Source organism: Crocodylus siamensis, chromosome 8 (genome assembly GCF_052110815.1).
Source record: "Crocodylus siamensis isolate JL-2025a chromosome 8, ASM5211081v1, whole genome shotgun sequence".
Classification (NCBI taxonomy): Eukaryota; Metazoa; Chordata; order Crocodylia; family Crocodylidae; genus Crocodylus; species Crocodylus siamensis.
Genome location: NC_143402.1, coordinates 23,247,989 through 23,487,098, shown reverse-complemented (window position 1 = coordinate 23,487,098; position 239,110 = coordinate 23,247,989). Strand labels below are relative to the sequence as shown.

General features: G+C 45.2%; 3 protein-coding genes across 6 annotated transcripts; all 3 read right to left on the bottom strand.

Annotated features, from left to right (window-relative positions):
- Positions 1-10,170: 10,170 nt before the first annotated feature.
- LOC149858198 (protein Wnt-11b-like) lies at positions 10,171-15,486 on the bottom strand. Its single transcript, XM_090059814.1, has 5 exons — positions 15,263-15,486; positions 14,914-15,149; positions 13,386-13,663; positions 12,225-12,517; positions 10,171-11,333 (listed from the first exon to the last, which is right to left on the bottom strand). The coding sequence occupies exons 1-5, from the start codon at positions 15,355-15,357 to the stop codon at positions 11,159-11,161; spliced, it is 1,077 nt and encodes a 358-aa protein (XP_089915940.1). The 5' UTR covers positions 15,358-15,486; the 3' UTR covers positions 10,171-11,158.
- Positions 15,487-32,407: 16,921 nt separating this feature from the next.
- LOC149858197 (transforming growth factor beta activator LRRC32-like) lies at positions 32,408-36,285 on the bottom strand. The gene is made up of 2 exons (XM_090060966.1): positions 36,166-36,285; positions 32,408-34,450 (listed from the first exon to the last, which is right to left on the bottom strand). Exons 1-2 carry the CDS (start codon positions 36,283-36,285, stop codon positions 32,462-32,464), a joined length of 2,109 nt encoding a protein of 702 aa, XP_089917092.1. The 3' UTR covers positions 32,408-32,461.
- Positions 36,286-48,614: 12,329 nt separating this feature from the next.
- EDA (ectodysplasin A) lies at positions 48,615-234,937 on the bottom strand. Of its 4 annotated transcripts, none has more exons than XM_090060474.1 (8): positions 234,529-234,937; positions 120,073-120,178; positions 68,659-68,688; positions 62,205-62,384; positions 60,425-60,459; positions 59,727-59,778; positions 55,094-55,224; positions 48,615-53,215 (listed from the first exon to the last, which is right to left on the bottom strand). In XM_090060474.1, exons 1-8 carry the CDS (start codon positions 234,841-234,843, stop codon positions 52,964-52,966), a joined length of 1,101 nt encoding a protein of 366 aa, XP_089916600.1. In that variant the 5' UTR covers positions 234,844-234,937; the 3' UTR covers positions 48,615-52,963. The 4 variants fall into 4 exon arrangements, with proteins under 4 accessions (XP_089916600.1, XP_089916601.1, XP_089916602.1 ...); XM_090060475.1 differs by having other exon boundaries at positions 55,100-55,224; XM_090060476.1 differs by having other exon boundaries at positions 55,094-55,215.
- Between the last annotated feature and the right edge of the window lie 4,173 nt (positions 234,938-239,110).

The following is a 239,110-nucleotide window of genomic DNA, read 5'->3' as shown; positions in this document are numbered from 1 at the left end:
ATGAAGGCAGAATATAATCATCAAAGCTGGAATGTGGCCACCATCAGGCTACCTTGGCATGAAGTGGTGAGTCAGCTTTCACACTTCAACAAAGTAGTGCCTCTAGCAGAATATGGCCCCTTGCCACAGTTTAATTAAGCAGGGAGAGCTCCTGCCCTCCTTTCAGAACCACAGTCCCTGCCAGTACTACAAATCAAGATGCCAGCAGCTGATTCCTCATCTAGGACTTGGAACTGAGCTGTCCTGGTAGCAAAGAGGTAGTTAAGACATGTTAGTCTGAAGTCAGTCAGAAGACAGACTAGATATCCACCTTTATAGATTAACTAAATAAGAAATGTATCTAATTTAGTTATATATACATGGGGAGGGGGGAGTGCAAGCTTTCATGAACACATATTCACTTCACCAGATGCTGTGAAAGGACATGTTGAAAGCAGAGTATAGAAAGGAGAGAGAAATTAGAATACAAAAGACAAGGGGGGGCAGGGAGAGAGGAGAGAAATGGATTGAGAAATTTTCCAGATAGCCTGGCTCCTGCAGCAGTCTGATTTCTGTGTCATTTGGACCTGCTGTAACTAGGTTTAGGCACCAGCAACTGCTCTACAACTGTGATCCTACTGCGGCAGCTGATCAGGTGGCAGCACCCCTGGCAAACATAAGAAACTGGGTGCGTCTACACAAGACTTCTACTGCAGAGCTGACTAATTGTTCTGCAGTAAAACATCACCATCCACACATAACCCTATTAGGTCACAGTATACTAATAAATGCCGCCACATAGTCTGGATAAACACAAGTACTATTACCCTGTGGTTGCATTTCGTGTGCTGCAGTGTATGTGTAGACCATGACAGCACTGGCTGGGGTATGACGGTGCTTCAGCGCAGGTCTAGCCAGCCCACAGCCCTTGCACTGAAGCATGCTTACACCCCAGCCAGCCCCTCCCCAGCACAGGGCTGCTCTGATGGGGTTCCAGATGCTGTCGAGAGGCTGGCTGAGGCACGAACAGCCCCCACGTTGAAGCACCCTCATGCCTCAGCCAGGTCCCCCACAACACATGGAGCTCGATTGGCGCAGCCCTGGGCTGGCAAAGGACCCAGGGGGTTCCATGTGTAAGGCTCCATGTGTAAGGGGTAGTGGGGGACACTGGCTGAGGCATGAAGGTGCTTCAGCACAGGGCCTGCTCATGCCTCAGCCAGCTGCTCTGCAGGACATAGAGCCTTGGAGCAGCCTGTGGCTGGCAAGCTGACCCCCAGGGCCCCTGCCAGCCCAGGCTGATCCTACCAGGCTCCATGTGTTACGCATGACTAAACTCCAGAGCAATATGGTCTGGAGTTTTTTGCTTCTGTGTGCACATTCAAGTTGCGCGCATGGGAGCAAAAAAACTCCAGAGCAATAAACTCCAGAAGTTTATTTGTGTGCATTAATTACACATATAGATGAACCTACCATGCAATAGAGGCCCAGCCCAGGGCAGAGTCTCTTTTTTCCTGCCTTGCTAGCTACCCCAGAAGGGAGCAAGAGTGGTGGGTGCCCCTGACCCCTCTGAAGCCACGATCCAGTTTCTTGGCAATAACACTCAAGTTAGGCCCAATCTAACACAGGCCAAATCCCTATCTCCACCCCAACTCATTTGTCTACTACAGCCTGAGCCTCAACACCACCAGGAATCTTTAGCAGGGGGTGTAGGGGTGAAGCCAAAAAAAGAAAGAGGGCAACAAGATGCTTTGCAGCTGTCACGAGAATCACAGCAGGGATGTGGGGAGAAAGGTACTGGAGGCAGCCAGAGCAGGGGAGGGGAAAGCCCCTCTTCTAGAAAGAGTTTCTGACAAAACGAGACCCTTCCAAGTCTGTGGTGCTGCTTTGTGCTTAGGACTATCATCACCTGGTAAGATGCACTGTCAAACCACACAAGTGCATAGGATTGAGCTGGTTCATTCCATTCAGAAGAGATAGCACAGGAAAGAATTCCCTGAGAATCAAGAAAGAAACCAACAGTGACCAACAGATTGGAAAGGTCTGTAGACAACCTAATCTCTGGAGGAAAGAGATGATGGGCTCCCATTGGTTTGGATGTGACCCATGCTGCAGCTCTTGGTGCAGCTGGAGTTGCATGAGCTGCCAATCTGGGGTCATCTTTTCACAGTAGAATCCTTTGTTTAATCATAAAAAAGTGCACAAGGGGCATGCCAATTAGGGGCCCTCACCTCTAAATAACATGCTGGCATGCAGGAAGTTTGGTACCTGGGACAAAGCCCACAGCAGCAGCCTGCCCTTGCCTTGTGCATGGATCCAGGGGGCACATGCCCCCCCATGCTTGCCCAGGAGTGCATGCAGTGGTGGGAGCCACCCTACTCCCATCCCCACACCCCCCAAAATGAGCTGCTCATGGCTCCATCCCTCTTCCTCCACCACTGGGCAGCGCCTGTCAGCGCCCATCCAGTTTGACACCCAGGATGGTTGCCCCACTCGCCCCCGCCCCTTGCTATGGCACTGCATGCTGGGATGGAGCCAGGTTCCCAGGGAGCTTCAGACTGACATTCCCCTCTTCTTTCTGCTGTCTCTCCAGTCCCAACTTCCTCACACCCCTCTCCTCAGAAGTTACTTGCAAAAGCAGCATCATTCTGCATTTGTGCTGTCTTCTACTGCAATTTTTGCTTGGTTTATAACAGGGGTGGGCAAAATGCAGCCCGCATGCGCCCCTGGTTTATAACCTCAGTTGATCAAACTAGTTTACCACATAGACAGAAACAAAGATGACACTTACTAGTTTTGCCAAGTGTCTGAGACTAGGAGCCCTGTACTGTCAGATATGCCATTTTTCACACGGGACACCAAACTAACGCCCTGATCTCACATGGCTTTTCCCTATCAGTATACTGCATCTAGTGTTCAACCAAATTCCAATACACCCAAGTTCTGCCTCTAAGTGACAGCTGCATTTTTAACCAGAGGCCAAGTTCTTCACTTCCTGTCCTAAACGTCTGCATAGCAATGTCCTTGGATTGCTGCTATCTTCCGTACAGGGAGCTACTTTTTAGCAATCAGCCATAATCCTCAAGCAGTCTTAAGGTACCACACAGCAAATAATTGAAGCTTTCAACACACAATAAATAAATAGCAAATCATAAGAGAAACAAACAATACCCACTGTTTAACAGACCCAGGCAATCCGAAACCAGCTGCAATGGAGCCTCAACAGCGCAGCACCCAAGAGAGAGGGCAGGCAGTAGTTTGTTTTTTCTAAAAGCTTTGCTCAGGAACATCATCTTGTCTTCCCCAGCCTTAGCAGCTTTCTAATGGGAGTCCTGGCTGCTAAGGAAAGCTCTAGAGTATGGACCCAGTCACTTTATTAGCTAGGGTCATCGAGAGTGAGGCTTGTGTTTACTATTAAGATCTGAGCCCTTAATTCCTTCCAACTGGGAGGACAGAGCTTTCACCCCATGAGGCAGTCTCAGCTATTCTCAATGAAGCAGGATTTCAAGGCCAGTAAACTCCACCACCGAAGTGGTGTACTGTATCTGCACACTAGAAGGAAACTGATAATCTGGCCCCTTCCAACAGAGTGGGAGCTGTTTATAGCATAGCTGCCATAATGTGCATGTCTTGTTTCACAATCAGTAAAGAACCTGGATGCAGCAACAGGACAGAATGTGCCCTGAAGCATCAGTTGCCATGTCTGCTCAGCTGAGATAATACAACATATTCTTGCATAGAGCTTAACTGCTGTCTGCAGACATGAGGAAGGTGGGTGATGCAGGGAGCTGGAAGCCCCCACCCTCTGCAGGGGACAGCCTGAGTCAGAAGGGTGGGGGAGGCCCCATTCAGCAGACAGGGTGAAGCCCAATCCCAAGTTTCTTGCTCTCATCAACTGCTCTAACTGGGCTTTCCAGTTTCTGCAAGAATAAATCCGTCACAAAGAACTAAAGGAAACTGGGAGATGCCCTTATCAAACTCTGTAACAGCTCTCCAGGATCAGCCACCCTTTCTTTGAAGTGCTACTCCAGCTGATTACAAACATGCTGATGGTCAGTCACAGACCTCCACCCCAGCTCTTCGCCTCTTTGTATTGTGCGGCAGTTTTATTCTGGGTGAGGCTGGGGTACCACAGGCCTACAAAAGCATTATCAGTATTAACCAGGCTGATCCTACACCAGATAAATTAAAATAATGAGAAATCTGCATCAGACCACCTTCCTTCTGAGTCAGATTGGCTATCTCTGCAAGATGGGTCCTATTTATGCTGCTACCCTGTCAGGAGCCCGGACACTTTCCTGCCATAAATCAGTGCTGTTTTTACCGGATGCCTTTGAAAGGTCCAGATTGCATTAGATCAGGGGTGGGCAATTATTCTGGCCTAAGGGCCACTTGGTGAGCGGTTGCCACCAAAACTCCTTAAGTGCCTAAGTGGCTGTGCTCCATGCTGGGCTGGGCAGGGAGCAGCATCTGGGAGCGGGATGGGCAGGCAGGGCCAGGATCGTGGGGCCATGATAGTGTGGGGCTGGGAGCCGGGGCCCAGGGCAGAGCCATGATCCGCTCCCCACACGTCCCTGTGACAGGTGCTGGTTCTGCAGGCAGGGGTGCACAGGGAGTGGATCATGGCTCTGCCCTGGGCCCTGGCCCTGAGTTGTCACTGCCCAGAGATCCCGAGATCTCCATAGAGACTGGTGGGGTGCGTGGCCAGGTAGACAGGATGGGGCTGCAGGCAGACAGGGAGTGGTGTCCGGGAATGGGACAGGTGGGGCTGAGTTTGGGATCTTGGGGCAGTGACAGTGTGGGGTTGGGCGCAGGGCAGAGCTGCGATTCACTCCCTGCATGTCTCTGCCTGTGGAACTGGTGCCTGTCACAGGGACATATGAGCAATGGATTACTGCTCTGACCCAGACCCCAGCCCTGCGCTGTCACAGCCCCAAGATCCTGGCCTTGCCCATCCTGCTCCCAGACACTGCTTCTGGCAGCCAACCCTGCCACCTGGCCATGCACCCTGCCTGCATGAGTCCCACCCCCAGCAGTGGATGTGGGGTAAACAGGCCAGGGTGCCTAGGCAGCAAGGCCAGATCTGGCAGCACCAACAGCCAGATGGAGCCACTGCAGCAGCTGCTGGGAAGCAAGTCTGGTTTTATATCAGCTTTAGATAAAGTGCCAAGAAACCCTGCTGAAGCACCCAATCCATACAGACACTATGGACCCAAGTTGAACTAACATGCTGCTTCTTCTAGTAAAGCGCATTGTTTGGGGGTTTTTTCGTGTCTGTCAGCAGCCACTGCCTACCACAGCAAAACAGTTTAAGGAAAAGCCCATTGCAAAGGTTACCTCAGAGATGCTATGCAAACTAAATTGGAATGGCCATAATGGCCCAATACCTAGGAAACGGTGTTGGCTACCAGGAACAAGACAAAAAGAAGTGAAGCAGTACGGAGAGATGGGCAACGGGAGGCCAGTTTGATCAGAAACGTCCTGACCTCACCTAAAGACTCAACCTAAATAAAGGGGCCTTCAGGTATCCTAACCAAGGCCATTTCCTCTCTGCCTTTCTTTTATTTACTTTTGGAGGATGTCAGGTCAAGCTCCAGCATCCCACTAATTTCATATTCATCTATGTTAAATTGTCTCCGTCCCTGAAGTGTAGATCCCCACAGGGACGGTCCCTTTCATTGTTTGACATTATGATGTAGTGGCCCACTCCAGAAGAAAAGGGATAAAGCAGAACAGAGATGTGGAAGGGGTTTTCCTTCAGATGAATGTTTATTGCACCACAAGACGAAAGCATTATTAATGTAGACAGCAGCCCTCCAAAGGGCAAAGTCATGTCACAAGAGTATCCACAGTACTGCACTTAAGTGATACAATAGGTTTCTAAGAAGATGAACCCCTCCAGGGCTTTCGTCACTTGTTTGGCCTGCCAGGAGCACACTAAGCCTGACAGCTCTGCTTAGAGGAAGGGAGATTCAACCTAACCTTCTCTCAAACCTGCAGCCAGAGGCGACTGGTGCCTCCTGAGTCTGGGGGGGACACCTGCAGATGCCTCTGGCAGCATTGGTGGAGCTGGTGAGCTCCTGCAGATGCATTGGCAGTGGAGATGGCCCAGTCAGGGAGGTTGGGGGGCACGTGCTACTTGTCACCTCTGGCTGCAGTCTCAGCGCCCTAACTAAAAAAGGCAAAAGGGAGGCAGACCTATCTTGTTACCGAACTCTGGGACCCCCCTCCCTGACCTTTTTCCCCCAGTGAGAGTTTAATCATTATAAGGTTAGCCACGTGATGTTTTATATAGAAGTCTGAGCCAAAAAAGCCAGTGTTTATTGCTTTGAACAAAGTGGTTTAGAGTCAAAATCAGAAACCTGAAATTGCTGTCTCTCTACAGAGAATAAATCTAGGCTCAACAGCTTGTGTGGATTAGCCAATGTAATGTATGTATACATCAACCTCAATATAATATCCTTACACCCATGCCAGCATGCGTTTGGAAGGCAGGAAAAGAGGTGAGAAGCAGGAGTTCTGAAAGAGGCTGTTTGGGATGAGTTTCCATTATCTGGTCCTGATCATGTTTCATAAATGTTAGGATCAGAAAGAACCTATTAGATCATGGAGTCTGACCCCCTGCCCTGGGCAGGAATTAATGCTGAGGTCAGATCCAATCTCCTTTTAAATACCTACAAGGAAGGGAACAGCACCACCTCCCTTGGAAGCCTATTCCATATTTTGGCAACCCTCACTGTAAAGAATTTTTTTCCTGATGTCCAATCTGAATTTGCTATCTTCCAGTTTTTGGCATTATTTCTAGTTACCCTGACAGGTGCCCTGGTAAACATTGTATCCCCAACTTCTTGTGCCCCCCCCCCCTGGATGAGTTTGTAGGCAGCCACGATATTACCTTTCAGCCTCCTCTTGCAGAGGCTGAAGAGGTTCAGGTCTCCCAATTGGTCCATATAGGGGTTTTTTTGTAGGCTTTTAACCACAAGTGGCCCTCCTCTGAACCCTCTCCAGGCCATCCACATCCCTCCTGAAGTGCGGTACCCAAAACTGGACACAGTACTCCAGCTGCGGCCTGACCAATGCTGCATAGACAGAAAGTATCACCTCCCTAGGCATGTTTGTGATGTACCTACTTATGCAAGAAAGAGTGCGGTTAGCTTTACTTATTACTTCATCACACTGGTGATTCGTGTTCATTTTGGAGTTGACTACGACTCTGAGATTCCTTTCTGTAGTTGTGCTACTTAGAATGGTACCTCCTAGGCTTCCCAGTGGGGAATTTAAGTTTGGATTCAGAGGAACCAAGTAAAAGGAAACCCCGTCCAAGCTATTCCCCCCTGACTCACATCATTATGAAGTGAAACAGTCCCTTTGCAGCTGAGGTCATACTTAACACAAGTGAGCACTGGGAACCTTGTAGGCAGGGAGACAGACTAACTAGAGGCTTAAGAAGATGATCCTAGGGACATGCTTCTCATCTGATTCAGAAGGACAGATTAAAATAATTAAATCAGTCCAGCTTTTTTTCCAGTGTCCACTTGGGGGTCCTAGAAAGTGGAATGGGTGGATAACATAAGAATAGACTACAGCAGTCTGATACAGGTGAATATTGACTGTCTGGGATAAAATGAAAGGTGAGCAGAACATTCAATCAGATATTTTCCTATGGTTTGGAACTTGGTGATTGAGAACTAAGCATGTGTTTCAGTGCAAGTGCTATGTGCAGAAAGAGACCAGGGAAGGCTTGGGAGGAGCTTGCTTCTCTTGAGTTCTTCAGGAGTTCTCAAACTGGAGAGGACAGTAAAGTTACATACAGTTTGGGGGCGGGGGTCCCTTGTTCTGACAGCTCTCTGATGTCAGGGATCCTGATTCAAGGTGACATTGCCTTTTGGTGATGAGATGCACCAAAGTGAGATAGGGGTTGTTTTAAAGGGGCCCAAGGTATGTAGCAATGGACCACAAAATGAAAGTAAACAGTAGGGAATAAAGTCAAGAAACACTCCTAACAGCAAGCTTTTGAACTATGTAATACCTCCTATAGTAGTAGCTGCCTCCTGAGATACACTCAGAGCTGAGCCCTGCATTGGTTGACCAAGGATGGTAGAAAACACAGGAGAACAAAATGACTGACTGAGCCTTTTCCATCTCTAAATTTCTGACTATTGGAAATTCCCCTGCTACACAGCTTCCTATAGAGGACCCTCTCCCTAAGTGGAGTTAGAAATTAAGTGTCCCAGCTGTCTGCCCTTCCCCTTGGGAAACTCTGAATTTAATCAATCTCACAATCAGGTGGTATAAAATGTTATATAACTGGGCAAAAAGGCCAACCTAACCTAGGTGTTTCCTTTGTTCCTTTGTTCTATGACTCATCATAATTAGACCTACATCAGTCACCCTAAGTAATTAGCCCCAATCCTAGTGCTTACATCCAGCACATTTTATTTTATCAAATTTCCTCCACCATTAGTTAGCACTTTAATCGCTACTCATTAATCAACCCTTTCCATCCAGTTGTCCTTGTTGCTTTGAACTATGGCATGGACCTCAGGACAATGCAGGATCCCAGTTTCAAGTCACCAATGCCACATAGAGAGAGGCGATCCTGAGTGATCCAGTTATGTGTCTGCATATTCAGCTCTAAATAATCTCCTTATGCCGCTGGAAATGTGCATATAGTATGCAAACTCCTCCCACAAGGTTCTCACTTATCTGATGTACTGTCCCTTATCTCCCCAGGGCATTTGCAGCTATTGTCACTTCCCAGGTTCCCTCCTCCCCCTGGCTATTTGTGCGCATTTGAGTTACCTTTCCTAGGCTCCAAGCTGAATCTCATTCTGCAGTATCCTGCCCATGTTTCTAACCTCACTAGCGTGTTTTAAAGTGCTCAGTGAGGTTCACAGCTTCTCCCCATTTCACATGTCTTAGCAGACACATTTTTAGCAAACTTTACCTGCCTCTCCAGCTTGAGATGTGCCTGCCATGGCCTTGTCTTCTGCTGGTCAGAGGCACTAATGAATGAATTAAAGGCCAACATTACCTCTCCATTGGAATGAATGAGTGTGCTGCTGGCTGGGTTGCTGATTGCAGACTCAGAAGGCCCCAAGACAACAGGAGGAAATTTACACTAACAGGTGTGGAAACTTCCTTTTCTTTATGAACGAAATTCTTTGGTGAGACCCATGTGCTCAGCTTCAGATGTGAGACTGAGGCCCATGTATAGTTGTGAAGAAACCTTTCAAATGGCACCTAAATGGAGTAATACCTAACCAAGTCTGCGAACAGCCTGCAGCAAGGCACTGAAATCTAATGATACACATTCATTGTTAGCAGTTAGCTATTCCCCCTCTGATTACTTTTAACTTTCAGCTCATGGGTGGATGCATCTGAAACTACCTCTAACTCTGCTAACAATCTGTGAGATGCAGCTGTTTACTGTTGGTACAAAAACCTGCAGCATCAAAGGTTAGGAGCAGTTGACAACAAACAAAATTCTCCACTGATCATGGAATGTCTTTTTCCCCACCTCCTGAATGGCATTTTAAAAAAAACGTAATTAAATATGGGAGTGAACAGCACCATGGCTGGGCTCAACTTTTGAGGGCCAGAACAGGACTGTTCATTTCTTTTTTAAAATCAGTATTTTTTTAAACCAGTATCAGCAGCTGCTACAGAGTCCCAAGAGCCAAGTGGACAGAGCCATGACCTTCATACCCCACCCTGAACCACATCCTCAGTTAGAATACGTTTTTTCCCTTGGGCATTAGGCAACGATGGAAATTCTCTCCTTCCACCAGGAAGCTGGTGGGAGCTGAGGTTCCTAAGGCCAGTGTTAGTGTGAGTTTAGTCCACCAAAAGCAGAGGAAGGGGAGAGAAAATCTTCCCACTCTACAAAGCTCACCAACTCTGATCTCTACTCCAGCTGCTTGGCTTATCCACTGATCAGATCTGCAGAGCCTAGAGAAACACTCAAGCTGCTATGTCCATATAGGGAAACACAGGTCTGGCTACAAGAGTGGAAGGTGGAACTGATGCGAAGAGAAAGGTGGGGCGGCATAAAGATCTTTCTGAGAGTGAAAAGGGCCCTTCCCCTCATTTTTCACAAGGATGCAGCGTGCACTGGATGCACCCTTGGGGGTGGGAAGTGGAGTGGAAAGCCACCATGGACATCACAAAGGAAGCTCAGGCCAAGATGCTGTACTATATTTATTTAAAAAACACCAAATAAATAAGAAGAGCGATCAAAGACTCCGTCTCATTTCCAACCCCCATAGAAAGGCCCTGGAGCTATTGCTAGTGTGAACCCTCTATCATGGCTTCTCCATCATGTGGATGTGAGGGTGAGACAGCTGCAGAAATATCCCTGGAGAAAGACTGACCCAAGGGGCAGAGAGAACTTGCCAGCCCACTCACTACATCTGCATCCTCCAGGTCCTCCTTTCTAGGTTTCATGCCATGCCCAGCACAGCTATTAGGAAGTGTCCCTTACCTGGTAGAGACAGAGGATAGGACAGTATCCTGTCTCTTAGGGCAATGAATTGCTCCGAGGCCCACCTGTTTACCATCCTTGGTCTTACTGTTAGAGAGAAAATTTGATGCTACAGAAGACACTGAACAGACTGCCCTGCAGCTGAAGCATCTGGTGGCCTTGGACCAGTCTTCAAGGGAGCCCTCTCCCAAAAGTGCCTGCCCATGACCTACCCCCTCAGCAAGAGCAGCAGTTCTTTCTTCCCCTACAGCTTTTCCCTGTTGAGCTGAGGGGTATTCATGTTCTTTTCTCCCCATCACCCTTCCTTATCCATCATGTCTGGCTTTCAGGCCACTTTCAAAAGCCTCCCCCAAAGAAACAATGGCAGCCCAGGGTCCCCATTCACCAGGGCAGAAAGGGATCCATGCATGGAGAAGTGATAAATTATTTGTCCACAGCTTGAGACTGAGGATTGAAGCAAACCAGATGAATCCCAGGAGGCAGCCCTTTGTTCTGCTCTGGAAGGGGTGGGGCTGAAGACAGCGCTAGGCCTGTTTTTCCCCCACATGCACATTTGAGGTCTTCCACAGCAATGCTAAGCCTGGGCTCTTCTTCCAGTCACCCAGCCTCTCCCATGTACTGTAGCCAGACAGACTCTGGAGGGGCCTAGGTAAGAGTCCTTCAGCATTTCTTACCACAGAAGCTGCTCAAAGGCCTATGTCACTTGCACACATATCTCTCCACTGTTCGTTCACATTTCTTGCACGTCACATAGCAGCACCAGTGGTACTTGCAGTGGCACCTCTCCACCACAATCTCAGTGTAGGCATTGTATCCACGCCCACAACACATCAGATTGCAGCTGTCGCTGCTCACAGATGTCTTGTTGCACTGCCTGCAAAGGGAAAGGAGATGATGGAGGAGTCAAGAATACAGTGGAGCAGCAGCATTAAGGTGTTAGTCATGGCATACTTAGGGACAAGGGTGAGTCAGAGCAGGCATCTGACTAGCCTTCATGGAAAGCTACCCAGAGACACTGGGGGCCAGTCCTGGGGGAGGGGCGGGGGCTGCTTCTCTGGATGAAGTTCCATGGTGGTCTCCCAGGGCATACGGATCCCATGTTATACCAAGTATGAAATTCCCACTGACTCAGAGCAAAATGAATAATTTTCCTCTTTGACGCCACTCCCAGACTAGTAAGCTCTTGTACCTCAAAGCAGGGCTGGGCAGTGCCAAACTGGAATGCAGAAGGCACTCACCATCCTGTACCAAAGCAGCATTAAAAACACACACACTCAGTAAAACATCTACTGAACTGAAGAATGCTTCCTCCCCGCAAGCCTCCACCCCAGGGTTTAGTCTTAGCCCTAATGAAATAGATGATAGCAAAATGGATGGGGTCCAATCTAAACTACTGGAAGTCCCAGGGAAGATAGAACTATATGGGTTGGGTCTTTCCTCCAACTTTTAGATCTTCCTTCTCTGCTAAACCCACTGCAGGTCAGCTACATGATTCACCTGTAGCAGGGAACAGGGTGGATCTAGAGAATTTATTAAAGCAGATGTATGCAGATTGCAGTGTCTTGTAACTGGAGCAGCCTCACTCCCTTGCACTCAAGCTGTCTGCATGGCATAGCCTCTGTATTATAACAGGATTGTCATTCAGGCAGGTGTTTAAAAAGAAAAGGCTTCTAAGTTGAACTACAGAGGCTGAATGGGAGCTCTAGGTGTTAAGAGTCTGAGCTGTATAACACAGGAATCTAGAGCATCTAGAACTGATGCTTACCGGTCCTGAGTCCCCAAAGACCCCAGCTGGGGATTCTTTGTGCAGTAGTCTGGAGAACTGACTAGATAAACCAGCTCTGTCTCTTGCACTGGCCTGATGTCCAGTTCTCTGGGTACCAGTTGCTTCCTGGTACCCACGTACCGGTGGGTCACCTTGGTGGCTGCCAGGTACTTAGCCTTGAGGTCAGCAGCAATTTCACCCACATCTAGAAGCCCTTTCCAACAGGTCTTAACTGAGCAGGAGCCAGACATGCCATGGCATTTACACTTGGTCTCCAGGGAGTCCATCAATACCTGGAAAAGAAATAAAATAAATACATAAATCAGAGCAATATGTTCAGGCTGGGATTCAGCCATTTCTGCCTGAGCCACACCTCATAGTGGGGTATTCAGAAGATCCACAGGAGGCTTCAGGATGAGAAAAAACCAGCCATCCATTGCCAGTCATGAAGCCTCATCTCACTTCCTCTAGGTGATGCCTTCCTCCATTTCTGCATCAAGACTGACACTGTGACCCAAAGCTCACTTATTCTGGTTTCCTTGCCATATAATAAGAGAGTGGCCATTAAGACAAATGCCACCAATAATTTTGCTAAGGGGCCTGAAGTTACCTACCTTCATTCAGAAGTGTGACACAGAGATGGCAATTCACCATATTGATTCAAGCAGCTTGCCTGCATATCAAGATCTATGTAGTCTTTGCATATCACTCTCCATACAGCAGCTGCCATCTGTTGTATTCATGCACATCAGATGCAGTCCTCAGGCTCCTGACTAACTGTGAGCAATGCCCTTTGTTGGATGGTGTTTGCTATCAGCACAGAAGAGGACAAGGGGTCTGTGGAGAAGCTCAGATTAGCTCCAAGGGTAAAGTACAAAGCCAGTTCCAGCCTCCACATCCATTGTGGGGATATAAGGAGAGAGCAATAAGAGATTAGGAAGCAAGCACTTTTGTCTGCTTCTGTAACGTGTGGGGGAGACCTTTGTTAGGAAGTTACTTTAATCCTTCAGTTGCCCCCAGAGTTTATTCATGAGCAGTCTCTCAAGAGTCTGCACCCCTTCTCAGAACAGCTCAGCTGGAACCATCCCTGTTCTCTTAAAAGAAGCACCCCTGTTGTGGTGGTTTCCTTTGCCAATTTGAGTATCTCACGACCATACTCACCTGTCGACCTACTGCACTGTTATGTAGATGCATAAGCCTGGTAGCTTGTGTCCCTGATCTGCTGGACTTCATGGAACCATCTGCAAAGGCAGAACCCATCTGGAGGCCATAGCGGAGGTTATCTCCACAGCCACCCCATTTGAAGTCAGGCCCAGGGACCTCAGCTGGGAAAGATCCGCAAGAACAGATCGGCAGCTCTCCAGAGGCACAGGCCTGGGCGATGGAATGACTGACAGTGGCAGCAGCCAATGCATAGACAAAGGCAGATTCCCTGGTCCCTATAAAGAAGGGGGAGGGGGGGGAAAAATCAGTGTCCTGGAGCCCAGAAACAACAAGGTAAAGTGGTTCCTGTGTCACAGAGCAAGTCATTTAATAGCCAGAACCCTCCCTGCCTTGTACTTATATGAGGGAGGCTGACTGGCAAATTTTGGAAAGATTACAATATGGTCCCTAGTAGCACAAGAACAAGTGGAGTTCTCAACGTAGGGTGGGGAAGCAGGAAGGACACTGCTCTTTCTGGCTGTAGCCCTGATGGGCTGAAAGTGGGGAATGGCTGGTAGTTCCACGGGCACCTTTGGGGGGAGTGCTGATTAAGTACAGCTCTTCTCAGGCAAGGCTTTCAGGGCACTCAGCACAATGATTGAGGGCATCGTACAAACTCCTAAAACTCTGGTGTAGATTAGCAATGTTCTCCGCTTCACAGAAAGAGAAAGCAAGGTGCTGGGCAGGGGGAGGGAGCAATTCCTCTCAGTCACACCAGCAGCCGCATGAGGAGAACCCTGGACTATAAACTCTGAAGGCTTTGCTTTAGCCGCTGAACTACATCTCTGACAGCCGGCCAGGCGCAGATTCTCTGTTTCTTTTATGACAGCAACTGGAGACCTGCCCTTCCCCCAAATAGGGCTCATTGCTCCCCCTGCCCCAACATTTTGAAGATGGGGCACTGCCAGTCCCTTCTAAATGGGCTTGCTTTACTTTTTAGCACTCTGCTTTACCAATTACGAGATGCCTGTTTGTGCCCCCTTCTGTGCACTCCTTTCTGGTCCTACTTTTGCCCTTTACTTCCTTGTGAAATTAGCTTTCCCCTCATCCCAGAGCCTCCAGCAGCTTGCTCCCTCTCTCCCTCTTTTTTTTAATGTGGCAGTTGAGGTCTGTCACTCCTTCCACAGACGGTAACGGTTACTCTGCCATCTCCGTGTGCTCTAGGACTGATTCTGGTACCAGTTACAGTAGTGTAACGCCTTCTCCAATTCCAGTGACCTCTGTGCGCCCAAAGTAAGAATATGGTTCACTGCTGACGATGGAAATTTCGCATGTGAAAACTGCTGGACTGGGTGAGTGGGAAAACTGTCACAACTGAAGGATTTAGATGACGGTTGTATGGGATGGTTTGGATAGGGGCGATCCTGGCTCCGAGGGCTTTGGACTAGAGGACCTCTGGAGGTCCCTTCCAGCCCCACTTCTCTCCGACTACGACTGCAGGGCCACAAGAGCATGAAACCCCCAACACGATGTGGGGGGGCTTTACCTTTGCTGAGGTCGGGGCCAAAGGCGGGCGCGAGGCGGATGGAGGAGCAGTTCCACCTCATATCGGAGAAGGTTTTCTGGCAGACGCTCTTGGTCTCCTGGGCCGCCTGGACGATGCTGGGCATGAGCTCCAGGTTCCTCCGGCAGAGCTGGAGCTGGTCGGGCACCAGCCCCTCCAGCAGCTTGCAGTGCTGCGTCTGGTTCCAGCCCACCCTGCTGCCGTTGAGGGCCAGGCCCCTGGCGGGAGAGAGGGAAGAGCCGGTGAAGAGGACGGCGGCGCCCCGGAGCAGAGCCGAGCAGCCCGCGCGCCCCGCCGCCCGCTCCCGCCCAGCCCCCGCGGCGCTGCTCACAGCCAGTGCAGGGCGCCGCACAGCCCCAGCCGCGCCGCCAGCAGCAGCACCAGCGGCAGCGCCCCGGCTGGCCCCGGCCCCGGCGGGGCACGCATGGCTGGGCTGGGCTGGGCTGCCGGCGACGCGGCCCCGGGCCCGCTCCGCTCTCTTAAAGTGCCGGGCGCGGCCCCCCGGGGCGGGGAACAATGGCTCGGGGCAGGGGGCAGCCGAGCCCGGGGCTGGAGGGGCGTGAGGCAGCGGGGGCTGGGCTCAGAGCTGGATCCCAAGCCTCAGCCTCAGAGGTGGCCCCTGTTCCTCGGACCAGGAGCCCTGGCAGCTGGGGGCGCCCTCCCGCCTGGCTGGGAGGCAGGACCCACCGTGGGCTGAATGGCGCTGGGGCCTGCCTCCCGCCCCGCTCCTGCCACACGCCCCATGTCCCCCTCACCTGCCATCCCCTTGCCTCTCCAGGGCTCCTGTGGGAAGATGCAGGGGGGTTTCCGGTAAAAACAAGGCTTGAATGTAAAACAAATAAGTGTTACGGAAAAGTCTGCTGCACTACTAAAAATAATCCTCCATTTTCCTGTTTCCCCCACCTCTCCCCCCAGCATTGCTGTCAGGCACTATAAAATAGCTCAGCAGCATCCTATCTTGTTACATCTCTGTTGCAGTCAACTTCCCACAAAGCAGTATCTTCAGGCACACCTGGTGCAAACAGTCCCGTCCCCCCCCCTTTCACAGGAAGTGCTGTGAAAGATACTGTCAAGTTATGGGACAAAGCTTGGACCTGGAGATAAGAAACGACAGTTGTCCCAGGAACTGCTAAATCTTTTGACATGTGCCTGAAAGGAAGCTTTTGGCTTAAGCTCCATATGCTCTAACTTTGGATTGCAGCTAGGGGTACAGGCGGCTGTTGCCTAAATACCCAGATAAGTTTGGTCAAGGGGGCCATGGCCTGGCTTTCACCCTTGACAAACCTTTCATCACAGATAAATGCAAGGAGCCACCAGTCACACTCCTGGCATTTCTTTGCATCTCACATGGACAGACATAGCTCAAAATGTTGTCATTTTGACAAGTGACCTGTTCTTAGTTATCAGAGAAATGATCTATTCAAGCTATGGCATTATTTCTGGGGTTTGAGGTCTGACTTCTGACTCAGTTTCCTGTTGAGGTTACTGGTAATTTTTTGTAGTAGGGTATTTTAAATCTACACTGTGTTTGCAATTTCCCCTGTGAATGCATTGAGGGCAGGAGATCTGAACCACCTATCTACTCTGCCTTATCCAAGGTGCCAGGGTATCGCAGCACGGTACAGAGACAATGAGCCATGATAGAGATCATTCTTGAATTGAGGGGGTGCCAGTGATGACAGAGACAATACATACCCCCATTTTGAACAGAACTTTCCAAATTCATGAATCAATCATGAGTGTGGAGACCACTTCGCTAAGCCCCCTAGCAGCATGAAGCCGAGCTACACCCAAATGCACCAGCACTTCACAGTATTATTAACAACCAGCTCATGGGGAGAGAAGGAATGAGAGACGCACAGAGTCACCCCTCTTTTGAGACTGGGCTGGGATTTGGGGGCTCCCTAGTGATTCCACTCCTGAAACCCTGCTGACAGATTTTTGAGGACTGGGTAAATCCTGCTAATGGAGGTTGACTTCTCAGGTACAGCCTCTTTCCCTCTTTTCATAAAGACAAGCTCTTTTATCTAAGTTTGTCTTGATTTGGGCATTAAGAGCTGCTAATAGGTTTCATAACTGTATGAGGGTCAATCCGCAGAGATTTAGTGCAATTAGAAGAGATACTGTGGGGGACACCACTGCGGGGGTGGAGATGTGACAGACAAGCTTGGGGAGCGGTCTCCACAGGCCATCACCAAGCACATATCCACAGTAATCCCATTAACACAACTTCTCAGAAGCTGCAGGGAGGCAACAGGCTGCAAACTGCCTCTCCCCTTATCCTGGAATTCATGAGCATATAGTGCTTAGATAAAGGGCGCATATGAGCACTAATAACCCAGTACACAGCCCTAACATAAATGCAGCATTCCTTCTTATGGGCCCATCACCAAGCATCATCCCAAGTGTGACCTAATTTAGGAAGAATGTTTCATTTAGTTTGGTAACTCAGCAAACCCCCTCTGTCTGCACTGTTTCTGGCCAGCCATAAGTTAACCAGCAATTGTCCAGCCAGGCAAAGGTTTAACTGAAGCAAAGTGCCAGGCACCGTTCTCAATAGCTCAGGGGAAATACGATGGTATAAGTCCAGGTGGTTTTTTGCTGAAACTGGAAAGGGAGATCCCTTTCTTCCTGATCTCTGAATGACTTTGTATTGTTGAAGGTGTAGACCTCTCCTTTGCAGTGCGGGCAGGCCCCATACAAGAGTCTACTACAGCCTCCCAATGGAAGGATCTCAGCTACACATTATTTTATGGAGATGGGGGATTTCTCCCTAGCTTCCTTCTTTGGCCTGCTGGCTAAGGCTAAGTAAGACTTCAGGATACATCTGAACCCCAAGACCTCCAGGCTTGAAGCTTGTTCATAGGATGCCTGCAATGGATTTCGGAGTATCTGAAGCCCCAGCCTGAAGAGTTTGGGACATAAGATACTTTCCAGTGGTAGCAAGCACCAACCACATGGACCTGAACAACTGATTTCTGTTTAGTCGACAGAATTTGGAACTGATTTGGCTAATTTGGCCTGAGACACGAAATTGTGGGGAAAAAAGGTCAGCTTCTCATAGGAAAATGCCTGGTTGCTTCCAATCACAAAAAAGGGCTCACAAGGGAGGATGGTAGCTAAACCACCTCACTTGACCCCAGCCATGGGGAGCAGAGCAGGTCCCAACACACACATGGCTCTCAGGATCAGGATCAAAACACATTGAACTGCACCACTTGAGGCCATGCCCAACTGTGTACACCAAGGAGGAAAACCAAGGCATAAAAGTCAGCTTAGTAAGATAACAAAAACCAAAGTCAGAGGCTGAGAAAATAGATGAAGGACAAAAACCCTTTGGTGGAAAGCCAAAGAAAGAGCACAAGTGATGTAGAGACTTCTACCCCACCAATAACTTGTTCTTGCTGCAAACAGGAGTGCTCTGTCTTGTGAAGACAAAGCCTATATAATCCTTTCTTTTCACTAAGTGGGGACACAAAGACAGGAGAAAGTTCTCTCCTTCCACCAGAGGAACTGTTGTCTTTCCAGAGTGGGGGATGTGGTAGCTCTGATGAATCCTGAGAGCAGCCATCCTCCTGAAGTCTGATCTAGCACGAGCTCTGAGGAAGAGAAGTACAGCCAATGCAGCGTAGCAAAGACTCTCTACTCTTCTTCTGGGATCTTTTCTGAGACCCGCTGTCCATCTTATCCCCCTTTTCTGTTCTTTTCCCCAGTAGCTGTGTGTTTGTTTTAGGTACCTGTGCTGCATCAGGCATCTTCCATTCTAAATGGCTGGTTCTGGCTCTGACTACATGCCCTGACAAATTGGTTAATTTACCCCACCATGCATGTGAAATTCCACATGGATTCATTTGACAACCCCAGTGGAAAATAGGGCTGAGGAGAGGGATTTCACCAAAATTCCTCACCTGGGTGTTTTGGACAGTAGCCATGTGAAAGCAAATGCTAATCTTTGTTGGAAATACTCCCAGTTTCACAACTTCTGCCTGGGGCTTCCACTTTCTCCTTAGCTGTGTGAGCTTCCCTTTAAGTACAAGGGATCTTCCCTTGACTGGATATATTTAGGTAGGCAGTTAATACCTCTTCATGACCTTCCTTTGACTTGTCACTCCATGAAATACAGCTGTGACATATCTTGAATTGCTGACCTTTCTTAGTTACTTCCTGAGCATGAAAAGTCATTTGGTGCTTTGTGTCTGAGCAACAGCCCATGAGGAAGGTACTGGCTGGGGAAGGGATGAGGTCACTCACAGAACCCAAAGAATGAGACTTTTTTTTTTTATTTACATTTTCCATATTCCAAGCCAAATTAGCCAAAGCAAATTCCAAATCCCAGAGTCAGTCCAGAACCATAAGTGGCTCTACTACTGGCAAGCATCCTTCACCCCCATTTGGGACTTCAGATATTTCCAAAACCTTTGATGGGCATCCTACTTGCAGGCTTAAGCCTGGAGGCTTGGGGTTTGGATGCCCCCAAGTTTTGCCTGCCTCCAGCCATACAGCCCCAAGAAGCAAGCTAAGGAGGAGTCTCCTATTTCCCTAAAGTGGGTATAAAACCAAAACCTTCCCACTCCGGCAGCTAAGTGGGAGGTTTACTATACATTATCTTGGCAGGTACTATCCCCATGCCAGGACAGTGGTCTTCCCTGGGTGCAACTAGGCATGCTGCCTCAGTGTCACAGTGTTTTCCTTGCTGGGCAAGCATAGGACTGTGCTTGATCTGCACCCAACAAGAGGATGAGAGTGAGACTTAATTAAAAGACAGGGAGAAAAGAAAGAGATACTCTGTTGTTGCTCTCTGGAATCTGCTGATTTTTACCCCATTATTCTTTCTCTCTCAGGTTCTCTTCAGTGACTGGGTTTTAAGATCAGATGGCTCTACACTTAGAGCAAACCCTGGTGCATCTGAGAGTAGAGAAGAAGGAGAAAAGGCCAGGGAGGTGAATAGAAGAGAGAAAGGAAGGGAAACTAATTCACAAGGTGACCTTACAAAATGCACAGCTGGGTTGCCTCTGCAAGGAGATGTCATACAGAGGTTGAGGGATGCTGCCTGACTTCTGCTTCATGATGTGGAAGAGATCTCATCTGGTTCCATTGCTTTGATCCAGGCACAACAACCAAGTCCAGTTTCCACTCAGCATATCTTCTCTGCCAGACCATTGCCAGGATTTGGAGGTGAATTCTGAGGATCAGGGACAGGGCTAAGTGTTCTACCACAAGAACGCATAGCCTCTTCCCTTCCACTGTATTTGTGACTGGGACATCCTGTCAAGCCTCCTTGAACAGGAAGATTTCCTGAGGGCTGGAAAGGAAGGTTCCCTGTTGCCCATTTTGGAGGAGATGTGGCACTGTGAGTGCACTGGAGGTGGGAGTGGGAAGAGTGGCCAATCTTGTATTTCTGCAGCTCCAGCTGTCCCATTAGTGATCACTCCACCAGAATTAGGGGGGGGAGGTTAGATGCCCCAAAAAGATCTTTTTTTTTTTGTTTTTGTATAATTTATATCCAAGGGCAAATTAGCCAAAACTAATTCCAAATCTGAGTCCAGAACCATAAATGGCCCTACTACTGGTAAACATCCTCCACCTGCACCTGGGGAATTCTGATGTTTCCAAAACCTTTTGTTTCCAAAACCTGGAGGCTTGTGGTTCAGATGCCCCCCAATTTTGCTTGCCCTTAGCCATAAGGTCCTCAGAGCAAGCAAGGGACGAGACTCCCATTTCCATAAACTGGGCTTAAAGCCGCTGCACCTTGGTGGGTACTGAACCACACCAGAAGAGCAGTTCTCCTGCAAAGTCAAGGAACTCTTTTTGACTTCAGTGGGCTATTGTCAGAGATTAATCTGATCCATTCCTTTAACTCCCAAGAAAACTATGAAATAAGAAAGAAGCCCCTTAATTCTGTGGCATGGTGGATTTTCCATATACATCATAGGATCCTAGAAGATAGCAATGGACAATCACCATTAGGTGCCATCTAAGCCATCTGCCTGGGGGCTGGAGTAAGATACATTATCCACTGCTATGTCCTGAAGTTATTTAAACAACATAACTTCCATTATTTCCCTTGAATGATAGATTCAAGTCGAATTGGCCTCCCTATTAGGAAATGATTCCTAATATTCTAACCAATCTAGCTCTATTCTATTCTGACTTATTATACCTCTGAATTATCCCTATATTTTTCCCTCCCACCTTACACTCATTTGTATGTTGTGCGTCTATGTTAGAAACAGTTCTTTTGTTTTGGACACAGATCGGATATCCAGTCCATGCTTCTCTTTATTATGGCTCGTGTTACCACTGTATTGTAGTGTTTTTCAATAACTTTCCCTGTAAGTTCCCCATTCAGCTCAAATGCCTTTTGCTTGTTCTGGCCCAGAGGGGAAAATTTTGGGGAAAGTTTGAAGAAAAATCTTTTCTATGGATTTGGAATTTTCTAAACAGGAGAAATAGGTTTTGCAGCAGTTAACATTTGCTTGGTGCTTTTTCATGCTGGTTCCAAACAGTCGGAACATAGGGCCATAAATAGGGCCATAAATTCATCATCCTTCTGCAGGACATGCACATTTTGCTAAACTTGTGTAAGCCATATAGGAGAGAACTCAAAGCATTGGACATACTGCCCAATTGTTTTATGCACCATTTTAAATCCCCAGCCCTGGCACTCACTTGGGTTTCTGACACTTGTTGAAACCCTGGAGGATCCCCTCCACACGTTCATCGAAGCACAGCAGCACTAGCTGTTTTGATCACTGTGGTTTCTCCTCTGCGCCCAGCAAAACACATGCACTGGAACAGGATCTATGCTGCTCACGTTTTGTTAAGATTTCTCACCTGCACAGATGTGCTCATGGGAGCAATGCTGTGAGCCCTGGGGTAGAGAAGGCACTGGTGTTTTAACCCCTCTATTACCCAACCCTGCTCTGAATACAGCAACAACCTTAACACACCCCTGGGCATGTTTACACTCCATCTTGTCCGTCAACTCCTGCTGTGCCAGCACTGGGGAGAGCGATGTCAGTGGGCAATAGGAATGGTAGGACATTTTAGCAAATATTTCCCTGACAAGAGCCTGGCCCTTGCCAAGACTTTGTCCCCTCTGGGTGATATCCAATGTTGCCGTATTAGCTCCATAGTACAAACTGACAATCCTGAGGTCAGGGACTGCTGACATGACTGTGCTGTCAGAGGAGATTTCAAACCAGAGAGCTGTAGAAGTTGGGGTCATGGCTCCTTCAGCCTCCCCAGCACCAGAATGCACCAGCAAGACAAACAAAATGCCCCAGCTGTTCAGCACACTTGTGGGAAGCTACTCATCTCAATGGCTACTCTCCCTCTCCCCCAGATCCTGGGTGTCAGGAGTGGCCTGTTTGTGGGGCTTGTTATCTTGAAAGGCAAACAGCTAAAGGACCCCCAGTTCTCAGGTGCTCTTCAGCAGTTTCCCAACAGGGCCTGTGGAGAGTTCCTGGGAATGGGAACCTGCTTGATGTGCTGTAGACAAGGTGTGAGATTGTCAGCCCCCCCTCACCACTTAGGAAGCAAGTGTGAAGGAATTCTTGGCAGGCAGAGGAAGGGCACCAGGGTGAGACAGGAAGGGGAACCCCACAGCCTTCAGGAAAGGAGCATTTAGGCAGCTAAGTGGCAAGCAACTCACCCTCACTGGAGTGGATTGCAACTCTTTGGTTTGTGTACTTCTCGGAGAAACTCTGGGGGAGCTGAGTTGAGAAGTCTGCTGGAATATCCTGACTTGCACAGCTCCAGGGAGACCCCATGTATTCTCCCAGCCTATGGCCTCAGCCTAAACACACTCGCAACACAGGGCTCAGTCAGATAAAGGAAGGCCCGTAGTCCAGCCCTGTAGTAGTCAGCAGGCTGATGGAGAGGGGGTAGGTGCTTCCCAGGCCACCTCCTAGTGATAAGGTGTTCTTATCCCTGCAGCTGGCACTGCTTGCCTCAGCGGGCATACCAAAGGGATGAAGGTCTCTGGCAACCTCTCCAGGGCAGCCTGAAGCACTTTGGTTGGGGATAGGGGTGGGAGCTCTGCCTGGCTGCAGCTTGGGCTATACTCACTAAGCACTTGGTCCAAAGAACTATTCCTTTCCACCCATAATATACTCACTAAGCCCTTTCCACCCATATGAAGTTTGTTGAATTTAAAACAATGAACAGCCCTGGATCTGTGAGACTTTACCCCCTGCTCACCAGCCCTCTGCTTTCTACATAAGTTGAGGTCTGTCTCACCACCCCACGGTCACCCCTCAGTTAACAAGGATAGGGGCTATGCACTGCAAGCAGCCTGCTTCATCTCCATGCACCCAAGCACACTGTCTCTCCCCTCTGCTCTCCTCCTTTTCTGTTTTACTTTCTTGGTTATCATGTACCTCTTCATATCTCCCTTCCAAGAGGGCTGCGAAGAAGGCACTGGTGACTTGTGCACACCAGACTGTGCTATCCCTCAGACTGACTCCTGGCCCAAGGGCAGTGCATGTTTTGCATCCCAGTCCTGACACTGGGCATTGTTCCTGCACATCATTCTGTCCAAAGCGACTGAAAGGGCAAGAGAGTGGGTGCCCTTGTATAATTTTGGCTTAAGATGAGGCAGAAATCTCATAGCAGCTCACAAAATGCCCATATGCCATCCCTGATTCAGCCTGAGGCCAGAGTCCCAGCCCTACCCAAGCATAGATCCAGGCACCAGACCAGTGGCCCATTATCCTGAGTTACAGCAACTGGAGCCTCGGGGCTACCAGCTTGCTCACAGGAGCAGCAGCAATAGGGAAATGCAAGGTGAGGGCACCACCTGGTGGCAGACAGTCACTTCCGCAGGGTTCCTAGATGGTCTGTGCTGAGGTCTGTGCAGTCGGGCTGGCAAGCCTGGACCCCGTCCTGCTGAGTTCCCTGCATTCCTTCATTTGCTGCTAATGCCAGCGGGTCTCAGCTTGGGCTCAGTGGCAGAGGCAGCACTTCTTTTCATAGCTGGGGTACAGAAATGAGACCAGTGTATGTCTACAGAGCTAGAGCCATCATGTGAGGGTCTCAAGAGCTGAATGCACAGTACAGCCTACTGTCTATGCCCATCAGTGTTTCCCTTCCCAACACAGTACCAAGTCCAGAGTCCTTTCCAGTGGGCACATCAATCCCATTCCAGTTTGCCTTCTCCCAAGAGAGGGTCAGAGAATGTATACTAGAAATCATCCCCTGGGCCTGGCCTTAGCATAAACTGCATTATTTACCTGGTACAGCTCACAGGACCAGAGACAGAGTCAATGGTAGAAGAGTCTACAGAGTTTTGTGCCTTGAATAACACTGGTTGGATGCACCCAGCCCAGATGTACCCTGTTGTTGATTGCTGATTTCAACACAGCCTTGTGCATTTAGCCCAGCCAGTTCAAGCATCTAAGATCAATTACACCAGAAGAAACAATACTACTGCTCAGCCATGATACAGTCCTGCACTTACAGAAGCTAATTCAATGGTTACCATTAAAGAGGTGACATTTGACAATTATCACTGCACAGGGCTACCCAAAACCCAGCTGTTTTTCCTAGACTTGGAAATAACTGTGCTAACTGTGGGGCAGCTGTTGGCAGGGGTTGCCTGTCTGATGGCATTCACTGAAAGTCAGTATTAGCATCCCTGCCTCTGATGGGGAAAGTTAGGTAAAGAAGGTGAATACTGAGGGCACATAACAGCTCCAGTATCAGCACTGGGGGCAGAACTCAAGCAGCCCAAACCTCTGCCCGCTGGAACAAGCTACCTTCTAGAAAGGTGATGTGATGTGAGTTAATATTCTCTCCCCTTTCTGGGACAATCTTGCAATGATTGGCTAGTAAACAAGGGCAAACACTAACCTTCGTTTGATGTCAGTTCCTCTTTCCAGCCTAATCCCAGGAACAAACAAAGGCCAAGTGCTAAAAATACCCTTCCACTTCTGTGTCACACTGCATCCCAAGGGGCTTTTCCAGGCTTCACTTTCCTAGCCAGACCTTACACAAGGGGGAGAGGGGAGGCATGTCAGAGAGAAAGTGAAATGGAGCTTGGTTACGGCTGCTACCCACCAGAGTGCTCCTTTGACTGGTTTGTGGGCCCAGGTGGGAGGGGAGAAAGAGCCTGCTTGGATGGATAAAGAGCAGGGAAAGGAGCAGTAGGAAAGCATGGCTGAGCCTCCATCTGCCATCACCGATATGTGCCTCTGAGGGAGGCAGGTGATAAGCAGGCCATAGCAGGGATCATCCCCCAAGAGAGAGCACAGCAGCAGACAGAGCTAGAGCCTGCAGGGAGGGGGGCAGAGGGAGTCTGGCAGAGGCAGCCTCTCACTGGGGTGCCGCTCCACACAGAAGCTGCAATGCAAAGCTCTGCAATCAAGGCTATCTAATTAATTCCAATTGTCTTTGTCAGAAAAAACGACTAAAAGACCAAAACAAAGGGAAATGTAAGGGGAAAGTACTGAGGTAAGGAGTCCTGTGGAGATTGGTTTGACACACTCAGGTATCCTATTGCCTGGGGCCCAGCGTGCTCCAGGCAATGACCACAGCTTGGCTTGGTTCTTTTCACCGGAGCACAGGTCACATATCTCAGCCTCTCAAGCTGCTTGACTCCGCCAAGACAGGGTCTGCCAGACAGACTTGTATACTGGAAATGGTTGTCCAGGTGGGAGTGGGAGAGAAAAGGCCTCCCAGGGAATTGTTTCCTTCAGTCCAGCAGCCATAGAGGAAATGGGTAGAGGGAGGAGAACAAAACCAAAAAGAACAAGAACCAAAGGGAGGTTGATCAGATCCTTTTGCTTTGGCATTGCTGGGCATGAGGACTCTGAGTCACAATGATGCAAAGCCACCAAACACTTCATCTCAGTGACGTTAGGCTGTCATGTGGTGGTAACGTCTCATCTCTGCCCCTCCACATACAGACCAGTGATGCTGAGATCGCTCACATGTCACTGAGCTGGTCCTGCCACATCCTGTGGGGCCTGAATGCACTTCACCTCACAGCAGGAGGAAAGTACCTCCTTTTGTCTCACACTGCTCCCTGCCATGCAGTTAGGGGTCCAGGACAGAGGAGTCTCTAAGCAAGGACTCCAGGATGAGGGGGCTGCCTTTCCTTTAGGAGCAAGGCTTCCTTCCTCTTTCTGGTTTGCTGGCTATGCTAGGGAATCCAGCAGAGAAGAGACAGCAAAGCAAGGGCCATGGGAGGCAGAGTCCTGCCAGAGCCAGCCCTGACTAGCTGACTTCCCACAGGGCCTGACTGTATCCCAGGCTGTCACAGCCCCAAGTGGAGATGATTGCTCCCTGGCTCATCATCCAGATACCTACTGTGTACCCAGACACCTGCAGCAGAACTCCCTGCTCTCTTGGTCAGGCATTGGAGGGACCGAAGCAGCTGTGCCTGCCACCCTGAAGCAGGCTGTAGTGCCTTTCTTAAGGCAGGGCTGTCAAATATTTGGCCTGCAGGCCCACTCCAGCCCATGGTGGTGCTTCCTTTTGCATGCAGGGCTTTTGAGCTGGACCATCTACCTCTGTGGGCCAGATCCTGTTTGCAGGGCTGTCACCACAACTGCCATAGCCATCCTGCTGACATGGCTCCAGAACCCAGAGGGTTAATGCTGCCACTACTCATGTCCCTGTCTTTTCCACTGCAAAGATGGGGGTGGGGGGGGTGGGGGGTTAGTCTGTGCTGGCAACTAATTTGGCAGCAGAAAAATGGGGAGTAAACACACCAACTTCCTGGGTTCTGGAGCTGTTCCAACTCAGTGGTTCCCGAGGGTTAATGCCAAGTGCTGGTCCACGAGAAGCCCTGCTGTCTGGGTCCAGACTGTAGGGCCAAATAGGTTTGACATGCTGGCTGTAAGGGATCACTGATGTCTTCGGCAGTTTTGTGGAGCTACTGCTTTGCACTCTGCTGGCATCTCTCTCACCACCAGCCGCAGGGCTACACCCATCAAGTTGACATTGTCCTTATTCAGGCCTGTCGCTGGGTAGGAAGTGCAGCAGGTAGAGCCTTGCTGGGGAACACACACGTGGATGTAATGAGAACAATTTCACTTCTGCATTTCCTGGGCTGCAAGGCTGGAACAATATGAGCAGGGGACATTACACACACACCAGGAGGGAGATTCTAAGAGGATGCTGCAATGCAGGAGACTTTGGAAACTGCCTTCACATTGGTCTCTGAGGAGGAAGTCTTGCTCTTACTGAGACTGTGCTGGGTGTGTTGCAGCAGGTTCTAGTCCCTCCTGAGTCCCATTGCTGAGGAAAGAGGTACCATGTATAAAACCCCATACCACCTCCAATTCCAAAGAGCTGTCAAGGGAGTTTTGTTGACTCACCTGGAACAAGCAGCAGTACTCAGTGTTAGCGAAATGGAGGCATCGTGGTCTGCAGCAAAGGATGCATATGCAACCAAGGAGGAAACATAGGCTCTGTCTTCATACAGGACATTCATAGGGGTTCACCAAGCTGAAAGGAGCTAACTGCAGTTCCTGTGTCCCTCATGCATGGAACAAGCATCACTTTAGCTAGAAACACTTCAAAACATGAATCTTCATGTGGGGGAAAGCGATTTAAAATCCAAGGACAGAGGTTCATGAACACAGCAGGGTTTTCCAGACCCAGTGACCCCAGAAAAGAGTACAAGAGGTTGTAACAACTGCCTATTCACTGGTCACCTCACAACCATGCTCTCTCACTCATTGCACAAGGCCTGTGAGATTCATTTAGATGAGAGATTTCAATCATTCAGTCTGCGGGCAGGACCTGGCCCATGGAGCCACTCTACAGAGCCCATTGGACTACCAGCAGGCCAGGAAATTTAGGTTTGTAGCCAATGGTGAGCAATGGTCAGCCTGTGCCTGTGGCCATCTGCTGTAGCCACTGCCACCACCCCAGGCCCCAGACAGGATCCAATGTGTGAGGATCCCTATGGTCTAGATCTGGCCCAGGGCTCAGGAGGAGTTTAACACCTCTGACTTAGACCTTTTTTGCGGGGACAAGGGTTATGTTTCTCACTCAAGCTAGCTAACAAGAGGTAAAACTACTGAAGACAAGCAGTTGGCTGCATTCATATGAACTAACCATGGAGTTCCAAAACAAAAAAATCTACTTTTCCAGTTCAAAACAACTGTTTGCTTCAAAATCTCAGCAAGTGGCAAATAAAGACATTTTAAAAAATTAAAAATGACCTGAACTGGGGTTTTTCTGTTTTTCAGTTTGCTGATTTTTTTATCTTGAAAATTACTGGAAATCTCAGGCCCTTTTGTGCCTGGGGAAAACTATATTCTACTCAGCTGTAGGAAGCCACTTAACATGAAAGATAGCAAGGGAACCTAGAGTTTCCCTTGACTGGTTATGGTGCATTGGTATTGCAAACTGCTTTGTCTTTATTCACATTTTGCCTCCTGTTAGTTAACTCCATTGAAGAACAACACCAGTCTGGCTGAGCACTTGCCTGTTGGATACCCCTGTGGTGGGTCTCAAGGCAGTGGGCTGGTATGCTCCAACCTTTCACTGGCCTCAGGAGGCTTCAACACTGTTTGTTCCCTTGGCTTCTCTGGCACTTTTTCTGATTGTCTGTTCCTTTTCCTGGAGGTGAAGCCCCATGGTCCAATTGCTTTGGAGTCTCAGGACCAGTGCTGACCTTCACAACGCCACTTAAACATCCTCTCCTAATATTCTAGTAATGTGCACAGTCTGGAATTAGGTTACCTCTTCTGAGGCATGTGATAAAGTAGCACATAGCATTCACACAATCACTTGCACAGAATTTTTAGACTCTTTACTATGATTCTAACCCTTGCTCTTTACCAAGAAGTGCAAGAAATACACAAGTCTGCACAAAAACTATAAACCCCATATGCATTTCCATTTTAATTTTCTCACTTTCTGGGACATTCGTTGGATTGGGTCCTTGTCCTCTGCGATTCTTCAGGATCCTCCTTCTGCAGCTCACCTCCTGTCTTCTGATCCATGGAGTTTTCCCCGTTCTGCTTGCCTTTTCTGACTTCAGGTCATTCTTCAACTGAAACCAGCCCACTGTCCATCAAAGGAAGTACATTTCTCCCTCTCCTTCTCAAAGCTTCCTGCATTTCTGTGAGTCTTTCCCAGTTTACGCACCTGCTTTTTAATATCTTTTTTGTTCTGCCCTTGGTGGTTTTCTAGTGCTCCAAACCCCTGGCCTGTTAGAAAACATTGATTATCTTTGACTTCAGCTAATTCTTTGCTCCAGAGCATTTTCACTTCAATAGAAGGGATAGAAACTGGCCCTGCTCAGGGACGGACATGGCAACATTTGTCAACAACAACGGAGAGACAGTCACACAGAGTACATCTGCCCGCACAGTGCAGTGCCATGGATAGAGAGCTGGGCTAATTCCAATCAAGTTGGCTTGAACATCAGATGCAGCGTAGCTGGTTTTCAGTAAAATCTCTTTAGTTTGAGTGGATCCTAGTACTATGTCTATACAGGTTTGTTCAGAGTTAGCTTGGTTGTCCCTGCATTATGCTCTATAACCCAAGAGACATATAAAACCAACCAACCATCCAACCAAGGTCAGCCATCTCCTGACATGAACTCCATTACTTCAGCCAGAAAGTTACATTGGACACAGAGTCCACAGATCCTCACAGAAACATGGCCTTAATGGCTGTAAAATGCTCAATTGACACTGCACTGTGTAAGTGCTAAGGGTTATGGGAAAACCTTGCCCCTTCCTTATATCCCAAGTGTGTATTCGATAAGCTGGGCAGCAGGGAATAAAGCACCTTGATCCTTTGGAGATTGTTTCTCGCATCTTTGCCAGCATTAGAGCAGGGCAGACATGCTACAGGATAGCCCCTGGAGCGAGGGCAGCACACAAGAGTTTTGCAGGCAGCTGCAGCCACTATTATCTCAGATACACAGCTGTGTCCCAGGAAGCTTACAGGAACAAATACAATACTTTATATTAACTCAAGTGACTCTCACAGCCTGAAATGGGTGCAGTCTCCCCAGGCTGTTCCTTCAGATTAAAGGCAAAGGTGCTTGTAATTGGTCCCTTTTTATGGAAGGTGGCAGCTGGTTTCGCTCTTGGGCATTGGACAAACTGCTAGCAAGTTTCTCAGCTGGGCACAGCAGAGCTGCCCTGTGTCAAAGTATGCAGAACATATGGTCTGCATACTCTGCCCAGGGAAGGGACAGGTGCTGCGTAAAAGCCAAATCTGCGTATGATGAAATGCATACATAGACAAGACAGCCTTGAAGTGGGTTCAGTAAGGGATACAGCTGACAAAAAGGCCATGCAAAATGAGTCAAGGTAGTATCAGGACACTCATCAAAATCAACAGCAGGGATCTGGTCCAGCAAATGCCACGAAGCCTCTCTGATGTCACCACAAGCTCAATATGTAGACGGCACCTGCCTCTTCTCAGTTAGCTTCTCTTGCATAGAAATCTCAGCTCATAGGAGCAGCCGGAAGGCTGGTTGGTTCTGATCATTTATAAACACAGCTGGCGTATGGACAACACTTTACTGACAAACACAAAAGCACAGTGTGTGCCAGAGAGCTTTGGATTTGAGCAAGCTGACAAATCCATGTACAACAAAAGAGCCTAGCAGGGAGAAACACAAGAGTGATCAGTGGAAACAGAGCTCCCTGCTGCTCTTTGGCGTCTTATCCAGTACCTCGCTTGAAAGTGCTTCATCATCACTGACTCCGTTAGTGTGGGCACACATTGGAGCAGGAGATGGAGCAGGCACATGCTGGGGCTGGAGGGCTGGGGATGGGAGCAGGAACAAGAATGAGCTGAACATATACAGGACCAAGCAATACAATACAGATGCCATAGGAACAAGGCTGGGCTTTATATAAACATAGTATGTGTGGCTGTGTGTGTCTGAGGGGTAGAGGGTGGGGACACAAGGCAGGGGTTTCCCAGTTATGATCAAGGCTGATAGTCTGTCCTGGCACAGAAGGCAGCAGCCTTAGCTGTATAGACCCAAGGCAAACGTCTGGGGGAGAAACATGCTGTTTGTTGTCCAATAAAAAGTTGAAATCCATTTACAGACAATTAATGAATAATTCTAGTCCTTTCCAAGGCTCCACTTGCTGTCTGCAGCACCAGCTGAGTATAGCCCGAGCCTTGTGAGTAGTCCAGGCATCTTACTCGGGACTAGGTTGGGGGTTGTAAAGACTAGAACTGAAGTGACCTGAAAAGCCAGAAACAGACTCTGCAACCTTTTTTCTTCTTCACCTGCACTGGCTTGGACCCTGCAAGTAACTGCTTGTGTGTGGGCATACAGGTGAAAGGGTGGACACACCAGAAAGCCCTGGCACCTAAGTAGCATGACATCTCAGGCCCTTTCCAAGCTCACTCCTGTCCCTATGAGAAGACATGCCAAGTCAGTCAGAGCTCTGCACAACCTGGCCCAGCTAGAGAGCTTTTGATTTCTGGCTTGAGTCCAGGCAGGGCAGGCTGGGCAGCTACAGATCAGCCCTTTTAGTACTATGGGATCAGAAGCCCCATCTCACTGTGTCCTGCAGTACTTTCTTCTACTTGCCCCACAGCATGTAGCCTTCAGCCCTTTAAATAGATGGCTGATTTTTGGGATCATAAGCACCAGGAGCAAGTTCTAGACATAAATGCTGGTGGTCTCAGTAGCTTCCTCAGAAATGGCTCTGTCTTCCCTGGGGCAAGACTACCCCACAGCAATGACTCACAATTAGGGGAGATATCACAGGCTGTTGCTGCCATTGCAGCTTTATGACAGCTTTATGACCTGTGACTTGTTTGCCTCAGTCAAAAAAATTGAGCATACCACACCTGAAGTCTTGCTCATGAGTTTGGAAACCTTATTACCTCCTAAGTGGACACCAGACACAGAGGCTGAGACGTCTCCTGTCAGGTTCTTGGTGCTGAGGTAGACTGTTAGTGCTGCCCACGACTGTGGTTAGCTGCCTTCCCATGTGCTGTGGGCTGCTCAGAGGCAATTCTAAGAAGCACAGGACTCAGAAGTGTTTGGATGCAAATTGGGGAAAGAGAGATAAAAACCGGTAGTGACTGATGTCAAACAACACCCAGAAACCAGCCCCCACACCCACAGCTGCATCACTGCTACCAGGAGCTGTTGGTTTTGGGGTCATTACTGTAGAACAATCTTCTCAAAAAAAGACAATGGGTTTAAGGAGGGGCAGAAGAGGCAGACTGCTTCAGACAGCCTGGGCCTTGGTTTCAAGGCAAAGGATCCTCAGATAGAAAAAGTGAGCGAGGGGGCAGACCTGGGGGGATTCTTTCTACAGGACTCCAAGGATTCCACGACCAGCATTTCCTCCTTCCCAAGATGGAGCAGATTACTGCCAGCCTCACTTGCCTTACACAGAGGTGACAAAAATGGCATACATGCAGCAAGATGGAGCACAGCACATAGATCTGATTTTGCACTCTTATAGTTCATGTTTTATTGCCTTATGTGAAGTCTGTAAGAGATCAGTGACAAGAAGGTGCCTGATATACAATACTATTATTGTGCGTATATATATTATTCCCTCTCTTCCATGCAGTACTATACTTTTGTAACACTGTCTGCTGGTATCTGTTGAGTTTTCTTCTCTCTGTCTAGATGACAAGGAATAGGGTCCACTCTATTGCTTCTGAATCCCAAGTACTTTTGTAACTTCCTATGCTTTTTCAGGTGGTATATCCCAGAGGTGAGAAACAGAAAGCAGAGAACCATCACCAACAACAGGACAGCTAGGAAGCTAGTTTTTCTCTGACCAGGACAGAGGTGCCTAGGGTTGCTAGTTATCTTGACAGATAAGGTCCTGTTCTGATCCTGGTAGGAGCACAGTGTTTCATTCAGGTCCAGCATACTCACACTGGCTGCCTGTAAAACATCCAGCCAGTTCAGTGCACAGCAGCTGAATGGATTGCCAGCAACAAATAGATATCTGAGGCTGCTAGACCAGTGCACAGTGGCAGGTTTTTCTAAGTCCTGTAGGTAGTTACTGCGAATGTCCAGGTGTTCCAGGGGGGAGCATACAAGCCCAGGGGGCAAATGACTTAGCTTATTGTCTGACAAGTCTACTATTTCCAGCATCTTTAGACAAGGCAACTCTGTCATGTAGTTGTCCATCTGGTTCTTTCTCAGAGAGAGCTTCTGCAAAGAAAATTCCAAACTGTCCAGGGATCCTTTTGGCATGGACAAGCCTTCATTCTCAGACAGATCCAAAGAAACCAAAGAGGTTTGGTTAAACATATCAGGGTACAGCTTGACAATGTTGTTCCTACGTAAACTTAGATGCTTCAAGTGAGATATGCTGCAGAAAGATGTGCACTTAACTTTGTGAGCTGAGTTATGTTCCATAAGAACTTCTCTTTCATTAGCGTCACAGCTCTGGCAAGGCTGGAGGCTGTTGGAACCAAGGTCAATTGTTTCCAGTTTGGGCATCATATCAAAAAACCAGCGTGGCAAAGAATGAATTGAATTGCTTTGGAGATCCAGTGACCACACAGAAAGGACAGGTCCCTGCATCACCACTGGCTTGTTGCTCTCAATATCACCATGAGAAGACTCCATGGTCATATCCTGGAGACAGTTCATAGCCATATTGAGATTTTGGAGAGAGCTCAGATTGTGAAAGAAAGTAAATGGGAACAAACTCAGCTGGTTATTGCTGAGATCTAAGTCAGTCACTTTTGCCAGGCTAGCTGCTATATTATAAACATCCAAGGACACGTTAGGTCTCACTGTTTTTTCATGCCACAGGGTGAACTCAGCTGTAGTGGTAGAATTTGGTGCCAAGGAGATGATGGCATTGTTGGAGAGGTTTAAGTGTGTGAGGTGGTGCACCTTGGGGAGCTTTGGAAAGTAGATCAGGCTGTTATGACTCAGATCTAGCACCTGAAGCTGGTAGATCTCCTCCCCCTGCTCTGAGGCAAAGAACTCCAGGGCATTGTAGCTAAGGTTTAGCACTTGCAGCTGTGTGAGGCTGAAGCCTGAGATACAGTGAAGGGAATTCATAGCTAAATGTACCACCTTCAAGCCTACCAGAGGCTCAAATACGCCTTCTTCTATCTCCATGATCAAGTTGTTGTTAAGATTGATCTCTCTCAGGTTCAGCATACCCTGGAAGACATCCCCTGGCAGCCTAGTCATTTCATTCCAAGACAGATCCAGCTTCTTTAAAGAGGTGAGATTACTGAAGTACCAGGCTGCCATATCACTGTCCAAGTTATTTGCTGAAAGGTCCAGGGTCTCCAGACTTCTCAGCCACCTGAAGGCTCTTCCATTGGAGAAATAATTCCGGTCAAGGTTGTTTGCAGCCAGGAGGAGAGTGTGAAGATGAGTGAGATGAGCCAGGGCCATTTCTGACACAGTTTCCAACTGGTTGAAGCGTATATTCAGGTGCTCCAGCTGCCTGAACTGTGAAGTGCAGGTTTCTGTCAGGTTATGGATGAAGTTGTTTGACAGGTCAAGCTGCTTAACCCCAGGTCCAAGCTCCTCTGGGAATGTGTGGAGACCCAAACCTTGACATGACACCTGAGGCATGGTCTGTGGAGAAACAGGGAAAGCCATCAATGACACAAGGAACGAGCACAGCTCACACCTCATTTCAGCACTGCCTAGCTCTGATGCTCCCCCACAATATCCACGTTCCAGGTGTTTGCGATTTGTCTTGCATACAACCTTCAGGACACAAGTATAGGTCCCATGCTCTGAAATCCAGTACTGTGGGGTGAGATCCAGGCATGAGACTCTCACACACTGCTTGTAGCCCGAGAACAAGTGGTCAGTGGATGGAAAACACTTTTGCAGTGGTAGGACTCAAGACTAAACTTTCTCAGGTAAAGTGGGAGCTGTATTGCTGTCTTCGCAGAAGCACTAGAAAGTCCCAGTTTATTGCTTTGTGTTGCTCAGGTCCTCTCTCCTGGGACAGTTGCAGTTCCCATGCCTGCAATGGGTTGGTAGTTTGTAGCTCCCACACACATCATCCATGCCCCCCTACTACTAAGAAAAGCAAGGCACAAAAGCCAGAGTCATTCATGAAGAGGGCATAGGTATCATCACCATTACAGACCAATCATCTGCAGTCACCAGGCTGCAAGCTGCTCTCCAGGGCCTTTGCTACATAGGGCTGCATTTCCAGATGACCCCACTCTGCCAGGTGCCACTCCCCAAGCTCAGCCCTTAAAGAGATATGGAGCAGGCAAGAAGGTCTCTAGCTAAACCTACTTAGTCATTCCTGGTTCCACAATGAGAAACCGCAAGCCCTTGGCAGCCGCAGCCAGCCCTCAAATGTCAAGTGATTCAGCTAGTTTTTGGCAGCCACTGTCTAAGCAGAGTGAGAAGGTGGGTATGAACATCAAATAGGCATCAGAGCCACTGGATGGGAACCACAAGCATTGTTCCTTGTTTGAAACACTCCAAGATTCGCTTGTGAGAATGCCAGGGGACTGTGTCCAGTGTTAGCACCAGATGCATAGTGGCTCTGTGAAGGAAAGGTGAGTACTTAGAGCTCTCCCTGCCCTAGGGGGACCTGGGATGGGCTTTGCACCATGACAGTATCTCCCAAGGAAGAGGAAAGCCACCATCCTGCACCGAAGATGATCCAAGCAGTCTCCTCAGCCCCTCTGCTCTGACCCCTCTCCCCAGTACCTCTAGCTCTGCTGTTTCACCGTTCCCTCCACAACAAAGTGCCCCAGGGACTGGGTCACAGGAAGGGGGTGAGCAAGGCTGGACGGAGTACAAGGGTAACAAAATGCATCCGGGGAGGTGGTGCCTCCTAGCCTCATGTCCACAGCTTCTGTACCGCACCTCTAATAGACACAGCAGCTAGAGCTGTGCTGAGCTGCTTCCCTGGGACAGTACCTGACTGCTAGCGGCTGCTGCAAGTGAGGGGCAACAGCAATGTGGAGGATGAAATGAAAGTACCTGGGCACAAAGCTACTGGTCAAGAGAAGGACGGAGAGGAGGAGGAGCTTACCAGGCAGAGGCTGAAGCTGAGGCTCAAAGACCTGAGAGTCTGTGTAGCAGAGAGCTACAAGAAGGAGCAAAGGGGGAGGTTGCACAGATGGGCCCACGAGTGCCACGAAACTGAGGAGCTCAGAGTGTCGGAAGGGGGATGGGGGAGATTTTCACCATCTGGCTTTAAACTCTTGCCCTTGAGTGAGGCCTCAGGGGTGGACATGCAGCAAAACCCATCAAGTCCCCAGTGGGGACTTGGCTTGGCCACCAAATCACAAAGGATCCTGGGTGATTAGCCTTACCTGCTGGCAGGGCAGAGGCTGTGGGCTCACCTCCCCACTGAGCTGTGCTTTGAGAACAGACGGGAGCAGCCAGAGCAGTAGGCATCCTCTTTCAGAAAGCTGGTGGCCACAGAGAGACATGATAGGCTCCAGGAGCTGGCAGCCCCTGCACTGTCATGTGGGCTAAGTGAGACAAGGGCTTCTATATAAATAGGTTTCAGCATGGGGCTGGGGAAGGAGATAGTGTGTGGGTGTCCCCTGCTACGGAAGTGGGAAAACAGAGATACAAGACCAAGAAGGGGAAAAACGGCCATGAAGCCACAGGGAAGGGAAAGAAAAACTAGTGGATGGGGGTGGAGATAGCACTGCACATGCTTTCAGGTGACCCTCTGAAACTGCAAAGGAAAGAGTCAGAGGAAGGAGAGGCAAACCCAGGGGAAGAGAAGAGGTTTTTTCTTCTGTGGGGATTCCCTTTTGGAAACCACAATGTTCTCCAAAGGGTTTGTCCTGGTCTCTCAGCTCACCTATATGTCATATTTAACCAAGTCACTTCATGCACTACCCTGGGCCAGAGCCCGTAAGATAAGCAAGGTTGGGCTAGGTCCGCACTTGGGTAGGGGACCCCAAAGAAACAATCAGGTGCTGTAGGGAACATGGTGCTGAGACTGGCACTGGAGACCAGGAGGTGCCACTGGGCTGAGCAGGTCCATGGGGAGTGGTGGTGAACATTTGAAAGAAAGGAAAGTCATATAGCGGGCAGTTGCATAGGCCCAGGCCACCTTACAGCACTGGAGGCTGCAGCAAGTCTGGAAAGCAAATTCCTGTTTAAGCTGCTGCAGCTCTTTGCCAAAAGGAATGTTTTCTCAGTTGGGAACTGACTGCCCCAGAACCTTACCATCCAGCTTTTTTTACTGGCAGTCTCCAAACTTTTTACTGATGTATGATTTCAGTATATGGTCTACATAATATAAATGTAACTCTTCTGCTACGGGTGGGTTCAAATTTAAGGTTTAACACCAACCACAGTAATAATATTTGGTTGTTAGGAAAAAGTTTGTAGATTGTGCATACAAAAATTTATTGGGTTGGCAACCCTGCTTGACTGCAGCAATGGTTTTACACCATGTTGCCCCTACCCTGGGGTACCCTATTCACTCCTACACCTCATATTCTGAAGCCCCAACTACACCCCACACCATGCTGCCCTCCCTGTCAGCCCCCCAAAGAAAGGGTGTGTGTGTGTGTGTGGGGGGGGTGCACTGTGCCTACCTATTGTGCCCACATACAACCCAGCAGTATGACAGGCAGGAGACAGGATACAGCCACACACGACTGGGGGGTGGGAGCTACGGAGACTTTCATGGGCCACAAAACCCTGACAAAAGCTCCCTTCAGGGTTCATAGGCAGACAAGGTTCTGCATTTTCTCTCAGACACCAAGTGGTGCTACTCTGCTCTGTCCTTCAACACTGCCTCCAGCTTTTTTAGAGAATGGAGCCTTACTCAAACTCCTAGTTGCTTTTTTTTTTAAGAATGGCTCTTTTTTCACAGATTTTACAGACAGGCATTTTTAGCCTTGTTTTTTATGGATGGTGTCTGTAAATTTATGCGCAATTGGCAACCCTGAGGCCAGTGTACCATGTGTTTGCACAGCCTTAGGCCAGTGCTCAGCACAGATGTTTCCACATCCAAGACCGCCGCTGTTGCTATTAGCTCTCTGTTGAGCAGTTACAGCAGGTGGGCCAAGGACTGAAAGGGCCACAGACTAACTTCCCAGCTCTCCCCACTACTGGTGACCGTAGGGCTGACTCCAGAACTGCATATGGGTGCCAGGCCGAGGAGGTTTGCACTGCCAGTACTCACTGCACTACCCTCGCAGAATCAAAGACAACGAGGGTTGGAAGGGACCTCAGGAGGTCACCTAGTCCAACCCCTGCTCAAACTGTACCATCCCACTACATCCTGGTGCTTCCTGGGCTCCTAAGAGATGGCTGCCTGTTTTATTCGCTTAGCATTAAGGAAGGGTGAGGCGACAGAGGGATTTTCCAATTACAGGCCAGTCCCTTCCCCTTCAGCAGCACACCCACACCCAGAAGTGGAATTTTTTTGTGGTCACACGGGCAGGCTGACTCTGCCCCCTAGTGGTCAGTGCTCACATCTCACGGTAGGAGCCTTGGACTCCCGTTGCTTTTCCAAAGGCAGCAGGGACAGTTCATGGGACATTTTACTGAACAGGACTTTTTTGCTGTTGCAAAAATGTTTTGTTTTGCTTAAAGCTGTTGACTCTTCTTCCTTCCCTTCTGCGGGCAGCACCATTGGGGTTATTGGCGAGTTTGCCCAAGAGCTTATTTTGCAGAAGTTGTTTCAGATATATCCTAACAGACTTCTGCTCCAGAGGTCGTTGATAGAAGACTACAACATTAGCCCGCATGGAGAAGGAACAGACCCCAGGTCATAACCATCTCCACTTTTAATGGCTTACAGTGCAGAAACTCTTGACTCCTTAGGGAACATGGCTCAGGTAGCGCCGTGCCAATGATCAAGCGCGCTTCCGGGGACAGACAAATCCCTTGTATGTGAGTTGAGGCCCCTGATTAAATTCTGATGCCTGAGCTGGGGCACAAAGCACTGCGTTTGTGACCCAACATCTTGGCCTGGCTTCACTGGTTGCAGGTCGCTGAAGGCAGCCATTCTTCTTAATCCTTGGTCATTTTGGTTCTGACCAATACCGCAACAGTAAATGCAGCCCTTAAAGATAAGAAAGCCTTCATTTTGATTTTTTTGAGACAATTTGAAATCCAGTCAGCTCCAAAAAAATGGGGGTGTCCATCCACAGAGACACTGATCTGCGGACAACTCATGATGACCAGCTCCAGCTTTGCCTCTCAGGAGACGGGAGAGGTACATGGGTGAGTACAGCAAAAGGGCAGGCAGGCAGGCAACTACTTGGCACACGAGATCTTTGCTCTGTGTCTCCTGTAGGTTTTTTGCACAGCCCTGGGAACCCAGCCAAATGCACTATTAATAAGTGCACCGGGTAATGCGGGGCCCCTGCAGGATATGCTTGGAAATCTGGTGGTTGCACCAGAGGAGAAAGCAGACTGCTTTAACAAATTCTTCGCCTCCATTTTCTTGTGCAGGGACTGGGACTCCCCGACCAAGATTCCAGACGGACTTGGGAGAAATGCCGCCAGCCCTAAGGTCAGGGAGAACAGGGTTAGAGAGTTTCTGGAGGGGATGGACATGTTCAAATCAGCGGGTCCAGATGCTCTTCACCCCAGGGTGTTGAGGGAATTAGCAGGAGTTATTGCGCCCTTGGCACAGCATTACGAGCACTTGTGGTGCTCTGGCCAGGTGCCAGATGACTGGAAGGAAGCCAACGTGGTCCCCATCTTTAAAAAAGGGAAGAGGGAGGACCCGGGCAGTTATAGGCCCATTAGTCTTACTTCAATCCTGGGGAAGCTCTTTGAGATCATCAAGGAGCACATCTGTGATGGGCCAGCAGCAGCGATGATGCTCAAGGGCAACCAGCACGGTTTCATTAGGGGCAGGTCCTGTCAGACCAACCTGATTGCCTTCTACGATTAGGTCACAAAAGCATTGGATGCAGGTATCGCGGTGGATGTAATCTTTCTGGACTTCAGGAAGGCCTTTGACACTGTTTCCTACCCTATTCTCATTAAAAAGCTAGGTGACTGTGGCATTGATGCCTACACAGTCAGGTGGATTGCAGATTGGCTGAAGGGTTGTACTCAGAGGGTGGTGGTGGACAGGTCATATTCGACCTGGGGGGAAGTGGGCAGTGGGGTCCCCCAGGGCTCGGTCTTTGGGCCAACAGTGTTCAATTTCTTTATTAGCGACTTGGACAACAGGGTGAAAAGCAGCCTGCTTAAATTTGCTGATGATACCAAGATTTGGGGTGAGGTGGGCACGCTAAAAGGGAAGGACAGATTACAGCAGGACCTGGACAGGCTACAGGGGTAGGCAAATGAAAATAGGATGGGTTTCAATACTGACAAGTGCAGGAACCAGCAGCACACTTATAAGATGGGAAACTCCCTTCTTGAAAGCACGGTGGCAGAAAGAGATATTGGAATCATTCTTGACTCCAAGATGAACATGGACTGACAATGCGAGAACACTGTCAGTAGGGCTAACTGTACCTTGTGCATCCACCGATGCATCACAGGCAGGGCCAAGGAGGTGCTCCTCCCCCTCTATGCGACACTGGTCAGGCTGCAGCTGGAGTATTGCGTCCGGTTCTGGGCGCCACATTGCAGGAGGGATGTGGACAACATGGAGAGGGTCCAGAGGAGGGCCATCCGCATGATCAGGGGGCAGCAGGGCAGGCCCTACGAGGAGAGGCTTTGGGACCTGAACCTGTTCAGCCTCCACAAGAGAAGGCTGGGGCCTGGTGGCCGTCTATAAACTTACTAGGGGGGACCAGTGGGGCTTGGGAGAGGCCTTGTTCCCCCTAGTGCCCCCCGGGGTAACAAGGAATAACGGCCATAAGTTGTTAGAGAGTAGGTTTAGACTAGACATTAGAAGGCACTACTTCACAGTTAAGGCGGCTAGGATCTGGAACCAACTTCCAAGGGAAGTGGTGCTGGCTCCTGCCCTGGGGGTCTTTAAGGGGAGGCTTGATGCCTACCTGGCTGGGATCATTTGAGCCCAGTTTTTTCTCCTGCCCAGGGCAGGGGGTCATAGTTTCATAGTTTCATAGATGGTAGGGTGGGAAGGGACCTGAGCAGATCATCAAGTCTGACCCCCTGCCATGGCAGGAAAGAGTACTGGGGTCGAATGACCCCAGCAAGGTGATTGTCTAGCCTTGTCTTAAAGACCCCCAGGGTAGGAGCCAGCACCACTTTGCTTGGAAGTTGGTTCCAGATCCTAGCTGTCCTGACTGTGAAGTAGCGCCTCTTGATGTCTAATCTGAATTTACCCTCTGCCAGCTTGTGACCATCATTTCTAGTCACTCCTGGTAGTGCTCGGGGGAACAGGGACTCCCCCAGTGCCTGCTGGTCCCCCCTGACTAGTTTGTAACAGGCCACAAGATCCCCCCTCAGCCTTCTCTTGTGGAGGCTGAACAGGTTCAGGTCCCGTAGCCTCTCCTCTTAGGGCGTGTCCTGCTGCCCCCGATCATGCGAGTGGCCTCCTCTGGACCCTCTCCATGCTGTCCACATCCCTCTTGAAGTGCGGTGTCCAGAACTGGACGCAGTACTCCAGCTGCGGCCTGACCAGTGCCGCATAGAGGGGGAGGATCACCTCCCTGGCCTGCTCGAGATGCATCTGTGGATGCATGACAAGGTGCGGTTGGCCTTCCTGACTGCCTCCCCGCACTGCCGGCCCATGTTCATCTTGGCATCAGTGATGACTCCAAGATCCTTTTCTGCCTCTGCGCTGAGGAGAAGGGAGTTCCCCAGCCTGTCGGTATGGTGCCGGTTGTTCCTCCCCAGATGCATCACCTTGCACTTGTCAGTGTTGAATCCCATCCTATTCTTGTCCACCCACCCCTGTAACCTGTCTAGGTCTGATTACAGCCGATTCCTCCCTTCTAGCGTGCCCACGTCCCCCCACATCTTAGTGTCATCAGCAAATGTGAACAGGGTGGTTTTTACCCCCTCGTCCAAGTCACTGATGAAGATGTTGAACAGTGCAGGCCCAAGGACCGAGCCCTGGGGGACCCCACTGCCCACATCCCTCCAGGCCAAAAATGACCCGTCCACCACCACTCTCTGGGTGCGGCCCTCCAGCCAGTTGGTGACCCATTTGACTGTGTAGGTGTTGACACCACAGTCCCTCAGTTTCTTAATGAGAACGGGTTGGACCTGATGATCTACAAGGTCCCTTCCGACCCTACTTCTATGAATCTATGAATAGCTGGTGTAGGCCTCTAGAGTAGGTAACAAGGATAAAATCAGCTGAAAGTCCTCGATCAAGTGCAGGCCCAGTCATGGATTCCTGGGCTTTGCATGCAAAGGGTGGGGACCCCCAGTGCCAGCGCACATCTGCTCCGTCTCCCAGAAGAAAATACAGCCTCCCTGTGCATCCAAGTATAAAGAAGGTTGGGGGGGATGGAGGAAGACTTGGGAGCTGTAACAGGGCTGAGGGATGCCCCTGGAACTGATGTGAGGCAAGACAAGTTAAGGAGAATGGATGTTTTCAGGGAAATGTTTCCCCTCCTTACCACTGGTTCAAATCCAGTCCACTTGTTCTGTTATCTGGGCTATGGACAGACATTAAAAAAGCTGGAGCCTGAACTGATTCAACCTTTTCAGGTTAGTCTAACCTGCCTAGGCTGAACCGGTTTGTAACAGGACAAACATACTTTCTGGACTGAGACAGTGCAGGCACATGCCTGCAGTTGCCCAGGCCAGGTACCAGGGGGGCTAGAGCTGGCCCTTGGCTGCAGGGAAGCTGGGTTGGGGGGTATGGCCAACGCAGGCTGAACTGGCCAGAGATGGGGTTAATTCCCCCTCCTGGTGTCACCAGCAGGGACCCGAGTCGGGTCTGCCCACATTCCCCCCTTGCTGCTGCAGCAGGGGGCACCATGGCCCCCGAGGCATCGCGGGGCAGGGAGCAGAGTTAGTGTCCTCTCTATCCCACTGGCAGCCAGGTGGCTCTCTGCCTGCAATCGGTCCCCACCCAGCTGTCCACTCAGCCACAGGCTGGAGGAATAACCCTGTCCCTGTCCCTCGGGGCTTAATAAATAGCTTGCCCTGGCACAGAATGAGCTGCAGGGGCTGGCTCTGCCCCTGCCCCTGCCTGGCAGCTGGAGCAGCGAGCCGTGAGTGTCCAATGGGTAGGAGCCCATCACGGCTTCCTGGCGGGGTGGCACTGTGGGGCTGGCAGAGCGGCGGTGGAGTGGCAGCACTGCGAGGGCTTGCAGGGCTCTGGGCCACTCCACACCCCAGTGCTGTCATGTGCAGCCTGAGCCCACAGCGCAGCCCTTCACCAGGAAGGGCTCACTCTCCCCCAGCGTGACAGGGGCTGCTGCCCCCAGTAAGGGCTCTGCCCCTCCCGCCACAGTGGCAGGGAGGGGGCATGCCCAGGTAATGCTCTGGTGGAGTAGGGAGCTGAGGACCTGTTCCAGGCAGGGAGCCACCCGGCTGCCAGTGGGATAGAGAGGAAACTAACTCTGCTCCCTGCCCTGCGATGCCTCAGGAGCCATGGTGTCCCCCTGCTGCAGCAGCAGGCGGGGAGTGCGGGCAGACCTGGCTCGGGTCCCTGTTGGTGGCACTGGGGGGGGGAATTAAACCCATCTTTGGCCAGACCCCTGCCCCTGGCAGTCTCTGCTTGGGCTGTGGAGCAGAGGAGCAGGGCCAGCCTGGCTGGGTTGGAGCAGAGAGCCCAGCCCAGACAGCATGTTGAGATGCTGGAGGTCTCTGATTTAACTAAAACCAGCAAAAGGACTGTGACAATGCATAAGCCAGTTTGAGCCAAATCAGTTAATTCTGATACTGCATTCAACCAGGTTTATCTCAAACCAGTTTCAGCCATTTTCAAACTGGTTGATGTGCACTGAATGTCTGTTACGGGTTTAAAGCAGTTTCTGATCACTTAAACCAGTTTATGTGTAATGTCTGTCCCTGGCCCTGATGGCTATTCACTAAATTGTCTAGAGCTGCAGGGTGTGGGGGTGGCTTTGTTAGAAATGGAGTATTGTTAGGATATTGTTAGAAATGGAGTGTTGTTAGAAATGCACAGTTTGCATCTCGTACCTGATAAGAAAAAAACACCGCCAAGGACTTTTTTCCTTGGCCAGCCTTGTTACAGTTTTTCTTATACTAAATCACTCTCTCCCCCTGGTTTTTCTCATGCAGATTACAGAAGCTGGAATTCAACTGACTGTGTCCTTGAAAGGGGGGGTGGGATTTAAACTCTTGGTGACCTAAAGAACTTTCTGAGCATGCGCAATTAGCTGATGCATATTTACTTATCCGCCCTGCATACTTAAGTAGTTAATTATAACATACATGCGATGGATGAAGTGACGTAGCCACATACATGTTTGTATGAAACGGAAATGAGCTGTAAGAGTTCCTGTTTCTGCACATGTGCCCAGGAGGGGAAGGATAAAAATCAGCTGAGAAGTTCCTCAGGGGTTCGGAGTAATCTGAGTTTTTTTGACTCTGCTCTGACCCTATTTGCAAATACACCTTTTGTGCTGCTAATAAGCGTGTGTCTGAGATTTTTTTTGCGAGCCTCCAGAGAAATGAACCGCTTTTTGCATCAGCTTCCTGACCAGGCACAAGGCAGGGGAGAAGGGGGGTACACAGTAAAAGTGCCCTGTGGCTGTTCATGCTGTTCCATAAATAACAGTAAATAAGTAAATAAGTCTGTAATAACAATAAATAAGTCTGTAACAGACTTATTTCAGCAGTCACAAGGGCTTGGTGTGGCACCTTTCACACTACAAGGCTCTTCATGCAATTTGAAAGGTGACTGGTGTCATGCATGAACCTCTGAGGTATACCAGGGCGCAAGTCCTAGACTTTCACTGTTTTCTGAGCTTAGCACTGCAGACATAGCAGAAGGCAGTGGAAAGCAACTTGTTCACACACAGAACCAGAGGTATTTGAGGTCAGTGGGTATTTTTGTTTCACTAAAGTAAGGCTCTCTGAAGTTGAGAGCTGCATGCCAGTCCCCCAGGACAGCAACAGCATGGTGTCCTTAAGTGTTAGCCTCCTCAACGTGAAATAGCTTTTTTATTATTGTGGTTAGAGGTTTCTGGGACCTGGATGAATCTCAAACCACCTCTTCTTGGACACAACACTTCCTTCAGCATCGCACCAGAATCTCCTCTATAGCCTGGTTTTGAAGGATAGATCTGATTTCATGAACACATTCAGAAAGGAGCAGGGCAGGGGGAAGGAGAGGGGCCCTTTATGGAGCTGAATCAAGTTTCTGTCTGATGGTTTCAAACCCCAAAGATCTGAAACTCTACAAGGTGTTCAAGGAAGAAGAGAGAGGTTCACTAAGAAGTGGGTGGCCCGCCTGTATGTCCTGTTAGAAATGCTTGGGAGCTGGTAGTTAGGACACACATGAAGAGGCTGGGGATTGGTATCTCCTCCGAGACTGGGTCCTGTGCTGGCAGGTAGAGCAAAGCCTGTCTCTGGAAGTCTGTGTTATGTGGCTTCCTTTATGGAGATGAAAAGAATGCAAAGCTTGGGCTATGGCTCTTTCAGCGAAGAAAACACTGGATTTCTGTGAAAGGCAAGCTCACCTCCATGGTCGCAGTTTCACCGGAGGATGGAGCACAGTCCCTGTACTGCCTTGCAGAGCTGTTTGACACAGAAAATCAGCATTCTCCTACACAGCGCTGGAGAAGGCAGCTGTTTGCAGCTGGTGCTTCTTGCATTACGTTCACAACCCTAGCTCCCCAGTCCCTTATTGAAAGTATCTCTAGGATATCAAGCCCCAAACCCAAATATACATCAAGGAGTGTGGAAGGTCAGAGCCATGGACAGAGCCTTGCCAGGGGGACATGCTCCTTCAGAAGAGCATTCTGTGCAGGCACCAGCTGGAGGAACAACCCACATAGCTAGCAGCTCTGTAACACACCCTGGACCAGTGCTTCCCAAACTTTTCCTTAGCCTGACCCCATTTATGATTGCATTTCCTCAGCACGGTCCTTCACTCCCAACCCACAACCCCCCACCCCCACGACCCCATCTGCTGATGTTGCGACCCCATGTTGGATCGTGACCCACAGTTTGGGAACTGCTGCCCTAGACCTTGCTAGGGTAGGCAAAGGCCAGATGACTAAAGCAGAAACTAGGAAGGGAGAAGGAGCACTGAGGGGCCTGCCACTGTGGAGGGGGTGAGACGTTAGGGAAGGAAGGACTGAAATTGGAAAAGCAGAACTGGATATGGGAAACAGGAGATGAACAGACCGGGAGGCTGGCTGCAGACAGGGCACAATTCTTCCAAGAAGCAATGTCTGGGGTGACCCAGTTGGTCACTGGGTGGCAGCATGGGGTCAGGGATACCCCTCTGCTCCTTGGCACCATCTCAACAAGCAACCAGAGAGCAAGACCTCCAGTGCTGGTTTTACCATCACTGGTGCAAGTCTTGAGTCTGCCTTGGGAGGCTGCTCTTGCTTTCTCCCTCGCCTTCTCCTGGTGGGTGCTGGATTGACGTTTCCTCTCTCCGCAAGGAGCTGGCGATGGCAGATTCCAGGTGCAAGCATCTGCACCCTGGGATCACAAAGCACGAACATTAATGCATCAACTCAGACTTCATACCATACACTTGCAGGAGCCTATTGACAACTGCAATGAAATGCTCATGAGGCCAGGGGCTCTGAGCTACCTTTCAATTTCCAGCACCTTCCCCCTTAAACAGGGGCAGGCAATTATTTTGGGCAGAGGGCTGCTTAGTGAGTTTTGGCAAGCCATCGAGGGCTGAATGACAGGCAGCCCAGGGCAGATATTCATTTTCTAAATTTTTTAGGGGCCCCGCAGGCTGGATAGAACGGCCTGGCGGGCCACATCTGGCCCCTGGGCCACATTTTGCCCACCCCTGCCCTAAAAGGTCACACACGGGGCGACAACCCGTGCTGCAGGGAATGCGCTGGTGCCCACTGTTTCTTGTCCTGGAGTGAGAAAGACCCCAGCTTCCCAGGCAGCAGTGCCCTCTGCTGGCCAATCCCAGTGCCTGATTTTGCAATTTGGCCTCTAGCTGTGACATTTCTCACACCTTCCATGGCTGCATCAAGGCTCCAGGTAAAGGACCAAGCTCATTGGACTGCAGATAGAAAACAAACACAGGAGAAAGCTGTGCTGCAGTGGGATGCACACCGTGCTGGGAAGCAGTCTGGGCTCACCAGGATCTCCTCCCAGGAGCTTTTACCCAGCCACAGAGAATACACCTATAAGCAGCCAGTTGTAGTGTGTGGAAAAGCACTGGAAAGGGTAATGCTGTAGGAAATGCCACAGCCTGTAGCAGGCCTGACAATGCCAGGGTATCAATAATACCAGGCCTCTGTGCTCCCTGCTCCTTCCTGCACCATAACTTGTACCAGGAGCAGGTAGATTCGACCTTCAGAAACTCCCAGGGGGGAGGTGGTGTTTCCTGACTAGTGCTGGGCTCTTGAGACCTCCCTCAAAGTGCTAGCAGCAGGGGTCTCAGTTGCTACACCTGGGAGTCCTACCCCCTCATTGCTTCTGGCTGTTACCAGGAAATCACTTACCTTTGCCTGTTATCCGGGACCCTCCAACTGATGTCAAAAAACAGCCAGTGCCAGTTGAGCACAGCTGCCTCAGTAGGTCACAGACGGACAAGCCAGGTTTTGGTTTGTTCATGTCCTGAATGAACCAGGCCTGTGGATCCCCTTGGAGAATGTGTGAAGCTAAGTGCCCATGTGGATCCCTGGAGCGATGCATTGTTAGCAGTTTCTCGTTTGGAGGTAGAGCTGCTTCATCCATTGCTAGTGTAGCTTGCTTTCAGCTTCTAGGAGACAGAGTTCCAGTAGTCGGATGCAGAGGAAATCAAGCGGGGACTAAAAAAGCTGGCTTTTCAGCCTAGAGGGTGGGCACAAAGTCAGGGCCAGTCCAAGGCAGTTATGACGTTATACAGATATAGCTAGCTCTGGGGCTTCCACTTTCCCACAAGGTGTGTGGTACTCCTACAGTGGGATCCCAAGCAGGAGAATACTTGAACACGACAGCATTTGACAGCAACAGAAGTGCTTGAGATGCTATCAGATAAAACATTGCATACAGCTTGAGAAACAGCTCCTGTGTTATGCCCTGTAAATACCACACCCCACTTCTGGGGACTTGTGAGCCCTACATTACTTTGCCCCATTTGTGCACAGACAACTAAATTCATGTCTCCTCCCTACTGCTTTTCTATTTTTGACCAAACAAAGTCAGTCTGTGTCATGCATGAAAACACTAAAAGCAGTTGTCATGTGATTTGGGCATGAACCTTGCACAGGACTCTTTACGAAAGCACCACATATTCCATGTGCCACTTTACCCTTCCCTTCCACAGCCCCAGCCCCAGAGTCTAACCTGGCACTAACCTTCAGGTGGGAAATTTCTTTCTCCTCCTGTTTTGCAATTAGACATCACCTTTGAAAAATGGCTTATGTTGGGTAAGGGCTTTGCATCATTGTAAAGTGCAGCGCTCCAGTGGGCCCTAAACAGTCAACAATGATCTCACACCACCACAGTCTTTACATCTAAAAGAAAATAATTTTGAGGACCTTTCTGTCTTCTGGTTTCTGAGCTGTTAGGGGGCACTCCATCCAGCATGTCCAGGTTCCCTTTGCTATCACGAGGGCTGAGAACTTTCTTTTTTAAATTAAAGCTGCAGTTTACATGCAATTTCTTCATTCCAGCAACTGAGTCTCCAAAAAAAAATTCCAAACATGGGAATTGACAATAAAAGTGAGTAAGCAACACATTCAAGGGGATGCTCTTAGAGCGGGAAGAAGTGTTTCAGAAGCGACTGAACTAGGTCAGATCAGGAGAAAGCTTTATTTGCAAAGAACATATTGACAATTTACATAAACTTACATCCCAATTATATACATTATGTATATTTTATATACAGATAGTGTCTTGAATAAAGATGCTGATCCATAAAGCAGCATCAGTACATCACTGTGTAGCTCACACAAGAGAAAAGTGGGCTTTGAGTTGTTACATCTATGCCCACAACCCCACTACCATAATAGGAGCCCAAGGAGAGGCTCGCTGGAAGCAATGATTCATAAGACTTTTTCCAGGCTCTCTCAAAACAGGAAATGACACATGCAGTCAACTTGTAGAAGTCAAATTTAAAAACGGATGCAACAACTAAATACACTGTTGCTTTTTATTGCAAACTCAGGCAGGTAGAGTGAGAGAGCCATGAACAGGAAACACTTCTCAACCTGCCAAAATGATAAGGAAACAATCAGAAAAAAAAATGCTGCTCCATGAGCTCAACTCACAGTCACCAGGGTGCCTGGGGCTGCTCATTCCAACAGTCACTAATGCTTTCAGCTGGCCCTGTCCACTAGGAGCCCAAGACCCAGTATGAGGACACTTAGTACACCAATACTCATTTCAAGCAGTGGGTGAGCCTTTGCATGCTTCAAAATAAGTTTGAAAATAAGAAATTAAACACTCATTGCAGCATTTCCACATTCCAGACAGCCTTGAAATGTGCAGCTGAACACAGCAGGAAGCACAAATGTACATCTCCGTCACCTCATGTAGCGCCCCCACACTCAGACTATTAGAACAGACACGGTCACTTCTCTTTGCTTGAGGACTCTACAGCAATGCTGCTGTGCTGGAAAGTAACAGAATACTGATCTGGTGCAGAAATCATTGGACTTTAAAAGCTAGGAGCAACAAGCAGCGTGGCACTAATTATCTGCACCATCCCCTCACTTAGTACCAGTTCTGCTGTGACCAAATAGGTACGAAGAGGTCCCAAGAGGTACGAAGTTGGGGAGCACCAACCCTGTGGTGACTCTCATGGCTGCAAGAACATTGAACAATCTACCTCCGAGTACTCAGAATGTGTTTTTCTAAATACAAACCACGGCTCTCTGCCTCAGAGCATTTCTCTTTCATGGTTCTGTTAGGACAGCCCAGGTCTGGTGGTGACCTGATGCAGCTGTCAGAAGGAGCAGGGAATTGGGCTCCTCAGTCCTATAAACAGGTGACATGCTTATATATGTAAGAAAGGCACATGGGAAAAGGAAGAGCAGCAGACCCGCAACTCTTGTGTAGGCAAAATCATCTACTGCAGACAGTTCTTTTCAAGATGGCAAGAATAGAGCAGCAGAATGTGTTTCCCCAGAGATTGTCTATATATAGGAATGGGGGGGGTTAAACTTGTGTAATGTACACCATCCGCTGATTTCTACATTTCTGCAACTGGGATCCAGCCAGAAATAAAATGGCAGAGCTAAGGCACATTAGCAAAAGCAGGAGTGCCACTGGAGGGAAAGAGCTGGGGCACAGAAAAGCAGCAGGAGCTGCATTTGCAAAACACAGGGTCTGACCATGGTCCCTGATGTGCAAAAAAATTGTCCCTAAAATTTGTCCCTAACTCATGCCTGTCTAAAGCGAAAGGCATCACAGGGGAAGACTGGAGCAGGCCCCTGTTTGCCCTTGTATTGTGTTACAATCTTGCTGAGTACTACCTCCAGCCCTTGGCTGCTATGATCTGGTCTCAAACTGGTTCTGTTCAACTCCAGGATAATTAAACAGGGCTCCTGAGATGGTGACACAGAGAGGCCACAAACAGAACCACCTCTACAGCTTTGTGAACATACAGTAGTTTAGTTATCTTAATAACGCAGGTCCATGCTTTATTAATAAAGATTTTGTTCCTGGAGAGAGGCCATTTGGTCTCAGTGTACAGAAAGGCTCTTTATGGTTCCATTCACTGTTGGCATAAGACAGTGAGAACAATGGAGTTATGCTCACTCTGCCAGTGATAGCTTTGGCAATTAGTGATGTGGACCCTGTGCTCCCCACCCTCCTGCACTGTGCATTCTGGAGCTCAGCTTATACTGGAATCATCTTTGGTCAAATACAAAAATTTTTTTTAAAAGGCACATTTTACAAGCTAAGCATCGGAGAGCAAGCTGGTGAGGGAGGCAGTATTCAGTTCCCTGTAGAGTCCTTCAATGCTGCTATATATACATGCCACAAGGGGCACAAGGCAAAGCTGTTAGGCACTGCTTCTGCATGGGTGGAGTAATCCTGCTCCTTGTCACATCCTTCAAGTGGGAATTTAGGAGCCTGGAAGCATGGGAAACAGAAGATAAACTTACTCTTTGGGCTCTTCCAGATCATTGCATTCCTGGTACCTACTCTGGTCTTGCAGGGTAATCAGACTGTATTCTACAGTATTCTTGTCAAGGAGATGCTTAATGGAGATTACGGTTCTCATCTCACACAGAGTTCCTGAATTCACCATTCTTAGAGGAGAGCACCTCAAATTCATTTTGAGGGAAACAGACTTCTGAAGACTAGTTAAATGCCCAGCTGCTTGTGGTAGCTCAATGTATCAAGATTGGAAAGAAGGAAGAAAGGAATAGCAGGCAATTTCCCATACTGTTATGGCAAAACTATGTTCTCCTCTGAGTAGTGAGGTTTGAAATCAAAGCCTGGAAGGCCCAGGAAACGCTCACCTCACAACAACTACAGTTGCTGGCAGGTGCTACAATGCTTAGAAGACGAGATCCCTGACTACAAATGGAGAAAGGCAGTGAGGCCAAGGATGCTATTTGTGCAACACTAGCTGACCAATCCTGCCACTGTCTTGGTGTTACTGACAGAGGTTCATTTTTAAAATCCAACAGGTTATCATTAAGTTGTTCATGCTGACAGACAGGAAGGTTAGTACCAAGCTGTCTGTTAAGAATTTGCTTCTGCAATTCAGGAATTCTTTTTGTATGTTGGCTAATACCCTATTCTTGTCCCAGTCTGGGAAATGTGTTCTGTACCTAGGCAGCCAGTTTTTAAGAAATGGTGCACAATGCAGAGAAGTAACTGAAGTTTGAGCCCCTTCCCTACCTCAAATGCACCTTATGGCTTTCTCTCTCATCAGTCAAAAGGAGGTGGTGGGAAAGCATTACTTAGGAAGCCTAAAGAAGCTATGGTGTCCTAATTCTCTCACTAAGGCCAAAGAGTCACATTAGGACCAGACTCAATATTGGTGGGCATGTGCATTGGACCAGAGTCTTCAGTACAGATTTTGGTGGAGATTATTTCATCACTACTTACTGTAATGTCTTCAAGGTAGAGGGCTGGAAAACCAGGAATGAAAGATTCTTCTAATGTACAGAATGAGAAAAAACAACCGAAAACCAGCACATAATTGCTATTAACTCGGAAAATATTAGCCTGCTTCCTTGAATATTTTCTTTTTAAAAGTACCCATTTCAGTGAGCAGCTTCTAAGTGTTTATGTGGGCATCTGTGCCAGCAGCATGCAGCACTGTGAAGCCTCTGTAAATATTTCTTGGTATGCAGCAGGTTAGTACAAGTTGATGTTATAACAGCAACGCTTCAAGGAAGTACACAGTAGGGCAACTTATACCTGTGGGCACACGGCAGGACTGGCAAGTAGCAGTGGGCACTGGAATCTGTCACTGTCAGGAACATCTCAACACTGGGCTTGCAATATGCAGAGGCCGTCATGACAGCAGTCTGCTCTTTTATTAATTATTGGTGCTCCTTTCACCCTTATTGCATTTGCAGCCTGCTTCCAAGCCCTGTATAGAGGCACTTCACCTACTTATTCTCACAGTCCAAAGGATGAATGTAAACACCACCCAGTTGATCTCATTCTCCACCTTTCACATTACATTACCATTGCAATTAGAACTGTCTGACATAGGTGGAAAAGCAGAAACCACAAGGGTTTCTTGCTCACATACATGTGCAGAAGCAGCAGAGTGTCTGGACAGAAAAATCCATCAGAAGTCTGTCTCTCTTCTGCTGCTCTTGCCATGGATGCTCTTGCTAGTGCAACATAAAAGCAGGAAACCCACATCATTCTCACCAGAAGCCTCAGGGGAGGACCACAGAGAAGAGCATCAGTGCAGTAATGCTTGAAACACTGAGACAAAAAAGGACAGGGCCACCTTTCTTTCTCATAATGGCTTTCAACTGCCTTTCCAGTCCAAGTCTCCAGGCAACGCAAAGGAAACCTTGCTCTTTTTGCATTCACATAAAGGAATAAATAGCTCTGGGTCAGTTTTCATTGTGGCTGGATTATAGACCCCCCTGAAATACTGAAACACCTATGAACAGCAGCACCATGCAGTTCTGGGAGTCTCCTTGTACATGTCAGGTTCATCTAGGATGTTGGTGCATCTCCTAGGCGTATGGCCCCGAAGAATGTCGCGTGCTTGCTCATGTTGATGGAGATGTCAGCATGGACCATTTTCACTGCAATCTTCTGCCTGGCTTTGAGGAGACAGACCCCGGCTGTGTAACAGGTATTGAAGTTGGTTTTGCCAGTCTCAATACTCCTAGTGCACTGCAGGAAGGGCTTCTCATCTACCACCACCTCATAGCTGGCAAAATCAGTGAAGTTTATGTAGTATACCTGATGTGAAGCAGGGAAAAGAAACCATATTAGGGAGTGGGCAAGGACACGTATGTACACCTGAAGCCTTCTCTGTAAGTCCACTAATGCATGTGAACCTTTCCTAACCCAAACATCTCATGAGGTTCACTTCCAAAGTTCCTCCATACCTACTTCTGCAGTAAGATGGCTTACTCTGAGCCAACAGAACATGCAGGGTGTTTGGATAAACCTGGCATGGAACAAGCTAGGATGAACAAGCATGGAAATACCTGTGAACAACTACATCCACTGAGGCTTGACAGGTAAATGACAGGGGAAAATGAACTTAAAGTACCTGCATTAAATCAAAATAGAGATATGAATAGACTTGACTCAGGTACTGAAATCCCTCTAGAGATTCTCTTACTGATTTGGGACATTAAACAGTTTTTGACAGGGTTTTATGCATTTTTTCCCTACAAAGGCTGTCTCTTTAACATACTGATTCTAAAGAACTTCAAGCTGCAGTGTAGAAGCCTGTATATGCAGTGGTTACTCTTAGAGGTTATCCTTCCTGATGAGAAGCTGGTGTTTCTGAAGGCAATGGCTATTTGCTAATTCCTTAACTCCATACACGCCCACCATAGTGTGATATTTTGCCTGAATTAGGCACTGCAGAAGGGGAGCCGATTTCATTGCACAAAGGGTATCCTCACCCTTACTGCTAGGATATCACTCCAAATTCCAATTGGGTTCTACTTTTCCTTTACAGATTGCACAGGACAAAGCCTCTGGAGGTGAAATACTGTGGTCAGCAACTCTAGTTCATATAGCGATGCCTTTCTTGTTCCTTCTTCTTGAGCACCAACTTGTATATCACTATGGAAGAGCCTCCGAATGACTTACTGATGTCTAAAGTTTGTGCTGCCTGTTAGCAGTTCCACTAGGATACGATATGATCCTAGTGGAACTGCTAACAACAGACAGATGAGTCTCCACCAGAAGTAATCCAGAAGAGGCTTAACTGCAGTAGTTCCATGTGGCCAGCTGTGGCATCACTAAAATTTGACCCAGAACTTACACAGATTTTCTTGCCAGAGGTGAATGCAGTGGGCTGAGATGGATTTAGCAGCTCTCTGGCTGCCTCGTTTCTTCTGTAGGTTATAAACCCTGGACACAGATTATCAGGAAACTGTGACAGCAGGATTAAATGGCAATCTATCTTCTGAGTAACATTTGGTTGAAGGGGGAGATGTCCCAATTAGCTATGTTAAGAAGCACAGTGTATAATTTTCTTGCATAGCACTTTTCATGTTGATGAATTGTACTCACACATTTCACCTATCTCTGGAGTCAATGTAAGCAGGTGGTTAGCAGAGATAGCCTTTCTAGACAATGATCCTTGGAAGTGCATTGTATAAATTTGATTCCACTGGGGAACCGGGAAGATGGACTGGATTGACCTCAGCTGGAATCTGGCTAGGACACCCAGGCAAAATCCTGAGTTTCTGAAGAATGGTGCTGGTTCTTAATGATTCCAAGTCAGGGCTTTGGTTTTATATCTGTTTTATAAGACAGCAGACTAACAGCCAGCTTCCTGCTGAGACTATTGTTTGCTACTAATGTGGAACAAGGGTTACATTTGCTAGTAATTACACAGAAGGGAATGAAAAAAAAAGGCATTTGTAGAATATGGATGCATGTTCAGCAACTGATCTCTGCCAGCTAGCATTATAGTGGATTGTCTGACCTTCTGCTTTCAAAAATATACCATCTTCCTCTTACACTCCCTCACTCTTCCCAGAATATGAAATTCTTAAGAAGATACATGAGGTTCTGGGAAATTGCTGGTTGTGGTTCATGCAAACCTTGCATTTATAATACAAGAATAGGAGTTAGGCCCAGGACCGTACTCACTTCTACCTGACTATAGATGAAGTATGTGCCGTCCACCAGTACCTCCAGCTCCCCGCTGCGGGCATGCAGCTTAAACACCTTGGGGTTCATAGTGATGCGTGACCAGTCATTGAGGACTCCACCTGAAAGATCTCAGTATGAGAAAACGGCAGTCACTCAGTACTCGTCAGAATGAAAAGCATGGTAGCAACAGAAAAACAATGGCATTGATCTATTACATATGACATACAGGGGAAAGAGGATTAAAGGTGCTAAGTCAAGCACTCACATTAGGAATTGCCATAACTAATACGACCATGGGAAGATCCAGGATTCAGTAAAGCAGGGTGCAGCTCACCGTCCCTCAGACCATGAGGGGTTGGGGGTGAGGTGTGGCTCCTGGGCTGGCAGGTAACAGCAGAGAGCTAGGCATGAGCAGGCACGTGAAGGAGGAGGGGTGAGTCCTTCCCTTGCCAACACCACTGCTGCTGTCCCCAGCTGACCCAGGGGTATGGGGGGTGGGGGGCACAGAATCCAGAGCCACTCCTGCCCTACCCCAGCCAGGGGCTGTGGGGAATGGCTACAAGAAGCAGTGTGCAGTTTCCTTCTTCCAGCCCCTGCCTGCCCTCCCCACCCTCACAGGTGTCCCCTGGCAGGGAGCAGGCACTGGAAGGAGGAACCTGTGAACCATCACTGCTGTCCCCTGCCAAGCCTGGCACACCACACACCTGCAGCCTGCAACGCAGGAAAGCTGTAGGGCTCCCCTAGTGCCCAGATCAGCCAGTGGCAGAAGGCAGGTGCAACTGCACCACCACTCCCACTGGATCGACCCCTGAATATGGCCCTCAATTCATCTGACCACCTTCATCTCACTATATGGTTTTTAAATACCTGACAATATGGTCTTTAAATATCTGCTGGCTTACAGTTTTTGTACAGGACATCAGCCTCATTCAATGCACAGGATGGATGATGCTTGCTGAATAGATACATATTGAATATTTCTTTTTATCTCCATCTTTCAGCATATGGCTCCAGGCCTTTTGTGTTGCACACAATTCATACTCTATCCTGAATACAAAAGAATTCATATCCTCCTGGGTGCTTCTATGATGCTTTCCCCATATAATGAGTGCTTTACAAAAGTTAATGAATTTATCTTCACAATGTTTCTGTGAGAATAGCTACTGTTATTCTCATTTCATAGCTGGGAAAACTGACACTTGCTGAGATCAAGTCAAAACTGTAAAGTATTTGCCAATTTTGGGTACCTAATCTGAGACACTTCCAGCCTAATTTTTCATAGTCAAATGCATTTTTTATATTATTTCATATGCCCAACTGACTTCTTTTACAACGGTGGCTACTTAACACTTCAGCAGCTCAGACCCCAAGCGCCTCAAGTCTGGGAAACTGTAAATGAAGAATCCATAATTTGTGTCCCTTATTAAGAGTTTTGTATAAGTGACCTGCCCCACATCAATTAGAAACTCTGGGTGATTGTCGACGTGATGGGGTTTTAGTCCCAATTGAAATGGTGGGTTTTTAAATGTGATGATTAAAAACCCACCATTTCAACTTAGGGGCATCCGTCACTGTTGGTGAAGGGCACAATCCTTTTTTTTTTTTTTTTTGAAGAGCCTGCCCACCTCTCCTGCAGCCTGGGTTGTAGGGGGTAGAGATGCTGGTGGGCTAAGCAGCCCCTGAGCTGCAGGGGGACCCTGTTCTTCCCTCTGCAGCAGCAGCACCCCCTTATTTTTAAATAAATTAATAAAATAAGGATTGTGCCGCTTGCCGCTCTGCCTCTCCCCCCAGGGGAGCCTGCCGGTGGGCTGAGCTGCCCCTGAGCTGCAGGGGACCCCGGTCCTTCCCTCCATGGTGGCAGCACTGTCCAGGACTGCCTGGGCAGGCAGCTAGTGGGCTGGTGCTACCCCAGCTCAGAGGCAACACCCACTGGATCCAATTCTTCCCCAAGCGTGCCGGGGCTTCCAGCGCTGCATGCACCAAACCTGCCACCTTCTCTGGCTGCCAGCACATGCAGCCACCCTCTTGTCACTTCCCTGTGCTGCCCCAGGGACAAGCCAGGCCGTTCCTGGGCAATCCCAGGCGGTGACAAGGCAGTGGTGATGGTGCACGTGGCGCTGAAAGCCCTGGCAGGCTCAGGGAAGAGTTGGAGGCAGCACCTACCTGTTAGCTGCCTACCCAGACAGAGGGAGGGAACCCACAGAGGGAAGGACCAGGGACCCCTGCAGCTCAGGGGCCGCTCAGCCTGCCAGCAGCTCGCATGGGCAGGCTCCACTTGAAAAAAAAACAAAAAAAAACCCAGTGAGGGGCCCATTCCTTTTTATTTTTTGTGAAGCCTGCCTGTGGCTGGTGCGTGAGTTGCTGGCAGGCCCTGAGCTGCGAGGAGCCCTGGTCCTCCCCTCCACAGTTGTGGTGCCCCCTGGGGCTGCCTGCTAATGGGCTGTGGGCTGCCCCAGCTTGGAGGCAGCACCCAGCCTGATCCAACTGTTCCCTGAGCCCCAGCTACGGCAGCCCCTGGCCCGCTACCAGCCTGCCCAGGTGGCCCCAAGGGGCACCACCACCACAGAGGGAAGGACCAGGGCCCCCTGCAGCTCAGGGGCCACTCAGCCCACCAGCAGCTTGCCCCCCAGCCATGGGAGATGTAGACAAGCTCAGCAAAGAAAAAAAAATATTAGCCCCCTCATGGCTTCTGCCTTCAGCCTGCCTCTTCTGTGGCTGGGGGCAGCAAGCTGTCAGATTAAAAGCTGCAATGTTACACATAGCTACATTGCAAACTAAACTACACCGGGATGTGGTTTAGTTTGCAACAAACTCATTTACAGCATAAAAAACCCATATGTGTAAAGTGTGATGCAGTTAAATTGCAAAAATGGGCAATTTTCATCATGTGTGCAAACCCCTTATGACAGAATCAGGGACAGACTCCAACACCTAAGGGCTGCAACTCCTGCCTCAGTCACTGAACACCTTCGCCTTCTGTAATCGAAGCAGCAGGAATTCTACAGACAATGGCCTCGTTTGCTACACACTCCTGATTCATGCCCAGAGTGAAGGCAGTCTGGGCACCAAATGAGCATGGGATCCCGTGGAGAAAAAATTTGTATGTGATGGTGTAATTAAAGGCTGTCTCAAGAAGCCTACATGCCTGGGTGTGTTTTAACACTGCAACCTTTTATCATGGTTGGTGAGCAGGTAAATGTCCTAATCAATGTAAGAAACTAAACTCCTTTTGCGCAAGCCCCCTCCCCTGCTTCTCTGTGCATTCAAGTCAGGCCATTTCCTCCTCCTACTTGGGCAGGAGGAGCAAGGAAACCTCGTGAGGGCATAAGAGAATCAAGTCTTCCTGCACTCAGTTCTGGTGCATGTGGACCCCAACAGCTGGGAGGAACAGTTGTAGGATGCTTGTTTTTCTCATGGGGCTTTATGAGACTGGACTAAGTTTACTACAGGCAGAATAAGTTAGACAAATTTGCTGCTAAAGTCTCTACTGAGCACGTGTGACCAAACACTTTTAGAGGAGTATCACATGACAAACTTCAGGTGCAGCACAGCTCTTCATTCTAACTTCTGGGTGACCTACTAATTTCAAGTCCTGGCTGGGAGCAAGAGCTTCTCATTCGAACAGCGATAATTATTTTTGAAAACAGAGAAAATAAGTTGCTTTGTCTAATCTGATATTTGGAAACAATTTTGCTGAAATTCAGGGGTGGGGAGGAAGTCAGCTGGCAGTTGACACTCAGTGCAGGATGCATCCAAGCTAGCAGGTAAAATTTGGCAATTATAAGCAACTGAGAAAAAGGTCTTCCAGTGTGAGTATCGGGCAGCCTTAACTATAGGCACTACTGTCAGCTCTATCCATATGAACAAGGAAGCTGTAGGAGTCACCACTTCCCTATTCCCACCTTACTGCCCCCCCCAGCCCTCATAGCACTTGGCAGCAGCAGCATGCTGTGTATGAAAGAGGGTTATAGGCTGTGTCCTCAGCTGGGCTGTGAATGTCTCAGAGCACTGCACAAGAAACAGGATTTGTGCTGCAGTGAAATCAGCCTGGGTCCAGGCACAGGACCACTTATCAGAGAACTGTTCTACTAACAGCTCAGTGAGGTGATCTTTGTGGAGCAAGACAGGGACTAAGGACAAGGGACATACTGATGGAACTGGGGGCTAAGGGTGGATAAAGCTGCTGGTGGACTGAGAAAAGACTGCTGGAAAATTGGGAAAAACACAGGCTGACAGTACTGAGGAAGGTATAGCATATACTAAGTACTGAAAGGAAGGCAGAAGATGGATTAGGGAAGAGGGCTAACTAGTCAATGGATGCGGTTGGATTAATGGTTTGATGAGGCAGATAATCTCTTTCAAGTTCAGGAATGAGGACTGGGACAGGGATCTATTAGGAGACAACTATGTATGAACACAGGGGAGAAGAGGATGAAGGAAGAACAAGAGAAGTTAAATTGATGGTGTAAAGGCAGCAGACAGAGTCATATGAGGGAATAGTACTGTCACTCTAATGCCAATAGAGTGTCATTTGGAGGGGGCTTACTGATCCCAGCTATATGGTGTACTGCCTAAAAGACCCCACCTATGAGACTGAGGTTAGAGGCTGATAATCTCTTGGAAATCTTACCATTCTTTACTTGAATTGCTGAACCTTGGCCCTGGAGGTGAACCACAGCTGGCTGCAAATAAGAGTACAGCAGTTTAAAATTAGCAAGATACACTGTTCTGTTCTTTTAAGAAACTTGGCACATCCCTAGAAGACTGATGACCAGGATAAAGACACAGAACAGCTGTTAAAGAGCTTTAGGGAACTGATGCAGGCACTATGATAGCCTATTCAACTCTAAGCAACACACAACTTGTGAAGAGGACTCATCATGATTATCTTCTTTGTGGCAGTGTTAGTTGAAGTGTTTTAATTCATATTTAGAAAGTCCTATTCATATAGTCTTCAGCTTTTTCAATATTCAGACCCCAAGAACTGTTTGAAACTCCTTGTAGATTAGCAATGCTTTCTGTACCTAACAAACATAAAAACAGTCTCTTGGCTTGTTCTAAAGAACTAGAGAAGCATAATGGCAATCTGTTTGGTAAACAACCGATCAACACTATTTTCTCTGACAGTTGAAGTGATAAAGGTGATTGCGGTTGGTTTTCTTTGTATGAGTGCAAAGACTGTTAGCAGCCTATTTCATGAAGAAAGTTACTTTCATAATTATACTCTAGTCTAAAGTGTCCATCTAGGAAAAATCACACTGTAAAATTAAAACAAAAAATCAATTCAACTCAAAAAGTGGCATTTCCTCTGAGACATGGTTAACCAACCTGTACCTCCCTCGAACTGGCTTTGTCCGTGGCACCTGCAAGATAGGAGATTTACAATAATAATAATGGTATTTGGAAATGGTCTGAAACCTTCACTGTAGCAAATCTTCTACTAACACTTTTTTTTCTTTCCTGGGCTCGGATTTTGAACAGAGAGGATGAAAGACAATATATAGTATAAATCTTAATATCCAGCAGGTCTCTCAATGAGAAAAGGTTCACTCTATCCTTTTTATAGATTCAAATTTCATATCTGACACATTGAGATTGTCCATCCACTCTCAATAAAAATGCTGTTCATTCAACGCATCAGATTGCAGCCACCCTCTCACCGAGTATGAGGATTGTTCTTGCAAAGATTACAGGTTCCAGCATATAGTGCTCCATCCTGAGCAGCAGACTGCATGTTGGGATCTTTTACCTCTCTAAGCCACAATACTTCATTAAAGATAAGGGTGGCTATGGCCAGCATTTGGAAAATGCTAACTACTACATGTTGCATGTGGACTGCACTTGGCTACTTCTGATATAGAGGCTAGAAACCAGCCAAGTTTCCTCTACAAGCCATATGAGGCATAAAGCAGTAACTCTGACTGCAAACAGTGCTTTATTATTTAAAGCAAATTTAAAAAATATTCTCTTGCAATTGTCAGGAATCCCTGGTTTCAAGCGTTCTTAGTTAAGGCCACTGTTTCCCACAGCAGTACAGGTCACATAAGACACCAAACTTGATGAAAGTGATACAGTGAGCACCCATGCAAAATGATGGAAAATGCAGTGAAAAAGGAAGTGTAGGAAAAAGAGTATTTTCACATAAGGGGCAAAACAGATATGCTGCATGTGACTATTCTGATTAATTTAGAATTTGTCAAGCAGTGGCCTTACTGATCCAGATCTATCTTTCCTAAAGGTTTAAAACAGATGTGTGAATTAAGGCAGATGTGTGAATTAAGGCAGATTACCCAAACTACAATCAAGGCAACCCAAAGCCAACCTACTCTACATACATCTTACACACAGGAGTCACAGCTGTTTGTAGACTTCAATACCAGTGAAATCAAAGTTCACTAGAATGTTAAGAGAATAACAGTCTGCAGTTCTACTTCCTCTGAAGATCTCAAAATATTTGAGATGTATGCTGCAAGACCCTTGTAATACAGGGACAAAGATATACAGAGAAAGGAAATGAACCACTTAAGAGCTCATGGCAAATCAAAGTAACCATGCCAAAACTTCCAGTTGCTGGGGGGAGGGAGATCATTAACTCATGCTCACTCTATTAGAGACAGAAACAACTAATATATCAGTGTGTGCAAACCAGAGCACCCACGTGATCCTCTTGCCTTCAACATCTTCTGTTTGTTATCACTTAACTACTACATCAAAACCTCAGCAAAGCTTTTTGGGGCAGGATCAGATATTGCTTGTCTGGGATAGGCCAGGCATCCCTATGTACTGCATAATACAAGTGATCAGTTGGAGTAGCCTATTTGCCAACTGATGAGGAGCTGGTAAAGGTAAGGCATGTTTTTTTTTACCTCTTTCCCCCTATCTAGCTCAAGTTTTTCATGACATTCAGGAGTACTAGCGCTCAGATATTTAGCATGGCACTTAGACCATCCTTCCTCATGTAGCTGTGCTGATTGGGGTTGGAACTAAAGGAAGGGCCACTGGGGTGTGTTCTGTTCAGTTTTTCGGGGCACTCATCTCCGTGGTATTTGTCCTAATCACTACATTCAGCAAAGTATCGGTCCAAGAAGAAATTAAACAATACACTTACCTGAGGGGCCCTGCATGCCAGGTGGTCCCTGAGGGCCAGGGGGACCAGGAGGGCCAGGAGGTCCCATTACAGTCGTGCCTGGAATTCCAGGGATCCCTGGGATGCCTGGAGGGCCCTGCGGACCAGGAGGCCCTGGTGGCCCTTGAGGGCCATTGGGCCCTGGAGGACCAGTCTTTTTACCTGAAAAATACAAGATTGCAGATTACTCTCTCTGTCTACTGAATATGGCACACAAAGGCCATGGGGCAACTTCTCCTGGTCTCCTAAACAAGAGCAGTGAGTGGGCAGTATCATGAGGGGTGAGGAAAAGAAAGAGTTCTTTAAAGCCATCTTACATTATACACTCACTTTCCCATTCTGTGCTAGGAGCTTCAGCTGAGCTGAAGCCAGTGCAAGACAAGTTGAAAGCAAGATGAAACAGCCAGCTCATGTTCTGTGATCAAGCTGGTTCAACCAGGCTTGCCATATGAAATAAGTGCACAGGACAGAAAGGAAGCTAATTCTTTGATGTGAATAATCAAGATGGAAGAGAGCAAAACAGGGGGAAGTGGAACGGGTCTGCTGTCCTGGAAGACTCCTCAGACAAACATGGAGCCAAACCTTCTTCCCTAAAGCTCTAGTGTACTCTACTTCTTTGGAAAGCCTGATCTACTGTGTCCATATAGGCTAACTGCACCGCCTTTTGGTGCTCAAGTTCTGTAGTTTTAGTCTCTAAAGACAGGACGGTTGACAGAGACAGACTTTGACATGGTGAAGCCTGGAATGACTCCGTAAGCTCAAAAGGTTCTCTGAGAACATGGCTCCACTAGCTAATACTGTTCCTTTGGTAACGCTGCATGGGGAGGAAGCAACTCGGGATTCTGACAGGAGAGATGACTGGGTTTCTCCCCATGTATCTTTTGGACTGAAGCAGATGATTTCTCACACTAACAGTCTTTTTCTGTTGCTAACTTTTTTTTTAGGAGGTTTAAACCCCATCAGTGATATATGTTACCAGGTGTGATTTATTGCAGTTGCACATAAAACAATTTGCATTTATTGTTTTAAAAATGCAGACAACTGCATTGGCTCTGCAAGCTAAATTTGGCCCCTTTCTGCTAATGAAAATTCAGAATTTCTATTCCAATTCTATTTCTGTTAATTCTGAGATATTAAAATCTGGTCCCTCACAAACAGGACAAAACAAAAACTATTCTCTGTATCTTTGAAAAATAAAAGAACCTGAATGTTTTTTTCTATCAATAAGGAAAAAATGTTCCATGTCGATAATCATAACTTTATAATATAATCAAAGTTGAAACAATGAAATAAGCATGAAATGTCCTGTCATTCCTGTCACATTTTTGCTGGAAGCATTTGGCAAGATGTTTTTCTAATGGAAAACGGCTCGGTCACACATTTGTCAACCAGCTTTAGGCATTACTGGAAGGGGCCTTATAGGGGCCTTCATGTATAGCCCCTAAGGTTTTCACTGCATAATCATGTAGCATTTTTCTCTACAGGACAGCTTGTGGTTGGGAGAAATGAGCAGAAGTTTGGGAACTCAGTAGATTTGAATTACAATCTTTCCTTTGTCACTTAGTCTTGGACAATGTAAATGCAGATGATGGTGGTCTTTTATGTTAACATATAGATAAATTCATTAAAGTTTGTGAGAGATTCACTTCCTACTTTGATTGCCACGAGAAAGATTTTGAGAAAATGAAGAGTTTTAAGATTTAAGGCTTTGGCTGCAATGCATTAGGTGAAGGACTGCACAGCAAGGGTAAAAAAATACTGAACAGTTGAACACCATCCATTATGCTCACTGGACATAGAAAGAATCCTGTGGATAAAACATCACAATCATGTAAGTAAAGATTATAATGCATATGAACAAAAGGGCTGAATAAGATGCCCCACGCAAGCTTCATTTGGGATTTCCTAACCTTCCAGAGCTTGATATAAAATAATGTTCTTTTCAAATAGTTTTTTAAAGCAATTTTATATTATACAGCAACTTTTATGAGCTTTGCAAGCATACAAGAATCTCTGCATCACCTGAAATACAGCTGTCATAGGGAGAGAATCCACCAACTGTTTCAGATGACAGAATGTCAGTTGAAGTGGGTCTTTGTACTTAAAAATACTGAAATCGCTTTGTACAGTCGCTGCACTTCTCAACAGGTATCCGTGCCAAGGTGCAAGGAAATAAATCTTATTATTTTGGCTAACAGATTTGGAAAAGCCATATACTTCTCACTCTGGTCTGCCCAAACCATATGCCATGGCACAGCACCTAAGCAAGAAGCACATAAATCAGCCTCAAAGCTGCTGTGCCAGTCTAGTTGCATACCCTCTCCCCTAGTTTGTTTGATGGAAGCTGCAGTTTCTTTTTCTTTCATTAGATGGCACAAATGCTCATTTTTTTCTTTATCTGAAATGTAGGTTAGACAGTTTCTTTTTCTGTACAAGCCATACATACAGACTTGAGAACCCATTGATTGTATGAAATAGCTGAATTCTCTCAGCTAAAGAACTTCATCGCCAACACTGGCTTCCATCTCCCAGGATGGCAGCTGCCCCACAGGGCCTGGACAGCTCTTAACCATCTCAGAACAGACACTGGACCATTTAAGGAAAGAATGCAGCCTTGGGGGTTCTCCAGTGATGCCGGTGCAGCTGTGGTGTTCAAGCTCAGGCAGCCAACCACATCATCTATGAATGCCCTTACAGTTCTCCTTCAGGAGCCCAAGGTCTTATTAACATTGATCATTCTACCTGCTTCTGGCTTTCTGGCCCTCATGGTTCCAACATATGAGCATGGCAATGCTTGTTTCATCAGCAGCAGCTGTGTTCTCTTATTCCCTCCCTCTGCCTGGTCCTGTATTTCTATTCGTAAGGAAAATTAAAACTGGTATCTCTTGTTCTTTTCTTTTAAGCCTAAAAGTTAGTTAAATGATCTCATTACAATGGTACACATGTCTTATGAGGGTGGGGAGAGGGTATAAAGGGGAACAAATTGATACTGCTGGTAGCATTTCTGTCTCAATTGGTGTGCATGCTTTTTCAAATCTGATCTGGCAGCTACCCAAGTCTTCTTCCAATTCTCTTAGCTCTCCTCTCCCTTAGGATGACATTCTTTTGAAAGCATCAACTTGAACCAAACTCCAGATCCTTACACATCTTGCCTAAAGCATCCCGATTACATTCCTTTGGTTTATATCACCTTTATCCTAGGCTATCTTAATACAGCATCAAATATGCACCTAAGCCAGGTTTGCTGCAGTCTCTCTTGGCTCTGCCTTGAGAACCAAAAAGGAATACATACTGCAGCTGTTTTAACTAATCTTGCCCCAGAGGCCTGTTCTGCTACTAAATTAGCTGTTACTTCAGGTGTAAAACTATGGCATGTAATCCTGAAAGCAGCAGATGGGCAGGTATTTGCTGTGCATTCCTGTTGCTACATCAAGGTATTTCAATTAATTTTTCACGAGTCATGGAATTCGGCTTACTGATTTGAATAGAAACAGCTACGCAATACATGTAAAGACTTTTGATTCATTCCCTAGTGAAGAAGAACATTCAAAGATAGGGAGCTGCATGTAAGAACCACTGCATTTGGAAAATAGAAACATTTTAAATGTTGTAGAGATTTTGTGTGGATGAGTTATCATCTATTTAGATAAGCAACAAAACATGTTACAGACATCACTCACTTGAACAGAATTCCATCCAGATTAGAAATTCTTTGCCCAGAGAAAGAACCACCAAACAGTGAATGTATACATGTATGACAAAAGAGGGAAATCAAGAAACAGAAATATCCTGGTGCATCCCCTCAAATACAGCATTCAATCATGAGCCAGAGCTGATCATTTTGGTTACGTAGACAACATCTGTGTGGCTTGTACACAACAGACAATGCTTTGAGTAAAGTGGTCATATCCCATAAATCTATATAGGTTTAACAGTATCCTCCAGCAACTGTCAGTGTGAATAATTTTATAGTGTGTGTTGCTTATCCAGTTCCCAACTTGCCAAGACTTTCTTTAGCCACATGTAGCAGGCAGCATCCAGAAATTTACTTTTCAAAGTGAAGAGAAATGATCTATTTTCTGCGTAACATGCCAATCAGCAAGCAACCCCTATATTTTCAAAGTATGGCAATAAAACAGATTTTTAAAAAAAGGATTAGCTAATATAGCCCTATGATAGCCCTCGTATTCCAGAAACTGTGTAAATGTCATAATTATTACTTCCTAGGAGACTTCTAGTTCAACTGGTCTAGTATGAGATAGATTAAGGGGTTTGTGGGGGTTGTTTAGATTTCTAGAAAATATGTTTTAGGACACTTTTGATAAGAAATGTAGACTGAACTTTCCCAAGTGTGCCTCTAACGAGCAAAAGTAATGCGTTTTAGTGAAGACAGTAGTTTGCATATGCAAACAACATAGGCAAACACTCTCCTTTTCAATCTTCCTGCCAAAAAATGACACACTGATGTTTGCAGGTGGAGGAAACTGATCCACATTAGAAAGATTTTGCTAAGCTGCAGAGACAGTGGCAGAGAACATATCACATAATCAGCCTGCTTTCCTTTCTTCAATTAATTATCTGTAAAATGCACTAGAGTTTTAAAGCAGGGGACCACTAAGCACAAGACTAAATCCAGCCTGGTTCATCAAACTCTTACACATGTGCTTAGCATTAAGCACACATGTAAGTGCTTTGCTGAACAGGGATGAATGTAAGCGTGTGCTTAATTTAAATGCATGCATAAAAGCACACAAGCCATATTTGCAGGAGCCCAAGGGCTGTACACAGTTTGCAAAGAAACAGTGTTTTTTTTGGTTTGGTTTTTTAACTTACAGAATGTTCTAATTCTGTACACAACAGTGCTCACAGAACACAAAAAGGTACTTCCATAGATACAAGGCACAACTGGAGGGACCCTGACACTGAAATCAGTTCCCTGGAAGGGAGTTTAGTAGACAATTAAGATGTTTCAATATGCTCAGATTCCTAATATAAAATTTCTGTACAAACATCCATATTTGCAAAGACGGCTGTGAGCACAGCAGCTCTCTTCTCATGTACTACTGAAACCCAGATGGACTATATAAGATAACTCAATTCATATACAATAAGCCGTTATAAATTTGAACATTTAGAACAGCTTGAAATATGTGATACAAAACAGTCAAAATTACCGTTATGCAGCCTAGAAATAGCTTCTAAATGAAGCAAACACCTATTATTAAGGGTATTTAAGTAAATCTTACCTCATATCTATAATTAATTTAATCAATTTCTAAGCATCTGATCCACACCATACTTAATTCAGTGGATCCCCAATTAAAGATATGTTTCCTAAAATATTGAAGTCCACAAGTTAAAAAATTGAAGAATGGGAGATTGTGCTGATATCCTTTTACTGAGATGACATGAATGACAAGCAGCTAATGATAGTTTGACCTGTGACTCAGCCAAATGTATGTGCAAATATAGTGAATTGGGAATTATTTGTATACTATGCAATTAACTGTAACTGTATCCCCTGTACTTCCTCCCCTGAATACTAATGTGCCAGATTCTAAGAAAGATTTTATGAACGTGTTTCTAAAAGTGAGAGCTCTCTCAAAAGTGAGAGGTTAATACAGGAGCAGGCAAAATATGGTCCATGGAAGGACTCTGTCCAGCCCACGGCAGGTCCCTCAGTCCTTCCTGGCCCAGGGCACATCTTGCTGCCCCCTGGGCATGCAGCAGGGCAGCTGGACTGCCTTTCTAGGCAGCCCAGGAGGCAGTGGCTCCTCCTGGCTGCCGCCGCTGCTGATCCCAACCCCGTGGTACTGGTGGGGACCTGCACACACAGCCCTGACCCTGGCTTGCCCCACACCTGTTCTGGACACAGCCCAGTGAAGCGGATTGGCTCTGGACCAGCTGGAACCCATACACAGCCCCAGCCCACCCTGTGCCTGCTCCAGAATCGCCCGCCTGTGCTGAGCAGAGGCAGCGGTGGTGACGGCTGGGCACAAGCTGCTGCTCGGGGTAGGGGAAAAGTGGCTCCTCCCCTTTGCTGCTGCCAGGCCCTTCTTGCCGCAGCCACCCAGAGCCTGTACCCGGGCTTCCCTGTGGCTCCTTTGCGCTGCCACCACTGCCTCACTGGGTGGGCCGGAGGTGGTGGTGACGGCAGTGGAGAGGAGCTGCAGGGCAGCCGGGGCACAGGCTCTAGCAGGCTGCAGCAAGATGCAGTTGTGGAGGGGTGGGTGAGGGGGAAAGAAGGGTGCTGCCTGGCCCATGGCATCTCCCTAGAACTGCCTATGTGGCCCATGGGCCCAAATAATTGCCCACCCCTGGCTTAATATGTAGGTCACCTGCATTTATACTGAATAGAGAGTTCTCAGTTAGGGACGGCTTCATGTCTGAAATAATTACAATTGACAAGTAAGGTAAATTAGGATTTTTAACTTACCTTTTTTCTTGTTTTTAACTGAACTTGGACCTACAAAGAGAAAAGAAAACAACTGAAATGCACAGCAAGCATTTCATCTATAATAAAAGAAACAAGAAAGTTTTCTGGAATGGTGTTATCTGTTATAAAAAGAGAATGACGTAGTACAGCAGTGCTCTAAAGCAGTGGTCTCCAAACTTTTTTTGATCGCGTACCCCTATCAGTAAGAAATTTTTGAGCACACCCCCCAATGTATGTATATTTATATTCGCGCACCCCTATCAGTAAAAAATTTTTGAGCATGCACCCCCACTATATGTATATTTATATAAATATACATCTAAATAGAAGTTCTAATATTTTCTTCCCGCACCCCAATGGATCATCTTGCACACACCCCACTTTGGAGACCACTGCTCTAGAGAACTGGTTCTCAGCCTATGGTCTGTGGGCCACGGGGAGTCTGCAGACTGTGTTTAAGGGGTCTGTGAAAGAGAACTATGATCAATCAAAAGTATGTGAATACCCACATTTACAATTCAAAGAAGTCTGTACCTCCATTTGAAATTTTTTAGGGGTCTGCAAATGAAAAAGTTTGAAAACCACTGCTCTAGAGGACAAAGGGTCTACAACCAAATATCTTGGCAAGTTCAGGTATTTCATGGAATCTTTCTACTTCGCCACTTCCTCTCAAGGTGATGATGTGTAAACTATGATGCTTGATATAAGAACCCAATACAGTAGCTTCCGTCTACAGGAACATGCCCCCCCAAGGTGCCAGTTCAGTTTAGGGGACAATCTAGTGGGAAAATGGAATTTCCCTGTTCAGATAATTCTGCCTAAACGTGCGGGGACTTAATGCAGGGTGACATAGACATGGCCTGTACAGTCCTATTATCTGGTCTGTGGTGCTTCTTGTGGATCTTGGATTAGCCCTACGTGCCACATACAGCACACTGGCCCTGGCATCACATGCAGCATGTGGTGTGTGAAGCTGGGTCTGGATTCAAAGCATGTGCTACCTACAGCACATGGGTTAGTCCAGGATATGTGCTCCACACAGCACCTGCACAAGACCAGTCCCGCATGCTGGATTTGGCGTCAGTCTGGATCAGGCCTACAGACTGGCCACACATGCTGAATCCAGCATGCAGGGCCAGTCTGGCATGCGTTCTGCACACAGCTGCCTACTGCTTTTCTTTTACTTATACTGTTCATTCCATATGTTTGATGCATGTGTGTCACGACACAAGTAATAAATAAATGTTTATTTATTAACCAGCCTTAGTATATTGTATCCAATGGCCAACTTCATTTTAGAGAATGCTTTGCCCAAAAGAACATTATGGTCTACTTCCTGATAGGTGTTCTCTTAACCAGAAGTCATTGTACAATGATTTGGGTAAACACCCATTACTTTGCTGGCATGTGACCTACCATCTGCTTCTGAACCACAGCAGTTCTATGATGGAAGCTGCTTTCCATCCCAGTCACCACAGGTTTATTTAAATATATGGTGAAATTTTCATCTCAGTTTCTAAATTGTCCAGCTTTGCACATATATAGGTTTAGCATACATATCTAAAGAAATTGTATTTGCAAAAGTGACATCACACAGCTATCAAAAATTGTCACACAATTTCAGACAAATTTTGAGCCTTGGTTGAAGCCCTTAGAAACAGGGCACATAAATGTAGTTTTATTGTTCAAGTGCTCCAATTTAGAGTTCGCTTGATCATCACCATACAATCATAATAGTTCATGTACTGTGCAGATGGGTGATATATATTGTCATTGTAATGTAAATGAACATAATGGATATTTATAAGGAAGTGTCAACATTTTCAGATGTTACTGCATTTTCACCAATGACTTCTTGAAGAAAATAATTTTAAGAATTCTTTTGAACTTGGACATATGAAACAGGAAATGCTGATTTAATTCTAAACACCAACTTCATAAACTCTGCCTTTGCCTCTCCTCCTCATGTCCCTAGTTTCTGAATGCTTCAAGGGGTCCTGATAATAGCTTTCCTAATGTGTAACCAGGTTAACTTTTCTTCAGAGCAAGCAAGGTAATTAAAACCATCTTCCTTTCTCAGCCAGTGTCAAACCCTTCACAAAACGCTCCACTAAAAGCCTGGTTTACTCCACTCATTTTTGCCAAAGAGAAACCAGAGCTAGCACTCTATAAATTTTGGGGAAGCCATATTTTTTGAGAAACTCAAACAAAAGGGTTTTTTTTGTTAGGTTCTTTATTAGATTTTCCTTATAAGAGGAGGCCACTCATATGCTATAGCACAGACTTTTTGTACATTGGTGGGCTTCCACCAAGGCATAAACAAAAATATTCTTCTGCTGCTGTGAAAGAGAAAGGAATGTTATGTTGTAATTTACTGACGCAGGCATGGGAGGATCTAGGATTTTAAAAGGTGGTGGGGGGTACAGATGGTGTGGTACATCATCACATACAACACAACACACATTTTTCTCCAGTTGAAGAGAAACTAGAAGATTTACTTATATGCTTGGTGTCCAGTTCTATATTATTCAAGTTAAGAACAAAGCAAAAACAAATATAACTTTATTGGAATGTGTACTACAGCTTTCCTTTGCTTTATGCGGTAGATGTGTTCTTGAAAAACTGTGCATAACTTGAATTTGCATAAAGGGAACCCACTTTCCAAGGTAGCAAACAGGGATATGTTCCAAGACGTTGACTGCATTGGCAGCAAGTAAGTCTGCTGGGGCTGTGGCAGCGCTGGGCTCTTCCAGTGTGGGGCTGGGCCAGGATGCCCTCAGGGTGGGCGATAGTGGTGGTGGGAGGAGGCCTATGGGGGGCTGCAACCACCCCAAAATTCGCCATAGCCCCCACTTCCCCCACCGCAGCTGCCTGCCGCAAGCACAGAGTCTCAACCCCCTCCCCCCACCCTGGTGGGAAGAGCCAAGCCCCAAGGGCTCGGGTGAGTGGGCCCTTGATCTGTAACCCCCCCCGCCCGCCCAGTAAAGAGGGAGGGAGTAGGGCTAGGACGGAGGCAGATGCTGCACAGTTGGAGCCCAAGCAAGGGGGTGCAGCTCCTGCTGCTATGGGCTGCCACTGTGGGCTGGAGCCAGGGACCATGACAGGCTCTTTCTGGCGGAGGCTGGGTCAGCTGCACTTGGGGCAGGTGGTGGTGGTGCTGGGAGGAGGGTTATGGGGGGGTAGGCTGCAGCCACCCCAAAATTTGTTGTAGCCCCCCTGATCCCACTCCCAACACTGCTGTTGCCCGCCCCAAGTGCAGCCCAGCCCAGCCCAATCCCTCCTGCAGAAAAGAGCCTGATGCGGCCCCCGGCCCCAATGCACAGCAGCAGCCTGTAGCAGCAGGAGCTGCGTCTCCCTGCTGGGGCCCCGACTGGGTAGTGCTTGCCTCTGCCCCAGCCCTAGCCCACCCACACTCCCTCCCTCACCACCGGCGGCAGAGGAGGAGTGGTGTTGGGTCACTCTGCGCTCGGGGTGGGTGGTGGTGGTACTGGGACTACAGTGAATCTTGGGGTTGGCTACAGCCCCTCTGTAGACCCTTTCTCAGTACAGCTGTCACCCACCCTGAGCACAGCACAGCCCAGCCCAGCTCCATGCCAGGAAAAGGCCAGTGCCACCCCAGCCGACTTACCTGCTGCCGATGCAGTCAATGTCTTGGAACATATCTCTATTTGTTACCTTGTAAAGTGGATTCCCTTCATGCAGAATCTCATATAATGAATTTTGAGTATAAAAAGGGTCATCACATATGAGCAAATTTGCATATACAGAACCCACATAAAGTGAGGGAAACCTGTAATTTGCTAGTTTATACATTAAGTTTAAAAAACACAACAAACTAGGCAAAATAGTCCAAAGATATTGTTTTACTAGTTCTATAGGCATTATAGTTAAAGGTACACCTCTGCTTCAGATTCATAACAAAAAATACAGCTTTCTTGATAAGGCTGTCAAAGAATTTAAAAATTTAATCACAAGTAGTTGCATGATTAAAAAAATTAGTTGCAATTGATTGCAATTTTAATTGCACAGCTAAAAACTCAAAATTATGTGCAGAAAAACTCAAAATTATGCAAAATTGTGCAGGTACTTTGTATTGTTGGGGGGTGGTTGTGGGGTGCGTATGTGAAGGGAGAATTTGTGAAGGTGTGGGGGCTGTGGGGTATGGAGCCCAGGGTAGGAGGGGAGGGGCAGTGCCTGTATGCCCTGGCAGGATGCAGGGTACTGTGGGCCAGGAGTGAGGGGCAGTAGCAGGGCTGGGTATGGCCTGGGAGTGAGGGGCAGGGGCAGGACATTGGCATATCACTGCTCCCCCCCACAAATAGGTGTCCTCTTTTTGAAACTGGAAACATGGTAACCCTGCAGGAAAGTAACACAGCAGTGTGTAGAGCAGCACCCAGCAAATAAGTCTGTAGAGCGGAAGGGGCCAAAGGAGAGGGAAGGGGAGGTTGCAGATCGAAGCACCCACAGTGAGGGAGGGAGTGGGGCAATGGCTGGAGTGAATTGGGCCCCGCGGCTGTGGTGGGTCATGGGGCCTGATGCCTTTGCCTCAGGAACCGCTTGACGTCATGTTGTGCTTCCCACCACTGGGTGGGCATTGGATGTGCACCCAGCACATGGTTCCCAGGGCAAGGCAGAAGGGTGCAGAATGCCAGTCCACAGCGGACAGCCTGCTACTGCCCCACATACAAATCTGCACAATGACCTGCCCCGCCCCTGGGGCTCCATTCACTCCAACCCCTGCCCTACTCCCCCTCTCACTGTGGGGGCCTTGATCTGTCCCTGCCTCACAGACTTACCTACATGTCGCTGGGCTGCATTCCTGGACAGGTGCATGCTCCAGGTGTGTGTGTTACCTTCATCAACTCAGCCCCCCAAGACTCAACTTCCTGCTGCAGCTGCCTGGAGCCCATGCCCAGGCTGCCCTGTGGTTTCTCTGCACTGCCAGTGCTGCCCCGTTGGGCAGCCCAGTGGTGGTGGTGATGGCAGTTAAGTGGAGCCTGGGTGTAGGCATCAGAACCATATGCACAATTAACACGTTAAAAAAAGTAACACAAGAACCAATTAATGCATCAATCACACAATTTAACGGTGATTAATTGACAGCCCTATTTCTTGAACATCTTCACTGTGCATCTAACACTTCACTGTCAATCATTTCCACACCTGAGTTAATGTTCACCTATATTTATATTACCACACCCAAGTTAAGGTTTTAGCTAGAACTAAAAACAATCCGTAGGGCTGTGAAACACAAGATAAATATTACCAGTAATAGCTAACAGACAGCAAAATTATAGAAGAAAGGATAACTTGATTAATGGAAAATCACAATGATTAAAAAGGAGAGACCTTGTTAACACCTGTTGAGTGACAAGAGATTAGCGGAATCTGGTAGGTTATAATGAGCTATAAAGTCAATTGACTCCCTTAGCATGGACTGAAGAGAAATGGTACTGTCTCTCCCAGGCAGCTGGTTTTAAAGTTTAGGCAGAGCAGGAATCAAAGGATAGTGCAAAAGTACCACTGCATCCTGCTAGGATCCACCCCTGGATGAGAGCGTTCCTAAATGATAATCTGTGAAATATTTGCTGGGCATCAGTAGGGGAGTAGCTGGTCTCTTCCTTGTTTTTAGTTTTCCCCGAGCAATAAAAAAAATGCATATATATATTTTACACATACCCTATAGCACATATACAATTATTATCTATCTGTTCTATCTATCTAGATACAGATATTACTCCCTCATGTAAACACTTGATTTCTCATACAGTAAGGATGTGATTGACAGTATTAGTACAGATGTCCTATGCTGTCAGTAAAGTCCGTTCGATTCACCATATTAGAGACCTATGTACCTGCAAATTGCGTGGGATGTTAATAGTTGGGGATGGTCCTTCTTTGACCAGGGGGTTGAACTAGATGACCTCTTGAGGTCCCCTCCAACTCTAATTTTCTATAACTCTATTGATATAAGGTCCCAAATATAATTTTAGTGCAGGATATAGTAGTGTAAGAGACGTCCCTGCAGAAAAAAAGCATTAATGTAACAGAATTGTAAGTCTTAAATCTGAGCAGAAAGTAAAATTTATTTCTCCTTGCCAGGACTTTCTGAGATTTTGTAGATTTCATTTTATATTTTCTTACCAGGAGGAAGAGCTGGATCTGGAATTCTCCAGGCAGCTTGGGGAGGCCGTGCATGCAAAGGATGTTGTGGTCATGGGTGATATGAATTACCCTGACATCAACTGGGAGGAGCAGTCGGCCAGGTCTAGCCACTCGCAAAGGTTCCTGGCGTGCGTACAGGACCTTCACCTCGTGCAGGAGATACTCGTCCCCACTAGGGGAGACGCCATACTGGATCTGCTGTTAGCCTCTGGGGACAACCTGATGGGGGAGGTGCTAGTACAAGGGAGGCTAGGGAACAGTGATCACGATATGATCCAGTTTGCTATTCAGAGAAAGGTGGGGAGGGTAACTAGCACAGCGCAAATGCTTGACTTTAGGAAAGCCAACTTCGATGTGCTCAGGGCAGTAATCAGGGACGCACTCGGAGCCCAGGGGGTAGCTAGTATGGGGGTCCAGGAAAGGTGGTCCTTCCTCAAGGAGGCTATCCTTGGAGTGCAGCAGGACGCAATTCCTCTGTGCAGGAAGGCGGAAAAAGGGTCCAAGAAACCTTCATGGCTGAGCGCAGATATCCAGGCTGGCCTTAGGGTAAAGAAAAAAGTGTACTGGCAGTGGAAGCAGGGGGCAGGGACAAAGGAGGAGTACACCTCCCTGACCAAAGGAGGGATTTGGTGAAGAAGGCTAAAGCAGCACTGGAGCTTAGATTAGCTTCTGGGATTAAGGATAACAAAAAGTCCTTTTTCAGGTATATAGGTAGCAAGAAGAAATCTGGGGGTAACATTGGACCCCTACGAGGCGAGGCAGGGCAGGGCAGTTGGTGATGGACGCGCGAGAGAAGGCAGAACTCCTCAACAAGTTCTTTGCCTCCGTGTTCCTGTCCACTGACAGTGCGGTGCTCTCGGGTGACAGCACAGAGAGGCCCGGGAAGGATGCAAGTCCCCCGACAGTTAGTTCAGACCTAGTTAAGGACTACCTGGAGGGCTTAGATGTGTCCAAGTCAGCGGGCCCGGATGACCTTCATCCGCGGGTGCTGAGGGAATTGGCTGGTGTCATCGCGAAGCCATTGGCATGGCTGTTCGAGGACTCTTGGTGCTCGGGCCAAGTCCCTGAGGACTGGAAAAGGGCCAATGTGGTCCCTATTTTCAAGAAGGGGAGGAAGGAAGAGCCTGGCAACTACAGGCCAGTCAGCCTCACTTCTATCCTGGGGAAGTTCTTTGAAAAAATTATCAAGGGCCACATTTGTGAGAGCCCTGCAGGGGAAGTGATGTTGAGGGGTAACCAGCATGGGTTCGTGCAAGGCTGATCCTGCCTGACTAGCCTGGTCTTCTTTCTATGACCAGGTAACAAAGAGCTTAGATGGGAAGGAGGAAGTCAATGTCATCTTCTTGGACTTCCAGAAGGCCTTCGACACAGTGTCCCACCCAATTCTGGTGGGCAAGCTGAGGGACTGCAGCATTGATGAATGCACGGTCACATGGGTGGCAAACTGGCTCCAGGGGCGTACCCAGAGGGTGGTGGTGGACGGGTTGAAGTCGACCTGGGAGGGTGTGGGCAGCGGAGTCCCCCAGGGCTCGGTCCTTGGGCCGGTGCTGTTCAACATCTTCATTAGCGACCTGGACGAGGGTGTAGAGAGCACCCTGTTCAAGTTCGCTGATGACACCAAGCTGTGGGGTAAAGTGAATACACCGGCAGGCAGGGACTGCATCCAGGCAGACCTGGATAGGTTGGAGAAGTGGGCAGATCTGAACAGGATGTGGGTCAACAAGGACAAGTGCAGGGTGCTGCACCTGGGGAGAGGGAACCAGCACTATGGTTACAGGTTAGGGGCTGACCCTCTCAGCAGCACAGAGGCAGAGAGGGATCTTGGAGTCAGGATTGACTCCAGGATGAATATGAGTTGCCAATGCGGCGAAGCAATAGGCAGAGCCAAACGCACCCTGTCATACATCAACAGGGGCATCACTAACTGGTCCAGAGAGGTCTTGCTCCCCCTCTATGAGGCGCTGGTCAGGCCGCAGCTGGAGTCCTGTGTCCAGTTCTGGGCGCCGCACTTCAAGAGGGATGTGGAGAACCTGGAGAGGGTCCAGAGGAGGCCACTCGTATGGTTGGGGGCCTCCGTGGCCAGCCCTACGAGAAGAAGCTGAGGGACCTGAATCTCTTCAGTCTCCGCAAGAGGAGACTGAGGGGGGATCTTGTGGCTGCCTACAACCTTATCAGGGGGCAGCAGCAGGGACTCGGGGAAAGTCTGTTCACCAGGGCCCCCCTTGGAGTCACCAGGAACAATGGTCACAAGCTGAGGGGGGGTAGGTTCAGGTTAGATATTAGGAAGAACTACTTTACTGTAAGGGTGGCCAGAGCCTGGAATACGCTTCCCAGAGGGGTGCTGCTCTCACCTTCCCTGGAAATCTTCAAGAGGAGACTGGATAGGCACCTGGCTGGGGTCTTATGACCCCTGCCACCCCCAGGGCTCCTTCCTGCCCATGGCAGGGGGTCGGACTAGATGATCTGTCTAGGTCCCTTCTGACTCATTGATTCTATGATTCAGTATTTTCCAAAAGTATCTTCATGGCTCACAACGAAAATCATTATTATAAGCTGGCCACACAAGATCTTCTATCCTAACCCCACTTCCAGTAGCTTGTACATTTTTCAAATTTTGATTTTTGGGGATAGATAGCTACATATTTTATGCCTTTCCTATAAAAAGTTAAGAAAAAGAAGGAACCCTTCAGCACCCCCACCCCCCAGTTAATTTGGAGAGAACAACAGACTTAGTCTGGTCCCTGTTTCTCCAGAAAATTTCTCTAGTATTTAAAATTTTTTCAAATTAAGAAAAAAAACAAACAACTCTAGCATCAAAACTCTTTGGATAGAAAACAGCAAAGGCAATAAATAACCATGTCATTTGAGACACTGATGCAATGAGAGGCATGAGCATCCTCAACTTTTTCCTCAACTCTTCTTACAAACATGGAATCAGATCTGTTGAGTCACAGAATTTATGGATCTGTGGATTTTAATGAATTAAATCCATTCTTCCATTTACATTTGCTTCCATTGTACCTGCAGAACCAGTTCAGTTTAGAGCAGTGAAACAGATTCTATTCTAGTCTTGTGCATCAATATAAACATGTAAGTATGTTTTGTTTAGTTACTTATGGAAAATAATTCTCAGCTGCTGGGTGAAAAGGGTCACGTAGCTGAGAATATACAGATTATTTTCCCAGTAAGACAGAACTTTATTTGCATGTTAGCAGACCACCTTTGGGGGAGATCATTAAGCTAACAATTAAATTTAGAACTGCATATTTTATTTTGATATTTATATTGTATATATTTCATTTGTTCTTTCTGGAAATAAATCACCAACATTATAATGGAGAAAATACCAACTAATATTTCTGAAGGGAATAACATTCTCTTCTCTTACAAGAAAGAACATAGCAGGGTAGATTGCACATTACAAACTGACTAAATCAGAGAGGCATAAGTTTTTATAAGCTACAGCTTAGTTTCTAATAAAGTAAGAAGCCCTGCTGTGTCTTTTCTTATAGCACAGCACAATGCTATTCCATTAAAAAACTTAGTGTTTTCGCCAATATAACATCTCATTCATTCATTCATTGTAAAACATAAAGTGGTAGTTTATTTATATATGCAGCACAAAGAACAAATAAAATAAATACAGTTATAAGCATCTGGTGAAGTAAGCTGCTGCTGCTTACAAAAGCTTATGAACCTCTGATGTAGTTAGTTTTTAAAGTGCAAATTGACCTTGCCTTCTGCCTGACATCAGACTAACACGGCTACTCAAAAAAGGACATGTCACAGAAGGATATTCAGTAGTCTGTGTGCTAGGTATGGGCATTGAGAGGGCAACCTTCTTTCCCTTTGTGATGCCCTGGAAGGATCCAAGGTTACTCAGCAGTTAGTGATAGCTAAGTGATCAAAAAAGGTAATAACGTTACTATAGGTTACAGCTTATATTTGAGATGAAATGCATTGTGACCCGACTCCTACAATAAAAGAATGACAAAAGTACATGTATATAAGACTGGAAGATTGACACGGACTGGAAACCTCCTCCCTCTTCTTCTGTAGTGACATCTTGCAATTCCTCTTCCGCAGACTGAAACAATGCAAAGTCTCACTCTCATAAGATATGAGCAATCTTGTATAGATATGGAAACCCAGGCAGAGAGGGGTGAAGTGAGACTCTCCAGCCTGGAGAAAAGGCTCAGGGAGGACTTGGTGGCAGCCTATAAGTATATAAGGGGGGCGGTGCACTAGGATCTGGGAGAACAGTTGTTCACCAGGGACCCCCAAAAAATAACTAGGTCTAACTCCTGGAAGGTTGATTTAGACTGGACATAAAGAAAAACTTCTTTATAGTCCAAGTGTCCAGCGTCTGGAACAGACTCCCGCCAGAGGTGCTGCAAGCACCTACTCTGGACTCATTTAAAAGGCATTTAGAGGCTTATCTTCCTGGGATCATTGTCCCTTCCAGCCCCTAATGTCTATGAAATCTATGAAACATTTTGTAATGCAACAGAGCTAGGATGAATAGCCAAATAATATGTCATTAGATCAAGTAATTGATGGCAGTCACTCATCGTGGTGCCCTGTGACCAGTGGGGTCCCTCAAGGCTCTGTCCTTGGATCCATACTGTTCAACATCTTCATTAATGATGTGGACACTGGAGTCAGGAGTGGACTGGCCAAGTTCGCCGATGACACCAAACTCTGGGGCAAAGCATCCACACCAGAAGATAGGCGGGTGATCCAGGCTGACCTGGACAAGCTCAGCAAATGGGCAGACGAGAACCTCATGGTGTTTAACACCGAAAAATGCAAGGTTCTCCACCTTGGGAGGAAAAACCTGCAGCATCCTTATAGGCTTGGCAGTGCTACGTTGGATAGCACTACAGAAGAAAGAGACTTGGGGGTCATCATTGACCACAAGATGAACATGAGTCTGCAATGCGATGCTGCAGCTAGTAAAGCGACCAAAACGCTGGCTTGCATCCATAGATGCTTCTCAAGCAAATCCCGGGACGTCATTCTCCCCTTGTACTTGGCCTTGGTGAGGCCGCAGCTGGAGTACTGCATCCAGTTTTGGGCTCCACAATTCAAAAAGGATGTGGAGAAGCTTGAGAGAGTCCAAAGGAGAGCCACGCGCATGATCAGAGGTCAGGAAAACAGATCTTACGATGATAGGCTGAGAGCCATGGGACTCTTTAGCCTGGAAAAGCGCAGGCTCGGGGTGATCTGATGGCCACCTATAAGTTTATGAGGGGTGACCACCAGGATCTGGGGGAACGTTTGTTCCCAGAGCGCCTCAAGGGATGACAAGCTCGAATGGCCACAAACTCCTGCAAGACCGTTTCAGGCTGGACATAAGGAAGAATTTCTTTACTGTCCGAGCTCCCAAGATCTGGAACAATCTGCCATTGGAGGTGGTTCAAGCACCTACATTGAACACCTTCAAGAGTAAATTGGATGCTTATCTTGCTGGGATCCTATGACCCCAGCTGACTTCCTGGCCTTTGGGCAGGGGGCTGGACTCGATGATCTCCCGAGGTCCCTTCCAGCCCTGATGTCTATGAAATCTATGAAGTCAGGCAAAGTTCAGCCCACAGCAGACTCTATTTCTTAGCAGCCCCCTGCCCCCATCACTGCAGCAGTTTCCATGGAGACGCCAGGAGAGGCAGAGTCAGGTTTTCCATGGAGAGTGGCCCTAGCAATGCTGGCAGGGTGAGAGCTGTGCAAAGACCAGGATCTTGCAGTAGTGACAGTATGGCCCAAAGCTGCGATCTGCTGCCTGCATGTCTCAGGCAGGGACATACAGGCAGCCGATCTCAGCTTTGCCCTGGCCCCAGCCCATGCTGTCACCACTGCAAGATCCTAGCTCCAGCCTTGGAGCAGCTCCCAGCCCAGCTGTGCACCCTGCCAGCCCTGCTAGGGCCGGTCTCCACGGAAACCCTGGCCCTGTGCTGTCACTGCGCTGCTGCTCCTGGGGTCTCCATGTAAACCAGCCACAGTGACACAGGCAAGGGCTGCTGGGAAATGGAGTCTGGCCACCAGCCGGATCCACCATTTTGCCCACTCCTGCATTAGATGATTGTCGGGCATATACTATATGTTGTACTCAGAAATCATAGCAGCGTACATAGTATAAAAGCCTAGGTAGTTTAACAGACTTCACTACATAGGCAGAGGGTAAGTAACTTTGTTTTGAAGACCAGAAATTAAAAAGATACATTTTCTATAGTTTTCTCCTATATGGCCACCACACTGAATACACTAATAAATTTCCCTGTTAAAGAGTTCAGTATAACAGATCTCATGCAACAGCTACTATGGCTCTGCTTAGAGCCTCTTAAAAAGTACTACTCAGAGTGCTGGATAATATGTATGAGTTCAGGTAACCTTTTATTAGCCTGTAATCTTTAGGACCCAGAATGAAACTCAGACAGTGGGGACACGGGTAGCTTAAAGGTTCTGAAGCTATGGCAGGTATGACAGGATTGTTCTCTTGATTTTGTGACTGGCTCTATCGGTTTCCTTTTCCTGCATTAAAAATATGTCTGTATACTGAGCTCTAATGTGGCCATGCTGCCTATTTCTCATTCAGAGTCATGAGTTCTAACCCACAAATGAAAACTTCAGCACTCAAGAGATGGGATATAGAGCAGTCTGGTGCTGATCATGATGTATACAACTGAATTGGAGATAGCCTGCAACGGGCAGTACAGCTGACGTCTGGTAAACTGGTATGGTGTTCACAAGGACTCGCAGTGAATGGTTTCAAGAATGAAAAAAAAAAAGAAAATACTGATAAATTTGACCACAAGAAAAACAATATTACTTTTATCTAGATAATACATCCTGTATAATCCAACACAGAAATCACCACATTATTCTCCAAACCCTAGTTCTGTAAGGTACTTACATGTGAGCCTTGACTCCTATAAGGTCCTCATATTGCTCAAGTCAAGCAGTACCTTCTGATGTACCTTGCTGAATCTGGGTTGCACTTACTAATTAATACTTCTGAATTGTGACAGCAAGTAAAGACCACCTTTATGCGACAAAGAACTTGTTTGGCTTCAGAGCTTTAACAAGAGTGAGGGCTCTGAAGACCTGCAGATTCTGTCATTTCTTGATTTTCACTTTTTTCCTCTTGAAGAAATTTCATATTATGGTTGCAAAGTATATCCAGTAGGTGTGTGCGAAGCGGGCCCTATTCAATTCGGATTCAGCCCAAATCAGGGACAGTGATTCGATTTGATGATTCGGCTCACTGTCGATTCAACCAAATCAGAATCTGAAGATTCGATGCCAATTTGAAGAATTAGTGATTCGGACATAGACACAGCTTTAAAAATTTTTTCTACATGTGTTGAGGTAGCAGATGTGACTCATGATTGCTGCAATGCTGGGGCGCATGGATCATCCCACAGAAGTGTGAGAGGGCCCACCATGTGCTCAGTGGTAAACCTGGACGTGGACCGGAATTACTTCTGGTCCACATCCGGGTCTGCTGGGGAGCATGATTGGCTGCAGGCGACCCCGGGTGCTCTCCCCAGATGCAGGAGGCACCAGTCACCAAGCCAGGAGAGGCTGCAGACCCAGAAGTGGACTGGAAGTGCTTCTGGTCCACTTCCAGATTTGCTGTCAAGCGTGCTGGGCACCTCCCCATGCTTCTGTGGGACTCTCTAAGCGCCCCAGCACCCATGAGACCCTGCTACCTAGAAGTATGTAGAAAAAACATTTAAAGCTGTGTCTATGTCCAAGTCTCTGAACCTTTCCAAATCTCTCCAAATCGATTCAGAGGGATTAAAGAGTCCTCTGATTCCATTTGGATTCGGAGATTCAGCCACGGAATCAGGCTGAATCGAATCAGGAACCGAAGCTTTGCACAGCCCTAATATCCAATCATTTCTGAATCAGAACTTAAAAACCTAAGAAAAATTGAGTTTTAACTGGAGAAAGACAGAAAACGGAAAAATGGCAGCATAAACAAAGTCCTTTAAGTGCTTTTCATCTCCTTCTCTATCTCCTTAGGTAAAAACAGAAATAAAGGTGAAAATTAAACTGATCTGTACCAAAGCATAAAAACAAATGGACAATATGCAAACGTTATAGGCAAGTCTTTTCGGAAAACTTGTCTGTCAAACATGTAGGAATTGACTTGAATAAGTAGGATAAATACGGAAATTGATCAGAAGAGCTGTCAGATATATAAAGTACACTAAACCAGAACAAACTTACATAGTTCACTTACAATTTCATATAAAAATTATATTCATTATTTATTAACATAATAATCACAGACTAAGGGTGTCAAACAATTTTCTATGTTCTCTTCTGTGGTAAAGCAACAGGCTCACTGCTGAAATCCTATGAAGCCCTAATTTGAATGGAGAGTAAATACTGAAAGTGCATCTAAAAGGAGGTTATGTTTTTGGAAAAAGCAAAGGTTTCATTCTGTGAGAAGAGCTTTTTTACCACTCTTCTCACTTTGTGGAGAAATAAGAACAGATGAGGTGCATTTATAAGGTGTGGTGTTGCAAAAGCCAGCAGTATACAGTGTAGGCAATTACCCTAATTCAACCAGCTGTAAACTGTTATAAGTCATGAGTCACCTACTCTAATTTCAAAGCTCCATTAAATATAGTTTATAAGAGCTTATTTCTCCACTTATGTTTAGATTAGTATTTAGTCAAATCCTCTTCAGGTTCCAGATTCTAAAGAACATCATGTAATATTCTCTTTTAGTGACTGAACGATGGTATCTATTACATTGGTGAGGGGGAAAGACACATCTTCAAAGCCTTGAGAGAACGTTCCTTGGACATCACCAAATCTCTGCTTGCTGAAGAGGTTCTGTATTTATCATACTGAGTACTCTGTTGAAGAAAGCCTTAGATGAAGGGAAGTATTTCTATATGGCAGAAGAAGACATTATGAGTCAGCAATGGAAAAGCAAAATGGGTTGGGTACCTGGATGGAGGATTACCACAGTTATACCATCTTTGTAACTGCAAGAACCAGAAAATGATCTTGTTAACGCTGTTTCTGTCTTTTCAATTGATGTCAGTAAAGGCTTCCAGACACTATGCCATGGCATTATGGGAAATTTATGACAATGTAAATATCTATTCAAATCTATGTGATTTAACACACTAAAGATACAAGAACACGTTGAATAAGATTTGAGTGATGTTATAAAGATGGCTGTCACCATTCAGAAAGACACTACATAGAGGGTAAGTTAAAGGGTGCTGGTGAAACAAAAGGTCAGGGATAGTACAGGTTCATTGCAAAGTTTTTTTTTTATTGCAAAGTACTGTCTTACAGATTGGAGAGAAGGTAAGAGAGATTCAAATTTATTTTATATATCTTGTGAACTCCGTAATTACCCTTGCCTTAGAATTAGCAATAACCACATCAGCCATCACTAAAGGGCCTCATCACAGGCACCAGTTAGCTAAATAGTTTTATAAGAAGCAAAAGAAGAACTGGCAAAGGACATAATTGGAAAAAAAAATCCAGAACGAAATTTGAGTGCTCTGTATCAGTCTCTTCAAACCTTTGAGTCACGAGAGTTTATTTCATGTTATATATATCACACCATTAGAACTATAAACAGAGTGAAAGTACAAATAACTGTGGTGAGCCAAACACATTTGAAATGGATGGAACCAATTAGCTTCAAAGATGAATGGGGGGGAATGAGAACCACATGTGATGTCAATGTTCACAGTCTATATTACAACACACACATCTGTTCCAAGCACGGCAGAGAGAGATGCTAGGGCTGTGCAAGTGGCTCTTTCTGCAAACACAAAAATACTTCTGACATGAAAAAACACAATATTATTAGCCCTGGGAGCTTCTGAGTCTCTGGGGTTTGCATCTGTTAGCCTCCAGCAGAAGGAATTGGATACGTTAACTGCTGCAATCACGGGGTCATGAGATTCCTCTGATACAATACAAGACAGTCTTTTGTCTAACCTTTGTTCAACACTGAACTTTGCTGCTTTTTCAATAATTACAGTAAGATACTAATGAAGTCTCTTCTTTTACTGAGAAGAGGGAAAGTCCTATAGTACTGCATGACATTTTTAAAGTGACTAGGTATAGGGCTTGATAATTTTACTTGATGTCTTCTAGTCCAAAGGTTAAGGCAATTGACCAAGGTGAAAAATATCTACGCTGTCACCTTTTTCCAAGGCCATAGCCTTGATACTAGATAAAAACACAACAATAAAAACAGCAGCATATTATATATTGTGTGCTATATCTAGCTTACTTTTTCAACCAACCTTTATTTAACCCCCCCCAAAAATACTACATGAGAGCTGCTTGACTAGCTTGTTTACCTTGGTGGCACAGACCGGTATCTCTGGGTAATCCTGGTACACACAAGGCTGCACGAGAACCCTTTACTCATTCATTTGAGAGCTAAAGAGCTCAGAACCCTGAAAAGAAAAGTTCTCTGCAAGATTCCCAACTTCTTTTGGAGAGCCACATCTCTGAAGCCACAAGGATCTCTCCATAACAACTGGTGTGGCCATCAAACATGAGGCTAAACTTACGGTATCTGGGACCTCAGCACTGTCATTTTAGCTACTAGCTGTCCTTTGGAGATTAGGGAGAAGAAGGAAGTATCTTTGTATCTGCAGGAATGATGTCAGCGAGGGGAGGACTGAAATCACTGTGAGCAAGCTGGGCTTGATAGTTCACTATCCTGCTGGCCCTCTTACTGAACAGGTTCAGTCTTCTGAACATTTCCTTGGGAACAGTCTTGTCATCTTTCCATTTCCCAAATGGCTCTGGAGCGGTATGACTAGTGCCAGCCACACAGTGCTCAACATTCAATGAAATTCAAGTTAGCTGTTGCTGAGGCATACGACCCTGGATTACAGAACTGGTGCTAGTGTGCACTGGGAAGTTTAGCAGGTGGGGAAGCGGAGGAGTCTGCTCAGTGTTCTGTAGAAAATCCCGAAGGCTGGGAACATGCTGTTTCAGGAGGGTGGGGTGAAGAGACAGGCCTGCTAATCAAGATCTTGGCAGAGGATTTTCCTTTGGAGTAATGACTTGAGCAGCAAGTTACAGCCAACCTTCCCGGCATCAAAGACTACGTAGGTGTACGAAATGAAGTGGCACCTGAGGACAGTTTGGGAGAAGTCCCTGCAGAGCACCCCGGTCCAATCTGGCTGTATAGGGCTTGGTAATTTGGCAGTGGGGGAAGTACTAACTGCCACCGCTCCCCTGCCTACCAAAACGTGGGCCAGATGCCATGGCTCCATGTGTCTGATTTGGTGCATGACCCAGGGGTTGAGCACTCCTGAGTTAGACAAGTGGCTGGAATGGTTTAGTCAGGGATGATCCTAACTTCAGTAGGGAGCTGGACTAGATGACTTTGTGAGGTGCTTTCAGCCCTCCTTTCTTACCATCCTGTAACCTTCAGTATTGAGCTAAGTCCCTCAAATACAAGTCCACAGCCAGACTGATGAACCTGCCCAACAGCTGGAGCTTCTTCTCCTAGTCTGTCTTGGTCTGGATTTGAAAGATGTACAAACAGTACTTCTCATCTGAGGCAGTGAATCCTCCAGACAACAGACACACCAGGTCTAACCATTTGAAGCCATGACCCTTCTGTCACATGAGGGGCTAGTCTAGATCTCTGGGGACTCAGGCAGCAGCATACTACTGAGAGACTTCAGAAAAATAAGTTAAAGCTAGACTTTCAGTCATCCATGGAACAGAGCAGATACCACAGATGCCTTGTGGCACAGCAGAAATAAGGCAGGGGAAGGGGACAAGACATTAGAGCTATGTCCTATAGTTGTCCCAGAAAACTGAAAAGGAAAGAATAAAATGCAATACTAGAAACAGGTAAGCCCAAAATAGTTAAAATACTATCTGAGCCAAAAGAAAGTCTTTCTGTTAAGGTGTGGGCTGCAAAGTAAGCCATATGAAATGCTTTATCACCAGCTGTGTTGTTGAGAGAAACAGAAAGTTCACATCACCCTTTGTCTCTTGGTGCAGGGGCAGAAGGAAGGACAAGGCAGAGCAGGGCTAAACCAAAAGGTTTCTGATCAAAGGCTCAAAGGCTCAGGATGTGAGCACTCCCATAGTGAGGATGAGAATGTGGACAATTACTCAAAGGGGAAAGCAGATAAAAAAATTGTCAGCTTCCACAGATGGTTAAAATTCTGCTAAAATTCACAAAGCATCCTGCTGCCAGGAGGCCTTCCTTCAAGTAGAAAAGTTATAGCCAACAGTCTTATCAATGGGCTAGTTTAGAGTCATTCTCATCATTTAACTTAATGCGACTTTTTGCAATGGTTATGTTTTTATTTTGTGAGACAGCACCTGTAGCACAGAAACCAGCAGAGGACATGAATTCAACATCTTATCTCACTTCAGAGAACAGGTTCTAGCCTCAAGCTAAGCTCTTGCAAACCTCTGCTCTGCTGGATGTTTTCCAAAGTCTATAGAAAAAAAAAAAAGGTGGTGATGCAAGTCAAGAGTATAAGAAAAAAGATAGAAGATGCCAAATGTAAAGATTAATAGACTTTACATTTCTTCTTTGATTTTACTTTCTGTATGCAACACACTGTCATGATTAACTGTTAAAAACCTATTAAAAACCTATAACCCGGGGTTTTCAACCTTTTTGGAACAGTGTACCTCTGGCAGCCAAATTCAGAGCAGTGTACCCCCCGCAGCTGGATGCACGGGGGTGGGGGGGTATGGCACACAGCCCAACGCAGAGTGGCAGACGCTGCCACATGCAAGCTTCCCCTGCCCCCCACATCCAACCGGGTGGGTGGCACCTCTGCAGCAGTGCAGGATGGTGCGTGGTGGTCCTCTGCCCCCACATACCCCCTACAGCCTTCTCACATACCCCTGTTTGACAAACCCTGCTATAACCAAAAGAAATAGAAGTGTTGAAAACTTTTTAAAAGACATGAAAAGCTATTGGTGAGAAACACATTAAAAAAAAATCTATGCTCAATTAATTCATAAATAGGTGAACTGCTGAGAAATAATTCTAGTTTCTTCAAATCTGGCCATTCTCTAGCTCTTTTTTCAAAGGGGAGCATAGCTCCTGGAAATGTGCCCATTAACTAAATCTTTAAAAAAAGACTACGAATCTATCAGAAAAGAGGTACGGTTATGGAAGTGGACAGACTCTTTTGGTACAGGTTCAAACTGTGAGGATTAAAACATAGCGGGTCACCACAGAATATACTGGCGGTATCCATGCTGAATTCAGAACCAGCAGCTTTATTTCTTTGAATACGCTTTATGGTGAATACAAGAACATGGTAGATCTGTGTTTACCTAAGCACTTTTCAGGATGTTCTGAAACTACAAATATAATGAAAAATAGTGAAACATTTCATTCAATAACACTTTTAATTGACCTTGACAGCACACTCAACCCAGTCACCTGCAAACACACAAGGAAGCAAATTTACTTGTCATGCAAGGAGTTTATATAAAACAGCTGAAGAAAAACCACTGATGTGTCTTTAATAGTTGGTTAGTTTCAGCTCAGACGTCATATATTAAAATGCACTAACTGCAATGCCTTACATTCACCACAAAACCTTAATCTTGAATTTCCTGAACTTTCATTGATTTTTCCTGGTATAATTATAACATCCCTGTAACCTCCTTTTCCCATGCAGTTACTGGTATGTATTATCAGTCTTAACTCCAGGGTTCCCTCAGGATACATGTGATAATACAAGTCCAGAAAAACATTTTTTTCAGCCCCTGCTAAGGTGAAATTGCACTCACTTTATATATTATCATCATCCCCACATTATAGATAAGAAAGCAGAGGCATAGAAAAGTTCATCCAAATCCCAGGTTACACAGTTTGCCAGCCAGCAGCAAAGTTCCCCGATTACTAGCACTTGTCTAAATCTGCTGCCACTAGTGCCTCCCATACAAGGCATTTAGGCTGTCTCTATAATGTATATACTCATGTATAAAATGACCATGATTATATTTTTAATTAAAAGCCATAAAGATGCAAACTGTAAGTTAAATACTTCACTCAACATGTATGTTCTGAAAAAATTCCTGCAACTGTCCACTGTAAGGGTTACTGCATTTTTGTCTGAAGTATTTAGTACCAGCTAGAACTGGAAGCAGGATCATGGATTAAATCAGTGATTCCCAATCTTGGGGTTCTGCAAGCTGAATGAGTGGCATGGGGCTGGTTCACACACTGGACCAGTGTGAACTCAGTGCATGAGGTTTGTCTGTGGGTATGAGATCTGGCACATGGGACTGTGTTATCTAGCCTGCAGGGCACACTATGAGTCCACAAATTTGGCAACATAGGAGTGGTGGCAGCACTAGTTGCTGCAGTTCTAGAAACCATGGCAAATAATGCTGCCACTGTTCTCCTGCTGCCAAATTTCTACTTATGCCCTTCTAAATAAGTTGGCCTTTGGTGACACTTTGCCTTGTTTTCTGCTTAACTTCAGACTCAGGTACCTCTTTGCTAATGTGGAAGAGAAATTCACACTTTTTTTTTGGTATCTCCACACCATACCTTTTAAGGGATCATAGTTTTTGCTATCTGACCCTCTTCCATCTTCCAGCAACTCCAAGAGGCTGCAGTTGTGAAGGGATGAGAGTATGGTGGTTTCTATTACTCATCTGTACTGCTTTGGCCAAGACTGTCAACCTCTGTTTCTTCATTCTAGAAACCACAGTAGTGATACTGGCATGCTACACAGGTGTGTCAAGACATAAATACTTAGAAAGTATTCCATAAGTGCATAGTGCTAAGACTAGTCCACAACAGATTTGGGAGGAATGCCCCCAGGCTATTACTAGTACTGCTTAATCTAGACCAGAGGCATCAAACTCAGGCCAGATGAGAGGTGTGGGGCCAGTTCACAAACTAGATTAGACTCACTGACAGGCAGCAAAAACTGGATCCAGCACATGGGCCTGGACTGGCCTTGTGTGCTGCATGCAGTGCATGCTCCATCCCCAGCATCACGTATGCACTGCCCCTGGCCCCATGCACTGTGTGCAGTGTACACCAGCCCAGCCCTGTGCACCCATGTTGCATACAGTGTGTGGGTCCAGTCTGAGACCCGCAGGAAGCACCACTGGCCAGATGATAGGGCTCTGCAGGCAGGATTCAGCTCACAGGCTCTGTGTTGGACACACCTGACCTAGAGTGTGCAGGGTGTTTGCAGCAGGGGAGGGCGGGGAGAGAGGGAGGGAAGGGGGAGCAGAGAGACTGAAGTTAAGCTCTAACACGTTTTCAACATTTTCAGGAAATTTGGTCTAACATGATGAAAGCTGCTTGCAGTGCAGACTTTCTACAATACGCTGTTTTCAAAAAAGGAAAACATTTCCAAAAAATAATTCAGAGGAAACTGCCCTCACCAAGACATGCAGACAAAAGCAAATTTGAAGACTCCAATCCAAAATATTGAAAAGATACAATGAGCTAAAGTCAGGAAAATATCCCAAAAGTGCACCCCATCACAGAACTACTCAAACACATACCCAGATTTGTGCCAAACTTGCCTGGAAAAAAAACACATTGGCAAAAGATCACAAATGTGATTTCAGGCAATATGGCTCTGCTTTATCCAAATTATGACTAGGATGCTAAGGGCTAGGCCAGCCTTGAAACAGGAAGGGAATTTCAGATTTAACAATAATACCATTGAGAAGAATACTGCTATAAGGTATAAAATGTACAGATTAGCTATCTGTTGGGGAAAAAAAAATCTCCAGACCCAGGTACAAAATGATCAAAGATTCCCTAGGCTATAAAGAAATAACTCAAGGAGCCCGTTAACATTTATAGGATTTACATTTCAATGTCACGCTCTTAATCTTTGTTTCAAAGCCTAGGTATGCACTGCATTTTGAAGACAAATATACACCTCAACCAGCTCTGAACCAGGTTGCCTGGGGAGCAAAAGCAGTCTAGCAACAGAAGCAGACTTCAGTGGGAGCTCATTTATCCTGCCAAGAGAAACACCCACTTGACTCTGTGTTGGTGTGGCTAAACTGAGTCTTCTACCTAAGCTATTCATTTAAAGCTATCTTGGGTATCTCCACACTATACTGAAGTCTGTACTGTAAGTGTATCTCCAGTCAAAGGCAGAAAGGCAAAGTAGAATGCACCTTGTAGACAAACTAAATAAGGTACATAGAAAGCACAAACTTTTGTGAACTTGAGCTCGCTTCATCAGATACTGTGAGTTTGGATTCAGAAAAGCTTGTGCTCTCTATGTACCTTATTTAATTGGTCTACAAGGTGCAGTTCCACCCTGCCTTCTGCCTGACTTCAGGCCGATGTGGCTAACCATCTCTCTATGTTTATTCAGCATATCCTCGAAAAAATAAAAAAGGCGGCCTTCAAGTGCCAACAGGGTCACACAGGCCAACTGTAATTACTTGTTCAATTTCCCAGGCAATTTAATAATCATCAAAAAAGAACAAGTGAGACAAGAAAAGAATATTTTAAGCAAGTCTCACTCACCTGTATGTGATCTGCACTTGGATGATCTTTGTCTGTTTTTATATATGTTTCCTGGCCCTGACAGCATCTGCAAACCACTACTGTTGCATTTAGCAGGCTAGGACTTGTGAGTATAAAGGTTTATTTCACTTTGTGATTGCTTGAATATTCTCTTCATCAATTGTAGGCCTTGGATATGGTCAATAATGGAAAAAACTACAATGACAAGTAAAGATGGTGCACCAACCATGAGCCTCCATTATGGATAACATATGCTTAATTAAGATTGCAAAGATAGAACTGTTAACATAATCCAAAACTGTAGCAAAGCAGAATAATAATGTCCATTTGTCACGGCCACCAGTACTGCCCCAAACCACCAGCCAATAATGGCTTCTCAGAAAGCACTAATAGTAGTTAAAAGGTAACCACAGTAGCATCTAGATGTTTTCTCTTTTGATGAGAACAACTGCATTATTTGCAGATAGTTAGAAACCTATTAAATGATAGTGTGTTCTTGTTAACTGAATATGGTGAGACAGACGTGAATAACTGCTTGTTGCTAGCCTTTGACATTTCAAGGGGCCCATGCCAAGCTACAGAAGTGTGGCTCACCCAGGTGGCCCCAAAAGTCCTGTTTCAGAGTGACCTCAGAATGAACCTTTCTGGCCATAACAACCAGCCTTGTCAGCAAAGCAAAGCAAAGCAATCAATTAGCACACCTTGTAAAAGGCCTGGAAGAAGACATAACAAAAGAAGGCCTTGAAAGAGATAAACCAATTACAGAATCTCTTAACTTCAGTCTGAAAATATTAATAGAAATGACTGATAAAAAAACTAAATGTATTGGATACAGTTTTGCTATACTGTAATAGATATTCATGTTACATTTCTTAGATAAGTTGCAAAAACAAAGCAGCCTTGTCAGTGGAAGCCATAAACCAGGGTGAAAGAAAACAGGATGGTGGCAAACAACATTCCATGATGGTGTGGGAAAGACATAAGAAATCCTCCCTCCCACAACTGTATTTTTCACAGGGACATAAATCCCAGCTAAATGACACCTTCTAAGTCCATAAGAGAAACGGTTCAGTTCATTTCCAAAAGTTTCAATGAAACAAATCAGAACCAGTCAGAGAACATTTATTATAATATTAGAACAAACAATCTATAAATATAGGCTATGGACTGGAGGGAAAATTGAAAGACTCTGGAGATGAAGGAAGACATACTACTGATCTATGTGCCACCTTCCCCCTGAAACTTCCCAGCAGGTATAGGTGAGAAGCTGCATTATGTTGTGGGTAGTTACATAGGCACTGGAATAAGTATTTGTTCTCGTGCTTTTGTGAAAATAAAAAGTCAGGCTGTAGATTTGTCTCTTGCCTCTTTTCTGACCTGGGAGATGATAGTTAAGGATACTCTAACTGTACCTTAATTTGTGTCTCAGAGGCAATCTTTAAGGGCACTGTAGTTGTACCTGGATTCTGTGTCTAAGCTTGCAAAAGAAGTCCTGATCACAGACAGGCTGCAGTCTCATCTCCCTAAAGCCCAAATGGTCTCCAGTTTTTGGTAACAAAATGATCAACACATAAAACATAAAGCATAAGGCCTGCAACAGAAGTATGGCATTTAAGCAACAACTGAAAAACTTCAAAAGCCAGAAATGGCAAGCAGTAAACAGTAATCTGAGACATTAAAATGTCTTTAGTTCAATAAGTCTGCTCTTCATTTTAGAATATGAGTAAGATTCCATAACATGCTGTACGGATTTTTCAGTCCACATATTTTTTTCAAATGACCTAAAGGAAAAAAGCCTGAAAGCATTAATCCTTTCACTTAGCTATTATTAATAACAACTACCTTTGTAAATAGTTAAAGGGGTCACCTTTGACTTGAATAATTATACTTCACTTTAAAAAAACAACAACATTGTATACTATTGTTAGAAACAATATTTTAAAATAATTAGAACTAAGAGTAGTAGAAAATATCATTTAAATTTGGGGTTTAGACATATGAACAACATGTACTGGGTTAAGAACAAAGTGTAGGAGAGACTTACTGTGCATCCACTGCTCCATGGTAACTGTTTCACAAGTCGCCTATCTGCAGCAAGTGGAAGCTAATGGGGCAGCTAATCCCAAAACGAAACAGGGCTCAATTACTACAGTTTAGCATTCATAGTTTCATAGTTTCATAGTAGCTAGAGTCGGAAGGGACCTAGGTAGATCATCTAGTCCGACCCCCTGCCTTACCTCTCTACAAACATTGAATATGCTACAGTGCCCTTCTGCTGTCTATTTGGGACCCACAAGACAATCCCTCATGAAAAAAGGAATGAACACCAATCAGCCATCAATTCCAGAAAGACACAGTAGTCTATGGCAGAACACTTAAACTTTCTGGACAGTCCATCACTGACATCAGAGTAACTTCTTATACTGTGAAAGTTTAAAAGCTGACTTGATTGCAAAGTTGTGGAACAAGAAGTCATCCATAGACTGGATTGTGTTTAAGTATAGTCTAAACGGGGACTGCTAATTCTTATCCCATTACCGGGATTAGCTTTTTGTGACGCCTTTGTTTCTATGCATTTATTACTTGTTTGCCTTTTCCAGCACTGTCCCCTCTGAACTCTCCAATCCATTTCCTGTCCTTTATATTCAGATTGTTTTCTCTATTTGACGCACTGCTTGTGCATGTCCTTTAACAGCATCAGATGAGGTGAGTTCAGGCTCACACAGCTATTACCTCTCTATTCCATGTATGAGTATAGACAGGTGAAATAAATACTGTGATACCAAGGATACTTGATAGAAGCTGTTAGGAGGCACATGTTACAGATATATGATTCTGCAGAAATACAAGTGTAGCAAAACCAGTCCAACTTTAACCCTGCTTCATTCAGGGTCAGAGATAGAGCAGTGAATCTAATTTACATCATTACAGGATTATGCCGATGTAGCACTGTGGCTGATGTGCATTCCCAAGCAGTAGCAGCAGCTCCCTCTCCTCTTTTAAAGCAGCTAAAAATGTTTGTCTGTCCCCTATGAAAAAAATACTATGTTGTTTAAATATAACCAGGTTCCTAACTTTTATAATCTAAGCTGGAAACCCTAGGGTAAACTAAACAAAGGATAGGCACAGACAAATGGCTAGGGACAGAAGTCACACACACTGTTTTAAGTGATTAGAAATGAGTTTCAACCTGTAACAGAACAGAAGTTCAGTGCATTTTAAACTGCTTTCAAACTGGCTGAAACTAGTTTAAGATAAACTTGGTTGGATGTAGTATCAGACTTAACTGATTTAGGTCAAACTGGTTTATGGAATTTCTGTCCCAGATCCCCTCACAGTTCAAGTTAACTCACAGTCCCCCAGCATCCCAGGATGCTTTGCAAGCCTGGGCTGTGCTGTCTGCTCCAGCAGAGTGTGGTCTACCCTGCCCCTCTGCTCCCTCACTGTAGCACTGTCACTCCCTTTGCTGACTGAGGAAGGGGTGGGAAGGAAAAACCACCCCTCTGGCCCAGCAGCAGACCCCCAGCTGGATGCAACCTGGTGCAGGGGAAGATGAAGAAGAGGCTTGCATCCACCTCCAGGAGTAAGGAGTGGGGCTAGAGTCCCCCAGCTATGCCCTCTCAGCCTCCAGGCTGGCTGTGGTGGGGGGAGGCAACTCTTTCCCCTTCCCCCCCACCTCTGTGCCAAGCTGCTCCCAGCTGGGGGTCTGGTGCCTGCCAGAGGGGTGGGTTTTCCCTCCCACACCTTCCTTGGCCAGCCATTCCCTCCCTACCCTTCCCAGAGCTGGGAAGCATGGTCTAGTGCTCCCCAGCTACTGGTACTGGGCAACAGCAGGGGTCTGGCTGCTTTACCTCTTTGAAAAGCAAATGTCGATTCACTTGCTGATCTGCTCAATCTACATACTTTAGAGAAACCTGCAAAGATTCAGTCGATTCAGCCTCTGGCTTTTTCACTCTCGGTACTTAGTCATGATGTCCAGCTAATGAGGGAGAGGGAGACTGACCACTTCTGTTCCTCAGTAAATGAATTAAGGCTAAGTGCAGACAGCCAAAAAGCCCGAGGCTGAATTGATCCAGTGTTTGCAGGTTAATCTAAGCTGCAAAGATTGAACCAATAAGCAAGTGAACAAATATTCACTTTTGATTCAGGAAATACAGCCACATGCCTGCAGTGGCTCAAGCCAGAAGCCACTAAAGCATGGCTCTCTGGCACATAGCCAGCCTAGGCTCTGTGTTTGCTTTTCTTCCTGCTGCCCCCAAGGTCTCTGGGATTTGCAGTCCACAATCATAGCAGTAAGACTCTCCAAGGTTGCTTATCACTTCCCCTTCCTGCTTCCAGGTGCCTCTGGGATTTGTAGTTCACAGTTGCAGCCAACAGTAAGTTTTTAGCAAGGCAGGACAGCTCTGTACTCAGGGGAAGGAAAGTTTAACCCCTCTCCCTGGCCCTACACCCCAGCTAGGGTTTACCTGGGGGGAACCAGTGAGGCCAGTGAGCCAGCCCACACTGCTGCAGCTAGGGAGCAGAGGGGCTAGTCCTACTCTCTGGAGCAGAGAGCACAGCCCAGCCCAGGGCTGCAAAATGCTGGGATGCTGGGGATTTAACTTGAACCAGGAAGGGGTCTGGGACAGAAGTTTCATAAACCAGTTTGACCTAAATCAGTTGAGTCTGATTCTACATTCAACCGGGTTTATCTTAAACCAGTTTCAGCCCTTTTGAAACTGGTTTATGTGCACTGAACTTCTGTTTCCAGTTTAAACTAGTTTCTGATCACTTAAACTGGTTTATGTGCAACTTCTGTCCCTAGCCTAAGAAGTGTGGCATTGACACCACAATTTGAGAAAAACTAGCTCAGGACAGGGCTACACGGCAACACTTTGTGAGAAATGGTACATCTTACTTTGAGGAAAACTGTCTTGCCCTGGGGGCAGAAAAATGGCAAGAAAGGAAACAAGACTGAGAAATCCATGGTTCAAGCCTCCCTTTAGCTACCACCTGTGGCATTTGCCAGAGTCTGTGGCTCTACGATCAGCCTTTTTAGCTTGCAGGGTTTCATTTTTAAATATAAAATTCTCATCTAAAGTCTATGTTTTAAAGTCCTCTTAGCAACCATGTACTATATACTTAAAATCTGAGAACCTAACATAATGATTGGTCAGAAGCATCCTTCTCACTCATAAGATGTTTATCAAAGAACTACATGTGGAAACAAAATAAAGTTGAGGAAGAGAAGCAGGAGAGTGGGGTGGCCAGGAAGAGAAAGGAAGGGAAGCCAGTTCTAGCAGCAGAAAGGAAAAATAGAGAAAGCTAGAGGCCTGAACCCAAGAAAGACTAAGGTTGACATGTATGGGATTGTGAGAAAGAGAAAGAGAGAAAAAAGACAATGATCTGTAACCATGAGTTTAATAAATAAATAAATAACCGAGAATCTGAGATGCACACCAAGATCAGGTGATCTATGTGATTGGAGACTTCTTACCAAAGAAGGATCAACAGGCCTGTTACTAGAGTACATTTAAATAAAAAAATCACTTCACTATAACACTAAGAAAACTGCAACCTGATAAGGGGTAGATTTTTGAAAAGGGGCATCAGGATGAGACATAATGAGTCACTGAGACAAGTTGACTGAGTGACATGTGACAATTATAATTCTTAATTTCATAGTTTCTAGGGTCGGAAGGAACCTGAGTAGATCATCAAGTCCGACTCCCTGCCATGGCAGGAAAGAGTACTGGGGTCAAACGACCCCGCCAAGGTGTTCATCCAGCCTCCTCTTAAAGCCCCCCAGGGTAGGAGCCAGTACCACTTCTCTTGGAAGTTGGCTCCAGATCCTAGCTGCCGCAGAGCTGGTCAGTTATTTCAGTGAGAAGTCAGACAAGGGGGCTGGTCTAGATGTGACCTCAAGAGATCCCTTCCTGCCAAACTTTTCTAGTAGTCTGATTAAGGGAACAATAAAATACAGAAATTCAATGCATGTGTGTGTGTGGATGCATGTGCACACAGGGTATACACACATGCACACGTTTCTCAGCACACTTCCCTCCAGCACCCAGTGTGTGCTGAGTCAAGGCCCCCTGCCGGTGCCCTCATCCTACCGCAGGGACTGGGTGCAGGCAGGTACCTGGAGCTCATTAGTTAGGAGCCTGCCTGCTGGATGAACCTTGCTGGGGTCATTTGATCCCAGTACTCTTTCCTGCCATGGGAGGGGGTAGGACTTGATGATCTGCTCAGGTCCCTTCCGACCCTACCAACTATGAAACTAAGAATTATAATCGTCATATCTCACTCAGTCAACTTGTCTCAATGATTCATTACGCCTCTTCTATTAAAACTAAATCATTTGGGCAAATATTGTAATTTATTATATGTTTGAATGCTTTACTCAACTAATCCAAACTAGCTGTGGTCTTTAGGTCATTCCACAATAGAAAGGAGTATAAATAAAGTACCCCAAATAATAAGGTATGTAACAACATCAGTTTTCCAGGCATAGGGCTAGAATTTTTACTCGGTGATGAACAAGTTATTTCGTAATCTTTCACCATGGGTTTTTCTTGAAACTTCTTCTGAAATGCCTGGTATTGGCAACTAATGGAAATAGGATGACAGTCCAGATGGAACATTGGTTTTATACAATACAGAAATGTCTTGCTTTACACTGTCTCATTATCAGGCTGCTATTCTAAAAACTGTGCAGCAAACCCTTTTATATAAACTAACCTGAGTTGTCAAAAATCCTTTCACGTAAAAGAATAGTGTCTACTTAGTACTAGATCCATCAACAGCAACTCCAAGTCAATCATGTTCAAGTAATCATTCTATTAAATAGATTCCCGCCCTCCACCCCCAAAACATCTTCTGAACTACTTTTTTCAGAATACTGAAAACAACCATGTCTGAATTATGACTTCTTTAAAATGTTAGCATTTTTGGGGAGAGAGTTGAGTCCATAAAACTGGAGTAACATGCAACACTGGAGTAAGACATTGCCAAATATATTTTTGAATGCAAGAAAACTACATTTCAACTTAACGTGCAAGTGTGTTAAGTGAGAAGTCTCATACAGGATTTTGAATAAAACCTCTTACCACATTAACCAGAGAACTGCTGCTGCTGGCTCAGCTATATTAAATTCTCAAAAACAAAACAAAATCTTTGGCTTTGTTCCCATGCATTCAGCTTCAGCCAAGTTTCTGGGGTTCACCTCAGAATCTGTGGCCGCCTTATTTAGTTTTCTGCACTATTGCTGGATACGGAATAAGCCTAAGATGTCTCTCTCATGTAGCCTTTTTACGTTTCTTCAGGCAGTTAGGTGGGGATCCAAAAAGTGGTCTCTGCTTAGAAAGCTGACAGACATCATAACTATTTCTAGCATATGCACTCTAATGTTTCTAAATCAAGTTTTCAGAGGGAGTTTGGGGGCTTGTTGGCTGGAGTTATAGGGTTTATTTTTTATACACCACTGCACCCTATGGCTTATACTTTACCAATACTACACATTTATATTCCACAATTTAAAGCATAGTATTACAGCTGTGTTTTTATTTTGTTTGTTTTATTCAGTTGTTGCCTAACACAAAACATTCTGACATTTAAAGTCATATCCCACTAAGATAAACAACAAACATATGTCATGAATTCCAGAATAAATGGTTCCCAAGTGGTTCTGCAGCACAGATTTCACCAGATATCTTCAAGGCTTTGCTACGGTGTTGGAAGATTGCTTTAAATACACACTTCCCTTTTTTTTTTTTTTACAGCTACACAGAAGGAATCAAGGAGAGGTGTGCAGTAGTCTACTCCCAAGCACAGATCATTTCTACCAGAAGTCTACCCTTCCTATTTTTCTCCTGCTACATCTACCTTTTCCACTTGGACTTCTAAGTTTCTAGACAGTACAGAGAAGCATAAGGGCTGATAAATAATCAGACTGCTCTGCAATTTTCACAGTCTTCTCTGCATAATTTCCCACTGGCCCTGACTTGGTGTCTATGGAATTTGATGCTGCTTTTGTTGTGAAAAATGTACTCAGCCTGTGGACTACTGCCTGGTTGCTCAATACAAGGACAGACAAATAGCAGCTGAATGTAAGTGCAGATGTCTTAACACCAGAGAGTGCCAACTGATGCAACTATGTGGTAAGGATGACTGAAGGATCAAAGCTTATTCATGGAAATCAAGGCTCAGTAGTGAATGATGCATCAGTAAAACACTAGAGTATCAGTCTCACATTGGAAAGAGGTCAGCAACTATTAACCTAATTTTGCATTCCTGCTGGTGGTGTATGTATGACATAAAGTTCATTAAATGCCTCAATTATTAGGTACCTAACTTGAGACCCATTTTCAGAAGAGACCCATTTTCAGAAAGGAATGCACATCCACATGGTGGATGTAGGATTTTGAAAACTAGGGTTCAGATGATGTGGTACATCATCACCTAACACAAAGCATATTTTTATCAAGTTAAAAAGAAACTAAAACTTTATTAATAAGCTACTAGCCTAGGGCTATTTTTGTCCAGTTTAAGATCAGAGCAAAAGTGTATCAATTTGGTGTATCATATTATGTATAAAAACATGACAAACTAGGTAAAAAAAAATCAAATATATTGTTTCATTAGTTCTGTAGTAATTAGAATTAAATGGACATCTCTTTCAGATTCATAAAACAAAATCTAGCCTTCCCGAACATCTTGGCAATGGACCAGGAATCAAAGGGGACTGCAACAACACCCCTCCTTCCCCTCCCAGATCTGATCCTAAACATCTGCTCTCTGAAAATCAGGCCCCTTTTAGGAGTCTAAGGTGGTCACCCAAAAATGGAGGCAACCTGAAATTACTAGTCACTTGTGAAAAAGCAATGTTTTTAAGTTTGCCTTGGCTTTTTTATTACTACAAATCTGTCTCATAACACACATTATTACATCAGCAACAAAGGTCCTCATGGGCAACTCTGGGATCTACCCAAAAATAGCAAAGATGTCCTGTAATTTTCCACTATAACTTAGTCTCTGACAAAGCCTCAGTGTTGTACAAGATGTAAACTGAAGTTGATCCCAACCCTGAGGCACTTACTAATCAAATCAAATACACTAAGACAAGACAATATCTTCTCTGGGTAGCCTAGAATGAATATTTTGACATTTTTCTCTCTGAGTGGACAGTGAAAAAGTGAGAAGCAAGAAGACTTGGCCAGGGGTTTCAGCAAAGAGACTGATGAATTAGGACTACAGCTCTGAAGGCAAGATTCAGTCTTCAACTAAGTAACAATAAACAATTGGAGTTTTATTTAAGTTGCCATATTAAAAAATCTGATCACCAAATATCAAGGTCCTTCTTCAACTACAATACCCTATTCATTTTGGACAGACCTGGGGTGTCTGACACACAATCGAAAATAAATAATAGGAACAAAAACACCTAGAAACTGTAATGACTTCTACTCTAGGAAAAAGAGAACGTGAGTCTTTATCAGTAGTCCAGGCCAGTATGGTACTACAGGAATTATTGATGCCTCCAGCAGTCTTCCTTTTGGGGCACTTTAGCATGCAATGGAGAAAAATACAAGGGAAACAGTGCTATTATGAGGTTATTTCTGGATCTGGGCAACTGTGTCATTGGCTTGTGGTCTTTGTGACTTGGATAATTTTCTGCCTTATTTTTCCTTGTGAGGAAATACTCCTGAAGCAAGAGACTCCTACTCTTGTGATCATCTACTATCTATCACATACTGATTTTCAGGAATGGTGTTAATTTATTATTTTTGTTAATCGTCACACGGCCATGAATTAGCTGCAGCTTGGGTTGTTGCTATTTTTGCCCAGTTGTAACTCTTCTCTAGATCTTGCCACAATGAGGAGCCTGTTTAAATAGATAACAAATTAGCATGTTACTTATTTAACCTGTATCTTGGTGAACCTGTCTGTAGCAGAAGCATCCAGACTGCAGGACCTTTTGCAAGTCATTTCTTATGAAAACATACATGCCACATAGATAATTGTCAGATGAGGATGCATAAAAAGGTTTTGCACATATCTACCACAGTCAAAAAGTGTCCAGGCAAAAGCACCACTGAGATTTCAAGTTTCTGGTTCCTCACTTGAAAATTTTCATATAATTGTACAGCCCCTTCAGATGTAATACTGCACTCTCTCCTCCCCCTTCTCTCCATTTTGGGAGAACCACAGAACAGTTTAAGCACATTCTGATGAACCTTTCCATTGGAGGGACCATCTCTGTTCTAGTGTCTGGGAAATGGTCTTGCTTTTTATTTATTCAATGCTCATCACCATGGTTTCTGAGTACAATAAGGCTCTATTTGCCCTTAATGCATCTGTGTTTCTGAGAATTCCTGACTATGGGGAATTACATGTGGCTAACACAAAGAAACCAATTGTTCTATGCCCCTTGAGTCAGATGGATATGACTTTCCTTTTTACAAGGAGAGGAAGTGAGCAGAAGAAACTGTTATTGTGATGGGTGTATTAAAACAGAAAACACACTACATCATCATCATTACATAAGGAAGGGATAACAAACAAGTATGGAATGGACAAAGTTGAAAGGCCAGGCCATGCTAGCCATGCTCTGCTAAACCACACATGAAACCAACTTCTGAGAACTAGGACTGGAATATCCTGGAGGTATTTCCTTTCAAAAAGTGAGAAAGGGAGGCAGAGAGAAAGAAAAAGAAAAGAAAGAAGTTCATACTACGGCTTTTGGTTATTTGACAGCTGGTTGTAGAAGAAACCATCTCATGACCAGAAAATAAATACCAACGTTCCTGCTCCAATTGAGATACTTGGACCAGTATCAAAGAAGTAGAACCACACTGCTACCATATTAGTCTTTTTGTGCCAGGTGTAGCTATCTGATTCCTGATATCCCAATGAGAAAGCCTTGCAAATTTTAATATAAAAATATATATTTGCTGCAGCAAAATGAATACAATCCTAAACAAGGGGCTCCCCTCAGCAATAAGGTTGCCAAAGTAGTAGGAACCGAAGTGCTGTCAGTTTAAGAACAGTCATCTGCTGAGCCTCTTTCCATTCTCCCTGCCCCAGATTCAGAGGATGGGCCAACAACTATTCTGCTTCTCAACAAGAATAATGTGAAAAATCCAGAAGGGGAAAAAGAAACCAGGCAAGGAGCACTGCAGGGATCTAACTGGGCACAGAGATGAAAGCCAGAGGCAAATAAGCTCTAGTTTTTAAAAAGATTTGTTTTTAAAGGGCCCTATTGACATCTGTTTTGTAAGCTGTTCTGTCTGTCATTATTTATAACCTCATCCCTTCCAAAGGGCAAAAGTATGGAATTGTCTCCTGTAGCTACAACCATGCTGCTCCCATATTTTGGCTTTGCTAGCATAGAGCCAACAGTATTTTTTACTGTTGCTCTGGGAATAGAGATCTAACATTTCAAACACAGTTTATTTAAAAGTGCTGTAACTTAACATTCTTTATGGTTTCTTTTAGCACAACTGTTGCTAATTACCCTTCCCAGAATGATTTGTTAATCTCAGAACTACAGTGGTTCTATAGCAGCACATACACACCAAAGAGCCAAGAAAGTTTGTTGAGGGGGGAGGGTTAAGTATTTGTGGATTAAAGCAGGCTAAATAGCAGGTGGAGTGGGTAGTGAGAGAATCATTACAGAGCACATAGTAATGAATACATAAAATGCAGCCAAAATGCAAGGGGGGGGCAGACAGGAGGGGGAAGCGGGGGCAGGGGGCGTGTGCAGCATCCAGTCCACAACTGACCCCACGGCACTCCTGCCCGAGACATCCTGTTCCTGGCCAGTCCACACAGCTTACTGGTGGGGTTGCTTCTGGTGCAGCTGCAGCCACTTGGGTACTGCTCAGTTCCCCCTGACTTCAGTTGCTCCTCCTAGTCCCACCCATGTTGCGCCACCCTAGGTGGAGTCGGGGTGGGGGGGGGAGGAGAGAAATCTGCCCAGGTAGCTTGTGGCCCAGTACACAAAGCTCTGGCTACAGCTTCTGGCCACCTTCTATCTGCTCCAACCTCCTGGTGTGATGAGCAGCCACCTGTGGGCAGCCAACTTCAAGAGGGACGTGGACGATATGGAAAGAGTCCAGAGGAGGGCCACTCGTATGATCAGGGGTCAGCAGGGCAGGCCTTATGAGGAGAGGCTACGGGACCTGAACCTGTTTAGCCTCCACAAGAGAAGGTTAAGGGGGGACCTTGTGGCCTGCTACAAACTGGTCAGGGGGGATCAGCAGGTATTGGGGGAGTCCCTGTTCCCCCGTGTGCTGCCAGGAGTGACCAGGAATAATGGTCACAAGCTGGCGGAGGGTAGGTTTAGATTAGATATTAGGAGGCGCTACTTCACAGTCAGGGCGGCTAGGGCCTGGAACCAGCTTCCAGGGGAAGTGGTGCAGGCTCCTAGCCTGGGGATTTTTAAAAGGAAGTTAGATGAGCACCTTGCCGGGGTCATCTGACCCCGGTGCTATTTCCTGCCAAGGCAGGGGGTCGGACTAGATGATCTACCTAGGTCCCTTCCGACTCTAGCTACTATGAAACTATGAAACTGTAAGTGGGTGGAAGGCAGCTGTGAGCTGGATCCCAAGCCCCGTGCACTGAGACAGGAGCCACCCGGCTGCAGCTTGCGTCCCTGGCCAGAGCAGCACAAGAGCGGCAGGAGGAAAAGGAGGAGCCACTGAAAGCGGGGGGAGCTGAGAAGTATCCAGGAAGCTGCAGGTGCGCTGGGAGCAGCCCCACTGGGAAGCTGTGCATGCTTGCTGGAGCCAGGGCCAATGGACATGAGTGGGAGCATGGCATATGCTGCCTGTGGTGGGAGTGAATGGAGATCAGCTCCATGCAGAGCACTACAGGGCCAGCTGCAGGCTGTATCCAATCAACTGATGGGTGCCTGCCTGCAGGCCAGATTCAATCAGTTGGTGGGCTGGATCCCACCCACGGGCCATATTTTGCCCACCGCTGCTCTAAACCTGTTGTACAGTGCTGACCGGTTGCTCTGTGTTAAGTGACAGCAGTTACATGTCTCTGATTCATCTTAGCAGCCCCTGGCTCAGGAGGACGATCTGACAGCTGGAAGAGGGAGAGAAATGACAATGGCAAAGAACAGAAGAGGGGAAGGATTGAAAGACCCAGCAGTACAAGAATTCATGCATGTAGTCCTCTAATGGGGGAATTCTGGAAGGTCTTTGGGCTCTGCCTTAGACAGAAAATGCGCCTGTGAAACAACAATATGCAGCAGGGCTGAAAAGGACGCACAGCGGCCCAAACTACTGAAAGCATATTTTGAAACTGATTCAACTTCAAGTTCCTGGTATACCACTGCTTTAACGAATTCTTCTGTAATTTTCTACCAGCCAATAAAATGCACCTAGTTTCATAGTTGGTAGGGTCAGAAGGGACCTGAGCAGATCATCAAGTCCGACCCACTGCCACGGGCAGAAAAGAGTACTGGAGTCAAATGACCCCAGCTAGGTGGCTGTCTAGCCTCCTTTTGAAGACCCCCAGGGTAGGAGCGAGCACCACTTCACTCGGAAGTTGGTTCCAGATCCTAGCCACCTTGACTGTGAAGTAGTGCTTCCTGATGTCTAATCTGAACCTACTCTCAATCAACTTGTGGCCATTATTCCTAGTTACTCCGGGTAGTGCTTGGGGGAACAGGAACTCTCCCATTCCCTGCTGGTCCCCTCTGGTAATTTTACAGACAGCCACCAGATCCCCTCTCAGTCTTTTCTTGTGGAGACTGAACAGGTTCAGGTCACATAGCCTCTCTTTGTAAGGCCTGCCCTGCTGCCTCCTGACCATGCGAGTGTGCCTCCTCTGAACCCTCTCCACATCGCTCCTGAACAGTGCCGCCCAGAACTGGACACAGTACTGCAACTGTGGCCAGACCAATGTTGCAGAGGCGGGGACGATCACTTCCTTGGACCTGCTTTTGATGCATCTGTGGATGCATCACAAGGTATGGTTAGCCTTACTGACCGTGTCCTCACACTGGTGGCCCATGTTCATCTTGGAAACAATAACATCTCTGAGATCCTTTTCTGCCTCTATGCTGATAAGAAGGGAGTCCCCCAGCCTACAGGTATGCTGCTGGTTCTTCCTCCCTAGGTGCATTACCCTGTACTTGTCAGTACTGAATCCCATCCTATTCTTATTCGCCCACCCCTGTAGCCTGTCCAGAGCTAGTTGTAGCCTGTCCCCTCTATCGTGCCCACCACTCACCACATCTTTGTGTCGTCCATGAATTTGAACAAGGTGCTTTTCATCCCTTCGTCCAAGTCACTGACAAAGGTGTTGAAGAGTGTGGGCCTGAATACCAAGCCCTGGGGGCCCCCACTGCCCACATCCCTCCAAGTCGAAAATGACCTGTCCGCCACCACTCTCTAGGCGCGGCCTTCTAGCCAATTTACAACCCATCTGACTGTGTCGGCATCAACGCCACAGTTGACTAATTTTTTAATGAGAATGGGGTGAGAGACAGTGTCAAAGGCCTTCCTAAAGTCCAGAAAAACTAGGTCAACTGCAACACCTGCGTCTAAGGATTTTGTGACCTGGTCATAAAAGGCAGCCAGGTTGGTCTGACAGGACCTGTCCCTAATGAACCCATCATACCAATGGTGTATACATGCCATTAAACTAAATCTCACCATCTCTCCCCCCATAGCCTAACATGCAAGTTACCTATTCATCAGCCATAGCAATGTGAAAGCACGTGGGGAAACAACAGGACACTTAAGAATATGGGCATTATTACATTTTTACAAGGATTTTCCCATTTTTTATGTTTAAAAAATATAAAAGATTTTTACTATATTTTCCTGGGGGCTTGGGTAGTAGGCACATAGTTGACAGCCCAAGAGGTTGCAAGTTCAAGGTTACAGCACAAGTACGCATGGTGTGGCCTGTCAGATTCCAGTGAAACCTACGAGTTCTGCGAAATACCTTGTTACAAGGACATGAAAAAGGAAAGGACCAGATTTACTCAAATACAAGATGGCCCTGACTTTAACATGACCCCCAGTAATTAGATTCTATACAAGGAAAACTTATAAATTTGTTATAATTTTCTATCTATAGAATCTAATTACTGAAAGGTCATCTTAAATTTGTCCCTCTCATTACTGCAACAGGGAAAGTAGTAGAGAGGTAGACAATAGGGGAGTGATAAGGGTGCAGATGGTGGGGAAGGTGGTGTTGGAGGTCAAGCAGGTTGGGACCCTTGCCTCCTGCTTCTCCCTCTCTCCCTTCCTGAAACCTTGGGTTCCCATCTCCCCTGTCCCCCCAACAGCCTTGGCTTCCTGCCCTCTGCACCCCACCATTTACCCTTGCTTTAGTGTTGACAGCCCTGTCCCTACTCTAGCCTGGGAAACAGAGCATAGGAACAGAGTTTGGGCCCTAACTGGTGGGGGAGGCAGGCAGCAGTTGAAGCTCCAGCTGGAGCTGCAGCAGCTGCCTTCCCCCCTGCTTCCTCATACTCAATTCCAAAACAAGTGGCTTTTTTCCCCACATTAAATGAGGGGGAAAACCTTGTCTTGGAATTGAGTAAATATGGTAATTGTTTATTGGGGAGAGCTAAAATAATGCAATAAATTTATTGTACAACTGGTATTTGTAAATGTGGATCTTAACCACATTTTTATTACATCTTTATTAACATGGAACAAAATGTGGAGTGAGAGCTATCTTTCCAAGGTCTCCAAATTATATCTGCTTAAAATTATATAAAGAAAGAAAACTTGAAAGATCCTGAAGTTGGCCTGCATGCAGGAAAAGCCATAATGAAAGTAGGAGCCAGGCTTGAATGGGCTGTAGGCCAAACACTGAGTAGAGCCATGTTAATATTTTTTAATTCAGCAGCCAAACTGACTTTCCAAGAAGTCAGTGTTGGTGGAGTCCTTCTGTTAACCAGGAGTTCCTTGATGGAGGGCACCTACCAAGGATGCCTGAAGGCATTTCAGCTGGCATCTCTTACCTCCCATCAGGTTGTCATAACCATAATTATGGAATATATTGAAGTGAGTCTGACTCCCTTTCTTCTCTCCTCTTCCATTTGGAACTACCCCACATTTAATAAAACACTTAAGTAGTCTCTGAGCCATCAGAAAGCAAGAAAGATGGACAGAAACTTAGAATAGTTTCAGATGAGTTTCCTAACCACTAGGTGAGTCAGACCCTCGCTGATCAGCGAATATTCACAACTGGCTCATACGATGTGGAACAGATGCAACAGGAAAGATTAGGGAAGCCAACCCAAAAACTTCAGCACCCTTGAGGTGATGGCCCATCTAGAGTTAGGAGATCTGGGTTCAGATCCACTCAGAGAAAAGAGGGAATGTGAACTTGGTGCCCTAATCACTAAGCTATTGAATAAGATGAGAAAACCACCCCCTGAGCACTGTGGCTTAGATCCAACAAAGTATTTTACTTGATTTTAAATACGCAAATAGTCTCAGGGAAATCAATAAGACTTCCCACGTACTCTGCTAAGTGTGTTCTGCTGGATCAAGACCAGGCCCAAGGAGAGCACCACGTGTTGGAATCACACCTTTATTAAAAACAAGAATCCCAGTACACTTAAAGCTGCGACCCTGGTTATCCAACTACTTTCAGAGCAAAACATCAAAAATGAAAGCTAGAGATGCTTGAGTTGCAGTCGAGAGGTATGGTACCATTGTATTGCAATTACATCACACATGGCGATAAGTAAAAGTTGCAAGCCAAACTGCCAGTTTAAAAATGTACTTTTATTTATCATAAAGTTGCTAGTGCTGTCTCGACAATATGCGAAACAACGGAAATGGAAAAAGCCAACTGTCTAAATATGCCCTCATCTTAATTGCACCTCCTGATTTTACTGTTCAGAGATCTCCAAACACAAAGTAAGAAACATCTTATATTTTACAATTAAGGGATGGTCGATTTACAGATAAGATGGATATCTTAGTCCAGACCAGCAGAGACTCCCTGTGCCTGAAGAAGGATGACTGTGCTTGAAAGCCTGCCACCGCCTCTGGGCCGTCCAGAGCACATGAGCTCCTGTCAGGCAGCAGTAGCAGCAGCAAACACTGCCTGGCATGACAAGTGGGGGGGGGGGCCGCAGCTGCTGCCGCTGTGCACAGCCTTGACGGGCGAGCCCAGAGCTGCCGCAGGACCCAGGCTGGCAGCGAGGACAGGTTACAAGCTGGTACTTGCACGGGGAAAAGCAGCCCTGCCCCGTGGCTGGCGCCTTGCACTGCAGCCGCTCACAGCCTGCCGGGGGCTGCCTGTGCCTGCAGCAGAGCGCGGGCCACAGGGCGGGGGAGGGGCTGCTTTTCCCTGCACTCAGCACCAGCTTGTTCCCTGCTGTGGAGCAGGGGATCAGGGCTGTACTCTGCCCCCAGCCTGTACTGCGGGGCTGGGGCCACTGGGAGTGAGCGGATGCACGAGGCCCACACTGGTGCCTCAGGGCCAGTGCTGGCATGGGGTCTAGAGCAGGGCTGCAGGAGTACAGGGTCCCAGCCGGCAGGGGCTCTGTGGAGCCGGGCCAGCTCCCCACCTCTCCCTGCTGGTACAGCCCAGCCTGGCTCCACAGACCTCTGCCAGCCTGCGTCCTGCTCTGGGCCCCACTGGTGCTGGCCCTGAGACACTAGTCCCAAGATGATGACCGGGGCAGGGCACCTGTCAAGGGGCGGGGCTACCCATGCAGTCCTCCACAGCTTGTCACAACTGGGTAAGCAGCTCTCCGCCTGAAATAATTGCCTGCCCCTGCTTTAGACCCTACATTTAGCCCATCTGGCCCAGGCAGGGCCCTGCTGCTACTAGGCTGGAGCTTAGAATACTCTCCCCTCCACCTCCCCTCCCCGCTTCTGTGGTTTGGGTGGGGGTCCGTTTAAGTATCTTATCTCTTCCTCCAGCCCACTCCCCCCACACCTCTGAAGGTGAAACTAATTGCTTAACTGATGAGTTATTAGGCTGCCCATTGTTTTCCTCTTTAACCCCTCTGATCCTCTTCTCACTTTCTCCATTGTCCAGTAACAGTAATAAGGATTCCTTATTACAGTCCCCTTTCTATACATTTTGATTAGTATGGATGGAAATGTTTTTCCCATCCGTCTGTGAGTGTGCAGTGAAATCTCTGTTTATCAATGTTTATTGGTTTAAAACCAAATCCTGCCAAGGCTAAACATAGCTTATTCAACTTGCATAGAGTTTTATCATGCCAAGACATCTCAAAGTTCTTTAGAATACAAGTAATGAATGCTGGAGAGCTTAAATATATATATCACCTCATCCCCATCCCTGTTCTCAGTATCAATTTTTAACAAGTTTTGAATCGTTTTAATCTGTCAAGGTACTTAGATTATCCTCATCTGCCATAACTGAAACCAAAAGAGTTCCCTGCCACGAAGAGTTCTCATGTGGTGATATCAGCTTTTTCAACGGGAAAAATTGTCAAGCTTCTATATTAAAGGATTCTTTGGAAAAGGTTTTTAGTGTTAGGCTGAGAAGTCAGATGAGGTTATCATCTCAGCAGCCAAGAGAAGGTGCTGCTTAGTTAAGATAGTTTAGTTTAAAGTAAAAGATAAATGTATAGTGCAGGAAGTTTAGGGTTTTTAGAGTTCCTCCAAAAGAGGTTGCCCAAACCACAGCAGAAATGGAAAGAAATTAATTTAAGAGATGAGCCAGGGTTAGAGATGGGAAAGAACAGATATTAAAGGAAAGTCACCAAAGCAATCATTTCTGGAATCATCAGAGATTGGGCAACATGGAGAAGGACTGAGAGCTCTAGAGATTCCTCTTCTTGAATCTAAACCAGAGCCTTTTTATATGAAGCTATTGTTTCTGCCTGCAGTTCTCCTCCAATTCTGAAAGCTGACTGCTTAAAACAAAATGGATTTTAGTAAAAGAGGATTAAAATAAAAAATAGCTCTTAAAGAGCTTCCTCAGCTAATTATTATGAATCTATTGAGTGTTTAATTTTACACCAGTAAAATTTCATCTGTTAACCATGTTACCTAACCTGAGTGTTAGAATTTAGGTGGTGGCACTGAAGTCATGAAAATGACTTGGACAAGAATAGTCCATTCTCTGAAGAGAGCATTTTGAGTATAGCAATTTACAATTTTAAACATAAGACAAAGAAACAACAGAAACCTTTGCCTACTTTAAGACGCAACAAAAATTTTGCATAAGTCTTTCATAGCGCTGAGGACTGAGTGTCTCCTGGCAGCCAAGTGTTCAGAAGTTTTCTGAGATCTCCAGTTCTTCTTGATTAGGTGGGCAGAGATTCCACAGTCCTTATTTTAGCTTGAGCTTTTATGGGTGATCCACAGCCCTTCTCCATCTTAGTCACCTTGACAATGACACATCTTTCACCCCTCAGGATGTTTTCATGATCTGGTTTTCCTCCCTCTTAGGAAGGTTATTCATTGGTTCTAAAGGGAACCTATATATGTGCCTGACACCTGTTCAAATGCATGCACACATCAGAGCAGATTGGATTAATCGGGCCTGCTGGAGCATGCTAATTAGCCCCAGAGCATGTGCAAAGATGCCTACAGTGTCCCCAGTTTTCACAGGTTTTATCATGTTTATGATTTGGATGGCACTGTTTACAGAGTGCCTACTGCCCACTTTGAAACCTACTCTGTTGTAGCCCCCTGCTTTCCTAAATCACATCAGTATCTACTGCCTACTTGGGCAGTCTACCCCCCTGCCCACCCTTTCCCACCTCCAAGCTTAGGTTACTTACTCAACATCTTTTCAATTGGCTACAGAATTAGAGTCCAAAATTGTTACTTATGCCATGCATTTGTCAACAACCAAAAGGACAAATAAATCCATAAGCCTCAGCACTGCCAACAGAGTTCTTTTTTTTTCTTTATGATGATTTTATAACTTGCATTGATACTATGCATTGAAATGTTCCTTCCATGTGGTACCATCTTTTAGGGTGGTACCATATTTTAGGAGGGAGAAAAGTATTCAGATAATACAACATATGTGACTTGACACTTGCTAAGCTGTCCAAGTCCTGCCTGCAGTTGTGTTCTCTTTTCTCTATTGTTAGTTTTCCCTCTCTTAACCTCACAGTCTCATAGTTTTCCCATCTCCCCTAAAGATTTTGCAATTTCACAGTGGAAGTTGTTTCATTATGGCCATATTCCAAGGAACAACTTAAAGCACCATGAAACCCCCAGGATGTTCATTCCCCAAAATGTGAATACGTATGTTTTATTTGGAACAGTTTCACTGGGCTATTCCAGCTAAATGTGACCCATAATATTAAAAACAAGAATAACATTGTGATGTGTGGGTAATCTATTCTGGTAACTTTGTGATCCAATTTCATAGTAAGAAAGCTTCCCAGATACAAACATTTTTAAAATTTAGTGAAGCAGACATGTTAATAAGGTAACTACCCTATTTAAATTGTCCAAATACTAATTTGATGGTAGCAAAAAGAAATAGCTAGTTTAAAGGGAATGAATGGTCTGGATTGCTACCACCTTCAATTTTGCTTCTATATGAAAAACTATAATTCTCCCAACAGTCCTTTATCAGTTCTGAAGTAGATGAAAAAGTTGATACTTTAAGAGGAAAGTAAAATAATTTTAGAAATGGATTTTTCCATGAGCTGCATTTTTCCATCCATTTTTTTTTTGTGTTTGGGGGAGCGGGGAGTGTGTGTGAGTAAATTAAATTATTTTTAATTTCTTAAAATGATGTTATATAACAGTTAAGCTCCTTCATGTAAATTTATCATAGATACAGTCTACATGTAAATGGAAGTATATTCATAATTAATGGCAAGGGAACATTTAAAATGTGTATGCAAATACATTTATTTCTTTTGAAGGGTAAAATGATATCAGGAACATATATTCTTAGTTATACAAAAGTAACTTGACTAAACTGAGTAACTTGGGAGTTGCTGCTGCTGAGCACAGTCCCATGAAAAAGACTCCAGTACCTAGTACAGTTAGTATGGTGGGGTTTGTTAGATTCATGCAGTGTCCTTTCCAGTTTTTACTTAAGTGAAATAAAAAGCTTTGGATGGAAGCACTATTGTGTGGGTTACCTAGTTTGAACTGGACAGATCAAAGTACTAAAGTATATGCTTAAGATACAGACTTTACTTGGTTCTCATCTCCATTGGACAGGAAAATCTTTATTGAAAACAAATGCATTAAAAGTATTTGTACCAATGGCTAAATGGACATTCTTCTTTTTTCTTTTTTTTCTTTTTTTTTTTCAGATGAGGAACCTGAGACATTTTTTGCTAAGGCCAGAAATGGCAATATCCAGTTTCTAGTAAATCAGTTTTTAGGCTGATCAGCATTTCTAGTTTGTTCACTTTTCAGAGCAGGGAATGTCTCTTTGTGACCCGTGACCTTTATTTACAATTAGCTCATTGCTGGCACTTAACAAATAAAAATAATGCATTATTCTGATTATAGGCCAACCTTTTTGTCCCCTGAAAAAATAACACAAAAATCACAATTAGCCTATACCTGGGGTCAGCCTGTAATCAGAACTATACAATGGTAATGTGCGGAGTAGATAGCACTACATGTGACCCTGTGTAGCACCCTTAAGGGCCAGCCACTGTGAGGTCATTTGCTTTACTGCCTTATCTCTGCTCCATGAGGTTGCATGCTCCATAATGGTGGTGGTAAGCTCACCTTGTGCCACCATGATTGGGTAACCAAAACTACTACTACCCCATAGTTCCAGGGATTTCCCTGGTCTGCTCCATTGGATTATGAAGGAAGCATGGTGGAAACTCAGAAGCCTTAAAAGCTCAGTGGCAAGCAGAGGCTTCTGAAGCTTGTAGGGAGCTTGGAGGTCTTGAGTGTCCAGTTCTGGAACAGGTCACCACTGGAGCCACAGTCAGAAAGCAGTCTGTGAGGTGAGCTGGCAGGAAGACATGGGTTTTAAAATGTTTTATTGTTGCTGTTTTGGTTTTTAAAGTATACTGCACATTAATTATTTGGAAAAGACTGGTGATCCTGAAAATTTCTAGCACTAAGCTAAAATCTGTCTGAGTCTAAATTTGAAGTATTTTAAAAACAGCAATATGTTTCATTCTTCCAAGGCACAAATTAGCTGGACATACTTTGATTACACTTACAGGAGAAGTCAAACCTGAATTGACACCTGTATACAGCAACAGTATAAACACAACCACTCCCTTTCTCTTTCCCCGTGTCCTTGAAAAATTAGGAAAATATGGATTTTGTACCCTAAAATCAGGAGTTGTTGTGGAGCCAAAATCCTGGATCCAATGTCATATGAAGTATGAATTCCAAACTGGCATTTTAATAAGGACCTGCCTTTGTTTAAACTAGTAAACAGTTTCCATTTAACTAAAAATATTTGTCTTGATATATATTAACATGGAATTTTAGGCTGTAGACAATATGGTGAGCCTTGGGCAAAATCATCTTCAATATAGAGGATGCTTTTTATTTTAGCATATTTAGTGCACTTAACTCATTAGGTTTTTTCCTTGGTTATTTGAGTTCTCTGCAAGACTTTGTACGGATAGTAACCATTCAAGGGCTTTATCTGTCATATCAACATACATTCAGGGGGAAAAGCTGTTTTGTATAAAACTGAACCTGAAAACATGAGATTGACTTGTAAATAGAACAGTGTGGTGGGCCTTGTACCTGTCTGATCTCTATTATTGGTTTTAGGCTTATGCAGAGGATGTTTTGTTATCTGAGACAGAGAGGTTCAGTGACTCCTGGAAAAAGAATGACACTATCTGGAATCCAGCTCTCTGCCTCGCTGTAACGAAGGGCGCATTGTAAATTCTTTGATTTCTGAAGAGTCTGTTTGGGATGAAAGTAGATTTGTGAAAGGAACAAGATGTTCTCTCTTCTTGAAGACCCTTGAACACTAGCTTAAAATTAACTTGTAACCAGTCCAAGTAGTTTGACACATTCTGTTAGAGGTAGATACTGAAAAATGACCAAAACCATAAGTTACCTGGTCCTGTCATATTCTGGTCTCACACATTTCAAGCTAGGAAGACTGAGTAGAATATAGGGAAGTGATTGCAAAAGTACAGTCAGGTTAATGTGAGTAGTGAGGTGGTTCAGAAGGTAGGACAGGGTGGCACCTAAGGTGGATTGAAGAGATCAGTAAGGATAAATATGGCAGTTAACACATTGATGGATATAGGAATAAACAGCTGGAGTTAAAAGCCAGGGTCCTGTGCTGGGGTCCCTGCCATGGGAGAGGGGAGAGAGGGGTATCCCTGCTTGAGCAGCCAAGGGGAGGGGAGTGGGGGAAGCCTGGCAGCTGCCGTGGTCCCTCAGCCAGCTGAAGTTGCAATAGTGTTCTGGCTAGGAAGGAGAGGCAGGGCTACCCCTGCTCTGCTCCAGCAGACAGCCCTGTCCAGCCCAGAGAGCATGATGTTGGGGGACTTTGGTTTAACTTGAACCAGGAACGGGTCTGGGATAGACATTGCATAAACTGGTTTGACCCAAATCAATTAAGTCTGATACTACATTCAGCCAGGTTTCTCTCAAACTGGTTTCAGCCATTTTCTAACTGGTTTATGTGCACTGTAACATTCTGTTACAGGTTTAAACCAGTTTCTGATTGCTGAAACCAGTTTGTGTGTAATGTCTGTCCCTAGGCTAAGGCTGCTTATAGACATGCTGGTTCATGTTCTAATTAGGACACTCTAGTGTCACCTCAACAGCACATATATTAACCCCCACCCCCTCGCCCGCGTTTCAAAATGGCCTTGTCAAATGATTGTTAGTTAAAGTGTTTCCATGGCCATTTTGAAATGTGGTGGTGCGGGAGTGTTAATACACGTGATGATGAGGCATTTTAATTAGAGCAGCTCTCCAGGAACCACACTAATTAAAACAGCACCCCCTCCCTCATCTCCAAGCACATGTATAGGCAGCCTAAGATGCCACCCTCCCCAACCTTCTGCAAGTAAGATTAACAGTATATTCTCTGGTCTCATTATGTGGTGGTCTCATAGTACAGTGTGTGCAGGGAAAGTCCCATCACTGTCATTTGCACATTGTGGTTTCTTAGCTTGAGTTAAGGAGTGATCTTTTCCCTCCCCACACCTCAAGACTTTGATGGGGGAGAGGATGCAAGGCCTTGCTTTGCTCTAAAAAGCAAAATTATACCTCACAAAGAAGGGGTGCTGTGTGGGCTGAAGTGACCCAACAGACAGTGACCCACCCAGAGAGTGGTGGTGGATGGGTCATTTTTGACTTAGAGGGATGTGGGCAGTGAGGGGTCCCCCAGGGCTTGGTGTTCGGGCCTGCACTGTTCAACATCTTCATCAACGACTTGGACGAGGGGGTGAAAAGCACCTTGTTCAAATTCATGGATGACACTAAGATGTGGGGAGAGGTGGGCATGATAGAAGGGACAGGCCACATCTAGCTCTGGACAGGTTATGGGCTGGGCGGATAAGAATAGGATGGGATTCAATACTGACAAGTACAGGGTAATGCACCTAGGGAGGAAGAACCAGCAGCATACCTACAGGCTGGGGAACTCCCTTCTTGTCAGCACAGAGGCAGAAAAGGATCTTGGAGTCGTTACTGTTTCCAAGATGAACATGAGCCTCCAGTGTGAGAATGTGGTCAGTAAGGCTAACTGCACCTTGTCATGCATCCACAGATGTATCACAAGTAGGTCCAAGGAAGTGATCCTTCCCCTCTGTGCAACATTGGTCAGGCCACAGTTGCAGTACTGTGTCCAGTTCTGGGTGGCGCAGTTCTGGAGGGATGTGGAGAGGGTTCAGAGGAGGCACACTCGCATGGTCAGGGGGCAGCAGGGCAGGCCTTACGAAGAGAGGCTACATGACCTGAACCTGTTCAGCCTCCATAAGAGAAGGCTGAGAGGGGATCTGGTGGCCGTCTACAAAATTATCAGAGGGGACCAGCGGGGAATGGGAGAGTCCCTGTTCCCCCAAGCACTACCCGGAGTAACCAGGAATAACGGTCACAAGTTGATTGAGAGTAGGTTCAGATTAGACAGCAGGAGGCACTACTTCACAGTCAGGGTGGCTAGGATCTGGACCCAACTTCCAAGAGAAGTGGTGCTCGCTCCTACCCCAGGGGTCTTCAGAAGGAGGCTAGATAATCACCTAGCCATGCTTGTTTGACCCCAGCATTCTTTCCTGCCATGGCAGCGGGTCGGACTTGATGATCTGCTCAGGTCCCTTCCAACCCTACCGACTATGAAACTGTGAACTGGTCTACCAAATGTTGATGATGCCGTCCACCTATCAAAGGAGCACTGGCATAGACAATGGAAGCCCCAACAACTGTATTGTAACTTTAATAAACAGGAGTCAAAGGGCCTAAAATGAAAAGACTGGATATGAGGAGAATATTACTTGGTTTAGAACAGGTTTCTTGTAGTTCAGAACACTTGCAAGAGACTCTAAAGGACAGAGTTCAGTTGGATTTCTGAGGAGCTGACGTTTTGACAAAATACTCTGGTTGATGCGTTTTGATCCTAAGTTTAGCTTGGCCATGCTAACCTAAGAGCTTTATACTCCAATGAGTAACAGCTGTTTCACTCAGAACAGATACTTTTGATTACATTACTGCCCTGTGAAATTAAGGCCCCATGAGGTGTCAAGCTAACTTGTTGGTGGGGCCATGAAAACAAACTGGGGTACTATAATGCAAAGGCTTAGTTTCATAATCAAAGAAACCACAGAGCTAGTCCTTATAAAGAAGCAACAATTGAAACTGGCTTCAAAAGGTACTTGGGAGACTGAATAGAAATTGGGCAGCACTCCACAACAATCCCATATTTTTTTTTATTAATGAAATAGTTTGTGAAAATCTACTTCAATTGTGTGACCTCAGAAATGACTCCCACAATACACTTACCTATTGCATTCCCAATAGAATATATTCAGAGAGACAGAATTAGACTGTTCTTGAATCTAAGAACCAGTGCTATTACTTCTTGAATCCTTCCCCCACCTTGTAAAGGCAATCCTTCAATCCCCACTCCACTTACTGACTTTTAAAGATTGAATATTGGACTAAGTAGAAAAAGCAGTACATTTTAAAACATTTTATTAATTGTAATTAGGACATTGCTGCAGAATGTTTAGATTCCTGAAAAAATGTAAAACATATGTACATAATTTCCCATTTTTTGAACAGTTCCAACAGAGATTATTATTATGTCTTTCTCCAAGCCAACTAGACAAAATTTAAATGTTTTAATATATAATGCTGCAGAGCAGCAATATGCAATACTATACACAGGACAGCATCCCTATTCAAACAGCAGTTAGGCACATGCTAAAGTACTCTCTTGAATCAGGGCCATGTACAGCAACATGTACGTGTAAAACACTAGAATACATTCTGGGCAAAAATTTGAAACAAGGTTAGGATTAGCCAGAGTCTTCCCTCACTTCATGTAGTTGGTCATGGAAAAACAGAGACTATTTCATTAACTTCATGATGTCTACTGATGCAAAATTACTTATTTATGGACAGTCAAGGTCCTCTGGTACACCACAGTTTGGTTTGATGAACAAGGGAGACAAGTTTGGGGTCACAGCTAACAGTATATTTTGGCAATCTCTCAGTTCTGGCAATTTTTGGGGCCAGGAAATAACCACCACCAGCCTCTACCTTGGTTATTACTCCTAATAATTGTATTGGTGGCACTAAAGTTTTATAGAGCTTCAGAGTAACAAGACATGGGGCGTCTATGGATGTTCTCTGGGCTGGGGGAGGCAAGGTAGTGTTTTAATTAGTTTGGCTGCTGGACAACTGTTCTAATCAAAATGCCACAGCATCACGTGTATTAAGCCCCTACGCGTTTAAACATGGCCGTGGGGGCCATTTATCTAAAGCTTGTTTGATAAGTTTTAGGTAAAGGGCCCCCACAGCCATTTTAAAATGTGCAGGGGCTTAATACATGTGACGCTGCAGCATTCTAATTAGAACAATAAGGAGCATGGGTATAGGCAGCCACGGTTCCATATTCTGAAGATTTCACAATCTAAATTAGACCTACTCAGAACAAGACAATAGACAAATTAGACAGTGGAGGCAAGTGATATAAACAAATAATATATAAAACACTGAATAATCAATAAATTATATAGTTTGTGTTATTTTTAACGGACCAATGAAGGAGAAGGTATAAGACAACTGTAGAAAGCATGTAGTGGGTTTTGGGAGGTGGGTATTGGAGGAGACTGAAATTAGCTGCTGAACAGGAAGTGGGACACCACCTTGGGGCTGGGGAGCAGTGTAATGGAAGTTTCTTCTGTGTGTAACTGAGCTACTGAGTCCTACTAACCTTAGATCATTGTGCAGGAACCATGTCCTGAAGTACTTTTATACCCTGTGAAAGAAGCCTATAATCCCACACCCACACGTGAGGGAGTGTGAACTATCTGCCAAGACCTTTCAAGAATACAGTGATATCACAGTTTTGTTCGATGTGGGGGGTATTGACAGGAGGAAAAGGATGCTACATGGAGTTGACAAATTGTATAATCCAAACCATGACTATATAGAGAGTATTATACCCAGAAGTGGTGGTTTCAGTCAAGCATGCTGCATTGTTCCAGGCAGACAGCTATCTTAAATTGGAAGCAGTGTAGCCATGTCTGTTCAGCCAGACAAGTTGACACTTTTACTCAGCAGTGACAGTCAGCCAAAAGCACTTCACAAAAGGTAGTGAGATACTGTTTCCAGTATTCCCAGAGCAGAAGAGTATGTCAGAGTGCTGTCATTGGTGACAGTAAGTGTGCTGCATAGACATAGCCAGTGTCAGAGAAAATGATAGAGCCATATTACGCTTAACCTGCTTATACTGTAGTATAAGGTCCTCCAAAAGATAGGACAGAAACATAGGACTCGCATGGCTCAAAACTGAAATATTCATATTTAATCTGTCTAAGCAGGGGCAAAAGACACGTTTGACACCTGACAGGGCTTGGGGTTGGGGAGTAAGTAGTGCAGATCAGTGGTTTTCAACCTTCCAGACCCATGGGCTGGATGAGTGGCATAGAGCCAATTAGTGGGTCAAGTCCCATGGGTGGGATCAGTCCGTGGGCTGGATCCAGCCCCCTGCATCTGGAAGCCATGGAAAATAATGCTGCCACCACTCCCCCACTACCAGGCCTGTGGGTATCCCTGTAGGCTAAATGACATGGCTCCATGGGACATATCTGACCCATAGGCTGGAGAATGAGCATTACTGATGTAGATCATGGACCCACTGTTCACTGTCATGTTTAGGAAGCCAGTTACAACACACTTCCATAGTGTAGGACAAAGTTTTCTGAAACTGTCTAGGACTAGAAGTTACTGACTGAATATTTTAAGAATGCAGATAGTAGTGCCACAAGGTAAGCAGAGGCAGCTATGAGTAAACCACATGCAAAAGAAAGTCCAAAGTCTCTTCGTTAGAGAAATTATGGCCCTTTGAATCACAGGTTACGATAAAAAAATACAAATGTGAGTTGGAATAAATCTTGATTGATTTGGAAAGAAATTTTAATGTAATTTATCATAGTAGCATGATATGAAAATAAAAACGGATGGAATTAATGATCTGGATGTTAAGTGAGTTCAAGGAGGAACTACATTAAGGGACAGGTGCACCCTTGTCAACAAAGGCAATCCAGGATACAAACATTACCTGAAAAACTGCAAGTTTCTCACCTCCTTTGAAGAAATGAGGAATGGGACAAGTATGAAACTGAGAAGGAAACTCACCATCTGGCCCTTCACTACTTTTACTCCTTTTATTTCGACGGGCACGTTTACTTTCTTCTCCAAGATGCAGCTTTTCTTCAGAGGGGAAGAAATTCAGCAAGGCCAACTGGAAAAGTAAAAACAATAAAAGTTTCACTAGTAGCAATCTGGTAGTCAAACTGACCCAATTCCACATCTGAAAAACCCAAATTTTAATAGTGGTCACAACTCATTTCTTTGAACAATAGTTTCTCTTAAACTTGCTTAACAGAACAGTATATAAATACTAGGCTGCTGTTTAGTAATTTCTAACTTATCCATAATTCAAGTTATATACTGTTTATGCATATGGCCAGTTATACATACAGCATACCGTCTACTTAGCCAATTACGTGAGATTTGGACATTAGAGGACATTCCTATGTAAGGAGTCAGTGCAGCATACAAAGTACTGGGAATCACAACTCATGATCTCTAACATAAGCGTCAGTCAAATCAGTCCCACCAGCCAAAATATTTGTTTTCCGATATGTAAAAAGGGGATAATGTCTCTATTCTTCAAAGAGATTGTAAAAAATAATTAGTTCAGTTTGCTCAGTGCTGTCAAGCATTAACACACATACAGTCATTACAAGAAAGGAGGAGTGATTCCACTCTTTAGACTGATTCACACTTTTCATTCTAAAAAGACTTCCAACTTGTTTGTAGGACCTCTGATGTCTTCTTAGCCTGCAGCATGGTGAAAAAGATCCTTCCCAGTCTGGTCTGCTTAGTGGTGCTTACTAGAAGGTGACACCTCAACATGTATTAGGACTGGAAATGTCACGTCCCTGTACCTTGCTTCAGCACATCATACACAACTGATCCTTTGGGCAGGACATAAGCAAAAGAATACTCCATCTTCTCCTTCTTTGGTTGACCCTCCCATCAAAACGCTATTTGGGCTAAGGTGTAATGGGTTGGGTACAGAGAGACTCTGATTCTGATATTTATCTCATCTATCAACTGGTATTAAAAATTCTGTGTCTACACAGTGCTTATGATTGAGGAAGACCTCATATGACACTGAAAAGTTATACGTGAACTAAGAATACAACCTATATAGCTTACCCAAGTGAAGTCACATGACTTCCAGAAGTTGTTGCCCAAACTTAGGTATCTGTCTGCAAGATGAGGAAACTCAGGCATGTCTAACCACTGTTTCAGTGTATTATCCTCCTCCAGTGGCTAGTCCAAAGAGGATAAAATACTTTGAAGTACCCAATATGTTCAGACTCGCACAGGAAGTCTATGGCAAATCCACAGGAATAAAACTTCTTCCTCCTGGGTGGCATTCATTTACCTTAATGCCAAAACCACTTCAGTTTAACACATCTACTTCAGTGCCTGTCACTTTCCCAAAACATGCTCCCACACAAAAACAGGAGTCCTATAGACAACAGTATCCTTCACTGTACTACTCTGGTTCATGCCCTGAACCCAATCATTTATGCTCACTAATTGAGGCAAAATGTGGAATGTGGAAAAAGTTGCAATCAATCAGTGTGTATGCTGATTTACAAGACAGAATGAAAATGTAAAATTCTTCAAAGGAGAAACTAATCCTGACAATACATTTAATTACTGGCATGCTACATGCACAATGGCATCCAGCATTCATGTATCTAAGTGAAAACTGATCTGCATCTGTTCTACAGTCTGTTAATATTGAAACTTCACATATTGTAATGAAAATGAGAAATATAAAAAAGATAAAAAGCTGTGCATCTCAGACTAAGGCAAAAACAGTCTCTTTATTCATAGTACAATAGCTTATGTCATCAGAAGGTTGAAGAAAAATGCCATGTCAAACACTGAGATAAAACCAATCAATCACAAAAACAAAAAGGGTCTTGAAATCATTACAGAATTTTACATCTGTTATTTTGACCTCATTCTTAGAAATGAGCTCAAAGTTCCTGTCTACATCAGAACTTTTTTCCTCATCTCTTTTCAACAAGAGGAGCATTTACTGTTAGACTTTTTAGTCTTGCCACAAGTAATTTTGTGCATCTCAATGCTTTACAATTTTCTACAGCGAATTACACACATAGATTATAGAGATCCTAGTTGAAAATAATTGTAAGAAAATAAAAAGGACTGATGCAGATCTTATTTTCCTAAGATTCTCCTATTTACTTGCTCATTTCTTGAGTTGCTGTTCTAGGGAGTTATTTACAGTTGATTAGGGCTGTACAACTCTTAGGTTCCCGATTTGATAAGGTGGAGATTTGGCCTGATTTGGTGGCTGAATCTCTGAATCAAATCAAAGGAGACTTCAATTTCTCCGAATTAAATCGGAACCCTCTGAATCGATTTGGATAGATTTGGAAAGATTCAGCGATTCGGACACTGACACCGCTTTAAATGCTTTTTCTACCTACCTCTAAGTAGCAAGGGCTCGTGAGTGCTGTGTTGCTGAGGTGCATGGAGTGTCCCACAGGAGCACAGGGGGCTCCCCAGCACACTCTGTAGCAGACCCGGAAGTGGACCAAAAGCACTTCTGATCCACTTCTGGGTCCACCAGAGAGTGCGTTGCCCCTCTCCACCCCTGGCTCGGTGACTGGTGCCTCCTGGGTCGGGAAGGGAGCACTCGGGGTCCTCCCATGAGCTGGGGGAGGTGCGGGGGGGGGGAGGGAACAGCGCACTCCCCGGCAGAACCCATTTCCGGGTTCACCGCTGAGCAGGTGGAGGCCCCCCACCAACTCCTGTGAGATGCTCCATGTGCCCCAGCATCGCAGCGTTCACAAGTTGTGCTGGTACCTCCAAAGTATGTAGATTTGGCCATACTGAATCAGGGACAGTGATCTGAATCAACAAATCAAATCACTGTCCCTGATTCGGGTCGAATCTGAATCAAATAAGGCCCACTTTGTACACCCCTACTGTCAACGAATATCTCTTTCAAGCAATTCACTGTAATTCTCAGTCACCAGATTCAAAGATCTTCAGAGACCTTTAATTCCAATCCAAAAAATATTACTTCATAATGTGATATAAATTATCTCAGAGGCAAAATTTTATGTAGGGGCCTAGCAATTCTTTTCACATTCTAGTTTTTAATATGAAAAATACTTTTCATATTAAAATGCATTAATTGACAGCTACTTAAAGATCACATTTCCTAATGCACATTTTATCCCCCTTCCTTTGGGGGCATGTTAGTACTATTTGCATTCAGTCTTCACCACAGTTATTGCATATATGCCTATAAGTTGGTAGCATTTCCCCCAGGCATCTCTTCCTAGCAAAATATGCATCTTCAATGAATGTAGATGAATTAGAAACTAAATAATAATTCTTTGACTATTACAGTTATTTCAATTCCTATACAACAGACAGTAGTAGTCTTATTTTTCTGCTGTGAAATCCATGAAAGATTAATGCAACTATGCTAGTTATGTATAAAATTAATACATATTTTCTGTACTGCAAAAGAAATTGAACAAGATTCAAAAACAACACCGAAAAATATGAGATTTGTTACTACAGGAAAGTCCACTGCATGAGAGCTTAATTTAGACAGTAGGAACGAATAAATTCCCTCCAGGAATTCTATGGCCTTTATTCTGCGTGGGGTCAACCAAATATAAGCATAATGATCCCTCCTAATCATAACCTAAGTAAACAGGTAAGCTGTCAGGTGGATTAATGTAGGAAGTGGAGAATGACTACTAACTAACTGAAACCAGCTAAGCAAGCTGGTTCCTGGTTCACCCCATGTTCACCCAATGGTTCCTGGTTCACCCAATTAAAATAAGCTCCACACACCTCCTACTGGCTTAAGCATAGAAAGCAAGACACACCTAGGATTGTACCAGCAAAAGGCTACATCTATACAATGAGTCTGACCAAAGAAAGCAGAAAGAAGAAAACTCCATTAACTTGCTAAACCCATGTCACTGCCTAACCGCCATTTGGAAGATGATAGATCAAATATCAGAAAATCAAACTTCTGGTGTCTATTTTTCTCATCCAAAAATGTCAGCATTAATGAAGTAAAATGTTTTTAACATTAGCATTCTCATTTATTTTCAAAGCTGACACATCAAGAATGCTTGAGTTAGAAGTTAGCACATAATGAAACTAGTCTCAAAATATTCTTATAAGACAGTAAAAAGATCTCTTTAGCACATGATTTTCTTTTAACAGCTAGGATTACAATTTATGATATGGGGGCTATAAACTCATTACACAGGTGTTGAAGCCAGTATAAGATTTCAAAAAGACTAAACTACCTCATCACCAAGGAATGAGAGATCCCCCTAGGGAGGCACTTCACCCCAGGTTTTTCTAATTATCCCCTCATGTGTTTAAAATTGCAGTAAATTAGCAAATATGGGGTGGGGGGGGGAGGATGGGACCTACTTTCCCATGCTTGTTTGCACACTGATTTATTCAGGAATGGCTATTCCTGAATAACTTTGTGCATGGACACTTTTATTCCACATTATTTGGGAACAGATACTGTGCTTTAAATTCACACTTTGGCTTAATCTGGATTATTTTCAAACATGGATAAACCCCAACAGAAAATGAAGTGTGAGGACAGAAGAGATCATGGAATCCCAAAGCACGAGGCTTAGTGGTCCAGGTACATTTCTGTAAACAGGTAGAAGTAGATTCAGTAAAACTCAAATCTATATTTTATAGTCCTAATATATTTTATTTCATATGAACAGAAACCAAGTAACACCTAGTTTATTATACAGATGCTGCCAGATGTTACAGAAGGCAGAAAATAATTACTCCTGAAATATTAACAGGACTTTAAGTTAGATATATAAGCATTTCTTTTTCTTTTTTTTAGAAACCAGAAACATGATTTTATTACAAAATTGCTCTCATTACATACATACATGAAAGAGAAAAAGTTTTGTAATAAAAATTGTATTTCTGGTTTATATGTATAAGAATAGATCTGTCCATCTATCTCAGGAAGACAGGTTGGGTGTTAACCAATTTCATATGCATGCCTGATAGTTGTTTACCAGTTTCATGAGAGTCTGTGATATTCTCAGGGTAAGGATGTTAATAAACAGAGATGGGAGATCATCTTTCTAATGAAAAATGAATTCTCAAAAAAACCCTTTTTTGGGGGGAGGGGATTCACAAATTCAAGGGCGAGTTCAGTAAATAATTCTGCTGGAAAAAGAAGAAAGTTTTCCATAGATTGTTAGAGGCTGGAAGGGGCCTTGTAGATCGGGTCCAGTCTTCCTGCAGTACGCAGGAAAAGACAACTGGGGTCAAGTGACCCCAGCGAGGTGACTGTCCAGTCTCCTTTTGAAGATTTCCAGGGTAGGTAACTGCACCACCATTGGAGGGAGTTTATTCCACAGTCTGGACACCCTGACTGTGAAGGAGTTTTTCCTGGAATTGAGCCTGAAATGGCCTTCTAGGAGTTTGTATCCATTGCTCCTGGTCTCTCCCGGGGTGCCGTGGTGAACAGCTGTTCACCGAATTCTTGATGTACTCCCCTGATGTAGAGGTAAGTTGCTACCAAGTCCCCGCTCAGCCTTCTCTTCTGTAGGCTGAAGAGGCCCAAGTCCCTCAGCCTCTCCTCATATGGCTTGTCTTGCAAGTCCCTGATCATATGGGTGGCTCTTCTTGGGTCCCTCTCAAGTTCTTCCACATCCTTGTTGAAGTATGACACCCAGAACTGGATGCAGTACTCCAGCTGTGGTCTCACTAGTATGGAGTACAGTGGGAGTATCATTTTCTTAGTTTTGCATGAGATGCAATGGTTAATGCATGCCCACCTGTTGTTTGCCCTGCTGGCCACAGCATCACATTGCCAGCTCATTTTCATGTGGTGGTCAATCACTACCCCATGGTCCCTTTTGACCATGGTGCAAGTCAAATTGTTGCCACCAAGCCTGTAGGTATGTTGGGGATTGTTTGCCCCCAGATGGAGCACCTTACACTTCTAAGTGTTGAACTTCATCTGGTTCTGGTCTGCTCAGCTCTCCAGCCGGTCCAGGTCCACCTGTATCTGCAACCTATCTTTTGGCATGAACATGCTCCCCCATTGCTTGGTGTTGCTTGCAAACGTGGCCAGTGAGCTTTTCACCACCACATCCAAAACACTGATAAAGATGTTGAAAAGCACTGGTCCAAGCACAGACCCCGGAAGGCCATCACTGGCCACTTCTAGCCAATATGACACAGATCCATTCATGAAAGCTCTCTGGGTCCTACCATGCAGTCAGCTTCCCACCCACTGAACTGTTGAGCAGTTAAGCCCACAACCTTCCAATTTTTCCACAAGGATATTACAGGATACTAGATCAAAAACCTTTTGGAAGTCTAGGTATATAATGCTGACCTTCTCTCCCACGTCCAGGTGGCAAGAGACCTGTTTGTAGAAAGAAATGAGATTGGTAAGACGAGACCTACCCATGACAAAGCCATGCTGGCTGTTGTTCAGAATCTTACCCTCAATGAGCATAACACGCATAGATTCTTCAATGAGTTTTTCCAGGATTTTCCCTGGAATGGAGGTAGACTGACTGGCCTACAGTTGCTCAGGTCCTCCCTCTTCCCCCTCTTGAAGATGGGCAAAATGTTGGCCCTCTTCCAATCCTCAGGGATCTCCCGTGTGCCAAGATTTCTGAAAGAGTTTGCCAGGGGTTCTACAATGACCTCAGCCAGCTCCATCAGTACTTTCAGGTGAAGTCCATCTGGTCCTGCTGACTTATAAATGTCTAGCTTTTCTAGTTGGTTTTGCATCAGCTAAGCATCCACAGTAGGAAGGCTATCCCACCATGCCCCCTGTGATCCTTATCTCACTTGTCTTTCCACTTGGCTGAGTGAAATAGTGAAGCAAAGTAGGCATTCAGGAGTTTAGTTTTTTCCTGTGTGTCCAAATCAGTTTGAAGAAACTGAAACATTTAAATGTTTTTTGCAGTGAAATTTCACTTGGACATTGCCTAAATTAAAAGAAAAGCAAAGCATAACAATTGGAACAATCCAAAAACATAAATACTTTTTGAATGGGCCTGAAAAAAATATTGCAGGCCCAAAATTAAATATTCTTCCTTGACTTGGTCAATAAAAATATTTCATTCAGGTCAGCACAAAATTAAATGCATTCCCATTTTTTTCACATAGACAAGAGAAAAAAATCCCATTATTTGCAGCACTCTTAACAAAATCCTGAACATGCCTTTTTTAGTGCTGAAGACTATTTGAAGTGCGAGGATTCTTAGTATAAAAAACAGGCATTGCAAAAACTAAAATTCTGCTAAAGATTATGGAAGTAAGGAAGTTAGTACAAAATATTCAGGTTATCTGCCTGGTTTCTTTTCTCCTCCCCCACAGGGTATCTGCTATTTGGATGCTTCTAGGTTTCTACCAATGTTTCCAATTGGTAGACCCACCAGTTGGGAAGATTTTACAAGTTACACACAGACTGAATTCACTTCCTCTCAATATGCCAGTCTCTGTTCTATTAGGCTCTTCTGAGCAAGTTTGGAACATAACCAACTTTTCTTCACAGTGTTATTGGAAAAACAAACAAACAAAGTAGTAGGATACAGGGATTTTTGTGGAGTAAACACTCGATACAAATTTGGCTCAGCATGTTTTTCATTTATTTGAATTCCTGAATTACTGTCTCTTCAGCCTGCCTTAGTGCCTCCAAACAGGAAGAGTCAATCGCTTTATCAAACAGGGGAAAGAAGCACATTTAAAGGATTTAGCTTCTTGTGGTTCCCAAGCATATTTCTTGGAATTATAAAATAAACCTTTTACCATATTTATTCAAAAATACAACAAGCACCCCCCACCCCCCAGATCAGCATGGGGGAAAATGCCCCTCATCTTACAATTGCATAAAAAGTGGAGGGGGAAGCAAGCAGCTACCGGGCTCTGACTGGTCCTGAGCCCAGGTCAGGACCAGAGTCAGACCCATAGCAGCGCTCCTGTCCCCTCTGCATCCCCTCTGCAGTTTCTGTCCCACCCTCCACCCCCATTGCCTTCCCTCCCCCTTACTGTTATGCGCAGCTCAGCTCTGGCTCCGGCTGGAGTCTCTCCCAGGCACAGAGCATGTGGAAGCTCCTTTTCCTGTCTTGCCAAATCAGCAGCGCCAACACTGCTGCATGGCCAGGCAAGGGCTGAGCTTCCATGTGTCATGTTCTGAGATGGAGTAGCTGGAGCAGCATGCAACACGAAAGGCTGCAGGGGGGTGGGGGTGGAGAAGGAGACTGGGGCATTGTGAAAGAAGAGGCAGAGACTAGGAGAGTAGGGGGAAGGGCAAAGTTGTGGAGAACTGGGGGTAGGAGGTTGCAGGTGACAGGGAGGCAGGAAGGCTGCAGGGGGAAGAAGTGGGCAGGGCAGAGGGCAAAAGGGCTACCTGAGTCCCCCAGCCACTGCTTTCCCTGCTGTAGTAGTGAAGGGACCAGGGGGAGGATGGACAGGATTCAGAAACAACCCTCCAATGCTTACATTTTATACCTGGAAAGTTATAATAAATTTATAATTTTTCCATATATAGAGTCCAAATACTGGGGGGGTCAGTCATCTTATATTCAGGCTCATCTTATATTCAAGTATATATTATATTATAATATTAATCATAGAATGCAATCATAGAATCATACAAAACTAGGGTTGGAAGGGACCTCAGGAAGTCATCTAGTCCAACTCCCTGCTCAAAGCAGGACCATGCCCAACTAGATTATCCCATTCAAGGCTTTGTCTAGTTGAAGGTCTTAAAAACCTTCAAGGGTAGAGATTCCACAACCTCTCTGGGTAACCTTGTTTTGGTATCCTCCTTGCTACCAAACCTTGTTTTGGTATCCCAATGACAGAGATTTTCCTAATACCTAACCTAAACTTCCCTTGCTGCAACTTGAGACCATCGCTCTTGTTCTGTCATCTGCCGCCACTGAGAACAGTCTAGACCCATCTTGTTTGGAACCCCTCTTCAGGGAGCTGAAGGCTGCTATTAAATCCCACCTGAGTCTCCTCTTTTCCAAAATAAATAAGCCTGGTTTCCTCAGCTTCTCCTCAAATGTCATGCACCCCCAAACCTCCTAACCATTTTTGGTGCCTTCTGCTGGACTCTCCAATTTGTCCACATCCTTTCTGCAACTGGGGGGCCCAAAACTGGACACGACTCCAGATGTAGCCTCACCAGTGCAGAAGAGAGGGGAAGAATTATTTGTTTTGGCAACACTCTTACTATTGCAGCCCACTATGCCTTCTTTGTAACAAGGGCGCACTGTTGGCTCATATTCAGCTTACTGACCCTACTGTAACCCCTATATCCTTTTCTGCAGAGCTGCTGCCTAGCCAGTCAGTCCCCAGCCTGTACTGGAGAACGGGATTGTTCTGTCCTAAGTGCAGGACTTTGCACTTGTCCTTACTGAATTTCATGAGATTTCTTTTAGACCAATCCTTTAATTTACTTAGCTATCCGTAAAACTTAGCCCTACCCACCAGTGTATCCTACTATTCCCCTGTTTGGTGTCATCTGCAAACTTGCTGAGGGTCCACTCCATCCCATCTTCCAGGTGGTTGATAAAGACAGTGAAGGAAACCAGCCCCAGGACTAGCCTCTGGGGCACCCCACTTGATACTGGCTTCCAACTAGACTTCAAGCCATTGATTACTACCCCTTTGAGCCTGATGAAGCAGCCAGTTCTCTATCCACCTTACAGTCCATTCATCCAACCAACCTGGACTTCCTTCACTTGCTTTCAAGAATGTTGTGGGAGATGATATCAAAAGCTTTGCTGAAGTCAAGGTATATCACGTCCTCTGCTCTCCCAGTTATCTCATCATAGAAGACAATCAGGTTGGTCAGGCACGACTTGCCCTTAGTGAATCCATGGCAACTGTTCCTAATCACTTTCTCCTCCAAGAGTTTAGAAATGGATTCTTTGATGACATGCTCCATGATTTTTCCAGGGACTGAGTTGAGGCTGACCACTCTGTAGTTCTCTGGCTCCTCCTTATCTTTCTTAAAGATGGGCGCTATATTTGCCCTATTCCAATCATTCGGGACCTCTCCCGACTCAATCGCCATGAGTTTTTAGATATGATGGCCAGTGGCTTTGCAATCATATTGGCCAGCTCCCTCACGTACATCGCATCTGGCTCTGTGGACTTGTATACATCCAGCTTTTCTAAATAGTCTGTAACCTGTTCTTTCACCCCTGTTGGCTGTTTACCTCCTCCCCAAACTGTGCTGGCAGGTCCAGTAGTTTGGGAGCTGACCTTGTCTGTGAAGACTGAGGTGAGAAAGGCATTGAGGACTTTAATTAACTATTGTTAAAAAATTAACTTCTGCAGAGAATGGCATGGCCCTTGACATCCATATCCAGGTCAAGTGTACAATATAAAAAGTGTCACCATTCAGGCTGGAGAAGGGTGTATGTTGACAATTTTCAGGGTAGACCAATTTCTTTTGCTGGGTCCAGTTGTTACATTTGGGTAAGTGAACAATTAATTTCACTTCTTCCCATTATTACGTTTCCTTCCATTTTTGCCTTTGTAGAGGGGCAAAAAAGAACTCCTTTGATGAAAAATATGATTTCATTTCAATTTTAAGTATTTTTTATTCATTATAGATGCATTTTTTCCCCAAAAGAAGAAGTTGAAATGGGGAGCTAATACACATAGCCTGAAATTTAGTCATGAATGCAACTGCTATTGAGTATAACTTGCTTTGCAAACAAGCCTAATACAGTTTCTGGACTTGGTAAGATTTGGTATCAGTTTCTCTCTCCCGTTTGTGAGTTCCTTCTAAAGGCAATTTTGTGAGGTCCAGCTTGTGCAAAAAGTCCTGCGCTCACAAGACTTACTCAGTTAATCAACAGTTGCATTGTTCCAAAGGAGCACAGCTGTAGTTTCAAGTTATGAAGGCAGAGATAATCTCTTCAGCAGCTAGGGTCAGTCCCCTGGAAGGCTTTTAAAGGTCAGGATGTAGACTTTAACTGGACATGGTATTCAGATGGAAATTGCATTTGGTCACTACACAGCTGGTCCGATCTGAATTGCTGATCTAAAATGTGAATGTAGCCTTTTTCTTTACAGTCCCTGAAATATGACTAGTGTAACAACATGTAGTTCTTGAACTCTTGGTCCAAGGTTTACAATTGTAAATTGTTAGCCACCTTACAGTAGTAGACAACCATCAGTCCTCTGAATCATGGTATGCAAGAGGTTGTCAGATGCCTGATGAATCCATTTATACAGAGTCAGGGGCGACGCATAGGGGATGCAAGCGGGTGCACGTGTACCCCCTTTGCATGGCAGTGCATCCCCTGCAAAAAGGCACTGGTGACACTGGCAGCAGTGCCTAAAGGTGGTCACCACTTGCCACCCTGCTGCCAGCACCGCCAGTAGCGTCTGCAGGTGGTCCACGATCGCCCCTGGCTGCCGCTGCCTGCAAGTGGTCACTGACCCCTGGTCAGCACATGCCCCCTCGGTTTCTCCTACTGCTGACAGTCCTGGTGGCATCTGTGGGAGCTCTCTGCTCACTGCCACTGGGCTTCTGCCACTGCCGGCGCAACCGTGCCCCCCCAGCTGCCGAGGGCACGCACCGTTCATGTACAGAGCCCTCTGACCATCACACGTATATTGACACATATGCCTATGCAAGAGTATGGAAGAGAGAAGGCTGCCCAAGTTCTACCATCCCCACTTCAGACCACTTTGCATGTTGACTAGACCTTTTGTTGCTGACATTATTTTGGCTTCCTCCTGTTTTATTTATTTTTAAGTGAAGACAGAACATTAATCTTTCTTTACTGTGTTATATCTAGTTATATGCCAAGTATTTTTGAGATGGTGGGTTTAGCAACTTCTTGTGGAAAACAACAAGAAGAGACTGACACATGTCAAGAAAAGCAACAGTTTGGCTTCTCTCTCTCACTCTACTTTAGTTTTCCCCATAATATTTCTGATGCAGGATATTCCTCGAGTACCTTTTCCTATTATTTTTTAAGACTCAGTAACCACTCAAGCATCATTTATGAAGTCTCATTTGGTAGCACTTGCTTTTGAGTTGCAATAATTTTCTAAAATACTTCCTTGTAGAAAATTTCCACTTTACAAGGTAGAAACAAAAAGCAAGAGAGCAAAGAGAAACCATGTGGCCAGTTAACATAATTTTAGAGCTTAAAAAAAGCCATTCTAATGTTTTGATAAACAAAGCTAAGGATCCCTTACTATAATAGGCCATTAGATAGCTTTAGGGCGCTTAAGGGTCAGCAAAGGCAAAAGAAAATAATCCGTAACATTCAGACCAATAGATTTCTTGGCATAAAATTTGGCTGGAACTCAATCACAACTATTAGGTAAAGGACCTAATTAGGTCACTTACAACTACTGGACAGTGCAGGCTTTTGCCTTTTAAATTTTATCTCAGTACTTCTAGTAATCACTGATGTACCACCCTGAACAATCTCTCTTGTGCCTTGTTCTTTGGATTTGTCATCTATGTACATTATACATAGCACCTAAGTAGGCTGTCACTTATGAAAGCTCAGGCTTCTCTGAACTGTTAGTCTCAAAGTACCACCTTGTTCTGCCCTCTAACTTCAGACTAACATGGCTACCTACTTCTCTTTACTGTATGCAAAATGTACCTTGTGAAGAGATTAAAAATACTGTGTTTACTTTAATGTAAAATGAGATTCCCTCCCATTTAACATGGAGGGGAAACCTCTCCAACTTGGATTTGAGTGCACAGCGGAGGGGGGAGAGGGCAGGCAGCTGCTCTGGCTTCATCTCCATCCCCAACACAGGCTTAGAGTCGGAGGCACAGCCCTGCCCGCCCCCACCCCTACCCCATGCCCTACCCCACCCCCTTGCCTCTCCCCATTTGCTTCCAAGCTCTGAGCTCTTGCATGCAATTAAACAATTACACAATTTGTATAACAACGATTCGTTTGGCTTAATCCAAGGCCCCAAATTACCTTCTGTTTTGAACTGACACCTAAAACCAAAACTGTTTCATCAAGAAATTCAAATCACTGGAGGATGGCGAAAGGTCAAAAACTGAAAAGAAAACAGGGATAACCCAAGGGGAAACATACGCTACAATAACCTGTAAAACCCTGGTAAAAACATGCCCTACTGGGATGAGTCAGTTATACCTTAGTTTATCCTTACAAAACAAGAGGAACAAAGGCACGCATACAGAAGAACTTACTTCCCTGCAGTGACATGCAGAATCCTCTCTGGAAAGGCTGAAAAGTAATACCCTGGAATGTCAAGAGAACACAGTAGGAATAACACAGATATAACATAGCCTGAAGTTACTCACAGAAACTAATTTGTTTAATAATGAATCACATTCCAAAGTTTACAGAGGTAAAAATAAGACACTTATATAAACTTATATATTTTTTATTTTAAAATATGACTTAAATTTAGGATATGAAACTAGATGCATCATGAAGTTATTTACTGGACACTCAAACTGCACACAACACAAACCTGGTGCTTAAATGGCTCTTGGGCTTTACAGCCCTCTATTTCCTTCTTTGGATATTTTAGATAGCAATACATTGGACAAAATGGCACTTCACAGCAATGAAAATGGTCTGCTTATCAGATAAACAGTCGGCAGAGCTCAGAAGGCCAACACAACCACCATAAAAGGGTAGCAATGCATTGAAATGTGGAGAAATAAATATTGGCATGTTCTTTCCAAGCAGATAACCTTTCTTTGTGCATCAATCATTTGTTGACAAAAAAAAGTGTTTGCCAATTTCCATTTTGTATATTCCTTCAGTTACAGAGCAGTGATTCTCAATCAGGGTGCTGCTCGGCCCTTCTAAGGGTGCCGTAGTGCTCAGCTTCCATACCAGAAGATAAGCAAATCATTTCTCTTCTTATCTAGCAATGGGCATCCCAGGATACTACAGCCAAGTGACACCCATGGCTACTTCTGCCACCCAGCAGCTCCTGCCCCAGCCACTCCTGCTTTTCCAACAGCACTTTCTGCTGTGTGCATGCAGATTTACAGGCAGACAAGGGGCTGTATTCATGCCAACTCATCCCCCTACTGCCCCAAAGCTCCTGGAGCTGATGGGACGAGCCATGGATACATGTGGTTCTGGTTGGCAGCATGCGAGTTGCCAGAGGAGCAGCTGTAGTGGCCAGGGCTGCACTTGCCCCTTCAGGTACAGGCCAGAGACCAGGGAGGGAATAGATTGTGGAAAAAAGCATGACTTGGTAGGATAAGGTCCTGCCACCCACCATGCTCAGCTGACACCACCTTGGTTTTGGCTTAGTGTTTCTCAATGGGGCATTGCTAAATTCCACAAAAGTTATGGACGGGTGCAACTAAAAAGGCTGAGAACCACTAAAATAGAGGCAAGAGAGTGAGCTGAAGTCTGGCTATGGTTTCTTGCTATGTAAACCCATTAACATTAATGAAGTTGTAAAGGTATAAGCAAAAGACAGTTTAAAGATTGTTCAGGTTTGCCTAATTTCACTAGTAGAATCATAGGAATGGAAAGGTCCTCAAGGGTCATATTGTTCAATCCTCCCACAAATGTGAGCATGCCACCCCTAAAGTTACCCTCGTCCAATGCCTATCAACATTGGCGATGCGTATGGGTGCATGGGGGTGCATGTGTGCCCCCTAGATTGGTGGTGCACCCCCTGAAAGAAGCATTGCCACTCATCACCCCCCTCCTCCCAGCTGCTAACATCGCTGCGGCCTCCCGGTGGAGTTCCCCGCTCACTGCCGACATGCCTCTGCTGCCACCACCATCTGCAGGTGGTTGCCATGTCCCCCCCCCCCCCCCCAGCCACCAGGGGCACGTGTCATTCATGCCCATCAACCCCCCTCTTGACAATCTCCAATGAAAGATTTCACAACTTCCATGGGCAGGCTATTCCATTCTACTGCCCCACTGTTCTATACAAAGCATATGATGAAGTAGGTTTTTGCCTATGAAAGTTCACGCCTCTCTGAACAGATTAGTCTTTAAGGCTAGGGACAGACATTCAAAAAGTCTGAGCCTGAACTGATTCAATCTTTGCAGGTTAGTCTAACCTGCCTAGGCTAAATCACTTTTGTAACCAGATAAACATCCCAAAAATACAGACATATGCTTGCAGTGGCTCAGGCTTGAAGCAGGGGGGGGAACGGGACGCTACAGCAGCCCTCCCTCCTTCCCTTGCACAGAGATGAGCTGAAGGGGCTGTAGCCAGGTCCAGAAGGATGCTTTGATTAGGGAGGGACCCCCCCCACTCCTGAACAGCCCAGCAGGGAATGTTTGTCACCTCTAACTCAGTGTTTATCACCCCATGAAGAAAACAGAGACACGTTACCAGCTATCTGTTGATTCCGCCTTTGTCCTGTGTGCCACAGCTCAGCAGTAGCCAGCATGTGGTCTGCTAGCTAATGCTGAGAGATGTCTGTGTGGGACAGGGGAATGAATGCCTGCTTAGACAGTGGGAGGGAAGGGGGGAAGCAGAAGCCAGGCAGATGCTTACAGAGACTGCCAAGCTGCAGCCAGGGAGCAGAGGGGATGGGCCAGCCCTGCTCAGCCTAGACAGCATGCTGGGGGTGTCTGGTTTAGCTTAAACCAGCAATGGGTCTGGAACAGACATTGCCTAAACCATTTTGACCCAAATCAGTCAAGTCTGATACTACATTCAACCAGGTTTTTCACAAACTGGTTTATGTGCACTGAACATCTGTTCCGCTACAGGTTTAAACCAGTTTCTGATCACTTAAACGGATTTGTGTAATGTCCGTCCCTATCCTAAAGGTGCCACACTGCTCTATTTTCTGTCGTTGTTCTAGCAGTAAGGAAGTTTTTCCTAGTATCTAATCTAAATCCACTTTGCTGCAATGTATAGCCATTGCTTCAAAGTCCTACCATCTCTGGTACTTGTACTCCCTCTTATACATGGCAGGTTTTCAGATATTTGAAGACTATTACATCCCCCTCTTAAATCACCTTTCCTTCAAACTGAACATGCCTAAATCTCTCAATCTTTCCTCCTATGGCTTGCCTTCCATCCCCATTCTCATTCTGGCTGCCCACCACTAGACCCTTTCTAATTTCTCCACATCCTTCTTAACACAAACCCCAAACTGTACACATTATTCAAGCTGAGGCCTATGGGCTAAGGAAAAACCTGCAGTCCAACTTTAAATGAAAGCTTACAAGGATGCATTGAGAAATAAAACATATCACTTGTCAAATAACCATATTTGATATGGAGATCAATGAAACACCAATAAGCATCAACACACCCATTTTTAGTGTCACATTTCAGAGTATTTTATTGCTAACAAGAGCTGAGCAATTAGGCATTCCAGAGAACTCGGATACAATTTTCCCATGTCCTATAAGACAATGTCTCGCACAAAAGAGAAAACAAGTATGAAGCTGGTTCTCTTGTACTAGTGAGTCCTTTCATCCTTTCAGTGTTATGATTAAAACTGAAAATGAACAAACAAGGACATCTAAAGATTACTAATGTGAGAGAGACGATCACCATAACAAAAACATTTCTGCAAGCAATATACTTATTTTGTGTTCTCTAGTACAGTGTCAAAGTTCTTGGTTTGGAATGACTATTTCTACATTAGTTGGTTAGATTACATGGTATCATGGCCATGTTTTTGATGGTGTGGCATAGTGAAAACTAAAGATCTGTAAAATCTTTGGATTTCCGGAAAAGACAGCAGAAGGACTTTTTATGGAATGAGGCATTCAACATATTTAGAGCTTTTTGTTTTCACAATTTGTGTTTAGTTTTTCTGATAAAAATACAAATAATGTAAAGCAAGCAAGTTACTTTTCAACGTGGCAGAATATAGCAAAATTCTGTTTGCAAGCCATAATTAAAATTTGGAATAAAAAATGCCTGTGATTTAAAGTTCCTTATGACAATTTATATTTTGGGCAAGAGAAGCACAGGGTGATCAACACAGAGGCTTAGCAATTAAAATACAGAGGAAATGTGAAAAACAGACGCATCACAAACCCTCATGCACAGGCTCAGAATATTCCAGACGAATTATTGGAAACTCCTCTTTTCAGCCTAATGCCTCCTAACCGTTGTATTCAAACTAGATTAACCATCCCTTCCCCACTTTTCAGATTCCTCTACTGAATCTTCTGTTATCACTAGCTGAAGTTCAAAGCCTTCAAGGCCATTCACAACTCTCCTCCTCTTCCTCTTATCTGCGCTTATTGCAACCAGCTCCATCTCTGTTTCGCCCATAATGCTAGCTTTATCACTCTGTTTAGTTCATAGAGCAAATGGATATCTGAGTTCTTATATACCACCCTTACAAATCAGTTACTATTTTCAACCTGGTTTTAAAAAAACCATACAATATAGACATCTGTCTGTCTCACAAGACAACAGATTTGTACTAAGTAAGGCATCAACTCATGAAAGATCTGTGAGAGTGCCTGGACAGCTCAGTTCGAGTGACAGTCCCTTCTGTACTTCACATGTGAAGTTTGTATCTAAGGCAGTTTTTACATGTACTCTGGAAGAGGCCAGTTGCTTTACACAGAGCGGCTCCAAGAACTGCTCTAACTAAAGCGCCCACAGCCTCTCATGGATCAGCATTCCCACACTTCAAAATGTCAGTGGGGTGCTTTAAAGTGCTGAACAAGCTTTAAAGCACCCCTACCGCCATTTTGAAGTGCAGGGATCCTAATATACAATATGTTGAGGCTGCTGGAGGCTCGCTAATTAGCACACTCCAGCAGACTCAGTTAATCAAGATTAATCCATCAGATTAGTTGGAGTCTGCTCTGACACGCTGTAATTACAGGACATTGGAGCGCCTCCCTGCACATCAACAGGCACCTTCAAAATCCTGAATGCGGTGTGGTGTTCTTCCTGAGGTTTCTTTTTTCTTGTGCACGTTAGGCTCTTCTTTCTTTAGAAGCCTTCATTCGATGCTTAATAAAGTGTTTTCAAGTGCTTCAATCCTCAGCAGTCTTCTCCTGATGTTTGGCTCAATGTTCATTGCCTTCACATCTTTCTTGCAAACATCTCTGAAACAGAGACAAGGATGCCTGCCTGGTCTTCCCATAAAGAACTCTCCTTACAAGAGAACATTGGGTATATAGCTATTGTACAGTCTCCGCACATGACCTAGCCATTTGAAGTCAATGCTGGCTGAGAAGAGAAAGGACACTTGGATGCCGGCACGTTCCAAGACTTCAGCATCGGCAACCTTGTTCCACCAGGAAATTTCTAGAATGCAGCCAAGGCAACATAAGGGAAAGCTGTTGAGGCGCTTCTCTTATAATCCTATCCTTATTCAAATGACAGGCACTTACCTACCAGCCAAGAGTATAATATGGAAACACCATACGTTCTTCTCCCCACTCCCTCAAACACCTTCTATTACGCTCATTTTATAGATACGGAACTGAAACAGTTGAGCAACTTGATCAACACTGCACAGGAACTCTCTGGTGGATCAGAAATTTGAATCCAGGTCTGGCAAATTCTAGGCTAGTGCCCAAGGCAGGGCAATCCTCTACTCTCTCAAGCCCCACCAGGCAGAATATTTCAATAAAATTAGCCAATTAATAATGGCTAGTCTGAAGGTGAGATGGCATTAGTTCGCATAACATTTATATTGAATAGAGTATACAGGCAACCCCCACTTAGCGCTCTTAATTGGTTCCTGAAAAAACAAGTGTTAAGTGAAACTGAAAGTATCTGATGACCCAAGATGGCGACCACAATTGTTTTTAATGACCCAGGATGGTGACTGTGAACGTTATAGTGAAACTCGCTGAGCGCTAAGTGAAATCATGTATCGATTTAAAATGAGTGTTACAGTGAAAAAGTGCTGAACAAAACAGTGTTAATGAATATATACATGAATATACGTACAGTAAAAGCTTTGTTATCCGGCACCCATGGGGAATGGAGGGGCTGGATAACAAAATATGTCGGATAACTGAGTGGCCCGAACAGGTATCTTTGCCTGTTTGGGCTGCCACCTGTCCTGCCACATCGGGGTGTCACCGCCTCTCCTGCGGGGCCCTATGGGCCCCAAGGGACAGGGATGGGGGGGACCCGCACAGGCTGCTATGCCCCAGGCCGTGGGGGCTTGGCAGCACAGGTTGCTTTCCTCTGGGCTGTGGGGGCTCTGTGAAACCAGAAGAGTCACGGTGGGCACTTCTGGTTTCACTTTTCCCTTATAAGCCAGTATGCCGGTTAACAGAGCATTCTGGCTTGTAAGTTGCTGGTTAACAAAGCTTTTGCTGTATACATGAATATATTTACTTAGAGCTCATTTCCTACCATCTTTCTTACGTTCCTTGTCTACTTCAACTCCCAAATGTTAGGGACAGGTGCTATATAATCATTGTGTTTGCAGTCATGAGATTAATAGGTCTTCAATAAATCTTGGGACCTTCAAACTACTGTGGAAATACAAATACTTGACCAAAAAGGGAGCCTATTTTTTAAACATTTACTGGATTTTCTTTCCCCAAAAGAGCATATCATATTTTTAAGTTTATACTCATACAATTGATTCTGAAAACTCTAGCTTTTGGTTATCAATTTGCATGGATCCTGGTAACAAAAAAACCAGCAAACATGATAAGCAAAAAGTAACTAAAATCAGCATGAGGCATACAATTAGAACACAAATTTTAGCAGTTTGCTTCAGAAGTGGACAGTTATCAATAATACCATTCTTTTCACTGACTCTTACTGGCAGTACCAAATGATGCAAGAACTTCAGGTTCTGCTGGTAGGGGCAATAATCCTACATGGAAAGAGTCTGAAGGCAAACAATGGTTCCTCACACACCAGGAGTCACAGGCTGAAAAAGCTGCAGAAGATGTTTCCTTCCACAGCTGCTTTGTGCCCTTAAGCAACTCCTCCCCCGCCCATAGCAGCATTCTACAATTCCTACTTAGAAGAAGAGGTCAGTCCAACAAAGGACCTCTGACAAAGAATTTTGAAAAAAAAAGTTTGAAAATATAAGCATTTTTCTGTTCGTCATGCTTCACATTCAGGGGTGGGGAGAAAATAATAAAATGTTTTATGTTCACTCAAGGCACCTGTACACACCATGTTTAATGAGCCTCATTAAATTAAATAGCTGTATAAAAGTTAAACTTGTTTATTTTGGAGCGTTGCATCAATGTTTGCATGCACTAGGCTTTTGAACAAATTAAGCCCTGAAACATTGTGTCAGTGTTTGCACACATTACGTTTTCAAATGAATTAAGCCCAGTCTCCGGGTGGCACTGCAGGAAAAAAGGATGTTCCAACACTGCCCCTCCTGCCCAGGGCCCCCATTCCGTATGGAGCTGGGAAATCGCACGAGGGAAAAAAAAGCAGAAGCAATCTGAAAGCAAAAGCAATTCAAAAAGTCACAGCCACCTGGTGGACATAGAGGCTCACTACATGTCTGAATGCCTTTTTGCTTGCACGCAACAAATCTATGGACACGCTTTAATTCCCGGTGAGCCAAACTAAACTATGTTTGAGGAGTTTTACTTCAGTGCACGAGAAAGACTTTTAAAGCATCCAGAAATCCCGCTTGTGCAAAGAGATGCAGTTGCAATGCATGAAAGGACAAAAAATGTGGCATGTACAAAGTCCCATAGGCCCTATTTTTTAAATTTTGGTCAAAATCTTAGTCTCTTAACAAGTCGATGCCAAGTCTCACTTCCTTCAATGAGGCTAAGATTTCCTATGCATGTCCTCCACTTTAAAAGGCGGAATAGTCTCAATGAAGCCAGCCTTCTCCAGCAATGTATCTGGGCTCTCACAGCAAATGCATTCAGAGCTACTGAGAGCTGCGTACTGTGCAAGTTTGCAAGCCTGGGTACACGTGGAACTTCTACCTTAGCGGCATGCTCTATCTTGTGCAGGAGGTGATGCACCACTGTATCCTTTGCCCTTTAATAACTATCAAACTTCCCAACATGTATGTCTATTATTAAAGGCTCATTTTATTTCAAGTAAGAAACTGCCATTTTTCTAACCTGAGCTTTAAAAAATGATCTAACATCAATAATGCTTCAGCATTTGCCATCATACTTGGCAAAAAATGAAGTTAACAGCCACTGTTTTTTTCATTGTGAACAGTGATATTGGAATTATGCAAGGCAAGCATTTTTACAAGTGATATCTTTTATTGGATCAACTGTGTAGTTGGGATAAGTTAGATAAGCTTTCAAGTGCAAAGCAGAAGACTCACTATCATTTAGACATATACTACATCAAAAATATTTTAAGCAAGTATAAAATAAGCCTGAATTTTACAAAAAAGTACAAGGATTTCAGTGGGCTCCAAACACTTGATTACTTAGGCTGCTTTGAAATTTGTTTTAAATATTTGCCACTGATATGCTTGTTACATTTCAAGAAAATATTTACCTGCAAGTGCTGCATTGTTGTTTCCATACAGCATCTACCAAGATGCAAACCACTTTTGCTCTGTTGAAATAATAGCCCAGTCTACTAAAAGTGGGTGAATTTCTCATTTTATATTCCTCTTGTAAAAACAGAGTATCCAAACTCATACTGGTTTGCACTAGGCATGAAACTAAAACTTCAAGCACTAAGAATTCAGGTGAGTTTTTACTTTTTTAAAAGATCTTTGTCCAAGTCATTATTTTGTCCCCTTCACTTTAATATTGGAATATTTCACTTTTAAGGGATGCCCCATAGTAACCAAAACTCCTCTCATACCTTTTCAAAAGTTAAAAGATACCACCTCAAAATTGCCACCTACATTCACAGTGTCTAATCTATTGTTTAATATCTGTAATTCAATTCCACCTCCTCAGTGAAACAAACCCCAAATCCTTTCACCCTCCCAAATGCTATCTGTGCTCACCCTCCAAGACTACTGTAGCAATGTTAACTAGAAAGGAACAGTAAATAAGCATGGACAGTGAGAAAGAACATAAGAAACAGCTCATTATAATTTTAATACATAGCACAAGAAACAATTTTTATAAACATTATCCCATGAGGGCCCTAAAGATTACCGTACTTGGTAGTTTCAAAGGTTACACAATGACATTATTCATACTTGTGCTCATGTTTTCCACCATGTAAAAGTTTCTAAAGGATGCAACACAAAGTTCTGAAGCAAAAAACATATCTTATTCAGATAGCTATATGATGACTACATGATGTTGCTACATAAATGCTGATCCACTCATAAAATGAGTTTTTGAGTTACTGTAACAGTGACTAATAAAGAAAATATTTCTCCTCTTTTGTGGAATTCAGACTACATTATTCTAATGTAAGGGTTACAATATGTTGCCCTATTCATGCTTGAAATTTTAGTAATTCATTCATGTGACATGGAACCCAAAGGACTCCACAAAGAAGGATGATGCAATCAAGGGGAAGTTGCCAGAAAAGGAAGTTACTTACCAGTAACTGGAGTTCATGAAATTTGCAGGCTAAGGTGAAGTCAGGAAAAAAAACAAACAAAAAACACTTTGCCAGGTATTTGGGGTGAGTATGAAGGACCAGTGTCTAAATAAAAGGATGTAAATGAAGCATTTGCCACCAGGACGTGGATCTTCTTAACTCACTTAGCAGAAGTGATTGCCTCCCAGAAGAACGTCTTCATACACAGATGTCAAAGTGAATAGGATGAGGGACTGAGAGACTCTGTCCTTGACACATGGAAAGGTCTTTGCCAGTCCTTAATGTGACAGAGTGGGAGAAAAAAAACAGGCCAGCCTTCAACTGGCAGAGGACGAGCAAAAACATAGCTACCAAGGTTAATCTTAATTGAACTGAGGGATAGATCAGTGGTCCTCAGTTCAAGCAAGCAATCTAGAATATTTGGGACTGATAAAAGAAACATGACAAGCCACATCCTAGGGTGATCATACTCTTGACGGGCAGATTCCCTATATCTGCTCGTGAACCAATTTAGGACACATTGGTCACCAGCGAGGTTATGGTCAGCTGAGGCTGAAAGATACTCCAACTCTTCTAGGCAGTGAATGGGACCTTCTACTAGGCTAACGAAGCTAGGACACCGGCAAGAACCTTCGCTTTTTCCCCCCCAAGTACGGCTCTCCACTCAGAAGACGGATCAATTGTAGCCAGGTCTGAAATCTCCTGAAATACAGTCTGGCATTACGATGGTGCAGGATACTATACGTCCAAGAAAAGGGAGGTACAACCTTACTGAAGTTCTCTGGGGCTCTTGTGGCTTGAAAATCAGTTTCCTCATAGAAACCACATCATCAGTTCTTTGCTGAAAGTACACCCGCCCCTCTGAGCATATAATATATGAGTATATAAAAGATGTCTATGTACCAGGCTGGAATTGGAGACAAGGCAAAAGAAGGGCTTGGGAACAAAGCAAAAGCTTAAACTTAGCGGGCTGCTCAAGGATTGGAGAAGACATGTTGAGAAAATACTTGACAGTGATCTGCTCACTGCTTTTATGGCTGACTTTTGAAGAAAAGGCATGGCCTCATGCTAAAGGCATAGTTATACAGGTATACTGACTCTGCTGAACTTGTTCATCACAGTCTGCTGGAAAGCAGGCATGGGACTACCAACTCATTTTCACCCTGTCTGCAGAGGGATGAAGACTTGTTTGGTCCCTTTGCAGGAGTATCATGGGAAGGAGAGGCTGAACAGCCACAGCCAAACCAATACATGTAAATAGTTAAAAAGCCAGAAAATTTTCATGGAAATATTTCATAGCATATTTTAATGAAAAATTAATGGGAAATTAAACATTTGACATTAGAGCTGGAAGTTTCAACTCTAAGACTTTAAGGATATTTAGAACTTGTATCACTAATTTATAAAAACTTTACTGAGTATGCAAGATATTAAGAGAATTTAGCTTAAGATCATTAACAACTGCAAGGAAAAAATATATATCCTTGCGTTTGTACTGCAAGCTCATCAGAAAAAAAAACATTTAAAATTTGCACTGGTACATTCTAGGGTTATTCTGCATAAACACATTTGTAAATGTTTAACCCAGCTGCATACATAAGGACATCGTATATAACTTGTGAAGTAATATTTCATTTCAGAGTCTGAAGTGCCAATTTTTAAAAATAGGATAAATACTGTTTCAATTTCATTTTCTTTTTTTTCCCTATAACTAAATTTTAAGAAATCAAAGCTTTGCAGAGATAGAATCTAGAGGCAAATTTAGTTTATTAAGCAGTACACCAATTTTTTATGCATGAAATAGTGCAATTCTATTCTAGTTTCAAATACTAAAGTGTTCTCTACCTAATCCATATTAACAAAACTGTAAAAGAGGAACAGAGAAGTATTTTCTGAATAATTACGTATTCTTTGGAATTAAAATTCATTTTCATCCATAGAGCTATTTCTGATATCAGGCTATAATCCCATATAGCAAGACTTCAAAACTTGTCTCTAAGACAAGGCAATATGCCTATCTGGGTGTCTTGAGAAATTCATAGTAGCAGACTTCTCAATATGTAGTACCTGCCTGCACTAAGGTATCGGGGGTTTTAATCAAATAGCACACTGTGCATCAATCTAAAGCAATGATTCTCAACCAGGTTGCCATGAGATCCTTTCAACATTGTTGCAGATTGACACAAAAATTTAGCACCCTTAAGTGTGTAAACACCATTACCTGATTCACAAGATAAACCCAGAGGTTTCAAATAGGAATCCATGGTATCAAAAACATTCTGCCCTGTTGTGGTCTTTGCACCAGAAGTACTGCTCTATTTTTATGTAGTCAAGAAAAAGTAAAACCTACCAACTGGCATTTTCTGAGAGGTGCTTTGAGTCTAAAATGGTTGAGAACCACTGTCCTACAGGAAAACAGAAGCAGCTGAAAGAGACAAATATTTCCAGATTCAATATTGAGAACCTAATTGTTTTAAATACTAAAAACAAAGCTTTACATAAACTAATGAAACAAAGTGGCAGGAACCAATTCATTTTGCCTTTCAAAGAAAGATGCTGTCTTACTTTTAATTGCCAAGTCATTACATCACTATACAAGCAGTGAATCACTGCTGGAACTTCCCATACTCTTTGTCAAGACAACTGCATAAAGTATATTCACAAAAGTTTGATGCATCTTCTTTAGTACCTCATTAACATCCCACTAGCTGGCATACTCCCATGCTCACTATATATTTAAGTGATTTTTAGAGCACAGCAAAACCTTGTCTGTGCATGGAAGAAGGGAACAAGAGTAGGTATTCCCTGGCCATCCACACTAAAGACTTCAGGCTGGTCTCAACATACAAACATCTGGTTTTTCTTTCCTAGGTGAAGTACTTAAGGCAAAAATAGAGAATGGGAGATTGACTAAGCAGTAACATTGCTAAAAAGAATTTGGAAGTTTTGGTGGATCACATACTTCATTCGAGCCAGCAATGTGATGCAGCCAGCAAAAAAAGTAAAATATTGGGCTGCATTAACAATAGTACAGCGTGTAATACACAGGAGGTGACAGTACTAGGGTTGTGAGAAGCTTTGGGTGCCGATTCGATTCAGAGGAGATTCGGCCCAATTTAGCAGCCAAATTTCCAAATCAAATCAGGAGACCAATTAAAAGGTTTGAATCAATTCAAAGCTCTCCAAATCGATTTGAAAAAGATTTGGACAGCTTCGGCGATTCGGGCAGTCCCTGCTTGCCACCTTAGGGAGCTGGACCCAGACTCTGTGCTGGTATACAGGGGGCGGGGGAGAGTTCCATGGGTGGACCCTCATCATGCCCCATCCCCTACCTGCTCCCCCAGCCCCCCTGAGCACCTCTGATCCCCGCCTGCTCTCCAAGTCCCCCCACCCCAGTGACTGCCCCGTCTGGCCCCAGCTCTTAAAAAAAAAAAAAAAAATGCTCCCACACACCGGCTGCTGCAGCAGCCATCAGGGCTTTTGCAGGCTCGTGGAAGAACCCCCCATGCAGCATGGGGCAGTTGGGGGCAGCAGGGATTGCCCCCCCAACCTGGGAGAAGCCAGTGAGTCCAGGGTCTTTTTTTTTTTTTTTTTTTTTTTTTTTTAAAGAGCTAGAGCCAGGCAAGGGAAGCCATTGATGGGGCTGGAAGAGCGGGTGGGGGATGGGGCCTGTCCTATTCATAGATGCGGCCAAATCGCCAAATCAGATTTGGCCAAATTGATTCAGGACAGCAATTCGAATCATTGAATCGAATCACTGTTCCCCAAATCAGCCGAATCCGAAGTGAATACTTGCTGCTTTGCACAGGCCTAGACAGTACTATTTTAGTTGGTGCTGGGTGGGCCTCAGCTAGAATACTGTGTTTAGGTACTGGGCTCTGCAATTTAAGAAGCATGTGGAGATCCTAGAGAGGATCCAGTTGTGAGCAAAGATGATAAAGGGGTTGAAACCCAAGCTGTACAATGAAAGATTAAGAGAACTGGGTGTTTTCAAAAGCTGGTTTGATGGACACTTGACTGAGATTGGTTGATCAAAGGTAATTCTCCTGTTTTAAGCACAGGCTGGACTAGATGACTCCAAAGGTTTTTTCCAGCCCTACTTTTCTATAATTTTACCTTTCGTTTTGTGAAAAGGAGATTAAAGTCAGTACATGGTTGCGGTTTTCAAATATTAGGTATGGATGCGCATAGCTGCCTTCACAACACTATTGCTCTGGGAATTCCTCTCTGGTTTTGCCATGGAACTATGCTCCCAGGAGTGGAGATCTATTAACATGGTACCTGTGGAGAACCTAATCTTCACATATGTCCATGCTAACAAATAAAGAGGTATTTTTTCCCCCTAAAAGTCTTGTTTCTTGCTTATAACAAACAAACTGGACTTATTCCATATGAATTTTGGTTTCTATGATAAACCAGATTCATCACTGGCCATGCATGTACAACACCTGTTGACTAAACAGAAGTGGTACCTGCTTACTTCTGGGAGGAATTCAACCCATGAATAGCCTAATGCCTAACTATCATCTTTAAGGCTCATATTTCAGATGTGTTTGGTCAAAAATACTTTCAGAAGTCAAAGTTTCTATAGAACCATTTTGGTACAGTTCATATTCTTGGAGTAGAAATGTTTTCTTTAAAAGTTACTTGTTTAGTTTTCTCCAGTTTCACTCCACTAATACGCACACTAGATTCAGCCCTGAAGGAAGCAATAATGAATACATTGGGGAATAGCTGAATTTCAGCTCAATTTCTTGATTTATTTACTTGCAGGCCCTAGGGGAGAAAGCAGGACCCCCTGATGTTAGCTAGAACAAAACTGGAGCTAGTTCAGATGCATTATATGTAGAAAATAATTGTTTTTTCAGCAGTAACAAGACTGAAGACCCCTGCAGGAACTTTTCCTTTGCAGGAAAATTTGAAGATCTCCCAGAAAATCCAGCAGGGATAGTCTCCATGTTAGACTATCACCAAGAACAGTATCCATATTCAGGGTCACTGCCTTACCTAATTAATCAGAAAGATTCCAAAATCAGCTAACTCAGGGCTGTTCAACTTCTTGCAGCTGGAGGCCACACACTATGGGCCTCCATAGTTTAGCACACAAGTAGGGTCAAAGTCCCCTCTCACCTCCCCTGCTGCAAGCTTCTGGGCATAGTGTGGGTGGGTAGCTCTCACCAACACTGCTGCACTGCACATGTGAGTGGGCAGCCCCACCAATGCTGCAGTGCATACGTGGACACACCACCCCATCCTACCCCACATCTTTGGCTGTGGGCTCCCCAGGCACTGCAGGCTGCCACACTTCCCATGCACCCTTTCCCTCCTTTGGAGAAAGGGAATGGGAGCACTGAAAAAACCAAGAATGTCAAAGATACGGTCTATGGAACTCCACCACCTGGACCCCAGTGCTGTGCCTGGGTCTATGTTGCCCTACATGGCATGTGCCAGACTCACCCCATGTGCAGGGTTTTGAATGCTCCAGGATCCACACTATATGGGGTGCCCACCCTGGCCAGTCCAGGCCAGGCCTGCAAAAGCTTCCCCTAGACCATCACCATGGGCACAGGCTAGGGACAGACATTAAAAAAACCTGAGTCTGAACTGATTCAGTCTTTGCAAGTTAGTCTAACCTGGCTAGGCTAAATCAGTTTTTTTAACCAGATACACATCCCAGAAATGCCGGGACATGCCTACAGTGGCTCAGGCTAGAAGCCATGGGGGCGCTAGAGCAGCCCTCACTTCCCTGGCACAGGGCTGACCTGAGGGCACGTAGCCAGGCCCCAGCAGGACACTGTGATTAGGGAGGGGTCCCCCTCTTTATACACATCATAGTATATTAATCTTTTAGAATATGTGCTGTACAATTCATTTGTTTCTAGATTATAATTTTTTTAAAAATAGGATCCAAATCTCCCAAAGTATGCATCCTATTCTAGTGAATTTTGGTCACTTTCATTGGAAACACATGGGCCCAAATTGTTGAATCAAAAATTCCTAAAAGCTAATTTTAAGTCATTTCAGCAATTCTTATGCTGCAGGGAGTGTAACATAATGTATGTGATCTGCATACTAGGTCAGACAGGGAAAGAGCTAATCCTCCCCTCAAAAGGGAAATCAGAAAAATGACCTGGAGAAACTGCTCAGCCTACTGGCTGGAAAGAGGAGCACTAGCTGGGCTCATTAAGCAGGCATATAAACAGGAAGGCACAGCAGCTTAAAATTCTTAGAGGGAAGGAAGAAATACTCCCCCGTGTCTTTGTGCTCTAGGGTAATAAAGCCAAGGGAATCCCAGACCAGGTAGGCAACTGGAACCTACAGAACTGACTCTTTATCCGCAGAGAAGTATATGTTTCTTGCCAGAGGCTAACTGAAGACTGTTTATTTTCCTTCTGTAGTTTGGTTTCCCCTGGCTGCAGTGGACCTGACCAGGTCTGGCAGTGGACACTTCCGTTGGAACCAAGCTGAGAAAAACCTTGGGCCCCTCTTCCTTGAAAACACAAAACGGAGAGGCTCCAGGCGAAGAATATGAGCATCAGGAAGACATTTGCTTTTTTCTTTTATTTGGTGATGACTGATGATACAACTCTGAACCACCTAAAACTGCCAAGAAAATACTAATACTACATTCATTGCAGCATCTCAGTTTCCCCCACACCAATAAGCATTGCTGGACTTTCATGACAACCAATAGGTAATACAGAGTTAAATAATCAACATTTCTTCATGCTTCAAATATAAATGAGGACAAAACATTCCCAGAGTTACATAAAAAACAAAAAACAAACAAACAAAAAAATCACTCCCCAACTTATACTCTAGACTAGCACATCAACAAAAAGCCCGTTAAGACTTTCGTCTGGAGCAGTACCCATTTTCAAAATCACCAGGTTATCTAACTAGTCAGAAAGATTCCATAATAATCTAACTCAGGGCTGTTCAACAGCCCCCTCTCAGCTGTATGCTTCCCAGGCACCATGTGGGTGGGTAGCTCCTCCCCAACACTGCTCCACTGTGCAAGTAGGTGGGTGGCCACCCCCACTATTGCAGTGCATGTGCAGGCACCCCACCCCATCTCACGTCTTTGGCTGCGGACTCCCCCAGTCCTGCAGGCTGTCCTGCTTCCCGGAGAAAGAAGGGAAGGGGAGACTGGAAACCCTCTTTGCACAACAGCCGGGGTGATGAGGGGATGGGGACAGCCAGGGGGCTAAGGCACAGATTAAACACCTCAGAAGCTGCAAACCACCAGTTGGACAGCCCTGATTTAACTAAGATCAATACTTACATCATTTCCCTATATAGAATGCAATCATCATGTACCAGACTTTCTGTATCTGTTCAGGAGTAACATGAATATTTCTAGCACTGTGTGTTAAATGTTATTACAATATGAATAAATATTCCCTGCCTCTTACTAATGTAATTAGCCTGTTTTCCTAAACATTAAATATCCCCCAAAATTCACTCTTAAAAGTGACCATTGGTGATGAAACAGAAATGCCCAATAATTTGATCAGTAGCTAACCAAACCATAAATATGTGCTATGGGAGCATCAGTAACTACAATTTAAGATTAACAAAATGATTTAAGTTGTCATAATCAAGACCCATATACTATAAAAATTATACAGCTTTTGGCTGTGGCGATAGCCAGAAGTAATAATAATATAACTTGCTATCTGTACTTTACTTGCACAAAGGCTTTTTTTTAAACTTTAGAAAGGAAAACCTATACATATCATGTCGAACAAACAAGTATAACATTCGACAAGATGATGTAGTTTTGACAAACATCTGATAAGGCAACTTCACAGTGCATGAGGACCTACTATGCTAGACTCAGCACCAGATGTTTCTTTGCAGCCATTGCAGCCCAGATGGTGCACAGCTGTTTGACATGTGTCTTTGTTAAACAGCTCTTTTGCATGATAAGGGCATTGGAGAAAAGTCAGTTTCCAGTAAAAATTGGTAGTGCCTTATGTTTGTCTCAGTGCTTATTTAAAGGTTTCCACTTTGCAATACAGGAAATGCATAGTGTTTTGTAGTTCTATTGTCTTCCATTTGAATTTTTCAAATAAATTTTAAAAATATTTAGGGCTCTGACCCATAATTGGGTATGTACAAGTTCCCTAGGAGCCAGTGGTAATTTATTCCATTAAACAGACAGGGAGAAAATCTAACAGACACACAAAGAGATTAACTAAACCTTGGAGAAGCCAGACAAAAGGTCACATGAAAAATTAAAAAAAAGTATAAAGTCATCTATTTTTGCATAAACAGCATTGCCAAACCCAGACTTAAAAAACAACAACCCAAAGCAAGCCAAACACATGAGAATAAGATTTCTCAGAAAAAGTAATATATTCTCTCATTAAATCCCAGAGACCATCAACGGGATCGTGCAGGATGCCCACAAGCTGGACTCGTCCCTGCTGGCCCCCTCGCAGAAGATAGACGTGGTGAACACCTTCCTCATCCCCCACATTGCGTTCATCCCGAGAGACTCGGCGGTCCCCAAGACCTCCCTCAAGAAGGCGGACACCGAGATCTGGCGGCTGCTCAAGAAGTGGCTGCACCTGCCGCTACGGGCCAGCAACAAGGTCCTGCACGTCCCCTACCGGCAGGGAGGCACCAATGTCCCCTGCATGGGAGACCTCTGTGACATTGCGGTGGTCACCCACGTCTTCCACCTCCTGACCTGCCCGGACGCGATGGTAAGTAACATCACCTCCAGTGTCCTCGAGGAGACCACCTGCAAGAGGATCGCGAGGCAGCCGACCAGACAAGACTTGGCCACCTTCCTCAGTGGCTTGCTGGAGGGCAAGTTCAGCTGAGACAGTGGGGACTGCCTCGTTGTGGAGCAGAGCCCACAATGCCACGCACCGCCTCAGGAAGTGCATCGGCTGCACCTGGACCTGGACTGAGGACCGCTGGGAGTCTCCCTGTAACCAGCCCTGCACACCGACCACATCACCATGATGCCCTGCATGAGGACCTTCCTGGAGAGGTTCCTGAAGGACACCATCCGAAACAAGTACGCTGGCAACCTGAGGGCCAAACCCAACCAGGGCAAGGTCTTTGGCATCACCTCAAAGTGGGACGCTAGCAACCACTTCATGTCCAGTGGGAACTTCACCCACTTCATGGACTGCCACTTCCTCCACTGCACCTGCCTCAACTGCCGTGTGCTTCAGCCACCAGGACAAGAGGTGCCAACAGTGCGGCTACGTGGCAGAGACCCTCCTCCACGTGCTGTGCAGCTGCAAGCCACACGCCAGAGCCTGGCAGCTCCGCCACAATGCTGTCCAGGACCGCCCAGTGAAGGCCATCCCGGCCGCAGTGAGGGAGATCTCCATGAACTGCACCATCCCGGGCTGCGAGAGCCAGATGCAGCCCAACACAGTCATCACCAACGAAGAGGCCAAGGAGGTCGTGATCGTGGACGTCACCATCCCCTTCAAGAACCGGCACCAAGCCTTCACTGATGCCTGGGCTCACAAGCGGGAGAAGTACGCCCCGCTAGCCGACACTGAGGGCCTGCGGCTACAATGTAACGGCCGATGCGCTCATCGTGGGAACACTTGGAGCCTGGGACCCCAGCAACGAGAGCGTCCTGCGTGCCTGCCATGTCTCCCGCCGCTACACCAAGCTGATGCGCTGCCTCATGGTGTCCTGCAACATCTACGTGGAACACATCACGGGGGCCACTGCCAGTACTGCAACCCCACCAGATGAGCTGCTGCCAGACCGGACCTGGAGGGGACTGCCTCAACCGCACCCCCCCCCCCCTCCCCAGGCTTAGTTGGGTAACATTGCATCTCCTGTAACCTAGTTGCGTTCCCCACCTCACCCCCATCCCTCTATTGTTAGTCCCTGGCTCGGGCAATCTGTATTTCCCTATCAGCTTTATCATCTTTTTTCTGGATTCCCAATCCTAAACATTTTACTAATAAAAGTCAATCTATTCTCTCATTAAATCCCAGTTAGTAGAAAAAAATAATATTTTGATGATAATGCTGCTTGCAATACACCTTTTAAGGCTTGGTATTAAGTCCCCTTCCTACCAAGCCAGGCTAATCTTTTTTACTTTGTCTTTGACAAAAAATCTATGTATATTGCTCCTGCCTTGTCTTTACATTTACTACAGCAGCAACCAAGGTACACATACAAGATGTATGTGAGTAGCTTAGGGGTACAAAGGGAGTGGAAGGGGGGGAAGTCCACTCAAATTCTTGTGTGAGAAAATTTCTCATTTCCTATCATGACTTTACTTTACTTAAAAACATGCTTTGCTAACTTGTTTAAGAAAGTGGGTAATGAGTTATGAAAAAGTGGGCCTTGAGTGCAACAATGAAGTCAATTTAGGAACTAAACAATTTTAAAGCATCGGATGTATAATTAGAAATTGAGAAAATAATCTATATCATGGTCCTCAACTGTTTTAGAATAACAGAAAATTAGGGTTGGAAGGGACCTCAAGAGGTCATCAAGTCCTACCTCCTGCTCAAAGCAGGACCATCCCCAACAAAACCATCCCAGCTAAGGCTTTGTCTAGATAGGTCTTAAAAACCTCCAAGCTTGGAGATTCAACAATTTCTCTGGGGAACCTGTTCCAGTGCTAAGCTCCTAGTGGAGAATGTTTTTCCTAATATCTAACTTAAGCTGCAAGTTGAAACCATTGCTTCTTGTTCTGTCATCTGCCACCACTGAGAACAGTCTAGGTCCATCCTCTTTGGAACCACTCTTCAGATAGTTGAAGGCTGCTATTAAATTCCCCCCTCCTCCATCTTCTCTCCTCCAGACTAAATAAGCTCACCCAGTTCCCTCAGCCTCTCCTCATAAATCATGTACCTCCTAATCTTTTTGTTTACCTCCACTAGACTCTCTCCAATTTGTCCACATCCCTTCTGTAATAGGGGCCCGAAAACTGGACACAGTGCTCCAGATGTGGCCTCACTAGGCACACCCAAATGAGTGCATACATGCAGTTTGTGGCACTGCAGACCTGTCTGCTGCCCTTAAAACCTCATGCGCTACACATGCAGGCATTTACTATGCTGCTAATATGCAGCATGAGGGGACAGGGTGTTTGATACCAGGAGAGTCCAGTATAAAAAAACCCTGAAACCTGCACCAAGAAAAGCAGGGTGGTGCATGTGGTGGCAGCATGCGCCACCCTGAAGTGGAGCCTAGTCCCCCCTGAGCCATGCTCCAGCTGCCAGCCAGGTTTTGTGCAATCAGACTGCAGCTGCTGTAGCCCCAAGAGGCTCCCAGAACCTCAGATAAGGCTGCTGGGGCCAGCCCAGGTGCTGGCCCCAGCCTCCCCTACCCCACCCAGAGCAACTTGCCGCGTGAAGGGGTGTTCCTTGGGGGCACCTAGCAATGGCACAAATACATGCCACTGCTAGCTGTCTCTGGGGAATCCATATTCCCGCTCGTGGGATGTGCCCACCAGTGAAAAAGAGTGGAAAAATCACTTCCCTTGATCTGCTGGCAATAGTTCTACTAATGCAGCCCTGAATGCTGTTAGCCTTCTTTGCAACAAGGGCACATTGGGAACATCTACATGAGACACTTAACTGCACAGTAGCATAATTTACTGTGAAGTAAGCATGTGCATCTACGTATGCACGTGCTTACTGTGCAGTAAATCTCGCTAATTGTGAGTAAATATGCTCATATTTACTCAATATTTTGCTCAATTTGGCTCATATTCAGTCTAATACCCACTGTAACCCCCAGGTCCTTGTCTGCATATCTGCTGCCCAGCCAATCAGTCCCCAGCCTGGACTGGTTCAATCCCAAGCACAGGACTTTGCAGTTATTCTTACTGAACCTCATAAATTCCTTTTGGTCCAATCCTCCAATTCGTCTAGATCTCTGAATCCTAGCCCTACCCTTCAGCATACCTACTACTCCCCGCAGCTTGGTGTCATCTGAAAACCTGCTGACGGTGCACTACGTTTCCTTCAGTCTCCATTTTAGTAAGCAAATAAGCTCAAATTCCATCTTCCTATGGGCTAGTGGCAGAATTAATGGATATATCAGTGTAATGAATCATAAGCAGTTATTGCTGTTTTCACTTTGACATGGATTAATTTAGTAGATTTCATAGACATTAGGGCTGGAAGGGACAATTTGTTTCTGTACACACAACATATCCAGATACAGAAGCACAGATAATAAATAAAACTCTAGAGTAAACTAAGAATCTTTCTAGGTAAACAGTGGGCCAAGGAGAATCTCTCTCTTTCCTTCAGCTTATTAGTTTATAAACTCTCTCATGCCCAAGCACATTCCCTACTCAAAACCTTTTCCTTCACCAGTAAGGCCCCAAAGTTATGAATTTTCTTTGTAATTTTTATTTCATTACACTATAACACTTCAAATAGCAGCTCCTTGAAATGGATTGTGGTTCAAGTTTATTCTTGGCAACCTAACTATTCATCATTGAATGATGAATACCTCTAAAAAATTTGGTTACAGCAAACTGTACACAGGTGAATGTGGGTATATGGTGATTTTTTTTAAAAAAAAAGGTATTTAGGTTCATATAGAACTATTACTCATCACAAGTGAAAATTTAAATACTAGCAGTTACCAACAAATAAAATCTTTGTTAAATAAAAATGTCTGTGCAGCAAGGATATTTGCCAGGAGTTGCATTTATTTTTTATTTTATTCTGCAACACAGATTTTATTTGTCAACAACTGGCAAACAAAGCCTTCTCTTATCAAAGATATCCCTACCTTTTACCTAACTTTCTGTAATGTGATGCCCTTGTGTGGGTGAGTGAGCGTTGGCACTCATCTTAAATACAACCACAATCTATATCTCTCTGTCTGCTCCAAGCCAACTGCACACTCCCATCTCTGTGGCCCTCCACTAGAGCAGAGAATGAGGCACACACAATTTGGGTTCTACTTCTACTTAAAAAACCTAGAAAATGAATATGCATCCTTGGCATATTAACCTTTCATCATCTTGTTTCCCCAACTTTTCCCTCCCAACACAAGAACACTACTACTTCAAAATACATTCTTCTAGCCCAGCAGTGTTGTAAGGGGTGCAGTTTAATCAAGACACAGGGAAAAAGTGCAGGTTAAAAGGTACAGAGTTAAACTTGCAACATATACTTGGCCATACTACAGTTACAGTAATAGGATGAAAACTAGGTAGAACAAAGGGTACGATAAAATAGCTTATCTCTGAATGGCTTTGTTTCTGTAAGTTTGTCTCAGATGTATACATAGACTGCAGCAACATATTTGCTCCACAGTGCATCTATTGTATTTGAAAAATAGCATGCAGTAGTGTCATTAGGTAATGAATTTGAAAAATGTGAATGAAGTAGTGCATACATCCTTAAGCTTGGCACTCAGTGACTACCATGTATAACACTACATTCTTAATTACCGCAGAGGTGCCAAGCACATGGGGGCCTGAGGGCCCTAATCCCCCTCAGAAAGAGGGCTGTCCCCTAACATGAGTAAAACTTCCCACATAACCATCAACCTAGCTCCTTCCCTGCCGCCCCCCTGGCAAAAATAAAAGTTGGCACCTCTGCTTAATTGTGTTGCTTTAAAATTTTTACATTTAATTTTAAGACTCCCTCCAACAGAAAGTGTTGCTTTACCCCATTCCTTCATAGCAGGAATCAAGCAGTTTATCCCTAATCCAGGTAAACCAACTTAAATGGTTACCCTGGTGCCAGCAGTTACCATTTGTTCTTTTCTTTTTGAAAAACCTGCCAAAGCATACTGAACAGCTCAAGGAGGGATCGGGGGTCAGAACAATACCCACTATGAAATTTTGTAGTTCAAACAATGCAATTTAATGCAAGGCAAAAACATCTCCAATACTTGGAGAGTATTTCATCTTTTCCTCCTACATATTTTCAGTTTACATTTCAAATGAAATTTCTCTGCATTCCACAACTCATTTGTTGGAGTCTACTTATTTCTCTGCCCAGAAATAGTGAAAATTCTGTCTAACTTAATAGCTTTTTATTCAACCGCCTTTCACAGTAATTCTATTCTGCAACTGGGAGTGGACTAGAGATGACTGCTCTAAGCCTAGGCTTAGGATCAACACCCTGGAAGAAATCCTCAGAACAAGTTTTCTCCCATCCCGTGGTTGTAAAATGAGACACTCTCATGAGAACTGAAAAAAAAGACCTTGTGCTCTCACTTGAGTTTATGAACAAAAACATCATCAGACCCTGGACCAACCCCTGAGGTAGTTTGGGAACCAAGAAAGAGCCAGTCCCACCACAATTAAAAGGTAGATAAATTTCTGTAGCAAATTTAATAATGAATTAAAGAGGAGACATACATGACCAAACAATACAGGTAAGGCATATCAAGCAAATGATTAACCTTTGTAAAATGTGTTCATCCAAAGAAATATCAGCCTTAATAATATTTTAAAATAATTTAAAATTAATTATCTTTAAGTCCTAAAGTTTTTAAAAGTCTCTAACAGGTAGCTAGTCTGTTAAGAAAAAGGACTTAAAGGTTTCATACTACATTTTAAAAGAGTGCTTATCTTGGGTCATCTGCAGATGGGCTGTTCAGCAAGATCTGTAGCTCAAGGCTGAAGAGCAAAGATTATAAGCTTAGCTTAGATTTTTATACTCTCTTGCCTCGCTCAAGATCGGAAAGATTAATAAATAAGCCAGAGATATTTAAAATGTTCCTAAGGATATTCTACCACTGTTCTAAATATTCATGCGTCTCTTCATCCTCTATTTAAGCCATATAAACCAAAGCTATCATATTTACTCAAATCTAATATGACTCTGAATTTACCAAGACCCCCAAACCATTAATTGCACACATGAAACATTATACATGTTTTAATTTTCCATATTTAATTATTGGACGGCCATCTTAAATTCATCCTCCCACTGCCACATGGACGATAGTGGTAGGGAAAACAACAATGGGGCAGGGAAGTAGCCTATCCCATGCCTCTTGTCCCCCCTTGGTGCTGCCCCGCTCATGCCTACCTCATGCTGCCCAGAGTGCCTTCCCACTCACCTTTGCAGCTGCTCTTGCCTTGTTTCTGTTGAGGACATGGAGCACCTGGCTGGGCCAGGCAGTACCAGTGGCTCTGGCTACAGCCTCCAGTCCCAGTCAGGGTTGGTGTCACAGCAGCTCTCCTGCCACTTCGTGCACCTCTTCCCTATGCTCCTCCTGCGCTGGGTCCCTTTCCCTGTGCTCCCCCTGCACTGTGAGCCCCATCCCTGTACCCTGTTTGCTCCAAGTCCTTTTGCTGTACTCCCCACGCTGTGCGCCCCTTCTCCATGCTCCCCCTTGCATCATGTTCCCCCTTCCCAAACACCCCCTGCATCATGCACCAGCCTTTTCTGTGCACCCTCTGTACCATGTGCTCCTTCCCCAAGCTTCCCCCAGCACCATGTGCTCCTTCCCAGGCTTCCCCCCTGCACTGGGCACACCCTCCCCATGCTCCCCTTCCTCTGTGCTTTGTGTCTCTTTGTCTGTGCTACTCCCACACTGTGTCCCCCTTCCCTGTGTTCCCCCATGATCTCTTTCCCCATGTCCCTTTCCTCTGCTCCCCTTCCCCAGAAAACTCCCTGCACTGCACACCCCTACCATGTTCTTCCCTCACTGCACACCCTTTCCCCTGCGCTCCTCCTTGTACTATGTTCCTCACGCCACACGTTCCTTCCCTGCACCCCCTCCCTCTGTGCACCCCCTCCCCTGTAATCCCTCTGCCACTCTTCCCTCTTTGCTCCCCACCCCCACATGTGCCTTCCCCACACTCTCCTATGCACCCGCCATGTGCCACATGAGTAGCTCAGGCCTGTCTGGAGCTGCAGCAGTTCCTTGCCTGGGCCATACTCTATTCTAAGACCAAATATTTTTTATTCTCATGCTGAATGGGGGTGGGGAGGACACAACTTCATATCATCTTTGAGTAAATAAGGTGATTGGTATAAAAACACTAAATTATTCAGAATAATCTTTAGCCTATTCCTGGAATCTGTTGTTCTGAAACTTCCTAAAATTATTCTCAGTCAGACTTACTCATCTCCTTTACTACTTGTTCTCTTACACAAACTCTGGTCAAGCAAATACTATACCATTTACTAATCTACATCCCTCCTCAGAGAAATGAGAAGAAATCTTGTGAGGAAGAATACTGCATTAAAGGGGGTGGGGGTTGAACACTGGAGTAGAAAAAGACCTAGGTCACAGAAAAGGAAGTTCTCAGGCATAAACACAGCATGTAGAAAATAGCAGCCAATGTATGGCTACCCTTGAAGGCTAGAAAAGGGAACAGGAAGAAAGTTAATCACCCAAAAGTTGGGGATCTGAATCACTTCATCTTCTTCATCTTATGCTAAAATTAAAGGAGAGTAACTGAGGAAGACAGCAGTTAATGAAAGAACTATCCATAATATGAGGATACTGGCTGTGATCAAAGATAAATAACGGAAATATTTGTACACTAATGCAAGGAATATGGGCAACAAAATGGAGGAATCTGAATTGCTGATATGAGATATTAGATAGATAATAGGAACCATAGTAGAATACCAGCCGTGGATGAGACACAAGGGACTGTGCAGGGAAGAGAGAAAAATATAGGTCGGGCTGGCTAACTTGTGGCACTTGTGTGACAAATGGCACTGACAACCTCTATGTGGCATATGGAAGACTGGGCAGAGCGCCCTGGTTTATCGTCCAAACAAGGGACTGGACATGGAAAGTGCCAAAACAGAGATGGATGCAAAACTCAAGGAATTCAATGCATGCCAGTCGAGGGAGACACATAATCTCTGCCCAGAATTTTGAAAAAAAAAACTAGCACATGAAATTCCATCAATATTTAACTAGTCAGTCAAGCAGGTGGAGCTACCTAATGACTGGAGATGGCAAATGTAGTATTTACATTTGAAAAGTTGTGGAAGAAGTGAACCTAGCAATTGCAAACTCCTTAGTCTCGTTTCAAAAATATTCTAGGCTTCTGAATTCAATCAGCAACTGGCTCAGGCGAGGGCTACTAAGAAGATCAGAGAACTGGAGAGCTAATATTACTACAGGAGACAAAAGGTTTGACTTTTTGTTTAGCTAAATGAAGGGTGAAGACGGATATAATTGTCTATAAATACATAAATGGGATAAACAACAGGTGGAAAAATTGCTATTTAAGCTCAAGGACACTAAGTAAGTCATTACAAATTTGCCATAATAAGTTTAGTTTGGAAGTAAGAGGGTTTTGAATAAGAGTTGTAAGGTTCTGGAACAGCCTTTTAGTAGAAGTACTGGGGCAAGAAAAAACAGCCTTTCTTGTTCTGATATAGAGCATAAGAAGGATTACCAATGGGATTATGATATTGTGCCTACGACAGCAGGTCCAGAAGGTCCATTCTAGCACTGAATTTTATATTTTTGTGGTCCCTGCTCTTGGATACAGGGTGAGTGGGAACTGGCCACACAGAATGAAAAGTAAAGTTGGTGTCCTTGGAGACAAAAGACTTGCTCATGTCAGAAAGATCACAGAAATTAGCCATTTCAAGGCAACTGATATTTTGTAGATCAAAGATTTTGAGAGAGAAGATATCAGCTGTTTTATATGGACTTTGCCCACATGCTAGTGGGGCAGGAATTTCTTCATCCTGGTTGCTATAGGGAAACAGTTGTCTTCTGAGATTCTGGAGGCTCCAGTAAGACTTTCCCCATGTTTTGCGAACAGCAGATATACAGGTTACATAATACCTAGGAAAGATCCGCAAACGCTTGAAGAAAGACCCACAGTGGGCGACTTGAGACCCACTGGGTTAAAATCTGTGGGGAACATGGCACAGGGGATACTATGGTGGAAGTCTACTACAGACCCCCTACCCAGGGTCAAGACCTTGACCAGGAGTTTGCCAGGGAATTAGCTGAGGCCACGTGCTCCCAGTGTAGGATTGTCATGGGAGACTAACTACTCAGACATCTCATGGGAGGAGCGCTCAGCCAAATCCAAGCGGTTGCAAACCTCTCTCTCATGCATAGATAACCTCTACCTGATGCAGGGAGTTTACAGGCAGACGAGAGGTAAAATGCTGCTCGACCTCGTATTGGGAACCAGGGATGACCTAATTAGTGACCTAACCATCGAAGGGAAGCCGGGTGACAGTGACCACAAGCTGATCACCTTCACCATCTGCCATAAAGCTGGCAAGTCAGTCAGTAATACTGAAGTCCTTGACTTCAGGAAAGCTGACTTTGACATGCTAAGGAGACTTGTCAGTGAGGCCCTAAAGGGCCACAAACTAAAGGGGAGGGGAGATCAGGATGAGCAGTTGCTCCTCAAGGAAGCAATCCTGGATGCGCAAGCTAAGTCCATCCCATCTTGGAGGAAAGGCAGCAAAAGGGCACAGCAGCCCCCTTGGCTCTCCAGAGAATTGGTGGAACTCCTGCATCTTAAAAGGAAGAGCTACAAAGGATGCAGGACTGGAACCACCACCAAGGAGGAATACTCTGCTCTGGTCCAGACCTGCAGAGAGCAAACTTGGAAAGCCTAGGCTGTGCTGGAACTCCAGCTAGCTACAAATATCAAGGACAACAAAAAGTCCTTTTTTAGATATGTGGGGAGCAGGAGGAAAAGCAAGGGTAACATTGGACCCTTGCTAAACCAGATGGGACAACTGACAACCTATGCCCATGAAAAAGCAAACTTGCTTAATGGGTACCTTGTGTCAGTTTTTCACCAATCCCCTGCCCACTGTGGGTCAGGGAGGCCCAGGTGAGGGAGATTCTTTGCCTTCCGTCGAAGCTGACCTCGTTAAGGAACACCTTGACAGGCCGGACACCTTCAAGTCAGCCGGCCCTGAGGTTTACACCCAAGGGTGCTCAAGGAGCTGGCAAGCATCATAGCTCAGCCCCTGGCACAGATTTTTGAGAACTCCTGGTGCTCTGGTGAATGGTCTTCTTCCAATCTTCTGGTACATGTGGTACCCATCTTCAAGAAAGGGAAGAAAGTAGATCTGGCAAACTACAGGCCCATCAGCCTGACCGCTATCCTGGGGAAAGTCTTGGAAAAGATCAAAGAGGCCATTCTTAACAGACTAGCTGACAGCAATATCCTGAGGGATGCCCAGCATGGGTTTGTTGTGGGTAGGTCTTGCTTGAACAATTTCATTTCCTTTTACAACCAGGTGACATATCACCTGGACAAGAGGGAAGAGATTGATGTCGTACATCTTGACTTCAAAAAAGCCTTTGATCTGGTATCCCATGATCACCTTTTAGCAAAACTGGCCAACTGTGGCCTTGACCTCACCACGATCCGCTGGCTGGGGAATTGGCTCTGTGACAGGACCCAGAGGGCAGTGGTCAGCAGAAGCCAACTGTCTTGGTACATGTCACCAGTGGTGTCCCCCAAGGGTCTGTCCTAGGGCTTATACTGTTTAACATCTTCATCAATGATGGGGACATTGATGTTAGAAGCGGGCTGGCCAAGTTTGCCAATGACACCAAACTCTGGGGTAAAGCATCCACACCTGAGGACAGGAGGGTGATCCAGGCAGATCTTGACAGGCTCATGAAACAGGCAGACGAGAACCTGATGGTGTTCTACACCAAAAAATGCAAGGTTCTCCACCTTGGGAGGAAAAACTTGCAGCATGCTTATAGGCTTGGCAGCGCTACGCCGGTTAGCACTACAGATGAAAGGGGCTTAGGGGTCACGACTGACCACAAGATGAACACAAGCCTTCAATATGATGCTGTGGCTAGAAAAGCAAGCAAAACGCTGGCTTGCATCCATAGATGCTTCTCAAGCAAATCCCGGGATGTCATTCTCCCCTCGTACTTGGCCTTGGTGAGGCTGCAGCTGGAGTACTGTGTCCAGTTTTGGGCTCCATAATTCAAAATGGAGGTGGAGAGGCTTGACGGAGTCCAGAGGAGAACCACGCGCATGATCAGAGGTCAGGAAAACAAACCTTATGATGACAGGCTGAGAGCCATGGTACTTGTCAGCCTAGAAAAGTGCAGGCTCGGGGGTAATCTGGTGGCCACCTATAAGTTTAATCAGGGGTGCTCATCAGGATCTGGGGGAACGTCTGTTCACCAGAGCACCCCAAGGGATGACAAGATCAAACGGGCACAAACTCCGCTGCAACCGATTCAGGCTGGACATAAGAAAGAACTTCTTTACTGTCCCAGACCCCAAGGTTTGGAATAGACTGCCACCAAAGGTGGTTGAAGCACCCACTTTGAACGCCTTCAAGACACATTTGGATGCTTATCTTTCTGAGATCCTATGATCCCTGCTGATTTCCTATCCCTGGGGCAGGGGGCTGAACTCGATGATCTTCCAGGGTCCCTTCCAGCCCGAATGTCTATGAAATCTATGAAAAAGACCCCAGATGTATCATCAGTTCCATGTCGCCAGTTGTGGCTTGGCTTCAAAGCTAGAGGGAATTACCATGCAACTTGCTCACATATTGCAGTGTGGATTTGTCCATGTACTCACTGGAAACTATTTCATTGTGGATGGCCACTTAGTCTACTATTAGTAATAAAAGACAGGAAAAAGATGCGATGTCCCAGCTTTCATCAGGCAGATCAAAAGACTTCTTGAAGATTACGAGTTTTTAGGAAGGGAAAATACCTTGAAACTAATTTAATTACATTTGATTTAATTAAAGCACCTGTTTAAAATCCTGTAGAGGCTTTGCTCCATGAGCAATCACTGCTGCTCACACAGTTCCAAGCAGAGAATTTGGCAGACTTCTTCCTGCAGAGCAGTCTTATGCTCAAACTCAAAAGAAAGATACGGTCTGCTCCCAGCTGTCATGGAGTTGCAGTTCAGCCCAGCGTGAAGTCTGATCAAAAGTACGGGAGGCATCCTGCTTAGATTTTTAATGGTTCCCAATCACTGTATTATCAGAGCAACCTTTCAAGCAAACTAAGTGTGGCACTAACTTGTTTAGTCCTCCCCCAAAACACAAGAAAAGCTTTTCAAAATGGAATGGAACACAATGTAATCTTAATTCTTTATATGTATCAGTGTGCTATACACATTAAATTGATCTACATATATTTAGAAGTCCATAGTTAACCTTGCAAAAGCCCATAAGTAACATTCAGGATAACTCACACAAGTAGTATTACAAGAAAGAAAGAAAAATACATTCAGACAAAGAATTTATACAAACAGTAGCATGTTCTTCATTAACTGGTTTGGTAAGTCTGGACGACTCAACCACAAGTATGGAAAAAAATAGCACTAATACAGGAGTTTCTCTCATATCTGACAGAAAAAGTTTACAGAAATGGAAAGAATCAAAGCCTGGATTATGTTCAAAAGATGATTTTGGTATGCAAGTTTTTTCTCCTGTTTCCTTCATATTATTCCAAGTGTAGGGTCACCTTCTGAAAAAAAGTCCTGAAGGTTCTTTACCAGTCATAACAACTTTTATGAATATGTAAGTATTTGATAAGTAACATCCATTGCTTGCAAAAGGTCTTAAATAGCTCCCTCACTGAAGTGGGAAGTGAGAGCAACTGAATGCACTACAAACAGAACCTGGATAAAAGTTAAAAGCCTCATAGGGCTCCTATACACATGCAGAGAGGCTGCTTCAACATGCTGTAATTACAGTACGTCCGAGCAGTCTTGATTAATCGAGTCTGCTGGAGCATGGTAACTATTGCACTCCAGCAGACACTAGTGTCATGTGTATCGGTGTCCTCACACTGCAAAATGGGGGCGGGGTGCTTTAAATTAAAGCTCATTCAAGGAGCAAGTCTATAAAATGCCCATAGTGAACACGGTACTTGGGCTCCCCTTTTGGATTTGCCATTACATGAGCCTGAACTGGAAAGTAGGTCCAAATTTGCTTATATTTTGGGGAAATTTAGATTTGGATCTCTTCTTCATAGATCAGGCCCATCCCTATTAAAACTATGCAGTATATGAACAGGAACACAGAAAGACCATGAATTACAATTCAGCTAATGAAAGACTGAGACCTTTGAAAGCGTGCATAAGAAATTTCTGCTACTTCTAAAGTTTTAGATAGCATAAATTTATATTTTAATAACCCTACTAAAATAGGCAAAAAGTGACAATACTGCAGAATTAAATTAGAAAACTATAGAAAAATTAAAAGGAAACCTCCAGTAAAATTGTTGCTAAATTGAAAAACTAATGCTTTTTAGAGAAGAAAACACATTAAAATGCTACCAATGTCAGCTAATCCTACAAATGAGACGGCATGTAGCACACTTCATTTATTGATTATGTCTTTGTCAACATTAATATGGATGCTTCACAATAAGAAAAAATAAATGTAGGATTCCATTTGAATTAAGAGCTAACCTAATTAACAAGTGGATTAAAATAGAATTTCACTGATATATTTGAACAATGTTTTTGTGGTAATGTTTCATTTTGTTTTTCAATCATGATCTACATATCTTTATTAGTTTATCCTTCAAATATGTTTGTACAGTGCTTAAGATAGAAAAAGGCGCTCAGTAAAATGTGATAACCAGTTAAGCTGTTTTTCATATTAGTCTTGGGCTCAGTCACATTTTAATACATTTTTTCTTCTAGATAAAGTAAAAGTTCTGTTAACCAGCATGAGTGGGGTAAAGGGGGTGCCAGGTATCTAAAAATTCTGGTTATCTTGGGGCAGGCATTTTCAACCTTTTTGAAAACTGATGCTCTTGATTGTTGTTATTTTGCATCCAAACCATTTCTAAAAACAATGCAAAGCCATTAATGAGATCAATCTATATGCATTACTATCCTAAATTAAGGGTATAGTGTTAATTCAAGATGATGAAGGGAATATTTGAAAATCTAGGAAAGACTGAAGTAAAGAGGGCAAACACTCGTATCATGAAAATGCGTCAAATCAAAAAAAGTGATGAATTTCCAGGCAAAATACAAAATTACTATAAAAGTTTGTACATCTCTAATGTCCAAGTTGTCCACTGGGTAATCTCCACTGTGACTGAACTGCAGTCTCTATGCCAGTGGTTCGCAAACTGTGGGTCACAAGATCAGCAGATGGGGTTGCGATAAACAGGGATCTGGGGGAACAGTGGGGCGTGAGGCTGCACCCAGACTGGACCAGCTCCGGGCAGGAGCTGCCTCTGCAGACCAGTGGGTGGGACCCAGCACCCACCCATGGAGGGAGCTCCATGCTGCCACAGCTGCCAAGGTGAGGCATGGCAGCAGCAGCATGGAGTTGTGCCTCTGCTGCTGTCGGGCCCTGGAAGTTAGGGGGTGCCTTAGTTTGGTGGCGTGGTGCTCCCTCCCATACCGGTTGGCTCTCTTGCCGGGCCGTGGAGCCCCCAGGGGGAAGGCAGCAGGGTGGGGAGCCCCAAGCTTATAGTGGGCAGCTCACATCCTCCTCTCCTCCTTCCTATTCCACAGGCTCAACTCTGGCTATGCTGCCTGTGAGGAAGAGGATTGGGGAGGGTGGGGGAGCCAGGTTTCATGGTTCACTCAGGCTGCAACAGTCACTGCCTCCCACGGGTGGCAGCCAGTGCTCGGGCACTGCTGGGAGGGAGGCAGGGGGCTGTGGGCCCTGGTTCTGAGGCACCTGGAGGGGTAGAGGACTACGAGTTGGGAGTGAGGGACACTGGGGGGAAGGGATGCAAGGCGGGACTGAGGGGCCATGAGGGGCTGAAGAAAAGGGGTCATGCTGAAGAAATGTTTGGGAAGCCCTGCTCTAAACTCACTAGTCAATGCTAATCTTTACAAACGCTCTTTATTCCTCCCTCCAAAAAACATTTTCTAAGGGGGGAGTCTATCAACTTGACTTTGGTCAGATACGTACGCTCCGCCTTTTGCCATATGGATTTTCTACCTGTCCAGTGAAGTCAAGTTATGACCATTTCCTTTGTAACTGTTCATGTTCTAAATCTCAGTGAACCTTAATGATGCTCAAATCTCAACCTAACTTGCAATGCTTAGGAAGAGCTTGTTCACTTAAAATGTAAACTGGATATTAGGTTATACAACAGCCCAAGAAAAAATGATGCAAAAAGCAAGCAGTATCCTAGAACAGGACCTAAGACAAGACCTGAAGTAAGAGTGGGGATAGATGTATTAACACACAAAAACAGGCTTAGACTAACAACAGTATATGCAGTAATGAAGATAATTAATGGCAATTTGTAGACTTGCACTGAACTACGTTGGAAAGGATCCTTGAATCATTTCAAAACAATGCTTAACAAATTAACAGTTCTAATTCATGAATGTATTAAAAGAAAACTAAAGCATGTGTGTATGAGAGCACTTCAGTTCCAGCTGTGTTAGATGTACTCAATTACAAAGGGAACGCAGACTATTAAGTTTCTGCTACTACTGTTTGTTTGGAAGCAGGTTTTTAAGGCCAGACCTTTGTTAACAAAGAAGTGTGATCTCTGACTGACAATTTATACTTTTTTACCCGCAGGAGATGGTTTTAAATGCTGGCACAAGGGGAAGCTTTGCCATTACATTTACATTCATAGTAGGACACAGAAAGCACTAAGTATAGACCTGGTCTTAGTTATAGAAAGATGGACCATCTAATGTTATGTTTCCCATTTACAAATGCTCGACTATGCCACAGTAGGTATAACAAAGCCAGTAATCACAGACATCCTTGTAAGTAAGTACAGTAAGGAAGATACGAAAAATATCCTTTTTCACCTTTCAGAAAAATCTGCATTAAAGCTTAGAATTAAGGTGAAGAGTGGGGGAAGGAGGGAAGGATGAGGACAAAATGAAAAATGTGTAGCATCACATCACAGACACCAGAAAGCAGAGTACATTGAGCAGGGGAATTGAACTGGAGTGCCAAAATGGTTGGCCCCCATTGCTTTAGATTATTTTAGCTGAGTTAGTTTAAAAAAAAAGCAAAACAAATTTCACTTACAGTAAATTTTACTGTAGCACCTGTTCTTTCTTCTGGCAACAAGAAGGTTCTTTGCAAACTGCCTTGTGGGTTAGTTTCTCTGCTTCTTGTCATGAAGGCAAAGGCCTGGATGTTCTGGAATGATTTTCTGAACAAACTAACCTGAATTGGTTCAAGATGGAACTTGGTAAGTTTACAGAAGAGTCAGCATGATAGGATAGAGATGTTCTTTGAGTGGTTATTAAATAAATACATAAATAAAATCAAGGGATTTGCTATGAAGCTTGAAGTGTTTGGTATTCCTACGGAACTAAAACAAAATTTGATCACCATGTGAGTTGTTTATAGCTGAGGAAGGTATCTAGCATTCCCCTGCTTCAGACCTCCTGCTGGTTGCTTGTAGGGGCCTAGAATGAGTCTCTCCCTAGATGTGGATTTGTGGTTTCTGGAGGGTGTGGTGTTTTTTTTTTTGTTTTTTTTTACACACCTTCTGAGGCACTGAACACTGGCCATGGCTAGAGGTGGGATAACCAATAGCTTGGTTACGATAGTGGCAGGAGATTTGTTAAATAAAATCTATTCACACGATTCTAGGAACTGGACTGTATTCCACATCACACAAGCAGGAAAACCCCCCCAACAATACTTGACGGTCTTAAACCAGAGAAAAATTCTGGGGGACTCCACATCTGGTAATTGTTTGTATCCAGAGCATGTGAACAAGATACTGCCCTGTCCCCACTTTCTCCAAGCACCTGAGATGTTTCTTTGTACCTCTGGCAGCACTAGAGTACCCAAGATGCTCCCCACCCCTCACTATGAAACACCATGACTTACAAGACACCACTAGTAACCTTTCTCCAATCAGGAAACAATTCTTGAACCCAGTGTAATCTCTTTCAGCCTTCTCCTTATACTATTTATAATTACAGAATTAGCTTAGCTAATCATTTTCTTTGAGGCACAGTATAAAACACTTTGCTTAAGTCCAGATAAATTAGGTCCACTGTACTACCTGTTATCTAAGTGGTCAGTTATTCTGCCCAGGAGCATACAAGTTTGATCTGCCATGGTCATCTTTGGATAAAATCACTTTATATTGTATTCCTCCCTATTCTGCAGACCTCTACAGCCTTGATTATTCTGCCCTTCAATATCTTTTCTAGGATACTGCAGACTACTGAGGCAAAATTATATGGCTGGTAGCCTCCTGGGTCTTTTTTTCCCCATGAAGTAGCTATTTCATGCACTAGTTCTTTCAGTATGCTGGAATGACAGTTCTGCCCCTACTCCAATTTCATAATATTTAAAAGTTTTATTTTTACCTCACTTCTGCCGCATCCTCATTCCCAACAGGTGCCCTGTCACTTATCCTCATCTATATCCTTGCCCTTACTGAAGGCTGAGGCAAAGTATTCATCAAAAAATATGATAGGCTAGGAAAAGAAAGATTTGGGGGACTAGATGATATCCTTTCAGTAGCTACTTGCTCCCAGAATTTTACTTTCACCAACTACCCCCGCATGCTCCAACATGTTAAAAACCAAAGGGTTATGCTTATGCTTCAGGTGACACTGCAAATCACCTTATACAAGATGGGTAATGTGGCACCCAGTGCATGTCTGACTGTGAAGATTGAAAAGACAACTTCCGATTCTGAAACTAAGAGTCTCTCTCTGGCTGAGCTAAAACTGTAGCAGACTCATCTAATCCATGTATCCACCCAAACCTGAAAGTCACAGTAACCCACGGTAAGTGGGTTACTATTGATGTTCCAATGCAATCGTAGTAGGTGCAAAGGCAGCAGGGAGAGACAGTCAAATGAAGTCCCACCCTACTGAGGTATATTCATGTGCTCTTCTTGACACAAAATAACAATCACTATGTCTACTGAGCAGTACTAATTTTGATTTACAGTCTGACACCAAAAAAAAATAAGTTGCAGAGATATCAAGGTTTACCCATTTTAAATTCCCATGTCACAATACTTGACAAGAAATAAGGCCCTCCACTCCTTTAAGAACTTAGTGCTAAGTAAAATAAAGAAATCTCTCCAAATGTTTATTTATTTTACATTCACTGTCTATAATTCACAATCAGTATTTTTGATTTAGGAAATCATTCTTAATACTGAGAAAACATGCCAGTGTAATAAGATCTTTGAAGCCTTAGGCTACTATAGTGCTGTTGTTTTCATTTTGTCTTTGTTTAAAAAGCTTGCTTATTCACAGTTCAAAACCAATTCCTTTTTGCTTTGTTTACACCCTCAAAATTGCATTACTTACCATCTAGTGAACCCATTGTATCATAATTAAGCAATCCAACTGGTAAAGTAGCTGTTCAGGACAGTTTATTAGGACTGGAACACAAAGCCTTCTTCTAGTATAGTTTAAAATGAAAAGCAGAAGATACAGGAAGCACTCATATTCCTCATGTATGTGCCCTATTGTGTAGGCTGAGACCACCTTCAGCTGTATTATTTTGATAAAAGCATAGTTCTTGTTTAAATGCATTGCTGTTCAAGGCACTATGGCTAAGGACAGACATTAAAAAAACATGAGCCTGAATTGATTCAATCTTTGCAGGTTAGTCTAACCTGCCTAGGCTGAACCAGTTTGCAAGTATACAGATATTCCCTCTGGACAGAGAAAATGCAGGCACATGCCTACAGTGGCTCAGGCTAGAAGCTGGGGGGTACTAAAGCAGCCCTCCCTGCCCTTTCACAGTACTGAGCTGGGGGGGGGGGCATGGTCAGGCCCCAGTAGGAGGCTCTGATTAGGGAGGGGTTCCCCTTCCCCTCACTGCTCCTGACCACTGAGGGTGCCAGTAGGGAGTTGATAACATAGTGTTTAGCACCCCATCAAGAAAACAAAAACCTCTCTCATTAGTTCAAGCTCTCAAACAACTTTTTCCAAAGAAGGAATTGAGGGACATTGCCAGGTGACCTGTTGATTAGCTCCAAAAACCTTAAGTGGAAAATGTCCTGTCTGTCTTACACAAATACCTCTCAGCATTAGCCAGCATACCACATGTTGGCTATGGTCCATGGGAGAGGGGACGGCGGTATGTCTGCTTGAGCAGGGAGTGGTGGGGGGTGAGGGTGGGGCAAGGGAAAGCCAGGCAGACAATGCTGTACCTGCAGTCTCTGCCAGAGGTCCAACTAGGGAGCAGAGGGGCAAGGACAGCCCTGGTCTGAAGCAGACAGTACAATCCAGGGCTGCAAAGCATCTGGGATGCTGGGGGACTGTGGTTTAAGTTAAACCAGGAAGGGGTGTGGGACAGACGTCACATAAACCTGTTAGACCCAAATCAGTTAAGTCTGATACTACATTCAACCAGGTTTATCTCAAACTGGTTTCAGCCATTTTCAAACTAGTTTATGTTCACTGAGCATCTGTTGTTACATGTTTAAACCAGTTTCTGATCACTTAAACCCGTGTGTGTAATGTCTGTTCCTACCCTATGAGTAAGAAGAGCTATAGAAATGGGGAGCCACAAAGAAAAAAGAAAAGAAAATGAGATTAGGAAAAAAAATGCTGTCAATATATAGTACAGCAGCATACAGAGTAATACAGAGCAAATCTGGGGAAACATTTTATCTACATATAAAATAAAACAGGTAAATGATTTCAAACATTATCCAAGGGGAATAATAAACCCAGTCCTCTTACATATTACTACACTTATGCACTCTAATTATGCACATACAAAAGTAGGGACAGCTTTCCCTGTAGTGTAAAGCATTCATAAGAGGGCAAAGAAGCCCATCTTCATGTTGTAGGTAATTTTCATTTTGTTGACATCCTGTAGTTAGTGCTGGGATAAGGAATGAAGCCTACAAATTCATAGACTTCACCTTTGTAGCAGTATGTCTACAGTGATATGCAGAGGAATGGCAGAAAAGTCTAACCTTTACACTTTTTCAAATCGAGACTATGGAGTAATGCAAATTTCAAGAAGTTTTTTAAATTATAGCAAAACAGTGACGTTTGTTAGCTGCCCGGGATTGTGCGGGACCAGAGGCTCAAAGAGTTATTGGTTCAATTGTCACAATATGAAAGTTTCTTAGATTTACAGTACAGTGAAGACACTGAGAATATACAAGAATAAAATGTCAATTTTGAGCAAGACAAAAGCTTTCGGTTTCCAGCTGCAGTGCAGGTTTCTCTCTCTAAACCTACGGAGCGCTTGGGGAAAAAAAGCATTGTTCATTTTTCAGGCTTGATTTCATGTGCATTGATGACCTCTGGACACAGCAGCCAGCTAAAATGTATGAAAATCGTAAGTTTTTAAAACTATTTCATATAATCATGGTTTACCAGAATGTTTTGGAAAAGGTTCAGTGAAGTATTTCAAAGAAAATCAACTACCACTAAAAACAGAAATGAACTACCCAAGTCATTGATGAAAGAAGCTAAATAGCTTTCCCTTCAATGGCAAAGTTTAGAGTCCCCAGACGAGCTCAGTTATCATTACTAGGCTTCAGAGAGACAATTTGCTATACAAATGCATTTCTGTTGGAATACCACAAGCAATGGGTACAGGTAACAGATTGGTGAACTACTTCTTTATTTCAGTTTGGTTACTTTGTGTATTCAAAAGTAACTTGTGTAGAGTGAGGGTCTCAAGTTTCTTCTATATAGTTGTCTTCCCTGGATTGTATTAATTTACCCCTGTATACATGGAAAACTCTTCTTAAATTTGAAAATTAAACTATTGTACTGAAAAAAAAATATCTAGGGAAAGGTTCAAGATTTGACAGTGACTACATTTTCAGTCAGGGTCTCTTACGCTCGCTCCATTGCATACACTGCTTTGTGCTGTCCTTTCACAGCATGATGAAATAAGCTTGAATTTACAAAACCTTAGGTTCTCTACATTCTAATATTATAAAAGCCTGAATCTGCTTGCAACACTTTATTCGGGCTCTGACTAGCTGACAAACAGCCAATCAGAGTGTGAACAAGCGTTCAAACACAAGCTGGTGGCAGTGGAGCACCTCCTTGATGACAGGGACACAGGGGACAGGGGGAGGGCAAGGCCAGTACAGCAGGCTTCAACCCCCCACCCACTCCCTGGAGGCAGGGGCAATGGAGTGAATGGAGCGGGGGGGCCAGACCTAGCCTCCTGCACTGCTCCTTGCAGGTGGCAACGATGGAGCGGGGGGGAGTGAGGCCAGCTTTGGTCTGGGCCCACTCGCCCTTTACCTGCAGGCTGCTTTGGGCCTGGGCCCATTCTTCCCCCTCCCCTCCACATCAGCTCTGAGCCCGCCCCTCCTATTCCCCAGCCACCACCAGGTTAGCCTGGACCTGCTGCTCCCCCTGCCATGGCAGCCCAGCTTCTCCTCACCCTCAGGCCCAGTTCTCCCCCACACTGGGCCCAAGCCCACTCCTCCCCTCCCCACTGCTGCGGTGGGGAAGGGGGGAAGAGGGTTCAGACCCCAAGCAGCCTGGTGGTGGTAAAGGGTGAGTGGGGCCAGGGGCTTCATCCCTGCATGTTCTCCCCCGACCCGTCATTCCTGACAGATAATTGGTTAGTATCTTATGTAGAAAGCAGACAAGACACCAGAAAAACCTACAGCCAAGACTCTAGCCAAGAACCTTTCAAAAAGTCCAGAGAAACCCTGGAGGGCGAGTAGTAGTACAAAGCTTCTTAATATTTCATATATACTGTACTACCTATTGCAAAGCTAAAGCTACTTATGGAATCAGCTGCAGTCATAACTCCCAATCTGTACAGTAACCATTTTTCTTAATTTTTAAAGTATTTAATAAACTGGATGTGAAATGGAAAATTTAAATCTGCTCAGTTACAATATGTCTCACAGGCCTGCAAAATAGATAAAAGCTTTTTTATAGAGGTGCATCAGTCCCATATCAGATCAGCACTGATATAGGAAAAATTGACAGCATCGGAAATTGTCTTTTTTTGCCCAATGCTGCCGATAAATGCCCTGTGCATGTGAACAGCTGCAGCATGCGCGTATCCAGGAGCGCAGCCCAGTGGCATGGAGAGCAGCATCTGGCTGGTATGTCAGTTGTGGGGAAAGGGTGGGGGGAGGGAGAGGATATGGTGGGGGCAGATCAAAGCCCCCCCAGTCAGGGAGGGAGTGGGACTTGGGCAGGCGTTGCTCAGGTAGGGCGGGGCAGGCAGCGGGATAAAGCTGAAAGTGGCTTGTCAGGGGTGCTGGGAGGGGTGGCAGCTCCTGCTGCTGTGTGCACCCTGGGAGGGCATGGGGGGCATGTGCCCCCAGATCTACATGTGGGGCGAGTGTGGTCTGCTTCTGTGGGCTGGAGGCCACACTGGGCTCTTCTTGGTGGGGGGCTGGGCTGAGGTTGTGCTCAGGGTAGGTGGTAGTGGTGCTGGGAGGGGGGCTACGGGGTGGCTATGGCACATTCTGGGGGGGCTGCAGCCCCCCATAGCCCTCCTCCGTGCACTGCCACCATCTGCCTCAAGCTCAGCCCAACTCCAGCCCGTAGTGGCAGCCCACCCTTGCCCTGCATACAGATCCAGGGGCACATTCCTTCCTGCCCTCCCAGGGTGCATACAGCAGCAGGAGCCAGTCCTCTGCCTCCGCACCTCCCAGATGACCCTGCCTTGGCTGGGCAGTGCCTGCCCCTGCCCCAGTCCCACTCCTTTTCTCACCATGGAGGCCTCCATCTGTGTCCTCACCACACCCCTTCCATTCCCCCACCCCTTCCCCCACACCAGACTTACCAGCCCAAAGCTGGTCTCCAAGCTGCCTAGCTGCATATCGGAATAGACTCGATATCAACTGATATGGTTCCTTAAAAACTGGCCATCGGTATCAACCCAAGAAAAATCTCTCATCAGTGCATCCCTTCTTTTTTATCCTTTAGTTTTTCAAGGCTTTCTGATCATATAGATTAGGGGAGACACTTATACAATCAAAAACTAGGTACTGCTGAAGTTAAGGCTGCAAAGAGTTGCAAGATTTTTTTGTGGTACACATGACAATGTGTAATCAACATGAGATTTATTAAATTTCAGTAGGTCACCCGGACCTCAATCCCTCAGCGTTAGGTGCTTTATCTTGACATTACCCTTCATTTAAAAAAAAAAAGGTACATAAATAGATTAAATAGAAGAGTAAGAATGATTTGGCACATATTTAGGATTTAACAGTATTAAGACAAAAGCTTATTTTAAAAAACCCTATCGATGTCGGTACTGCTTTAAAAACACATTTTACATAAAATATAATATTACTGTTTAACTCCATTAATATTTTTGCACCAAGCAAGATAAATGTCAACCTGGGAGGAAAATAAGCTTAATTTACATGCAGCACTCCAAACAGAAATACATTATTTTCAATTCAGTGCTGTACAAGGGTATTTTTAAATAGACACTGCCCAAGGAGCAGAGGAAGCTTGTAGAACTAACTCCTTCAGCTGGAGTAATCAAAGTCTTTGTGAAGAAGGGAAGCAGTGATAAAGCAAGAATAAACAAGGTCTTGGAGCAAATAAGAACTGCATGGTAAAGTCACCAGGGTAACAACCTAATGCTATGATTATTCAAGTGTCATCAGTTCATTAGGACAAAGAGCTTTTAGGAGGCTGGGCAGACTAGCAAGCTTGGATCAGTCAACTTCACAGGCACAAGGTGTTTGTCAGGGGAAGGCCAAGTCCAGAAACCTAAATGCCTTACAGTATAACTTTTCTCATATTGGCAGGGTAAAGTTGAATCTTATTTTTATTTATTTATGTATTTCTTTTTCCACATTGTCATTATAGGTGGTTAATAGGGCTGTGTGAAATTTCACCAGGTGTTTTGTTTCAAAGCTGTTTCAAGCTCAAAACAGCAAAACTGAAACAAAACAAAAGGATTTGAAACAGCTTCAAAACGAAACTAGAGCACTTGAAACGTTTCGACAGTTTCAAAACACTTTGAGTTTTGAAGCCGGGCATACTTGGCTTCAGTACCGGTCCCCGGTGGCAGCAGCAGCCTTTTCTCATCTGGCACACAGATCCAGGGGCTCACACCCCCGGGAGAAGTTTAGCATAGCCCGGTAGCCCTCCCAGGGATGCAAGCCCTGGATCTGCACCAGATGAGGGGAGGCTGCCACTGCTGCCTAGGACAGAGAGTAGCAGCAATTATATTCAGTGCTACGCGCACCCCATGACCAGCGCATCCTGGTCCCAGGTGACAGGGCAGCCTCCCCTCATCTGAGGTGCAGGTCCAGGGGCTCGCATCCCCAGGAGGGCTGCGCCAGACTCCTCCTGGGGGGTGCAAGCCTCCAGATCTGCATGCCGGATGACATGAGGTTGCTGTTGCCAGCAAGTGGCAGGAGCTGTGCTTTGAAGAGTTTGAGGTGCAGTTTCCCAGAAACTTCTACACCTATCTCCCTGAAATTTGGCAGGCTTCATGCCCTCAGAAGGGGCTACCATACCTGCAATATTGATCCAAGTCAGGCAAGAAGTGACGAAGTTTCAGGCATTTTCATGATTCCCTATTATAGCCTATAGGTGAAAAGTCGAAACACATCAAAACAGCGAAACAGTTTTGACGAAATGAATCGAAATGAAACACTGTCCCTTTGAAATGGCAAAACACATGTTGAAATGGAACAACGGTGTTTCGCACAGCCCTAGTGGTTACGGAATTGGTCTGATGTAGCAGTCTTCCATTGAGCCTTCCTGAGAACCTACAGCAGCTATGCTGAACTCTGCCCCTTTCTGCTATAGCAGGGATAGGCGACCCCCAGCATGCATGCCAGTAAGTGGCATGTGGAAACATTTTCCCTGGCACACCAGGAGGCATGCGATGGAATGTTTAAAAAAATTTTTTTTTTTTTAAGTTGCTGTGCCGGGCTCTCCAGAGCACTGGAGGCAGAGTCAGACAAAACACAGGTAGGGTTGCAGACTGCATTCAGCTGACCCCACCCCCTGTCCCCAGGCTGTGCCCCCCCACAGCCCAGCCTGGTCTCTGGAGGGAGCTGTGAGTGGGTGGGGCTGAGCCCTGGGCAGGTGCTGAGCAGGGCTGCAGCACTGAAGGCTCCCAGCAGGTAGGCAAGTCCTGGGGCACAGAGCGCTGGGGCCAGGAGCTCAGGGCAGGGTTTGGATGGTGCAGGGAGAAGCAGGTGTCGGGGGAGGTGCTCTGGGTAGACTGGCCCGGCCAACCCCCTGGGAAGGTAGGGGCCAGGCAGGAAGCAGGGCTGCCCCAGGGCTCCATGGGCTTAGGCCACAGCTTGCGGGGACACCCAGTAGCATCTGAGGCAGGGTCTGGCCTGGTCTGTGTAGCTCTGCAGGGATGGCAGCTAGTCTGCCCATGCAGGGACTCTACCTGGCTGGGGCAGGATGCTGGGCTCAGGGGCTCCCAGCTCCGAACTTGGCCTCTCTGCACGCGGGGCACAGTGCAAGTGGGGCAGAGCTGCCCCTGGTGTAGAGGCCTGGCTGTGGGAACCCCCCCAAACTCCAGAAACAGCCACTCCAGCTGCCCCAGCTGTGCTCACCCACAGCTTCCCTCCAGGGCCTGGGGCAGGCACTGCACAGGGCAGATGTACTGCAGGCTACCAGCTGGCTCGGCTTCAAGCACCACCCAAAGTTGTTCCCAAGGCCCAAGGGGCTCTAGCAGCTAGGCCCCCACAGAGGACAGCTCCACCCTGCTTGCGCTGTACCCAGTGTGCAGGGAGGCCAAGTCCAGAGCCAGGAGCTCAGTGTGCATCCCTACATGGTCAAGGAGGCTGCAGCCCATCCCTGCAGAGCTGCAGGAGCTGGGCCAAGCCAGGCCCCACCTCGCCCCCAGCCACCTGCCACAGTGCAAATCTGTGGAGCCCCAGGGGGGGCAGCACTGCTTCTTGTCCAGCCCCCACTCTCCTCCAACTGCTACCTTCCCAAAGGGCTGGACAGGCCAACCTGCCCCCCGTGCCTGCTTCTCTCTGTGCTGCCTGGACCCTGTGCCTGGTGCCCCAGTGGGACAGGGCTTGTTTGCCCAAGCCCTGGCCAGGCCCTCCCTCCGAGCCCTGAGCCTGGGCTTCCCCTGCTCCAGGACCATCCCAGCATGCCTGAGCATCCCAATCCTTGTAGATTCTGCTGGGGTGTCGCTGACTCCATCCACTGGACATTGCCCTGGACCAAAGGGTCCAAGCCGCAGCCAGCAGCAGTGGGAGACATTGTTACACACCCTCTCTCTCTTTTTTCTCCCTCTCTTTATCACTTTCTTTTCTCCCCTTTTTCTCTCTTTTCTATTTTTCTTTTCTCTCTCCTTTATCTTTTTCTTTCTTGACTTTCCCTCTCTTTTTTTCTCTCCCTCATCACAACATGCTTAACAAAAAAGAATACACAAGAACAAAGGTAGTACAGGTTTCCCTCTATTTATGCTGTAGATGCATTCCTGGAAATCTGTGTATAAATCGAATTTGCCTAAAGGTAACCCAGGTTATAATGTAACAAATAGGGATACATTCCCACAGTGGTGAGGGAGGGAGCGAGTGAGGCTGGGGCTAGGGAAGAGGTGGGGAGAGGGGCATGGTGCAGCTCAGCGGCTGCAAGCAGGCAGCATTGGCTGCTCCAAGGGCTGCAGCAGGGGCAGCACCGGGCTCTTCCCAGTCCTAAGGGCAGGTGGCAGCCTGTTCTCATCCTGCTGCAGGCTGGGAGTCAATGGCAGCACCCAGCTCTTCCCAGCACTTGGGGTGGACTGCAGCGATAGGAGGGGGGCTGTTGCCACCCCAAAATCTGCCATAAATTCCCCCCCCCAACCTGCCCTCCAAGCGCTGCCGCTGAGCACCGGGAAGAGCCTGGTGCCACAGCCAGCCCCAGCCTGCAGTGGCCACCGGATCCAGCCTGCAGCAGGACAAGAGCAGGCTGCCACCCGCCCGAGTGCCAGGAAGAGCCCAGTGCTGCTGCGGGCCCCAGCCTGTAGTGACAGCCTGCTCCCATCCTGCGTGCAGAGCCTGACACAGCCCCCTAGCCCTCCTGGGGTGCATGTAGCAGCAAGAGCTGTGCCCCCCCACAACCTGCACCCTGCATTCACTCAGTTTCCTGTGCTTTGCTCCCTGCTGCAGCCCCAGGAGCAGCCAATGGGCTGAGCCACACTCCTCCCCCTACAGACTTACTTGTTGCACCCTAGGCCTCTGCTTCTCCCCTCTCACGCCAGACCCTAATGTATTGGCCCAGGAGCAGCTGACACCACCAGCTGACAGCACAGCATGGTACAGCCCAGGGGCTGGGGTAAGTGGGGACAAGCAGAGCCCCAGAGCCAATCGCATAAGAATGAACTTACTTCACACGTAACAAATTTGGGGTATAAATATAAGATCAAATTCACATAACTGGCATAAAATTGAGGGAAACCTGTAAAGGAAGTTTTACTTATTGTCACCAGGTTTAGAATTTTTAGAAAAATCTGATATTTACCACAAAAAAGCAACATTATGATTATTACCTATCTCAATATGCAGTGCATCCTGCCACGTACTTCCTGCCCGTTTTGTTTTTCTGGCATGCCGGCACTCCAGCACCTTACAAGGTAGACACTGTGGGTTTTTTGCCACTCCAGCCAAAAATGCTGCCCATCCTTGTGTTACAGCCTTTTTGCTACAGGGCACCAAAACGAAAAAGTAATAATCTCCTTATCTTGAACCCTGATTTAGACTGGAAGTGGTGCTTCTGAAGGCAGCAGTTTATCACATCAGTCTAAAGCCCTTTCCCAGCAGCTGGTAAAAGACATTGGCAAACAAGATCACTCATATCACTCCTCCCTACTTCCTATCAGGATCAAATGAAGAGCCAGCAGTGATGGGAAAAAGGTAAAAAATTCAACAAAAGCAAAGAGAGAAGAAGAGGGGTTAGCAAATGACCGAAGAAAGCCATGTTTCCATGTAACTGAACCTATATTAAATGGAATGACTAACGCTGGCATACTGCCTCCCCTAGAACAGAGGCTGAATATTAGGGAAATATTGCTTTCTTTAGCAGGAAAACTTTGGGTCCTGAGACACTTCCTAGGCCTCAGCAGGTACGGTCAACTCATCACTTTCAAATCGCCACTAGATTGATAGGTCCTGTCTAAGAAAAAACATCTCCTTTGACTAAATAGTAAAAAGCAGATCTTTACTGATAAAACAATTCAATCTCCTATCCATTTTGGCTCAAGTGCTTTCTGAAAAAAGGAGAAATTTAGCAAAGAATAGACAATCAGGATGTTCTCAGCTAATAAGCAGCTCTCTCTTGGCTTTTTTCTTGCATATCAAAAGAAAGTCTGAACAGCAAGCATTCACTCAGTTATGAAGAATACAGATTTTTTTTACAACCTGGCATCTGCCACATCACTGGATTTCACTCATTCTTTCTGATTGGCTCAAAGGACATCAACATATTAATCTTACAAGTTATTACAAGTTTAAAAATAAAACACATTTCAGGTGTTCTCATTTGATTATAACTGTAGCTGCTGTTTGTCTCACCTTTAATTTGAAAACAGTTAACTGAGACATAAAGGAGACTCACACAAGCTTAGCTAGAACTGGTGGCAAAAACAGCCTAACAAAGAACACAATGGCCTCAAAGAGCACCAGGTTGAAATTTTGGCTCAGCCACAGACCCCTTGTGTGATTTTGGGTTAGTCACTTACCTTTGTCTGCTCTGGCACGCCAGAAATCCAACGATTAATTGAGTCTGCAGAGACTGTGAGCCAACGTGTCCAGCACTGTGTTGTGTATTTGTATACATGATGAAATGCACACATTTGTATACAAGGTGAAATGAACCTTTGAACAAAAACACCTTCAATGTGTTTTAGTTCAAAAGCACACTACCACCATTTTCTCAGCGCTGATGCGCATTTTGCCATTTATACATTTTAAAAGTGCCCAGCATTCATGTGTATAAATGCCCTTAATTTACTATGCCTTGATTCTTCACTGCAAAATGGAAAATATTCCCTCTAATCTCACAAGGATGTTAGGTGCTTAAAACACCATCACTGACAATCTGCTGATTGTCAGGCACCTGGCTTTCAACTTGCAGGGGGATCGTGATCCCGGGCTCCCCCTACAATGGCAGGTATAGACCAACTGTAATCTGATCCCCAATCCCAAAGTCGCATGTTTTGCCATGCATGTGTGTGGTATGGCATGAAGTGCTATTGTTGGGATCAGATCCCATCACTCCTTTAAATGAATGCCTGTCAGTGGCCTTATGAAGAGGATGCAACTTGTTTCAAAACTAGCAGAATTTTTCTGTCATATTTCATTTGTAATAATGTCACTCTTATATGCAACGATTCCAAGGAAAGTTCTTCTGTTAGAGATTTGACTTCCCAGACCCTTTAGTTAAGAGCTGGGAAAGCATTCCCCATCTCCACAAAAAAGTCTGTATCTTTGAAATTTCTACAGGAGACATCCACCAAAACAGGGAACATCAGATTTTATATGCCTGACATTCAGTTATATCAGGTAATCTTTTAAAACATGATTTAAGTAAAAAAGAGGAAGTACAGTAAAACCTGTTATGTGGCCTGAGTGGGAAATGGGGGGTGCCTGTTATCTAAAAATACCGGTTATCTGAGAGTTATAGTCAAGGAAGACAGTGCTATACTTGTAGTGTAAATTTGCAAAGAATTAGTGTACAATACATTACAGTATAACATACTGTATAAAGAATAAAATAGTATACAGATAAAAATGCCATAATAGTCAGCCACCCCAAATGCCAGGGAATCCCAGCTGCAGGTTGCTGCAGCAGGGAGGAGGGGTGTGCACACTCAGATACCCTACGCGGGTACCCTCAGAGCAGTGCAGCAGGCAGGAAAGTGGTGTGGTGTGATGTGCATACTCAGATACCCTCATAGCAGCACAGCAGGCAGCAAAGCAGCATGGCATAGCACTGCGTGCATCCCGACACTGAAATTCTGGTTAGTCTATGCTGAATAACAGAGATTTTACTGAAGTAGAGATTCAGATCTCTTCCCATAAAGGAAAACTGTAAGTTTAAGAGAAAAAGACTACCTACATGATAGTCATAACAGTACCTTTATTAACAGATTCTCTTTCATCCTTCAGATTGACACTGAAGTTTGCAGGTGTTGACATGGAGAATAACATGCAAGAAAAGAAGGACAGATGCATCAAAAGGTTAAAGATAGGAGTTGGAGGAGACAACCAAAATGTCTTCCAAGATTAACTTGGGAAAACAGAAAATAGCATTATCTGGAATTAAGTTATCCAAAACAGTATTATAGTCAATAAGCAAGAAATACAGAAGACAGAAATACTAAGACACAATAGCATAACTACAGCAGGGCCACCAGGGCAGCTGCCCCAGACATTTAGGGGGACAGCGGGCTGCCACTTATTGTGCTACAGCTGCAGCAGCAACCAGAAGTCACCACTGCCCTGCCTCACTGTTATCCATCTACTAAAATAGCCTCCTCTGTACAGGTCAGGGGGACATCAAATTAGTTCATGAGGTTATAAGGTGATGTCAGAAAAAAGTTTAAAAAGAATCACACTACAGATCAAAAAGGTAGCAGTCTCTTCGCTACAGTGGTTAAACAAACAAACAAAAATCAAGACTACTGCACTGTACTCTGGATTTACATCAACACAGAAGATACTGAAATCTCTCTAGCTGTTCTGAAGAGAAAATGTTTTCGATCTGAGCCTAAACACCTGAAGGGAATGACTAGGGATCAGAACACCCCCCACCCCCACCCCGCATTCACAGACAACCTTTTTTCCCAGAAATCATATATGTAGGGAGCTATCCATACACAGTTTGATCAAGTTCTTATCTATCATAAGGGTTAACCTGCACTAGCTTCAGGCTGTTTTCATATGATGCAACTCCTCTGATAAAATAACTCAGCAGGTTAGCATGACTTCTGTAATCTACTTTGAAAGTGAACTGAGGTCATTTCAAAATAAGCCAGTGCAAAAGGAGCCTTGTGTGGATGCATCTCTATTTCACATTACCGTGGCAGTGCTCCAACTTCTATTCCTCACTCTTTTGCATCTTGACAGGATCAACCTGTCTGTTTAGCTATGTGCCCTGCATTACTTGGAACTGACTATATATCATCACCCAGTTTAGATGCTGGTACACAGCCAGGATCAGTCCATTTGCAGTTCCTAGCTCCCGAGTCAATACCTTAACATTACTAACACTACTGGGGCATGGGTAAATATACCCTTTAACTGTTTTAGAAGGGTAGGAGGAAAGAGAGGCTGTTCAGGAGTGGGCACCCTCTGTCCTAATTTAACTATTAGGATCCTAAAGCTATATAAATGAGCTAGACTGCTGTCTCTAACGCTGAATGACATGGTATCCCTACACCTAACAACTAGATCAGGGCTGTCTAACTTGTGGCCCGCAGGTGGCATGAGGCCCAACCAAAAGATTAACGTCAGACCTGCAGGCTGTCCCCTGACTGCCACTTCCCCCAAGTTCCTTCTGCTGGGGGGTGTGGGGCTGGGGGGATAATGGGACAGCCATAGGCTCCAAAGTTGGCCTGGAGTCAAAACAGCTCATCTCTCTGTAATTTGCACTTGTTACATCTGTCTAAACCCTTACAGAAGCATTATAGCTGCTACAGAAGTATTATAGCTGTTGTGCCTTAATCTGCCTGGAGTTCTGCAGAGGGCCTAGATTTCCTTGACATCTGGGAAACGACTAGTCTGAATAGCAGCCACAACAGATGCGACTGCACAGCTCAGCAAGTGGCTGTGGGGGGAATTCTAGGACTCAGTTCAACACCACAAGAAAGGCAAAGAGCCCAAAGAGGCTTAAGAAAGCCAAAGACAGAAACACGAAATCTACTACAGTGCTACGAATATTTGTCCTTACAATCAAAGGCTAGAGTGATTTTTCCTGGGAAAACAAACAAACAAACAAACAAACCCCCCCCCCCCAAATCCTCTCTCATATCCAAGTGGCGAGTTAAAGGGCTTTAAAAGCCAGGGAAAAATAGAACCATAAAAGTCGGGTTGGAAAGGACCTTGTAGACCTTCAAGTCCGACCCCACCGCCTGAGCAGGAGAAAAACTGGGCTCAGATGACTCCAGCCAGGTAGGCATCATGCCTCTTAAAGACCCCCAGGATAGGAGCCAGCACCACTTCCCTTAGAAGTTGGTTCCAGATCCTAGCCGCCCCAACTGTGAAGTAGTTCTTACGGATGTCTAATCTAAACCTACTCTCCAACAACTTGTAGCCATTATTCCTTGTTATGCCAGGGGGTGCTAGGGAAAACAAGGTCTCTCTCAAACCCTTCTGGTCCCCCCTAGTGAGTTTATAGATGGTCACTAGGTCCCCCCTCAGCCTTCACTTGTGAAGACTGAACAGGTTCAGGTCCCGCAGTCTCTCATTGTACGGTCTGCTCTGTTGTCCCTGGATCATGCAGGTGGCCCCCCTCTGTACCCTCTCAATGTTGTCCACATTCCTCTTGAAGTGCGGCACCCAGAACTGGACACAGTACTCCAGCTGAGGCCTGACCAGTGTCACATAGAGGGGGAGGATCACCTCCTTGGACCTGCTCGAGATGCACCTGTGGATGCACGACAAGGTTCGGTTAGCCCTGCCAACCGTGACCTCGCATTGTAGGTCCATGTTCACCTTGGAGTCAATAATGACTCCAAGATCCCTGTCTCCCTCTGCGCTCTCAAGAAGGGAGTTTCCCATCTTATAAGTGTGCTGCTGGTTACTACTGCCCAAGTGCAGCACCCTGCACTTGTCAGTATTGAAGCGCATCCTATTTTTGTTAGCCCACCCCTGCAACCTATCCAGGTCTTGTTGCAGTCTCTCTCTCCATACTAGCGTGCTCACCTCACCCCAAATTTTGGTATCATCAGCAAATTTAAACAGGTTGCTTTTCAACCCGTCATCCAAATCGCTGATAAAGAAATTGAATAGTGCGGGCTCAAGCCCTGGGGGACTCTGATGCCCACTTCCCCCCCAGGTCGAATATGACCCATCCACCACCACCCTCTGGAGTGCGACCCTTCAGCCAATCTGCAATCCATCTGACTGTGTAGGCATCAAATGCCACAGTTGCCTAGTTTTTTTTAATGAAGATGGGGTGTGAGACAGTGTCAAAGCCCTTGCTGAAGTCCAGAAAGACTATGTCCACGGCGACAACTGCATCCAATGCTTTTGTGACCTGATCATAAAAGGCAATCAGGTTGGTCTGATATGACCTGCCCCTAATGAAACCATGCTGGTTGCCCTTGAGTATCACCCCTGAAGCCGGCCCATCGCAGATGTGCTCCTTGAGGATCTTCTCAAAGAGTTTCCCTAGGACTGAGGTAAGACTGACGGGCCTATAGTTGACCGGGTCCTCCCTCCTCCTGTTTTTAAAGATGGGGACCACGTTGGCTATCTTCCAATCATCTGGCACCCGGTCAGAACACAATGAGCGCTCATAAAGCTGTGCCAACGGCCCTGCAATAACCCCTGCTAGCTCTCTCAACACCCTGGGGTGGAAAGCATCTGGACCTGCTGATCTGAACATGTCCAGCCCCTCCAGAAGCTCTCTAACCCAGTCCTCCCCAACCTGAAGTCTGGAGGTGTTCCCCTTGAGTAAATAAGAACAAAAACCCAGGCTAAATACTGGGGAAAAAAAATCATACAGAAATGTGTTGTACTGTGGAACAGCACTCCAAGAAAAGTGGAAGCCAAACTAGATAGAGCACCAGGTAATATAAGATAGAGAAAGATGCATATAGGAAATGGAATATTTTTTTCCATGGGCAGATTCTTTGACATCTTATTTTTATCTTTACAATCTTAATAAGCGGTCTTACTTTGTGGAGATGAAACCATTGATGAATCCTGCTCTACAGACAATCAAAGAAGGCCTTGCTGCTGCTTCATGAAAACCAAGAAAATCACAGTAAAGTATAGATAGGACAGGCTACCAACATGGCAGCATATCTGTTTCAGGAATAGGAAACAAAAGGCTTGTTCTTGCCTGCTCAGTTTTCAACTTGTTTTCAAAGTGTGCAAGCAAGTATTAATATGCTAGTGATGAAACATGCACTAATTAGACTGTAAGGAGTTGGGGGCAAGTATTGCCTAACTCTACCTTGACGTTGCTGTTTGGATAGTGGGCCCATATTCTTACACAGGCTTTCAAGAGCTGCTGCAGTGCATCTGAGAAATAAGTTACTATATCAGTTAATACTGGACTCACCCAAATGGAGTGTGTTGGCTCTTAAAGTCACATCTGTATCACAGCAGAGAGCCCAATGAACTTTAAAATACTTAAAGTCACCACAGTAGGCAATATTATACCCTAATTTGGATCAGTTCCTTCAGAGCTTTAGCTTGTATTTGTAGATATTTTTAGACTCTCCTATCCCGCTCCTCATTATGGTACACTGAGCTGCAGATTGATTTATTACTTAAAAGCAAGTTGCTGTTTTCCCAGTAACAGATTTAACAAATTTGTTCCACCTGTTCAGTTATGCACCCAATGTCTTTCTTGTGGTTTCATTGAAGTTTTTTAATTCAAACCTCAAAGTATCTAAACTCAGCACTGAAAAGACAGTCTCTGCATCATCACCACCACTCAAGATTTAAATGCTGCTCCAAATTACTGCAAGCTTTCATTTGTAAATTGATGCAGACAGCAAGATTATTAAGGTCAGTGGATACAGGCAAACCAAGCACACTCTTCGCAAGGGCATTCTTTCTTCCTCTGTAGATACATCTCTCTTCGTTACACAACAGGGACATTATACTAAGCTGGTAGTTTCCTCCAATTACTTCAGACACACTTTAGTATAGTTTACAGATAGCAGATAACTGGGTACAGCAGGGTAGCTCTGTGCAAGGGCAGCTGTGATGCACAGGGCTGCTAACTGTGGCAACGCAGTCAGCAACTGTTGCTGCAGTTGCTATTTTTGTGCCTCTCTGATTCCCCCCCTCCCCGCACACACAAAGGTGGTGCCTGGGGCTGCTGCCCTGGTCATCCCCTCTCCGGCTACTGGCAACACCTCTAAACAGTCACAACTTTCAGCATAACTGTTTTATAACGACTGCTACACAATGGTGTAGGACCCACAGCGGGACACTGACCTTTTAGATACGGAATAGTTATGAGTTTTCTGGTATGTGGTGGATGACTTAATATAAAATGCATTTTACTCAAAATGCCTGTTCTAACTTGAAAGGAAAAACTAGCTACCAAAATATTTCATTAATATAATCACAAGCAGTTTTCTTTAAATGCCACCTCCTTAAGTAGCTCATGGGTTACGCTAACAACGATGGCACATGTATGATCATGTTATACTCTTGGCCCATGAGAAGTCAGCATACATGGAATTTCTTAATAGTAATTAGATTTCTAGAAGTTTTATTACTAGTCTAAACAGAGAGCAATAGATTCATTCTTCCTGTGGGCAGAGACAAGACAATAGCTCTGAGTAATAATCAACACATTTGTGTAAAGTTTACACATTACCACATTCAGAAAAACCAAGCCCACTTGGACCTACAGACTTTTCTCTACTCAACACACAATTTTTTTTAACTTGCTTCATTATTGTACAAGTCAAGGAGAAAAAAAAACCTGTTTCACTGTGGGCAAGTTCAAAGAAAACCTACTGCCCAATGACAATCTAAAACTAGAGAAAAAGATGGAAATACTGAAAATATGATTCTCCTGTATGAATTCTGTGTGTTCTAGTACAGTGTCTTCAATTCTGGTTGCATGATTCCCAAAAAGCATATAGCAAAAATAAGGGGCCTCTGTACTCTGTACTCCCCTTCATAGTACAGAACACAAATATTAACTCTTAGCACCAAAACCAATATTCAGTGAAACTCAGCAGCATTAAAATGTAAAAAGTTAAAAGACAACTACCACCTGTAGACTTCTGTACCATCGCTAAAGTCAAGAATCTAGAACAAAAAAAAGAGGGACACCCTTTTATACAGGTAATAAGGGTACTTATAACATGAAGGATTTAAAACAAACACGCCACAAAGTCTGAAAGGGATATACCATGTTTTCCAAATGCATAAGATACATCTTCACTTCACCCTAAAAGTTTCATAGATTTTATAGACATCAGGGCTGGAAGGGACCTCGGGAGATCATTGAGTCCAGCCCCCTGCCCAAAGGGCAGGAAGTCAGCTGGGGTCATAGGTTGTTCTGAAATGAAATGTCTTACGTGTGGAAGCTATGCAAAACAAAATAAAAATAAAACCAATGAACAACAACTGAAGTCCTTGTAATAAAAACTGACCAAAATTCAAATCAAATGTATATTTTAAAAAGGGCTTTCCCATAATTTTATCCTTTTATGGAAGGAAGGGGCAAGTTTTATACTCCAATACCCCAAACAACAGAAAATACAGTAAATCTTTATGCTTCAGGACATAAGGCAACCTCTAACCGGTGGTCAAAAGGCAGAGCTTTCACCTAGGATAAAGTTATTTCATAATTCCTCACATCAGGTTCTTCATGACTTCCTCTGGATTATCTGGTACTAGACTGTCAGGCAACATGACTAGAGGGGTCACTGCCATGACTGGTAGGGTTATATTTACACTCCCAAAATCCAGATTTCTTGGAAAAGGACTAGTAACACAATGCTAACGAGACAGAAATAACCCTTATCTTTTTTACCTTAATGTCAATTTAATTAAACCATTTTTCACCTACTTTTTAAATCTTATTCATTTAGCTTCAACCCTCTCTCATTTTACCTCCTTTTCATTTTATTCCTGAAGCTTTTTCATATCATTTTAATTCCGGGTCTGCATTATACTTTCAGATAAGCAAGTATGCCAAGAGTGGCTTGCTTTGAGAAAAACAAAGTAGGGACAACATAACTCTGTGCCAAATGTACTTTCTTTTCTACTGTCTCAGCAGCATTTTATACGAGTGAGTCACCAGAAACACACCACCTGATATCAAGCCTTACTTCTCCAGTGTCCAGCAAAAACAAAACTTTACTCCACCACAGACAGAAAATTATAGAGGAACCCTGTGATCTTAACAATAGTACAAAGCACAGTGGTACCTTTATGATATAGATATAGAAACGGGAGTCACAAAACATGACCTATGTGGGAACAACTTTTTTAATTCTGCAGGCTTGGAATTGGTAACCAGCAGATGAAGAGTTTCTACTGCTCATCAGCCATTAGAATTGAACATGTAGTATTTGCAGTCTCTAGGAAGTTCGGACGTTTTGACATTCGTTTTCATCCCAAATAAGGCAAAAAAAGACAAGTTACTTATCAGTAATTGCAATTCTTCAGGATCTACTGTCCGTACTCACTGTATATACATATTTACACATGTGCACTTGAAGATTTTTTGTTTTAGCAGCATACATAGGGCATACCAGAGCCCCACTCTTCCGCACGTCTCTCACCAAGGGGAAAAGGGCTAGGGGGCTCACTTCCTGCTTTTCAGTTTCCTCTCAGTCATCTAATGTGCAACTCCAAGGAAGAGTGGAGAGAAGACAAGAAAGACACAGGCATGTATACAGAAAGACATCTTTAAGAATCCCAGTTACTGGTAAGTAATTTCTCTCTCATCACAGTCATTGTCCTTAAGCACATCCTCAACATGAGCAACTCCAAAGCAATACCCACATACCTGGAGGTGGACCTTTGAGTTCCTCAAGTGAACAACAGCTGAAGAACCAATTTATCCAATTCAGTATCTGCTAGCGAGGCTTCCATGGTTATATAGAGCTTATTAAAAAATGGTATGCATCATCTATCCCTCTGTGGTCATGCATCCATAACTGATATTATATGGAACACCAATTGTGCAGGAAGTTGATGGAAGTTGCCAGGACTCCGGTGGAATGCATTTTGACCAGAAAGACAGATGGCAGCTACACTCGGGCAGTCTCCTAACAGCTTAACACATTCCAGTAGTCAGCTGGACAGTATCTATACCAGTATCACGGCATCTTTAGTTCTCAGCTAAAGAGACAAAGAGCAAAGGTACGTTCTACAAGGCTCAGTATTACATAAAAAGGACTCAGTCCTTTACCTTATGTCAAAGGTGACTGCAGGGATGTCTCATTCCAGAAAGAATGAAGCATGGGAAAGAACACGAGCAAGGTGATTTGTTCACAAGGTGAAATTCAGTAAGCACCTTGCATAAAAATGCAGGGTGGCTCCTTAATGACACCTTGTCTGGGTAGAAGACTATACAGGGAGTATCCACCAAGAGGACTTGGATCTTACCCAATTTTCTTACTGAAGCAATTACTACAAGGAAGAATTATGCCTCCTTGGCATGGAACACTCAGTTTGGTTGTACAAGAGTCCCCTAAATGCAGTGGAAGGAGACTTGGCAACATATCTATACTGTCCTGAATTCTAATACGCTGACAGAGAATATCACTTCCATTAACAATCAGACAGCCAGCACCTAGGGACTGTCAAACCTGAAGTTCCCAGCTTAAGAAAAGCATCAGTTACAATGGTCAGGGAATGGTGCAAAGGGAGCAAAGGCTGTCTTTGACACATAATTGAGCAAAACCCTTCTACCAGGGAGGACCAGACTATACCGTATATTCTCTGGGGAATAAACAGTATGGAGTCAGGACTGCCTGCACCTGAGGGGAAGTCTGTAAGATGTCACGAAAATACAGGTGGCCACATGGCCTAAAACTGAGCAGCGATCTTTCCTATTGTTGTAAGACAGTCTTCAGGATTAAATCTCATAAGAATAAGGCAATCCTCTGGGAAGCAGGTCATTCTTATCGCTGAATCCAAAGGCAGCTCCTATAAAATTTAGTCTCTGCATCCTGAATTTTAGGCTCTTTGATATTTGGTTACTCCAGTTTGGATACTCTTGTTTGCCAGTCATCCTAACAGGGTTACAGTTGCACTGCTTTGACCAAGAGAACCTCTGTGAAGTCCCCTAGAGCTGCTGAATGGACAAATAGGAGGATCTCGTAACAATAGCGGCCCTGAGCTATACCTCCACAAACTGGAGGTATTGTCTGCACAATAGTCTGATGGCAATATGGAAATAAGCATGCTCTAAGTTGAGATACAGATCTGTCCCTTCCAGCTGGGATATTCTAATGGATGCATTCTTAGATGGGTGACCATCTTAAACTTGAGCATATAAAAACGGAATGCCATACTCCCTGCCTCTCTGGAGGAGGGGATATTTTTTTCCTTAAGATGTGGGAATAAGAGACTTTTCTACTGTCCCCAAAGTCAGCAGAAGAGTATCTCCTGCTGTAACGGACAAGGAAGAAAGATGGGAGGGGACTCAATAGCCCCAAATACACTGCCTGAAGCATAGTGTAAGGCAGATGGTGCAAGCTAACAAATATTTTCATTTATAAAAACATTGGTGGTTTCCAAGTCATTCCAAACATCAATATGCCAGTAGAAAAAGAGAAGGAGGAACTAATAAAGACACTTCACAGGTAATAAAAATATAGGTTCCAGAGAGAAACTCTTATATCTGTGCCTGGTTTTAATGTAGAGAGAGAAGAAAATTGGGTAAAAAGACAGGAAATATTGAAGGTAGACACATGACTGGCAACCTGGACATGAGAGAGCAGGTGACACTGTATACCTTGACTTCCAAAAGGGCTTTGATCTAGTATCCCACAATGTCCTCGCAAGAAAATTGGAGGATTATGGGCTTAACTCCAAGACAGTCAGGTGGGTGAGAGACTGGCTGCAGAACAGAATCCAGAGAGTTGTAGTGAATAGATCTGCGTCACCCTGGCGAGAAGTGGGCAGTGGTGTCCGCAAGGGTTGGTGCTTGGTCCTGTACTTTTCAACACCTTTATTAACGATGTGGATGTGGGAGTGAAGAACTCACTGGCCAAGTTCATGGATGACACCAAGTTATGGGGGAACGTGGTCATTCTTGAAGATAGGCTACAGATACAGGTGGACCTAGACAGGCTGGCAAGTTGGGCGAATCAGAACCTGATGAAGTTCAAATGTCAAGAAATGTAAAGAGTTTCACCTCAGGACGAGCAACCCCCAACACCTACAGGCCTGGCATCCCCAAACTGACTAGCACCACAAATAAAAGGGACCTGGGGGTAATAATAGACCACAGTATGAATATAAGCTGGCAATGCAAGGCTGTAGCCAGTAGGGCAAAAAATACTCCGGCATGCATCAACCGATGCATCCCCAGCAAAACCAAGGAGGAGACTCTTCCGTTGTGCTCAGCACTGGTGAGACCTGTCAGCAAAACCATTTTTATATCAGACCGCAGCTGGAGTACTGTGTCCAGTTCTGGGAACCACACTTTAACTAGGATGTGGACAAGCTTGAGAGAGTCCAAAGAAGAGCCACCTGTATGATACGAGTCTTAAAAGGCAAGCCATATGAGAAAAGGCTGGGACTCTTTAGCCTGAGGACAAGAAAGCTGAGAGGGGACCTGGTAGCAGTTTACCACTACACTAGGGGAGTATATCAAGGGCTCGGTGAGCAACTGTTCACCAGGGCACCCAAGGGGAAAACCAGAAGTAATGGCCACAAAGTCCTGGAAGACTGATTCAGGCTCAGCATTAGGAAAATCTTTTTCAAATGAAGATGCGTAGGGGGTCCACATGCACCCCCTGGAAGCGCTGGTGCACCCCCCTGTCAGGCTGTTTAGGTGTTGTGCGGGGGCGGGCAGGCGGGAGTGCCAGCAGGCAGGTGGAAGCGCCCCCTCCTGCGAGCGCCAGCTGAGGGCCCTCTCCTGGTCACTGACTGGTGTCAGAGGGGAATGTGCTCCCCCTGACTCAAGAGGCACCAATCGCCCATGACTTCTTCAGTCAGGGTGTCCAGACTCTGGAATAAGCTCTTGCCAGAGGTGGTACAATCACCTACCCTGGAAATCTTCAAGAGGAGATTAAACAGTCACCTTGCCAAGGGTCACCTGACTCCCAATTATCTTTCCTGCTTGGTGCAGGGAGCTGGACCCGATGATCTTCCAAGGTTCATAGATTTATAGATGTAGGATTGGAAGGGCCCTTGTAGATCTTCTAGTTCGACCCCCTGCCCTGGGCAGGAGAGAAAAACTGGGCTTCAAATGACCCCAGCCAGGTAAACGTTGAGCCTCGTCTTAAAGACCCCCAGGGCAGGAGCCATCACCACTTCCCCTGGAAGTTGGTTCCAGATCCTAGCCGCCTTGACTGTGAAGTAGTGCCTTCTAACGTCTAGTCTAAACTTACTCTCTGGCAACTTATGCCCATTATTCCTTGCAACTCTGGGAGGCGCTCAGGGGAACAAGGTCTCTCCCAAACCCCGCTAGTCCCCCCCCAGTAAGTTTATAGACGGCCACCAGGTCCCCCCTCAGCCTTCTCTTACAAAGGCCGAACAAGTTAAGGTCCCTTAGTCTCTCCTTGTAGGGTCTGCCCTGCTGTCCCCGGATCATGAAGGTGGCCCTCCTTTGGAGCCTCTCAATGCTGTCCACATCCCTCCTGAAGTGCAGTGCCCAGAACTGGACACAGTACTCCAGCTGCAGCCTGACCAGTGTCGCATAGAGGGGGAGGATCATCTCCCTGGCCCTGCTTGTGATGCATCTGTGGATGCACAAGGTACAGTTAGCCCTACTGACAGTGTTCTCGCATTGTCAGTCCATGTTCATCTTGGAGTCGAGAATGATTCCAAGATCTCTTTCTGCCATCGTGCTCTCGAGAAGGGAGTTCCCCAGCCTATAGGTATGCTGCTGGTTCCTACTGCCCGAGTGCAGCACCCTGCACTTGTCAGTATTGAATCCCATCCTATTTTCATTTGCCTACACCTGTAACCTGTCCAGGTCCTGCTGTAATCTGTCCTTCTCTTCTAGTGTGCCCACCTCACCCCAAATCTTGGTGTTGTCTGTGAATTTAAACAGGCTGCTCTTTACCTCGTCGTCCAAGTCACCAATAAAGAAATTGAACAGTGCGGGCCCAGGGACCGAGCCCTGGGGGACTCCACTGCCCACTTCCCTCCAGGTCGAAAATGACCTGCCCACCACCACTCTCTGAGTACAACCCCTCAGCCAATTTGCAATCCATCTGACTGTGTAGACATCAATGCCACAGTCACCTAGCTTTTTAATGAGAATGGGGTGGGAGACAGTGTCAAAGCCCTTCCTGAATTCCATCCACTGTGACACCTGTGTCCAGCCATTTTGTGACTTGATCATAGAAGGCAATCAGGTTGGTCTGACAGGACCTGCCCCTAACGAAACCATGCTGGTTGCTCTTGAGTATCATCCCTGCTGCAGGCCCATCACTGTTCCTTCTGGCCTTACAATCTATGAAAGAAAATATTTTTACTGGTGACACAGGCAGTCAGGTAAGTGATGCAGGATATATTAAAGTTTTGCTAGTTACCAGGATGCAGCTTTTTTCACACTCCTAAAAGGCAGAGCAAGGCTAACATAATATCTGGGATAGATATAGCTCTGCTGGCTGATGAGCATTTTGTTGATTTAGCTCACGTTATTCAGGGAGATGGTGTAATTATACCAACAGAAAAATTCCTTTCCATTTAAGATGCAGCTCCAGAGGTGGGCTCTGCCAGAGATTCTTCTACTGTAGACAAGTCCAGTTAGCAAAATCACTAGAGCTAATCCATTTTAGAAAAAATGGGTGACATAACAAAGGCAGCTGAAATGTTTGTCCACCAACATGAGGAACTTCACCTATTTGTGCAGGATGTCAGACTCTATATCAACAGGAACAAGATAGATATTAAATGATACATTGCATGCTCATATGGTAAACTGAGTAGGGATAATGTTGAAAACAGAATCCACTGGGATCAAAATAACTTTCTGTATTATAAAATCATGTTCCATCCCCAACAGTGAATCTGGCTATGAAAGCAAGATCTTTGTAAGATTAAACAGAAATACTTCCAGCAATTGATGGGAAATCCTAGGTATACAATATGGAACAAATGCTATTGTTAATACCATCGTGGTGCCCAATTATTTCTGGCTATATCATCTCATAGGTTTCTTCCCCAAATAATCCCTAATCCAACAAGATTATGTTCTATTCTATACTTGTTTTGGTAAGTAGTTACAAAAATTGTTAAGATAAAAAAATTGTGTACATGTCTGTGTAGGAAGTAATGAAGTTTACTGATAGTACAAAGCCTAGAGGCACTGGCAACACAGAAGCAGCTTCGGCCATCATGTAGGAAGAACTGGAATTAAATTAATTGTACAAAAAGTTTAGAATCGTGCCCTTACAAACAACAAACAAGAACTTCTGCTCTAAGCTGGGCGTTCATCAGTTGGAAACAACTGAGGATAAGAAAGATCTATTCATCAGAGGATGACAGACATCAATGCAAATGTAGTCATGAAGGAAAGAAATGAGATTCTAGGCTGTATTAAGTGAAGCATTTCTAGTGGAAATAGGAAAACACTTGTACTATTTTATATGGTCTCTGAGAGACTTTATCTGGAAAATCATGTATATAATTCTGGTCTTCCCCCAAACTCAAATTCAGAAAAGATTAACTCAAATTGGAACAGCTGCACAGAAAGACTATTACGATGAATGGAGAACCTCTATTACAAAAGACAAAAACCTTGATTGATTTATCGTAGCCAAATGAAGCTGAAACAGATATAATTGCTTTCTATACATATATGGGGGGTGGTTACAATAGGGGATTTTATTTTTAATAAAAGACAATGTTATCACAAGAACAAGTGGATATAAAAGTAGCCTTGATTAAATTTAAGATGGAAATTTGAAGACTTCTAACTATTAGAGAAGTGAGGTTCTGGAGTCGCTTTCCAAACAGGAGTAGCTGAGTCAAGAAATCCCATCTAAATTTTAAAATCAAGTTTGATAAAAATCATGAGAGAAATACTATATGGTTATGGCAAGCAGCTGGATTTGATGACCCAGGAGACACTTTTTGGGGATTTGGTGATCCTAAAATTAATCCAATTTAATTAAATTAATCCTAAAATTAATCCAGGTGTCATTTCAAAGAGGCCTGGTTAAACTTGATTAAAATCCTGTTATTTCAGAGTTAAACTGCCCATGACAAGAGTATAATGCAGTATAATTAATCCACTCTGACTTCAAATGGAATAATTTGGATTAAATTGCCTTGGATGCTCCTGTGTGAAAAAGCTGCTACACTCCTCCTCCAACCTAAGAAACCATTATTATTTTCCCTTAACCCACAAGTTTCTTCCCACTTTCAATGGCTACAGCAGTGCTCAACTAGAAGACACCTATGTGCACTGGCAAGCTACTCCAAGGCCAGAACTTCTCAGTGGATTGTCTATCAAGGTACAGGCAACTGTATATCATTCTCCCACGCAAACTTAAACATTTTTGAAGTTCTGTCATCTTAACTTTAGTCAGTCAGTGATGCCTATAGCACAAATTTTTATTCTAAAAGATCATTCCTCAGAAAATAGTTTAGGAATAATACTTAAAAACAGCAATTTATTGACAGAAAATGAGAATCCACAGGTGTGCACAATCTTGTGCCAAAGAATTCCACATACTTAATTTATGTGCAAACAATAATTACACCATGGAGATATCACATAAGAAACTAAGATTTGATGAGAACTGGTCCTACCGTAGAACTTAGTAATAAGAACTCTTCCCTGAAAGATGAGTGACCATGGTTTACACTGTCATGGAGAGGCATAGTGCCTTTGACCTTGGACTCCATCTCAGCTGGGAGCCCAAACACCAAACTATGCTGTTTGTTTTGAAGGGAGAAATATTAAATCTTGTACATATTTTAAATTTGGCTTGATCTAATTCTTTTTTACTTTTTTATTTGACTGCAAAACTATATTTGCCATACCACACACACATACCCATCTATAATCACGGTGGGCAAAATATGACCCACCAACTGATTGGATCCAGCCTGTGGCTGCCCCCAAAGTGCTCTGCATGGGGCTGAGCCCTGCCCATGCCTGCCAGGTGCTACTGGTCTCAGCCAGTGCACACAGCTTCCTGGCAGGGGTGCTCCCGCTGCCGCTACAGCCACCTGGGTATTGAGCAGCTCCTCCTCCTGCTTTGCTCTAAGAAGCAGGTAGAGCAGGGAAGCTGCATTTGGGCAGCTCCTGCCCCAATGCATAGTGCTCCAGCTTCTAGCCGCCTTCCACCCACTCTGCCCATGTGGTGCAATGAGCAGCCACATGCAGGTGGCAGACAGCCCAGTTAGGAAGCCATACACACTGGCTAAGGGCAGGAGGGAGCATGGTGCAGCTACCCCAAATGGGAGTGGGTGGGGCTCAGCCCCATGCAGAGCACTGTGGGGGCAGTCACAGGTTGAATGGGGGGGGGGTAGGGGCAGACTACACCTGCCCCTGCACCACCCAGGCAAGCTCTGCTGCATGCGTCCTCTGTTTCCCCCCTACTTTCTCTTCCCTGCCCCCCATAACCCTGGGCCAGCTCCCAGAACCTAACACAGAGGCAGCCGCCCCTCCCCCCATCATAAAACCATAAGACTTCATTTTGAGCTATTATGGAATCGCCTCTATATACACTACTCAAAAAACATTAATCAGGACAAAAAATATTTTTTGAACTAAAATTACAATATGGTATAGTAGATGTTTGATTTTAATATACGGCTTGTTTTTATTCTGTAATTTGTTAAAATAATATTTTCTGAAAGATTTTGTGCATGTGGCCCTCAACAGCTCACACAAACTTAATGCCAAAATAAATGCCCACCCCTGCTCTATATACATGCATATATATTTACACACTTCTGCTTTACAAAACCAGACGGCAAATATGTTAGCAAGATCAGTAAGAGAACTATTAGATTTACCAAACAGACTAGATCAGTGGTGCTCAACCTTATGCTGGTATGGGCTGATCCCCAGGCCAGATCATACTCCCACGGATCAGGGCTCACCCCTCTTCCAGTCAGCCCCTACATCGCTAGACTAGGCCACAGGCCACCTTTGCAAACTGATGCAATATGCTGGCCCGCAGGGCTCCCCATGGGTCTGGAAATTTGGCAGCAGGGGAATGGCAACTGCTGCCACTGCTCTCCTGTGGCCAAATTATCGGACCCCTGGAGACCCCTGTGGGTTGATGGCATGGTTCCACGGGCCAGGGGTTTAGCACCCCTGAACTAGACATTACAACAATACCTTATGGAAAGCCAATGAGTGGACAAAAGCAAGAGTATACTTATGTATATGCATAACAGTCCAGGACAAAATACTAACGCAGTAAAGGAAGGCGTCTTGAAAAACAGAACTCCTTTAGAGACCTAAAGGACCAGTTTCACAAAGACTGATATCAGACAAGGAAGTAAAGACAAGAAAGTTGGATACAAGTATTTGACAGGAGATGCTATAAATGACAAAGATACCATATATAGTTAATAGGGCATATCAGTCAGGGAAAGACAAAGGCGCAGCTGCTATTGGAAAGCGAGAGCCCTTTTGACACCGTTAAGAAATGAAAATTAAATTAGTTTGGTCACATTATGAGACATCTTCATTTGGCCAAAGAAATACTTCAAGGAAAAGTGAATGGAAAGGAGAAAAAAGCTAGCTAAAGAAAATATGGATTGATAGCAACACTGAATGAACAGGAAAGACCATAAGAGAGTGTTTTTACTTGATCAGTGACAGGAGAACACGTTATGAGGGCACCCTGACCTTGAAGATTATGGAAAACTAAATGACTGATTTTATAGCCTGATACAGAGAGGCTGTCCCCAACTCGAAGTCCACTGCTGTAAAAAGGAAGATCTCCCACTGATATTTGCTGACTTCCAAACCCCAAGACAATAAGTAACACAAAGATTAACAAGAGAGAAAATGTCAGACAAACAAATTGGCTTTGGCCAACAAATACAGCAAAATTAAAAATTATCCCCAGCTAGCCATCATGTATTCAACCTAGCCAGCATGAATTGGATTACATTGAGATGTTAGAGAAGAGGCAAGCCTCAAAAACAAGCAGTGTGTCATGTACTCTTGCTATCACAGCAGAATCAGGACTGGCAAAGATATTTTGCAAGAAGCAGCTGATTGCCAAGGCTGACAGCCCAGACACAAACCCAACCACTGACTGTCAACATGCTTAACAGAGATCAACAGAATAGGTTTCAATTTAAATGTTCACCTTAACTAAATTGTATTATCTACTCTACCACCCTAAAGAAAAGCCTGTTTTTGTCACATTTGAAAAACACAATCTATGCCCCCTTCTGGCTAATAAAAGTGAACAGCTACACCTGCGATCCTAGCAGCACTAGCCAATGCCACTGTCAGAGAAACATGCCATCTAGACTTTAGAAAATTCAGAAATTCATATATCTAACTTTATACTTTGACTTCTATGCCTGAAAATATTATTAGTAGACATAAACGCCTACTGGAAACAGATGATTTATTGAGTGCATCTGGAGGTGGCAAAGGAGATGATAAAAGAAAAAGGAAAAAAATTGTGGATGAACATAATAACTATAATTCTATCCTGATTTTAAAGACATGGTCCTAGTTTATTAATGTTAACAATATCAGCAGTAACACTTGCCATGAATCATAGATCAACTGTTAAGGTATCCTAACAATTTAATGTTTTATAAATGTGTAAAACATCTTTCTGGAGCTATGCTAAGGACACCATCAATTTCCTGAAGCTGTTTCTATACAAAGCAGTCCATTCTTACACCTGATCCTTTTTTTTGTGCACTATGCAAGATAACATTAAATCAAGCATCTTCCATATGGCTCAAATTCAGCTTAGTTTTCCATAACTTTCTTTCAGTGTTATTCTGAAAACAGATCAGGCACAATTTTGACTGGATTCTACCCCTAGAATCAGTGATAAAATTTCCATTGATTTTAAGGGCAGCATGATTGAGTCCTTACAGTTGTAAACTGTGTATTTATTTTTATACATTACACTAATTTTGTTTCATCCCAAACCAGGAGAGTTACAAGCTGAGACACAAACATAAAAGGCTGGAGGTTAAGTGAATTTACTAAATCAAACTGTCAAACATTAATTTATTAAAGCACATGCCTCCCTCACTTAAAGAAAATCTTGGAAAAACTCCAGTTCTGGCATAAGTTCTTCCTGAAAAAATTAATCGGATCTAATGAATCAGCTTTAAAATTTTCCCTTTTACTTAACCAATCCAAAAGTAGGACATGGCACAAGTCAGAGTTCAATATTCAATTTGATATTAGAAGCAATGGGAAATATTTCAAGTTCCTGTTCCCCCTTGTACCTCATTTTTAAAAAAATCACATTTGCCTTTTATTACCGTCTTCTTTAAACAGTATTTTTTCACTCTTCCTTTCCTCACCACTCCCAAGATATAGCTTTAAGGGCACAAGTTCAAAAATCTGAAGCTGAGATTCTCCTTTAAAAACTAGTGCTAGATAACAAACATTTTTTCTTGATTTTGTTTATCCAACTGGAGTTGTAACAAAACTAGTTTAGAGTAATTAAATATCAAGAAACATAAGCATGTTGCTAAAGTCAGATTAATGTCCTGTTTGGTGAAACCACCAAGCTTTTGGATAGTTTTAGTAAGAGTAATCCTAGAATTCTGTTTCCCTTGCATATTGGACATTGGCCTTCATTTGATATAGTATAATTTGCTACCCTAAGGCCACTTCTGCTCAGAGTCCTATAGACCTGCATTTTCTAAAAGAACGGTTTGTGATGTCAGGGGTGTTAGTTGTAGCCATGTTGGTCTAAGGACATAGGTAGTCAAGGTTCTTCGGGTTAATGTGGTATATTTTTATTAGGCAAACTAAATAGCTGGAAAAAATGTTCTTTGCAAGCTTTCAGGTACAAATGGCCTTCTTCAGGCAGGAGAGTTGACACTCTATGGTATAGTACATGCATCAATGCATATGCCCCCTTTTTCAACAATAGCCCTGTGGGTAGAATCTAGAGCTGTGCAAAGCTTTGGGTGCTGATTTGATTCAGAGGAGATTAGGACCAATTCGGTGGCTAAACCTTCAAATTTGAATCGAATCAGGAGACCAATGAAAAGGTCCAAATCAATTCAGAAAAGATTTGGAGAGTTTTGGTGATTTGGGCAGTCCCCACTTTCTGCAGCAGGGAGGTAGACCTGTACCCCATGCTGCTAAGTAGGGGGTAGGAAAAAGGAGACTAAAGGAGGGGGAGGGGACCATGAGTGAACCCCTGCTGGGCCCCATTCCCTGCCTGCTCCCCCAACCCCCCCCCCCCCAAGCACCCCTTGACTCCCGTCTGCTCCCCTGCCTGCCCCAGCTCCCGGCTCTTTAAAAAAAAGCCCCTATTCACTGACTGCTGCCAGGCAAGGGCGTGATCCCCACTGCCCCGCGCTGTGTGGGAAGCTCTGCCATGAACCCGTGAGTGGGGTTTTTTTGTTTGTTTGTTTTTTTAAGGAACTGGGACTGATGCGGCAGTCATGGAGTGGGGTGAGAGAGAGGGCAGGGGTCGGGGGGCTTGTAGCAGAGCCTCCCAGGCAGGGCAGGGCAGCAGAAATTGCCCCCTGCCTAGCAGCAGCCAGTGAATTCAGAGCTTTTTTTTTTTTTTTTTTTTTTTTTTTTAATATAAGAGCCAGGAGCTGGGACCAGGCAGGGCAGCCATTGACAAGGCTGGGAGAGTGGGTGGGGGATGGGGCCTGTCTGATTCAGAGAGGCGACCAAATCTCAGAATCAAATTTGCCAAAAATCGATTCAGGACAGCGATCTGAATTTCCGAATCAAATCACTGTCCCTCGAATCAGCCGAATCTGATGCAAATACTAACCGCTTCACACAAGCCTAGTAGAATCCCCGCTCACAAGAAAAGAGAAGCGTTATTTGCCAAGTTTCAGATATGGCGCTCTGATCCTTTAGAAGGTATCTGTCCTGTTTTGACTACAATTTGTCTCGTTTTAACTAGAATCATAGAAAATGAGGGTTGGAAGGGACCTCAGGGTTAAGTACAGATATTCAAAAAGCCTGAGCCTAAATCAATTCAATCCTTGCAGGTTAATCTAAGCTGTGTAGATTGAACAGTGAGGCAAGTGAACAGACATTCACTTTTGATTCCAGAAATGCAGCCACGTGCCTGCAGCAGCTCAAGCTAAAAGCTGGGGGGGCGCTCCAGCAAGCTCCCCCTTCCCTTCAGCAATGGCTAGAAGGCTGAAGGGAAGCTGGGAAAGCAGCCCTCTAGGCTGTTCCCTTCTCCCTTGTTGAGCGGAGGCAGGGGGGAAGGAGGAGAGTGGCCAGGCCCTGGCAGGCTCTCTGAGTAGGACAGGGGTGGTGGTGGGGGTGGCTGGGTTAAACACCAGCCCTGGCCTACACAGTGCCCAGAGGAGTTGGGGAAGCAGCCCCTGTTCTACTTGCTGTTCCAGTGGCCAACATGGTGATTGGAGGGAAGTGAGCGGGGTTTAAACGCCCCCTCCCCCCACCTACATGGGACCTCAGCCAGGATCTGCCTGGCAGGGGAATAGCAGCACCTGCCAGGCTTTTCCCCACTTGTCACTTGAGCAGAGGGGGTGGGTGCATGACAAGATGCCAGTGCCGGGTTGGCACATTGAGGCAGAGGAAAGGGAGGGGGCTTAAATCCCCTCTCCCACTGGCATGGGACCCCAGCCAGTATCTGCCTAGCAGGGGCATAGCAGCTTGAGCAAAGGGGGCAAGAGCAGGGCCAGATGCTGACTCCAGGTTGGCACTCTGAGGCGGAGGGGAGGGAGGGGGTTTAAACCCCCTTTCCCACCAGTGCTAACTGCTGGTGGGTTGGAGTCCCTCTTGTGCCTGTCCATAGCCCCTTTGGGAGATATTTCTTTACCCGTGTTCAGGAATACAGATGCAAAGAACTCATTTCGGAGCTCAGCTTTGTCCTTTCCTATCTGTTACCAATTGCCCTAGTATGTCCTGTAGGGGTCCTATGCTGCCATGTGCCTTCATTTTGCTCCCCATGTACCTAAAGAAGGACTTTTTGCAGTCTTTAATTTTTGTAGCCAGCCTGAGTTCCATTTCTTCTTTGGCCTTCCTAGCTGATTCCCTGCAAGTGCAAGAAGCCAAGCAGGTATACTCCTCTTTGGTGGCTACCCCCTGCTTCCATAGTCTGTGTGCCTCTCTTTCTTCCTAGGCTCTCTTGGAATTCCCTGTTTAGCCAAGAGGGTTTCTTGGCTCCTTTGCCTTCCTTTATGTGCACTAGGATGGTCCCCTTTTGTGCCTGAAGGATTATTCCCTTAAGGAAGACCCACTCTTCCTGGACTCCCATCTCATCAATGCGCTTGCCCTTCAGTGCCTTGCTTACTAATCTCCTGAGCTCATCGAAGTTGGCCTTTCTGAAGTCTAGTACTTCTGTCCTACTAGTTATCCTTCCCACCTTTTGTCGGATAGTGAATTCTAACAACTGGTGGTCCCTGTCCCCTAGGTTACCCAGTATCTGCAGATCAGCCACCAGGTCACCTCCTGTAGCAAACACTAAATCCGGTAAGGCATTTCCCAGTCTAACTGTCTAACTCCAGTACAGGAATAATATTTGATTGATGGAGATGTCCTATCAAGAGCAGAATTTAAAACATAAAGAAAATTAAATCTAGAACTGATTGAGGATTAATAGACTAAACCATTTTTAAGCTAAAGCTGCCAATTCAAAGCCAGATCTTTTCATTGAAAAAAAATATACATATTGACAAAAGCTTTCTTACAGTCGGGATAAACTTTCTGGTCAAAATAGGACGGAACAGCTTGCCTCGAATAGTCAATAGCCCATCAGTAAGGCATTCACTTACAATGTGCCCTAACTATTGGGCTATTAGCTGTTTGAGGGTCACCTGCTCTTTCACAAATGCAAAATACTGGAAGCTTTTTATCTCAGCTAAATTGAGAAAGGGGGAAAAGGGTTTGAATCCTTGAAAACTTTTGTCAGGTGCAGATTTTCAGATCTAGTCAAAATTCTCCTTCGAAATTTGGTTCAACTTTTAAATTAGTTCATCTCCTCTGAGACGTTATTTTTCAGCTCCAACTGATGATTTATCTTTACCATAGCACCAGAATGTTAAGAAAACTGAAGTCTTTTAAGTTGTGTTGCCACTTTGGGTTCAGACCAACTTAAAGGGGGGGGGGGAGGAGACATGCCTACTAGTCTAGGTAGAGCTGATTTCTCTTGCCTGTTCCCTGCTCCCCAGAACTAGAGAAATCACAGGTCTCCCAAGTCACAGTGGCACATTCCAGCAACTTTTAAAAACAGACAAAAAGTAGAAACTCGCAGAATGGAGGAGAAAAGGTTGATCCAAAGACTACCATGCTCTGATAGTCATTGGATGAAAGGTTTGGACCTCTGTAAAGGAAAGCTGACTTGGTTGACAGTATATATATCTCCTTCATGTTGGCATAAATTCTTCTGACAAGATGGTACCACATAACAAACGCTTTGCAGTTGGTGTTATCAGGTGCACATATACCTTTCTTTCTCCAAGGGGCTATTATCTATTAAATTAGAGATTTACTCAAATCCAAGATGAGATTTTTTTCTTCATTCAACCTGAGGCACAATCACCTTCTCCACAGCAGCATTCAACTGTGCCTTAACAGCAAATCTTATCTTTTTCTCCCCTCCAGCTCCTTGTTTTATCCTTTACACATCTGCCATGTTCTGCAACAAATGAAGGCATTCTAAAAAACAGCATGTTTTACAACATAGCTTCAGATCACCCCCAGAGCACATCCATCCCATGCATTAAAAATGAGGCAGGTTTCCTCTGGGAAAAGACAAGACAATAATACATACAGGAGAGCTAAATTAAGCTTGTAAAGGTAACTTTAATTTTGCCATTTCCTAATATTTTAAGGGAGAAAAAGAGACTTTACAACCTTCATTTCATTCTCTTAACAAAACATAGGACATTTCTTACAAAGCAATATAAAAAAAACTTAAGTCAAATTCCATTATGTGAAGTCATACTAACATCTACACAGCTCATAGGCAAGGTTAGAGTCTTTACAGTATCTGTTACTTGAGTTGACAAGTCACCAACACCAAGTTGGCATCCTCTGTGTAGATCAGACACTGGACAGAAGAGAGCAACAAGCTTAACTGGTAGGATTTGGGGCCATTTCCTGAGAGCAAAGGAATGCCAAGACTTAGGAATTCTTGGTGCTGTTGCAGATTTTGACTATAGGTATCTTCCCCACCAAGTCCCAGTCTCCCCCACGATGGCAGAACTTCTTCCCCCTCTGCCTTTTGGTCAAACAGGTTCCTCTTTCTCTTCCTTGATGCTTGAACACCAGAGAAAGCTCCATAGGAGACCATCTCCCTGCTCTCAGTTCTTGCATCACAATGGCCCCTTTCTAATAGAAGCAACAACAAGTCCTGCCCGGTTCCAGAAATGCTGGCATGGAATCTTTGACAGTTTAAACACAAACTAAGGAAAGTCTCTACTGAGACTATTCAAGCTGAGATTTTAAGAGGCTTACCACTTGGCCAAAGATGGGCAGATGATTAGAAAAGTCATTAACCAAGCATCAGAGAATTTCTTCTTTAGGGATTTTTCTAGGGTGCAGCTTCTTTGCAGTAATTCAACAGCAAGCAGACCTGACAAATTACTCACCAACTGTTATGGTACATGCTCAGTATCTTCCTTATTTTGGTGTTTAACTTTAATGTTGCTGGTATCTGCTTAGCCCATTAGAATACTGAACCATTTTGTCCTGAACATAGATTTAATGGATTTTCATCATCTCCTAAATTCACTTTCGTGCATTTAAAATATTTTATCCAACTTCTGTTGCATACAAAATGATCTGGAATGACCTTTTTTAAAGATAAACTGGAATGAGTGCTGTCAGGTAACTCAAACAATTTGTGCTTAATTTTGTTGCTGGAGATGGATATTTCCTTTGTGGAAACACAGTCCCAATCTGGGTTTACTCCACATTGCTGTAAAACCCTAACAGAATTTTGGACAAGAATACTTCTTGGACATCTAATGAGGAAGTGTATGGTCAGCTAATAGATAAATTATACTCAAAGCAAGTCACCTTAGATATCACAACTAATTAGCAGGAAGTTCTGGAGTTGTCAGAGACATAACTCAATTAAACCATTACCAAAACTTAAAAATATGTATCACCTAATTTTTAGCATCTGAAAGACTTCAAAATTTTTTAGCATAGAAACTTTTAGAGTGTTGTGCTGCGCACGGACTACAACAACATGTAAAAAAGTACTCCCCAGCTGAGCTAGTATAAATGAGGCAACATGCAAAAGAGAACCACATGGATTTTCAGGCACACAGAAAGTGATACAATAAAATACCATTTACATTGAGTTTGTATTAGTAACGCAAGTGTATTAAGAGGTAGAAGAAAACTGTAACAGGAGAAAACCATGAACACACAATGTGAAATCGCTGTTGAAAAAGTTAGATTTTATTAATGGTAAAGCAAACTAAACAAAACCTCATTAGGGATTTTCCTCCTTCCACTTATGTATTTCCTATTTAAATATGTAAGAACGAACACCTACTTGCCTCTAACAAGATAGCACAACCAAACATTGCAAATGAGACTAAAATTTATTATTCATATTGTGGCAGCATTCAGAAGCCTTAGAACATAGACTGGCAATCTTTGTCTTAGGCACTGTCCAAATTTAGAGTTGATGTGCTAGAGTGATATCAGTAAATATTTAAAATTAAATGAGCTGCCATTTTGCAAGAAAACCACAGGCAAGAGCCTAACACTAGAGTGGGTTGGGAATTCTGATAATGAGTTAAAAATCGCAAAGCTACATTTCTGAGAAATGCTTTGAGGAGGCTTTTATCAGGAACGTATCAGAGTTTGAGATGGAATTTCTAGTCAAAGCTAAAGATAATTGTCCACCCTAAAACAGCTAAGTACCCTGGTAATTAAGGCATTTAACCTGGGACAAGAGAGAGAGATCTAGCTTCAAGCAGTGGCAACACATGTACCCCCTGAGAGCGCTGGTGCACCCCATCAGGCCACGCTCCCCGTTTAGCCGGCAGGCAGAGGGGCAGGCAGGAGCACCAGTGCCTGCCCCCCCGCAAGTGCCGTCCAGCAAAAGCAGCCGTGCCGCTTTTGGAAGTGACCGCAGGACTTCTGGAAGTGGCTCAGCTGCTTTTACAGAGAGTGAGATCGGCCACAGGGGGCCCCCCACCCAGGGTCAGGGGATAGGCTGCCAGGGGACAACCCTCCCCCGCCCGGTGGCTGACTCAAGAGGTACCAGACACCCATGGCTTCAAGTACCAGCTATGCCCGATCTGGAGGTGGAGGTCTGTACTCTTTTATTTTGCAAAAACAAAAAAATTGAATCCTTAAATTTTTCACAGAACTTAATTGTTTTCTGGCCAGCTTCCTTTTTTCCACATCTGGCAAAATATAGCAACACTAATACTGTTCATCCATAAGGGACATAGTTAGAAACATGTTGAGAAAGCAAGACTTCTGCTTATAGCAGCCAGGACTTAACAAAGGCTGTGGGGAGGAAAGCACAAACAAAAAAGAAAAAAAAAAAAAAGAAAAAAATCATTCCTGCCGTGGTGCTGAGACTTAAATGGTTACTAGAGGAAAGACAGAGGCCTAAAAGGAGCTTACAACCTAGCCTGCTTCATCACCAAGTTCAGTTCTGACATTAAATACCACCTTCAAAATGGCCCTTTGCTTGGAGTTACAGGTATTTCTCACTGAACGTCATCCCGGTTAACATTTTTCATTATTCTGTCGCCAATCTATTAAAGAACATACTCGTTTAAAGTCACGCAATATTTGGTTATAATGTTGTTTGGCTACCGCCTGCTAGTAGCTAACTATTGTGATGCAACTGGATTCACTTAACATCGTTTCCCTTAGTCGCATTTTGCAAGAACATAACTATGACATTAAATGAGAGTAGCTGTACCTATACACTCCACACGCCATGAATATTTTTGATGCAAGGTGGCCACAGCAGCGAGGGAAATATACAGGTGCTTTGCTAACTGTGGATCCTGTGTTGATTTCCTCTGGAAAGGAGTGAAAAACTATACAACTCTATGCTTAGTACATGAAGCAAAATTTTCTAGAAAAGGGGCCACTTAATTTCGGTAGATCCAGCAGCAGAAAAGAAACTAAGATCTTAATTTTTGGAAGCAAGTTCTGCTGGTATACAGGGCACTTGAAACCAGTGAAAACAGCCACCTGGCAATTGTCCAGGCATAGCAACAAAAATGGTTTCCAATCAGGGTATGAGCAAAACAGCCCAACATGCCCTGTTGGTATCTTGCAGAACTCTGGAAAATGAATAAAATTAAGGAAACAGCTTTTGGCAGATCAAAAAAGTGACAGCAGATGCACAGCCTCCTGGCTACATCTTGCTGATGGTTACTATCCAGCTACAGGCAGTTACTTTTTAAGGCTCTAAGCATACTCTTAGGCATGCATTAGAAAGTATCCAGCAGTTTTGCTGTTTGCAGTTAGCAGCTCAGCAGTAACAGGCCAGAGAGGAAAGAAATCCTCCTTAGATGTTTTTTCTCTCTTTCTTTCTTCTTTTTAAACATGTGTGGTTTACTAACAGCTAATCCACAGAAGTGAACAATATAGCATTCAAGTTTTTTTTTCTTTACTTAGATTGTGGTGTTATTGTTAAAACTTAATGCCATTATTGACCCATAACTATAATCTTGCTGAGAACAACAATGAAAAAGTTGCTTGGTTTTTTTTTCAAAGTTGCTTCGAAAACCTCTCAGTAACTAATCCTTCTCTGCAAAGATATTCTAGTAGCAACATGTAGTTAGTTTACCATCTAAAATTTTATGGCATTACAGTCGCTTTTATCATATACAAATACCTAGATCTTATGCAGCATTTACAAAGAAAATCAGTATCATTATCACCAGGTACACATAATGCCTAAACTATACCAATGGATCAGCATGCACAGCATGCCCTTGCATTTAATACCACAAATAAAGGCCAGCTGAACGGCCCTACACTTCCACCTTGGACATCTTCCTATGGAGATAGGAACATAAACAGGGACCTCTGAATTTGTGACGGAAGTGGGGTGCATGGCAGCTCCTTTAATCTGACAGGTTCCCCTGAACGCCTCCCCCCCGCATCCGTTGAAGGAAGAGCCTCACCACACACTCCTGATCAGCCGGCAAGCAAAACTGTGACTTTAAATATAGCACCCTTTTGGCCTCCCCACCAGTCAGCAACAGGCAGAAAGGCTGCTGGGGCTCCTCAGCCAATCAGCAGCAGGAGAGAAAAATGGCCCCATATTTAAAACTGCCGTTTTTGCCTCCGCACCAATCAGGAGCAAGTAGTGGGGCCCATCCACCAATCAGAGGCAGGGAGGGAATCTGTGAGATTAAAGTAGCTGCCACACAACCCACTTCTGCCATGAATTCAGTAGGTCCCTAAACATAAGGTACTGTTGCAGATACCCAAGACCTAGGGGTATTCTACCACCCCTGGCTACCTCAAGCCTGCAGAGGCCCGCAGCTGTAGTGAAGCCATCTTGTTCCCTGAACATAAAAAAGAATACAACTTGCCAAGTTCCACAGTTCAGCTTTGTGAAAAGCCCATTGGCCAAGTTCGCAGACAACACCAAGATATGGGGTTGTGTGGACACACTCGCAGATAGGCTGCAGATACAAGCAGACCTAGACAGGCTGGTGTGTTGGACAGAACGGAGCCAGATGAGGTTCAACGTAGAGAAATGCGAAGTGCTGCATCTGGGAAGGAAGAACCCCAGCACACCTACAGGCTGGGCATTGCTAACCTGATCAGCACTACAAATGAAAGGGATCTGGGGGTAACAACAGACCCCACCATGAATGATCCAGCAATGCGATGCAGTAGCTGCTTGGGCCAATAAAACTCTGGCATGCATCAATCGATGCATCTCCAGTAAATCCAAAGCAGTGATTCTCCCACTTGACTCAACATCGGTGTGGCTGCAGCTGGAGTATTGTGTCCAGCTCTGGGTGCCACACTTCAACCAGAATGAGCTAAAGCTTGAGAGGGTCCAGGGAAAAGCCACCTGCATGATGAGGGAGCATGGCAAGCCATATGCAGAGAGGCTGAGGGATCTCAGACTCTTTAGCCTAAAGAAAAGAAGGCTGAGAGGGGACCCGATTGCAGCTTACCGCTACCTCAGAGGCTCAGTGAACAACTGTTCACCAGAGTGCGTCAGGGGAAACTAGAAACAACAGCCACAAACTCCTGGAAGATAGCTGCAGGCTGAACTTTAGGAAAAACTTCTTTACAACTGGGGTGTCCAGACGATGGAACACGCTCCCTGCAGAGGTGGTGCAATCATCTACCCTAGAGGTCTTCAAGAGAAGACTGGACAGTCACCTGGCTGCGGTCATCTGACTCCCAATGTCTTTCCTGCTCATGCAGGGGGCTGGACCCAATGATTCTTCAGGGTCCCTTCCAGCCCTATGATTCCATAACTCATCGTTAAGCAAAACCAATGTTAGAAAAAAGGTGAGTACAAGTCTAGACGGCACCTTATTTGCAGTGTATTGTGGATTATGAGAGAACCCAACATGGAACATAGGACTACCAGTAAAACGCATCATTTTGCATATGTACTTATTCTATTGACTAAAGCCAAATACTAAGAACCTGTACATAGTTTCATCCTTAGGTTGATTTAATGCTGGTGCTATGCCAGCTTTTACAATAAGAAGAAATAAAGGCAAACAAGATTAAGGATGGAGCCAGAGCCAACTCTGGCTCTGAAAAGAAGTCAAAGGTTTGTCATCCATGGAACCTATTCACTTTGCTGTTTCAGAAACAAGATTATAATTCTTGTTTTAAGCACAACTCCAAAATCAGCAATAACTGCAGCAAGAAAAAAAAACAACCAAGAATGTGTTAAACTACTATACTTTGGGCCTGATTTGGTGTGCAGAGCCTTTGGATCTAGCCCACAGAGCCAGGGTTTCAACAACTTCCTGTGCCATGCCACAGGTTGGGGCTCAGCTGTCCTCGTGCTGCACTGCAGCCAGGCAGTATGGGTGCTAGTAGAGGGGGGGTTAACTGTGCTTCACCGGAGCTGACCTGGGTCACTCCAGCTCCCCCACCAGAAAATATTTCCAACTCTTGCTTTAGAGAAAGGGTATAAGAAACTGGAAAAAGTGGTCCCATCCCATTGCAACAGAAGGATGAGAAGTGCAACAGGAAGGAAGCCTGGCTAGACAATGTCTTCAATGAGGTGAAACTCAAAAAGGAATCCCATAAAAGTGAAACTTTGGTAGTACCAGGGAAGAGTATGAGTATCACAGGGGCATGCAGGGATGATATCAGGAAGTCTGAGGCATAATTTGAAATATAACTGGTGAGAGACATAAAAGACAATAAAAAGGGATTCCACAAATGTGAGGAGTAAGAGGAAGACCAAAAAACTATCGGTCCCTTACAGAATGCAAAAGGCAATCTAGTTACAGATGATGCAGAGAAGGCTGAAGTATTTAATGACTTTGTGCTCTGTTCAGCACTGGTGAGGCCTCACTTGGATTACTGTGTCCAGTTTTGTGCCCTACATATCAAGAAGGATGTGGACAAATCAGAAAGAGTCCAGCAGAGCACAAAAGTGATTAGTGGCCTGAGAAGTATGGTATATAATAAACGGTTGAAAGAGCTAGGAATATTTAATCTGGAGAAGAGAAGACTGAGGGGAGATTTGATAAAGAGTCTTCAAATACCTGATGGGTGATTTAGAGAGGATGGAGATAGACTTTTCTCTATAGTCATAGGGGACAAAATTAGGAGCAATGGACTGAAGCTGCTGCAGAGGAAATTTAGGTTGGAAACCAGGAGGAACTTTCTGACGCATTGATTAGGTGTCTCAAAAGTATGACCCTTTGTTTCAAATCTGCCGCTTAATAATTTCATCAATGTCCTCTTGCTCTTGTATTATGAGACATAATAAACAAAAATTCTCCATTTTACTCTGTCCACACCGTTCACGATTTTATAGACTTATAGCATATCCTCCCCTCACCCTGCCCTTCTTGTCATCTCTTTTCCAAATTGAAGATATCTGCTCTTTCAAATGAAGAATTTTCAGTCTTTCCTTGGATGGCAGCTGTCTCACTGCATTCAAGATAAGAGTGCACCCTGAATTTATATAATGACGTAATATGTTTACCGTTTTGTTTTCAGTTCCTTTCATAATGATTCCTAAACTATGGGCTTTTTGACCACCACAGCATAGAGCCGATGTTTTTAAAGAAGTCTCCATGACTGCTTTTCTGAGTGGTAACAATAAACACACTTAGCAGGTATAGCTGGGCAGGGGTGTCAAACATATGGCCCATGGCTTGGATCCGGCCCTTGCATCTAGGCAAACCCACACAAGGCACTGCTTTGGCCTGACACTACTAGCACCTGCTCCAGCCAGCCTACTCATGCAGTGTACCACCTTCTCTACCCGGTCTGGGATCCATGCTCCACACCGCTGAACAGACTGCATCACATGTGGCACCCGTTCTAACCACTCCACGATCCACACTGCACATAGTGTAAGTCCCAAACTAACTGAAAGAAGCACTAGATCTGGTATGCTGGGGGAAGAGAGGGAAGGGGGTCCATGAACCATATCTGGTCTGCAGACTGGCTCCATGCCACTCATCTGGCCCATGGGGTTAAATGAGTTTGCCATCTCTGAGTTAGGGTTCCTTTTCTTTACGTGTGCGCTAAATTTCAACTCCCACTATATTGCCCATTCACTCAGTTTGACAAGGATGTTCTGTAGTATTTTACCATCAGCTTTGACCTCCCCTACCCAGAATAATTTTGCATCCATGAACTTTACCACTTCACTATTTACTTCCTTTTCCAGATCACTAATGAATCTGCTAAATGCCAGAGATCTGTTCTGGGATAACTCCATTGTTTATGTTCCTCCTCACTTTTAGGCTTACCCATTTGTTATTTTTTATCCAAATTACAACCCATGAATAGAATTAATAAGCACATGAATAGGTTAAAAATAGAAAAAGGATAGTTAACAGCACGAACTAGTCTATACTTAATTCAAATGCAGTTGACATTGTTTGGTTTACCATTACAACTGAAGTGGCAATAAGAGCCATAGTTAAAAAATCAGAGTACTTCCAGAACACTTTCTTACTGGCCATGAGATGCAGTCTTTCAGTAATTCACAGTTTAATCCCAGTTTTCTAAGATCACTGCAAATCTAAGTGGGGAATGGAAGAAAGAGAGACGGTAAAAGACTTTCTAAGGTGGTGGGGGGGGGAGGAAGGTATACACCTCTTTGTAAGTCATACGATTTGTTTCGATTCCGTCATCTTGAAAATTCTGGTCCACGTGGCAAATTCTCTCCAATTCCACTAACAAAACAAGGTTTTCCAGTGCTCAAAGAATAACTAATTAAAAAACAACCTCATTTGTCTGAGGCTGGAAGTCTAATTTTACAATGGCAAAGCAGGGTGCCTCAGCAGCAGTCTAAGGTATTTAAATGGTTCATCCAATTTCATGGGAGATGGATAATAGCTGGCAGCAGCTCAGCAGGAACTCTGGAGAGTTTAAGAAAATGATAATTCCAAAATTATTTCCTGGATTAATTCCACTGAGCCCAAAGGCAATAAATACATGTGAAAAACCACCAACATTTTTTTTTTTTTTTTTTACACTTTTAACATCTTTATAGCAATCTGCTTTGTGGCACCTTTGATCTATTGCAATGAACACTACAATTTAGGTATCTTATTATGAAAATTATCTTCATTTTACAGCTAAGAAAAACTGAAACAATGTCATCAAGTAATTTACCTCTTGTCCTAGAAGTTTAACAGTTAAGAACAGCATTTATGTCTCCCAACCCTGAAGTTTCTTTAAGTTAAAGACTAGAATTGGTCAAAATACTTGTTGCAGAATATGAAAATAATTATTATGCAACCTAAGCTACACATCTTTCCCCATTACAACCCTTTCCACAGGCAGAGGGGTCAAAAAGGAGTTTTGAGGGAGCATGACCCAAATATTTGACTAATATGTAAAGCACATCAATGTATACACATACTATGCATGTTTGCAAATACCTTTTTGCTAGTTCAGAAACACTATTTTGTATCGAGAAGATATGCATGCATAAAAACAATAAAACAAAATTCAAGCCCAAAGTAACATGACTACTATATAATAAGAGAAACTCAGTGCTGCATTTAGGCATAAGCTAAGCAAGCTATGGCTTAGGACCTCACATTATGAGGGGTCTCTAAGAGTTTGCTGCTGGACTGGAAGTGATCATGGACCAGCAAACCAGGGCCCCACAGACCCGGGCAGAGAGGCTGTGATTCCTCCCACAGAGCCCATGGTTGAGGTTTGGCCCACCCCGCTGCCCAGGGGACGGAAGTAACTTCACTGGAAATTCTGGCCATGAAGCTCCACATGGTGGTCTGCAGTTTGCCGGGCCGTGACGTGGAAAAGCTGGGAACCCTTTAGTGCTCCACGCTGTCATAATCCAGCCCTGGAGAAACTACGGAAGTTATCTAATTTCCATTGACACTATTAACCAAAATGTAAAACCTTCCAATTTTGATTCCAAAGATAGATGGCATCCACCAATACAGAAACTCCTGAGAGAGAAGTAGATGTGCAAAAGCTAGACTTGGTTTAAGAGGTTTTTCTTTACAGGAAAGAAGCTAAAACCAGAAGAGAAACCTCCCATCCCAGTAGCCAAGACTTTGTAACACGAGGAAGAGACTGGACATTTATTTATTTGTAAGATTTACATCCCACCTGATCCCACACATCTCTTGCTTCACGTGAAAGCATGAGCACAATGTGGGAATAACTATTCTTTAGAAAGCAGCATGAATTTTGGATTACAATTTATACAGCGCACCTAAATGGCTCCTGACACTCCTAGAGGAGGACAGTTAAATTTGTCAAAGTGTATGGCATGGGATAATTTACTTTAATTGCACATTTCCCAGGTTCCTAGAATTTAAGGGTTTTCCAGGATATGCGAGGAGGCCGACTGCAGTTCCTAATTTTCTTGAGCTCAGAGTTCTGAAGTGTCATATTTAGAAAGAACTAGAGAAGAAAACATATTACAGCAGCATTTAAATTATTTTTGTTGAGCGTTTTGCTAGCAATCTTGAGGAGAGACGCATGTACAGTCAGTGGCATTTTTGTCCAGAGGGAAATTTGGCCAGGGGACTGCTGGGCTATGAAGTCAGCTAATGCCAGGAACAGAGATTAGGAAACTGCTATCATTTACCAAGGAATAAGAGAAATAAACAACCAGAGAATAAGAGGAATGCTAAAGAAATACACAAACAGTAAAGTAAACCAGCTCCTGGAACTTGGGTGATCAAGAGCACCTCTAGTATTTCAAAGGTCAGACCCAGGAGTCACTAAAGATATATCTTCCATGAAGAGTCAACCCATGTTTTCACCCAGTTTTATCTGCAATCTCCTTACCATCCACACAGAAAAACCTGAATTTGGATGTGCCTCAAACCCAGACTAGTTTGCTCAACTGAAGCATAGGTTAGAGCCCTGGTCCTGCTTTAACTGGGACTTCAACACAAAAACACATTTTATCAGCGTGGATACAGACAAATATCTTCCCACAATTCCTCTTCTGCAACAGAAGTTAACTCCCAATTTACATAGGTTAGGCTAGTTTTTAAACCCTACATCGCACATGGCCTTTAAATTTCTATTCAGCACTTGAGCAAACGTGACATCTGGGAAACTCTTCCCCTAGCATGCATTTAGCTAGCCAAAGCCTCACAAGATGGTTCTAGCGAACTTCTGGTACAAGATTATTAAGTACGTCAATATGGAGAAAAATAAATGAACTTGGCGCATATATAAACCCTCCAAAAATCTGGAGAAATAATTGATTCACTAAATGAAATCAGTTCAGAGAAGGTCCAGAGAAAGAATGAAACACCTGGCAGGCACAAACCATAAGGGAAACACATGACCACGGCACATCTGGCAATCTGACAGCAACCTACTCTTACTGTGAAGAGTTTGATAAAGACAATAATGAGCACTAGTCACAGAACTCACAAGCCATGATGGACCAACTTTGAGACAAAGCATTCTCATTACTGGACATGGGATGGACATGAAGCACTAAGGGAAACAGGACAACCAGTATGGCCTCTTAGCGAAGAGTTCTAGGCTCTTGTTTGGAGATGCTCAGGGAACAGACCAAAGAGAAAGCAGCTTCACAACCAATGATTAAGATCTGACCATCATCTTTTCTAGGGGGATATCACAACTGGGGATCTACCAGTTTCTGACCAATATCACTACCAATGGGGGGATGCTCCATGCTACAGCATGGATTTTACTTCAGTTAAAAGGCAAAATAATTTATTTCCACATCTTTTACTTCCTTCCAGTTACCCATCTGTCAACCAGGATGGATCCTGAACAGAATAAAAATATTGAACATGTATTTGGTAAATTACTGTGCAATGCACTGTTTGATACTTGTAAAAGTTGGGATTATTGAGAAAAGCTAAACAAACAACTGTAGAGAACAATAAAACAGAGACAACTCTCATGCTGATACTAGCATCTTCAGAAGCAACCGAAATAGTAAGGCCTACCGTGTGACGTGTGATATTTTGGAGTACAGAGCCTCTGCAAGCGTAACATGAGGAAATGCAAAAGAAAAAGCATGGTGGGTAGTGTTGCAAAGATACGTTCATTGTAAAGCTTCTGCATCTTAATTCAAAACCTAAACTCTAGCCCACTCCTCTGTAATAAATGAAGAGTTGTTCAAAAAAGAACTTGGTTCATGCGATTCTATGGCAAGCTAGCTTCCTATACCCCTTTCTATCCCCCAGTCTATACCTCATTGGGTTTCTTCATTTATTAATTTGCCTCTTAGTCATCAGACTATTCCAGTCTGAATTTTTGGGTAAAATGACAACAAAATGACATCTTACAAAACCACTCACTTCCTGAAGCTTTGTGGAACCTATTATTTGTAGAAAGGAATCTGGTCTGAAACTAGGCCAAAAAGGGAAGAAAGAAGAGGAAGTCCCAATTTATTTATTTAATTAAAATATGAAATAATTACCCACTGTCTTAGTAGGTAGGGTGCAGCCATTTTGAGAATAAAAAATGTAAGGACAAAGAGAAAGCATACCAAGAAAATTCAAAAGAATGCAACCTTTTTCCCTAGTTGTGGCAGTTAAAACAGACAGAAAGACATGTTTCTTGCATTATTTTATGGGGCCATCTGCTGCATCTGACATGAGACACCAACCCCCAACTCCAGCGGACAAAAACCCTGAATCAGCAGAAAGAATGAAAAACTTTCCGGAGCACATACTGCAAACATATAGGACCCCCATTGGGTCATACAAAAAGAGGGGCATGGGGGAGAGACAGAGAGAAGAAAAGAAAACTGCACCTGAGAGAATGAAGAGGGAGAAGGGTACAGTGATCATATATGTTGTACATGACCCAAAACTGAAGGAGCAGGATTAACAAAGGGCACTGTTTGAATAACTGATGGCTAGCAGGCAGAAAATGCTGCCCCAGACTCAAGGATATGCCAATGGACTCCCTCATCCTGCAGCCCCTCAACAATTTTGAGCGAGGTTAAGACCCAATTCATGTGCTCCTGAAGTGAAAGCATGCATGAACAAATGTACCCTACTGACACTACCCCGTGCAGGTAAGAAGAAAAACAACAAATACAGAAATTACGTGCAATTACTTTGCAACTGATTTTGCTTTATCACTGAATGTTTAGAACAGTGGTTCCCAACCTGTGGACCAGCAGAGCAGCAGGACAGGGCACACAGAGCCAGCTGCCTCCCTCCCAGGGCTGCCCCGCTGCCCAGCTTTAACCCATCATGTGATTGCTGAGGGCGGAAGCCGCTTGCCCGGGCAAACAGACAGGGCTCTGAGCAGAAGGCTCATGCCACAACCTGGCAGCCAACCCTTCGTGGCCCTGTGGTTGGGAACCTGTGGTTTGGAAAACAAAAACAGAAACTTCAGTCTAACTGAGCAGCAGCAAAGATCAACAGCCATAAAGGTATGTGTTGAGTACTGGTGAATCATGCAACTCCAGGTTACCACATCTTCCACCAGCAAACAAGGCATCTTTTTCTTACGTCATTCTTTTGGACCCAGCCTCACAGAGAGGGTCTTCTCTGATTGCACATACTGGGCAGTAAGTGAGCTTCATTTTCAGTCCGAAAACGGGGGAAGGCAGGCAATCCTGTGACAGCCAACCACTGCAATCGCTGCAGCTGCTTCCAGGAGTGGCTGCGGCCGCTTTTGGGAGCAAACACTGGCCAATCGCCGCAGCCGCTCACAGAAGCAACCACAGCAACTCCCAGGAGCAGCTGCAGCGATCCGCCAGCACTTGCAAGGGGGGACACCGGCACTCCTGTCCGCCCCCCTGCTCATTGCCTAAGCAATGAGCGCAGCCGGTCATGGGGTGCACCAACACTGTCAAGGGGTGCATGTGCACCCCCATGCACCGCCACTGCTCGACAGGATGTTGCAATCTAGATTCAATATCCCACCTCATTTACACAGGTCTGCTTCTTGGGGACCACCAGTACTGGGGTGCATAGAAAGAGAGTGAGAGTCTGTGTATTTGGCTGTTTTTTATGCTTGCCAGAGACCACAAGGACTCTGGATGCATGCATGCTATACAGACTGTGCTTGCCGAATGATTCACAGCTTAAATTCATGGGGGGTTGTGCCTAAGAGTCTGGAATAATCACATGGATATCATGTCTAGAACTCCAGTAACTGCACCAATAACAAACTTGGTCTGTCTAACTTAGAAAATAGGGGTTAATTTCTACCCAGTTAAGTGGATGTCAGTGAGGTGTCTGCCCATTATTCTGGGAAATCCCGGCTGTCCTCTGCTCTCATCTTATGAACAGGAATCCTGATTTTCTTTGTCTAAATTCCACCAAAATCTGTGTTTTTCCACAATTAAAATGAAACACCACCATATATATAGGTATCAGTTGAACACAATGTTTTAGAGATATTTACATTTTAAAAGCAATTTAGAAGCCTACCAGTGCCTCAATCATGATAATACAGGCAGTCGTCAACTTATGTTTTCATAGTTTCATAGTTAGTAGGGTCGGAAGGGACCTGAGCAGATCATCAAGTCCAACCCCCTGCCATGGCAGGAAAGAGTACTGGGGTCAAATGACCCCAGCAAGGCGATTGTCTAGCCTTGTCTTACAGTGCAACACTTTGCACTTACAATGTTTATAAATTGACACCATGCTTCAACTTTCCGTCAGTTTTGACTTTACAACACTTGATCTGACGCCAAGCCATGCCAGTGAACAAATTTGCTGCATGACCCATCTTTCTGGAGAACATCTGTCCAAGCTTCCTTGGACATTTTCTTTAAGAAAGCAGACAAGACTCCAGAAAAACTTGCAACCAAGACTCCTGAGAAGACTCCAGCCAAGAACCCTTCAAAAAGTCCAACCAAAAGCCCTTCAAAACATCCAGCGAAGTCTCCTCCAAAGAAGTCCTTCCAAATCAGTATGATTGCTATTTACAACATAAATACATTAATGTAGCTATATTACTCACCTATAATTGATTGAGTACAAAATTCTGGGTTCTTTTTGGTGAAAATAGGGTATTGGGCCTTGGTTCAGGAACCACTTCCCAATTAATAACATTGTTTCCTATGGGAAAATCGGTTCCGAGTTACAACGTTTCAACTTAAAATGTGGCTTTCAGGAACCAATTGTGTCGTAAGTCTGAGGACTGCCGTAAAATAAATTCTAAATACCTATAAATGTTGGCATTTGGGTTTGGATTTTTTATCATGGAAAATCAGAGCTCCCCTGCCCCTTTCAATCATCAGAATACAGGTCCAGCTGTGGTTATCCCCCACCACTGCTATGTGGTGCTGAGCAGGCCTGATATGCTGGTGCCCTGCCCGTGCCATTGCCCCTCACTCCCCACCCATAGCTTCCTGGGCGCTGCTGGTGCCCCTCAGTCTCCACCCAAAGCCCCTTCCCCCACATCCCTGCTGGAAGGGGCCCCCAGCTGCCAAGGTTACAGGGTCAGGGACCTGGGTCATCAGCACCCTGCCCCTTGCAGCACTGCCCAAATACTGGCTATCACCTGCAGGAGGTGGCAGCTGCTGCAGGAGAGCAGAGCACAGAGCTTGGCTCGTGCTCCCCTGCAGGCAGCACAACCACAGCAGAGCCCTAGGGGGTGGTGGGGCAGATGCGGGCTCAGGCTCCCCACTGGGCTGTCCTCCTCCCAGGGCCTCTGTGGCCCTGTGGGTGGGACCTGGCATACCAGAGCAGAACGGGGCAGGGCGTGAAAACTTGCTGCTGTCACTGGGAACTCCGTGTCGCCATACTGAGGCACCCCCTACCCACCCAGCAGCAGTGAGGGGCACAACCATGTGCTGCTGCCCCCACTACTGCCAGGCAGTCAGGGGGCACCTTGCCAGGGCAATGCAGGCAGGGCCATCCCTGGGGGAGTGGGGGGTGCAAATTGGGCCAACTTCCCCAGGCTCCACACTTTGGGGGACCCTGCAGAACCAACTAGAGCAGTGGCGGTATGGAGCTGGATGGAACATTGGCTCTGCATCCAGCCACTCGCTAGCCCACCTCCCCACCCCCCTGCCATCTTTGGCGGTGGTAGCTTCTTCAGGTCCAGGGCCCATGCAATTGGAGCGGGGGCAGCATCCCGCATGGGCTGATTTGCCCTGGGGCCTGCACCCTGCTCGGGTTGCCTCCAAGTGCAGGGAACACGGTGGTGGCACTCATCTTCCCTGCCCAGCTCTGCCCTGCTTTGTTGGGTGCTGCCCACTGGGCTGCAGAAGCCTCAGGAGAAGGCAGCAGGGCAGGGAGTCCTGAGCCCACAGGGGGCAGCCAACACTCACCCCTGCCCCACACACGCATCTGTTTCTGTTTGATGGATTACAACTGCATAGACTAAGAGGTATATGGTATATTTATTATTTATTTACCATGCAATGCAATTCTGCACCCTCTCTAGAAAAAAACCTCATAAATGCAAGTTATTTTTCAGGTGTCCCAGCGAAAAAAAAAATCCATGTAAAATGTACAGTACCCAAATGTTAAAAGCTTTACACTGTGAAGATGGTGCATATAGAGACTAGAACAAACAAAGTTGCACAAGTTCTCAGGTTTTGGCTTCATTTTCACATACTGATGAAACCCTGATTTAGATGCAAGTATTTTATCAAGTAACTAGTAAATAGTGCTGACAGTCGTTATAGCCGAACAAAGATTTAGAGCTGTTAACTTATTCACGTGAATAAGCACCACAGTTTCAAAAAATAAAATTAATATATAGTATGACAAGAGACAAGGGTTAAAAATAAGGAAACACACACATGGATTAGACTCCTATAATATGTTTTTACTAGAGCTGCACCAGTCTAACAGTTGCATAGTAGATCAGCACCAATAACAGGAAAATTAACACTATTGGCAATCAGGGTTTTTTTTAACGTCACAGATAAATGCCACGTAAGTTGGGGGGGAGAGGCATGGGGGGTGCAGATCAAGGTCCCCACGGTGAGGGAGGAAGTAGGGCATGCACTGTCCAGATGGGGTGGGGTACAGGAGAGCCACGGGCGACTCATCCGGGGGGGGCAGCTCCCTGCCACTGCATGGTCACCCAGGGGAGGCATGTGCCCCTCAGACTTGTGCATGGGGTGACGGCAAGCTGCCTGCTGTGGGCCCAGGGCCAGGGACCGCACCAGCCTCTTCCTGGTGGGAGAGCTGGGCCAGGGCTGTGCTTGGGAGAGGTAGAGGTGGGGGTGGTGCAGGCTCAGCTGCGTGAGGTGGGTGGCAGTGGTAGCAGTGTTCGGAGGCAGGGCTATGGAGGGGTGTGTCACGGATGGCCCCGCGAGCGGCCGTGAGCTCGCGGGCGCCCCTTTGCCGTGCCAATTAGGGTGGTCTGGCACCCTCTACTCGCCCGCCACGTCTTTGTTGTTGAGGTTCAGAATGGGAGGCTGCCTACTCACACCTAACGACACCTTGATGGTATCCCCTCCGTTCCAAAGTGGGGTCCTCTCACCCCAGCCTTATGGGCAAATGCGTGCCTCCAAAACCTCCCCTTTAGCACGCCCCAAGCCTCGCAGCTGTCCCGGGGGACGTTGTCTGGTCCCCTGCCCCTCGGGTGCTCTCCCTCTGGCACCCTGGGCTCGTCACCCACCTGGCGCCCCTGGGCCGGGCTCTCACCCACCGGCCTATTACTGACGCCCTTGGGTCCCCCTAGCTACTCCTCTCACCCCTCCCGGGGTCTCTGCCGCGTCCTCCGCGCTTGCGGCCCCACTCGGGGTCTCTGCCGCGTCCTCCGCGCTTGCGGCCCCACTCGGGGTCTCTGCCGCGTCCTCCGCGCTTGCGTGTTTCCCGCGCCTGGGGCTCAGGTGGCCGTAGCCGTGCCTGGCCCCCTCGACCCTTTCACTGGGTTGTTTCTGCTCTGCGCCCTCTCCGGGCCTCGCCCTCTCTGGGCCTGTACCGCGCTCTCGGCGCTGCGCCCTCCCCGGGCCTCGCCCTCTCTGGGGCCTGTACCGCGCTCTCCGCGCTGCGCCCTCTCCGGGCCTCGCCCTCTCTGGGGCCTGTGTACCGCACTCTCCGCGCTGCGCCCTCTCCGGGCCTCGCCCTCTCTGGGGCCTGTGTACCGCGCTCTCTGCGCTGCGCCCTCTCCGGGCTTGGGGCTCAGGTGGCCTTAGCCGTGCCTGGCCCCCCTTGACCCTTTCGCTGGGTCGTTTCTGCTCTGCGACCTCTCCGGGCCTTGCCCTCTCTGGGCCTGTACCGCGCTCTCGGCGCTGCGCCCTCTCTGGGGCCTGTATACCGCGCTCTCTCTTGGGGCCTTGCCCTCTCTTGGGGCCTGCGTACCGCGCTCTCTCAGCGCCGTGCCCTCTCTTGGGGCCTGCGTACCGCGCTCTCTCAGCGCCGTGCCCTCTCTTGGGGCCTCGCCCTCTCTGGGGCCTGTGTACTGCGCTCTCTCGGCGCCGCGCCCTCTCCGGGCCTATATCGCGCTCCTTGGCGCTGCGCCCTCTCCGGGCTGGCGTACCGCGCTCTCCGCGCTGCGCCCTCTCCGGGCTGGCGTACCGCGCTCTCCGCGCTGCGCCCTCTCCGGGCTGGCGTACCGCGCTCTCCGCGCTGCGCCCTCTCCGGGCTGGCGTACCGCGCTCTCCGGGCTGGCGTACCGCGCTCTCCGGGCTGCGCCCTCTCCTGGGCCTCGCCCTCTCTGGGGCCTGTGTACTGCGCTCTCTCAGCGCCGCACCCTCTCTTGGGCCTCGCCCTCTCTGGGGCCTGTGTACCGCGCTCTCCGCGCTGTGCCCTCTCCGGGCTTGGGGCTCAGGTGGCCTTAGCCGTGCCTGGCCCCCTTGACCCTATCCTGGGTCTTTTGCCCCACTGGGCAAGGTGCCGTCCTTACGGGCCGGGGTCCAACCCCGTGCTCCGTGCCACTCCGGCACAAACCGTTGTGCCTCCCTGGCACTGTGCCGGAGTGGCCCCGCTGAGGCCTCCTCACTCCCCTACAGCCTCACCCGGTCCTCCGGTTAACCATAACTCAAGCCAAGCCCGAACGGCTGTAACAAAACCAACAAAGAGCCTACCCACTCGTAATACAAACTCTCAGCCCCTCTCTGGCCCTCAGCCCTACCTCTTATCAGGGTGTTCTTGTCCCTAGCATCATCGCAGCCGGTCAGCAAGGTAAGGCTGCAACCCCCGACTCTGGCTGCTCAGCTCAGCCACAGAGCTCCTGCTCCTGTGGCATCCAGAAGGGTACTGCCAGCTAGGCTTTGGCCTAGCTGTTTATAAGGGCCTGGCCCTGCCCCCTCCTGGCCACATGACCTGCCTGGTTGCCCTAGCAACCCCCATCTGTATTGTTCCAGGGTGCTTCAGCAGCCCTATTCCTCCTGCTAGTAGCAGGCACCCTGGTGCCCTGTTACACCTCTCCCCTTCCCGGGGCATCTCCTTAGGAGCGGGGCGCGGGAGTGCCCCGCGACAGGGTGGCTATGGGGAATTTTTGGGTGGCCAGAATCCCCCAAGCACATAGGACCACCTCTGCTCAGAGCACTGCATTCTGCTGCAGCTGAGTCTGCCCCGCCCCTTCCTGTCCGAAGCGCAGCCCGGTCCCAGCCTCCCCACCAGGAAAACGCCAGCACAGCCCCAGGCCCTAAGCCTGTAGCAGGCAGCTCGCCCTTGCCCTGAGCACAAATCCGCAGGGGGTACATGCCCCCCATGCCTCCCCTAGGGGACGTGCAATGGCAATTCCCCCCTCCCCAGAAGAGCCACCCATGGCTCCATTCCACCCTGCCCTAGGGTCACATTCATTGCCCCAGCTCCTCTGTCACCGTGGGAGCCTCAATCTGCTCCCCCATACCGCTTCCCTCCCCCATGCCCTCCCCCCCCTCGACTTACCAGCTGGATGCTGCTCTCCATGCTGCCTGGCTGCATTCCTGTAAATCTATGAGATCAGTATTGGCTATTGGATCAGTACTGGCCGATATGGCTGGGCATCAGTATTGGCCAAGAAAATCTTTATTGGTGCATCCCTAGTTTTTACTTCTACACTTCTACTTATCCTTCTTGAAAATAATTATCTTTCTGAGATCTATACTTAAAAAAAAATAACCCATCATTTCCCTTTCCCAGACACCTTCACTGATCTACATATAAGGTACTAAAACTTACTAGCCAGCGAACATAAACCTGCTTCTGCCCCACAGTCAAAGGCAACTAAAAAGCAAAGTCTCTTAACTCCCCAGTTTCTGGAAAAGAGGGTATTAGGATTTCTACCCAAGTGATACTTTTGTTATCTGCTAATCATCCCTTACCCTTTTGTAAGCTTCAAGATAGATTTCATATTTCCTCGGTCTCTCGGCCTGCTGAAAACAAAGAGATATTGTACCCATTCTCTGTCCACATGACAACTTCCTATCTACTAAGGGAGCATCACTACTCCTGATCCAACACCAAAACTAAAGCTTCTTACTGAAGTGAAACAGAGGATTCTAAAATTACAGACCCCTGAAAGTACTTTGCCAAAAGATCCCTCTCTTCAAAATGAGAGACCTCACACTCAGGTTCCATAGTTGTTTCTTCAATACATGAGCTTCAAGTCTTTTAAGTCAAATAATTTGATGAAATTTCATCTGCAAACCAAAAGGCAGCCAATCTATATAACTGAATGCTGGTAGGATAGGCTTTTTGCAATATACCATCACTGCGTGTTGTCACAGAACATACTCTGCTCAATTTCCAAATGGCTTTTAGGTACAGCCCCCTGTACAGTATATTCTATAGCAGAGGTATGCAACGTTTTTTGGCCAGAGTGCCGAAAAACACCACAATGCCTACCTCGGAAGGTGCCGGAGTGCTGGCATGGCAGAAAAACAAAATGAGACCAAGGGGTACATGGCAGGATGCCCTGCCTGTGCCCCTTGCCCCCCACCCAAAGCCCCTGCTCCCCAGCCCTGCTGCCCCTTGCCTCCCCACCCAAAGCCCCTATCCCCAAGCTCTACTGCCCCTTGCCCCTCACCCAAAGCCCCTGCCTCACAGCCCAGGCTCTGTGGCTGCCAGCAGTTACCCCGGCTCTGGGTAGCTGCTGGAGCCTAGGCTGCTCCCAGCAGGGCTTGCAGCATCCCAGCTGCCTGCTGGGAGCAGCCCAGGATCCCAGCTGGCAGCAGCTCCCCAGAGCCGGGGCCAGCTGCAGCCAGGAGGCTCCAAACAGCTGTGCTGGGCTCCAGCATCTGCTCCGCACCGGTGTGTGCAGGCGTGCCTCCGAGCGGGTGGTGGAGGAGGGGCCTGAGGCAGCGCAGCTCCAGTCTCTCCCCCGCTCCTGGCATGGAGATGATGAGCCTGGCACTAGGACAAGCCAAGTGCAGCACCAGCCCTGGGTGCCAATTTAGAGGGGGCAACAGGAGCATCCCACAGCAATCCACACTCCTGCTCTTCAGCACTCAGCATCTCTGTCCAGGATGCCAAAACTGCTAGTTACACCTCAGAGCCTACTGACATTGTTCTGCCCTGATAGAGCAAAAGCATGAAAAGCTGTATGCTGTCATGGCAAAACTTCTTCTGGTACCTGAACTAGGTAGTTTAAAGCTAGCTCAGGTATCTACACTACACTAGACATACCAAAAGTGCACAATAAATTGTGTGTACACTATGCTCTTTAGTGTTAGATTTTCTTAAGTGAAAAGATTAACAACAAAACAAACCCAACATGTCACTAAGATAAGAGGTTTCTCTATCTTGGCATTTTATACTATTTGCTTAAAACAAAGTTCATGGATCAATGCCAGATTTTTTTCTCTGAACAATACGTATGGGCTTTGCACTATAAATCACACTTCCCATCAAGTACCTGACATTCAGTCTGCAGCTTAATCTTCTACACAAGTACCTCTCATATCATGTGCAACCATACAAAAGTTTTTAGTTTGCTGGGTTTTTCCCCTCCCTCTTCTGAGTAAAGGACCCCTCTCTATAGTTACCATGCTGCAGTAAGAACAACTAATCAAACAGAACCCAACAGACTCCTTTTAGCACAAAGTAAAAGCTTCTTTCAGTTACAATTAAATATTGCTAAGTACAATTCAAGAGAAAGTATATACTTTTTTCTAATAGTCGGCTTGTATGAACTAAATGTTCACATGACTTTAGATTTAAATCTCATACTTTAAAAGTAATGAAAATACAACAGGTATTTTAATTATTTATATTCTTTTGAACTGCACACAACCCCAACTACAACTTAAGACTTCCTGCCTTTTAAAACTACACTGTTATATTTTGAAGGCTACTACTTGAGGTTGTACTAACAGTTTGAGAAGGAAATGACAGATACTATGTATTCTGTTCACCATTTGTTACCAAAAATTAAATTTCCCTTTTTGCTTTCAAAGAGGAAAATCACATTCAGTTTCAGAATCAGTGCCACTGGTGAGATAGGAATATTTTATTAGAATGCATCATGTGGTTTAGAATAACACCACTGTAAATTAAGTCATTCAAGAATGCAATGAAAAATTCATCCCACACTAAAGATGTTTTCAGCAACTTACGTTAATCATTAAATTTGTTGTTGGTGCAATACAGCTTGCATAACCTGAACATGCTGAGCAGCTAAAAAGATTTTTCATAGTCTGCAAAACTCCCAGTTGGAGTTTCAGAACTACAGAAATTTTCATATTTGCCATATCTGGCACGCACCCTCAATGTTTCATGGACCACATCATCCCTCACTCATGAAGGGATAACATTCCTATTGCAAACATAGCAATTGCCTATGTCGAGACATATTTATATAGTTCAATTTAATGCAAGTAGTTTGTTCTCTTATGAGAAAAGACCCCATTTTTGCTTTTCATTTTTCCCCCTCAGCTGGAAATGACAACTAGCACTTAGTAACCTGCCTGTTCTGTTATCCACCAGCTAGTGCTTACACAGATCACAGAACATCTGGACTACAGGTTTCAAGTTACTGCAGCTTGACATTCTTAGGACAATTCAGAATGATGTTAACCAAAATAATCTTTTAAGATAAGGTGTCTCATAGAATAAATGGCAATATTTTGGAATAGTTACTGAATATTTTATAGCTTATTATGACCTTATATTTTGATTCTACATACTGGAATTATGATATACAAAGACAGAATGGACAATGTTGGTTGTTTCAAACAACATAATGGTGGGGTATAGAGCATGGAAAAAAATCTTAGTAATTCAAGAGAAGTAAGGTCAACTGCTAAAATTAATCTCATCTGCACTGTCCTATGTTCACAGAAATTGTCACCTTGGATTAGACTTGCACCATCTATTGTTTCCAATAATAACCAGAACAACATGCTTCCTGAGATGGTGTAAGACTTCTGAAGTAGGTATGTGCGCCTTTTCTACCTCTCAGATAAGTTAGGTAATTAGGATCAGGCCAGAGTCTAAAGCAAAAGGTTTACTGTTATGACAACTTGGGATATTAAGATCTATGAGCAACTGATTTCTTTTGGAATTCAGTCTCAAAGCCTTCTTCAGTAATGAGTTCCACAGCTTTATCACATGCTGAGGGGAAGTTTTTCCACTTACTGGATGCAAATTCCCCACTTTTTAATTTAACCCAATGTCCTCTTTTACTTGTATTATGAAAAAGAATCCTAGGAAATGTTTTAGGAAAACAAAAATCACCCAATTGTTTTAAAAAAAAAATACCACATGCCAATGAATTAATGTTTGTTTCCCCCTTACAATCTTGCTTTAGTTCTTTTCTGTTTTTTAAAAAAACTGAAACCACTGTTTTGTAGGCATTCTGGTCTGGGTTTTCCAAACAAACTTTAGTAGGAAGCGTCACTAGATGGGCCATGCATCAGGAAAGAGAGTTTAATGCACCATACCTGATAGATAACTGCCAAGATGTAACAGCCCTGGTCTGCGCCCTGAACAGCAGCAGCAGTGGCCAGGCCAGCTGTGATGCCTGTGGCAGCTGGGCTGGCAGCAATGACGGCCACAGTTCTTATGCCCCCTTTAAGTAGGTGCCCAGGGCTGGTGCCCCAGTCTCCCCTTTGTTACACTTCTGGATAACAGACAACCCCAAGAAACTGACATTTTTAAATACTTTCAGCTTCAATAGTACTCAGAGAACCATAGTCTCATCTTACATTTGCTGGAAGCAAGTCTTTACATCTCTGCACCTGATGGGTTTGAGACGGAAAGGAAATGCAAAGCAACAGATAGAGTCGAACAAAATTCATTGTTTAAGCTGAACAACAGAACAGGCCCGAGGATTTTTTTTTTCAGAGGAATCAGTCATCAGAGATATAATTCTTTAATAGAACTCTTACTGCAGTGACATAGCGTGGAACAGTTTCTTCAGAACAGCTACCTCATAGCATTTCAAACTAGTTTAAACCACTGAGAGGTATACTGTATTAGTACAACTACTTTTCAATAAGTACTGAACTGGGAAGTATTCCCAAGAAATATTCTCTTGAGAAAGAGGGTGCATAGGGTGCATGGCTAGTCACAGACATCCATTCAGATGTTTTCACAAATCTGGCTTTATAATGACTCAGGTCATGAGCCTTTTGGAAGCACTTAAATGTAACCTATAATTTCTTGACATAAATAGCCATTCTTTAAAAGTATATTTTTCTGAAAATGTTTTTCTTTAGTTAGGGACCCAAAATATGCACAAATAGCATTCCTAGACTATCTACAACACTCTTTGATGTGACATTTATCAGAACTGACCAGTTATTTGCATTGTAGTATATTACTTCATTTGCCAACAAGCATAATAAGTTCAACATCTAACTCAATTACCAATGCCTCAACTGTATGCTGCAAAGCTCCAGTGCTACAGCAATGACTTCTTTATGTTTTATGGTGAAGAACTCTAGACTAGTTTTATAGATATGAAGAAACTGCTTTATCTGTGGTGCTACCTGCTGCGTGTTCTTTGACCACGCATACACACACAGAGCCAGTCAAACCAAAAGAGAACACAGATCATTAACTCCACTTCTCTAGCCTTCAAGCAGTAATTGTACATTTTCATTTGAATAATCTATGTTTGCATTTCCACAGCCACCATTCAAGCCTTCACTGAGCACATCCTGCTATGGAATGGCAAAAATTAGGGCCGTGCAAAGCTTCAGTAGCCGATTTGACAGAGATTCTGCCCGATTTAGTGGCTGAATCTCCAAAGCCAAATCAAATCAGGAGACCCTTTAACCTAGGAGTAGGCAAAATGCAGCCCTCCAGGCCATTCTATACAGCCTGAGGGGCCCCTAAAACATTTAGAAAATTAATATTAATCTGCCCTGGGCTGCTTGTCATGTGGGCCTTGATGGCTTTCCGAAACTCAGTAAGCGGCCCTCTGCCCAAAATAATTGCCCGCCCCGCTTTAACCTCTCCAAATTGTATTAGAACCCTTCAAATCAATTTGGAAAATTTCGGCAATTCGGACATAGACACAGTTTTAAATGTTTTTTCTATGTACCTCAAGGTACAAGACAGCTCATGAACACTGTGATGTTGAGGTGCACGGAGCATCCCACAGAAGCACGGGAGGGTCCCCAGTGCGCTCAGCAACAGACCCAGAAGTGGACCAGAAGCACTTCCAGTGCACTTCTGAGTCCACCAGGCAGTGTGCCAGGCCCCCCCGCCGGCGTCAGCAACTGGTACCCTCCTGGGTCGGGGGGGGGGGGGGCGGTGGTATTTGGGGTCCCAACATGGATGATCACTGAGCCAGAGGAACATTGGGGGGGGAGGGGGGTCAAGCATGCTCCCCAGCAGACCCATAAGTACTTTCTCATTTGTCACCAAGCATGCAGGGGCCCCCTGCATTCCTGTGGGATGCTCTGTCCATCCCAGCATTGCAGAGTTCACAAGCTGTGCCTAGTACCTCAAGGTATGCAGAAAAAACATTTAAAGCTGTGTCTACGGCCGAATTGCTGATTCTCTGAATCAGCATCAAATCTGCAGATTCAGATTTGGCTGAATCAAATCGGGGACAGCAATCTGAATCAACAAATTGGAATGCTGTCCCCAATTCGGGCTGAATTAGAATCGAATAGGGCCCATTTTGCACAACCTTAGCAAAAATAATACAACAGAGTCAAAGAGTACCAAACTGCTAACCTAGAAGCCAGGCAGATGATGCAACGCTGTGGAGTTGCTGGGACAAAGATATGAACTACAAATCCTCAGGCTTTCAGTGAAGAACTGTCCTTGTGTCTAAAATTAAATACACGTTTAACTATACTAGGAGATAGGAAAGCAGAATGTTATCAAGCTGCCAAATCTAACTCCTGTCATGAGGTCACTTGCTGGAGCTCTGCCAAGCAAGGTTTTTGCCAAGAGACTGTTCTGTCCAATGCAGATACGTATGCTGACCATCACTGCAGATTCTTCCTCTCTCTTTTCCCCCCACAAAAAAAAAGAAATGCAGAAAACTTTGTAGTGGTAAACCGACTCAACAAGAGAGTCAAAACAAGAGATTATGTTAGACTGAATGACTTGACTAAGTCAGTGCTAGTAGCAAGCACTCCAGAACGACACTGAACTAAGATTTCCTTTTTGCTGTTTTAAGTGTGGCAGTTTATAAATATTTGAATATTTGTGGTGTGTTGTTAGTTTATCATCACATTAAATCACTTCCACATTGAATTTTGAATGAAAGAGTATGCATATTTTAGAGACAGATATCTGATTGACGTAAATACTATGGGGGGATGTAGTTAGCTGCGTTAGTCTGAAGTCAAGTAGATGGATAGATTTGCACCATATAAACTAATCAAAATGCACATGTACACATACACACCCAGGCACAAAAGCTTATGCTATATAAACAACAGTTTTTAAAACACTATTTAAAATGCATAGTCCTATATATTTGTATAGGACTATGCAAAAAACATTAAAACATTTGAAAAAGTTAGCTGTACTTTGGAAGAAGGGTGTTTGTACCCAAAAGCTTGCAAAAAAAGAATTTTTCCAACTATTTTAGTTGGTTTAATAAAAGATAGCAGATTTACCCAAAGAACCATGTCTGTTTATGTCTTTAGACCAACATGGCTACCACCAATACCTCTTGTACTTTGTAAAGCATCTGGAAACCTTAGCCATAGTGAAGTGTTTTATTATGTATTTTTGTATGTATTTTCATATTGATATTCCAGTATGACTTTTTGCCCAGTTTTGCTCATGTTCTTGAACTACAGTAGCCTTCTTCATATCACATATAGGATGCCCCTTATGTATAGCACTCCTCTCATACATTCAGTATATTCCAGTCTCTTGCCTTTTGCACGCTCTGCTTTGAAATATATATGAAGCCCTCTGCTTTCTTTAGTCATACCAGCCCAAGCAGTCTGGTACCCTCCCCTGCTCTCTTAGCTCTGTCTCCAACACACACGTGATGACTGTGCCAGGTCTTTGCCAACTATTCCCTCCTAGATGGCCCTCCTAGAGGAGCCACCACTCTTATTGTCAGTCTCAGGTGTGGTAGAGGATTGAGGCCTATCTAACTCAATGCCTAGCGGGTTGCAGCTACCAGTGGAGCAACTGATTGTTCTTCTTGATAGCACTCTCACCATCCTCATCCACACCTTCAAACATGTCCATTTTTCCACAGAACTTGACATAACCCTTTGGGCTTGAAAAAGTATGTGAAGAGGAAGCAAGAATGTTCTTAAACAATACCATTTACACAGGCCACCAAGACATGCTCTGATATGCAGTGGTCCATTATCTACACCTGAGCACATTGAGGACAGACCTGTCCTATGCTTCCACTATACAGGTTTTGCATCACTATTTAAACTATTTCCGTCATAAAGTATTTTGACATGACCCCCACAGATTTTTCATCACAGGCTGTATTACACAACATGCAGAAGTACATGTTGTTCTTGCTAATTTTACCTGGCCCTTTTCAACTCTAAAGAAAAAAATTCAGATAAATTATTCAGATTAAATAAAATACAAACAAATGCACTTGGACTTAATGACTTGGCTAGGAGTCACTATTTTCTTACTTGCTCAAAAGTACTTCACATAATTAATCTCATTTAGCATGAGGGCCTCAGAAGAACTTTGGTCATACCACATTACTCCTATGTACTTTAAGACAACATCAAGAAATCTCCTATTCATTTTTCTATTGAGAAGGTTGATTTTTCATTCTTAATCCTAAATGTTAGAAGTAGATAGCATAGATTCTTCCCTTTTTCCTTGCTGGAGCTATAGCAGCCAAATCTACCATTAGTTTAGGTACCAAATAGTAAAATCAGAGCTGCACAGGCTGAATTGGCAGGATGGGTGCACATTGCCAACTGCCAAGTAGTAAAACCGGGAAAATTCTAGGATCCATCAAAGCTTTCAGGCCCTCTCCCCCCCCACCCCATCCCAAGGTATTGCAGAAAGCAGCAACTGCAGTGAGAAAACAACTGTGCAGTCTCCACATGAACAAGAGGCAGGGCTTTGCTTGTTATACAACTGTTACCTTTAAAATAACCCCTCCCTGTATTAACTCTGCTTCTCACCTGTATAGAACATGCCACTGGAGTTCACACCAACCAGGGATCTCCACTCCAAAACACAGTCCCTGTGCTGATGCAGTTCCTCTAAATAAAAGCAGGCAGGACAGGATGGCACCTTACCAACTAATTCATTCAAAAATGCATAAGCTGAGGGAAGCAACAGTCAGTTGACAAAGTAGGTTGTCACCCACAAAAATTCATGCATTTCTGAAGTTGGTCTCTAAGGTGCCCCTGCCTGACCTCAGACTAAACATGGGTAACTATCTCTCTCTACTCATGAATAAAAGCAGGACACCCCACCTGACTATACTGATCAATTAGTGTTTATGGAGGGGCTCCAAGCATGGGCAAGTAACACAGTACGTTGAACAGGAACATAACACCCATTCCTCCTCGGCCACTGGCAGAACAAAACAGGAGAGGGGCTTCAGATTCCACCTCCCCCACTCATCTGCACTAAAAATGAAGTTAAGGGGGAGGGGAAAGGTCAAAGGTCCACCAATTCCTAGCCATCTATGGAGCTACAAGTGGTTAAAGCACACCAGTTTGTGGCCAAGAGCAGACAAGACAGCAATGTGGCTAACTTCACAGGGACAAAGGAGGAGAAATCCAGCTTCCAGACCCTGAGCCTCAGGTTTCCCCTTTCAGCACAGCAGGCCAGCAGCTACTAGTGAAGGGTCAAACCACCATCTCTACTGTTGAAAATCCAAAATGCCACTTTTTGGCTTCATGTGGGAGGGGAAAAAAGTAGGCACACGTTACAACATTAAAGAGCACAAAAAGGTCAAGAATTCCCTTCTCTTCCCCCTGCCCCACCTCAAATCCCAGGACAGGGGCATGAGAAAGTGAGGAGTTAAATGAATACAAGCCCAAATGTAAAAATGAGTGGCTGTGCATTTGAGTACCAACCTAGTTGCAAATCATTCTGTTTGTTCTGTTGGATTATTTCACCAACATACAGGTTAGTCAAAATTTTTTGTACAGCGTGGTGCAGGCAGTTATTTTCATTCTTTCCCCTGCATAGTAAGTTTCCTCAATTACAATTAGCCTTTCAGAAAACAGAAGAAAGGTATGTTGTCAAAGAAGGAAATTAAGTAGAAGCACAAAAATTACCACTGGTCTCAGCAACTGGTACAGCATACAGAACTTCTGACTTCTTTAAAAGCTAGTTAATGTTTCAAGTTAAAAAAAAAAAGTTTGATTACATGTCTCTATAAAGCAAACAGGAGTGTAAGAGTGATGCTGTAGCCGTGACGGTCCAGAAATGATGCAAGAGGCAAGGATTCCTTAAGGTAACATCTTTTATCTAGGAACTACAGACCCAGTCCCTCATCAGGATAAAGTTAGATACCCTTTCAACTACGAGACACTCAGAGACCTGAGGAAGAATGTCTTAGACAAGCTTTAGGGTTGCTGGACTAAACATAGACATTGGATTTGTGTCACATAACAGCCTGCCTGACACCTGATAACCCCAGGTAACCTGTCTGCATTTTAGCAGCTGCATTCTCTCACCAGGTCAACATTTCCCCTTCCTGACCCCCAACCTGTCTCACACCTAAGGTCTCCCATCCCTCTGATCTTCACTGCCACAGGTTTGCACTTTCACAAACCTGCATTTTGCATTTTAGCTTCTATTCCACCCAGGAGAGCGCACGCACCAGCAGACTCCCTGTGCCTGAAGAAGGGTCTTTGTGCCCCCAAACTTGCAAAGAACAAGGTTCCCAACTTCTGAGTCGGTCTAATAAAAGATATCGCGTTGCCTCAAATAACCCGGTCTGCCGGCAACAAGCTCGTAAACGCGAGACATTCTGAGACTGAAGGACGATCGTCTCGTATGCGAAAGCACATCTGACTTGTAGTTGGGACGACCACGTAGTTGGGAAAGAGGGGGAGAAGCTTTTGAATGCGGGACACCGAGACCCAAGGAAGGCAAGACATCCTTCCTCAGGTCCAGAAGCCCCCACATTCGCAAGGGTCTTGCCTCCGAAACCTCCTTCAGCTTCACCCCAACTACAGAGCGGGTCCGGTGAGAGTTCCCGACCTGTCACTGCACCGGCTGGGCGCCTGGAAGCCCCGGGCTCTCTTGCAAAGCGAAGGCAGTGAAGAGGAGGAGCCGGGGGCACTTCTTCACCCCCCCCGCCCCCCGGCAGAGCCCGCTCTCTCCGCTGAGGGGAGCCGGGCCGGGGTGTTTGTGGGGCCGTCCCGAGCGCGCAGGGCGGGGGCCGAGGAGCCGCGGCGCCCACCTGCGCCCGACACCCACCTGCTGGCGGCGGTCGGCGGGCTGCGGGCGCGGCCGGGGCCGGGGCCGGGGCCGGGCGGGCGAGGCGGCCGCCGTGCCCCCGTGCGGCGGGGCCGGGCCGGGCTCGGGCTCGGGCTCGGGCTCGGGGCCGCGCTGGCGGCGGAGCTCGGAGCGCAGCTCCAGGTAGCAGCCCAGCGTGACGAGATGCAGCGCCAGCGACAGCGTGAAGAAGCCCAGGAAGAGGCGCCAGCTGCCCCCGCCGCCGCTGCCGCCCCGCCGCCCGCAGCCGCAGTCCCCGCGCCCGGCCCGCGCCGGCTCCCTGCGCTCCGCGCCCATGGCCGGCACCGCTGCGAGGCGCGAGCAGCGGCGCCTACTGCTCCATCCTCCTCCGCCGCCGCAGCCGAGCCCAGCGCCCCGCCAGGGGGAGGAGCGCCGCCCGCTGGCCCCGCCCCGCGCCCTTCCGGCTCCACAAGTGTCGGGGCCGCGCTCCGCCCGCACGCGAGCGGCGGCTGGCTGCGCTACGGAGCGGGCGGCCGCGGCTTGGCAGGGGATGAGCCCCTCCCGGCGGGCAGGTGGGCGGCGGAGGAGCCCGCCCGCGGCCTTGAGCCTCCGCGCGACACCGGCCGCAGCGCGTGGCGGCTCCTCGGCGCGCGAAGGCGTCGCCTGGCAGAGCGCTGCCGCGGCCTGCTGCCTGCCGGGCTGCTGGCCTTTATTGGACCGTGGAAAGCACATCCAGCTTAGTCCCAGCGGGTCCAAAGCCAATGAAATCACAACTACAGAGCGGGTCCAAACCCAAGGAAAGATACCACCCTAGGGAATCCTCGGTTCCCGGGTCATTTCAGGGCCCTCACGGCTATACCATCACTCTCACACTACTACCGGCTGCGGGTAGTAGACAGAGGAGTGGACTTTAGTGTGAAGGAAAACAACGGATTTCCCTGTTGAGCCAGCTCTAGGCAGGGTTGTCTGAGGCCAGACGTTACCCCCAACAGAGATGAAACATATTCTTCCAGGACAACAGGTTACAGTGAAGTTGCTTTATTGATAAAGTTACAGAGAGACCATCCAGTTCTCTAGTCCAGTGGTCTCCAAACTTTTTTGATCGCGCACCCCTATCAGTAAAAAAGTTTTGAGCATGCACCCCCGATATATGTATATTTATATAAATAGAAGTTCTAATATTTTCTTCCCACACCCCACTTTGGAGACCACTGCTCTAGTCGGGGAGGCTGGTACAGGACCATCAGGATTTCAAGGTGGGTGTTTGCAATGATTCCAGGCATGCTCATGCTCTAAAACAAGGGATTTCACTGTCAAGTGTAGTTGGATGCCTGTTAGACAGTTAAGAGAACTCCAAGATAAACTCCCATAAACATGAACAGTGGTTCACAAGGCTTGAAAAAACAAACAAACACACACACACATATAAACAGAAAGCCCCTGACACAATTTGACACTGAATACAGTTACAAGTCTCTTGCTTCAGAAATGACTTTTAGAGTAAAACTTTTAGACTAGAGATTAAATGGCACTGATGTTTATGCACAGGATTGCATGGGCTGCCAAAGAGGCAAAACAAAGGCCAACTCTCCAGTAAGCAGGGACCAGCTCATACCAGTGACTCACAAAACTGGGCCTGCCTCCACAGCCAAGTCCAGGGCTTGGTGACTTTTCTGCAGCACACAATTCTACTTTCAGGCAGACTCCTACACATTAGGGAGTCTCTGGCTTCAAAGTCTTAACTATCCTAGCCCAATAAGCTGTTTTTAGTGGACCTTTGACTTTCAACCCTGCCTTGAGGAGGTGACATAAATGACAGCCTGACAGACAAGTGGAGAGAAGAGAAACAAGTGAAGCTTCATGAACGGGACTGGACACCAGCATGGGCGAACTCAGAGGCTGCCTGGGGCCCAGACAGAAAGTGGGTCCGAAAATGGTATTTTTTTGTTGTTGTCCGATTATTATCTCTGGCAAAGGGGAGCCCAATACTAAAAGTTTGTTCGGGGCCACCAAGAGTTTAGGTGGACTCCTGTGTTCAGGAGTCCAATTCAAGCAGGCTTGTGTTAAGATTATTTGGGGCCTTACACAAGGCCTGCACACTGTCTTCATCCCACTGGGAAGAAGTGGGACCACTTCTCTAGAGAGGCAGGGCAACAACACAAAACACTTGTCATTCCTCTTAGGATGACAGCAGGAGACTTCCCTCTGGGACAGCAGCAGGAGTTCTCTCTCTCCCTACCAGAGAGACTGCAGGCAGGAAGTCCTTTCTAGTACTTAACTCTTTGAATGGGAAGCATTCGTTTCCCCGCTTCTCACTGCCTTGCAAACGTCAGTAGAACCTCCTTGAGTGGTAGGTCTTGGAGTTAACACTCATTAAGATTTATACAGTAGTCCACACATTCTGGAAATACCTTTCCAAGCTAGCTCAACATTAGTAACGCTCAAGTCATGTTTTAGTTGTTCTTTGCACCTTATGGACTAACTAGATCAGAGATGCATAGCATAAGCTTTCATAAGCAGAGGATTTAGTTCATCAGATGTTGTGAAGGGACTGCAGGAAGCAGAGCTGCTGAAGAGAAAGCAGCTACCTCTCTCCAGAAACCTGAGCGCGCGCACAGCTGAAATCCTGATCTAGCATTGTCAACTCTCTTTCTATTCAGTGCTTTTCTTAAAGCTTCAGCTCCTAGTGTCATAGGATCACATAAAAATCTGTTTTCATTGGAAGGAGAAAATAAAGAGTTTCCTTCAGTTATGAAAAAAAAAAGTAAAATGTTAACTCATGGTTATGCATAACAGCTCAGAATATAACAGGCAAATATACCCCAGGCTTATATAAAATCTGAAGATATTAAGACAGTCTCTCCATTTTTTAATGTTTGGTTCTGCCAATAACTGATGCAAATCACAGCGGGAGCCCAGGATTTTTCCAAGGCATCCAGGCATTCCTCTGTTCAGAGTTGCAACCCTAAAGTCCCATTTTCAAAAGCAATTAAGGCACATTTGAAGATGCAGTTTAGTAATCTAATCTAAATTAAATAGGCTTTGCAATGCAATGCTCTAGACACCTGTAAAATATGTTATTGCAGCCCTAGACACAGGCCTATAGTGCCAATATCTTACTCCATCCCTTGCAATAGCTGGGTCTGAAACACCTATTTCAGTTTTAAAGCATAGAGAACATTTTTTAAAATAAATTTATCCACCCTTATGTTTATATTAAAGGCCATTTGATTAATCATTATGGTGAGGTATCCATGTCCTGTGTCAAAGACCCCAAATATAATAACCCCCCCCCCCATAGGCATGAAAAGGTTAACCCATGCCTCTCCCCCCCAGAAAACAACCCCCCTATTTTAGAAAAAGAACCAACATCAGTAGTGCTTGTCACACCCCTGATAAAGCTCTCCAGGCTAGACACTCACTAATCTGCAATGCTCAAGTCTTACATGCTAGGGCTGTAAGTTTTTGAGTTTCCTCAGTAACTATTCCCTCTAGGGTTTTTTTCAATAGATTTTACTCATGGGGGTGGCAAAGCCTCTTTCTCATATCCCTTTCCAACCTAACTCCATGATCCAACTGCCTAGACCCTGTGACTAGTATCAGGTACCATAAAATCCCCAGAAGTAGTAGCTTAGCCAACCATCTGATTTCCAGTTCACTTGTACAGGCAAATATAGACGCAAAGAGTAACATAGACTTGCAAACGTTCCCAAGCCATTCAGTCTTTACTTTAGATAGCACAAAAATATCCAGATCTAGACAAAATTATATGATGTATGTATAGATCTGTAACTCCCTGCTTTGGTTATCTCACCACTGAAGCATTTTGTGGGTTTAGGTCAGAGTTCACATCCAGAATCCTTCCTCTGCGGCTTCTCTTCTGAATCACGGAGCCTTTCCTTCCTTCTCTGACCCCTGCAGTCAGTGCCATTCCCATCTCCAAGATGACTGGTCTGATACATTTTCTTTTATAAGCTTCATTCCTCTTTGTCAGGTGACTCTTTGATCAGCTTCATTAGGGGATCTATTGCCTTGTTACTTCCTCTCTGGAGTTCAAATTTGAAGAAAAAAAAAACGCTTTGACCTGGAAAAAAGTCCAACGTTTTCTCCAAGAAAGCTTTCACGTGAAAGAACAACCAAAAAGATATATTGATACTTCATTGTTAGCTCTGTGTCATCCACCTAGGAATTTCAGTCCAACACAGAAGGAAGAGACAGAGAAGGCAAATAAATCCCACATTCAAAATACAGTTTGCAATCTGGCACATTCAGGTACGCAGTCGTCTAAATCAGAACAAATTCATAAACTGTATCTAGATAATTCTCCACATTCTCACACCTAATAAACCATCTCTTGACTGGCTGCTTAAAATACAACATTCACAATAAAAAGAAAGAAAAACAAATTAAACCCTTCTACTCAGAATTTAGTTTACTTTTTTTTTTCAAGCAATGATTATATTCCACGTTGTCTCTTTATATCTGCTCTTATTTATTTGGGTCCAACTCCTCCTGCTTTGTGTTCCTTGAGCAACCAAGAGGTATATCGGGGAAAAAAAACAAAATGCTACAGCGAATGTATGGTATGCTCCTTCCAGCTTGC

Excerpts from the sequence above, each read along its gene's own strand:
- EDA (XM_090060474.1), bottom strand. The coding sequence starts at position 234,843 with ATGGGCGCGGAGCGCAGGGAGCCGGCGCGGGCCGGGCGCGGGGACTGC. Across the intron at positions 120,179-234,528 it reads CCGCCGACCGCCGCCAGCAG|TTGGCCTTGCTGAATTTCTT; the intron begins GTGGGTGTCGGG and ends TTACTTTTCCAG. Across the intron at positions 68,689-120,072 it reads AAGTAGTGAAGGGCCAGATG|GTCCAAGTTCAGTTAAAAAC; the intron begins GTGAGTTTCCTT and ends TTCTCTTTGTAG.
- LOC149858197 (XM_090060966.1), bottom strand. The coding sequence starts at position 36,285 with ATGTCTCTCTGTGGCCACCAGCTTTCTGAAAGAGGATGCCTACTGCTC. Across the intron at positions 34,451-36,165 it reads AGCCTCTGCCCTGCCAGCAG|ACCATGCCTCAGGTGTCATG; the intron begins GTAAGGCTAATC and ends GTTTCTCCACAG.
- LOC149858198 (XM_090059814.1), bottom strand. The coding sequence starts at position 15,357 with ATGCGTGCCCCGCCGGGGCCGGGGCCAGCCGGGGCGCTGCCGCTGGTG. Across the intron at positions 12,518-13,385 it reads ACAGTGCAGTAGGTCGACAG|GTATTGATGGACTCCCTGGA; the intron begins GTGAGTATGGTC and ends TTTCTTTTCCAG. Across the intron at positions 11,334-12,224 it reads TCTTTGGGGACTCAGGACCG|GCAGTGCAACAAGACATCTG; the intron begins GTAAGCATCAGT and ends TTCCCTTTGCAG.